This window comes from Puma concolor, chromosome B2 (genome assembly GCF_028749965.1).
Source record: "Puma concolor isolate L17-30 chromosome B2, mPumCon1.1.hap2, whole genome shotgun sequence".
Classification (NCBI taxonomy): Eukaryota; Metazoa; Chordata; class Mammalia; order Carnivora; family Felidae; genus Puma; species Puma concolor.
In genome coordinates, this window is record NC_141671.1 from 131,659,008 (window position 1) to 131,889,464 (window position 230,457).

Consider the following 230,457-nt stretch of genomic DNA (forward strand, 5'->3'; position numbering starts at 1 on the left):
CTGCCTGAAATCTCCCTAAGAAGGTGTGATTATAGCCTATTTGCTTAAACCACGTTAAAACATTTGAGGAACGACTTGGAAGAAAATAAACATTAGTTTCCTTCTTATAAGATAAGGTATGCAAACACCAGAGATTCCAGACATATTTATTTAGTTCAAATGCCTCTACTTACAACAGAATCTCGGGGGTTTGTGCACCGGATGTTTAACAAAGACCTGATTAAGCATGGTGCAGCCTAGAATAGCGAGGCCCTGATCCTCCGTTGCTAAGGCAACCAACTCCGCGCTGGCCCAGAGGAGATGGAACCTGAAACCTCGGTGACCCGGCGGGTGGCCACCTTCCTTTTGTGTGTGTGTGTGTGTGTGACCTGGGAGGGTAGCCACCTTCCTTCTGTGTGTGTGCGCGCGCGCGTGTGTGTTATGGGTGAGAATAGGCCAGGAATACAACGGTCAATGGGGATGCTAGATACGTTGCCTGCCTCTATTCTCGGTAGAGGGCGCTACAAAAGCAAGTTCCTCTAGAAACAGCAGCCCCTCTTTCGCGCCTCACCGCCACAAAAGCGCCCAACACTCCCTTTCCTAGCTTACTTAATTTTGGCCGGAAAAGCCCCGCCCCCAGGGGAGAAAATAGCTCCACCTCCCAATAGCTTCTCGCGATCGTTGCGACGGAGCTAGCTATGGGTAACTTCCGGCCGCGACCGCTTCAGCTCTTCGGCGATTGGCCCATTTCCACCGTCTGCGCTTAACTTCCTGTATGGGTTCCGGGGTTGCATGTGTGGAGAGGCCTAAAGACGCAGCGGGGATTCGGGCTTTGCTGGCGTTTTGGTAATAGTCATTTTCCCGTGGCTGGCAGCGTGCCGTCGTCACTCTTCTCTGGAGTGAGCGCCGCGCAGCTGCAACATGGTGAGCAAGCCTCGTTGTCTCGGGTACGGGGCGCTCTGGTTTTCCAGACGCCTGGCGGCTTCCTCTGGTGCCAGTGGCTACTACGGCCAGGGTTTGGGACGGCTGGCCCAAAGGTGTGGGGAGGCGGCTAGGCGGCCCTGTGCCCCGTATGGGTCACCCTCACCACCCTGGGCATCCTTTGCAGTTTAGAGTGCTTCTCCCACGGCCAGCCCTCCCCGGGGAGTGGAAAGAAGAGAATGGCTTCCCATTTATTCCAAGGGGCCTAAAAAAGCCTGTGAACGCAAAACACACAAACGTATCATCCTGTGCTTTCTGCAGTCGGGAGGGGGAGTTGGCTGGTTTCTCCAGACGTTGGAATGCCAGTTGTCTGCTCATCGGGTGTTCTCGGCATAGGCAACTTGTGGGAGAGTCTAAGTTTGGGCCCGAAGCAAGGTGGCTTACTCAACTGGGATGATGCTTTCTCAGTTTAGGAAGTCAGAGTTGGGTAGGGTAATAAGAGTGTAGAAATGATGAATCTTACTGTAGTTGTGCAGTCCTGGTTTCACTTAATAGTTGGTACGCGCCGTGCATAACTTGCTGGAAATGGTCTTCCCCAGATTTTCTGTGGCAGGCTCCTCCTTGTCAGTCTGGTTCCACCTGTCCGGGACCTTCTCTGAGCACCCAGTCTAAAGTAACTGTTAGTCATTTGTAAGTTACTGTGTTTTATTTTCTTTACTTGAAATCTTTTTTTACTTATGGTTTGCTTGATAAGAGTAGGGACTGTGACTGTCTCATTGCTGTATCCCCAGAACCCATAACAAGGTTTGGCACAAAGTGCCATCAAATGTTTATCGAAGGAAGGTAAGTACAGATTTTCTCCAACATTGTTGATGTTGCTTACCACAGAAATGTGAGTTTTAAAAATCTGTTGACCCTTTATGTAACTTCCTGAAGGTGCCTATGTGGATTATGGTCTTTTTTTATTCTTTTTCAACGGCTTATTCTGATTCCGTTGCTTTGAAGCCTCACAGGAAGAAGAAGCCTTTTATAGAGAAGAAGAAAGCTGTATCTTTTCACCTGGTCCACCGGAGCCAGCGAGATCCTTTAGCCGCGGATGAGACTGCACCCCAGAGGGTTCTATTGCCCACACAGAAAGTAGGTCCTGTTATATAGCCGATAAGTTTGCAGGCAGACTGTCAGATTTTAAATAAATTGTTAACCGCTGCTATTCTCAGACAACTGTGATCTTCTGGGAAACAAAATCTGTGACTTAATTTTCAGTAAATGTGCTGATTTTTACGTCTTGGGTATTTGATTGAGAGGATAAAGCATCTTTATTTGAGATGTTTAAATGAGCAAATGTTATAAAGTAACAGTGGATATTTACTAAACTAGCTACAGTGCTGCATGATTATTTAGGGCACATCTTTGCTTTCCTGTCATTTCAAAACCACGGACTCCCTTTTGGAGTGATGATAACCTCATCGCTTCTCTCATGAATTAGCTTTAAAAAATGCCAGGAAACCTTTAAAAAGTTGACTTGATTGTCAGAGTGTCAGTGTTGGTAAATTTGATAGGAAGTCTTGGAGAACATTGACTGTATCTAGCTTTTTAGTAAAGCCTGCTTGTGTTGTATGTTGGGAAGGGTTTTTTTGCATATAAATACAAGAAATTGTACTTACTTTTCAGGACCCTCTGGTCTTTTAACCCTCCAAGTACGTGATAAAATTCTGTGTGTGTGTGTTTCTTGGCCTGAATTTAAAAAAAAAAATTTTAAGTTTTTAAATTAAAAAAATTTTAACGTTTTAAATTAAAAAGTTTTTAACGTTTTTTATTTATCTTTGAGAAAGAGAGAGACAGAGTGCCAGTGTGGGAGGGGCAGAGAGAGAGGGAGACACAGAATCCAAAGCAGGCTCCAGGCTCTGAGCTGTCAGCACAGAGCCCAACACTGGGCTGGAACTCATGAACTGCGAGATCATGACCTCAGCCAAAGTCAGACGCTTAACTGACTGAGCCACCCCGGTGCCCTGGCTGAATTTTTTTAATTGAACTGTAGTTAGACATACAATGTTACATTACTTTCAGGTGTACAGCATAGTGATTTGACAAGTCTGTACGTTAAGCTGTGCTCATCACAAGCATAGTTACCATCTGTCACTGAACAATGCTATTATAGTACCATTGGCCATATTCCCTATGCCGTACCTTTTATTTCCACGACTTATTTCATTCTATAACTGGAAGACTGTATCTCCTGTTCCCCTTCACCCATTTGCCCATCCCCCCACCCTCCCCTTTAGCAGTCATCAGTTTTGTTCTCTGTATTTATGGATCTGCTTCTGCTTGTTTTTTTTTTCTTTTTTTAGATTCCACACATAAGTAAAATCATATATGTTTGTCTTTCTCTGACTTACTTCGTTTAGCATAATACTCTTTAGTATTAGTTCTTGCAGTGGCAAGAACTCACTGTTTTTGTTTTTATGGCAGAGTAATACTCCATTGTGTGTGTATGTGTATATATATATACACACTACATCTTTATCCGTTCCTCTGTCAGTGGACACTTAGGTTGTTTCCATATCTTGGTTGTTGTAAATAATGCTGCAGTCAACATGGGAGTCCATATATTTCTTTCAAATTAGTGTTTTCATTTTCTTTGAGTAAATCGTAGTGGAATTACTGGATTATATGATATTCCAATTAATTTTTTGAGGAACTCCATTCTCTTTTCCACAGTGACTTCACCAGTTTATATTCCCACCAACAGTGCACGAGTGTTCCTTTTTCTCCACATTCTCGCCAACACTTCTTCTTTTTTTTCTACCTTGGCTTGAATTGTTGCACAGAAATGTCTAGTAGAAGCAGTAATTGTTTTCATTCCATTTAACTTTTATATAGCACTTGGGTTCAGAATCTCTGTTTTTCCTGAGTTTTCAAGAATTCTTTGTCTCATTCTTATTAGCCACATCTTTCGTGTGCCATCTGCCTCCTATTCTGAAAGCTGTGTTCACTGGAAGGTTCCTGTGGCTTGTGCTTGGAAGAGGTGCTGATTCCATTTTGTTTATTATCCTAGATAAATGACGAAGAACGGCGAGCAGAACAGAGGAAGTACGGTGTGTTCTTTGATGATGGCTATGACTATCTGCAGCACCTGAAGGAACCATCTGGGCCCTCAGAGCTGGTTCTCACAAGTGCCTTCAGTGCACCCAACAGAAGAGACGAAAAAGGAGGAAGTTTAGAAATTTCAGTAAGGCTTTTTATCAATATGTGTGGGAGCGAGTGAAGAAACCACCATTTATAAATCAAGATAACTAGGGTGAGAAATGGTGTCAATCTGAACACAAAAATAAGCCACGCTCTCACTTGAAATCATGTATGTGTGTGCGCATAGGAGACAGTAGGCTTCCTGTTCTCTGGGGACAGCGGTTGGAAGTTGCAGCCTTTGACGGGGTTAGAACCTTTCATTAATAGATGTAGTCATGTTAGAAAGCACCTTCCAATAGAGGAAAAGCAGCTGACATTCCATGCGTTAACTATTTAGTGTCATAAACTGTCTTCTAAGGTAGAACTTAATTTTTGTGGAATGTTCGGATCTTTAACAGTTGTAAAAAGCTGTAAGCTGACCAGAAGAGAATAGAAGCAATAGATATCATAATGAAGTTTCTGATACTCTTCTCAACAAAAATGCGGTGTACTTTAATTTTTTCTTTAAAGTATAGGCTAGAGCACATATTTCTGTGAAATTAATACTACTAACAAGTTCTGTTTCCTTGTTTATGTTCAGGATACTTGTGTCATATGACTTTATCTTTTTATTTAGTATTAGTGTATAGTAAATTTTCCTGTGAAACTTTTATATCACCTGACACTTAAAAAAAGCTATTTATTTATTGGGTTTGTTGACAAAAAGAAGAGTTAAAAAGGGCACGAATTTCTCCTGCTTCTCATTCTTCAATCCTGTCATGGTCTAGGTATTGTTTTCCTCAGTGAAGTGTGATCATAGCTCCTTCAGTCTATAGCTTGTTGCTTAAGGAGAGTCAAAGGGGTTGCATTTCAGGGTATCATCCCAAAGGAAGGTAATAACTGCAGCTGCTCTCGTTCACTCCCTAGGTTGTAGCTCTCTTGTAAGGCTGCATAGTCCACTCTACAGCCCTGTCCCACTCCCACTGGGCTGTGTCCCACAGCCCACTCCCACATCTCTGTCCTAACAGAACCAACTTCTGTACTGCTTCTTTCCCAAGGTGATATTACTATCAGGAGTAGGGTAGGTATCTTATTGGCTCACCTCCTTCCATGACCCAGTGAGGGAGGGAAGAGGGTCTGGTAGTGCTTCAACTTTATCTTTTTTTTTTTTTTTTGTTAACGTTCCTTTATTTTTGGGAGACAGAGTGAGAGGGAGACACAGAATCCAAAGCAGCCTCCAGGCTCTGAGCTGTCAGCACAGAACCCAATGAAGGGCTCAGATCCATGAACTATGAGATCATGACCAGAGCTAAAGTTGGATGCTTAACCAACTACCCAGGTGCCCCTTGCTTCAACTTCATTTTAGGGCGAAAAGTCTTAGTAAAGTTCTTACATTTTTCTGGCTGAATTGTATTGGCTTTTAAAAGATTAGCTTTTTAAGGGGCACCTGGATGGCTCTGTTGGGCTTTGGCTTAGGTCATGATCTCGCGGTTCATGCGTCTCAGCCCCACGTCGGGCTCTGTGTTGACAGCTGCAGAACCCAGAGCCTGCTTCTGATCCTGTGTCTCTCTGCCCCTCCCCCACTCATGCTCTGTCTCTGTCTCTCAAAAATGAATAAATTGTTAAGTTAAAAAAGATTAGCTTTTGAAAGATTAAGTTTTAATCCTCAGTTAATTTTGGGTAAAAGTAATCACTGTTTAATTGGCTTTGTAAGAGAATAATGCTCTTAAATGGACGCTTCAGTGATATTTACAAGGGTGAGTGAATTCTATTTAAAAACAAAAATGCCATCTGTTTTCTGTAGCATGATGCAAAAATATGGATGAGTCCTTTGTGCTTTTTTGATTTTGAAGTATTTTGTAACAACTGCCAAAGTTGAGTAAACCAGAAATATTGAATAAACCCTAGAAACAGGAAATGAAGCAGTACAGAAGTAGTCCTGTGTGAGCAGCTCGATTGTCACATGAAGGAAAGGAGGTCCTGCTGTGGTGGAAAGCAGCTGGGCAAACTCAGCAGAGTTCACAACTACTGCAACCAATAAAAACATACACATTTTTTTAAATGTTTACTTTTATTTATTTTGAGAGAGAGTGAGCACGAGCAGGGAGGGGTAGAGAGAGACAGTCCTAAGCAGGCTCTGTGCCATATCAGTGCAGAGCCCGACAAGAGGCTCAGTATCACAAACTGAGATCATCACCTGAGCCGAAATCAAGAGTCATGCGCTTAACCGACTGAGCCAGCTAGGTGCCTCCACCTTTCTTTTTTAAGAACGTAATCCCTAAACTCTGTGATTGTGATTCTTTGACTGTTTTTCAAAATTCGAAAAATACCTCCAAAGGTGAATTCACTAAACACAAGCTGATCCTCCCTTTTATCTTTTTAAGGTTTATTCATTTTTCAGAGGCAAAGTGTGAGTGGGGGAGGGGCACAAAGAGAAGGAGACAAAGAATCTGAAGCAGGATCCAGGCCTCTGAGGTGTCAACACAGATCCCGACGTGGGGCTCAAACTCATAGACTAGCAAGATCATGACCTGAGGTGAAGTTGGAGGCTTAACGGACTCAGCCACCCAGGTGCCCCTGATCCTTTTTTTTAATCCCACCTTCCAAGAATAATCAGAATATCTTACAAACAAAACAAAACTACATACATATTTTATAATTTTTTTTTTAATTTTTTTTTTTTTTCATCGTTTATTTATTTTTGGGACAGAGAGAGACAGAGCATGAACGGGGGAGGGGCAGAGAGAGAGGGAGACACAGAATCGGAAACAGGCTCCAGGCTCTGAGCCATCAGCCCAGAGCCTGACGCGGGGCTCGAACTCACGGACCGCGAGATCGTGACCTGGTTGAAGTCGGACGCTTAACCGACTGCGCCACCCAGGCGCCCCATATTTTATAATTTTTAAAAAGTAATTTATCAAAAGTCATTAAATTGTGCACTTTAAGTGGCTGAATTGTATCATATGTTAATCCTATCTCAGTAAAGCTGTTTTTTCTTTAAAAAAAGAACTCTGTAGCAGAAACCAGATCTTTTCCTGTACTTTATGCCACCAAGAAGCGCCTTTTGGAAGCTAAGTTTGCTTGGTGTGCACTACTCCATAGCTTTTACTCATGCTTCTCGGAGGTTTCCAGTTTCACATGCTCCATGAGCCAGCGAGAACCAACATCTCAGCTATCTGCCTGCTACTAGACTGAGGATATGGTGGGTGATGAGGTACATGAGACAGATAACATGTGACCCTCACATTGGTAACTATTTGATTGAAAAAAGATCAAACAGAGCATAAGGACCAGTCAGTTATATGTGCCAGCGTAAGTGGAGGTATTTGTGTGGTATGAAGAATGAGAGAGATTTCACCCAAAGGAAAGTTCTGGGAAAGTGATCCAAGAAGGCCTTCATGGAGGAGGGAGAAACTGAGCTGGACACTAAAGGGTGGGTCGTATTGAAGAGAGGAAGGAAACATTCCAGTTAGAAGGAGCATAGGTAGTAGTTGGATCAGTGTGTGACATGTGTGCTCCATAAATTACTTTGAATTATCCCATGATGTGAGGAACTGGACCTGAGTTACATGGCGGTCATCTTACCAGAGGTACTGAGTAACAGTAATTTGGATACGTAGAACAGGCCTGGATTTTACAGACCCTGAAAATCAGGAGTGAAAAATCAAAACCCATTACAAGTTTGAGAAGGTCACCTTATAAAATATTACAGGAGTGTTAATCTGGAAGTGATGTGAAGGTTGGATTAGGTGTGGACTAGCTAAGCAGTGGTGGTAGTGATCTACATCTTGGTTAGCCATGAGCAAGATGGTGCCTGAAAGACTGATGTGAAATCACTTTATACAAGAGAGTTCAAAGGGTTCTAGGGATGGAGAGATGATTTATGACCATCCCAGGATTTAAGATACCCAGTTCAGGGAAATGCTCTGCTATTAACCAGAAATTGGCAGGTTATCTCGGTTTAAGAGGGAAAAGATTAAATTTTGAGACGAGGACAGTGGCATTGCAAAATCTGGATTTGAATCCCAGAACTTCACTTGAGCACTTTGAGGCAAGCATGGCATTTGATCTTTCTTAGCTTTTGTTGACTAAAACATGCTGATATCTCATGAGCATTAAATGGAATAATACTGGAGAACACTTTGAAGTATTGCTTTGAAGCTGCTTGTTGCTTCAGCTGATGGAATATACATGTTTAAGATATTTAACTGGAGCATAAGTGAGAGAGAATGCAGGATATAGTTGTATTAATTTTCCTGGGACTGCCATAGCAAATTACCACACATTACCACTGGGTGGCTTAAAACAACGGAAATGGAATCTGTCACAGCTCTGGAAGTCAGAAGTCCAAAAGTAACCTTTCGGCAGCATTGCTTGCATTGTGGGGGCTCAGGGCAAGAACACTGTCCCACACCTATCTCCTCGCTCTTGGTGGTTACCAGCAATCCTTGGTGTTCCTTGGCTTTCGTAGACCCATTGCTCCAGTCCACTTGAATCTTCACATGGCATTCTCCCCTGTGGCTTCGTGTCATCACATGGCCTTCTTACAGGGACACACCAGTCTTGATGAATTAGGGCCCACCATAATCTACTGTCACCTCATCTTAACTAATTACATCTGCAAGGATCCTATTTCCAAATGAGGTCACATTCTGAGCTGTTGGGTGGACAAGAATTTGGGGTGGGGGGAGGACACTTCAACCCAGTTCAGAAGTATTTCTGAATCTAACCATTGTGTAATTTCTCTTTCAAGACCACGGGAATTCAGTTGCCTTCATCAGTATTTGCATCAGAGTTTGAGGAAGATGTTGGATTGTTGAATAAAGCCGCTCCTGTTTCAGGTGTGCTTGATTTCTTGAACTTCTCAAGTGATTTGATCTGTGTTTTACAAACAAAGCATAGTAATGATAGTTTTTCTGTCTCTGATAAAGTGATGAAACAATTTGAGATGTGTGTAAATTCAGATTAGCGGTCATTAGGAAAGGATGAGTGAACAGGATACTTTTCTTTCATTGCCATCAAATTCTTAGTCTTTGAAGTTCCTTTTTGGAGAGGAAAGTAAGAAAACTGTTTTTGGAGATCCAGTAGGGGAATTTTAACCTGGACCTAGCCTCTTGCAGTGGAAACGATGACATTCGGTTAGCCTTAACATGTATATAGACTTGGGGGCGCTTGGGTGGCTTAGTTGGGTGAGCATTCGACTCTTGATTTCGACTAAGGTCATGATCCCAGGGTTGTGGGATTGAGCATGGAACCTGCCTGAGATTCATTCTCCCTCCCTCTCCCCCCTGCTCATGCACTCTCCCTCTCTCTCAAAAACAACAAAACAACCCCCCCAAACATACTTATGATAGACTAAATCTGCTTTCACAATTTCTCCCAAGAGTGTATTTTGTGGAAGTCCATTTTACCATCTGTTGCAGATACACTGAAAAGTTTTATTTATTTTTACTATCAACATTGTATTTTAGAACAAACAGAAGTGATGTTTGGTATTTTCTGTTGAATTATCTTAATTGAGTAATATTTGCCTTGTAGCATTCATTCGTTCATTCCACAGATTTTTGAGTTACCACTATATGATGGGCTCTGGGCTTAAACCAGAATAAAGCATAATATCTGACTTCAGGGAATTTATTATGAGTTGGGAAAGATGGATAATAAAGAAGAAATTACAGTTAATTGTGCAAGTGAATAAATGGTTTAGGTAATAGTGGGCAAGTTGTCCTGGAGAAAATGGTGTCTGTTATTTCTTAAGTAGAAGTTAGGCAGGTGGGTGAGGAGGGGGGTGGGAAGGAGAGGATATTCTAAACAGGAAGCTGCATGTGCAAAATTGAGAGAACATGAATACAGGAAACCATATTTTAGCATGCCTAGAATGAGGCAAGAATTAGTATGAAATGAGGCTGGAGAGTCCAGCAGGGCCCATGTTATGAGGGGGGGTTGGAATGGAAGCCATGTCAGTTCACAAGTTTGAACTTGAGGTTTTTCATAGACTATTTTTACACACAGAAGACCATAGCTGAAGAAACAGGATTTATTAAACTCTCCTAGGCTAGAAGTTTAACAGGCCACACATACTTAGAGTTACTTTTTTTTAAGCTTATTTATCTTGAGAGAGAGAGCAAGCACACACGCGCCAGGGAGGGACAGAGAGAGAGAGAGAGAGAAAATCCCAAGAAGGCTCCATACTGTCAACGCATAGCCCAATGTGGGACTCCAACCCACAAACTGTGAGATCACCACCTGAGCTGAAATCCAGTTAGACATTTAACCCACTAGCCACCCAGATGTCCCAATTTGAGTTACTTCTTACAGGTGAATTTAAAACCTGATTCTAACTGCAGGTGTATGCTGTGAATTTTATAAGTAGATGAAGTTTAATATAGTCTGTAATGCAAGAGGTTTTATGATTTGAGTACTGAAACCAGAGGTGTTGTTTCCCCATCTCCTCCCATTCAACCCTCTCTATGTCTGTTCCACACTAGACTGAAAGTTTTTTTAATTTTTTATTTTTAAAAAATGTTTTTCAATGTTCATTTATTTTTGAGAGACAGAGAGCATGAGTGGGGGAGGGGCAGAGAGAGAGGGAGACACAGAATCTGAAGCAGGCTTCAGGCTCTGAGCTGCCGGTGCAGCGCCTGACGCGGGGCTCTAACGCACGAACTGGGAGATCATGACCTGAGCTGAAGTTGGATGCTTAACCAACTGAGCCACCCAGGTGCCCCTGAGCTTAAAGTTTTTAATCATTTTTTTAATCCTCAATACATTGATAGGTAGAATGTGGCATAGAATAGGTACTCAGATTATGTTACAGAAAGGAATGCTGTTTTCTTGGGAATTAGTGCTCAGTTTTTGTTTTCCTTCTAGGACCTCGACTGGATTTTGATCCGGACATCGTTGCGGCTCTTGATGATGATTTTGACTTTGATAATCCAGACAATCTGCTTGAAGATGATTTTATTCTTCAGGCCAATAAGCCAACAGAGGAAGATGGAATGGATATACAGTACGTGTTGTTTCTTTCAAATTGGTATATGTGCTGCCGAAGCGAGCACTGTTTCTTTCAAATTGGGAATGACCTGACTTGGTTCTTCTGTAGGGTGGTATCTATAGAATGTTAAAACTGCAAGAGACCTTTGAGAACATTTAATGTGAGGCTTTTGTATTTTAGAGCAGAAAATGTGAGACTTGAGGTCTTTACAAATTGACGATAGGTGGGGCTAAAGTCCAAGTTGCCTGATTGCTGGTTCATTACTTTTCCAGCCATACCAGACAGGTCAGGCAGCACAGCTGTTCCTGCCTTAAACAGGAATCCTCCCTGAAATACCCTCAAATTTTACTTGTGTAAAGTCATTTGGTTCTGTTGTTTCTCAAGTTGTTTTGACAGTTAATTTATGACTCTGACTTTAGGAAATCTGAGGCTGAAGATGACAGTGAGTGGGAAGATGTGGATGATGAGAAGGAAAGAGGTAGAGATGACGATAAATATGGCTCTGCGGACTCATCAGATGAGGCCATGTCTGTCCCTGGAAAACCTCCTGGGGCTGTAGAAAATCATTTGTTCTGGGAAGAGGAAACTAAAAGTCGCTTTACTGAGTATTCTATAACATCCTCAGTCATGAGAAGAAATGAACAGCTGACTCTTCATGATGAGAGATTTGAGAAGGTAAGGTTCCCAGATAACCTTTTGATACTGGTTCCTGGTAAATATGACATCGGAACTCAAAGCTAAAACTTTCAACATTAGAAATCGCCTGTCTTATTAAAACAGATCACAAAACCATCCTAGTTTTAATTCTGGAAAGAATGCATATAGATCTGAAACAGCTGATAGAACTTCCTGACTTTCCTTAGAGGTTTGATATTTTGATAATGAGAGTCTGACTCCAATCCCCAGATTATGCTGTTTTCCTCAAGCATTGGCCTGAGCATAAACAAAATTCCATTACTTTTCTGTTTTTTTGTGTATGTTTGTTCACTGATATAGCCCCAAGTCTAATGTGGTATCTGGCATATGGTAGGAATTCAGACTGTTCAGCAAATGATGAATGGGTGGATGGTTGGTTTCCTTTAGAGTGAATCTTAAAGGTTCTAACTTTGCTACCTTTTCACTAAGTACCAGTAGGTGAACTGTTACTACAAATAACCTCACTCTTCAGGATTCACATCATCCCATTTACTCTTAACAGAGTTTGAATAATACAGTAAACATCTAAACAAGAATGAAATTTGTAACTAAGCCCCCTTAAAGTCTGCATAATCACTGAATTTGAAAGCATCTGTAGAGCCTGAAGTAAAGATTTCTACCTAGCATTGTTCTCTAAGCTGGACAGAGTGATCATCTTTCACTTTCATTAAATGGCAGCCTATTTTCCATCTAAATGTAAGTCTTAAAGTACTGGGTAGAATGTCTTCCACATACCATTGTAATGGTGCTTGTGATCTCATGGTAGTGCTTAAGTAATTGTGTAGAAAGGAAATTAATGTAAAAACCAGGGTGCGTAGCTGATTGAGTTGGTGGAGCCTGCGACTCATGATCTCAGGGTTGCGAGTTCAGGTCCCACCTTGGGTGTAGAGATTACCTTTAAAAAAACTTAAAAAAAAAAAAGTAACATTTTAAATGCTGTAGTTTTAAAACATTTTTTTTCATGGTATCTTTTCTCTTTATATACAAGTTTTATGAGCAGTATGACGATGATGAAATTGGAGCTCTGGATAATGCTGAATTGGAAGGTTCCATTCAAGTAGACAGCAATCGCTTAGAGGAAGTCTTGAATGACTACTATAAAGAGAAGGCAGAGAAGTACGTGCCTCTTCCTTGTTCACTTACTTTTTTTTCCACTTTCATTTTTCTGCATGTTTTCTTATGGTCTTAATGGATTTCCATCCATCATTAAAATAGTGTTTATTGTCTCAAATGGAGGGTAGACTCAGCTCAAGACAAAATAGTATTTTCTAGCTCTTAGTTCCAAAAAGTTTTTAAAAACCATAGCAGAGATAAAAGATGAAAACCAAAGTATAATTGTTTTGCAAGGGTCAGATCCTTGAGAGAGATGGTCTTTAGATTTCTGAAAACATTATTTTCAAATTGAGGAAATCTATTGGATTCAATAAAGCTGAATTTCTCTAGAGAGTGAGTAGGTAAGGATTCTTTCTGTCTTTATTTCTAATTTTTATAGAAGGGAGGGTGATGATTAGATATTGGGTACCAGAGGACCAGAGTTCTAAGTCCATAGTTGAGAGGATACAAGAATGAAAGGAGCATCTTGGTTATGGGGAACACTGCCCATGTCAAAAGAACATTCTGAGAGCTTTACTTGATAGGATTATTTTATTGAGAGAAACAAAGTGTTAATGAACGAGGAGACTTCATACCTGAAGTTGGTATGGAGCTCGGAGGCATGACAAGCAGGGTGACTTTTCTTTTTTTCATTTCAAATAAAGTTTTTAGTTCAACATCTGAATCTAGAAAATCACCCAGTCAGAATCTATATTGAGAAAATGGTATGTTTCCTTCAGTGTTGACTCACATTTTGATATTGAGGTTCAGAAGCTGACTGTAACTTTGGGTGGGAACATACTGAGAACCACTTTCTTTATGGCTCTGACCTGAGAGTCAACAATTGAAGGGCTTGAGGGTTAGAGTGGGGAGGTGCAAGATCACATTCCACTTGGAGAATAAGGTGGTGCTTTTAGCCTCCTTGGCTGAAGAATTCTGACTTCTGATTATATATGCTCTTCTCATCTTTCTGAAATGCCAGGCATTCTGAGAAGTTGATTTTTATGGCTCATAGAAAAATAAGAATTTGTCTCTCCAGCCATATTAGTGTAACTTTATGGCCAAATATTTGGCAAATCAACATCCATATTGAGGTGATTTTTCTGCGAGAAACTAATGAAGTGTTTACGTCTGCTGGAAGGGTCTCCTTTTCCGTGATCACTATCACTTGCAGATCCTACAGTGGAACAAGGGCTACATATAATGAGTGAATTGTTTGATCACTTTGGAGAGACAGATTGGGTAGTAACTTTTCGAGGCTTTAAGAAGACCATGTTTTAGGAAAGCTGCCATCTTGTTTATTGTAACCTTGCAGAGATCTCTTTTCTCTCAGTGGAATGAACATTGGGGCTGGGGAGAGCTGGGATTTTTTTGAAATGCTATTGTTTCTGGGGTGCCTGGGTGGCTCAGTCGGTTGGACGTCCAACTTCGGCTCAGGTCATGATCTCACAGTTTGTGTGTTGGAGCCCCGCGTAGAGCTCTCTGTTGACAGCTCAGAGCCTGGAGCCTGCTTCAGAGCCTATCTCCCCCTCTCTCTGCCCCTTCCCCGCTCTCACTCTGTCTTTCAAAATAAAGGTACACACACACACACAATTTTGAAATACTCTTGTTTCCATAGCTCGTCAAACATCCATACCAGTTTTAGTAACATACAGTATAGTAATGGGTGGTCTTTTGTTTTTCCCTCTTTTGCTGCCTTTTTCAAAAACTCAATCAAAAGTTGTGTAAAACTGAATGCTCTGGAACCCTTTGAGGATCAGGACCTGCTAATGAATGAACTGGATGGGTCTGAGGAGGAAGAGATTGTTACTGTAGTTCTTGAAGAAGCTAAAGAGAAGTGGGATTGTGAATCTATTTGTAGTAAGTATTTTGGTGTCCTTTTTACTGATAAAGGTATGGTAGTGATTTTAAAGTATTAAATACATCAGTATTTTGAAAAAGTATGTTTTCTGTGAAAATGATTTAGAAAAAGTAATATTCCTGTTACTAAGTTGCAAAAAATTTCAAAACATCTGTAATAAGAGAGACTGCCATTTTGGCCCCCATGCTATAACAGAGACTTCATTAAAATATGAAAAGATCAAAGTTGGGAAGATAGTAGGAACTCAGTAATGTTTTCTGAATTGAAAGTGTTTGTATCGATACGTGTTTATTTGTTTTTTTTTAAAGGTACATACTCCAATTTATATAACCATCCGCAAATTATCAAGTATCAACCAAAGGTAAGTCTTGGTGTCCTGAGCTACTTGAAGTATGCAATGCAGAAAACAGTGGATGAATCATTTTTTCACGGTAGCTGTATCCTTTTGTGGCTGGAAACACTATTGGGAAGAGCAACACATGATATGTCATTAGTGAGCTGTGTGTGTGTGTGTGTGAGCTCTTTTTTAATAGGAATGGGAAATGACCTTAGTATGATTTTTGTTTTTATTTCAGCCCAAACAAATCCAAATATCTTCTAAAACAGGAATACCTCTCAATGTCTTACCTAAGAAAGGACTCACAGCAAAGCAAGTTGAAAGAATGCAGATGATTAATGGCAGTGATCTGCCAAAGGTGTCAACCCAACCTCGATCTAAAAACGAAAGCAAAGAAGATAAAAGAACGAGAAAGCAAGCTATAAAAGAGGAACGCAAGGTGAAGTACTTTTCTCAAATGGAAGATTTACAAAGAGCTTATGGGGGCAGTGGTCATAGAGATTTTCTTTTGTAAAATTAGTCTGCGTTTGTTTGAAGATTTGAATAACACTAATGTATTCTTATACAGGAACGGAGAGTGGAGAAGAAAGCTAACAAATTAGCCTTCAAACTGGAGAAAAGAAGGCAGGAAAAGGAGTTGTTGAACTTGAAGAATAATGTTGAGGGTCTCAAGCTATGACAGTAGAACATTTAGGAAAAGGTGCCTTCCCCATTGGGGTTCTTTGTTATGTTCAGTAACGTACAAGGATCTTCAGAGAGACAAAACTATGTAATCTGCCATTTTTACTAGCAAGTATTTATACTACCAAGTTTTCTGTGCCATCTGTCTTGTAAATATTGTAACATTTAAAAAATATTATAAACGTAGAATATGCTCTGAAATAAATGATGTCACAAATGTGAAATGTTTGGATGAGTTGAAGGAAAACATCTTCATAATGTAAATGGAATTGGTGTATTCTTCATTTATTTGTATGATTGTCCCAGCTGTCTTTTGCAGATGTTCTCAAATATTTCTTTGAAACCTCTCCACTCCTTTTCAGGAGTTAAGTGGTTTAATTTGCTGTATGTAGAAAAGTGACCCCAATAAACCCCATTTTGAAATGCTAAGTGGTAAGAGTTTTCCTGAGAAGATTCCACTGGTAAGAAACTAAGTTTCCCCTGCTGTATGCAAAGGCCTATTTCAAAAGGATGATAAAACTGAATATTAAGGTTGTTGGGACTCAATTACTGGATGACTGACTTTTGGAATTTAGGAACAGTGAAGACAGGAAGCAGAAGAAGAAATAATCAAGAAAACTTCCTTGGCTTCAGTAAGTACCTGGCTCAAAATCAGAAATATTTACTTCAGTTAAAACTAGAAAGTTTGTCTTTCAAACATTATTTAATGCTTGGAATCGTTCATATTTGATTAAAAGACATAGTTGAAAACTTTCCTTGTTTTTTTGGTGAGGTTTTTTTTTTGTTTTTTTTTTTTTTCGGTTTTTTCCCCTGTAAAACCTCTTCAAGGCTCAAGCAATGACACCATCACAATTGTTAATTATTTGGTAAACTGTGACTTCCTTGCAACAGATGAGTTGTTAGTGACCCTTGTTCCTGTGTCCATGACTAATGTGTTATCTGGACTGTTCTGGGAAAAAAAAAAAAAAAATCCGTGGACACTGTTGGTCTGAGTTGGGAACAGAATGGCTGAGACACAAGCATTTTTAGCCGGTGAGCTGCATTTGGTAACTAAATTATTAGAAAGGCTTTTCTATAATTCATTTGATTACAACGTTTCCAAACTTGGTGGGTGTTATTTTGTTCTGTTTGTTTTAAATTGTAAATCTGGGTACTCAAGGATTTTTAAGAGCTGTGAAAACCAGTAGCATTAGGTACTCAACCAGCACTGATACTCAGCAGAAGAGCTTGTCTTTTTTTTTTTTTTTTTTTTTTTAATTTTTTTTTTCAACGTTTATTTATTTTTGGGACAGAGACAGAGCATGAACGGGGGAGGGGCAGAGAGAGAGAGGGAGACACAGAATCAGAAACAGGCTCCAGGCTCTGAGCCATCAGCCATCAGCCCAGAGCCTGACGCGGGGCTCGAACTCCCGGACCGCGAGATCGTGACCTGGTTGAAGTCGGACGCTTAACCGACTGCGCTACCCAGGCGCCCCTGAAGAGCTTGTCTTTATAGAAATAGACTCTGACTGGGGAGTGTATGTTTAAGTGTCAATCTGCAGAAGCACAAGGTCAAGTGATGGTTTATGTTAATAACTCTGTGAATGTATTAAATCCTGACAAGATTGATCATTTATTTTGGTAGCTATCTCAGTTGAAGGTATTAAAACCAGCAAACCATCAAGAATCTTAGACTTGGAATATTATTTTGACTTGGTATTATTCAGATTCCTAAGGAGCCTCTTCTTTTACTATATATATATATATATGTATATATATATATATATATATATATATATATATATATATATTTTTTTTTTTTTTTAAGTTTGAGAGGGATAGAGAACAAGAGCAGGGGAGGGGCAGAGAGAGAGGGAGACAGAGAATGCATCCCAGCAGACTCTCCGCTGCCAGTGAAGAGCCTGATGCGGGGCTTGAACTCAACTGTGAGATCATGACCTGAGTCGAAACCAAGAGTCAGATACTTAACCAACTGAGCCACCCAGGTGCCCCACCTTAGGAGCTTCTCATATCACTTCACTTGATTCAACACATTTAAATCAGCACATGTTATATTTTGCAGTCAAGGAAAGGTGACTACAAGCCATGAATCTTGCTGACGTATTATTGTGACTTAGGCTGGTTATCCTCCAAATGTAAAGATCATCTTTCTATTCTAGAGAGCAAAATTTACATATTTTGGGTTATTGTGTAAAATTTTGGAGTATTTATTATTTGAGTTATTTATAAACAATGGTTGGGAACTTAACAGAAGGTCCTTGTGAATGTTGAGTCCAGAGCGATAAGGGGGCTTTTGCCTTCAGAGACCACATTATCTGTGGAGGCAGGGTGTGCAGCAGAATCTGACCACACGAAGTCACTGATAAGTACCACTTGAAATGGGGATCTTGGTACTTGCTGTTCCCCTTGAAGGGCTTACCTCAAATAAAGCTTACTTAAGGTTGGTTTTCAGTTGTCACCTCCAACTATAAGCTTTCACCTGACCGTATTTAAAAATAGCAACATCCCTCCCCTGCATTTTTTACGCTCCTTCCCTGCTTTATGGTCTCCATAGCATGTGTTGGCATCTTGTTTTTCATTCTCTCACTATGGCAGGGAATTTTTGCTGCTTTATCTGCATGGTCTAAAACAACTTGTGGCATTTGATAAATGTTCACTAAGGAGTATATAAATGAATGGATAGGGAAGACATTTCACCACTGCTTAAACTTGGAAGGAACGCTAGGACCTAAGCCTCCAGGTTAGCTAGGAGAAAAAAGGCCTGAGGCATCCCAGGTAGAGGGCAAAGTCATGAAGAATTTGCCTGCTGTACTGGAAGCCCCTATTTTGTATGAGCTTACTTTTTACTTGTTATAAAGTCACTTTCAGATACTTCAAAACTGTTGATTTACAAGTTTAAGTATCAAGAGCTATTACCACTTGTGTATATTGTTGTGTGGCACATTGTATCCATACCTCCATTGTGATGTCATCAAATCATCTCAGGTAAAGGACAGACAGCTCCAGCCAGCTTGTAACTTTACTATTATCAGTACATTTATGTCGCTTTTTCTTGCGCATTGATTAGTATGTTTTATCCACCTTGGTTGTTACAATGAAGAAACAGGATAAGGTAAAAATTCTAATGGCCTTTTTTTTTTTTTTTTTTAAGAACTGGAACATAGCCACCTGTGGTTCCATCCTCAATTTCATTCCACTCTTTCCCCTCAGGAACTCTTAAGTACTGTCTGGATTATATTAATCATCACCTGTATGGTATTCCTAAATACAATATCTTGTGTAGTGTAGTTTTGAAACACTAATCTGGCTTTATGAGGGTAATAGTTACTACCAGTTGATGAAGGCATGCTTGAGCTGAATGGTCTCTGAGCCTGAGTTCCACATCTAGAATTTACAAGAGCCCCAGGTGGAGATGTCATTGAACCAGATGATGAGTGAATCCTAGGGAACACAAGTCCCCTCAGTTGAAACATCTTGGATCTCCTGCATAAATATGCTTAGTGGCTGAATGCTCATTTTATATTTTCTGCTTCTAAGGTCACCGTGATCTAAAGATCAATGCAGAACCTTCCTGTGGAGTGAAATGGGTGTCCTCAGCTCATGTAGATGTCAGAATGGGAAGGGAAGAACAAGCACTCCAATGGGACATGGTCAAATAAGCCAAGTATAGAACAGAATGGGAGCCAGATACACTAGGACATACTGTCCTCCCATTAAAAGGCAATGAATATCTTGCTCACAGCAGCCTTCAACCTGGCAGTTTTTCATTACACGCCTTCAGATATGGACTGGTTGCCTTCTAGTTTTTCCAGCTGTTATCTTGGGAGTTACTTTCCCTCTTGTGTTGAATTGCCTATTTGCTGTATGTTTTACTCACATTGTGGAGCACATCCTCCAGTAATTCTTGAGACAGGGTATGTGGGAAGTCAACTTCTTGAAACCCTGCATGTTGAAAAATACACTCAAGTCTCATATTTGATAAATACCTCGGCTGGGTATGAAATTATAGGTTGTAGATTATTTTCCCTCTGAAGTTTAGAGGATTCCCCCCCCCCCCATTTTATAAATTTACTGTATGGGAATCTGAAGCCATTCTGATTCCTAATATTTTGTATGTTGTTATTTTTTTCATCTCCGTAGAATTCTGTCTCTAGCATTCTGAAGTTTCACGATGTTACAGATCTATTTTCATCTATTGTGTGGTGTCTTTTCAATGGAGGCTCATGTCCTTTCACTTCTGGAAAGCGTTCAAGTTTTTTATTTTCTTCCCTGTGTTTTCTCCTTTTTTTTCTCTTGAATTGTTATTTGGAGTAGGACCTGCTGGACCAGAGGTACTCAAATTGCTTATGTTTCTCTCCCATCTCTGTGCCGTTTTACTCTACTTTCTGAAAGATTTCCCTAAGTGTATCTTCCAAACTTTGTTGAGTTTTTCATTTTTCCTAGAAGACTTTCAATTTCTAAGAGTTTTAGTTTTTATTTAGATTGCTTTTTTATTTGTTTTGGGCTTACATGCTAGAGTTTTTCTTCAGATCTTTGGAAATTCTTGTCGGCTCATTAAGACTAGAGAAAGGAGACACTGGAAATTCTGAATGGATAAGTGACGTTTGATAATTTTGAGCTTTATTGTAGTCTGAGTGAGCTCTTTGGGTATCTTTCCAGTGTTGGTATCTTTAAGTATTTTGTCATGGAATGGTTATATTCTCAGGGAAGTTTTCATTCTGCCTTGAGAGTAAGTCTGGTAGGCAGAGTTCTATGAGCCAGTAGAGGAAGGGGATTTGGCGTATTCTCTGCTTTCAGCATCACTATTCATGAAAGTAATCACTAGGTTAATCATCATATATGCACACATATGGCATCAACCTTGATTAATCAAGTCCCTATTTGCAAATTTGCCTACTTGCTAAAATTTGAAAACCTAGAAACAATATTGTGGTGCTTTCATGGTCATTTGCAGACCTGCACATAGCAGTTAAAAAGTTGAGTCACAGGGCACCTGGGTGGCTCAGTCTAAGGTTAAGTGCCCAGCTTTTGCTCAGGTCATGATCTTGTGGTTTGTGGGTTCAAGCCTGCTTCTGGCTATCTACTGTCCATGCAGAGCCTGCTTCGGATCCTGTGTCACCCACCCACCCTCTCTCTTTCTCTTTCTCTCTCTTTCTCTCTCTCTCTCTTTCTCTCTCTGCCCCTCCTCTGCCAGTGCTCTCTCAAATACAAATATTTAAAAGAAAAAAAGGTGAGTCACCCGACATGCATGTTCCCAGCAAAATTAGAACAAAGTGATGCCCTGCCTTCTTGTTTCAGCTCTCATCCTGTAAACAAGTGTCCTTTTCACAGTCTGTGCCACATTTTTCATATTTTTGCAATTTTTCTTGGTGATTTTGCTGTACAAAATGACCCCCAAACACAGTGTTGAAATGTACTCTAGTGTTTCTGAGTACAGGAAGTCTGTGATGTGCCTTATGGAGAAACTATGTCTGTTAGATAAGCTTCATCCAGGCATGAGTTATAGCATTGCTGGCTATGTGTGTTCATGGTTACTGAATCAACAATATATATTTATACAAGGTGTCTTTAAATAGGTTGATAGGTTGATAAAAATAGAGTGACCAGAGGCTCACAGGACCTTGACACTGTATTTCCCCTAGAAGCAGTAAGTCTGTATTTGCCCATTCAGTGCTCACAGAGACTTTATAGAATGTAACTACCACAAATAATCAGGCAACATGAGGCGCTGCTGAAGACATGGATAGGCACACCTCCTCTTTCAATCCTTTTGGGAGAGTAGACAGGCTACAGTTGGAGAGGGCAGTCACCCAGAAGGTAGGGGCGGGGGGGGGGGGCGTCTAGGAATCCACTCTTTTCAGAACTCTTTCATCTTGGCCCTCCATATTTTAGCAGGCTCTACCTCATTTATCTCATCCTAATTCCAGAGATACTTGCTGCTCTGGGGATTCCTACAACTTTGAAGGGTTCTGCAGTGTTGGTTGGGAAGTGGATGTTGATGTAGTTTTAAATCTTCTGGGTCACTTATGTCTATCAGTTTTCCAGAGTCCAATTTTTTTATTGTCTTCCTTCCTCCATGACCTGTGGCTCTCTTTGTCTCTTTTCCTTTACTGCAGTTTTTTGGGGACTTGGGGGGAAAGCAAAAACTGATTTGGGTGTTCTCTCTGCCATCCTGTCTTAATTCCTCTTTTTTCTTTCAGAACTCATGTTCCTGAGATAAGTTAATAAGTTGTTACCCCCTTCACCATAGGGCCATGGAAGATGTTGATATTGGTAGTAGTTGTATGTTCTGGACTGCAAAGGACAACGTGAGAGTTTTTTGATTCGCTGACAACTGAATGAGAAAATGTCTTCCTTTTCTTTTTTCTACCATGCCTTTGTAAGGAAGTGTGGATTGGTAGGTGTCTGTACAGAGCATTCTTAACTTCCAGCTCAGAAATAGTAGGTCTAGTCAGAAGTAAAATTTTTTCCAATTTCATTACAGCCATAATCCTCTCCAGGCTTCTCATAAAATTTTTGAACCGAGATCTTTGTGATGCTTATTTTTCATTGTTAACATGCTAAACAAAACTGTTGATGGCTTCCAGATCACTTTATTTTCCTTATTTAAAAAATTGTCTTAAGATTTTGAACCAATGTATAAAAATAATAGCCAATGTGTAAAAACAGTGGCCACTTTAATAGTCTACTAAGTAATACTCCTCTTAGGGTAAAGACAAATAGCTAAGTTGGTACTTACTGTTTTAGAATATTTCCTATCAAAGAGTTCTTTTTAAAAATGTCAGTGTTTTAATTTTTAAAACAATAATGAGTATTCTTTGTAGAAAAATTGAAAATGCAGGAAACTAAACGTGCACCTTTATTATCACTTAGGTGTGTGTATCACATATATGTGTGTGTGTGTGTGTGTGTGTGTGTGTATGTATATCTATACATGTAATGATCTATTTCCAGTCTTTATTTGTAAATATATGAATAAAAATGTATCATTAACATTTTCCATGTTATTCTCCCACAGATCGTTTTTAATCACTATATTCTCATTCACTGATTGGCAACCTATTTTTTAGTATAATTTTTGACTTTGTAGGCCATACGGTCTCTGTTAACAACTACTCTACTGTTGTAGTGTGAAAGCAGCAATAGATAGTATATAAACAAGCAAATGGGTGTGATTCTTTACTAATAAAGCTTTATGTACAAAAACATACAGTGCCAGATTTGGCCTACTGGCCACAATTTGCTGACCCCTAGATGTTTTTTTAAACTTCTTATTTTGAATAAAATTCGTGCACAAGAATTGCAAAATAGTAGGATCCCATTCACCTTTTACCCAGTTTCCCCAGTTTAAGGTCCAGTTTAACTAACTATAGTACAATATCAAAACCAGGAAACACGCATTGGTGCAATGTTCATTTATAGTTCCAGACCATTTTGTTACATGTATAATAACCACAACCACGTTATAGCTACAGAACTATTGCATTACCCAAAGGTCTCCCTCATTGTATCCTGTATAGTCGCAACCACCTCCGTGCCTTCCTTGTTGGCAATCACTATTTTCCATCTCTATAATTTTGTCATTTTGAGATTGTTACACAAATGAAATCATACAGTATGTGACCTTTTGAGATCGGCTTTTCTCAGCATTGAGATCCATCTAGGTGTTGCATATATCAATAGTGTTCTGTTGCTGAACAGTATTCCAGGGTTTGGATGTTAACAGTATAACCATTCACCTGTTGCAAGGCCTTTTGGTTGTTTTAAATTATTTTAAGGTTCTAGTGATCATATATTCTATGTGATTCAGCATTCTGGAACAAGTACTATAGACCTCATTGATCTCCATGTTTGGTTTAAGTGACTTAGGCACGTGTTCCCTTCCTTATAGTCAAGCTTCAGAGTGCAGTATTCCAGGTGTTCTGTTGAATATCGTATCGCATTATTTTAAACTCATTGAACTAATTAAAACTCATGGATTTAAATCAGAGGCTATTTATCCTTCAGGGACTTCCATTTGTTTTGCAGGTTAGTACTGACATATCTGCACTTATGGTAATGGTTGGATACATAGTCTTAATACTTGTAGAGACAGAGACTCAAGTTTTGAGTCTCAGTGTTATTGCTTACTACCTGTGGTCTCGAGAAGTCCCCCAACTTTCAATCTCTGTTTTCTTATCTGTTAAAAAAAAAAGGTGGTACCAACTCTGTCTTGCAGGGCTGCTGTGAGAAGTAAAGGAGATTACATAGGAAAAGCGTTTGGGAAACCGGAAAACACTACACAAACGTCACAGTAATAATCATAAAAATCATCCTTCATTAGCAGTTTAGAAAAAGCAGTTTTGTAATTAAGATGAGTACCTTTTATTCACTAGTAAGTGTGTGGAAGGGTGGAATATTCTTGCTGAAAAAAAAAAAAACCCACAATTTTAAGACCCAGTTTTACAGAGTTAGAAGGCCAAAAGAACAGAGAGGAAGAGTAATATTTCTGTATGCTGTAATGGATGACCTGTGTTGCAAATACAATACCATCTGGCAGATGTGAGAAGAAATCATTTAAATCAACAATGTCTGTAATGAGCTACCATCTGATTCCTGTTAATCAGTCCTTCCTTTTTCAAACCTTTTCTTGGTTTCCATGACCCTGTTCTCTCCTGTTTCTCCTTCTGGCTTATCATCCTCATCTTCTTGGCCCTTAAATACGGAGTTCCCTAGGGATCATCCCTGTACTTCTCTTTCCATGACCTCTTCCCTGGCAATATCATGCCTTTACATCACTCTCCAAACAAAGCCTACATCTGTGTCTCTAGCCCTGACCTCCCTCATTTCCATCCTGCTGGCTGGATGACTCTCTCAAACTCAGTATTTCCAAAGCTGAGGTCATTTTTCTTACTAAGATGGCCCTTCTTTTCAAATTCTGTTTCTGTCCACAGCCCGACCATGTTCTGTGTCCTTCAGCACTGTTCTCTCTTTGCCACTTCCCCACTCCCTCCACAGCTAGTCATGTTGTCAGTTCTTTGAGCCTGGTGTCTCCCATTTCCTCTTTTCTTTCCGGTTCCAGCCTACACCTTTAGCTTTTTAACTGAAATCCCATCTTCCCTCCCGCTACCGTCCATTCGGCCCTCCTCACCTTTGTCACATGAACCTTCCACAGCTCTGTTCGGATTCTTCTTCATGTCAGCGATTGTTCCCCTTGTTGGTAGGATAAAGCCCAGATTGTTAATCTAATATAAAGTCCTCTCCATGATCAGCTTTTCTAATCTTTATGTATTCAATCCAGGTGAACTTTAAGTAATAAGAAGCAAAATCTTCTCAGAATTCCATGTTTTCCTTTTCTTTTGACACTTATCTAACTTTAATGTAATTGATGCCCACATTCTTTTCTGTGCCGGACATATGTATGGTTTCTCTCAATATTTCTACAGAGTTGCATGTAGCAGATATTTATTGAATGACTGGTCTTGTGGTAGAAACTCAATTCTTGTTTGGCCCATGCATTCAACAAGTATTTACTAAGCACCTTACTATGGGGTCAGGTACTTTGAGACATGGGACATATGTGGGTGCAATCTCCTGCCTTTTTTTTTTTTTTTTTAATATTTGACTTTATTCTTCATTTAACTTTTAAAACACTATAGTTGAATATCAATAACAATAGCAAGTAGTGAGCGTATTGTGATTATAGTCCTTCACTCATTCACAACTGTATATAAAATGCCAGCAGTGAGTGTTCTTCACTGACCTCAGTAAGAGGTCTGACACCAACACCACCCCTAGGATGATGCTTATCCTCACATGCTTCTCCACTGTAATGGTCCCATCTTTCTTGATTTAGCTAGAACTCCTCAGTTCTTTCTACTCGGTCCTTTTCATCAGTATTTTATACTCTCTCTCAGGTAGGAGTTTTTCCCGCAAAACTCTTTGAGAGAGAGAAAGCCATTCTCAGGAAAGTTGACCTTAAATTTGATTATTAGGTGATCTTTTACATATGACCTATGATAAATTGCCATGCCTTCATTGAGCACACACACAGACGTTGCACTCTAGTAGGAATCTCAAAGATGTTACTGTTAGAGAATTTATCACTTTTAAAAAATATTTATTTATTTTGAGAGAGACCGTGCGCACAAGTGAGGGGATGGGCAGAGAGGAGAGAGGGAGAGGATCCCAAGCAGGCTCTGTGCTGTCAGCATGGAACCCAGTGCAGGGCTTAATCCCACAAACCCGTGAGATCATTGACCTGAGCCAAAATCCACAGTCAGACGTTCAACTAGCTGAGCCACCCAGGTGCCCCAGTTAATTTATGACTTTATACTAAAGTATTAACTTTGTACTTCTGTCTAAAGCAAAGCTATCAGGTGCTTAGTTTAGGAGTATATTAAATGTACTCTGGTTGCCTGAAGGATATGGAATTTACCTGTTTAGTGAAGTGAGAAGTCTCTGTTAGAAGAGGAAAATGGGTGAGTTCATGAAATATCTTCCTAAGAGAAGTTGGTGGGGAGGGAAAAGAGTGAGGAGATCAAGCTATTGAGGTCCCCTCCAGTTAGTCATTTCTTCTTGGGCAGGCAGTTCCACGAAACTAACATAATGTGCTTTTGGATCTTATACAGATGGCAATCAGGAGTTACTTCCCTGTGAAGTCTGTGGAAGACGCTTTGCAGCAGATGTTCTGGTAAACATAAAGACATTTTGTAGATGTGTTTCGTTGGAGTTAAATGAACTGTCAAGTCAGTGAGGAGGCTGTAGCGGCAAAGATTAAAGACAGATGTGGAGAGAAAGCGAGGGAAGAGGATAGGATAACCTATGGCTGGCAGGCCCGGAGGACACTGAGGCGGATAGATGCCACCCCATTCAGAAGGGAGTGTAATTAAACATGGTACTCTTAGAAAAAGGATGCCAGATGAAAGTGTTTTGGCACAGCTCATTGTCTCTTGAGAGCTTTTGGCTCTTTTGCCTTTTCTATAAGCATCAAAAATTCAAATTTTAAGGCCAAAGCACCAGGGAAATTAGCTAGTCAAGAGGAATGAACATTGAATTTGGAGCATCTGGAAACTTGGCTTTTAGCCTCAAATTTGTCACTAATTCTGACAAGTCCTTTAACCTCCCTCTGTTTCCTGCTTTGCCACGTATGAAGACAGAACCTTTCAATTTTCAGGGGTTTTATGTAATTTGAACAAAATGGATGTAAGGCCTGTTCCAAGATTTAATTGTTAATTAGATTCAAGCTAACTGCATGTCAAGTCCCCTGATTGATGCCTATAAAGTGGAATAAAAGCTTACTTTATTTAAAAATTGGGGAATCAAACAGGTATTAGACCTCGGTATTCTAAAGAGATGCCCAAGAAAAATGATTAAAAACAAACAAACAACTTAAGGTGATAATACAACTATGAGATTGAACATTTTAGATCAAGGAGACATAAGCAGACTTAAAGGTTTTGGACCATATACCTGACTATATTTGGGGCAAAAGACTATATAATAAGGTTGTAAGTTTTGTTTCTCTGGGGAATTTTAAAAATGAAATACCTGTTCTGATTAACTATAGTTAGCGCTTCCTGAATTTAGAAACAGGAGTTCACAGGGCCTGTTGTGGCCCAGGAATCCACCGGTGTGCTGCTTTTTGCCAAGCCAGGCTTGCACCCCATAAGGATGAGTTGCAGAACTAGGAGGTACCATTCCATTTGAAATGGAATCACTGAATGTCAAATGTGTCTTGGCGTCTTCTTGTTTTTTACTTTCTAGGCCTATCTCCAGGCTACAAAGAGCATTTGATCGAATGATGTGATACCTTTCTTTCCTTTAATTTAAAATGGAGGGGACGCCTGGATGCCTTAGTCAGTTGAGTGTCTGACTCTTGATTTCAGCTCAGGTCATGATCTCATGGTTTGTGGCTTCAAGCCCCCACATCCAGGCTCCGCAGTGCGGAGCCTGCTTTGGAGTCTCGCTTCCTCTCTATCTCTCTCAGAATAAATAAACTTAAAAAAGATAATAATAAAATGGAGGACACCTGGAGGGCTCAATCAGTAGAGCATGTGACTCCTGATCTTGGGGTCATGAGTTTGAGCCCTACATGGGGTGTAGAGATTACTTAAATAAAACTTAAAAAAATAAAATGGTATAGCTTGTTTGTAACCAAGTATAGGGATTTTTTATACAGTCCGTATTTTGTTGGGTCTGGACAAAGGAACTGTGTGTTAACCATTATGAGTTCCATATCCACCAAGGAAGAGGCCATTTAGTGGAAAGTTGTTGGTATAATTCTATAGCAGTGATGCCCTAGCAGATTTTGTAAGGGTGGTACACAGGCAAAGCTCTGTTTGTTGGTGCCGTTTTTTATGTACTAGAAATGTTGACTACTTAAAGGATTACTTGGCTGGAGTAAAGAATGTTTTCCCTGCCGATTATCTGTTAAATGTTAAATATTGTAACACTTTAAAACTTAATATTAAAAGTTTAGATTTGCTCTGAAATAGATGACTTCATGGATGTGAAATGTTTGGATAAATTAAAAGAAAATATTTTCATAATGTAAATGGAATTGGTGTATTCTTCACTTATTTGTATGGTTGTCCCAGTTGTCTTTTGCAGATGTTCTCAAATATTTCTTTGAAACCTCTCCACTCCTTGAGGAAGTTAAGTAGTTTAACGTGCTCTATGTAGAAAAGTGGCCCCGTTGAATTCAATTTTGAAATTGCTGAGTGGTAAGAAGAGTTTTCTTGAGAAGGTTCCATCGGTAGGAGCTAAGTTTCCCCCTGCTGTATGCAAAGGGCTATCTCAAAAGAACGGTAAAATGGAATATTAGGATTGCTGGGACTCAGATTCCCTGTATGTTACTGGATGCCTTGCTCACGGAATTTGGAAACCATGGAGGCAGGAAACAGGAGACAGGAAAATTTCCTTGGCTTCAGTGAGTACCTAGCTCAATATCAAAAATATTTATTTCAATTTAAACTAGAATGTTTGCCTTCTCAACGTTATTTAATGCCTGGAATCATTCACACAGCCCAAGTGGTAGAGTTCAGTGTATAAAACCAAATTCGAAATAAGTCTCTGTAGCTGTGGAGGCCTTTTCTTGACCTTGCCCTCACGCAATATCTAGTGATGTGTAACATGGGTGGAGAGAGCCAGATGGATTTGCTCTGCTGTGATTTGAGAGTTAGAGAATGAACTTGGCTCCGAAGGTGAACCCCGTCATTCTAGTGGGGGCTGCCTGAGTACAAACCTTGTGACTATACATGTTAAAAATTTTAATCCCCACTGTTTCTTTTCTAGGAAAGACATGGACCAATATGTAGGAAACTCTTCAACAAAAAGCGTAAACCTTTCAATTCCCTGAAACAAAGATTACAGGGCACTGACATTCTCATTGTGAGAACAGCTCCTCAGTCCAAGGTACTATCAGTATCGTGCTTGTTCTTCTTGATTACATCCTTAAGTACATTAAAGCCCCTTTTTGGCTCTCTGGTTTCATTTTTGCTTGATAGTGCAGTGTAATGTCATGTAAGTATAATCCACCTTTACTGTTTTCTTTTTAATCATGCTCACTTAGATTTCGAAATGTATTTCAGATACTTTCCAGATGTGGCAAAAAAGAATCTCGTTTATGTTTTCATTAGTGTAGCATTAAATCTCGCAATTAACTTGGAAGAAAGTCCCTTTTCATCTTACAGTTAAGTCTTTCTGTAAAGTGTTGTCGTTTGTTTTTCTGATTGTTATTTTGTGTTTTCCCACACTGTTGTGACTTGCAAATTTTATTACTGTATTTTTCCAAATCTCTTTTTGTACTCTTGAACACAAATTTTCTTTTCCCTCCAAATTTCACAGTCCTATGTCCTGTAAATTTAAATCCCAGCTTAAAATAAAGTTGCAAGGGACAGATGTACAGTCGAGGTTAGTATATATTGGTTTTCTTTTTTATAGCATCAACCTGTGAGGAGATCTAACTGGAGACAACAGCATGAAGATTTCATTAATGCAATCCGTTCAGCCAAGCAGTCTACACTAGCCGTTAAAGAAGGCCGACCTCTCCCACCTCCACCTCCTCCATCCATCAACCCAGGTGTGGGGCCAGTTTGGTTTGCTTTGGGCATTTTATTCTTAACCAATTGTGCTTGATTTGGGGCCAGATCATCATGCCTTGCTTCCTCCTCTGCATTCTAAAATTAATAATAACAAATTATAAAAGTAATTTTATCATACAATATATCTTATCCTAATTTTATTTTAATTCCGTATAAAGATTCTGTGTTTCTTTCTAACTCTATTTCAAAATAAGACCACTACATAACTCCAGGGGACACCGTTCACATCATGGTCTATGAGAATGGGGCTGTGCAGGATACTTCTCCAGTACAGTGTCAGATACCCAAGCTCTGGGTTTGTTTGTTTGTTTGTTTGTTTGTTTGTTTGTTTTTGGTGGGGAGGGCAGGGGGATAGGGTTTTGTTGTGAGATAAAAATCCCATAATATGAAATTCACTGTCTTAACCATTTTAAGTTGTGCAATTTAGTGGCCTAAAGGCTTTTTACCCTAAACTTTTCATTTTGAAAATTTTCAAATTTACAGAAAAGAGGAAGGTATAGTACAGTAATCACTCATACACCATACCTTCCATTGAAATTTGACAGTTGTTTACATTGTCATGTTTTCTGTCTTATTTTTGGGGGGACAGAACTATTTAACACTAAGTTTCAGACATCATAACACTTTACTTTTAACTGTATCAGTATGCGTTTCTGAAGTATGCGTGCATTTTCTTGCATAATATAGGGACTCATATTTTCCCAGTTATCTTAAGAATGTCTTTTAAAGCTCACTCCTTGCTCCCTAATCACAATCCAAGAATCATGCATTTTTTTGTTGTTGTCTCTTTTCTTTAATCTTGCACAATACCCTTACTAAGCCAGTAGGCTTTTAGGATATCTTTTAGGACATCTTTTAGGATATCTCTTGTTCTAGATTTGTCTGTTTTTTTTTACTCAGGCTAATGTTTAACCTGTTCCTCTATCCTCTGTTTTTCTGTAAATTGGAAATTAGGGCTAGAGACTCTATTAGATTAATATTAATATTAATATTAACCCTATCAGATATAAGATTTTCAAGTATTTTCTCCCATTCTGTAGACTTTCTTTTCACTTTTTTTTTGTCTTTACACTTTCTTGATGATATCCTTTGATACACAAATTTTTTTAAATTTTGATAAAAGTGCAGTTTTTCTTTTTTTTCCTAGCTTTTGATTGTCAGATCCAAAAAATCATTGCAAAATCCATGTCATGAAGCCTTCCCCATGTGCTTTCTTCTAAGAGTTTTATATTTTCAGCTTTTACAGTTTTGTATTTGAGCCAGGTGGAGTTAATTCTGTATGTGGCATAAGGTAAGATCCCAGCTTCATTGGAAGTTGCATATCTAGTTTTACATGTGGGTATCTAGTTTTCTCAGCACTGTTTGTTGAAAAGACTATCCTTTCCCTATTGAGTGATCTTGGCACCCTTATAAAAAGTCATTTGACCATATATGTGAAGGTTTATTTCTGAGCTACTCTAGTCTGTTTTTCTATATGTCTGTCTTTATGCCAGTAACACCCTGTTTTGATTACTCTAGTAAATTTGTAGTAAGTGTTGAAAGTCCTCCAAGATTGTTTTGGTTATTTGGGGACCTCTGAGATTGTATATGAATTTTTAGGATGGATTTTTTTTGTTGTTGTTTCTGAAAATGCCACTGGGATTTTTATAGGGATTGCATTAAATCTATACATTGCTTTGAGTAGTGTTATCGTCTTAACAAAATTGTTTTCCAGTCCATGAACATGCAATGTCTTTTCATTTATTTATTTTCTTTTTAATTTCTATCATCAACATTTCATTGACTAGGTATAGGAACGTACAAGTCTTTTACCCCTTTGGTTTGATTTATTCCTATTTTATTATTTTTGATGTTATTGTAAATGGAATTGTTAAGTTTATTTTCAGATTGTTCATTGCTAGTATATAGAAATACGACTGATTTGAGGGTATTAATTTTGTATCCTACAACTCAGTTGAATTTTGTTAGCTCTAACAGTTTTTTTGGGGTTTTTTTGGTGTGGAATTTTCAGGGTTTTCTACATATAAAATTATGTCATTTGTGAACTGATGTAATTTTACTTCTTCCTCTCCAGTTTGTCTCTTTTATTTCTTTTTCATGTCTAAATCCTCTGGTTAGAACTTCCAATACTATATTGTACAGCAGTGGTGAAAGCAGATATCCTTGTCTTGTTTTCCATTGAGTAAATGTTATCTGAGAGTTATAACTGGCTATTTAAAACATAAATAATAACATATTGTGAGGATTATGCATGTGGAAGTGGTGAAATGTATGAAAACAATACAATAAGGTTAAGTAAGGAAAATGGACATACATTGTTGAAACTTTTCTGTGTAATAGACATGAATAAGTTTAGTACCCATTATACATGAATAGGTGTAGTATTGTTTGAAGGTAGAATATTATATCTTAAAGATGTCTATTATAAACCCTAGAGTAAACACACAAAAGTGTTGACATATCAGTAATAAGACAATAGGTGGAGTGGAGATAAAATGGAAGAAAATTCAATCTAAGAGAAGATAGGAAAAGGGGGGGGACAACAAAGAAAAGATGGGATAAAGACAAATAACAAGATGGTAAACTTAAACCCAACCATATGGATAGTTGCGTATAAATGACCTAAACCCTTCAGATAAAAAGCAGATTGTCAGACTGAATAATAAAGCAACGTCCAATTATATACTTTCCACAAGAAACACACTTTAAATAGCAAGATGTAAATAAATGTGCCAGGCAGGTGAGCAAACAAGGAGGTGACCCAGGTAAGCCTACAGAGACCACACTCTCAGGACAGCTGCTCCTATGTTAGCAGGCTGCTGCCGCCTCAAGGGGACATACACCAGGGTGGCCATATCTAATTTCTCAAAGGATGTCAGAAATGCAGATTTCCTGATTTATAAATACCAGAAACTCAAATGTTTTAGAAACTTCAAGTTTGAACCTCTGAGGTTGGAAGTCAGTCAGCGGTTTTCCTTGGAGGGGTGGGGATGAGCAGGAGTGGACATGAGGAACATTGCTGAGAATGTTCTGTGTCTTGATCCGGGCTGGATTACATGGGTGTGTGCAGCTTGAAAACATTTCGTGGAGACATACATTTACGATCTGTGCCTTCCCTCTTGGATAAAAAGATAAAAGGAGAAATAAACACCAGCAATGTCAAAACAACTATAGACTGGCATGTTAAAAGCATGGGGAAAGATATACATGCAAATAATAATCATAAAACCTGAGTGCTCATATTAATATCAGGCAAAGCAAATGTCAAGTGTTATTAACAAGAGTAACGATTAAACATACATATTCATCAAGAAGGCCTATCAGTCCTAAATGTTTATGTACCTAGTAACAGAGTTCAGAGAACATAAAACAAAAACTGACAAAACTCTAGACAGATTCACAGTTATATTTAGAGATTTTAGTGTTCCTTTCTTAGTAGCTAATAAAATAAGCAACAGGAAAATCAGTAAGGACATAGGACATTTTCTAATGTGAACAACAGTATCAACCAGTTTGACCTAATTGATATCTAAAGCTATAATGTGACGTGTAGCAACAGCAGAATATAATTCTTTTTAAGTACACATGGAGCATTTGTCCAGGATGTGTAGGGCCACAAAGTAAGTTTCAGTAAATGTAAAAGGATTGAGATATCATGCAGATCGTTACTTGACAAAGCAGAATTAAGTTGAAATTTATGATGAAAATATATCTAGAAAATTTCCTAATATTTGGAAATTATCAGCTTTTCTTAATGCATGGATTTAAAATGGGAAAATATTTTGAACTGAATGGTAATGAAAACATCAAAATTTGTGGGATTCAGCTACAACAGCGCAAGGAGGAGGTTTATAGCTTAAAAAAAAGCTTATAATTAGAAAAGAAAAAAACGTTTAAACCAATTGCTTTATATGTTTCCTCTTTAAAAAGTTTCAAGAACAAATTACACCTCAGTTAAGTAGAGGGAAGAAAATAGTAAATGTAGTTCACCATCTTAACAAAATATTTGTAAAAGCATATGATTATCCCACTAGATACAGGAAAAGCCTGTGACAAAATGCAACCCCTATACATGTTTATATAAGGAAATTCTTAGAAAAGGTAGAAATAGAAGGGAAACACCTCAATAAAAGGACATTTTTGAACAATCTGCAGTTAACATTACACTTGATGAAAAACTGAACACTTTCCCACTGAGATGAGAAAAAGCAAGGATGTCTTTTCTGACCACTTCCGTTCAATACTATACTAAAGATGTAGTACCCACCGAAACAAGGAAATAAATTATTGGAGAAGAAGAGGTAAAACTGTCTTTCTTCATAGACAACATAACCATGAATGAGTAAATATAGAAAATCTTAGGAAACTGTAAGAAAGCTACTGGAGTTAAAAGTTCATTTAACACACTTTTCAGGATATAAAGTCAATATACATAAATAATTTATATTTTTATATACTAGGCATAAACAATTAAAAAATGAAATTAAAAATATGTTTACAATTGGGGCGCCTGGGTGGCTCAGTCGGTTAAGCATCTGACTTCGGCTCAGGTCATGATCTCCCTGGGTTTGCGGGTTCGAGCCCTGCGTCAGGCTCTGTGCTGACAGTCCAGAGCCTGGAGCGTCCTTCAGATTCTGTGTCTCCTCCTCTCTCTGCCCCTCCCATGCTCATGCTTTCTCTCTCTCAGTAATAAATAAATGTTAAAAAAAAATACGTTTACAATTATGAGAAAGCATTAGTACTTAGGGGTATGGTTTTTTTTAAGGTTTTTTTAAATTTTTTTTTAATGTTTATTTATTTTTGGGACAGAGAGAGACAGAGCATGAATGGGGGAGGGTCAGAGAGAGAGGGAGACACAGAATCTGAAGCAGGCTCCAGGCTCTGAGCTGTCAGCACAGAGCCCGACGTGGGGCTCGAACTCACAGACCGTGAGATCATGACCTGAGCCGAACTCGGACGCTTAACTGACTGAGCCACCCAGGTGCCCCTACTTAGGGGTATGTTTAACAAAATACGTGTAAGACTTGAAAAATGAAAACCATGAAACACTGTTCAGAGAAATTTAAAAAAGACCAAAATAAATGGAGAGATTTACCATTTTCATGATTTGAAAGACTCAGTATTATGTTACCATGTCAGTTCTTCCTAAATTGATCTATGGACTCAGTGTAATTCCAGCAAGTTTTCTTTGCCACATAGGAATTCACCAGTTGACTTTAAAATTATATGGAAATTCAAAGGATCTGGAATAGCCAAGATAGTTTGGAAAAAAGGGAAAAAATTGGAGGACTTACACTACCTGATGTCAAGACTTATTATGATGTTAGAGTTATTCAGTAATTTGATATTGGTGTATCAATTGAACAGAAAAGAGTATCTGGATGTAGATCCATGTATGGGCGATTGATTTTTGACATAAATATCCATTTGGAGAAAATGAGTCATGATCCTTATACAAAAATTAATTGACAAAAATTAACTGACAAAAATTAATTCACAATGGAACATTGACCTTATAAGTGCTACAACAATAAGATTTCTAGAAAAACCAAAAATCTTTGATCTAAGAGTCAGCCAAGATTACTTAAGCAGGATATAAAATGTACAGATTTTTAAAAAGGAAATTGATAAATTGGGCTTCACCAAAATTAAAAATTTTAGTCTTGAGAGACACCATTAAGAGAGTGCAAAGGCAAGCCACAGGCTGAGAGATAATACTCATAATACATACTGACAAAGGACTCCTATCAAGAATATAGAAAGAACTCTTGAAATTCAAGAAGACAACCCAGTAAGAAAAAAGGTGAGAGATGTATTTGAACAGATACATCACAGAATAATGGCCAATAAGCACATAAAAAGATACTTAACATCATTTCTGTCAAGGAAATATGAATTACAACTACGGTGAGATACTACCACATACCCACTTGATGGCTAAAATTAAGGACTGACAATACAAATGATAGCGAGGATGTGGAACAGCTGGAAGTCTCCCACTGCTGAAGGGAGTGTAAAATAGGACAGCTACTCTGCACTGGTATTTTCTTAAGTTAAGCATATGCTTATTTATAGAGCAATTCTATACCTAGGTATTTTTGCAAAAAACTGGAAACGTGTCCTTAGAAAAGACTTATATATTAATGTTCATAGTAGCTCTATATAACATAAACTGGGGGAACCCCCCCCCCCCGGAAACCTCCATCAGCGAGTAGATACAAAAATTGTGTAATTATTTACAAACCAGAATACAACTCCACAGTAAGAAGAAAGTGCTACTATATAAGCAGCAACATGGGTATTCTTTTATGTGAAACTATACAACAGATAAAACTTGAGTGGCAGGAAGGGTGCCTGGTGGCTCAGTTGGTTGCATGTTGCACTTTTGATTTCAGCTCAGGTCATGATCCCAGGGTTGTGGGATCAAGCCCCACGTTGGGCTCCACACTGAGCATGGAGCGTGCTTAAGATTCAGTCTCTCTCTCTCTCGCTCTGTCCCTCACCCCCCTCATGTGCTCATGCTGTCTCTCTCTCAAAAACAAAACAAAAAAACCCAAAACTTTAGTGATAGAAAATGGAGTTTTGATTGATTGAGACTGGGTTTGGGGGAATATTGACTGAAAAGGGGCATGAAGGGAACAGTTCTGTGTTTTAAATGAAGTGGTTACACAAATGTGTACGTTTATTAAAACTCACTGGCCGGTATGCTTAAAATAGGTGTATTTTACTTCATGTAAATTAGTTCACATTAGTGATTCGACATTTGTACACATTACAAAATGCTCACCACGTTGAGTGTAATTAACATCTGTCACCGTACAAATTTACTACAATATCATTGACTATATTCTCTACACTATACTTTTTATCCCCATGACTGATTTACTTCTTACTTATTTTTAAGTTTTGAGGGGAAGATGAAACTATTTGGTACTGAAGTGCACAGGAATGTGGAGTAAAGGATTATGTTGGCTGTAATAATTTTCCAGTGTGAAAAGAGCTTACCTTGACTATTCTTAACACAGGAGATTATTTCAGTTGCTGAATGAATGAAATTTTAGAGCTCTATGTGAAAAATAAAGTATATTTTACTTGGGCCACTATAATAGTGTTGAGATCAATCATTGTGGGTGTTGTTGGTCTGTTACCCATTGACAGAGCACGTCCTAATTTTCTGTTCTTGTGTTAGTTTTCCTTGATTAATTTAATCTGCCTTTTTCCTTCCTTCCTTCCTTCCTTCCTTCCTTCCTTCCTTCCTTCCTTCCTGCCTTCCTGCCTTCCTGCCTTCCTGCCTTCCTGCCTTCCTTCCTGCCTGCCTTCCTTCCTTCCTTCCTTCCTTCCTTCCTTCCTTCCTTCCTTCCTTCCCAGAGGAAGCAGAAAAGGAGTAGGATAGGATGCTTTCGGTAATGCTTTTTGTATTGCGTCTGGTGTTCGTTTTGTTTTCTAATGGGAGGAAACTTACAGATTCCTTTTATAAAATTAAAAAACATATTTTTTTGGTGAGGTGACCTTTTTTCTTTATCCTTTGTTTAGGATTATTATTTAAGATTCATCCTTTATTGAAAGGGTGATTTACTTATATTGTAACTGGAAGTTTTTACCTCTTAATCCCTTTTACCTATTTTGCCCATCCCCGCACCTCCCTCCCCTGCTGGCAACCACCACTTTGTTTTTTGTATTTATAAGTCTGTTTCTGTTTTTTGTTTGTTCATTTGTTTTTTAGATTACACGTATAAGTGAAATCATACGCTATTTATCTTTCTCTGTTTTATTACCCTCTAGGTCCATCCATGTTAAATTAGTGTTTTCATTTCTTTGGGTAAATATCCAGAAATGGAATTACTGGATTATATGGTCTCTCTCTCTCTCCCTCTCCCCCTCCCTCCCTCTCTCCCTCTCCCTCCCTCCCTCACTCTCCCTCTCTCACTCTTTCTCTCTCCCCCTCCCTCCCTCCTTCCCTCTCTATCTCTTTCTCTCCATATATATATATGTTCACTTATTTTTTTTGAGAGTGGAGACTGAGAATCCCAAGTAGGCTCCATGCTCTGTGCTGAGCCCAAGGCAGGGCTTGATTTCACAACCATAAAATCATGACCTGAGCCAAACTCAAGAGTTAGCTTGAGCCATCCAGGCGCCCCTGGTATTTATATTTTTAATTTTTTGAGGAATCTCCATGTTCTTTTACACAGTGGCTGCATCAGTTTCTATTCCCACCAATAGTGCTTGGGGGTTACCTTTCTCTGCATCTTCACCAACACTTGTTTTTTCCTGTCTTTTTTATTCTAGCCCTTCTGACAAGTGTAAAGTAATATTTTATTTTGGTTTTGATTTGCATTTCCCTGATTAGTGATGTTGAGCATCTTTTCATGTGCCTGTTAGCCTTCTGTATGTCTTCTTTGGAAAAATGACTATTCAGGTCTTGAGTTCATTTTTTAATCAGATTTTTTTGGTGTTGAGTTCTGGGAGTTCTTTATATATTTTGGATACTAACCCCTTATCAGATATATCATTTTCAGGTATCTTCTCCGATTCAGTAGGTTGTCTTTTTGTCTTGTTCATGGTTTCTTTCATTGTGCAAAATTTTTTAGTTTGATATAGTCCCAGTTTATTTTTGTTTTTGTTGCCCTTGTCTAAGGAGACAGATCCAAAAATATATTACTAACTCCTATGTCCAAGAGTCTATTGCCTGTGTTTTCTTTTAGAACTTTTATGGTTTTAGGTCTTACATTTAGGTTTTTAATTCATTTTGAGTTTATTTTTGTATATGGTGTAAAAAAAGAAAATTGCCTATTCTCATTCTTTTGTGTGTATCCATCCAGTTTTCCCAGCACCATTTGTTGAAGAGATTGTCTTTTCCCTACTGTATATTCTTGCCTTCTTCTCTCTATTCTGTTCCATTGTGTCTGTTTTTGTGACAGGACTATACTGTTTTGATTTTTAGAGCTTTATAATAGAGTTTGAAATCTGGGATTGTGATATCTCTAGCTTTGTTGTTCTTTCTCAAGATTTCTTTGGCTATTCAGGGTCTTTGGTAGTTCCATAAAAATTTTGTTATTTGTTCTAGATGTGTGAAAATGCTAGATTTATGAAAAATGCTAGTGATAATTTGGTAGGAATTGTATTGAATCTGTAGATTGCTTTGGATATTATAGACATTTTAACAATATTAAATTTTTCAGTCCATGAGCATGGTGTATCTTTCCATTTATTTGTGTTGTCTTCAGTTTCTTTAATCAGTATTTTATAGTTATCAGAGTACAGGTCTTTCACCTTCTTAGTTAAATATATTCCTATTTATTTTATTCTTTTTGATGAAGTTGTAAGTGGGATTGTTTTCTTAATTTCTCTTTCTGTTACTTCATTTAAAGTGCATAGAAATACAACAGATTCCTGCATATTAATTTTGTATCTTGTAACTTTACTGAATTAATTTACTAGTTCTAACAGTCTTTAGGGTTTTCTATGTATATAGTATGTCATCTGCAAATAGTGACAGTTTTGTTTCTTCCTTACCAAGTTATATGTCTCTTATTTCTTTTTCTTGTCTGTTTTCTGTGGCTAGGACTTCTTGTAGTATGTTGAACAAAACTTGTGAGAGTGGACATCTTTGTCTTGTTCCTGATCTAAGGGGAAAAGCTCTCAACCTTTCACCATTGAGTATGATGCTAGCTCTTTGTTTGCCATATATGGCATTTATTATGTTGAGGTATGTTCCCTCTGTACCCATTTTGTTGAGAGTTTTTATTATAAATGGATGTTGAATTTTGTCAAATGCTTTTTCTTCCTCTATTGAAAGGATTATATGAAGGATTTTATCCTTCATTTTTTTAAACATGTTGTATCACATTGATTAATTTGCAGATATTGAACCATCCTTGCATCCCAGGGAATAAGTCCCACTTGATTGTGATATATGATCTTTTAAACATTTTTTATTTTTATTTAGTTATTTTTATTGATGTAGTTAACATACAATGTTATATTAGTTTCAGGTGTGCAGCATATTGATTCAACAATTCAGTACATTACTCAGTGCTCACCATGGTAAGTGTAGTCACCATCTGTCATCATACAAAATTATTGGTGTTACTGACTATATTCCCTATGCTGTATTTTTCCTCTCTGTGACTTACTTATTTTAATGTGAATTAATTTGAATTTGGTTTGCTAATATTTTGTTGAGGATTTTTGCTTTAAATTTCATTAGAGATATTGGCTTATAATTTTTTTTTTTTTTTTGTAGTAGCTTTGGTTTTGGTATCAGGTTGCTGGCCTCTTAGAAGGAATTTGGAAGCATGTCTTTCTCCTCAGTATTTTGGAATGGTTTGAGAAAGGTAGATATTAACTCTTCCTTAAATGTTTGGTAGAATTCACCTGCAAATTCATTTGATCCTGGACTTTTGTTTGTTCAGAGTTTTTGGATTGCTGATTCAATTTTTTTTTTTAATTTTTTTTTAATGTTTGTTTTTGAGAGACAGAGAGCAAGCAAGTAGATGAAAGGCAGAGAGAGAGGGAGACACAGAATCTAAAGCAGGCTCCAGGCTCTTAGCTGGATGCGGGGCTTGAACTCACAAACTGCGAGATCATGACCTGAGTGGAAGTCAGATGTTCAACTGACTGAGCCACCCACGCGCCCCTGCTGATTCAATTTCATTACTGGTAAATGGTCTGTTCAGATTTTCTATATCTTCATGATTCAGTCTTGGAAGATTTCATGCTTCTAGAAATTTATCCATTTCTTCTAAGTTGTCCAGTTTGTTGGTATATAATTTTCAATAGTAGTTCCTTATAATTCTTTGTATCTTTATATTGTTGGTTGTACCTTCTCCTCTTTCATTTCTAATTTTATTTGAGTTCTCCTTTTTCCTGGATGAGTCTGACTAAAAGTTTGTTCATTTTGTTTATCTCTTCAAAGAATCATCTTTTATTTTCATTGATCTTCTCTATTGCTTTTTTAGTCCTAATTTCATTTATTTCGGCTCTGATTTTTATTATTTCCTTCTATTAACTTGGGCTTTGTTTATTCTTTCTGTAGTTCCTTTAGGTGTAAGGTTAGATAGCTTATTTGATATTTTTCTTGCTTCTTGAGGTAAGCTATATTGCTGTAAACTTCCTTCTTAGAGCTGCTTTTGCTGCCTCTCAAAGATTTTGAAACATTGTGTTTTCAAATTCATTTGTTTCAGGGTGTGTTTTGATTTCCTTTTTGATTTCTTTGTTGATCCATTGGTTGTTTAGTAGTAGCATGTTGTTGTAGATGTAACTGATTTAACTACTTTTGTGTTTTAACTTTCATACTAGCTTTATAAGTGATTGACCTTTACTATATGTTTGCTTTTACCAGTGAAACTGTTTTTTTCATAATTTTCTTACTTTCTTACTTTCTTACTTATGGCCTTTTATTTTACACTTAAGTCCTTTTAACATTTCTTGTAAGGCCAATTTAGTGGTGATGAACTCTAACTTTTGTTTGGGAAACTCTTTATCCGTCCTTTAATTCTGAATGATAACCTTGCCAGGTAGAGTGTTCTTGGTTATAGGTTTTTTTCCTTCCAGCCCTTTGAATATAGATCATGCCACTCCTTTTTAGCTTTCAAAGTTTCTGCAGAATATCTTTAATGACTAAATGACTTTAGTTTTAGCAGAAACTAAAAAATCAGCAGATAGCCTTATGTGGAGGATTCCCTTGTATGTAACTAGTTGCTTTCCTGTTGCTGCTGTTAAGAATCTTCCTTTATCTGTGATTGTTGACATTTTAATTATTACGTGTCTTGGTAGACTTCTTTGGGTTCATCTTATTTGGGACTCTGTGATTCCTGGACCTGGATGTCAGTTTTCATCCCAAGGTTAGGGAAGTTTCTTCAATATTATTGAAGAAATTATTCAAAATTATTTATTTCTTCAGTAAATTTTTTGCCCTTTTTTCTTGCTTTCCTCCTTCTGGGCCCCCCCATGATACAAATGTTAAAATGCTTGATGTTGTCCCAGAAGTTCCTTAACCTATCCTCATTTTTTTTTTTCTTTTGAGAGAGAGAAAGAAAGAGAGAGAGAGAGGCAGAGAGAAAGGGAGAGAGAGAACATTATAGGCTTCACAACCAGCATGGGGCCTGACATGGGGCTCGATCTCATGACTGTGAGATCATGACCTGAGCCAAAATCAAGAGTCAGATGCTTAACTGACTGAACCACCCAGGTGCCCCAACCTATCCTCATTTTTAAAAATTATTTTTTATTTTTGCTGTTCAGTTTGGGTGATTTCCACTACCGTGTCTTCCAGATTGTTGATCCATTCTTCTGCATCCTCTAATCTATGTTGATTCCCTCTAGTGCATTTTTCATTTCGTTATTCTATTCTCTGATTGGTTCTTACATTTTCTTTGTCTTTGTTGAAGTTATCATTGACTTCATCCACTCTTCTCTCAAGTCCAGTGAGCATCCTTGTTAACATCACTTTGAACTTTTTATCAGGGAGATTGCTCATCTCCATTTTGTTTAGTTGTGTGTGTTTTTGAGATTTTGTCTGTTTTTTTATTTTTTGTTGTTTGGCATATATTCTCTGTCTTTTTTTTCTTATTCTCTGTGTTTGTTTCTATGTATTTGGTAGGTCACTTATGTTTCCTGGTCTTGAAGGAAGGTAGATGTCTTGTGTAGAAGGCCTATAGGACCCAGTAATGCAATCTGCCCTGGTCACCAGAACCAGGAGCTCCAGGAGTGTGCTCTCTGTGGGCTGCTTGTGCCCTCTCGTTGTGACTGGGCCGTAACTGCTGTGAGTGCACTGCTGGGCGGGGCTGGCCCTTGGCATAGCTGGCCGAGCAGCTTGGCTGCAGCTGCTGTGGGCGTGCTGGTGGGTGGGATTAGCTCCCAGCGCAGCTGGCTAAGAGGCCTGGCCACAACTGTTGTGGGCGTGCTGGTGTGCCAGAAAATAATCTTAATAATTGCTTCACTTTTGCTGGGTGCTAATGAAAATATAGCTTAAAATAATGTGAAAGTAGAAAGATCTATGGCTGTGATTTTGATAATACTTTGGCAACAAGCCTTATATAACAAAAAAAATCTTTTATGAGCAGTATTTCCTGTTAATAGCAGACGCTACAGGGTTGATGGCTACTTTATAGTTCTTTAGTCAAACAAACGAAACTATGTCAGCTGTCCTGCTGTGTGGATTTCTCTAATTTCCACATTGGATTTAAAATGTGGGGATTATTGTTTCCTTAAAATAAATAATTCTCTTTGTAAGGTCTCATCACATGTACAATTTATTTTTCTGCCCTCATGTTCTTATGCTAAAACATAGCTTTATAATTAAATTCTTCCCTGTGCCCTTAGTATAATTTTATGCACCAAACAAAACGATTATCTAAAATAGCACATTTTTCATTACTATTCCATTAGACTATGTGAGGATTTTATATTAGTCCATATATTCTCAGTCTTAAATACTAGAAAACATGTACAGTTATAACTGGGGTTATATATAATGCGGCCTAGTATGCATGAGTTTGCAGATCATTTCCTTGTTTTCTCAGCATGATTCCTGATTTCATGACTCAGTTTTTGTGACATGCGTACATTTATTGTAATTCTTCCTAACTTAAGTAAATGTGCTAATCATTCAACTTTCCAGGATGCTGTGATACTTTATAGGAACAATGATAGAGAATATTTGCAGTTGAGATTTTCAGTGAGGCCTGGGACATTTAGTGCCCATTTCACAGGCTTCATAGACATGGACACTCAACACATTTTATTTTTTTTTTATTTTTTATTTTTTTTTTTTTAAATTTTTTTTTCAACGTTTATTTATTTTTGGGACAGAGAGAGACAGAGCATGAACGGGGGAGGGGCAGAGAGAGAGGGAGACACAGAATCGGAAACAGGCTCCAGGCTCTGAGCCATCAGCCCAGAGCCGGACGCGGGGCTCGAACTCACGGACCGCGAGATCGTGACCTGGCTGAAGTCGGACGCTTAACCGACTGCGCCACCCAGGCGCCCCTCAACACATTTTAAAAATGATGCTTGCTGAATGTTTTTGAGATCTGGCCACCTTTCCCATAGTCGTCCTAAGAACCCATCTGTAGTCAGACTTTAAAGATCATTACTTTGGAAATAAATAGCACATAGTGACTTTTATGACACCATTATTTTTTTTTTATTTTTTTAAATATTTATTTTTGAGACAGAGAGAGACAGAGCATGAACGGGGGAGGGTCAGAGAGAGAGGGAGACACAGAATCCGAAGCAGGCTCCAGGCTCTGAGCTGTCAGCCCAGCGCAGGGCTCGAACTCACAAACTGCGAGATCGTGACCTGAGCCAAAGTCGGACGCTTAACCTACTAAGCCACCCAGGCGCCCCACGATACCATTATTGATAGAGGAAGAGGGGACTCAGATTGAGATGACGGTGGACCATGTAAACCAGTCATGCTGTGTTCAGATTATTGTTGCAAAACCATTTTTTTTCCATTCTCAGAGTATTTGAAGTTTTCTTCCTCTGCCCCTTTATTATTATTATTATTTTAATGTTTGTTTATTTTTGAGAGAGAGAGAGAGAGAGACAGCACAAGTGGGGGAGCGGCAGAGAGAGAGAGAGACACAGAATCTGCAGCAGGCTCCAGGCTCTGAGCTGTTAGCACAGAGCCCGATATGGGTCTCGAACTCAGGAGCCATGAGATCATGACCTGAGTAGAAGTTGGGTGCTTAATCAGCTGAGCCACCCAAGCCACCCCTTCCTCTGCCCCTTTAAGTCTTGGCTTCCTGTCCCTCCTCTGGGCCCCTGGAGGACCCAGTGCTTCCTTAGAAGCTTACATCATGAGTGGCACTTGTCTACTTCTTTGCCTAGCCTTCTAGTTTTCTCTGAGATTTTTGTTGGCAGGGAAATACACCTCAGCTTTGTTGTGTCCCTGATGGCATACAGCGCCACACAGAAGGGTGGCAGTGAATCAATGAACGAACAAGTGGGAATGAAGAAGCCATCCAGTCACTGCCACGATCACTGTCTTTGCACAAACTGAGTAGGGTTTGTGGTAGCAGCATTTCTGACCAAAGCCTTGACTCTCAGCTGGTAAAACTCAAGAAACCACCAAAGCAAGAGAAGAGTTCTAGGTTTGCTTTCTCCATCACCACCATGAATTCTGCACAATAATGGCACTTTCAATTTTACTCTTATAAGCAGTTTCATTCCTGTTTGGTAGTTGGAAACGCAAGCTTGCTGGGCCTGTTTCCTTATAGTAATAGGATGTTCCACCTGCCCACTGTACTGAGCCCTAGTGTGACTTATCTGAGTTAACTTTCACAACAGCCTGATGAAATAGGTGCTGTGTAGGGACTGGGGAAATCGAAGCTTAAGGGATATTGAGTAACTTGCCGATGTTCGCACATGTAGCAGGTGAAGAACTCAGGTTCAAAACCAGTCAGGCAGGCTGCAGGGCCTTTATCATTTCCCAATGCTGCCCTATTTTATTCTGTTCAAGGGAAAAACCTTTACCACTGTGGGAAAACTTTGTTTCTGCAGAGTCGTTGTGCCCCCAACTATAAACCAGTGCCGGGCACGTAATAGGTGTTCAATACAGATTGAATTGATGATTACATACTGCCTTCTAGGATGTGAAATAAAAGGTTAGGCTAAGTACTTATCTGTTATATTCCAATTTCTTATATATGCCAATTATTACACTTTACTAGTATTCATTCTAGGAAAGGAAATGATTTGTTCCAACAAAACTCTTCCAAATTGTTTTAGAAGATGCCTTCAAAAAGACTTAATCTTGAAGACATCACTGCTTCAAACAGTCATGCACCCGTGTAGATGTGGATGTGGGTGACTATATACTAATCCAAATTTCCGTACCAAGCGTAAGGTCGGTGCTGTCTCAGATCTTTCCTGGCAGGGGGGAAGGGGAATGTTACTCTCTTCTAGTGCTCCTATCCACTTTGTCATCCCTTACCGGTGCCTAAAACAAAACAAAAAGAAAATCTCACGTTCCCACGCACTTCAGAGGGGTGGGCTCCAAAATGGCTTTGCCTTGAGCGTCTCCTCATTCTACAAAGGCCGTGGTTCTGGCACATCCCATTTCGCTCACTGGTTAGTCATTACAAACAAGGGCCAAACGGAGAGCAGTGGGCAGCAGCACAGAGGGTCCTGGTGCCCACAGAGCTGCCCGGGAGGTTCTGACCCTGAAGCTTTCCTACCACTCCTCCTGCTTTCCCCTTTCTCCTTTTTGAACCTCACCTTTTTCTTTTTCCTTTACCTCCTTCCTGAACTTATTATTTGCCTCCTTATTTAGGAGTTGAGTAAAAAAAAAAAAAAAAAAAAAAAAAAATCAATCACTGCAGAAGTAGTGTGTTTTTCTGCCAGCGACACTGACTTCAAATCCCATCCCCCAAACCCCCAAATTTGAAACACCTTCCTCCTTCTATAAAGAGCAAGAGGAGCCCCATAACCTCTCTGGTGACCTTCCGTCCCACCCAGTACCACAGCCTGGGCTTTTTATCTTCTGTGTTCTTCACCGTCATCAATACCAACCGTCTGTGATCCTAGGACTGTTTTCTTTATGTAAGGATTCACTGAATATCTCATTTAATTGAGAAGTGCCTAAATATAATGAGTCTATTGTCTAAGAAAATACCACATATGGGGCACCTGGGTGGCTCAGTCGGTTGAACGTCCGACTTTGGCCCAGGTCATGATCTCGCGGTCCGTGAGTTCGAGCCCCGTATCAGGCTCTGTGCTGACCGCTCAGAGCCTGGAGCCTGTTTCAGATTCTGTGTCTCCCTCTCTCTGACCCTCCCCCGTTCATGCTCTGTCTCTCTCTGTCTCAAAAATAAATAAACGTTAAAAAAAAAAAATTTAAAAATAAAAAAAAAAGAAAATACCACATAAACATTTTAAAGAGACACATTTAATTGAAATAAATGTATACAGGAGAAAGATGTCTCCCCATGCTCTGTCCTTTATTTCCGCCCTTGTACACCTTTCCCTCGGGCATAACACTGTCTCAAACCATAGTCTGAGACTTTTGCTCTTTTATGGTGGAGCAGAGGTCATATCTCATTTATTTCATTTCATATAGCCCATTCCAGAGTTCCTTTTGAAACATTGATTGCTTTTCGTTGTTATCTTTGCATTTAGATTATATTCAGTGCCCATACTGTATGAGGAGGTTTAATGAAACCGCAGCCAGTCGGCATATTAATTTCTGCAAGGATCAGTCTTCTCGCCGAGTCTTTGATCCAGCCCAGACAGCAGCCAAAATGGCATCCAGGGTGCAGGTAACTATCTCTCCCCAGGTGTTGGCTCTGTGCCCTTGCGTGTTCGGGGTGAGCAGGTAGGGTTTGGTAGGGAACCTAAATTATCCATCCCCAGAAGTATAAGGATCAAGGTCGCTACTCACTGTCATTCATCCTCATGGAAGTTGGCTTCTTTTGAGGCATGCTTTCTAGCTAGCAGCACCTTTGGATATTATAGAAAAAAATATTTCTACAGTGTTTGAAGCTTCTCAGGATGAAGCCTTGAATATATAAGTAGTGTTTCTGTAGTGTTACGGTAAAACCCTGTGCATGTATGCAACAGTAACTATCAGCCTTAGTCATCCAGAAAAGCACAGCGAACCTGAAGCGGGGCTGGCCGAGTGGGCAAGCTGTCGTAAGGAAGACCTGTTCTGTAGGTTGTCTGTGTTGTTCTCTGATAGAGGAGGGGTCTGCAGCCTTTTCTTTAAAGCCATAGAGTCAGCAAGGTAAAGTAAATGAATGGAAACAGGCTGTTACAAATAGGTACGGGTAAGTAAATGGACGGGCTGATCCGGAAGACGACAGACTAATGAAAACAGAACTGAGGTCCGGCAAACAGCTTCACACACATCAGCGGCCCCAGGGATATAACTTACGATATACTATGGAGACTGTTAGTCTCATAACATGACTCCGATGCCAAGGAAAGATTAAACTGGCCTGAATACTTGAGGGTATGAAACATTGAGAAAGATTTCCACAAGATCCAGTATGTAATAGGGGGTGGGAGCTTGTCCAACAGTAGCATATCCCGCGGACTCTGGACTCTGAGCTCTGTCTCCATACACAGTGGACAGTTACTGAGTGTCTATTCTGTCCCAGACACTGTGCTAGGTGCTGATTGATCAGCATTTGTAATTCAACAGAGGTGGAGGAGGGCTTGGAAACGAGGCAGTCGGAAGCTGTGGGATTTGACCTGTGCAGGAGCGCTATGGAGGAAGAGGCCAGTGTGATCCAGGGGAGCCTTCAAAGAAGAGCAGCATTTCTCCTTGAATATCAGATGGGTTCACCAGCCTGGAGTGGGGGTTGGGGAGGATATTACACACAAAATGTCCAGTTTGTGGCCTGAGGAGTGCCTGTGTGCGAGGGGGAAGGGGCAGGTGAGGGGGCATCAGATCTAGAAGGGCTTCCACTCGAGTCAGTTCAGAGAGGAGGAAAAGAGGAAGTGGCGAGATGCCCTCAAATCTGAGGACCTCACACAGGAACTGGAAAGTCCCCCCTGAACCCAGGAAGTCGTCCTCTCCACTTTCTCAACTTGTCCCTTCTTCCTGGCATGCTTCTGCTAGCTCCCCTCTCTGCAGATCGCCTTTCTTAGCTCTCCTGTCTGGTTGTGACCTGCCCCCTGTGTCGTTCTGTGGGCAGTGTCGACGGGTTGAATAGTGCAGACTGGAGTGACACAATTGGTGTTTTAGAAGGATTACCTTTGCCACTAGTGGTCAGATGGATTGGCCATGGTTAGGAGTCCCAGCAACAGATAAAGAATGCGGGCCCAGAGAAAGAGGACTAACGGGTTGCATGCGGAGGAAGAATTTGAGAATGGGGGGTCTGGGACGCCGATTGGATATGGGCTAAAAGAGGATCGGGGTTGACAAGGATTTTAGCTTCGGAGCCTGAGAAGGTAGTATACTATACATCTAGATAAAGAACACAGGAAGCAGGAGATAGATGTGTTGGTGGAGCAGGCAGGGTGGTTATGATAAATATAGTTGTAGAGATTCAATCTTTATACCTGCAATAGCATGGGAGCAGTGCGGCGTGGAAGGAACCCAGATTCTGCAATCACTAGTTAGGGTTTGACTTTCAATTCTTTAATTTATTATCCGTAGGTAAACTTAGACAAATTCTTTGAGACTCACTTTATTTTTTTTTTTTTATTTTTTTTTTTTAATTTTTTTTTCAACGTTTATTTATTTTTGGGACAGAGAGAGACAGAGCATGAACGGGGAGGGTCAGAGAGAGAGGGAGACACAGAATCGGAAACAGGCTCCAGGCTCTGAGCCATCAGCCCAGAGCCCGACGCGGGGCTCGAACTCACGGACCGCGAGATCGTGACCTGGCTGAAGTCGGACGCTTAACCGACTGCGCCACCCAGACGCCCCTGAGACTCACTTTAATCTGTACCTTGCCACATTGTTGCGAGGATTATAGACAACAGAAGCAAAGTGGCTTGCACACAGGTCTCCTCCGCCTTTCCTCTTTCCACGCTGCCCCACCCTCCTCCTCCTCTCTGGCCATCCTCTCTTGTCAGTGGGACAGGCACCACAATCTGGGGGGTATATGATGCTTTGGGCTTGAATTCAACTGAGTTGGAAAAGTTTTCTTTCTTAAAATTTCTTTTTTTTTTTTTTAATTTTTTAAAAAGTTTATTCATTTATTTCTGAGAGTGTGAGAGACAGTGAGCACTAGTGGGGGAGGGGCAGAGAGAGAGAGAGAGAGCAAGAGAATCCCAAGCAGGCTGTCAGCACAGAGTCCGACGCGGGGCTTGAACCCACGAACAGTGAGATCATGACCTGAGCCGGGACCAAGAGTCGGATGGATGCTCAACCGACCGAGCCCCCCGGGCGCCCCGGAAAAGTTTTCTAAGTGAAACTCTACCTATACCTTCTAAAGCAGGGAAGGGCGCATTACATTTCTTCGAAATGTTCTAACCAGTTCACGAAGTTCGTCACATTAGTGGGGCCAAAGGGAGCCCAGGGAAGCAGCAAACGGAAGTGCTTTTTATTCCTGAAGAAGGCCAGCTGGCCGTCCTGAGTGTAACCAGTGACTTGGCCCTGTTCCTCTCCTTGTTTTCCAGAACTAAGTGGTGATTGGGCGCGCAGAAGAAAAATTAGCTGCTTTCTGAGGAAACTCCCCGTAGAGTGTATCTGAACAGCAGCCCTTGTTTGTCTTCTGCCAGCTTCGCCACTCAGGGGCCGGGCTCATAGTGGGGCCCATTCAGAGTGGAGCAAGACGGGAGGGGTCGTCTTACTGCTGAAGGGCTGTTAACAGCACAGCTGAAATGTGTTTCTATTTTAAACATAATCAACTTTAAAAATGTGTTATAGCCTTCACCAAAAGAGACCGGTACAGGCCTCTGGAAATAGCTGTCTTTGTCTGCATGGGGATGAGCTGCCTGCTGTAGCCCCGCGGCTATCCTTGCCCACGTGAGAACTCTCACTTGGAGTAGCAGGTTATCTTTATACAGTAGTTGCCATGGAGATGTTGGGACCGGTAGCTAGGTAGGAAGCCCCCGAAGGACCTTCGGGTCCTTATTCTGTATTAATGTAACTGTTCAGCTACCGCTGCGCGGCAGGGAGGGGCGTGGTGTGGAGATGATGGAATTCTGTGTTTAAAACATGTGCTGCCTGCCAACGTCTGTTTTTCTTCTCCGTTCGTGAATTTAAAAACAAAATCATCCTCAAGTAAAATGAACAACTAAAATGTTCCATAACTGTCCTTATTGACATTAAGTGATTTCTTATGTCTCCATACAATGAATTTTACAGGATTAACCTATCACCACTCCCCTCAGGGGTTGATTATGGAGTGCAAGTGCCAAAACCCAGACGTGACTCTGAGAACCGGCAGGAGGACAGGCGAACGAGGGTACAGGGTGTGCGTGTGTCCCCTCCCCGTGGGTGCAGCATGTCCTGGAGCTGACCCCCATCTGCTACTGGTTAAGTGGCAACAGCTTTACCTCCTGAGTGCTACCTGAGGTTACAGACTTGTTCCCCGTCTCTCTTGCTCTTCCTGTAGGCTAGGGCTCAGATGAGTCCCAAAAAAGAGCCAACTGTAACCAGTGCCGTGAGAGTGTTGCTGCAGAACAGGGCCCTGGGATCCCCGACTGTGGTCCCAGCTAGGCCAGGTGAGTCGGAACGAGCGAGTCGGCTATCGGATGAGGGACCAGAGGGGAACCGCTTGTTGGCTTTGGGATTTGTTGGCGGTTGAAGAAAGCTGTGACATACAGTGTTGCTTTTGGGTGTAAAGATATGTGGTTTTGTTTGAGGTTAACACTTATTTGCCAAGAAGGAGCGTTTCCGAATTTATCGGGATTTGATAACTCTGTTGATATACAGAGTCAGATACAGGACGGTCTAGAGCCATCCTTCTCTGGTCTTGTGAAATTGAAAAGAGGTTAAGAATGGGATATAGCAGTGTGTCAGGTATGGTGTGGAAAATAAGAGAAGAAAATGGAAGAACCAAGACATGGCAACAACCTAAGTGTCTGCTGCTGGATGAAGAGTTAAAGACGTTGCATATAGACATGATGGAATGTCATGTAGCCATAGAAAAGAAGGAAATTCTGCCTTCTGTGACAACACGGACGGACATTAAGATCATTATCCTAAGTGAGATAGTTCAGACAGAGAAAGATAAATACCGTGTGATCACACTGACATATGGAATCTAAAAGAAGCTGAACTCATAAAAACAGGAAGTAGAATGGTGGTTGTCATAGGTGAAGGTGAGGTTGGGGAAATGATGGTCAAAGGGTACAGACTCCCAGTTGTAAGTGCCGGGGATCTAATGTACGGCATGGGGACTTTTGTTAAAAATATTGTGTTATATACTTGAAACTTGCTAAGAGAGTAGATCTTAAATATCCTCACCACACACACCCACCAAAAGTAACTATGTGAGGTGATGGATGTGTAAAAATTTTTTGTGGTAGTTATTTTGCAAGATATAGGTGTATCAAACCATCCTGTTGTGCACCTTAAACCCTCACGATGTTCTAATCAATTATATCTCAATAAAGCTGGGAAAGAAAAAAAAAAGGGAAATTTTCCTTGCTAGAACTAAACAATTTCTTCCAAGTAGCAGAAAGGCATAACCACCATTAAAGCACTTCCTATGTGCTAGAACCATTTCATTTTATCCTCCTAATAATCTCCCGAATGTTTTAATCTGCGGAAAGGGAAAGAGGCTCGGAGAGGAGAAGTTACTTGTTCAAGGCACACGACCGGTAAACCTACATGTGTTTCCCCTCTGCACTGAGCTGCCTTAATAAATGTGGCATTCTTCTTATGATCAACATTATGCTATGAAGGCAATGTGAATTCACTCATGGCCATATTGTTGCCTCTGATCAGAAGTCATATTTTGAAGAAGTTCTCAGAATCAGACCAGGAACTGCCAGTCTCAAAGCTTATAAAGTCACCACACCAGAAAGCTTTTGTAGTTTTGAAATTCCTCATGAGTTGTTTATCATGGGCTACAAATGGAATGGGACATTTGAAAAAGATTCCCTACAGGCCTGTAAGCCCAATCCATTCATTTTTTTCCTGATCTGTGAAAACTTAACAATGGGGTTTTAGTTTTCACTTAGAGAAAAATAAATTCAAATTGTACGTGTGTTTATTTGGTAAAACTTGCAATTTTTCTAAACTATAGATTAGTGTCCTTCAGGAGAGACAAATTCTTTCTATTATAGTTTCTTTCCTTATTTTTTCCAAAGATTATATTGCCTCCCTTCCAGTGAAAAGCCCTCTTTTAAGTTTGAGCTTGAACCTTACTTGCCAGGAGGGAATATTTCTAAATTCATCATGATTAGAGAACTCTGACAATGTGCAAAGTCCGGTCTGAGTACAGCAGTGGAGATAGGGCCTTCATTCCTTGGTCTAGTAAATTTGCAAAACGATTGGGAATGGTTCGAGAAGACAGTGTGTCAGGATGAAACAGTGTTGAAAATAAAGGAAGAGGTTTTTTTGGCTTGGGCTAAGTAATTTCTTCAAAGTAGCAGCAAAGCGTAAGTGAAAAAGTCCTAAACTACAACTCAGAAGTCTCATGTCACAGTATGTGACACATCCCATAATGTGTCTTGGGATGTGATATGTCCCAGCACTTGACATTAGGCAGAATGTTATAGACACCATTCTAATATATCAGAAAATAGATTAATAGCCAGTAGGTCTAAGCAAAATAGTATTATGTTTGCTCTCGACGAGTTATGGTGGTTTATGACCACTGTGATGTTGCTAAGTAAAAGGCACATTTTTTAACATGGCTCACACTGGGTTCTATACCACCACCACCTCTGTGTTGTTCTTTAAAAAAAATTTTTTTTTTATTTATATATGAAATTTATTGTCAAATTGGTTTCCATACAACACCCAGTGCTCATCCCAAAAGGTGCCCTCCTCAATACCCATCACCCACCCTCTCCTCCCTCCCACCCCCCATCAACCCTTAGTTTGTTCTCAGTTCTCAACAGTCTCTTATGCTTTGGCTCTCTCCCACTCTAACCTCTAAAAAAAAATTTTTTTTTAATGTTTATTTATTTTTGAGAGAGAGTATGAGTGGGGGAAGGGCAGAGAGAGAGGGAGACACAGAATCCAAAGCAGGCTCCAGGCTCCCAGCTGTCATCACAGGGCCCAACGCGGGGCTTGAACTCATAAACTGAGATCGTGAGCTGAGCTGAAGTCGGACACTTAACTGACGGAGTCCCCCAGACGCCCCTGTGTTGTTCTAGGCGGTAACAGGCCTGCACACTCCTGACCCAGGGCTCTTGTTGCTCCTTTGGCTGAAGACCAAAACAGTCCCCCACTGACCTGCACTGCTCACTCCCTTCAGGTCTTTATTGAGTGTCGTCTTCAGAGTGACCCCCCCCAACCTCTGTGTTTAAACTTAAACCCTCCATAATTCCCTTTGTAGTCTTTTTAAAAACCTTTTTAGTGTCTATTTATTTATTTTGAAAGAGAGCATGCACGCTCTAGCAAGGGAGGGGCAGAGAGAGAGAGAAGAGAGAGAGAAAAAGTGAATCCCAAGCAGGCTCCGTGCTGCCAGCGCAGAGCCTGACATGGGGCTCGAACTCACAAACCGTGAGATCGTGACTTAGGCCAAAACCAAGAGTCAGATGCTTAACCTATTGAGCCACCCATGTGCTCTCCCCCTTTGTAGTTTTTTAATATAGAATTTATTACCATTTAATATTCTGTATATATTTTTCTCCCACCACCAAAAAGGAATTTAAGTTTCAAGAAGGCTAGGATCTGTCTCCTTTGTCTATTTTTAATTCTACTGCTGTATCTCTACCTGTTGGAACTGTTTAGAGCACATGAGATATTTGAGAAACACTTTTTTGAATGAAATATATGGGAGAAAAGTAGATATCTTGATTCTGTAATTTCCCACTTAAATTATTGGCATGTGAATTAGAATTGTCATGTTAATTAGCTTTAAGAGGTAGTTTTTGTTTTGGTGTGCCTGGGTGGCTCAGTCGGTTGAGCGTCCAACTTCGGCTCAGGTTATGATCTCACAGTTTGTGAGTTCGAGCCCCGCATCAGGCTCTGTGCTGACCGCTTGCTTAGAGCCTGGAGCCTGCTTCGGATTCTGTGTCTTCTTCTCTCTCTGCCCCTTCCCTGCTCATGCTCTGTCTCTTTCTGTTTCTCAAAGATAAATAAATGTTAAAAAAAAAAAAAGAGGTAGTTTTTGTTTTATTTCAGGTTTAAGATGCTTTTAAATTTTAATTTCTTGGAGTGTCTGGGTGGCTTAGTCAGTTAAGCCTCTGACTCCTCATTTCAGCTTAGGTCGTGATCTCGCAGCTTGTGAGATCGAGCCCCGTGTTGGGCTCTGTGCTGATGGCCTGGACACTGCTTGGGATTCTCGCTGTCCCTCTTTTTCTCCCCTACCCCATGTGCACAGGCACTCTCTCTCAAAATAAGCATTTTAAAAAAAATTGAATTCCTTGTCTTTTCCTGTAGTGTCACCTGCTTACATTTAAATATAAAGTCTCCGGTTGGTATGCCTTTAAATTAGTTAACATTCATTTGGAGTCATTCTGGGGAGAAAGCATGCTGAACATATAAGAAGTATATTCATCTCAGGGGAGATGAATTCTTAAAAATGTTTAAGGCTTAGAGAAAAACATTGCCTTTCACTAATATAAAGAGGCTCTGATATGAATCAGATCTGCATCTTACTGTCCGTTGTTTCTGTTCAGCTCGGTCTCAGTGTATTTGAGAATAGGAGAATCTATTAAAAAATTGTGGTTGCTGGGCTTTGCTATTTCTAGATTGATAATCAGTAGTTTAGGCCACTTGGTGTCACTCGCCTTCCACATAAATCCTATTATTGTCTTTCATCTAGCTGGCGGTTAACTCTGTAAAACTCTGGCTTTCATTCTTAACCTCTCTTGAGTAAAATAAACATGTAGTACCTTCCAGGTACAGCATTTTGTTCTAAATTCAGTCAGGGGAGATACGTGTGCAAAAGTCACAATCTTATGAGAAGATAAGCGTGTGCGGGAAGATCTCTGATTCAAGAAAGCATGTGATGTATGAAGTTGACACAGCAGCTGCCGTGGATGTTCAGAGGATTCATTCATTGAACATATTATTATGCATGGTTATTTCTTATGCCCATAGATTCCTAAAAGTCTTAGAGAAGAGGCAGTTAAAAATTATGTCAAGTATTTAACAATTAGAAGTGAAAGTCCTAAGGGAATACAAGAAAAATCATCTTTGCTCAGGAGGCTTTATGGAGGACGTGTCAGCCTGAGAGAGAGGAAGCTTCGTGGGGGCGGAGGCATTCGGGATGAGCTTTCAGGGTGAGCTAGATTTTGACCAGTGGAGAAAAATTGAAGATGGAACAAACAAAGATAAGAAAAGGAAAATGCAGAAGACATACTTCGGAAACAAATGGCCCAAAGCATAGCAACGAGTTGGGGTGTGAGCAGAAAATCAAGTTAGAACGGAAGGCTGGCCCTGGAGCAAGGAGGGTCATAAATGCTCAGTGAGGCACCCAGACTGGATGTGATAAACGCAGACGCTGATGTTGCCTCCTCCGTCACTGGTGGCTGCATAAGTTAGGCAATCACGATGGCCTGGGATTTCTCATTTCGAGCTATTTTGTTTGCAGAAAATTCTTTTGAGGGAGCATTTTTTAAAAAGTATCACGTAGGAAATTAATGCTTAGTGTGGAAAATACTGGAAAATGGAGAAAAAGAAGAAAATAAAAGACACTCATAATTCCATATCCTGACATGACCACTGTCAACATCGATACCGTTTTCCATTTTCCTCTACTTACACTTTCTTTTTTTTTTCCGTTTTATCAAAGTCTGGGATCATAGCCCCTCTACTCATCCTCACTTTTTTTCACTAACACATTTTGAAGATTTCCCTATGGCAAAAAGAGTTTTGTCTTCGAGCACTGTATCCCAGATTACTTATTTAGCTCTTTTCCTGGCAGTGAGCAGCTAGGTTGTATCCACTTTTTTGCTGAGCTAAGTAATTCCCTTCTTCGTGGATGATGGCCCAGACTGATGTCGAGCAGTCTTCTGAGCACGTCATATATCATCTCGTTCACACCTCACAGTAATACAGTGCACACGTAATTGTCCTGTTCCTGGTTTACAGGTGAGGGAAGCACAGAAAGCCTAAGGAACTGGCTCAAGCCGCTTCATCGAAAGGGGTAGAGCCGACCAGACCTTTGTCTGCTTTGGGAAAACTGGGTCAACAGTGAAAACATTAAGGAGATAGGCATTGATAATATTGTAATCATTACCTGTAATACTTATGTATGGAAATTGTTGTGGAAAAAGATATATAGATCTTTTACTCACACGAAGATTCTGATGTTCAGTTGCAAAGTGAGTTTATAGCCTAGTTAGCAAATATACAACCGGTGGCTATTTGCTCGAGGGTTTGGGTGTAAAAGGGACTGGGTTTCTGAGAAGGTACTGCTGAGCGAAGCTTCTCCAGGACTTTCATACAGAGCAACTAAGATCACTGTGTCAATACAGTTCTGGGCGCTAGACCTATATTGTGTCATGTATTCACCGAATCGTATTGCACGGCTTTGTTGGGGTGGGCTCTGCTTTTATTTTTGGATCCAGCGGATTTGATGAAGGTAAGCATCTTCCCTGCACTGGCATCCCCTCCTTACTAATTTAATTATGTAGCAGATGTAACAAGTATCAAGGGGTCAGTTGCCGCGTCTTTGGAAGACCTAAAACTTGTAGGACTTTCAGCAAAAGGAACACTGAAAACTCTACTCCCATGTCTTTGGATTAGTTTGATTCACGGTGTCCTTGGGTTGTTTGGTAACTCCCCCTTCATAAAACACGGAGTGGAAAGGAGGCCTCTAGGACAGAAGGGGATTGTTCCGTTTTACAAAACAAAACAAAACAAAAAAGATTTATCTGAGACTCCTGTCCCATACCATGCAGTACAAAACAGACCATGGTATGGCAGGCTTGTATCTACAAACTCCTCCACCCTGATACCTAATAATGCTGCTGGGCACAAAGGAAAAGAATCCTGTTTATGGAATGAGTCCATCGCTATGAAAATAAGCCCTGGGAGGAAAGGCATCTCATGCTTCCATAAGGCTTATCAAACCCTTTCTGGAATGAGAGCAGGCAAAGAACTGTGAAGACACGATATACTCAGGGAACATTTCGAAAGCCAGGACAGCAGTGGGGAGAGTCGGATTGTATAAGTGGTGGCCCGCCTGAGGTGCTGGTCCCGGAGGGCCCAACCGCGAGAAGCGCCAGGGGCAGAGATAGAGAAGGTGCCTGGGACTGTCCCTGTTTCCCTTATTATTTGGCCCAAGATAGAGACTGATTATTTGTCTATAGCTACAAAACAAAACAGAACAAAACAAAAAGGAAGGAGAGACTTCTGAATCCAATGTGAGGATTTCATAATCATTCCTTTTTTTTTTCTTGCTAATGTTTGCTTTTACATAATAACAAATCTGTTTATGTCTGCAAAGGATTAGCAGTGGACCCTGCTTCTGGAGCAAAACTCAGACAAGGATTTACTAAATCTTCTAAAAAAGATTAACTCCTAGAGGCCAGGTAAGGGAAAAAAAAAAAAATTAACCTCTAATCCAGGTGTTGCTAATCATTTAATGTGTAAGATCCTATTACTGAGCCTTTAAGAGAATGAATCCATAGCAGGCAAACCAAAGAGAAATTTGGGTAAACCCTCCCTTGGATTAACAAAATATATGCTCTTGAAACATACTCTTTTGTTAAACATACAGTTTGAAAATGATATTCAGCTTCTGACTGGTAAACCACAGGAAAGGGGAATGAGCCCTCATTTTGACAGGGAGGCTACAGCCCTGTCCCTTCTTCCACACGCATTTCCCCCAAAAAGGCCATTTCCCTGAGATTGATACTGAATCGGACTGCTATGGAGACTTTTTTTTTTTTTTTGATATTGTGATTTTTGTTGTTAAAACTGTAATGAGGCCTATATTATTTAACATTCCCAATGTGGAAACAATGAAGTTCTAAAGTAAATGCCTTTTTTTGTTTTCAGACGGTCTCCCCTTATCAGCCTGCGTGGCTGTGTACCCAGGAATGCCACCTAAGGGGGGGGAAAGGCAGACAGCTGTTCCATAAGCCCACGATTCTTCTTGAGACGTCATGTAGAACAAGTAAAAACTAGATTCAGATTTTCTTCTTCTTTACTCCCTTTAAAATTTTCAAAACAGTATCATTAAACAACATATCAGCCTGCGTGAAAGTGGTTGAAGTTTTGGTGGTTTTTTTCGGACATTTAATAGGTCTTTAAAGAAATGTTACTTTGGTGTTAGAACTTTTTGGTGAAACAGTCTTTGGAGTTCTATTTACTGGCATTATTTACTTACTAGGAGAATCGGTTTTTTATCCAGCTTCAGTCTATATAATGTGAAATCCCATTTTTGATATTTTCTTCTGATAAACTTTAATTAGTAAATATCCTAAGTTTCCATCTGTATACGACGAAGGATTGTCCCACACCAGTGCACACAATTTCGGGGGAAACGCTGCAGTGGAGGAACAAGATACAAGAACCTTCCCGTCCTGTGGGAAGGATGCTCTTAAGAGGCCTCAGGCTGTTTCTCGTGGCCAGGTCAGAAGTCACCTGCTCAGTTTGCCTCCGGTTTCTATGGCTCTGTGGGGAGGTGGTGTCTCAACTCTTCCTTCTCCTTGCCGTCCTCTGGGTGAATACACTCTTTTTGTAAAGTGTTTTGTACTCCTGCTTTTTCATGTAAGAATTTTTATTTAAAAAAATTGTTTTAATGTTTTATTCATCTTTTGGAGACAGAGCGAGACAGAGTGCAAGTAGGGGAGAGGCATAGAGAGAGAGACAAAATCTGAAGCAGGCTCCAGGCGCTGAGCTGTGAGCACAGCTGACACGAACCGTGAGATCATGACCTGAGCTGAAGTCAGACGCTGAACTGACCAAGCCACCCAGGTGCCCCAAGGATTATTTTTAATTAAAGCTTTTATTTATTTTGAGTGGGGGAGGGGCAGAGGAGGGAGAGAGAGAATCCCAAGCAGGTTCCTCGCTGACAGCATGGAGCCCTGTGCAGGACTCAGACTCACGAACTGTGAGTTCATGACCTGAGCCAAAACCAAAGTCGGACGCTTAACCCACAAAACCACCCAGTTGTTTTCTTGAACTCAGGGAATTTAAATTAGGAATTAGCCCATTTTTCCTAGATTTATTTTTATTTTTTAAATGCTTATTTTTGAGAGAGAGCATGAGCAGGGAAGGGCAGAGAGAAGGACACAGAATCCAAAGCAGGCACCAGGCTCTGAGCTGTCAGCACAGAACCCAACTTGGGGCTTGAAACCACGAACTATGACATCATGACCTGAGCCGAGGCCGGACACTTAGCTGATTGAGCCACCCAGGCACCCCTCCTGTCTAAATTTAAATAGGAGAATCCCAAGCTACTCCCACTCGTAGTATAGCAAGTACAACACCTGAACTCTTTTGATCTATATTTTGGGACCAAACGCTATGTTCTGTGCTCAGGTGTATCAAGTATGTGTTCTGGATTGGACTGAAGACTACGAAGCCATGTAAAAGTATTTGTGGAAGGTTCCGTAAGAGGATCTTGGGAGATTTTGCTAAGGTGAACCAGTACTCTCGTCATGCTCTGGCAGATGGCCTTCTCTCAGGTAAGAGTGGCTATAGGAATGGAGACAGGCCTCCCACTGGAGTCCTACTGAAGAAACTTTACCCCTTTTTCTCATTTCCTACCCACAGCTTAAACTGTCCTTTAAGGATCCACCATGTTGGTTCCCCATACTGCAGCCAAGCCCTGGGTCACTTGGTGACCTGTGTTCATCAGCATCACCATTAAGGGCTACGGGCCAGGGTCTCTCACATTGGCTAACAGGCTTCTTTGACGGACAAAGGTTCTCACGGCTTCCTTTTCTCGGCCCACCCCCCAACCCCATCCTAATCAGAGACAAAGCAGAAATAGGCTTTTCAGATTCAAGGGATCCTAATACTTTCTGAAGAAATCCCAACAAGGAATAGGCAAATTTATAACCTGTACTAGAAATTAATGGTAAGGACCATTGTAAAACTGGACCATGGTCGTCCAGGATAGACTACACTTCAGTAGCCAGTACTCTGACATCCGCATCAGAAATAAATTACATAATATTATGGCAGAATTCAAAATGTTTTATCAGTAATTTTTAGAAATAAAGTCACAGTGGTGGGAACTTAACTGAAGCATTTAAGCTTCCACCTTAAATCCTAATTTACTCCAAAAGTAGTTTCTAACAGATGCTGAATAGAAGTCACAATAGTAGTTTCTGTGGGGGGAGTAATGGCCAGGAGGGGGCATGAGGGAGCCAGCTAGGGAGCTGGAAATGTTTTATATCCCAACCTGGATGGTTACGCGCGTGTAGTTTGTAAAAAAAATCAGTCAAGTCTGCAGGATTTGTAGAGTTTATTATATGTAAGATATATCTTCATATAGAAAGCCTCTAAACACAAAAGACAAAGGAGCTTTAAAAAAAAAGGTTAGGTTTTATATTCTTAAACTCATTAGATACCAAATTCAAGACATAGATTATAGTTACATTGCAAATGTTATCCTTTTGAAAAAAACTAATATTGACTTAAATGATGAATTTAAATGCATTTATTGGTGATTAAAAATAATACTTAAGCAGAGTAGTATTTTAAGCCAGACAGAGCAAAGAAAATTCTTGTTTAATATATATATATATTTTAAAATTCCAGTAATATTTTCTTAAATTCCTGTTAAAAATATAATCAATATTAAAGTCAGCAAAATGCTTTCTTTTGACTGACGCCTGGATTATTTTACCACTTAACCTGGTTACACAGTGATTTTTTTTTTTCTGTCAGATGTAACTGACAACCAGTTTAGTCTTTTAAGATACATGAAGTGATAACTCACATTGTAGCATCTTGTGGAAAATATTCAAACTACATTTAAAATGCTTTTTTAAAATGGAGACGTCTATTATTCCACAAGAAATTGTTTCTGTAAAACTACAGGTTGGCTATGGCAATAGTAACTAAACTACATCCAACCCTGAAGGTAGAAAAATCCCTGAAAAGAAATACACAGCCTAGTTATAATATGCAATATAAAGGTTATTTTGTATTTTAAAAATTCTCCCATTTTGGAGAAAGCCAAACCTTCCCATAGTTCCCTTTACTAGGCAGTGCCACATAAAATTAGTTAACATTATTATGATCATGGCTTACGATTAAATTCAATTTGACAAACACCTATATATAGCAGCCCTCGTTTGGATGTCGGTTCTGACAATATTTGCAGTTCCATTAAAGAATACTTGCTTATCAAATTTGGTACAAAGCATGAACACTCAGGACAATTGGCACGATACATGCAGTTCGAGAACTCTCTTATCTCAAGCCAGTCATCACTGAATTAGCCGTATTTCCAGTCCCGCTTTCCAAATCTCTCCTTGTAGCATAACTGATGCTTACATGCTCCTTAAAACACATCTTCCAGAATAAGAAAAGGACGCTTTAAAAACCAGTCATCTGAATGCATGATGGAAATGAGGCAGGATAGCAGAGCCGGTGCCAGCTGGGAAAACATGGGGGATGGGGGGGAGGGGGAGCTGGCCCAGGCTCATAGTGCTCATGGCTAGTGAGGGATCTTGTTGCTGCTGCCCCAGACAGCTTAACCTGTGGGGCAGAGACTCCCCAGGCCCCAAGGTGAGAGTGCCATTCCCAAAGGCGTTTTGGGTAGCAGGAGGGGGCAGCTGCCAGAAGCCCAACAGGGGGGAAATGTCCAAAGAGGCAGGTATCGTTAGGTTCACAGCATCTGCAGGTAGCTCCTTGGGCAGGCTCACTTTACCAGCGCTTCCCTTAGCCGGATCGAAACCTGGGTTGAGCTTGTGAGGTGACTGAGGCTCTTGCAGAGGCAAGTCCTCAAGCAAATTGATATTGCAAAATCCTTTAGTATCTGCTTTGAGGGGCAGGCTTGCAAGTGGGGAGTATGAGGTAGAACTGGTGTTGTACTTGTGATTCTGGAGGGGCGCGGGAGGGGAGCTGGGAGAGGTTACGGGGTGGAGGGGGGCCAGGGGCTCCGGCAGCGCCTGTACAGGCTGGGAGGCTGGATCCGAGGGGTTGTGGGCGTGGCCGTGTACCTCAGCGGGCAGGCCGCTGGCGAGCCCGTTCTGCGCGTGCGCGGGAGCCCCCAGAGGGAAGGGAGACAGCGGGGCGGCCTTCAGCTGAAACTGGGGAGAGATGGAGTGGAAGGTGCTCAGAAGGTCTCCAGACTGCAGACTCTCTTTCATCAGCTCCTGCGAGTGTGTCTTCTTGGTATGTCGCGTGAGGTGGTCTTTGCGCCCAAATCTCTGGGCACAAAACTGGCACAGGAAGTCCTTGCAGCCTGTGTGGACCACCAGGTGGCGCCGCACGTCCTTCCGGGTGTAGAAGCATCTCTCACAGTGGTCGCACTGGTGCTTCTTCTCCTTGGTGCCGCTGGGGGGCTTTTCTTCCGCGTGGGCTTTGAGGTGGTCCAGCAGCACCTCGGTGCTCCCTAGCTCTAGGGCGCAGACCCCGCAGGTGAGGTCGCCACTGCTGGCCGCGTGGAGGGCCAGGTGCCTCTTGTAGCCCAGCATGGTGTTGTACTTCTTCCCACACTCCTCACACCCAAAGGCCATTTTGTTGGGGTCATGCGTTTGGAGGTGGTTTTTTAGGTGATCTTTCCGGTTGAACGTCTTCTCACAGTGAGCACACTGGTGAGATTTCTGGGGCGAATGGGTAGCCATGTGCCTAGGAACAGAAGGAAAAAAAATTGAGTCCATTCTGAAATTTCAACAGTCAAAGGTATAGGAAAAATATTAAAATGTTAATAGTTTTCTCTAGGTGCAGGCGTAAGAAATTATTTTCGTTAAAAAAAAATTACTTTTCCATGACTTTCCGGATTCTACAAATATATCTCTGTGATAAAAAAAAAATAGGCACCACTAAAGGCATCATACAATTTTCATACCTGTAAAAAAATACTCTTTGAGAACCTATTTTCCTCATATAGGCAAAGATTTCTAAGCAAATACGAATATTTAAAAATATGTCATTTTCAGGAAGGGGTTCAATGGATGTTCTATACTCTCTGGAAATTACTCAATTTTCAAAAGTGACCCAATTAACCTTCTACACAGAACCCCATGCGCCCCCTCACACCCTCTTCCCAGATTTTAGGTTTTTATCCTATGTACAATTCCTGCTTGGTTTTCATTAATTGAGGCAAAAAGTTCAGGCCGTAGAAATAACACGAAAAGTCTATCCTTGACCTCAGAGAGTGTTCAGTTGGACCCAAAACCCAGAATGCCACCCCACCACCTGTGCTGTGAGCCTGAGCCTCATGCTCAAGTCTCGGCCCCCCGTTTAAGATTTTCTATCAGCTGTCATCTCAGAGGTGTGCAGCCCCTGTCTCCAGAGGCTCGAACGACAACATTTGTGAAGCAGCCTAGGTTGTACTTCAAGCCACAAGCTGCAATTAAGGATGCTGTTCTGGAAGTACAAGTAACATACAGGACCTGGCGTTTCACAGGATACACTCAGTTATTAAAATGAACCTTTTTAAAGTTTTAAGGATGACAAACAGGATTTCCTCATCGAGGTTGTTTTGTTTTTTAAAACCAACAGAGTTTAGGGGTAGATTCTCGTGATGTATATACTGTATGTTAGCCAACTTGACAATAAATTATATTTAAAAAACAATAATAAAAATTAAAAAACCAACAGAGTTTAGATTTTAGGAGCTCAGTGGAACTACAACAAATGGAATTGTGATGGTTTTCCAAAATGGATTTGTGCTTTACAAGTATAATACAGGTATTTTGATGTTTCAGACCGACTAAGAGGACTATGGCTTGTCCCTGAAGCTCAAAGGAAAACTTTTTTTTTTTTTTTAACATTTTTTTATTTTGAGAGAGAGCGTGAGCAGAGAGAGAGAGAGCGTGAGCAGAGAGAGAGAATCCCAAGCAAGCTCCACGCAGGCTTGAACTCACAAACCATGAGAGCATGAGCTGAGCTGAAATCAAGAGTCGGATGCTCCACCGACTGAGCCACCCAGGCGCGCCCCTCAAAGGAAAACGTTGAACTGTTGTAGAAGCTTAGTCCTTCTAGAAAAAGCCCTTTTGAATTTTGCCAATGAAATTACCAGTGACCTTCACGAAGCAGGCTGAGGGTGTCTCAGTGGGATCTTGAAGAACTGGAGACGGGCTGCACGCCTCTGAGATGCAATTGAACTTGTGGCTTTGGGTACAAAAGAATTTCTAACAACTCATTCTGTAAAAAAAGAATTTCTTTAAAGACCATATGTTGAAGTCAAAAGTATATTCATCATACCTTTCACCCAACCTTCTAACCTACATTGTCCACTCCTGATCCTTTTCTAGAATTGGTAAGGGGTCTATAGTAGCCGCTGTTGGGAAGCCAGTTCAAAAACATAAAGGTGATTTGAGTCTAATTGTCATTTTCTTAAAAATAAAGCAAAACCTTAGGTCACCTCCCTTTCTCCTTTAAAAACAAAAAGCCAACTAAGTGCAGGGGACAGAAGGAAAAGGAAGTTCCTTCCGTCCCTTCCCTCCAGGACACCAGAGCTCAGCGTACACAGGGATACGTATAATGGTACAGACAGTTGTGGAGAGACAGGAGCCAGTGCGACAGGCACCTGGGACATGCAGAAGTGTGTCCCCAAGTTCTGCATGTATTGAAAGAGACTGCAGAAAGGGTTTTGCAAGCCAAGTTATACAAGGCTTATACCCCATTCTTACACAAGATATCCACAGATACATCATCAGCAATAGATGTGAGGGGGAACTGTTTGCAAACTTGGCATTTAAACAGTTTTCAACGTGGTCTAGTACTAGTGAACAGGACCCCCTGAGCTTTGCCCTGGCTCTTCTTTCTTGCCTCTCTCCCTTTTATTCTTTGTGGAGGACTTTGATCGGATTAGATTTGTCACCCATGGGTAGGTCAGCGCCAAGTTAACGACTCTGGACTGTCCTACTCCTGACTACCTGTGAGAAAGGCACAGGTTGACAAAACCCTACTTGAGCAACAATCCCACTTTTCACATTTTACCAGCTGCCATTCCTCCGAATTTTTTGACTCTTTCCTTTGCCTGGTATCCAGCCCTTCCCCTTTTAATTGATCCCTTACTCACTCATGCAATAGTCCCAATCTAGAACACGATCATCTTATAGCTGAAATTACTTCAACAAGTGGTTTCCTTCCCTCAACTTCTCGTCTTGCCTCACAGTCCACGACACCATCAGTTTCAGCCTGCTACAGGCAGCACCAAGTGTAACTGCTTACAGTAAGACTTCCCACCAGGAATTCTGACCGGCCTTGCCGAATCCTCTTTTCTTCTTGCCTTTTGCTGTTTCCACCTGCGTCCCCCGTTTGCTGTACTGGGGCCCACGTTCTCTTTTCTACTTAAGCAAGTTCTTTTCTCCAACCTCTGCTTCTAAAACAGAGCTTATGTTGAAGCTGTGGGAAATGGGATGGAATGCTACCCCCACCATAAAAACGAAAACCACAAAACCTAAAGCATCCCCTCATCTTGCCACTCTTTACTCTCCTTCAGGCCAGAGAGGTGTGAGGTGCGGGGGCCGTGCAGGGCGGGCGGTTCTTGCATAAAGCCCGTTGCTTCCCGTTTCGGCCACAGTTTGCCCCCTTCGCCCAGCAAGCTGTTTCCCTTGCTTGAAACGACCACCTCCCAAATATTGCTTAAGGCAACCTCCTCAGCGCGGTTTACCACAGTAATCCCACCTAATTCCTGTCATTCCAATAATCTGTTAGCCCCAGTCTTTTTCAAATATTTACCTCATGTATTGTGTTTTGATCTTTATTCACAGCCTAATTATCATCACTGTGGGTTTTAACTGCAGCAAATGCTGCTTTCAGTGTTTGGGAAGAACAATCACTGTGCACACATAAGAAGCTTGTTGCAAAACAGGAGGGCTTTGCAACAAAATTGATGCACACAATAGGCACTCGGTACTTATATATTTCTGGCAACTAAAGACTGGCCTGTGTACAGAACCCATTTGAGTTTTAAAATACCTAAGCGTTTATAGGCTTATTTTAAACCCAATTCTATTACATTATGACAGTGGTATACTGAGGGGCCAGGAGCATAATGTAGATCTTTTTAAAACTTTCAGGTGCCTCTCTTCAAGGGCACTCCAAGATGTAATAATAATGTGGTCCATGTTCATGCCACTCAGATGGACATCCTCTCTTGCCAAATTTCGACTCTCGCCTGTGCATTTATAGGTGAGTAGTCTGAAAGTTGAAGCTCTAACGTTCATTTCATGGAGATGAAAGGCAAATAAGTTTCCCTTAACCAGGTGTCAAAAGATGCACACAACAGCACAGATTCTGCGTGTGGACCACATCCATAGCACATGTGGCCTTTGTTCTCAACAGTTCTCGAGACTACTGTGCAATTTAGCAACTTTGTGTGTGTGTGTGCGTGTGTATTTTATCTTTTCTAGGATGTGAAAATCCTTTAGAGGGAGAAGCTTCAACTTGTATATTCATTTCCCTTGCAGAAGTGAGGACCTAATAGGCATTCAAAAAATAATTCAGACTAAATATACTTTTTTTTTTTTAAATAACGGTTTTTATCCTTTGGTGTATCATGGATGCCTTTGAAAATCTGATTAAATGCACATACACCTGTATTCCCAACAGAATTCCACTTGGGTGGGAGGTTGGACAAACTCCTCGCAAGTTGAGAAACTGCTCCGAAAGCTGGCACTTGGGAGATGTTCCCTCCCCTCCATCCTTACTGTCAGGATGCGAACACACGCTCCGTATTTCATACTGGACTATTACTTCACACCTCCCCCCTCAGTCTACTTGCCTCTTCTCTCGCCTCCAAATTACTACCAGAGTCCTCTAACACCCTGATCAAAACCACCTTTTCCACTGCTCAGACTCATTACAATAAACAGACCCTTCAGGACAGAGGCTAAGGCCAGTTACGAGCTGCTTTCCTTTTTTGCCTCCACTTTGAGCCTCACCTGTTCCTCCTCCACCACTACCCTTTAGACTTGTGCACCTTAAGGCCAAGGCTTCGGGCTTCCCCAGAACCTCATCTCTGTCCGCCTCCTGGTCCAGCGTATGGCTGTGTCTTTCTGAGAAGCCCTACCGACGCTCCTCATCAAGCAGCGGAGAACAGCTTCCTCCACCTGCACACCTCTGTCCAAGCACCTGCACTGCATTTTAATTGTGTTTGCATGACTATCTCCCCAGCACGGGTCTTTTCATCTTTGTGTTTTTATGCCTGGCATATTGTAGGACCACAGGAAATACTCGCTGAATGAACGAACTGACACTACATGCAAAACTGTCACAGAAAACCGCATTAAACCCTGCAGTGTGCAAGGCTAATGTGCATCCACATTCTGCATCCATTTTCCCTTGCGGTCTCTGGTCAGAGGGCTAGCAAAGCCACTTAAAGGTATGTGTCAAAGTACATACCTTTTCTAGAGCCTCTCACCTCATTAATTTATATCTGGAAATGAAGGCTTTGCCACAGTCTGGCTGCAAGCACTTGTAAGGTCGCTCCCTGGAGTGGGAATAATTGTGGATAGTGAACTTCTCCAGGGTGAGGAACGTCTTGCCACATAATTGGCAGGGATAGGTGGCCATGGGCTTTACTTCTCACACCTTCCTTTTCAGATGCGCTGACCAAATGCTGTGCCATTTAAGCACAAATGGAAGGATGGTGCTGAGCACATGAGCAGAGCCACGGCAGCCTGAACTCCAGACCAGGGGAGAGGCAGCGTCGTGGTCCTGGGCCTGGTTCTACCCAGACATGGGCCTCTCAGTTACCATGAGCTTTGCTTCCTGCTTTCCCACATCCCAATTTATAGATGCAGTCTCAGGCTGGGAGAATGTCGGAGGCACAGATGAGGTGCCAGGAGCATCACCAGAGCTGGGGCATCTTCTGGATCGCCAGACTGGCTGTGGAGAGAACAACAGTGTTCTTGTATTAGCTTGTATTGGACAAGAGTGCTCTTCCTCTCCTCCCAGCTCAGCATCGACTACCCAGAATCCACATATTACTTCCAATGGCTCCAATGCAGCACCCGAGTCTCTGTCCTCCCTCATGTGCTTCGGGAGGTCCTTCTGCACATAAATCCTCCCAAGTGGCGAGGAGGCAAGCACACAGTGTTCTGATGGTAGGTGAAGCACACTTTCCTTTTGACAGAGACAGCTCTTTCCATTGACTAAGGTGTGTGTTACCTACTTCAGATCATGACTTCAGGTCAGTGTGAGGCTCAGCCAACCAATTCAAAGGAAAAAAAACCAAAAATCTCCCCCATGTGTTAGAGTGTTTTATCGGTACAGAAATAAAAGTCATCTCTGCTTATTCAAACCTTGGGCTGTCTTCACCCATGGTTAGCATAACATACGTTGTTTATCACACCTGTTTAAACTTCCAGGGGAGGAGATGAAATAATTTGTATACATCCAAGTTAATTTGTTTATAAGGTTACCATGCTGAAGATCTCAACAGCGTGATGTAAACAAAATGTGAATAAAACCAGTTTAGTTCACTCATGTGCCTTTGAGGGTAGACAGAATATTCCCACGGAAACAAAAATGATGGCTCAGGCTGCAGTCAGAGGTGTAGGTAGCATCCTCTTGTAAACTGTTCTACTGATCTCTTCCCCTTTTGTTCCTGGGGACCTTTCCTCATTCCCCAGCCCCACTCTGGAGGGCCAACTACTCGTTAGTAAGGCCACTTCTAGAAGGTGGGCCTGCTGCCTCAACCTGTCTCAAACCAACCTTCCAACCCAGGCAAAGTCACCCAAATCCATGCTCTTCTTCTTCTACCAATGCGCCACCATTTGAGGAGCGTTAAGAGTCTCCGGCAGTCATGAACAATGCAGAAAAAACCCTGGCTACCTAGAATCCTGTGCTTTTCTAGAGAGAGTAATTCTCAGGCAAGTGGATGCTAACCTTTCAGTTGCCATACTTAAAAAAAAAAAAAAAAAAAAAAAGTACTATATGTTTACATTAAACACACTGGAGTAGCTTGTATGCAGGCCAGTCTTTTCTGAGCTTTGCCAAGTAAGCAGGGCACCCGCAGCAAAGTGACCAATCACGGCAGGTCCTCAAGGGCCCGTTTCCTGCATGCATTCATTTACTGCCCAGTCTTTAGAGATGCTCCTTGTTGTTAAAAGTTTTTACTTACCTTTTCACAGTTACTTTCATGTAAGAAGGCTGGAGTCTAGCTAGGTCAAATTTATTATAACAAGAGTCTAAGCATCTTTAAACCTACCAGCTCACAGCACACATACACAGAGAGAGAGATACTCCTTTTCCAGCGGACAAAACCTAGAGCAGACTTCTTGTGTCCCTCATCAGCTAGCTCGGATGTTTGCAGACACTGCTCAGAGCTCGGCAGGAGCCAGCACCAGGCAGAGAGCCCTCCCCCTGTGCCCCGCCTGCTCGGAACCCTCAGAGCTGACACGCAGGCTTTGAGCCGAAGCTTCAGCGCTGATCCAAAACTGGGGACGCGGGTGCTCTCAGCCAGCATCTTGGCACCAAAACTTCCTTCTGATGGCAGCACGCACACGCCTTGTTCCTCTGTCACCAAGTGTGACTTGAACTGAGCCCCTCTTCCCCAACTCCTTGTTCCTGCACAGTACTGTAGCTCATGCCTGAGGCCCTACTCTGAGGCATCCCCAACGAGCGTGGCCACAGACAAAATGATTCCTTCCAGGAATGCCATCCTGCGTGGCCGAGTTTTTGCTGCCAGGTCTCATGACGTGTCCCACTTCCCATCTAGCCAAAGTCTGGCTGCAATACTGGCCCAGCTATAAGAGGCATAGAATTTATCATCACCATTAAATGTCCTCATTCATTTGAAATTTCTGTGTTCCAAGGCTATCAAAAAAGATTAAAATGTAAACATAATATGAAGTTTGAAATTCATCTTTTCCTTGTTCTCATGACGGCTGAACTCAAAATAGCGCCAGTCCCTCAGGAGGAGAGCCGGTGTGGTGGAGGGATTTGCTCGCTCTCTCTCCCCCGCCAATCCCCTGCATGTACACTAAATTCATTCTCCACATTCTTTCTGAGAGATGACCAGTACGTCCAAGAGAACTTTCTGTGATGATGGAAGTGTCTCATATATGTCGGCTACTGAACACTCAAAACGTGACTCTGAGAAACCGAAATTTTTGTTTAAATGTAAATAGCCCCATGTGGCTAGTGGCTGCTGTATGAGACGGCACAACTCAGTTCCACACTTGAGAGCGAGAAAGGCAAGGTTCTGCTTTCCTTCAGACACAACTGTGCTGATTCACCCTCAGGTGTTTCCTTGAAGTGTGGGAGCGATTCGTGTAGATCCAGCCACTTGTTCTATGAATACAGTGGAAAGATTCCCCAGTTCAAATTCTAGCTTGTCCACTTGTCATTACATCTTGAGTATGTTTCCTTATTTGTGATACCACCTGATGCATATAATGGGCTGCTGGGGACAACCAACTGGAACAACAGGGATCTGAAATATGCAGTAATCTAAAAACATACCACACAAGTATAAGTTGTTTATGAAACACTGGGATTAAGAGCAGAAGCCATCAGCTGCACAAGTGGCACAGGGTTCTAGCCACTCAGCTACGGCCATGATAGAAAAACTCACGTTCTCTCCCTCTGTGTGACCCACCATCCGCTATTCACAGTGGGAGGAACCAGTAGTCTGGATAACACAACATGCTCACACACGCAGAAAGACCTATGACCTTGGCAAGTCAAAATCGGCATTCTTTGTTCCTCAACAGATACCAACTTTGAGTGATGGCTTACCAACAGACCAAGAATATGAAGGAAAAGTAGTATTTATTCCATTTAGACTTAACAAAAAGTGCCTGCCCTTTAGCACTAAATAAAATTTTCCCAGATCAACTTTCCAGCCACTTCCCTAGATTCCAAAGTCCAACAGTCATGGACATCATTACCTACATTTCCCTTGGGCCTTTGAAGACAGTGGCTATATAATCAGGGATTTACAGACACAGCAGATTTTATTTAAATGTGACACACATTTCTTCACTTTGTTCCACGTGGAACTTTCAAACAATAACAAACATCACTTAAACATTTTTATACACATTTAACTCATTTCATGAGTGTCTCTTCACAATCCCTGATGTGTTTTTAGGTCCATGTGTTAAATACGCCTAGCCCAACACTGACTGGCCTTCAAATGTCGAACTGAATTAATTATACTATAATTAACATTCTTTAAGTCTTTTTGAATGAATTCAAAATTCACAAATGGTTTTAACGTTTCTTTCACCATAACTGTGTATTTCATTAATGTGGACCTTCAAATATAAATATTTACACTGTGTTCATGATACTATCACAAACTCCTATAAAAATAGTCTTTCTCAACAGACTATAAATTCATTGTGGCCGAGGATCAAAGCCTAGCTATTTTTAAAAAAATAAACCGTGTGGATAATACAGCGTCCCCCATCACCATGTACTTGACCAGTACGGGCTGGCTGCCGCTGATTCCAATCTTTGGTTGAAACCTGATGCGCTTTCTGGCCACATCCTTGAAACAGACTCGTGATTAACTTTCTATTATCTGGCAAACCACCAACAATCCTAACAGAACTGACAAAGAGATGGTCCTGATGATAATCAGTCTATATTCTGTGACCTGAAATACAGATGGCATTTGAGTCTTAAATACGGTAATATTTCAACACCTGTCGCCCTGGAAGGATAGTAAGTCTTCCCCCAAAACATCTCAGGACATAATTTTCAATCCCCTTGATTCTAAAAATACTGCGTGAGTGATACAGATCTGCCACTATGCCAAAGAAGGCTTGTGCCATCTGCTTCATTCTGTTCATGCTGATTATTTTGGGGAGGAGTGAGGATCAGATTGGAATAAGAACATATATATATGGCAACAGCTAGGAAAGACTGTGTTCCCTGAGAGCGAGTGGTATACTACAGTAGAGGTCAGAGCACAAGTGTAGTTCTAGGATGTCCCCAGTGCTGCGTAACACAAGCATCTAATAGGGGACGACAAATGTTCTACAACATTCTCAAAATAAACTATGACTTCTGGCTTCTATTTCCATTGTCCCCAGTGACACAATGCAGGACCCATTTCTGAGAGGAAACTGAATTTCCATTTTTAATCTTCTAACATGGGTACTCCAAGCTCTTTTTTTGACTCCATTCATCATCACTCCTTGTGGATAAGAAGGTTCTGCTCCAAACATTTCCCTGTGTCTCATACACCCCTAACTTGGGATTGTTTTTATACAAATGAGTTAAAACCAGTTTTAGAAGGGCTTCTATAAAAGTTCTCTTTTCTTTTTATACACGCAAAACATGAAAACAGCCCATCATGGAGCAGGGTAAGTGGAACTTCATTGCTTGTTTGAGCTCTAAGAGTCCTCTGTAGAGAGTGCGCTTCTCTTAGTATCAGTTCTTTGAAGGACTTTGGTAGTGAGTTTCTAACCTCAATGAACAAAACTATCCATAAACATCAACAAGATAAAGAAGATTCTCAGAACCTCTGGGTAGTCATTAATTGCTTATTACGCATATGCACTGTAGAATTTGTTAGGTACTGTATCTGAGCAAGCACGACAGAAGAGTTGGGGCTCAGTATATGTCTAATCAGCAAAACAGGTGCTCACGGGGCAGGACTAACTTGGTTGAGGATGACAGATGTGAGGCCTTGATAAGTACCTCACCACATGGCTGTGGCTGGGTTTTCACTCTTAACCTAGAGCAGGGGGTTATAAGTGGCTCTGAATTCTCTGAAATTCTGTATAAAATTAGGAGGCATGTACTCTGGAGTTCTTATGGGGGGAGGGGCCATGGCTTTCTTCAGATATTCTAAGGGATCCTAGATTCAAACAGGTTAAAGGTCACTGACTTAGATGAAAACAGAGGAAATCCCTCTTGGTGCTATCAATTCAGTTTATTCATAAAGTCATTGATATTTCCTAATCCGTGGGCCATATATTTTGTGCCTCAATCACTGCATGTTATCAGGTTAATGTTAAAAAAAAAAAACAAAAACAAAACAAACCCAAAAAGGTCCTATAATAATGTTCTTCTGAAATTCAAGCAGTAAACAACTTGTATAAATTTCATTTCAAATATGGCCTCAGGGGCACCTGGCTGGCTCAGTAAAGCATGTGACTCTGGATCTTGGGGCTGTGAGTTTGAGCCCCATGTTGGGCAAAGAGATTACTTAAGAAAAAAACAAATAGGTGAAAAAAAACAAATATGGCTACAGATGATAAATTCAACTATCACGTAAGACAGGGCTACATTTTGAATACAGGGCAGACTACCCTCAAAATTATAGGGGTTCATTTGTCAGCATCTCTAAAAATCTTTTATATAAAAAATATGTGTATTTATCTTCATTAATGTTGTAATATATTATCACTAAAATCCGCTAACACCTGAGCTGCCAGCACATGGAATGAACTCATAAGGAGGATCCACAGGCTTGTCACCCCCTTGTGTGTGCACCTCTCTCCCACAGTGGCCCAATGGCTACCGGGACTGCAGGTCGATTCACATGCTATTTCATTAGCGTGCCCTGTTCTGTCACGTTTCTGTGTTTTCCACACGATGCCCCTTCCTAGAATGGTCCTCCCACCCCCTGCCCACCTGGCACCTGGCAAACTCTTCCTTCTCCCTGTCACTCCCAGGCAGAGGAATGAGCTCCTTTCCTGCATAGGGAGATGGTGGACCTGAGAGGAACGGATTTGAAAGTCCAGCTGAAACCCTACAGACTTGGGCTCAGGAGGTTGCGGTGGAGAGAAAAGCAGATCACTGAAAAGCATGGCTAACTGAGAGCAAAATCTGTTTAGTGAGAACCTACCTCCACAAAAAGTTCTTCTGTGTACTTCCAGAATTACATATTCAACAGCGTATTAGATATTAGACATCTCCACCTTAACACATTGGAAACCATTTGTTCTCATCTGGTGGGAAGCACCCACTGACTGACCTTGCCCCTCTGTTCTGTTCTGGGAGCACCACCGGCCACCTGCTGAACAATCAAGTTTGCTGCCTACTGACTTTTAAACTGCTACCTTGAGAGACTTAGCTTTGTTAACTCAATGACTCAGCTCTTATTTTCTTAGAAACAAGGCCTAAAATAAACAAGAAAGCCAAAGTGACTTATTTAATATTCAGAGAGAAAAAAAAACGAGAAAGCTCTCTGGTCGACTATACCACAGCTTTAGAACATCAAATCTATGCACTAGACTTAGAAAATGTCAATAAGGGGCTCCTGGGTGGCTCAGTGGGTTAAGTGTCAGACTTCGGCTCAGGTCATGATCTCACGGTTCGTGGGTTCGAGCCCCCGTTAGGGTTCTGTGCTGACAGCTCAGAGCCCGGAGCCTGCTTCAGATTCTGTGTGTGTGTGTGTGTGTGTGTGTGTGTGTGTCTGCCCCTCCCCTGCTCGCTCTCTGTCTCTCTCTCAAAAATAATAAACATTAACAAAAAAAGAAGAAAATGTCAATAAGGACAGGGTGCTAACTTTCTATTTACAGATAGTTGGGAAAAATCCAGTGGAAGATGGCAAACTGAATAAAAGTATGTAGTTCTAGTCTCTCCTGAAACGCTACTAAAACAGTATTAGTGAGATTTTTTCAAACACAGCCTAAGATAACAGGAAAGGAGAAAACTACCACAAAATATGGGAAGCTGGAAAGCAGGTAAACCAGCAGTAACTGGCTTTGCAGTCATAAGAAAGCTCAGTGCTAAGCCAGTCATGAAAAGCTGTGAAGCAACTTGATTGACCCTGCAGAACCCATTAAGAGTCTCAGAAATGTGGGCACTAGGGAACTCTGGAGGTGGGGATGAGAGTGGGTGTACAAACACAAAGAGTGGGAACGTCTGTGGGGAAGCATGCAGCACTCTGACCCCCTCCCGGTAGAGGGCATGGGGGTGGGACACTCTGCGGAAACAGGGAATGAAGGGAAGTTTGTATATTTGCCCTATTTGGCGACCAGGCCCATCCCCTCCAGGGTAGGAGACTGAAGGAGTCTTCTCTGGGAAAGCTGACCGGCCCAAGAGAAAAGAGATAATTACAAGGACAAATGGCAGGCCCCGGGTTTACCTGCATTAACCTACAACAAGCCCTAGTGAAGTACACAAAGCTTCCATCAGCTTTTTAATGGCTCCACTCATAAATCAGCAGGCAGCTGAGGATCACCAGAAACCAGAAGAAAGCATCTAATAAGAAAAACTGACAGAATAAATAGAAAAAAGCAGCTGGGATGAAGACGATGACTCTACGGGGAAAAGAAAACTTAAAAAACAACTATCAATACCTGAGAGAGGGAGAGAGATCCCTAAAAGAAGAAATACACATACACAGATACAAACACATTTTTTTAAGAAAACAAAAGAAAAGGCAGTAGCAAGAGCAGACAGGGGCAGGGATTTGAGTCAAACTTGCTAGGGGAGCATCTGAGAATCTGCAGAAACTCCTCTGATATCTTTATGTTTGCCAGTGTGGCTTATCTTGAGGGTACCTGCTATTTTTACATGTTTGCTCCTCCTAATGCTCACTAGTGATTAACACCATGAAGCAACCTTTTATAAGCCAGCTAATATAACCCAGAGACTAATTAACAGTAAAACCATTCATAGGCTAAATAGTTGAAATATGCACTGTTAAACTTAGAAACAGTAAAGAGGAGGTAATTTTTAAGTTAATGAAACAGCTGATTATCTTCATTATATGATAAATACCTATTAAACACTGCACCTTGTTAAACATTTGTACTAGAAGTGGACCTATAATAAAGCTATAAAAAGAGATGACAGGTGTAAAATTGGAATGGAGTAAAATCCTTCATTATTTATAGATGACTGTCTACATAGATTCCAAAGAATCCATACACAGAATAGAATTAGAAAGCTTGGCAAGATACTCAGTTATAAAAAATCCAAATACAAAAGGAACTATTTCTAAATGCCAGCAAACAAAAATAAAATTAAAAATACCATATACATTTGCCACAAAACAAAGATCTAGGAATAAATCTAATCACAAATGTACCATATATTTATGGAGCAATTATAAAGCTATACTGAAAGACATTACAGAAGAGCTAAATAAATGGAGAAATATACCATGTTCATGAATAGGGAAATATAGATAGAATTATTGTAACATCAGTTCTTTCCATATTATTAATTCGAAGAAGTGCTAATAAAAATTCAACAGGATTCTTTGTTAGAACTCTTACCATTTTAAATTTTATATGGAAAAAGAAAAGTCCAAGAACAGCCAAGAACTTCCCAGTCCTACTGGATCATACTCATCAACATATAAACAGACCACGGTATCTCCCAAAGAAGAAAAAGGTAGGAGATAACAAATACAACAAATGGAAGTTGTTGTTTTTTTTTGTTTTTTTTTTTTAAAGCTACCATAATTAAGGCAGGATGACCTACTAAGGCACAGAATTAGACAAGTGGACCAATAGAGTAGAATGAATAGCCAAGAAACAGACCCACCCTTGTATGGAAACAATATATTACAGGGCTGGGACTGCAATCACTGGGGAGAGAATAGACTACTTAATAACTGGTTATCCATAGGAAAAATAAGGAAATTGGATTCCTATCATACATCATATATAAAAAGTCTTGACAGGTTATAAGCTTAATGTTTAAACAAAACTTTAAAACTGCAATCAGGAATGAAAAATAAGGGGCGCCTGGGTGTCTCAGTCAGTTAAGCATCCAACTTCGGCTCAGGTCATGATCTCGGAGTTCCTTAGTTTGAGCCCCCCATAGGGCTCTGTGCTAAAAAAACAGCTCAGAGCCTAAAGCTCTTAAGATTCTGTGTCTCTCTCCCTCTCTCTCCTACCCTCCCCCACTCACACTCACAACGGGGGAAGGGCAGAAGTATAGGAATCTAAGTTTCAAGAAGACCAAGAGGAGCCAAACCACAAGAAGCAAGGACAACCCAGGGCTGATACCAGGGGGCTGAGCAACAGGAACCCATTATAAGCAGTGGACTTGTCATCAGATCATATTTTGTGACAATAATAATGGCAGAGATATGGAAGATCTATTGGAGACTGGTGAGACCAGGAGTAGTGAGGCCATTTTAGCTTCTGCCGCATCTCAGAAGAGATAACAGTCACCTGGAAAGAAGAGAGGGTAGGTTGAAATGACAGTAAACAGACTGGTTAGATTAGGATTTAGGTGAGGTCATCAGAGGAAAGAGGTGACTGTGGCGGTGGTGAAGGAAAGGAAGGAGGAGTCCCAGAAGAAAAGCCCAGCAAAACATATGCGTCAGGAATTTAGTTTTGGACATGTTATCCTTAGTATTAGACATGCTAATCTTCTCTGTATCACTCCAATTTTAGTATATGTGCTGCCGAAGTGAGCACTGGTTTCAAACATCTTGAATCTCCTGGTGCCTAATGGGCATTCAGGCTCGTGAGGAGACCTAGGACATGAAGGAGGAGCTGAGGCACTTTTCTAGACCAAATTAACAGCAAATGACACCCTTTGGCTACTGGCTTCTGTAAGGACCCCAATAGCTCAAGTCTTTGGTTGCCCAGTGTACTAAAAGAAAGTAGGTTCTTTACAGGTGGGAACCTTTCCTTGTTATATTGTGTTTGGCAGATTGAAAATCTATCTAACCTATTTAACAGTCAAGGCTAACCCTTCTGAGTCTACATGGAATGGGGTGAAGAAGGTGGGAAGAGAAGTGTAGAAGTAAGTAGAAAATGCCACTCGAACTCTGTCTCAGCTGGACTAGGAGGAAGCCCCAAGCAGCAATGGAAAAGGCAGAAGCCTAGGAACATGAGCCTCAAAGAGCCACAGAAGATGAAGAGAAGCCACACTACCATGGGGAAAAGGACTGATGACCAGGGAGCCAGGATCCATCACTGCAGAGGCCCCTCTCTGAAGCTGGGGCAGGGCAAGTAAAGGGGCGGGGGAAGGGCGGGGGGGAAAGGGGGCTTGCACAGCTCGGGATTCCCCAGACAGGGCCAAAGCACTTCCCCAGAATGGGTCACTGTGCATGGTACTTAAATCTTCCACTCCCTTCCTCTCCCCACCACATACATGATATTTTTAAATTCAAACATTTAGGAAGAAACATCAAATGTCCACAAACAAGCAGAACAGTCTGTGTATACAGAGAGACAGTGTGAGGTCCAGGGATGGTTCTCAAGCATAGATGGAACAGACCTGATTTCACAAAGACTACTAACGAACTCCAGGTAGCATGGTAGGGATGAGAAGCGGACAGCAGTCCTGAAATCCAGACGAGAGCTTCTGGGATTAGGAGAAGATTTTCTAGTCATTAAAGTCAGCGGTGGGGACTATTCTTTTTTGACAGCTGAAAATAGATCCCCCTCCTCCCTCCCAACCACCCTTTGCGCCAGGCCGCTAGGCCTTTTTAGGGTATGCTTCTACAGCTGACAGCCAGTGATCTCTTTTCCTGGGTCTCTAAGAGGAGGGCGCAGAGGAACCAAAACTTACCTAATTAGCAGCAGGGCCTATTGTCCTAATACGGTTACCATTCTAGGGAAAAGAAAAGCCTGGTCCCTTCCCAGGAAGTGTGTGAGGGTAAAAGCTTACACTGAGAAAAGAAAGAAGAAAAGCATACTAGTCACACTGATGACGGGAAGCCAGATCCATGAGTTAAAAATCTCTTGAGGGCAACATAAAAGCTACAGGAGGTCTGGAAAAGATGCTCATGACTTAGGTGGACTATTTGATCCTGAAACAGCACTATCTCTAAATAAACAGAAAGAGGCCTGCAAACAGGTACCTACGTGTCAGCAAAGTATCTCTGGGTGGCAGACTTAGACATGGCTTCAGTTCATTCTTTCTGAAAGTCTGTACTTGCTAAATTTTGATACTGGCCAGTCAGGCGAACCTAGGAGCACATGAGGAGGGCGAGGTGGCCTTTAGACAGAGGGAAGAACACTAAGCAGAGGCCTGCAGCAGCACAGGGGCAGCCTGGCCCGAAGTCCGGCAGGAAGGCAGGTGTGAGGATAAAGGGAGGAGGCAGTGCCCTGAGCAGCAGGCAGAGGAACAACAGGGGCTGTCCTAGAAGGAGCTGGGGGCCGGTGAAAGTGAGGATGTTTCCATCAGCGGATTCCTTCACACAGGAAAAGCCTCACAAGTACTCACTTATTCCTCTCCACCAGGGGCAACTCCCTTACCCTGGGGGAACAGCAGAGTTAAAAGTACTATTCGGAAATTCTACCTGGCTCTTTTTACACACAATGAGCCTGGGACCAAATGTGATTACCCAAATGGACACAAATGTAAAGCACCCTGCTTACAATGCAGTTGACAAATGACAGCATACAGTCTTTTTCCCCCTAAGCTTTTTCAACAAATGAGCATCCAGAACTCACTTTACTGTGACCTGTCTTCATACTTAAGGGAAAAAGGTAAAATCGCCACACCTCTTCCGGAGCTCACTCCTCCTTCTTCTAGAAGGGTGTCTGCCCACCTGTGAGGACACATGCCCTATATTTATCAGACAGAATGACCCCACAATGCCAGAGTGAGAATTTTCTCTTTCCCTTTCCATATCACATCCAAAAGATCCAAACAATGCAGAGCAAACTGTTCATCCAGAAATACTTAATTTGAAATGTAAAAAAATGTATCACTGGCCCTTTAAAATGATTCCAGTTGTTGACTTTTTTCTTTTTAAGATGATACACATTTCATCGGGTTTCCATTTTAAAAGGCGCGGGCTCTGGACAGACAAGGCAACTTGTCCCAGTTCTTGCACTGGCCTCTCTGAAAGGGAGAAAGGAATGTCGGGGGAAATGGGGGCGAAAGCTTCAGAAGAGAGGAACACTGGCAAGCAGGGCCGCCTCTCCTTTTCACCTTAAGTCTTTTCTCTCCCCCCATTCACAGCTTTAGGTCCTTTGTTTGTTTAACAAACCATTACAATCATACCCAGTTCAATGGGGAGGAATGTGAACTCTCTAAGTAGCTGTCCTCGTAATCCACATGTGTGGTCCAGCCCACAGCCCATCCCAGGGGCTTCAGTGTGCGGTTCTGTGCTCCCGGCCCCTGGAGGCCAGGCACCTTGCTCACAATGAGCCCAATTTCTCCGGCCGCATGCTTGCTGCTCCTTCCCAGTAGCCTGTAGCGATGTCCCAAGTTGTTCCTCCTTTCCCCCTTGCCTAGCGACTGTACTGGCCGTCCTGTCCGGGCTTGTCCAGGTCAGCCTGAGACAGGCACTGCCTGGTGTGGCAGCCACCCCCTACCTTCTTTAGCCCACAGACTCACCACCGACACAGAGCCCACGCATTCCAGGGTCTTCCTGGTCATCACGCCCAACTTCCAACCCAGCCCTCCAACGTCAATCACACGGTATACAGAAGACACAATGGCAAGAGTCCCCCTCCCCGCCCTTGCTGGAACTGTTAGTGCCTTGCACAGTTCCTAGTAGATATATTGGCCACGTTGGGATGAATTTCAATGTCTTGGCCAATAAGTCAAAATAGCATTCAGTCAGATTATATTTCAAAGGGAACCAAAATACTACCTAGCAGAACGATATTCTAGGTCAAACTCCTAAAGCCCTCTGTCAGCCCTGCTAGATAGAAGGGCACCTTTATACCCATCCAACAGATGAAGAAACTGAGGTTTAGAGACTTACCCTGTTTGTCCATAGGCCCTGACAAGATAGTGCAAGTAATGTTCTGTACCAAGCAGAGTGCCTAGCACAGAGTGAGTGTCCCAGAAGTGTTAGCTTCCCTCAATACCATTATTGACAATAATGACGAGGATGACCAGAGGCCAAACCCAGATGGTCTGAGCTAAGCTGAGTGTTCTTCCTACTCATACCTCGTCATCCTTCCTAGTTACACTGTCTGCATGAGCAGCGGACTTCAGCATTTTACTACAGCGTTTCCAAGTAAAGCCTTGTTATCTGTGACTGGATCCCCTGGTGCCACTGGTATGTGACCAGCATTGTCCTCAAGCTAATCAGTTAACATGTTCCACAAAGAGGACTTTTCTCAGGTACACAAGTTAGGGCAAGGTACCTTTAAAACTTTTGAGCTCACAAGGCGCCCCGCAGAAAACTCCACAGATTTGTATGTATTACCACAGTCCGTGGATGGGGGACAGTAGAGGATATGAAAAGTTGCTGACTGCATCATCTGATTCCCTGAATTGTACAGCATACTAATGCTCCTCAAAAAACAAAAGGTTAGAAGAATTCTGTTCTAAGGTATTTGGCAGTTTGAGGCAGAAATGTATTTATTCCCTACCAGAAAGTTTAAAAACAAAAAATGTTTCTTTGTTTTTGAAAGAAAGAGAGACAGAGAGAGAGAGAGAGAGAGAGAGAGAGAGAGAGAGAGACAGAGAGAGACAGAGAGAAGGAGAATCCCAAGCAGGCTCCGCGCTGTCAGCACAGAGCCTCATGTTGTGCTCAATCCCACAAACCATGAGATCATGACCTGAGTCGAAATCAAGAAACAAATGCTTAACCAACCCAGGCACCTCTATACTAGAAGCTTTTTGAAGTACCTTGAATCTCCTTGACTGATTTTACTATGTGTTTCCAAGTAATTGTTAATAAACATGCCCAGGCAGAAATAATTTGAAGAAGCTTTCATTGTTTGCATACCTACTCGGTGACAGGAAACACCAGCTTCCAGGTGGTCATGGAGTCCCCTCGGAAGTTTGTCTGACGACTCAAACCTGTAAGAAGAGATCTTGCACACCTTCAGTGAATGAAGCTAGGAAAACATTTCCCCCCATCATGTTGCAGCTTGAGCCTGACTTCAAGAGCACATACACACAACTGATGACTGACAGAGATTTCTGACTGCCCTTTCACGCATTTTCATTCACAGATCAATTTTAAGTGTTAAAATCCTGTAGTAGGATACCTCAACAAGCACACAACCATTAATTTTTAAATGTCTCAGATCGACCATCTGGCCAAAGTCTTAAACATTTAGCTCATCTGACATATTTTAAAGGTATGATGAAGTTCATAATGCTGTAACTTAAAGGATTTTCAATCTTATATTACCTTGACCAAGATCTTTAAGTATTTATATTACAATTGGGTTAGAAAAACCCTGGAGTTTTCCCCTACTTTCTGCAAGTAGGGAAAATAACAAAACAAAACATGAAATTGTTTACATCAAATATTCAAAAGAGCACAGAGAGGAAATGGTATTTTTTTTTAAAGGAACAGTATTAGAATACTATAAAACAGGTATGCAAATCTATGCAATAACAGAACCGGAAACAAATTGTGAACTGAAAAAAGCAATAACCAGCAGGCATTCATTTTCAACAAAAGCTTCAAATAAACATATAGATTCATCAGATGGTGAAAAGGCTGAGGTCTCCAAATTGAATACACAATTCAGTGGTTACCAAACCTGGCTATGCATTAGAATTGCCAGAGACATCTTTTAAAAATACAGATTCCAAGGCCACAGCACAAAGCAGCAAAGAATGCTGTAACATCACTTTGGCACTGGGCATTCATGTTTTCACCAAGTTCTCCAGAGCCAAGTCCATGGCCAGCTTTGTACCACTGATCTCTGGTGAGCATTCGGAAACCAGTATCTCTATTCACCAATTAATTACAAAACTTGGCTTCTTCCAATTTAGGACTATTCCAACCAGTCAATTCTCATAGGGGGAAAGCTTTTTAGGATTTTCTTAACCAGCACAAAGGTAAGCTTACTATGAAACAAAGCCAATTATATCCTACCTATGTGGTTTATTCACTTGGTCGCCTGTTCTCTTAGTTTGATTAAAAAAAAAAAAAAAAAGCTATGTCTGTTTATTTTGTAGGAGAGCATTCCTTTTAAGTTAAAAATGGAAAAATGAAGATCATTTTTAGACAACCAAATTTGAAAAATAACCCATCACAATTCAGGAAAAAACCAGGGGTGAGTAGGACCTCTGAATTATCCAGAGAATTTGTTTTAAATGTATTCCTCACTTTGCATGTATAAACACTTCAACACATCATCTCATGGCCCATCTCTCTTTTCAAAATACCCACCATTTATCATGGTGATTTAATTGGGTGGTCTACAAAGGCCTGTATTAATTTTTTTTTTAAGAGCTTTAAAAAAACACTGAGCAAGAGAGTAAAATTCTTCTGGAGGATTCTTCCTTTGCTTCTACTCATCTCACCAACGGACAATACCAATTTACAAATTCAGAGAGGCGAGGGCTCTCTTCTTCCCAAGGAAGGGCGCACATGACACGAGGTACGCAAACCAGGCAGTGGAGTGGCTTAGCTTCATTGTCGAAATATTCAAATGATCACTAAAAGAAAGCGATTCCTTTCTGAATCCAACAATACTCCTTGGCCTCCGAGGGCTCACATAGGAGCTTATTCTTAAGCTGTTCAATGTAAGCAGCACTAGTGAAAGAGGAGAACTCTGGCGGGGAGGAGGCCAAGTTCCTCTGCCTCTCCCACCTGCCATCTCGGCACCAGCCAAACGCTTAAATAGTTAACAATGCAACAGAGAACCCGAAAGCATGCGTGGCCCTGGGGAAAAATCGTGCGCGGTGTGTGACAGTTTAATAAAGCAGAGAAGAGACAGGAAAAATAACACATCTAAGTTTGACAGGATGCTCCTTGCAGACTGCTTTTCAGGTCAGAACTTAGATTTCAAATCTGACAAAAGGGCTTTAATCATTCATATATGTATATATGTATATATATATTTTTATACGTATATATACACATGTATATATAATCTTTTAATATATAATATGTAAATATATATTTAAAGTATATGGTAAAAACACTCCTAAATATACATGTTTCTGGGCTCCAAAGTAACAAGGAAAGTCACAGTTTTCTAGGAATGAAATCGGCACACAGTAAACAGATCATTGTTTTAAATAAAAGGGAAAATGTTTTTTGGGAAAATGTTTTTTTGGAAAATGATCTGTTTACATCTGCTTACTCAGATGTTTCGATGACAAAAAGTAAAATTTCCTGAATACAGAACATATGATTTGTAGAATAACTTTTTGCTGGCATGGTAGGTCTTTCTAGGCGTTTGCCTCTGAGAGCATTTAAGAACATGCCCTTTTCTCTATGAATGTCCTGGTTTAGCTGCCTGCTGAGCCTGCACTGAAACCCCCATGAAACAAAGGGATTCTCCTCCACTTTCAGCTCATTCACTTCCGGCTACTCCTGATTTTTCATAAGTCAATTCTTCAAACTGACTCTTTTATTTCTAATGATTTGAGTGGGAAAGAATTGGGAAAGCCCCAAACACTGGGAATTGTCTTAGTTTTCAGTGAAAGCCAGCTCTCGATTGAAGATTGCAAGGTTTGTTTTTGAAAAGCTTTTCAAAAAAGGTGTGTCCGTGTGTGTTTTTCTAAACACTGTAATTCCAGATAGAAAGGAGCCCACCCAATATGGGAGATTACAGACTACTAACTTGTATTTCACCGAGCAAACAATGAGATTATACCTCTGAAGCAAAGACCCTAAACGGGATATTCATGTTCATCTCAAAACAATGAAGTCAGTTTAAAGATGACATAGGGGGGCGATGTCTGAATACATTTGTGGGCCTGACACCTGCCCCTCTACCTTCTTGCACCATTTCTGGGGGACCACATTCATACCCCAAGGTGTCAACTACTCCTTGGAGGCAAAGGTCTCCCAAATATGTCTACAATCCCGAGCTTTCTTTCCAAGTCCAGATGAATCCATCTACCACCTCTCAGCCTGGCTAGCTCACAGCCCCGAGGGTCACCTGCCCTAAAGCAGGGGCTCCTCCTCTAGTATTACAGATTTTAGCTACTGGCACCACCACATAATAATAGCTAACATTTACTGGATGCTCAGAAGGTCATGACCATTTTAGTCATGCTCACAACCATATGAGTATGCAGTATTAGCCCCATTTTACTTATGGGGAAACTGAGGCTTAAAAGTTGCACTAATTTGCTCATGCTCACATGACCAGCAGGCAGTGGAGCTGAGACCTGCATCCAGAGTGTGTGGTGTGAGTCCACATTATCAACAGGTCAGTCTCTTTACTGTGTTACTTCCTGGTCTCTGAAGTCAGAAACTCTGGAGTCATACTAGATTTTTCTCACTGACTAAGCTATACAGATTCTGCAAGCTTACTGTCTCTCAAATCTGTTTCCTTCTCTTAATTTCCATAGTTACCACTGTTTGGGCGATGTTTTGCCTTCATTACAGCCTCCAAATCAGCACGGCAGGACAACTCTGGAATTTCGTTTTGTTTGTCCTCCCAACAGCTTTTCTTTCTAGCTCATTTAAAACAGGTGGCAGGCTCTGTAATTCCTTGTATTTGAGCCCAGATGACGGCACAGGCAGTTTGTCTTTGTTAACCTCTAAACCCAATGAGGAGATTCTGCCTGACTCCTGAGACTGGAGAAGCAGAGGGCACATACAAGGGTGAGAAAAAGACCCTCTCTCTCCCTCCACCCCCCAACCCGGGGCCTGTAAAAGAGAAGGAGATCTGTCAGCACCAGCCAGGCGTCCCTTGCACAGCTCTGTTCCCCAGGGCGGTGAGCAGAGCCCTCAAGAGTGTGGGATGTGCTCTGGGAGACCAGACCCGTGGCACGGTTTCCAGCCTCTACTCAGTCCTGAGGCAGATACACAAAAGGTCAGAGGCCAGTCCCTTACCTACCAGGTGCCATGGTAATCTCTGGATTCTAGAACATACCCCATGGGGGAAGGAGAAACACCTAAAAATGACTGAGATGAAATTTCCCTGTAGGTTAGCAGATTGAGGGCTGGAGTCTGAATTAGTTACAGGGAATAAAAAAAAAAAAAAAAAAAAGGAAGATTTCCTGCATACTTGAAGTTGTGCAGGGAGATTCAGACTCGCGGGGTGCCTGCATAAGGCGCCAAGAACCTTAGACTCATACGTATCTGCGCTATCGACTAGCCTCAATTGCTAAAACTGGAGCCAGAATGTTTTTTTAAAAAAGGCCACCCCCTGTTGCAGACAGGAGTGTGGTCTCTGCAAAGGCAGTGGTGACCTGGGGGCAGTCCTGTGCTTTAGAATCCTGGGGCGGATAGAGAAAGAAGGAAGGAAGGAAACTGTGCAGATGTTGAGAGTTTACTCACAAGATTAACTCCTCTGATTCCTATGCAAATACCTAGAAAGGGAGAGGCAGAGAAAGTTGTCTTTAAGGCCTTTATCTTAAACTCTGAATTGCTTAAAAACCAAAGGAAGTAACAATGTCAACCAGGAAGAGGAAAGAGACAGCCCAGTGCTGTTGGTCTCGAAGCACAGGACATCCCTGCTTCCCAAGCCTGGCCATGCCTCCCACCCAGGTCAGCAAGTGGGACAGGAGAAGGATGGCTGATTTCCATAGGATGGAAATGAGACTGTGTGGCAAACTGAGGAGTTTTCGGGAGAGGAGACTCCCCCCCAGGGGAAAGGCTATAAGTTCTTAATGTAACAAATTTGCTGATTCAAACATGTTGGGGTACTGTGACACCAAGTGAAACGTCTAAGAGGGGTTCAGACTCTGAAACTAGTCACACATTCTCAAAGCACATTCCATCCATTTCAGTTCTGTGGCTGAATATCTGAGACCTTCAGAAGAGGTTTCCGAAAGCCCTGATGAAAACTGGAGAGGATTCTAGATAAGCCAAGATATACCATCCATCCTGCAGAGATCAGAGTTTTTAGAACAAAGAGCCCTGGCTGGAAGAACTTCAGATGAACAAGAATCAGCAACCAGGGAGCCCCATATTCCTGCCACCCAGATGCCCACTAAGTCTGCCGAGAACGTGGGGCACAGACGGTGGGAAGACGGAACTGGGAGAGGGGGAGTTGCCTAGGGAGCAAGTGCTCTGTCATAGATGCAGAGTGTGCCAAGACAGTGCCCCCTCCTGGCTTTGGTTGTAAGGAAGGGGAAAATTTCATATTAAATTGTACCTAAGAAGAGAACTCACAGGAAACATGGAAGCTAGGTATGTTGAGCCAGCAGGCAGAGGGTTGGAAAAGCAAAGCAACCACAGCATGGGGCCACTCTGGCCTCTGCTGACAATTGCTTCCCTTCTCACACCAGATAGGTGAGGCCCAGAAGGGAAGAGAGTAACAAGCAGTTCATGAACATTCACATGACCTATCCCCAACCCCCATCACCCAGTGTGGGCAACCACATGCAGAAGACTGCTTTCCAAACTGTGGTGCCTAAAAACCTGGTAGGAGGAAGGTGGGGAGATATGCTGGAGAATGGAGGACTAGACCATTTTATGGGCCCAAACTCAACTTTCATGTGGCTCCCTTAAACTCGCTACCAGTCTGGTGAGTAAAGAGCTTGAGCAGCTAGGTCAGTGCAAAGGGACATTTCTGCGTGCTAGAGATCTAGGTCCGTTCGGGCTCCTGTCTCTGTTTTTGGAGTGGCCCCCTTCATTCTAATCACAATGCTGCTGCTAGAGTGATTCTTCTAGCACGCAAATACACGACATGACTTGGCTATTTGGAATTCTTCAAAGGTCCCATTAGTTTCCGTCAGTTAAAACCAAGAGTCCTGACTAATCAGAATCACTGAAAGTTTTTAATCAGGAAAGCAGTATGCTCGGGCTTATGTTCTCCAAAGAGACCTCAGACAGATGTACAGATTATGCTCCTGGATTTAACCATCATATACACTAAAATCAATATAATAGTAATTCCCTTGGGGGAAAAGAAACCCAAAACCCAAAAAATGTGCACAGAAAGAATAAACGCAATAACTGCACGCTGAAGTTGCTCTATAAAGCCGTTCACAGGGACTTCTAAGTCTTCCGTGAATCAGAACTAACAACACCGTCACAGCACTCTGAGTTGAACATACAGGGCAAAAGAGAACCATTTTAGGGAAACAACATAAAATGATGATCATCTTAATGTGGTTCTAATTTACATGTTGATTGTGTGTGTGTGTGTGTGTGTGTGTTTTATGAATCACTTTTAATTCCTGTGTTCAAACGAAAAGGAAAAAATTACCTTGGTAAATGCCACATAATGGACCAATTAAATTATTCCCCCAATAAAGTACACTTTGTTAAAGTATAAACATGCATAACTCCTAGAGCTATTTTAAACATACTGATAAACTGTGCTTTATTTACTATTTTTATATTTAATACTATCCTATATTATGACCACCCCCCAACTCCCTTCATCTCTGAACTGCCTTAATTTTAACCTTTTGTTTGTCCAAGCAGTCAGAAAACAAAGAAATTTTAATAATTCTTAGATAACTTTTCTTACCTAAAAGTGGTACAATAATGTATTTTAACCACTCCTCCCTTATTCTACTGTGTCAGCAGCATACTCTACTTAACACGAGGATGTGTTCCTACAGTTAGTTAAAAAAAAAAAAAGGGTCAATTAAATGATGGTATTCATCTAGATACAACATAGAAAAATGGTGTGGTATAACGCAAAGACCAGGTGATGACTGGCTCTGCTACCTGCCAGGTATGGAATCCCACGCAAGTTCCCTAACTTCCCTTTTTGGCGACATCTATGTACTTTCCAGAGCTGTTACAAGATCACATATTATGTATGTACCTACAGAAGCACAGAGACTCATACAGAGTCTAAAGTGTATGTGCAAAAGAGATGGGTGGCCTGTTGTAAGTTTTAAGAAGGACTTTACACACTGGGTAAATTCACGATTAGGAAACATTAGTAACTTGTTTCAGAATGCAATATATGTGACAGAATAAAAATTATTGATTCACTTCCATAACCTTTCCTTCATTTGGACCATCATGACATGATTTCATTTCCTAACATGTGCTTGTAAAATAAATTTCTATTATTTCCTGCACGCTACAAAGTTTTGTGTAGATTTTGTGTACTTTTGAAAGATTCCTGAATTCTTAAGCAGTGTGATATTACTGCTGTGCTTTAAATGGTAATATCATGTTTAACTAGAGAAAACCATTATAATTGGCATGAATTGGTTGTACAGGTACTATAAAGTCACTTAAGGATATACAGAAGTGATTCTGGCATTTTTGGATTTTGCTAAATTGTTCTTTTTGAATGTGTTGGTGGGGAAGTGGACTGGTTTCAGTAAGAATCATTTGGAGAACAGGAATTTAAACACACACACACACACACACACACACACACACACACACACACACACACACATCTAACATTCTCTTCACTCTGGCCTTCCACCTCAGGCAGCTGTGGATAACCTTCTAGAAGTTAGCCCCAAGAGCAAAATAAATTGGGAAGTGACTTATCTAGTGAGGGGTTTAGGGAAAAAAAAAAGTGTAAGATGTAATGTAATAAAACTTACAAAGAACACTGGAATAAAAAAAATATGGCATATTACAGTCAAGGACATTTTGCAAAAAAAAAAAAAAAAACACACACACACACAAAAAGTGTGGACAGAGGCCAAGAATTATGGTTAAACAACACTGTTAGCACCAAAGCTACAAAACAGTGGGTGGGTAGCGTTAGGGGGGGGAAGGCAATGGGCTCACACGGAAAATTAATACATGTTACAGGGAAAAACCATCAAAATGTTGGATATGAAATTTAAGGCTGCAATTAGAGGTTGCTATTTTGAAATAGGTGGTTAGAACAAATTATAATCTCCATATGTATGATGGGGAATGATAAGAAATAAAAACGCCTGATAAATACTGAGGATCCTGCCAACCATAAGTTCTCTCAAATAAACACTGGATTTAGAAGCACACTTATTTCATAACTTAGGGAATCCGGACAGAATAGATGCAAATGGAGAATCACCTCATATTATGGTTTTAAGAGCATGATTTAGAAACTGAATTGTAATAAAGGCAACAGATTAAGTATGATTCTACATGAAGGCTAACACACCAAATTCTCCCCCCCATATGTATTTGTCTGTTTTTAAGATAATTTTAAAACATCTTTTGAAAATGTCAGAGAGGGAGATCACAAATTTCTAGTGAGCAAGTCATGACAAATAAAAAGCAATTGTATAATATCCCTTATTTCTAAATTAATATGAGTATCAATGATAGTTCTTGGCATATTCTCCTGATTTTTTTCTAAACAGTGAAAAATAGGTTTTCATATCCCTCAACCTTATTTTTCCCTCAAAGCCTCAAGTTCCTCAAGTGCAAATTCTCTGAGAGCAAGCATTTTCGGGAACATAACCCCCTCTACCGTGGAGAAAGCAGAAGGCTTTGGTGTGTGCTCTACCATAGGAAAGAACGAGAATACAGACTCACGACTGACCATGGGAGAGCAGACTGGGCAGAAGTCCGAGGGCTTAGCAGAGACATACTTACCTTTTTAAGTCTGAGGTACAGAGAAGTTTTAGATGTGACATGAAACAGAGGCCACATCAGACGTGAGAGCAAGCCTAGAACGGGGGTGGGGGGAGAGAGGAGAAATCAAAAGGTTAGGAAAAAAAAAAAAAGCATGGAGAAAAACCACACTGGTACTAAGTAAGTAGACATTTATATACAGAATATTAGTCCAGGTATGCCAAGATCAAACATGTCTCTTCGTCAACACGCCACAGTGCCATATTCCAGCCTTCCAGAGACACGTGTGCCTTTAAGTTTTACAGGAGTCTTACTTTTAGAGAGGCAGTGCAGTGATATGGTTAGGAGCATGGGCTCTGGTGTCAGAATGCCTAGATTCAAATCCTTGTGCCACCGGAGCCACTTAGAAACCTCATGCAATTTGTTTAGTCTCTCCCTGCCTCGTCCTCCTCGCCTGTACAATGGAGACTATAACCGTACCTACGGCACAAGAGCCTTTTGAGGATTAGATGAATTAATTTGAGTAGTGCTTAACAGTACTGCCTGGTAAGCAAGGAGCAAGCATGTATTTGCAACTATATTCCAGAGGCCTCAGTTCAAGTGAAAATACCTCACAGCCTCAGGCAGAAATTAGACAATATTCAGAACCTTTTAAAAAGTATCACACGTGAACCCTATCCTTTGGGAAAAGGAAACCAGCCCCTGAGCAGGACTGAAGGTGAAGTAGGGAGGAGAGGAGAATATTCTAAGGAGCAAGGAAAGATCATTAAAAGGCCCAAAACAAGCACAGGCAAACAAAAACCAAAAACACCAAAAACCAAACCAAACCAAAACAAAACAAACAAAAAAACCCCAAAAACAAAACAAACAAAACTCCTTTCCTTGATTCCATTTTTACCCCCTGAAGACAAGGCTGCTGTGAGAAGAGAGGCCTGAAAGGCGGAATTTGTTGACAGTAAGCATACCCAATGAAGGTAATTTTAAATCTGTATTTCAGAACAGTCTTTCCTGTAATTCAATCTAATGAAGAAGGAGGATGTTTCCCTTTCAATGACTAGATAAGCCTGTATTAGGGCTGCTTTATTTGGTCAGTCTCGATGGACAGGAAGCCATCTAAGAGGGAAGTATCTGGTGTCTTTCTACAAGGAAGTTTGCTTATGGAGATAAACACACACGCGCAAATACAAACACCTAATATGTGTTGATCCCCAAACCTATTTTGGAGGTTTGACTCACATTATTTGAAATTATTCTTCTCAGACATTATAGCATTCTTCAGGCCTGAGAAAAGGCGCTTTTATGGAGGATCATGTAGTTGGAGTTACCTGATTCTATAGACCTAGCTAGAACACAATTCTTACTGAAATTATTTCCTTGGCCTGTAAGTAGTTCTATCAATGTGGACAAAGATATGCCTCACTGCTAAAATGAAAAAGTGTGGTTTGATTTCCTATGTTTCCTTCCACCCTCTACCCCTCCCTACTTTGGTATGATGTCACATGAAATTACTTCCAGAAACAGAGGGTAGAGCAGCCAAGTTATAAAACCTAAGTGCTATGCTTACTGCTTTCTTATCTACAAGTTAATACTTATGGGGGCGAGAGTCTATCGATGATCAAGGCCATGGTAATTTTCCTATTTGGTAAGAAATCTGAAATCTCAGCAGAATCACAAACTGCTGAGTCCACCACATTCGTATGACCCATACAAATACCCATTCCTCTACAAGATTCCTACCGCAACTCGCCCATTTGCAAACCTGTTTAAACTTCACCCTTACCTTTAATCAAAAACAGACAACCAAATAGATTTCTTTAAAAAATAATCTTGGTGGTAAAAACAAAAATATCACGGAGAGTAAAATATTAGCCAGTTACCGTACTTCTGTGATGACTTACCACCCCCCATCCCCATTTACTAAATTTTTCCATTACGATTTTAAGATGTTGTTTCCCAAAGAATGTTGACAACTATTTCCCACTTAAAGCTGTGGTTTAAAAAGAAATAGGTTTTAACTTGCGAAGAGCTCAGAATTGGGCTTGTTCTAGGGTCCCTGTGAAATCATAGCAGTTAGTCCTTTAGACTCAAAATTTCCCTTACACTTTTCACTGACAAATGAAGGTGTTGGCTTCCTTTGATAAGGGGTTCATAACATACAGCAGTGGTAAAATCTGGTTAAATAAACTGTCAAAGGATGGTTTGTTTTGCATTATTTAACATTACATCATAGAATTAAATCATGTAAAATGGAAGCTTTATCCATCTCCATCACTAAATGTGGTCAAGTGGAAGTCTACAAAACTCGAAATTAAAAGCTTTTTCATTATACTGAAAATACGTAAACCCTGTGTTGAGATTTAATTTTAGGAAAGAATATTAGACAACAGAGCTTAGACTTAAAAAGGACAATGCCATCCACTTTTTTAATGCTTCCTGTTCAGAGGCTGATGGACTGCTCAACAAACTTGCCAAATCAAAAAAGTGTTTAATGAAATTCTCCATAGAGCACAGATTTTAAAAAGCCATAGCACCAATCAGGTAACAATAGATCAATCAAGTTTTCCTAAAACGTAGTATTTGCAGTTGAAGCCTGGATAAGTAATTACATTCAAACTAACGTACAGGGAGCTATCAATCCCCATTCATGCAGCTCGCATTCACTGAGCCAAGAGCTTTGCTGGGCTTGGAGATATAAAAATGAATCCGACACAGCTGCTTTACTTCCAGCTAAAAGAATACACCTAAACAAAGAGCTACAGGGCAATGTGTTAAGTGCGAGAATAGAGGTGTGCACAAAGGGCTCAGGGCCAAAGGAAGACGCCATAAATTCTTCCTGGGAAATCAAGCAAGCGAGGGGAGATGTAAAAGAAGGTATGGTGATGTTTCCTTGTGATAAACTCAAGATTTTTTTCCTTGCTGTGTTCTCAAAAGTTAGGTAGTAATTTTAGGATTTATGAAATGCGTTAATTGCAAGTGCTAATAGTGGTCTATTAGTTTCATTTATGCTTCGCATAGACTTTCAGTTACAATATTCAAATAGAAGTTTTTAAAAATAAATGTATTTCCACACAACGCACACTATCCAGAGCAGCAGGAATGGGCAGCATGAGTGAAATTTAGATACAAAGTTCAAAGATGTTCTGGAACATAAATGAATGACATTCTTTATACTCAGTAATATTACATTAATGCTGATTTCAAGTGTCAGTTTTTTTCTTCTTCTTCTGAATGCAAAAATAAAAGAATTACTCGATTATATCATGGGTAATATTTGTCTTTCTCTACTTCTGTGTTTAAAATAGAAGGAGGGTGTTGAATCAACTTCTACTTAACATCATTTATTATGCATACCATATTCCTACTTATAACACAGTTGTGACAGAACCTCCATTGTTCATTACACACTAGCCCCAAACTCGAGTAATTCTAATGTAAGCATGAGAAACCACCGTCTCCTTTGGGGTGAATTTCCAAATTCCTCTGTGTTAAATTGAGGTCTAATTTTCCCTGCGCCTGGTTTTCACAAGAAGGTCCATCCCACCCCATGTGCTCCTTTTCAGCTGTCAATAAACAGAGGCAGTGAATTCCCCCACAGCTTCACAAAGCTAGTTAGGCAGAGCCATTCATTCCTTCAGGAAAACAGGGCATTGATTTCAGCGAGTTCCCAGGGAGCAGCTGCAACAAAGAGATCAAAGGCCCACCTCTCTTTCCCTCCACTGCTTCCATCAGGCCAGGCCCAGACAAACAGCGACAGGTTTCCTTGAGACAAGGAGAGGGCCCGGCAGACCACCTCATGGTTCAATTCAAATTCATCCGTTTCCTACATTCCAGTGACAGTCCAGAATGCTAACCATGACAAACCAGCACAATCGCCCGGCATAATATACTGCTCGCTAGTTCATCCAAGGTCAGAGGGAGAAAACAAGCACCGAGGGAAGTCCTCCACTTCTAGGGCCTGCTGAGCCTCAATGGCCCCCTGACATTCCATAAATAAACTTCGCCTGCTCACTCTCCCTTTCTTTTTCCATCCTGCAACCCCACAAGCAATGGTCTCACTTAATCTGCAATTTCTTTCGTGTCACTGTACCCAAACTACTGGTACATTTTATTCTCAACCTAATAGTTCTAATGATGATAGGAACATGGCTTTGTGGGCAGCCCTTCTCGGTTCACACCTAGTAAACTACCACCATAGGGTGAATTTACAGCTGTAATTACTAGGGCTTCCTTCAAGGCCTCATTTCCAGTGAAGGCCACACAACCTAAAGAGTCAGTTTGCGTAAATTCTGTTTGCGAAACAAAAAACGTGAACAGAGACAGAAGGGTTAGCTTTTGATGTGAATGGAGTAATCACCCAAACCGCTAATCCAAACCCCTATGTGACAGTCTGTGTGTGAATGAGCCCTGTGCAGCTCTGTGGGAGTGAGAGGACTGGGGGTGGGGGGTGGCGGGGGTAAGAGGGGCTAGAGGAAGATGGGTTCTCCTGATTGGTTATCTCTGTTGAACAGATTTGATTAAAAGGTTTCTAAAGTCCCCACTGAATTCTGAGCCGCTTCTTTGACACAACCTTCACGAAAGCCTGTAACAAAATGCATTCGTTTTGTTGCACCCCCTTCCATTTCTGTCACTAATCCCGAGGAAACATGGGAGTGGATGGGTTAAATTTGAAAATTCCTAAACCAAAAAGAAAATAAACAATATTGGAATGAAAGGTATGGAGAACTCATTCCTTGACACAGAACACAACCTTCCCACGTGCCCATCTTATGAGCTTCAGTTTGACCGGGGGGGATCCGTTCACTGATTATTCATTTGACTGCCAAAGATGCCATTTTGTACATGGTACTGAACAGCCCTCCAAGAGAAGACTTTCACTTTCTCTCAAGCTGGGACAGAAATGAGCTTAGAAAATACAGAAGTCTAAATGGCGCAGGAAAGGTAGCTTCCTAGTGGGCACAGTGTGACAGCTATATTAGGAACCTCAAAGCTGACTCTGGCACTGATCTACTTTGGGCCTCTCTGTCTTTCTACTCTTCCAAAATGGAGACAGAAATATCCGTCAAGAATTCCATTACGAGGTATTGTGAAATAACCATTCCTCAAAAACAAAGTATCTCATCGAAGAACGCTAGTCTTTTGAGTAGAACTTCCTTATGTAATCACTCTAAATTCAATAGAGCTGCTCTGGAAACTCACTAAGTTCCTATAAATCAAATTATTTTTTAAAAGCACTCAGGGGGCGCCTGGGTGGCGCAGTCGGTTAAGCGTCCGGCTTCAGCCAGGTCACGATCTCGCGGTCCGTGAGTTCGAGCCCCGCGTCAGGCTCTGGGCTGATGGCTCAGATCCTGGAGCCTGTTTCCGATTCTGTGTCTCCCTCTCTCTCTGCCCCTCCCCTGTTCATGCTCTGTCTCTCTCTGTCCCAAAAAAAATAAATAAAAACGTTGGAAAAAAAAATTAAAAAAAAAAAAAAAAAAGCACTCAGAAAATTTACTACTTAAATGAAAGTCTATAGCAAATGACAAAATACACCCATCAATTCATTTGTATACCCTTTCAAAAGCATTGAAAGCACCTACAAACATCAATTTGCTCTTCATCACAACCACCTGATGGTGGTGATGAAGACAGGTGGTTTTATTAGTTTCTATTTTTCAGTGAGGAAAACAGGCTTAAGAAAGGTAATAAATTGACTTGCCAAAGTCACAGAACTGGTAAGGAGAAGAGTCACTGTGAAGTATCCAGTTTCTCAATCGCACGCAGTTTCCACTGCATGTAGCTACCATATGTGCATACAACTGCTCACCGAACTTCTCTCACAATAACTATATTAAATAATCACAATCTACTCCTAAGCCCAAAGCACTGGCCCACTCATTCAAGGACGCAGTGCTTGAGTATGGATTATGGTGTCAGATCCATATTTAAATTTTAGTGTCACCTTTTAGTAACTGTGTAAATTAAGCACTTAGTATTTGCACACTCAGTTTCCTCATCTGTAAGACATAAATAATATCTTCTGATAGGGTTTGTGAAGGATCAAATAACTAGTATAAAGCCCCTAAAGCAGTGTTAGCATATAATAAATGCTTAATAACAGTACCTATTATCAATGGTGCTGAAAATCAAACCAATGTAAAACTTGTCAAAAGAGAAAAACATGTCTCCTTTTCAATAAAAAGACATAAAATTTAACTTACAGCTTCTGGATTACATAGCTCTCTTTAGCACTAAAAATTTACCACTCGCATCTAATATTTTAAGGTGGCCAACTAATAAACCCAGATCAAACTGTCATAAAAGATAAGCTACTACACAAAATAGAAGCACTAATTGAATTGTGTTTTAAAAAGCTGATTGAAGAAAATCCCTGTCTGTTATAAAGCAGCAATGTGGTTTTTTTGTACAATCAGCTTTACTTCTTGCCATTTAACTATTTTAAGCAAGAATGTATTGGTGCTAGGCAGAAATGCAGACAGTCGCCACATGAAGAGAAAAATACATAATAGGAATATTTGTTACACAGAGCTAGTGCTTTACAGTTTTCAAAGAATACGTATATTATTTCATTTGACCCTCACACTGCTCTGCTCACTAGAAGAAAACAGATGGACTTTTTAAGCACAGGCAAAGACTGCCAGTGATAACCGGTAAACTTTTTTTTTTTAAACTCTTGGTCTCATTTTTCATAACACCTTATCGATAGTTGGTAGTATGTAGATGTTACAGTACAGAGTGTACAGAATACTGTGGCCACTAAGTCTGGTAGAGCCAGAAAAGGCTGTGGAGAGAAGTGACATTTATCCAACATTTTACCTAGTACAAAATCACATCTAGAATGTTAGTGATTGTCCCTGAGCTTGATGAAATTTTCTCTGAACTCTGAATATGCCTTTCAGTACCTTAGTTCTCATGCACTGCTTTTGTTTATTTGCAAACTTAAATGCATTTCCCTTTAAAAAAATTTTTTTTTTTTTTTAATATATTAAAAGAGGCAGGGAGTTGAGGCCACTGCTGTTTGACTAAACACCACTTAAGGCTCTAATTCTACAGTTCTGTGATTTTTAAAATTACTGGTCATTCTTATATTACCTACTATATAATACATCAGTTTAAATGTGCATGTTAATGTATAGCCTATTAACATTGAGAAATATATATGCTTTTTTACTTCACTACCATTTATCTCAGAAATTAATAGTTGGGAAGAGCTTTTAAGAATATCTAAGGGAGGGACACCTGGCTCAGTTGATATACATGTGACTTTGAGCCCCACCCAGGGATTACTTACAAAAAAAAAAAAAAATTAAGAGTATATCTAAGGGAACATGCCTCATTAAAGAAACTCAGCTCCCAGCAGGGGAAGTCTAATGGTTATTGCTTCCCTACGAAGGGCCAAGAGTTGCCTTTTTATAACCACCAGTATTGTCTCCTCCAACATGAAACAAACATGTTTAATAAAAGACATCCACAAATTTGAAGACAATTTTGACAATCCCTTACCTTCAGCCATTACTTTGAGACTGTTCTTTTCTAACATGGGCACATAGTGCTATAAATTTCCCTCTAAGCACTGCTATAGTTGCATCCTAGTTATTTGGAAATATGTTTTCATTCCAATTCAGTTGAAAATACTTTCCAATTTCCTTTTTCATTTTTTGTCACATGGGTTATTTGGCAAAAGTCACCAGCCCAACCATTTGGGCCGGGTGCATTTTCTTTTCTGGAAAGTTGTGGGGTTTTTTGTTTTTTGGTTTTTCCCATTTCATCTGTTATCAAATTTGTAGGCAGAGACTGATTGTAGTATTCCCTTATTCGCCCTATAATATCATGAGATCAGTAGTCATGAACCCTCTTTCATTACTGACACTGGTAATCTAGGTCTTCTTTTTTTCTTTGGCCAATCTGGTTATAGTTTTATTTTTTTGATCTTGTCGAGAGAACCATTTTTTGTTTTGATTTTCTCTCGTTTTCCTATTTTTCAACTCTATTGACTTCCCTAATTTTTATTTATTTTCTTCTACTTGCTTTCAGTTTAATTTGCTCTTCTTTCTCTAGCTTCATAAAGTGGAAATTTAGGTTATTGATTTTAGATATTATTTCTAATACATGCATTTAATACTATAAATTTCCCTCTAAGCACTGTTTTAGCTTCCTCCCCTACCCCCAATTTTTATAAGCTGTATTTTCTTTTAGTTTAAAATATTTTTAAGGTTTCATGAGGCTTCTCTGACCTATGGATTATTTAGAAGTGTGCTATTTATTGGAGAAGTGTTCTATTGGAGAATTTTCCAGCTATTGTTCTGTTATTAACTTGCAGTTTAATTCTGTTGTAGTCTGAGAACATACTTTGTGTAATTTCTATTCTTTTAAACTTAAAGTACCTTGTATGGCCTAGAATGTGCTCCTGGGTTGTTTGGAAGTGTGTTGTTACATTCGAAAATATTTTTCCAGATACCTTTCTGTACTAATTCCTTTATGGGCAGGAGATATTCTTTGTATGATTAGAATTTAAAAAAAAAATTAATTTACTCATTTTCTTACCTAGAATATGGTCCATCTTAATAAATGTTCTGGGTGTACTTAAACGTGGTGGGTAGAGTACTCTATAAATGTCAATTAGGTCAAGTTGGTTGACAGTGCTGTTCAAGTCTTCTCTATCCTTACTGATTTTCTATCTAGTTGATCTATCATCTATTGAGAAGGGTATTGAAATCTGACTGTAATTGTGGATTTATCTATTTCTCTTTATGTATAGTAAAACTTTATTATTAGGTGTATAAACACTTAAGATTATGTCTTCAGTTTAGCACTTTATCATTATGAAAATCATCTTTATACCTGGCAGTATTTTTTGCTCTCATTTCTACTTAGAGGTTTTAAGTCAAGGCTTAAAAAAAGGTTAGTATTATTGTTTTGTATCCTTTACATTATAACCTAATTGTGTCTTTAGCTATATGAAGTACATTGTTTTGCAGACAGCATAGAGTTAATTCATTTTCTATAAAAAAAAAAAAAAATCTAAGCTGACATTCACTGTCTTTTAACTAGAGTGTTTAAACCATTTCTACTTAATATGATTATTGATATAGGTAGGCTGAAATGTTCATCTTGCTGTTTGTTTTGTATTTGTCCTATCTGTTCTCCATTTCCCCTTTCCTTTGCTTTTCTGTCTTCTTTTGGACTATTTTTTTCTGATTTAATTTTATCTCCTTTAGCTTATAACTCTTTTGAGGTTTTAGTGGTTGATTTAGGCTTTACAGTCATATCCTTAACACAATGTACCTTCAAGGGATATTATACCTCTTCACATAGAGTATAAAAGGTTTGTATTACATTTCAATTTTTCCAATTCTGACCTTTGTGCAATTGTTGTCAATACATTTTACATGTTATAAACCTCAACTACATTGTTACTATTTTTGGTTAAAACAATCTTTTTAAAAAATATTTAAGTTGAAAAAAAATTTATATATTTACTCATTTCTGATGTTCTTTGTTTCGATATAGTATTACTTTCCTTCTTCCTTATGGTTTCCTGTAACATTTCTTATAGTGTGGGTATAGTAGCAGTGAATTCTTTCAGCTTTTACAGGACTAAAACAGTCTTTTACTACCTTTCTTTCATTACTTAAATTATGTTGTTCCACTGTCTTCTGGCTTGCATTGCTTTTGGTGAAAAGTCTACTGTCGTTCTTTGTTCCTCTAAATGTATATAGTGTCCTGTTCTCTCCTTTGAAATCTTTATTATTGGTTTTAAAGTATTTGATTGTGGTGTACTCTGATGTAATTTTCTTCCTTTTTTTTGGTAACTGCTGGTATTCACCAAACCTCTAAGATTTGTGGGCTTATCATTTCCATAAAATTTAGCAAACTTTCAGCCATTAGTTCTTTAAATATTTTTTCTATTACCTTCCTCCTTTGGAGACTCCACTTATACATATATTTGACTGACTGAAGTTGTCCCAAAGCTCACTGATGTGGTGTTTTCAGTGTGTTTTATTTTGTGTAATTTCTAATGCTTTTTATCTGCAAGTTCACAAAGTCTTTCTTCAGTGTCTGGTCTATTACTCCTATCCAGTGTATATTCCATTTCAGATGTTTATGTTGCCTCTAGAAGTTCAACTTGTATATTTGTTTTTATAGATTTTGTATCTCTCCTTAAACCAGTTCTGTCCTCTACAATCTTGAGCATATGTATAAAATAACTATTTTAATATCTTTGTTTAGTAAAGCTGTTTACTAAATCTTTAAAAATCTGTTTAATATCTTTATTAAAATCTATCATCTGAGTCTATTTGTATTGACTTATTTTTCTCTTCACCAATGAATTTTCCTGTTTCTTGACATATCTAGTAAATTTTGACTGAATACTAGATACTGCACACTTTACCTTTTTAGGTGCCAGATATTTTGTATTTCTTTAAATATTCTTGAGCTTTGTTCTGGGATGAAGTTAAACTACTAAAAACAATTTGACCTTTAAGAATGGAGAGTCTGCAAATTGTGGCCCACAGGCCAAATCTGGCCCACAGCCTATTTCTGTAAATGAAGTTTTACTAGAATTTGGCCATCCTCATTCACTTATGTATCGTCTATGGCTGCTTTAACATTACAATGGCAGAGCTTAGTAGCTGCAACAGAGATCATATGGCCTGTAAAGCCTAAAATATTTTCTATCTTTTCCTTTACCAAAAAAGTTTATGATTCCTCTTTAATGCTTTACTTTCAGGATTTTTTTTTTTTTAAATTTTTTTTTCAACGTTTTTATTTATTTTTGGGACAGAGAGAGACAGAGCATGAACGGGGGAGGGGCAGAGAGAGAGGGAGACACAGAATCGGAAACAGGCTCCAGGCTCCGAGCCATCAGCCCAGAGCCCGACGCGGGGCTCGAACTCACAGACCGCGAGATCGTGACCTGGCTGAAGTCGGACGCTTAACCGACTGCGCCACCCAGGCGCCCCCAGGGTTTTTTTTTTTAAAGAAAGGATCAAAGCAACCTTTACTCTAGAGCTAATTTTCCCTTACTACTGAGGCAATACCCTTCTGAGTACTCCACTTTATGCCACTTATACTACAAAGGGTTTTCTACTCTGCTGGGACACATTCTTCCCTATGCTGTGAACTACATTTGCCTTCCTAGTGGTTCTTTTCTCAGCCTTGGGTATTTCTCTTACATGCATGCACTAATCAGCACTCAGCTAAAGACTCCAGTGTTCCGTGTTCTCTTTGTGCAACTCTCTTTTCTGGCACTCTGTCCTACAAATTCTAGCGGCACCTGCCTCCCTGAATTCCCAACTCTATTACTTCAATTCATGGTGACCACTGAGCTGTGTTTGGTTTCCTCTTCTTACACTGTGGCCGTGGGCACATCGTTTGTTTTCCTTCTCTCAGCGTTCATGATAGTATACGGCTAGTTGCCCAATGTGTGAAAACCTATTTTAAATTTTTATGGGCTTTTATTGGTTCCATTTTGTTTTTTGGTTGTTTAAGGCTGGAAAATGAATCAAGTTCCTGTTACTACCTCATGGCTGGAAGTCATGAAAGTCCCCTCAGTTTGAAGTTCCAATTGCTTACATTTGTATTAGTGCTTTATATTTACAAATAAGTACTGAAAAATCTGCATTACCTCATTTCATCCTCTCCACATCACTAAGATATAGATATTACCAAAAAGCTCAGAAACTACAAAAAGTGACTTGTCTGGGGTCACATTACAGAGCAGCCCATGTCTCTTAGTCATTTTCTCTTCCACAGAAATAGAGAAGTTTTCAAAATTTGGGATATAAATAATAAGAGGCTGCCTTCTCTATAAAGTACATTGTAAAATAATTACTAGTATCTCAAATTATAATACTGAAAAATATAGAATTAAAGGATTGTTACTGAATGTTGCTAATGACCAGGTCTATCACCTCAATTAATCCTCATAATCCTCATAGCTATTATTATTTCAGTTTTATAAAAGACAACTTGTGACTAAGAAAGGTTAACTTGCTCACAATCATGTACTTACTGACATTACAGCTAGAATTCAAGCCAGGTTACACTCATTCTAAAATTTGTGCTCTCCATGCTGTCTGCTCTCTAATTTATAGCTCTTAAAAAAAAAGGGAGCTTTTGGAACTAAATTATGATAGAACACTCCAAGTCCTCAGTAACAAAATGGTATTATGAGCCATTTATTAAAAGTACCAAGATCTATTCATTTTTACCTAAGAGCTTTTAATCAAACCATTGAAAAAGAAAATGAAGTATGTTCTTAGAAGAAATTTCAAACCTAGTTTTTCTCCCTGTAATACTTAGAAACATATAGATGATTGAGATTTTGGATGCTTTTTAATCATGTTTCATCTAACTGAAGTTCTCAAATCAAGCATTTAAAATTCCCTTACTGAGTTATCTGGGAAAGCCTACAACTAAACAAAACTCAGTTGGGCTTGAGCTCCTGCAACAGAATTTTCTTACCTCTAAATACTGAAAATATATTCAGCTTTCTTAAGACCTTACTACTTATTTTCTGGTAACAAAGCTACATATACTTACTGTAGGAAATTCTGAAAATACACATTTTTTATTTGCATTATTCTCAGTATGTCAGTTTCTTGCTAGCCATAAGAAATGAACCTATTATCTTAAGCTTCCAATTATTGCCACTAAATGTATACGTATCATCTCTACTTTATGTAATTGCATTAATTCTAAAAGTTTCATAATTCACTTTCGGAACTGTATAGGTCTATCATCATATTGCCTACAGATTTTAGCGTTCTCTCCTCTTCTAATAACTATACTTGTTACTTGTCTGTCTCACTGACTGGCTAGAACTTCTACTACCCATGTTAGCAGACATCATGTCACTACTCTTGATTTTGATGGAAATGTTTGTGACCTTTGCTATTAATAAATGTGTTAAGATTCAAAACAAATATTTTATATCCAAAATAAGAAAGTACTATTCCTAAGGGATGACCAGAAATGGGTGTTTAATGTTGTCAAATGTCCCACAAAACTCTAAGTTCACATTTAAAAAAATTATTAATATGGTGTAGTTTTTCCAGAAGATTCCCAAATACTGAATCATTTTTGTACTCAGGGCAAGTCCAATTGGTTAGAGTAGACAGTTCATTTTAAAATCTTATTTGTAGACTTTACATTTATTCTCCTAACAATATTTTAAAAGTTTTGTGTTGGCCATTACATTTTAACGACGGTTATATAAATCAATATATCTATTTTACCTTTCTGAGCTGTGGAAGTTATGTAGCATGGAAGTAACTATTACATGAACATTAGGAAGAATCAATCTGACAGGCAAACCAAGTCAAAATAACCTTTAGCATCTTAATCACTAAAAGTTTTAAAGCTAATTTATATAGAACTTTATATCATGTTCACTTAAATTTTTCTTGTTTTCCTCTCTATTTCTCTGATATATATACACACATTTTGGTAACCTAGTATATGGGCAATTTTTGTAAGTCTTCCAAAGGTATTATAGTGTATGGCTGTACTTATCTTTCGTCTAATGGTTTGTTAACAGTTAAGGGGATCCATGACAAGATATGAATTATTTATTTATTGCCACTTCCAGCAGAAAAAAATCCAAATCCCATGGAAAAATTCCAGTTGGCCTGGCTTGGATCACATGCCCATCCTAGGACTAGAAAAGCAGAAGGACAAGATACAAAAACTGCCTCGATGCGAGTCACTTACCCATCTTTGTGAGTCAGGAGGCAACAACAGAAGGGCATATTAGACAAAGTCAGTAACTACTACATAATCCCTTTCCCCTGTTCCACTTGTGGAGTTCATCTTTGAATGAAGGGAAGACAAATAAAATATATATTAGATGGTGATTAAAAACTAAAGTACTTAAGAGATAAAAGACCATTAAGAGAGTAAAGGGAGGGAGAAATAACGGCAATTCAAAATAGGCTGGGGCACCTAAATAGCTTGGTTGGTTAAGCGTCCAACTCTTGATTTCAGCTCAGGTCATGATCTCATGGTTTGTGAAATCGAGCCCCATGTCAGGCTCTGTGCTGACTGCAAGAAGCCTGCTTGGGATTCTCTCTCTCCTTCTCCCTCCCTGCCCCCACCCCAAATAAATAAATAAACTTAAAAAATGTTTAACAAAACAAAAACAAAACAGGCTGGTCAGGGAAGGCCTACGTGAGGAGATGACAATTTAGCAAATACCTGAAGGAGGTAAAGAAGCAAGTCTTATGGCTTCTTGTGGCAACAATAACTGCAAAACCCTAACTTGGAAGAAGAATACTGATATGGGTAAAGCAGTGAGTGAGGGGGAGCAGTAGAAGGTTAGGTCAGAGGTAATGGGGGCCCATATCATGTAGAAGATGATAAACCTCTATAAAGAGAGGCACTGAGGCATTGGAGCAGAAAAGTAACGTGACCAGACTTAGAGTTTTAAATAATTTATCTGGCTGCTCTTTGGAAAATGGATTATAGGAGAAAAAGTATGAAAGCAGAAAGACCATGGAGTGCCTGGCTGAGCAGGTTAAGCATCGGCATCTTGCTCTTGATTTTGGCTCGGGTCATGATCTCACAGTTGTGAGACTGAGCCCCGCATAGGGCTCCTCACTGAGTGTGGAGCCTGCTTGAGATTCTCTCTCCCTCTCTCCACTTGCCCTTCCCCCCTTGAGCTCTCTCTCAAAAAAAAAAAAAAAAAAAAAAAAAGGCAGGGAGAACAGTAAGGAGCCTATTTTAATAAAAAGATGATGAATGATGATGGTTTGGACCAGTATGAGAGTGGAAGAAATGGTGAGAAGCAGTCATCTTCTGGATATATCTAAGGTAGAGCTAACAGTATTTTCTGACAGCTAGATAAACAGAAGGTGAGATAAAGAAGAAATGACAATGGTGTCAAAGAGTGTGGTGTGAGAAAATAGAGTAACAGAGTTAATATTTATGAGTGATAGAGTTGCCATTTACAGAGATGAAAAAGACTAAGGAAGAGGAAAGTTTAGTTGAGAGTGGAGAGGAACCTAACTGTAGACATATTAGGTTTGGTATGCCTGTTAGACATTCAGCAATTGGGTATTTAAATTTGGAGTTCAGGAGAGAGGTTCACAATGGAGATATAAATTTGGTAGATATCAGCATATATGTGTAGTTAAAGCCATGAAACTGAACCAGCTTAGCTAGGAGTAAGTGTAGGCAGAGAAACAGTGTAGGAACTGTCCTGGGTCACCCAGTGTTTGGAAGTCAGGGCAATGAAGAGATATCTGCAAGGAAGACTGATACGAGTGGTCATGGTAACTGGAAGGCAGCTGGGAAAGTGTGGAGACTCAGAACGCTAGGGAGGTGCATGATTGACAGGGTCAACGATACTGGTAGGTCAGGTAAAATGAGGGCTGAGAACTGTGAGATTTGCAACATGGAGGTCACTGGTGACATTTAAGACAGTTTTGGTAGAATGATGAGAATCAGTCCAGACTGAAATGGGATCAAGACAGAATGGACAGAAAGACTGAAAGATTGTGTAGAAGAAAATGGAAATGAAATGGATTGGTAACTAGGGAGAAAGGGAAGTAAATAATTTTTTTTAAGTAAAAGAGGCAGGACATCCATAACTCAGGGGGGTGAAGGGACAACTGCTACAGCAATATCCTTGAGTAGGTGAAAGGAAATAGAATGTAAGAACATAAGTAGAAGAGTAAGCTTTAGATTGGATTTGGGCAGTTCACCCAGAGAGGAAGAAGAGAATGCAGAATCTATGGTGCGGGTAGTAGGGGTATATGTGACGACGGGCACTTATGGAAGTTCTCTCTTGAGTATTTCTATTTTATCAGTGATAAAGAAAACAGAGTCATCAGGTGAAAGGGAAAACAGAAGAAGAGGAACTGCAAGTTTATAGAGAAATAGGTTTTAAATGTCTTCCTGGGAATTAATTGTCCAAATTGCCTGAAAACATTAGGGGACCACTGAGGTTAATATTCAAAATAGTTAAAATAAGACTAGTGAGCATGGCTGATCACTTTTCTCCAGCTAGGACTAGCTGTGCAGCTAAAGGCATGGAAGAGACAAAGTCTTTGGGGTTTAGATAGCAAAGTATCTAAAAAGTAAAGCAAAGAAGGAAGGATAAGAGAAGGGGATAAACAGGTAATTTTAATGACAGGGTAGAGGCTATTTACACTGAATAAGCAAATATCTAGATGGAATTAAAAATTTGGGAGCAGGGACTGGTGGAGAATGGGATTCTTGAACTCAAGATCATGGAGGGAAACAGTTATTGCTAATGACTAAGTTTGCAATATCACCATGGGGAGGGAGGACAGGACCAAAGTAGTCTGGGAGACAAGATCACTGAAAGAGAGAAAGTTAAGGAACTGAGAAATCAAGGTATTGGAAGGACCCCAAAGTGGCCATAAAATCACCAAGAATTAGGACACAAGAGTCTTGGAGAGGAGGACAGTGAGCCAGGAGCTAAATCCTCAAGGAATGAGAAAGAGTAATGTGGGAATTAGGTGACTACAACAAGGAAAAATACATATTTTTACTTTCAAGATTTTTAGAAATTATGTTTTATAACTATATTTATAATTTACAGTTAATTGTATGTCAACTGTTTTAAGATACTTCAACAGTCTTTTTATGTTCTATTTCTTCTATTCTAGCTCAAATGTCCTTATTCTCTTCCGCTATCATTGTGAAAAATGTACAATAGATCCTGTCATTGTTATCAATTTCCTAAATTTTAAAGCACTATTTCCTCAAAAATGTTTCATGGAGCCCCAATTCTACAGTATATATGGAGTTATATTGGGAAATATGTTTTAAAAACAACACAGACCATAGGCTCTTTTAGATAATCAGTTCTTTGAAGTAAGTCTAATTTTTACTAAGGTTTTTTTCCCCTGAATTTACATGACTATAGGTCCCTTTCCCATATAACATCCAAAGGAATGAGTATACTAAGGCATATACTTTGGGGAAAACTGTATTAAGAGGTGTGTGTCTTCCTAGTGGCCTGAAAATAGGTGAAACAACTTGTTAGAACAAGATTCAAACTAATTTAGACACCGTCTGAGAATGCAAATCCCCAGTATGTTACCTTGCAACAATATCATCCTCCACTGCTAACATTATGAAAAACGAAATCATCTTCACACAATGTTTCTCAAAGAGGTCTTTAAAATTAGTTTAACATATTTCAGTTCTTCATCAAAATGACAACATGCATAAATCAAAACTATTGATTGCACATTATGGTTCATAACCTTATTTTGCCATACTGGCAACACAGTCTCTTTTCTAAGAAATTGGCCAAGTAAAACCCATTTAATAATGTCAAATGTTTTCTGTGACACAGAGAATAATTTCTTTTCCAGGTTAAAAACGTTTATTCAAATTTTCCTATTTCAAATGTTTGCATTTCATGGAATTAAAAAAACCCAAAAACCTACCATCATAACAGGAGCTCTCAATTTTTTTTTCCAATACACAACAAAGAAAAAGTTATAGAACAGCAAGAGAGCTACTTCAAACGATAAAATAGGAATAAAGTCATATTCTCAGATTCCCAGTCTAGAATCCTGCCCTCATTTAATCGAATTGCCAGATTTTCACAGGTAAATGAAGCAGAATTTATTTTTCCTCACTAGTCAAACCACTTACACTTGTGGCTTTCTCCCAGGGTGCTGTGCCCCTCTTATCATCTGCCACAAAGATGTTCTGGGTGCAGGCTGTGATGTCTAATGGGAGAGATGTACATACAACCTCAACTCCACAGATGGCACTTTACTCCTTCGAATCATAACCCTGATAGGAAGTCACTCCAAAGACACAGAAGGCCCTAGCCCAAGATGTGTAATGCAAACTTCCTCAAAATAACTATCACCTAATGGTATCAGAAAAAGTGAAACAGCCCTTAAAATAATATAAGAACCAAATGATAAAGTTTTGCTCCAGGTTCTCTAGAAACGCACTCTTATAATCAGAAAATACAGAATGTTGAGGGTGGAGAATGAATAAATTAAAATGTCAACTTACAAAGCCAATGATGACTTATCAACGAGGCAGAAACCTAAAAACAAAAAAATAAATAAATAAAAGTCATTTATTAGTTGTATGTAACAGTTGTACATGCATTTTTAATTTTACTGTGGTAACTACAGATTCCCACATGAATTTTAAGAGAGATTTGAGTCCTTTTACTGTTTCCCCCAATGATAACATTTCACAAAGCTAAAGCAGAATATCACAATCACTACATATTTGTATTAATACAATCCACTGATCTTTTGAGATTTCCCCAGATTCATTATACTTATTTGTGTACGTATTTGGTTCTACAGAACTTTATTACCTTAGGCTCATGCATATATCACCATACAAGATACCGAACAGTTCCATCACCACAAGGATCCCTCATGTCCTTTTATAAGCACACCCCACCTCCTTTTTCACAACCCCCTTATGTCCCCAACCTCTTATATATCCTTTTGCTTCTCCCTTGGGAGAGAGAAAGAATGTTCGCAAGGGCACACATGCAAGCAGGGGAGGGGAAGAGAGAGGAGGAGAGAGAATCCCAAGCAGGCTTCACATCCAGTGCAGAGCTCAAAGGGGGGCTCAATCTCATGGCCAATGAGATCATGACCTGAGCTGACATCAAGAGTCTGATACCTAACCAACTAAGCCACCCAGGCACCCCAAACCTCTTACACATCTACTTTTTAACATTAAAAATAAACAACATCCATTTGTGAGTGATAAGTATTTTACTCATTGTGCATAAAAGACTACTACCCAGTTATATGTCAAATCATAAAAAAAGAATTCTATTTTTCTACATGAAAGAATAAGATTTAAAGCAACAAATTCTCTGGAGAGAAAATTTTGTTTGCTTGTTGTTACCATGACATAAACTACTCGCTTCAAAAATCAAAAGGTGAAAGGTAAGAGTGTTGTCTGAACTCAGATTCCATATTTTCAACAATATATTTTAAAAGGCTTTATTCTTTTAGAGCAGTTCTAGATTCACAGCAAAATTGAGGGGAAGATGTTTTTAGTTTCACACTCCACTTGTTCAACTGCTGCCATATAGGAAAGCAATGCACTTTCATATATTAGCCTTATAGTCTGTAACCTTGCTATTACTGATTTATTAGTCCCAGGTTTTTTTATTTTATTTTTTTTGGATTTTCTATATAGATGATTGTACCATGTGTGAAAAAAGATAGTTTTTTTCTTCACAATCTGTATACCTTTTATTCCTTGTCTTATTGCATTAGCTAGGAATTCCAGTATTATACTGAAAAGGAATGATAAGAGACTATCTTGCCTGTTTTCGATCTTAATGGGAAAGCTTTTACTTTCTCACCATTAAGTATGATGTTAGCTGCAGGCTTTTGCAGATATTCTTTATCAAGTTGAGGAAGTTCCCCACTATTCCTAATTTGCTGGAAGTGTGTGTGTGTGTGTGTTGATCATAATGGGTATTGGATATTGTCAAATGCTTTTTCTGCATCTACTGATAAATCATCTGCTTTTTCTTCTTTAGCTTGTTCATGTGATGGATTACATTAATTGATTTTCTCAAATGTTGAACCAATTTTGCATACTTGGGATAATCCCCTTTTAGTCATGGTATATGACTTTTTAAGGATTGTTGGTTTGGGGCACTTGGGTTTAATGTCCGACTCTTGATTTTGGCTCAGGTCATGATCCTAGGGTTGTGGGATCGAGCCCTGCTTTGAGCTCCACACTGGGCATGGAGTCTACTTCAGACTTCTCTCTTTCTCTCTCTCTCTGTCTCTCCTTCTGCCCCTTTCCCCTGCTCATGCTCTTTCTCTAAAATTAAAAAAAAAAAAAAAAAAAAGGATTGTTGGATTTGATTTGCTAAGGATTTCTGAATCTATGTTCACGAGAGATACTGATCTGTAGTTTTTGTGTAATGTCTTTGTCTGGTTTTGATATTAGAGTAATGCTGGCCTCACAGAATAAATTAGTAAATATTCCCTCTGCTTCTATCCTCTGAATGTGATTGTAGAGAATGGCATAATTTCTCCCTTAAATGTTTGGCAGAACTCACCAGTAAATCCATCTTGGCATGGTGCTGTTTTGAAATGCAATTATTTTATTTCTTTAATAGTATAGGCGTGGGCATTGAGTTCAAAGTATTCCTTTATTATTAAATGTCCAAAGGATGTGAAGTGCTACCTCTTTTTTGTGATATTAAGAATTTGTATCCTCCTCCTCCTTTTCTCAGCCTCACTAAAGGCTTATCAATTTTATAGATCTTTCAAAGAACTAGATTTTGGTTTCATTACTTTTCTCTGATATATATCTTCTTTTCAATTTCACTGATTTCTGCTTTTTAAAGTTAAAAAAATTTTTTTTAATTTATTTGTGAGAGAGAGAGAGAGAGAGAGCACAAGTGGGAGAGGGGCAGAGAGAGAGAGGGAGACAAAGAATCCAGAGCAGGCTCCAGGCTCTGAGCTGTCAGCACAGAGCCTGATGCAGGGTTCAAACTCATGAACCGTGAGATCATAACCTGAGCCGAAGTTGGACGCTTAACCTACTAAGCCACCCAGGCGCCCCTCTGTTTTTTAATGATTTTTTAAAGTAATTTCTAGGGGCGCCTGGGTGGCGCAGTCGGTTAAGTGTCCGACTTCAGCCAGGTCACGATCTCGCGGTCCGTGAGTTCGAGCCCCGCGTCGGGCTCTGGGCTGATGGCTCAGAGCCTGGAGCCTGTTTCCGATTCTGTGTCTCCCTCTCTCTCTGCCCCTCACCCGTTCATGCTCTGTCTCTCTCTGTCCCACAAAATAAATAAATGTTGAAAAAAAAAATTAAAAAATAAAAAATAAAAAAAAAAGTAATTTCTATACCCAACATGGGACTCGAACCCATAACCCCAAGATCAAGACTTGCATGCTCCACAGACCAAGCCAGCTAGGCACCCTTTTTCCTGCTCTAATTCTCATTACTGCTTTACTTTTGTTTACTTCAGATTTAGTTTGCTCTTTTTTTCTGGTTTCCAAACATGGAAATTTAGATTATTGAGGTCAGGACTTTCTTCTTTTCTATATATGCATTCAGTACTATATATTTTCCTTTAAGCAACACTGTCTCTGCATCTGACATTTTGATGTCATGTTTTCATTTAGCTCAAAGTATTTTAAATTTTCTACGGATATACTTTTTTGACCTATTATTTATAAATTGTGTTGCATAAGGCAAACCATAAGAGACTCTTAAATACAGGGAAAAAACTGAGGGTTGATGGGGGGTGGGGGAGAGGAGAAGGTGGGTGATGGACACTGAGCAGGGCACTTGTTGGGATAAGCACTGGCTGTTGTATGGAAGCCAAATTGACAATTATATACAAAAAAAAAAAAAAAAAAGAAAGAAAAGAAACCACTAAAAAAAATTAAATTGTGTTGTATAACCTCTAATTTGAAATTTCCTACTTGTCTTTATGTTATTGATTTCTAAGTTAAATTCCATGGTGACTTGAGAGCAAACAATGTATGATCTGTATTCTTTAAAATTTGTTGTGTTTTATGGTCCAGAATGTGGTCTTAGTGAATGTTCTATGTGAGCTTGAGAAGAATATATACTCTATTGTTGTGGATAAAGTGATCTAAAGATGTCAATTACATCTAGTTGACTGATGGGATATTATGTTCAACTATGTCTTTATTGATTTTCTGCCTAATGGAGCTAGCTATCTATTTATTATAGAAAGTATATAACATTTTCTTTTTTCTTTTTTTTTAGAGTATATTATAATATTTTCTAACCAGGAACCTGAGTGCTTACCATAGCATGATCTAGGCATTTTAACCATTTTCTCATTTAATCCTCCTAACAACCCTATGAGGGATGTACCATATTATCCCTTTGGGGCCCATAGGAAAACTCAGGCACCAAAAGTTTTAGTAATTTGCCCAAGGTCACACAATTAGCAAACAGCTGATCTGGACACCCGAGTCCAGACTTTTAGCATCTAGGCTACAGGGTCCCTCAAAGAAACCTAGGATGATCAAATCAAGGCATTTTGTGTTACCATTAATTTCTATGATGAACAATGAAAATTTTCCTAGTAAGTCTTGGCAACAGTAATTACTCCTAAGCACTAATGTCCCTTTTACTCACTGTTGCTAAACACGCTTACATTGGCAGACACAGTATAAGCACAATATTTGTATGGTTTTTCATTCTAAAACATTCCACAAAATTGAGTGAAATATTACATCTATTTTGCTTGCATGTCACCAGAGCAATAACATTTATATTCATATTCACTGTTTTTCTAAAATTGTTAAATTCTTAATGGATAGAGACTATACCTGTACAAGTAGGTTTGTAAATAGCTATACACAAACATCCAAGAAAAGCCTTTGATGAGCACAATCATAAGCACAAAGACAACGTCAGGTTAGCTCTACTCCACCAGAGTTTCTGGTTTCTAGAAACCTGGACTCTGACATGGAAAGGGAGTCAAGACCTTCACTGGAAGGTAGGACCCTGCATCAGAGAATACAGTGGGCACTTTCCTTTAAACTTCATTTACCAGCTAGAAATATGATGTAACTTATTAACCTAAAGTTTTAAGAATTCTAGGATGCAAAAAACTAACCATGCCATTCTTAGCTCAGGTAACAAAGTACCATGGACTTGATGGCTTAAACAGTAAATATTTATTTCTCTCAGTTCTGGAGGCTGGAAGTCCTAGACCATGGTGCCGCATGGATGGGCTCTGGTGAAAATCCTCTTCATAGACTACCAACTGCTCACTGTATTCTCAGATGGTGGAAAAAAGAGCAAACTAGCTAGCTCTTTGGTCTCTTCTTATAAGGGCACTGATTTCATTCGTGAAGGCTCTGCCTTCATCGTCTAATTACCTCCCCAAAGCCCCACCTTTAAATATCACATTGGGGTTAAGATTTCAACATATGAATTTTGGGGGACATAAACACTCAATCCGTTGCAAGGACCTTATATGGAGATGAAGATAATACAGTCATCTCGTAAAAACCTCTTGCAGAATCTCACATCTAGGGGAAAAAATAGGGATAGACTACTTAAAACCTATGCAATTCTGTAATCAAATGGTATCTTGCTGCTAATCTGGACAGCCCAGGTAGGCATCAGTGTGACTGGAGAGGGCCTCAGGGGATACTAAAAATGCACAGAAACAATAGAGTGGAAAAGCTACTGCAGTAGAGATGGAGATGGAGGGTTCTCACAAACAAGGAGAGTGACTTCACTCACTCTGTCAACTCCAGAGTTCTAAAGCCCGGCTACAACTCCAGAACTCTTCCCTGCCCGCTATCTTCCAGTTGGTGTTTTCACTCCCGACACTTGCACATACACATATGTCTCTGCTAACACCCCCACTTCATGCTCCACTGAGGGAAGAAAAAAAAAAAGCTACTGGATACAGCATTTCATCTTTTCAATGCTAACGCTACAAACTTCCCTTCTAGCACCACAGCAATCTCACTTCTCCATTCAAAACTTCCTTCGCATTGTCATTTTCTCCCTTTCTACTAGAGATACTGCTCCCCAAGATACAACCATGATCTGGTATTTCTCAACCTATAATAAACAAAACTTTCATTAACCTTGCACTGCCCTCCAGCTCCCACTATATTCCCAGACTATCTTTCTCAAATTTCTGAAAAAGATTTAAAAAGTAGATAATCCCCATTTCCTCACCTATTCACTTTCCAACCCATTCCCCTGGCTCTGATCTCCACCACTGTATCAAAAGATCCTTATCAAGGTCATCAAAGCAATTCTTATTATCCTCATTTTAAAAATCAGGGCACTGAAGCTCAAGAGAGATTACTAGGTTGAGATAGTAAAGACATATCTTCCCTTAGAGATAAGCAAGAGCCCAGAGCTGCCCCAAAGCTCTCTTTTCATGATATTAGACTAAGGACTTCATCTTCCAGGGACCCCACCTCCTTCTTCTGTTAGGTCATCTTCCCTGCATTAAATCTCAGACTTAGGCTCCAACATACCTCATTGTTTTAAATCATTTTTCATTGAGAAAGAATTTTGCTTGATCTATGAATATTTTCTGTAGATCACTTGGTATATATTATTTTATTTTATTGAAAATAGGTAGTTCTATTCCCTTTGTACAAATAAGAAAACATTGAAACAGAAACCTTTCTCAATATCAGACACCTGAAAAGTATCAGAGCCAGCATTTGACCTCATCACCTAGATTTTGCACCCCAGGCTGCCTGGCCTTCATGATGGTTAGATCTCACAGCTTCCCAGTCGTTCCTATTACATGGTAACAAGGTAAGAGCATCACTCAGAAGTGTGCCATACCCCGATATTTCCATCAAGTCAGACACCGTGGGGTTGAGGCAAATTTGCTATGAGCAAACATGTAAGAAACTGATTTATATATCATAATTGGACTTTATAATAGAATCACAGTTGTTAACACAGGATACTCAACTTTGGTGACTACAGCATCTTCCCTCCATAGCTCTATCTAAGAAGCGAATTCAGTAAGCGTGAGGTAGGATACAGATTTGCATGCTCACCCATATCCTATTCTTTTTCTAAGCACATAGACATTACACTTGCTCAGTATTGCCCTTAAAGTTGGACATGAGGGGTTCCCAGTAAACCCTTCCCTCGAGAGCAAGAAGGCCAAGGGTCTAAGGGGACATATCCACTCAGGCCCAGACTCCCCCTCCTAGACCATGCCGTAGGTTCCTGGAACAAAGGGATTTCTTGTCCAAAGAACTCCAACCCTGCTAGCAGGGACTGTGAAAGCCTCTTTCCCAGACCTGTGTTTATGAGGATAGATTGTGCCACTGTGTATTCAGCCCTAGGCTCCAAGAAGTGGCCAATGGGTAGCTATCTGCAAGGGTGTGGACATAGGTTCGACGTGTGCCCTCCATCATGCAGAATTGGGCCTGAAACATGAAGAGAAGGGAAAATGGGCCAGCATTCCTATGCTGCCATGTTCTCGAGGTGAAGAAACCTCAAGGCTCCAAAAATTCCACATTCAAATCTAGTTTTCCAGGTCACAGAAGATAAATGTGCCCAAGAATGATATACTATATGTTTTACAGTTAATTATTAGCTTAACTTATAACTTTTAACTATTCAGATATATGATACAATTCCTTCTAATATTTCTGCTTTAACTTCTCTACCTCCTTATAGTTAGGCACAGCCACGTAAATATTTCTAGACCGTGAATTAAACAGTTAGTTACTGGTACAAGACCATTTAATATTCTCTTTTCCTCCATGACAATCAAGAAGGTCAGGTGTTCCATAAAGCATACAAGATGGAGGTGCACCCACAGTCCTTAGCCTGAGTGTATAGGGCAGAGTCTCCCAGAAATCCACAATGGATTTTTAACAGGAGAAGAAATCATCTGTTCTTCACTAAAGCCACTGAGGTTTGGGGACAGCTTGTCAGCACAGTGTAAGTTTAACCCATCCTAACTAGAAATTGGTACCAGAAGTAGGATGCTTCTCTAGCAAAAACTTAAAATATATTTAGTGGTCAGGAAGCAGTGAGGAAATTAATCTTAAGGGCTGGAAAGACAAGTATTATATTTATACAATGACAAAGTATTTTACAACACCCCTAGTATAAATTATAATACTAGTATTTTATAATACTCCTATTATAAATTATAATACTCCCAGTACCTCACAAGACATATTACCTAATAAACTTGCAGCTCTAAAAGAGAGAAGAAAACAGAACACTTGAAGTGTGAATTCATTATTTTTGGCTGCATATGGCAAGTATTCAAGGGATAAGCTGAGAAAAGGACTATCCAGTTTTCAATAATAAGTGAAAAGTAAGAGAGATTCCAGACATTTTCAATTTGCAATGTTATATGGACTAACTACTTCCCATACTAACAGAGACATTGAATGAAGGTCATAGGCTCAGGAAAACATTAAAAAAAAAAAAATTAAACTGCCTCAGGGAAAGGACAGATTAACATGTTCATTAAATCATTTTAGTTGGATAAGACGAGGAAAAAGATCAGATTAAGGGTATGGTTTTCCCATAGAAGTCAGTCAGTCCTCAAATAACTTTCTTTTGGTCTAGAAAGAACTATACAGGTGAGAAATCAAATCAATGCAGCAGAGCTGAGAACCAGGTACCACAACAAAAGAAAAAAAAAAAAAACACACAGATGTAATTACCAGCATATAGAACAAACAAACAGAAATCTTTTAGATTTTGGAGAGAATTGTGCTGCCAAAGAGAACCAGTCTATCAGCTAAAGTCTGAAAATGACCCTTTGGCTCCTTCTATATGGAAGCAGTGGGAAGAAAGGGTTGCTCAGTTCCAAGCAGAGCAAATCCTCCACTCTCCATTTCATACGGAGCCAAGGAAGAGAAAAGGAAGAACTACTCAGAGGAAAACACCAGAGCCTCATGAAAACAATGAACAAGAAGATAAAATCAGGCCAGCAAATTTTGTTCCTCCAGGGTGTCCCAATATCCATCATGAGGGATTTCAGAATTGCTATGGACCAGTAATTCCAGTGTGCCTATGTTACCTTTTTCTAGATGGGATAGTCTACTACATTTAACTGCCCCATCCTACCCTTATATGTATCAGGTATATATACAAGTGAGGTGTGTGCGCACATGCACACACACACATACACGCACGCACGCACAGAGGGAAGGCCATGTGAGGACACAGCAAGAAGGCAGCCATCTGCAAGGCAGGAAGTGAGGCCTCCGCGGAAACTGAATTTGCTGGCACCTTGATCTTGGACTTCTAGTTTCCAGAACTGTGAGAAAACACCCTTGTGTTGTTTAAGCCACCCAGTATGGCGTTCTGCTATAGCAGTCCAAACTGCAGATACATGTTTGGTACTGTGAAATGGAATGTTGCTGTAACAAATGCCTAAAAATGTGGAAGCAGCTTTGGAACTGAGTAGAGGCTGGATGAGTTTTGAGGTGCATTCTAGAAAAAGCCAAGACTGCCTTGAAGAAATAGGAAGTCAAAGGTGACTGGTGAGAACTCAGATGTAAATGAGAATGTGCTATTGGAAATAGGGAAAAGATGATCCTGCCTATAGACTGGTAAAGAACCAGCTGTTCTAGGGTTCAGTGGAAGGAAGAGCTTGTAAGTCACGGATGTTTAGCTAAAGAGATTTTTCTTTTAAGTTTATTTGAAAGAGAGAGCAAGTGAGTGCGAGAGGGGTAGAGAGAGGGGGAGAGAGACAACCCCAAGCACCCTCCACACTTATCAGTGTAGAGCCCAAACTCACGAATCCATGAGATCATAACCTGAGTAATTCAGGTGTCCCTTAGCTGAAGAGATATCTAATCGAAGTATAGAGTGTGGCCTGGGCTATCCTTATTGCTTTAGTAGAATGCAAGAAGAGAGATAAATTGAAGGAATCATTAAGTGAAAGAGAGAGAGAGAAAGAGAAAACTTGAAGATCTGGAAAAATTCTCAGCCTATCCATATTGCAAAAAATGAGAAAGTATGTCCAGGAGAAAACACCAAGGGTGTGGCTGGACAATAGCTCCATGAGGAGATTATCCTTGGAATTATTAGTCAGCCTGATAAACAGAAACCAGGAATAGAGATGGGATTAACCAACAGAGACACAGACAGTTTGGCCCAAACAGAATACAGTTAGGATGAAATAAAGGAAGGCTTTTGGACTTCCGAGATTGAACAGGACTAGACATTGAACTATTTGGCTGCAAACATGTTTTATTTCTCATGAAAAGGAAAGAACCCCAGGGCAGTTTAGACATCCTCACTTCTACTCCCACTACAGAGAGAAAGGCTGCTTCCTCCCTTCATTTCAGAGGGTGGTGCTCCCATCCCTGGTTTCGGTGGGTCAGGCTGCCCCCACCCAGTGCCTCAGGGGTGGAGCCACTGCCTAGGGCTACCAGGCCAGAGGGCAGATCTCGCAGCCAAAGAGGATTATTCTTAAGCCTTAAAATCAAATAGAGTTTGCCTGGCTAGATGTTAGTCTTCTTTGGGGTCCAACATTCCTGTGACCTTTCTGCTTTCTCCCTTTTGGAATGCGAATATCTATCCTATTTCCATCCCACCACTGTATTTCGGAACCACCTAACCAGTTTAGTTTCACAGGTTCACTGCTGGAGAGGGATTCTGCTTCAAGATGAATCATACCTTGAGTCTCATACATACCTAGTTTAGAGGATTTTTAAGTAGGCTCCACACCCAATGTGGGGCTCAAACTTACGACCCCAAGATCAAGAGTCACAGGCTCTACTGACTGAACCAGCCAGGTGCCCCATGATATTCAGGTAAGACTTTGGAATGTAGAATTCTGAGTTGATGCTGGGACGGGTTAAGACTCTTGGACCTGTTGAGATGGGATGAATGTATTTTGCATGCAAGAAGGACATCAATTTAAGGGGGCTAGAGAGCATAACGTTATAGGTTGAACTGTGTCCCTCCAAAATTCTTATGTTGAAGCCCTCATCTTCAACATGATTGTATTTGGTGACAGGGCCTTTAAAAAGGAAGTAACTAAGACTGAATACGAATGGGACTTGTGTCCTTACAAGAAGAGAAAGAGACATCAGAGACTACCCTCTCTCCACACATGACAGAGGAGAGGCTGTGTGATGACACAGCAAGGCAGCGGCAATCTATAAGCCAGGAAAAGAAGCCTTACCAGAAAACAAAATTGCTGGCACTTTGATCTTGGACTTCTAGACTCCAGAACTGTAAGTAAATCTGTTGTTTAATCCAACCCAGTCTGTACCATTTTGTTATGGCAGACTAGTCAAGCAGACTAACACATCTACCCTTCTTGGCTATTTCCAAGTATCTCTCCCAGGGAAGGACATGAAAAGGGAAGGACATTTAACACTGGGCTGGCCCAAACCATCAGAGACCTTTTGTTTCAAGGTCTAGAAATAATAAATCCTTTGAAATGAAAAATCTATACCAACTAACTGCACTAATGGCAGCCAAGAAGAAAATCAAAACAAATAAAACTGGAACCTAGACCTCAACGTTTTCTTTTCCAAAATGTAAAGTATAAGGGGACATTTAGAAGACCCACAGATGTTTCACTGGTCTCCCTCCCACCATAGTCCACACTATTATCAGACCTACTAAGCCATCTCTTTCTTTAGACTTTCCTGATTTAGGCTTTTATTCCCTTCCAGCTGTTTTGATGGCACCAATACCATATAAAGAAATACTGGGTGATTTGAGATGAACTTTAACAAGACACGGACATGTGTCTCACTAGAAAGCAGCTGATTCTATTACTACTCGGTACACTTCTTGTTAAGTAGTTCTGGGAGAGTTTTCTATCACAGGGCTGTGACATCTGCATGCTTATGAGGTTCCTATGAGGGGTAGGTAATCAAATAAAATGTTTATTAAACACACCCACAAAGTGCTCCAAACAGAAGTTACAGCACAGACTACAAATGTTTCCTGATATCCATTCCTCCCCTCTTCCTTTGTGATATAATCTCTGAATTTTAAAAGGACACAAGGGCACCCAGAATAAGGACATTTCCCAATGTTCCTTGAAGATAAGAGTTGTCATATTACTGACAAACAAGATGTAGGCATTTTAACTGTTACATGCAAATTCTGAAAATAGCATACTCTGAGAAGGAGCATACTCTTATTTTCCCCTCCTTCTTGGCTGGAATACTGACATGATAGAGCTTGGCTAGCCATCTTTAACCATGAGGCAGACAAAAAGAACAATGGTAAAAAACAGTTTAGAAATGGACCCACACAAGTGGATGGAAACTAGGTTTTCACCACTGCAATTCAATGAAGGAAATTCTTTTCAAAAAATGATTCTAGAGCACGTGGATTTCTATAATGAAAAACAAAAAGTAATCTAGATTCTTATCTCACATCATACAAAAACTATTGAGATAAATCACAGAATGGAACACAGATCTAAATGTGAAGGATAATTAGTATCTTCATGACTGTGGAGTAGGCAAAGATTTCTTAAACAGGACACAAAACACAGTATTCAAAAAAATTATAAACTGGATTTAAGAAATTCTGCTTGTCAAAAGACATCATTAAAAGAGAAAACAATAAAGTCACAGACTGAGAAGCTATGTGTAATACACATATTCAACAAAGGACTCTTATCCAGAATATAAGGAATTCCTACAAATCAATAAGATGACAAACAACCCAATAAAAATATGCAGAAGACATGAAAAAGTACTGCCTAAAAAAAGGAATCCAAATTATCTGAAACATTTGAAAGGGTGCTCGACATTATTAACAATGAGGGAATGGAAAAGAAAACGATGAGATACCACCTCACATCCACCAGAGGGCTTAAAATGAAAAGGAACAATATCAAGTCCTGCTGAAAATGTGGAACTGTTACAACTCTTAGATTTACTCACTCACCGATGGTTGACCTGGCAGAATTTATTGAAACTAAACACATGGCTACCCCATGACTTTAAAATCCTAGTTTTAGATATATTCCCAAACAAAACACTGCAAATGTCACTAAAAGATCGTGTATGACTATTCATGGCAGCTTTTTTTTCTCAGTAAAATTTTATTCTGTAGTTACTTCCAAAGTTGACAGAGAAATGGATCAAATGTCCCAATTAGTTGCACTGACTGTGCAGAAAATGTTCATGACCACTTCATAGAAATTATAGTTTCTCCTAAGTTAACAGAATATTTGCGATGGACACATCATGTCTAAATAGTTTAACCTGCAAGCATAGAGGATTAACAGCCAGAGGCAGACTGAGCTGTCGAGTATTTTATTGAAACAGGACCTGCATGGTACTATCACCATCCAGTCACCTCCCTCACCTGCCAAGGTGCTCGTGGGTGCAGGAAAAGGCCTAAGGCCCCAGTTGAGTCCAGATCCAACAGTATCAGAGGTACAGGACTCTGGACTGACAAACTGGTTATCAAAGCAAGAGCCCAGATGAAGAGAATCTTTAGTTGACAAATATTGAAGTGACAAAAAGGTTTTAAGAAATGAGAAGAATGTATGACAAGAAGTTCTGAATAGAAGCACTGGCAGCCCCTCTTCCTCAGAGCCCCTCGTGCCTGATGGGCGTTGCTGACAAGCCTCAAGGGGCTTACATGGCCAACTGTGGTCATGACCAAAGGCCCCCATGAGGACTGCCCGTGGTCCCCACAGACAGCGTTGGTGAGGCCTCCTCCTGGTAGACAATGCAGAAAATCCCGAGATAGCAATCAGGATACTCTGCTCAGAACGACTCCTTTTTCCATCCTGGGCCTGAAGTATGGACTGAAATGCCACATTTTAGATTCTTTAGGTGTTCATATTTTTCATTCTCCTCCTTGAGAAATGCAGTGTTAACTGTGCTGTGCAGCCTGTGGAGAGAAGACGGGAAGGAGCTGTGCTTTTGGTGGCACCCGCTGGATCCAGGCTGGGGGTGAAGAAGAGCAGGTCCTGTAGGCAGCCCTCAGGAGCAGGAGATCTCATCCAGAGGCATGAACCCCGTGTCCCCGAGGGTCCTGAGTAGCACTGGCCATCACGCAGGACTACCAGGTGGGCGATGCTGCCATTGCTGAGAAAGAGGTGGAGCCAGCCTTCTGGAGGGAACTACCCTGCCCAATACCATGTAGCAGACGATGTTGGCACGGCAGATGAAGATCTCCTAACTGTCCTCCTGCTGCTTGGCATCTGCCCAGTGGTTGTAGTTCTGGAAGGCGGTCTTGATCCGGGCTCTATCTTTGTAATACACTGTGTTCCAGTGGAACACAGGCAGGTCGGGCTTGATGGGCAGACCCTTAGTAGGTCTGTGCTGACCTTGCAGATGCCTGGCAGATATTTGCTTACCATATTGGTGGTTTCTTTTGCATGGGTCATGGGCAAATAGACAATTTTATTAAACTTCAACCCCAAGCTTGCAAGTTGGAGCCCAGTTAGTTCAGCTTGTTCATGACCCAGGGACGTTAATGTGCGGTCTTTTCCAGGGAGGCATTCACATGGTTGTGGGAATGCCTGATGAGGAAGATGGGTCACATGGCCTTGGCTTTGTGGTGGTCCAGCCCAGATGACCATTCTCCAGATTCTAGGTTCTTCTTCCGTAGGTTGTCTCCTGTCCCAGCTGGGGTCACAAATGCCCAGCCAATGGCATGTGGCCCCCGCAACCATGCCCACACCTTGAGCAGGTACGTCTCCATGTCCCTACCCACACGGGGCTTCCCCAACATCATGGTCGAAAACAGCATGGCTGCTGAGACCCTTACCATGGCACCTGTTGGCATGCCACGCCCACTCGACCTGTACTGGCCCTGTGCTCATAGCAGTTTTATTTGTAGTAGCCAAAATTAGAAGATAACTCAAACATCTATTAACAGAATGAATATACTATGGTATGTTGATACAATGGAATGTTTTAGAAAAATATGAGAAAAAATATACACACATGCATTAATATGGATGAATTTCAAAAAATAGGCTATTATGAAAGAAGTCAGACAAAGGAATGCATATTATCTGGCTACCCTTACAGTCCAACAATAGACAAAACTAATCTGTAGAAATGGAAATCAGTACCTCTAGGGGAGGTACTAGGTGGGAGGAGCATGGAAATTTTCTCTTTCTGGATGGATGTAATATGGTCTTTGTTGATCTAGTGGCTATACAGGTATACATACAGAAAATTCACCAAGCTGTATATTTAAGATGGACATGCTTTCTATGCTTTACCCCTATGTATTTAATACCTCAGTACAAAGAGAAAAAGTACTTCATAAAAGATAACCAGACTATTTTTACCTTATCAGTTGCCTAGTAAATGTTATTAGGCAAATGCAAAACTATCTACTTAAAAACAAAGACCAAGCAAATTGTGCTTAGGTCTCTGTTTCACTGACCCCCAAAAAAGTCAAAATCAACCTTATCCATTAGTATCAATAAAAACTTAGAAGAAAAATCTGAAGAAAGTAGGAGTGTATCAGGTAGTCCATAGCAGCTACCTTAGTTACTGAAGTGAAGACTCTACGTAGCATATTGGCAATCTATGTGAAGCAATTTTAGTAGTGTTTTTCCATAAATACACCTATTTAATAATTTTAACTATTTTTAGTACCAAGGTAGTATGTCATAAAAGAAATAGCAACAGCTTTTGAATCAGACAAACCAGTTTTGCCACTTACTAACTATACAGCATTGGGCAAGTTTCTTAATCTCTTTGATACTGAGTTTCTTCACAATTTAAAACAGAGACAATAATACTTACTTTGCAAAATTGTAGCACAATTATAGTAGGTATTTAAGAGTGGTAGCTATTTAGCAATAGCTCTTTGTATGCAAAGTATCATGGTAGGTACTGGAACTCTATCTCTAAGAACCCGACCAACTGGAAATGACATTTAGATATAAAGATTGGTGATGAAAGGTAAGAATTTAACAAGGGCTATAGATTACAAATTACAGGGTTCCTATCCAGCTAGGAGGATTGTGGAGTGAGCATCCTCTCAACAGAGCCTGGAAAATTTTTGGAAAATCCACTTAAAGCAGAGGAAATGGCATGAATAAAAAAAGCATAGCCTCAAAAACAATACAGTGACTTCAGGTTCTAATTAGTTGACTAACTAATGACTAACTGTGCCACTGGACTAAATCTAAGGAGAAAGACTACAAGGCTAGGAAAGCAAGCTGGGACTAGACAGAAAAGGACCAGTCAGGCTAAGAAGTCAAGGACCTGTTTTCTCAAGTCCTGGAATGTCACAGAAAGGTTCTTTTCAGGAACCAACCCCAGTGGTCACTGTACAGGAAAGGAAGGGAAGGAAAATCTCAATACAGGGAAAAATAGCATAGAATGATAAGGGCCTAACTCAAGATGCTGACAGGAAAGGGGCGGGGGGGGGAACCAGGAAAAATATTAAGAGTTCAATTTTATGAACATTAAAAAAACGAACATTGAGTTTCCCTGAATATTCAAGTAGGCTTGCCTTCAACTTTTAAATGACTGACTGGCTTATAAGAGCAAAGAAGTATCCAAAAGCAGCAAAACGTATTTCCAGGCACATAGAAAGTGCCCATACATACTGCTAGCAAATGAATCATTTAAAAAATTTCAAATATTGAAACCTCTACAATAATACAGTGTTCATGGTGAAACATGCAAAAGGGCTATAATTTTTTCCTTCCTGTTGAGTGACCATTCTTTTACAATACATGCCAAGTTTCGAATTTGCTCAGTTCAATATTTTAAAAGACTCATTTGCAAGAGCTATCTCTGTCTCTACAGAAGACTCTGATATAAATCACTCTAGAAAGTTGGGAATATTGCCACTTCAGTTGCTAAGCTCTTGTGTAATTTTTTTTTAAGGACTCTATCATTCATTGTCTTTTGCCATAGCAAAAAAAAAAAAAAAAAAGCCACTATGAGTCATGAATATTACACGAAAAAAATTTAAAAAGTTAATCCAGATCACATAAATATATGTAAGATTTACCCAACAGTACATGACAATTTAATAATTTATACAATTGTTAAAACAATTAAAATGAGAATAACCTACCACATTAAGGAACAAAGAAATGGGTGCTTCCTAGGGGCTAAGCATAACTGTTAGCCCTTTCTATGTATTAGCTCTCTTAATCCTCTCCACAACCTTCTATGGTAGACACTTGTTATCCACACCGTATAGTGAGAAAATCCAAATATAGAGAAGTAACTGTCAAAGATTACACTATATAAAAAGGGAGAGGCAGAACTAGGAATTGAACCCAGGCAGTCTAGCTCCAGAGTCAGAAAATGCCAGTTAATAAGTGTAGAAAGAACGAAAGAAATGGAGGGGCCCCTGGGTGGCTCAGTTTGGTTGAGCATCTGACTCTTGATTTTGGTGGAGGTCATAATCTATCATTTGTAAGATCGAGCCCCGCATTGGGCTCTGTGCTGACAGTGTGGGGCCTACTTGGGGTTTTCTCTCTCCCTCTGCCCCTCCCCTGCTTGTGTGTGTGCTTGCTCTCTCTCAAAACAAACATTTAAAAAGAAAGAAGGAAGGAAATGGAAAATCATCATTAGAATACCACAATAATAACTGCTGCAGGCAAGATCAGTTGAATGCTAAAATTAGTGGGCTACACTTTGAGAAATAGCACATTTGCACAACTTCAAAACATTTATTAATTACCATGGTAGTTTTAACATATCCACAAATCATTTGATACTTTTCCCTCTCATCCCTTTGAGTGCAGACTTCCTTAAACAAAATAAAGTATAAGAAGTGAAAAGTAGTAATGTGTTACAATGGAGAAACCTGGCAAACACTGCCTAAACTATGTGATTAACATGATGATGTGGAGATCCCGTGCCCCCAGATATGATGCAAAAAAGAGCACAACATTCCTCTGGTATTCTTTCCCCAAAGTCCATAACCTCAGTCCAATTGTGAGACTACACTGGACAAACCCAAAATGAGGGACACTGTATAAAATACAAAAGTGGCAATGTCTGAAAGACTAAAATGTTTTCACAGATTGGAGCAGACTAGAAAGACTTGATAACTAAATGCCATGTGGTATATGGATCAGATCATGGAACAGAAAAAGGACACTGGTGGAAAAACTGGGGAAATCTGAATAAAATATGTCATTCAGTTAATAGTATTGCACCAATGTCAATTTCTTAACTTTGGTAAATGTATCATGGTTATGTAAGATGTTAACATTAGAGGAAGCTAGGTGAAGGGTATACAGGAACACTCTATACTGTCTTTGCAAATATTCTATAAATCTAAAAGCATTTTATAAATAAAAGATTTAAAAGTTCAATACCCATTTGTGAAAACAAATGTCAGTAAACCAGGAATAAAAGAAAGTTTCCTCAATCTGGTAAAAGGCATCTATAAAAAAAAAAGTATACTAAATATCTTTTAAAATTTTGAGACAGCATGTGTGTGCACATGTGCAAGAGAGAGGGGGCAGAGAGCAGGTGAGGGGTGGTGAGGGGCAAAGAGGGTGGGGGAGAGAGAGGGGAGGGGAGAGAATCCCAAACAGACTCTGCATCTTCAGTGTTGTGGAGCCTGATGCAGGGCTCGAACTCACAAACTGCAAGACCATGACCTGAGCCAAAATCAAGAGTCAACGTTTCACCAACTGAGCCACCCAGGCACCCCTTTAGTGTCATAACCTTAATAGTGAAGAATTGAGGTATCCTCCTTTAAGATCAGGGGAAAGCAAGGGTACTTTTGTTGTTGTTATTGTTGTTGTTTTTTGAGAGAGAGAGAGAGCGAGAGTGAGCATGAGTGGGGCAGGGACAGAGGGAAAGAGAGAATCTTAAGCTCCATGCTGGGCATGGAGGCTGACTCAGGGCTCCGTCTTATTATGACTGTGAGATCATGACCTGAGCCAAAATCAAGAGTCAGATGCTTAATCAACTGAACCACTCAGGAGCCCCAAGGCTGTCTATTTTAACACTTTTGTTAAATACTATTCTGCTATTCCCAGCCAGTGCAATAAGGCAACAAAAATAAAAAAGTAATAGAGATTAGAAAGACAAAGTTAGAGGAGCCTGGGTGGCTCAGTTGGTTAAGCATCCAACTCTTAGTTTTGGCTCAGGTCATGGTCTCACAGTTTATGAATTCAAGCCCCAAGTCAGGCTTTGCACTGGCACTGTGGATGGAGCCTCTTTGGGATTCTCTCTCTCCCTCTCTCTCTGCCCCTGCCCTGCTTGCATGCTCTCTCTCTCTCTCAAAATAAATTAAAAAAAAAAAAAAAAAAAAAAAAAAAAGAAGGCAAAGTGAAACTTTTTCTTTTTTTGCAGATGACATGATTGTGCATTTAGGAAATCTCCAACAACCTAGAAACTACCAGAACTGAAAAGTGCATTTAGTGAAATTATAGAATACAAGCTCAAAATACAAAAATCAACTGTATTTCTAGATACTAGCAAGAGGACTGGAAACAGAATTGAAAAAAGAGACCATTTACAACAGCATCCAAAAAAACCTCAAACGCCTAGAAATTAAGTTTAATAATATATAAGTCCCTTACACTAAAAAAACAAGACAATGCTAAGAGTACCTGAAAAACTTATTCAATAGAGAGATATACCATGTTCATATATTGGAAGATTCCCTTAAGATGTCATTCTTCTAAAATTATTCTGTAGAGGCAATGCAATCCCAGTCAAAAGTCTGGTAGCCTTTTTTTTTTTTTTTAAATAGATGTTGACAAGCTGATTCCAAAATTTATAGAGAAATGAATAACACTTAAATATCCAAAAAATCCTTAAAAAGAAAAAAAATTGTGGAGGGTTTACACTACTTTATGTCAAGACTTACTATAAACTACAATAATTAAGAAAGTATGATACTGACAGAAGAACTGATATAGTCCAAATAGAACAGAACAGAGTTCAAAAACACATCCAAATGTATGATCATTCATTTTTTTTATTTTTGAATTTAATTAGTTAATTTACTTTTGGGGAGAGAGAACAGAAGCAGGGGAGGGGGCAGAGGGAGAGGGAAATAGAGAATCTTAAGCAAGCTCCACACTCCATGCTGGGACCCTGAGATCATGACCAGAGCCAAAATCAAGAGTGGGACACTCAACTGATTGAACCACCCAGGCACCCCTATGATCATTCATTTACAACAAAGGGATGACTGCAAGTCAATGGAAAAAGAAAGGTATTTTGTTTTTTTGTTGAGAGAGAGAGAGAGAGAGAGAGAGAGACAGAGCATTAAGCAGGGGATGGTGGGGGGTAGGGGTGGGGGGAATCTTAAGCAGGCTCCATGCTCAGCATAGAGCCCAACACAAGCCAGGGCTCAATCCCACATCCCTGGGATCATGACCTGAGCTGAAATTGAGAGTTGGATGCTTAACCAACTGAGTCACTCAGGTGTCCCATGAGAGGGTTTTTCAATAAATGCGTAGAGCAATTGAATGTCCATATGGGAAACCTTGATATTCCTCACCTCATACCATACACAAAAATCAACTGGCGATAAATCAAAGACCCAACTGTGAGGACTGAACTATAGTTTCTGGAGGAAATCACAGGAAAATGTATTTAGGACCTTGAGGGTAGGCAAAAATGAGCATGGGTAAAAAAAAAAAAAAAAAAAAAAAAAAAATCTGTGGGAAGGGTACGAGAAACATCACTAGACTTCATAACAGTTAAGTCTGCTCATCCAAAGGCAACAATTAAAAGAATAAGTATGCAAACTTTAGACAGGTAGAAAATACTTGCAAACATATACCTGATAAAGATTTCTCATCCAGAATATATAAAGAACTAAAATCATGAACAAAAGATAACCCGCTAAAAAAAGTAGGCAAAAGATTTGAATAGCACTTCACAAAAGAAATCTCAATGGCTGATAAATATAAAAAGATAGTTCAACATTATTAATATTCATGGGAATGCAATCAACTTACCCTAAAACCATCAATTTAGCACTTTGGTATATATCCATAAAATAGGAATATATGTCTGCCAGCAGCAATTTCAAGAACATCTGCAGAAATGGGACTTAGAATGACCAAAAACTGAAAACAAATCAAATGGTCATCAACAAAAGAATAGATAAATGAACTGCAGTCCCACACGCATAATGCAATACTATGGAAGAGGGGTCACCAAACTTTTTCTGCAAAGGGCTAAACAGTAAATAGTTTAGTCTTCGTAAGTCATACGGTCTCTGTTTTAACTACTCAACCCTGATACATGGACATATTTATGTTCAACAAAATTTTATATACCAAAATATGTTGTTGGCCCACAGGTCATAGTTTACCACCCTTTGCTATAAAGCCAACAACAAAAAATTACCTATACATGCAACCTGGACAAATGTCAAAAATATCCTGTGAACAAAAGGAAACACACACAAACATTATAGGATTCCATTGATATGAAGTTCAAGAACACCTGAAAATAATTCATAGTGATAGAAGTCAGGACAGGAGTTGACTGACAGACAGGAGTGGCTCCACTGTGTGGAAGACACAGGAGGGAACTTTTACAGGGATGAAAATGTGTTCTATCTTTATCCGAGTGGTGATCATACAGGCATACACATATGTAAATTTTGTAAAGCCATACACTTTATTTTTGTGCTTTTACTATACATAAATTATAGCTCATTTTGGAGAAAACAAAACTGGACAAAAGTCAAAATAAAGACCTGAAGAAATTATCTAGAATTCAACATGAACAAGAAATATATAATATATATAAAAGATAGATTAAAAGAAATGGATAGACTGAGCAAGTCTAACCAAAGTGTAAGCAGAGTCTTGAAAGAAAGAATAGGAAAAAAAATGGAGGGAAAACTACACGGAAAGAAAAAAGAAGAAACTTTTGGGAACTGATGAAAGCCCAACCTTAGAGACAGGAAACAATCAATCCAGGATAAACGAAATGTCCACACCTAGATACACTGTCATAAAACTGTAGACCACAAGATAAAAGATAAGATCTTAAAGTAGGCAAAAAAAAAAAACCCAAAAACAAACAAAAAAACAAAAACAAAGATTAACAACAAATAAGTTATTAGAACTAATGGTAACATTGAAAGCAGAAGTCAATGAAATGATACGTCCAAAAGACTGAGAAAGAAACTGTCAACCTGGAACTGCATACCAGACAAATCCATCATTCAAAAGTGTAAAAGATATTTTCAGATAAAGTTCACTGTCAACATTCCTTTAATAAACAAGCTTCTGAAACATATTTGACAAAGAAAGATGTGAGATGCAAGAAGGAATGACAAAGGATGCATAAAAAGAAAAAAAATCACGATGTCGAATTTATAGAAGGAAAAAAAAACAAGGTGTTAACTAAAACTCCAGATGAGAACATGTAATTAACTGGTGTCAAAGCAACCTAGGTTTCTTGAATTATTTGCAAGTAGAATTAATAAACTTTAGATTAAGCTGTACATTAAAAAATTTTAAACTACTAAAAGAAATAAAACATTTTCATACTAGTTAAAAGGGAAGAAAACAGAGTATGAAAAAATCCAAAAGGTGGCAAAGAGAAAAAAAAACACAAAGAAAACAATAAAAACAACCATAAAACAGAATGTTAGCTTTAATCCTAAATATATCATTAATTATACTTTATCTAATTGGACGGAGAGCTCCATTAAAAGACAAAGATTGGGGGCGCCTGGGTGGCGCAGTCGGTTAAGCGTCCGACTTCAGCCAGGTCACGATCTCGCGGTCTGTGAGTTCGAGCCCCGCGTCGGGCTCTGGGCTGATGGCTCAGAGCCTGGAGCCTGTTTCTGATTCTGTGTCTCCCTCTCTCTCTGCCCCTCGCCTGTTCATGCTCTGTCTCTCTCTGTCCCAGGAGTGAATAAACGTTGAAAAAAAAAAAATTAAAAAAAAAAAAAAGACAAAGATTGTCAGAGCACAACAGGGAAAAAAAATCAGATTTCATCTGTGCTAAAGAGATCTTCTAAACAAATGTTAACTGAAAAGGTGTAACTAGAGTATTCTAAAAATTGATTTTAATGTAATAGGCATTTGGTGGGGAGGCATAGGGCATCACTGTAGAATGACAAAAGGTCCAATCCACAGATTTCAAAATACAGCAATTCCAAACTCGTATATACTGTACTTTCAACTTTTACAAAGTGACAGAATTACAAGAAGAAATGAGAAAATTCATTATTTTACTGTGATCTTTTTATTACACCTATCTCAGTCGTTGATAGATCAAACAAACCAAAAAACTAGTAAGGTTAAAATGATTTGAACATCACAATTCTTGTGCTTGATCTAAGACACATGCGTGTGTGTGCGCGCACGTGTATTTATGTTTTTATACCTACCTTGCCCCAAAAGTCTGAGTACATATTCTTCTCAATCATTCAAGGCGCAGTTGAAAAACTAACCATGAGGCCACAAAGCAATTCTCAAATTTCAAAGAATGGGTAACATAGAGCCCTCATTTGCTGACTACAGTGCAAGTTAGATATCAATAACAAAAGGATAACTCACAAAACCTTCCACATTTAGAACTAGAGCATACTTCTAAAAAACTCATGGGGAAGGGAAAAAAAATCCTAATGAAAAAATTTTTAATTCTTAGAATTGAAAAAATAGACTACGTAGAAAGCAACAGTAAATAAAAAAATGTGTAGTATTCGTGGAGACAAATCCATGACCAGAGTGAAGAGCCCAGAAATGAGTCCAAGCATATCTGGGAAGATGTGTATGATAGAGCTCGTACTGGTGTGGGGTTCACTGCCACTCCACACAGAAAAAAGAGAATGAATTCGTCCTGATCTCACAACATAAATTTAAAAAATACATATCTATACAGCTGCAAGGCAGGTAAGTTAAAGAACTAATTGTGTAAAAGAACAGAAACTTTAAAACTTAGAAAAAACTTCTAAGTACATTTCCCTAATGGAGGAGAATATCTTAAGACACGAAAACACAAAGAAAAGATGGTCTGTGGTTTACATAACCAACAAAGGATTTGCACCTTGAACAAGGTTTTCCGACAGAAATTGCTGCAATGATGGAAGTGTTTTGTTATATAATATAATACAGTATAATATAAAATAATACAGTAAAATATAATAGCCACTAGTCATATGTAACTATTGAGCACTTGGAATGTGGCCTAAAGTGACGGAGGAATTGAAACTGTTGAAGTGCACAGGACAGCATGTTAACATTTAAAAATCCTCGATGAGGGTCTGTGAAGGTCCATTAGGTTTTTTATATACTTTTTAGTATTTAAATTTTTCATAAAAGAACTTGATTTTAGCTTATGTTACTGTATAAAATATAATTTCAATTTTATAAAAAAATACCTAACAGTCACTTTTCGGAAAGCAAACACACCAAATGTTCAAAATGTTATCTATGAATTTTATTTTTCTTCTATTTAAAAAAATTAAATATAAAAGCATATAAACAATTCAATGAACATGGACGTATCCACCCTACAAGTTATGAAATAAAACATTACGGATATTGTGTAAATTCCCTAGATACCTATCCCTGATCACAACTTTTCTCTTTTTAAAGAAAAGCTAGGAAATATGAATAGACTAGAGCCCTGGATTCAGGCTTCATTTTGCAACACCCATATTTTAATAGATTTGGGGGGATACTTTGTAGTATGTAGACATTACATATATCATTTAACAAAGAGTAATAAAGCAAACACTGATGTAACCATTGCCCAGGTCAGGAGATAAAGCATGTCCAGCATCCAAAAGTCCTTAGTATGTCCCTTCTCAATCCCTCCCACTTCCGCCTTGATCCCCCCAGGAGAAAACCACCAGCCTGACTTTTAGGGTGTCAATTTATTCACAACTACTCCTTACTTTTCATGCCTATATATGAATCTCTAAACAACAGCTTTATTTCACCAAGTTCTGAATTTCTCATAGAATACTGAATGATATCCTCTTCAACAACCTGAGGTTTTTTTTTTTTGTCTGCTGTTTTGTTTTTTGTTTTTTTGGTTGGCTCAACATTATTGAGACACATTTATGTTGAAACACAAAACTACTTCATTCACCACTCTTCTGGGTAGGTTCCATTTTATGAATATAATTTACTGTTCTCCTTCAGATAGACAACAAGGCATCCAGCTTTGGAGTATTACAAATAACACCATAGTAAACCTCATACATGTCTGCTTGTGTATATGTATGAAAATTTATCTAGGGCAGTGGCTTTCAAACTTTTTTGACCATGACTCATACTAAGGAATGACGTTTTACATCATGACACACATCTGTGTGTGTATAAAACTGAGGAGGGGGGGGTGAGTTTCATGAAGCAAATACCCGATGACCTGAGACATAGTCTGTTATTTTCTATTCTGTGTTAATTCGTGTTTTACAAATTCTGATCATTATCCACTTAACTGATTTCACGACTCACTAAAATGGGCTTCCAACTTTGAAAAACATCGCTCTAGAGGATAAACACCTAGGGGTGGGACTGTTCAGGATGTGTAACACGGACATCGGACAGGGGCAACTTTTCTAGATCCTTAACTTTTAAATAAGTGTTTTTTTATCTGAGTGTATATAAATATGCCACTATGTAATTTTAGAGCCAAAACTTTAAAACATCAGACCGTTTTATCTCTTCCTTCGGTCATAAAACAGTACTAATCACTTACCATGTGCTATGTATCCACTGGACTCCGAGCGAGACTGATGGGTTAATACACAGGGGGGTGGGGAGGACATAAGGGACCCGGACCTCAGTGAGGCCCCAGAAAGCTCACAGGAGGGGCCTCCGATCCTGCCTGGGGAGGGAGGGGTTAGGGAAGGATTCCTGGAAGAAGGAGGACCTAAGCTGAGTGCTTCTATTTTTAATTTTTATTGGTTTCCTAAAACATAAAAGTAACACGTTTGTTGGGGGAAAAAAGTCAAAATTACAGAAGTATATTTATTAAGAAGTAAAAATCCCCACCACCGTCCTTAAAGTTTAATGCTGGGACTAAATAACCAAAGTTGCATTATCAGTTATCCCAATGTAGTAAATTTTTAGGAGCCCCCACTCTTAAACAGTTTTAAGGGTATATCTGACAGAGTCCGTAATATTGAAGGATAAAACGAATCACATTTTCCATAATGAACATGAATGCAGACGTTTCATGTTTAGTCACGTTACTACTTTTAAGAGACTTTTTTCTTCTCTTTTCTTTTCTTTTTTTCCTTTTTGGCCTTTTGGCAAGGTTAGCGTGCCAGGTTTCAAAAGTCGAGTCTATTTACTGCATACCAAATATACACAAATGCTTCAAAAAGCGGCATTAAAAACGGCCAGCTGAAAGAATGTTTTGTTCAAGTCAACTTGGCTTGGCCGGTGACAATTTGTCGGAGTTTCACACTTCGTCCCGAGGAGCCCCGGACCCCGTCACGTACGCGGCGCGTCGGCACCGGCACACCCTCCCCAGCGCGGCACGGAGCCCAGGACGGTGCTCGCTCCGCGGCAATGCCGCCGCCCCGCCGCCCCCCAGGCCCGCAGCGGGCCCCACCGCCACCGAGCCGGGCCACGAGCACCCCAACCACCTACCCTGCGGGGTCAAGAGCCCCCCGGAACTCAGGCGAGGCAGCTCGGGCGCGCCGCCTCCGCGGCCATGACGGCGACCCGGGGAAGCACCCCGCGCGCCAAGGCCCGCGGTCCGCCGGGCTGGGAGGAGAGCCGCCCCGTCCGTTCGTCCGTCCGTCCGCCAGGAGAGTGAGGCCAGAATACGCCCCAGACGTGTCTAAATCAAGGCTCGGGGCGGTACCGACGGGCTGAATGACAAATGGCAGATGCCGTGGGCTTTGCCGCCCTCGGCAGCCGCGAGGATGGCTGCGCCGAGGAGGCCGCGCACAGGCGGAGCCCGGGAGCCGGAACGGCGCGTCCGCGAGGAGGGCGCTGGGGCCCCTGGCGGGGGCGTCACGTGGCAGGAGGAGGCCCCGCTGGGGAGCCAGGGGGTCGGCGGCCTGGGCGGAGGAAGAGGACAGGCGCCCAGACGCCTGGCCGATTGAGTCATCCGTGTGGGCTAAGCCAAGGTCGCCCAGGTGCAGAGCTGGCGCAGGTAGACCCGAACCAGCCCGAAGCCCCGTACGGTATCGAAGACTGTTCACTTAAGTCACCACCAGGATGAGCCGCCCCGAGCCAAATCATAAAAGAGAAACACGACAGATGCTAGGAGAACGCTGCACTAAGCCGGATTCACTTACCTCCTATCCGTGCAGTGTTGAAATAATGGCAGCCTAACTGTGACCACTAATTGTGAGCCAGGCACGGTTCTAAGCGCTTCGCAGGTAAATAAAGTAGTCCTCGTGACTACCCTGGGAGAAGCACTTCTACTCCCGTCTTTCACATGAGGATCCTAAGGCACAGAAAGATTAGACGGAAATGATTGTATGGTTCTGGAATCCTACTATGTACGCTTTAAGTAATTCAAAAATATTCAGTGCTATTTGAATTTAAGAAAAAGAATCGGAAGCAAATCTCCAGCAGTTGCTTTCTTTCCTACACGATATACATTCCTAAAAGAGGCCTATAAACGTGAAGCAAAATGAAAGGCATGAAGAGTTCACTGCAGATTTCAGTCTCCTAGCTTTGAGATAGAGGTTAAGCGCATCTTACAATTCTACCCACCTTCATCGCAATCTTCCAGTTTCCACTGCTTGCATTACTCTTGGCTTACTGGCTCTTAGAACATTCACAAGTTCTTATTGGCCCACCTTATGCTCCCAGATGTTCAGTCTTAATTCTGTATTTGAACGAATTCAATATTCATCATAATGTATGCATTCCTAAATTCCCTATTTTTATTTCTTAATGGCCTGCCCTCTTTTCCAAGTAGTTTCCTTAAGGAAGGTTTATAGAATACCTTAAGGTTTTATCTGCTTTTTAGCTCTACACATAAAAACTGAGCAGGGTAAATATTTTGGATTCACACCTTTCTTCAAACCTAACAGAACAAAATGGCAATCGCTTCATTGATTTTTGACACCAGATTTTTGTGGAGAGATCTGAATCCTTGTGATTTTCTCCCTGGGAGGTAATCTGATTTTTCTACTTGAATGCCTGAAGAGTATTTTTTTTTTTTTTAAATCATTAAAACCAGATCCCTATCTGGGCTATGTCTCAGTGGCAATTATTCTCTATCAGCATTCCCCTCCCAGTATATAGTGTGATCTTTCAGTTTATGGATTCCATTCTCCTTTTCTTAGTATAGCATCCCATTCATATTATACATCTGAGTAAGTTTATCTTTCATCGGTTGGATTTTTTACTACAGAGTCACCAGTTGTTCTTATACTTGATTTTTGTCCTTCCGCATCCATCTTCTTGTGATTTGCACGTACTCTGATTCTCTCAAAATATTCTGTTCACTTATTTTTCTAGTTTACTGGATTTTAAAATCATGGTTTTAAACCTCAATTTTCTTAGCTATGCAATTTCCCTTTTCATCACATTCTCATCTTATACTCTCCTTAGCTGTTCTTTCTGTGTTCTTTTTTCTTCCTGTAGTGTGAAACACATATAAAGAATACAAATTTCTGCTCATGAGTTATGTTTTCTTCCAGCCTTAGTTTCTTGTCTTTTACAGGCTATTTTCCTTTCTTCCCACTCCCATGTTATAGCATGTTTGCATAATAGCTATGTCACTATCTCTTACCTTGTTTATCCTTAAAAGTTGATACCAGACTGTGTATTTGCACTCATATGCTGGGAGTGAATTCCTGGTGCACTTTTCTCTTCACCTGAGATGTGTTGGTCTTTTCTAACCTGAGCTTCAGTTTTAGGGTTGAGTGTTGTTGCTATCTACCCTTTCTGCCACCCGAGGGTTTAAGGATGAGAGGAAGGGCAATGGGGGATTGAAGAACTCAGCTTGAAATGGAGCATAGAGCTTGCTGGGAGAAGTCAGCCATCACTTCTGAAATTCCTTAAATCCTCACCAGCCCTCCTTCAAGCCAGGCAAGGAGTAGCCCATGCCTGTGAACTTCAGTTCATTTGCCCAGTTTAACATAGTACCCCAGAAGGTGGCGAACTTTCCTGCTTCCAGCAAAAATCCAACAGTGGCTCATAAAGATTCCTAGATGTTTTATGGGGATGCCACCGACTTCTTTCCCAATTGGAGGACATTTGTGAAGATTCTCAAAATTTGGTCTGATCATCTTTTTCCTCAGTATGTCTTGTGGGGAGAGGGGTGGAAGGTTGTAGACATAGATCACATTAGTGGAATCTCTGGTTTCTTTGCTTTCCCATCACTTCTCACATTTTACATTATACATTATGTTACATTATAAGGTACTTCTTTCTTTGGTTGCAGGTGAGCTGTTTTACTTTGTGTGGTTTAGGGTTTTAATTTTGATTTTCTTAGTGTTTTCTTTGTGCCGTGTTTATCCATAAGTCAGTTAACCAGACTCCCTTATTGGTAATGAATTGTATGAAAATCCTTTTTTAAGTTATTCCCACAAAGTTCTTCAAACATCTATATGTTGACTTGGTAACTGTAATACCCTCCTTTTCCCTAAGCTTTCCCTCAATGACCCGTGCCTTTGGATGACAGTGTGCCCCAACAAAGGTTCTGGAGCAGAGATTACAAACTCCAATCTCTATGAAGTTTAAAACAATGAGGAATGAGATTGTAGTAAAGTGAAAAGAACATTCTTTGTGCAAGGGGCAGATGCTGTACAGCTCAAGCCAATTGCCGCCATATTGGAATTCAGGGCACTATTGCCAAATCTCTATAATTCAGGACAAGCTTGGTATCTGGCCTTTAAATATAAAATTTCCTAATTTTGGAAATGGTGTGGAGGCCAAATGAAGTATCTCTCAAGGCCAAACTGGACCCATGGGTTACGAGTGTGGTCCCAGTTATAGAGAAGCACTCAGCATAAATTCCATGATCTGTTTTATTTTTGTGAGCATTTTGAGATACAGGCTTATTATTCAGACTCTCTTCAATGACTTCTTAAAATGTCTTTGGCAAATATAAAGCAAGAAGATTCATGCTGACATATTTACAATTTGATACAGCATGTTAGGACCCAGCACTTTCAGGAACAGATGTTACCAGGGGTAACAGCTATGACTGGGCTAAAATCAATACCATGTGAGCAGAGTGTTTACATAGATATGACAACCTTAAAAATAGCAGGAAAAAATATTTTCAATTGATGCAGAAAACACCTTTGACAAAATCCAACACCCATTCTTGAAAAAAAAAAAAAAAAACAGGAAAGAAAAGAAACTTCTTCAAGTTGATAATGGACGTATTTGTTTCCTATAGCTGCTGCAATAAATTACCACAAGTTTGTGGCTAAAACAAGAAATTTATTCTCTCTCAGTCCTGGAGGCCAGAAGTACAAAATCACCGTGTCAGTGGGGCTTCACTCCCTCTAGTGGCTCTAGAGTAGAATCCTTCCTTGCCTCTTCCAGCTTTTGGAGGCTGTTTCCTTCCTTCTCTGGTTTCCTTGGCTTCCTTGGCTTCTGGCCACATCACCCTTGGCATCTGGCCTCCCACCTCTGCCTCCGTTTTCACATCGTCTTATCTTCTGTGTGTTGTGTGTTTTCTCTTCTGTAGGTCTATCTCACCAGACACTTGCCATTGGATTTAGAACACACCTGAATTACTTGGGATGACCTCATCTCAAGATCATTAACTACATCTACAAACCCCCTTTTTTTCCAAATGACGTAACATTCTCAGTTTGGGGGATTAGGACATAGGCCTATCTCACGGTGGGGGGGGGGGGGACACCTTTCAACCTTCTATAATGGGCAAAATCCCAATTGGCTTTGCTGTGGAAATTGACTAGCTGATTCTAAACTTCATATGGAAATGAAAAGAATCTAGGATAGCAAAACAGAAAAAGAGGTTAAAAGTTGGGAGAATTACACTACTTGGTTTTAAGGCCTATAAAGCTACAATAATCAAGTCAGGATGGTATTGGCATAAGGATAAATGGAACAGTATATGGAGTCCTGATATAGAGCCACACAATATGATCTATTGATTGTGGACAAAGGTACAACATAATTCTACTGGAAAAAGGTAAATGGTGTGAAAACTGGTTTGTAGGGAGAAAAAAACCCCAGCTTATATTTATACTTCACATCATATACAAAAATAAAATCAAATTAGATCACAGACCTAAATAAAAAACAAAGACAATAAAACTTTTAGAAATGTCCTGTCCAATAAGGTAGTCACTAGCCATGCTATTTACCACTTAAAATGTGGCTAGTCCAAACTGAAATGTGCTATAAGTATAAACTGCAGTCTAGCTTTTGAAGACTTATGATAAGAATATAAAATATCTCAGTAATTTTTATATTGATTACCTGTTGAAATAATATTTTGGACATATTGGTTTAAATAGAATATATAATTGAAATTAACTTCAACTTTTTTTTTAATGTTGCTACTTAAATCTTAAAGTTATATATGTGACTCATAATGGTTTTGTTTGACAGGACTGTTCTAGAAGAAAAATCTAGGAATAGCAAAGACTGCTTGGGTTGGGTATAAAAAGCAACAACCATGGAAGAATAAATTGGTAACCGGACTTTACCAGAAATAAAACCTCCTGTTATTCAAAAGGAATTAAGAAGCCACGCCACATACTGAGAAAAAAATATATTCACAATACATAGATCTGACATAGGACTTATATTAGAATATTTAAAGAATGCATACAACTCACTAATACAATAAATGCAATAGAAATGGGCAAAGACTTAAAAAGATACTTCATCAAAGAAGATATCTGAATGACCAATAAGTGCATAAGTGACACTTGATGTCACTTCCCCAGTGACCATTACAAATTAAAATCACAGTGAAATACCACTGTATACCCACTGGAATGGTTAAAAATTCAAAGACTGACAATACCAAGTATTCTAAACAACGTGGGAAATCTAGAATTCTCATTCACTGATGGTGGGAATATAAAATAGTACAACCTTTCTGAAAAACTGAAAGTTTCTTATAATGGTAAACACATACTTATACTATATACCCAGTAATCCCACTCCCAGGTATTTATCAAAGAGAAACAATAACTTATCTACACAAAGACTTCTACACAAATATTCACATTAGCCCCAATCTGGAAACAAACGGTAAGAAAATGAGCAAACAGGGCACCTGGGTGGCTCAGTAGGTTAAGCGTCCGACTTCGGCTCAGGTCATGAGCTCACAGTTTGTGAGTTCGAGCCCTCATCGGGCTCTGTGCTGATAGCTCAGAGCCTGGAGCCTGCTTTGGATTCTGTGTCTCCTTCTATCTCTGCCCCTCCCCCCACTTGTGCTCTGTCTCTGTCTCCCAAAAATAAATGTAAAAAAAAAATTTTTTTTAATAAAAAAAAAAATGAGCAGATGATCATCTCATAGATGAATCTAAAAAACATTATGCTGAGTAAAAGAAGCCACACATAAGAGAAGACCTGCTATATAATTTCATTTATAGGAAATTTTAGTGGGGGTGAATCTAATCTATAGGAATAAAAACCAGATCAGTGTTTTCCTAGGGTGGATGGAGATGAGGCATGAGGGAACTCTGTGGGGTAATGGAAATGTCCTAAATCTTGATCAATGAGATAACTACATGGATCTATATATTTGTCAGACTTTGCCAAATACTACGCTTCCAATGAGTACATTTTGTTATACGTAAATTAAATCTCAGTGAAGTTCCTCTTCTATTCTTACCTGCATGGAATGGGGAGAAAGAAATTATAAGACTGTTTTTATCCTCATCTACTGTAGTTGGAATTAGTATTTACCTTCTGCTTTTTAGTTAACTTTTTCATGAACACTCCTTTATTCATTATCACTTCATTTTCTCACCTGTGTGGGTTTAAATGGCAGAGATGAAACGCAAATCCACGTCTTTCCTTGGATGCCTAATCCAATGTTCTTTCACAATACAAGCAGCATTCTGCTTAACAGATTTGAACCAGGCAACTTGAAAAAATCTTTTAGTGAATTCAACTCAACAAATATTCAATAAGTGTTCAGATTTAATTTTCTTTAACCAAAATATAAATAACACCTTAAAACCTAAATAAACATTTAGTTCTTTTGAGGCCCTTGGCTTCTGGCCAAATTACCTTTCTCACTGGCCTTCTGCTGGCCTTCCTCAATCTCCAAGTCCCTTCTTTTTTTAGAGACTGTAATTCTTGGCTCATAGGGCTCTCTCCCCTTCCTTACACTTGTCACTATTTGCAACGACTTCTCCATCCAGGTATCACTTCCTCAAACAGGACTCCCATGAGAACATTATTTTTCCCAAAGCAAAACTGATTAATGTCCATTTCTATCTTGAACAGAGCGACATGTGGTGAACATAATAAACTCACAAGGCAATGTTTGGTATATGTAGTTCCTCTACTGACATTTTTTTTTACGTTATGTGGTAAAGTTCTCCTGTTATATGCATATTGGAAAGTGTAACAAAATAATCATGTTGCTTCACCATGTACCAAGGATCAAGATGGTATGTGAGACAAGAGAACATGGCTGCTTGTGGCTCCTAATGAAGTGAGGATGGTCCACTGATTTAAGCAGCTGTGTGTTTTTTGTTTTTATAGTAATAGGTATGGATGTAATTCAATTTATATGAAGTATGGAGAAGATTTTTTTTTTTTTTTTTTAAAGAGCGAGACCGTGCATGCATGCGAGAGAGAGTAGGGGAAGGGCAGAGAGAGAGAATCTTAAGCAGGCTCTGTGCCCAATGCGGAGCCTGACACGGGGCTCCATCTCACAACCCTGAGATCGTGGCCTGAGCTGAAATCAAGAGTCAGACGCTTAGCCAACTGAGCCACCCAGGCGCCCTTCCAGTTTTTAAGTAGGAAAATTTTTAATTAGCTTGAAATGAAGAAAATAGCAAAAAGATGGGTGGGGGGGAAACATTCATCTTTTATTAATAAACAACCAGAACCAGTCAGAAGTGATTGAAAATAGATTCAGTGGCATCAATTTTCACTCCTGTTTCATGTAGCATAAAAAAACCAAGTTGACAATGACCAAATGCTGACCTTTGGAGTGAAAAGTAAAAGTAGTGGACAAACGCCAAATATTGATATTTTTCTCTACTAGAATTAAAATTTCCTCACAACATTCAACAACAATAGGCAAAAAGGTACAAGACAAAGGGAAGGTGGTAGAGGCTTTTCACTATTTAGGAGTACCAGCCACTTATTCAAAGTAAAAGCGGATGTATGGCGGGCTGACCATACCTATTTATCTTCTCCCTCCCGGAGCTCCGCCAAAACAGGGACATCAGAAGAGAGACATGAGCCACAGTTGAAAGAGTTCAACAGATTTGAAAGGACGAAAATCAAATGCAGGAGTGGTAACTTAAGAGTGGAGAAGTACCTACTGAGGGGCTGGATACTCAGGGGGACCAGTGCGCAAGAAGTCGAGTGTGGCATGGTCAGGAAAGCGTTGGTTGAAAGCCTTTATTTTGCACACAGGGCAATTAGGTGACCAGATCCGTTCTCACACCCTGGGTAGTCTGGCAACCACACTTCCACCACCCCAGAGGAAACCAGAGTTATTATCTGGATGAACTAAACGGAGAGAGATGTTGAGACCCATAAGGTCAGAGGATTAAAACAGAAGAATTACTGAATATCTAGAAACTGAACTAAGGCACCAGATACTATTTGGTTTTAAATCTGTCGTATACTTTTTATTCAAAATTTTTGAAAGCATTAAAAAAATTAAAACAACAAGCACTAATTGCACTAACTGCGTAACTGCTTCATCATATTTTTTTATTGTTCATCTTAAATTTTCTCTTTCTTTTTGGTATTAGCAGCCTGATAGCCTGCCTGCACTCTTAGTCCACGGACTTTACCAACAGTTACTCGTGATTATCAGAAGATATATTTTACTTCCCCTCCCAAAATGTCCCTAGTGACTCTTAAGTCTCTGCTTTAACACAAATTCCTATACCTTTACCCTAGAGAAGGGATTAGTGAACTATGGCCTGCGGGCCAAGTATAGTCCCTAGGTCTCCTACCATACAGCCTGCAGGCTAAAAGTTCTACATTTTTTAGATGTTTCGGAAAAAAAAAATCAAAACAAAAATATTTGGGGATATGAATATTATACGAAATTAAATTTCAGTAGCCATAAATAAAGTTTTATTGGAACACAGCCGCTCTCATTCATCTATTGGAACACATATCATCTATGGCTGCTTTCATGCTATAACAGCAGCCATCTTGTATGTATGGCCCACAGAGCTGAAAATATTTGCTTGCCAGTCATTTACAGAAAAAGGGCTGACACATGCCCTAGAGGTCCAGGCACAATCCTGACCTCAGCTCAAACTCTCATCTCTTGTTTTCTTTTTGTCCTTTGGCCTCCAATCCTCAATTATCCTGCAAGGTAATCTCATCTCAGATTACCCTGAGCTTCCCTGTCTCCTCTTTCTCTCTATTCCTATGGCTAACTATCCTACTGCCCTTTCCCTTGTGCCCTCTGATCCTCTCCACAGTAGCAAGGCCGTGCATCTCCCTCCTTCTCCTCAAAGCTGTCTCCAGCTCTTCACTTTTACTAAAATGCCTGGCTCTCCTCAAAGATACACTACACCCAAGGGCATGGTTGGCTATTCCCAGTGGCCACACCACACTAGGAGAGGTTAAAAAGACAGGATGATTCTTACCCCCATCCCTACTGCTAAATCATTGTTCCTTTATTCACATAATAAGACATCTCCTTTTGGGCCCAGGACATCTGGCTCCTCCACAATTTCCCCACCGCTATTACAATCATCTAAGGACTGATCCACTATAGACCTTGAACAATGAAGGACTTTGGCAGTTGGCTCATATAATTTCTCCAATTGCCCCATCTTCCTGGGCCAATTCAACATCTACATGGGTGATTTATGCAATACCTTGGTCTTAGAATTCCTTCACTTCCTCCTAATGAAAAGACCTTCTCTCTATTCAAACTATCTTCTGAATCCATGACAACCTCCTAGACCTTCAACAGCCTGGAACAGCTCCATCCTAAAAATTTCAAACTTCAGCATCCCAACTTCTGACTGCAACTTCCGACCTTTTCAGGTCTCTCTCTGCTCCCAGGATATTTATTCTGCAGTGAAACACACACACACACACACACACACACACACACACACACACACACACCCAACACGCGTGTGTACCTCCTCTGGTTTCAGTTTCTTCCCTAGCCAGCCTAGATTGCATAACTCATGATCTCCCCATGGTCTTCTTCATTTTGACACCCTGCCTTTGCATTGAACCAATCTCCAAAGCTACATCCCAGCCAACTGATAGGCATAGAAGGAATAATTTAGAAAAATAATATTTATAACTATAATAAAAATTGATACATGCAAGAATCACCAAAGGATGCTAGAACTACTGAGTGAAAATTAGAGAGGAATAGGATATTTACAGTACACATAGTTTCTAAGCATCTATTTCCCCATAAATTTCTTAACAATTAAAAAAGGGAAAACCGTAACTTGACAGCAAAGAAATCTAGCAAATACCGCCTTAACCAAGTGATGAAAGTTCGTATCATCAACAATGGGGTAGATGGACATATGCTCCTTGATGCAATGCATGGATAAGGACACATCACATACGTAGTATTCCTGCTAGAAACAGAACCTAAGTTTACAAAAAGGAAACAAACAAATCAAAACTGAGGGACATTCAAAAAAAGACTAGACTGTATGTTCCAAAAACATCAATGTTATGAATGACAAAGCTAAAAAAATCTTCCATATTGAATGAGATCCAAAATTCCACTGAATGCAATGCCTGGTGAGTCCTGGAGTATTCTTTTAAGCTACAAATTTTTGGCTGGCTGCTTCATTTGGTGAATCACACGACTCTTAATCTTGGGGTTGTGAATTTGAGCCCCACACTGGATATAGATATTACTTAAAAATCTTAAAAATATATATTTAAACAATTGAAGAAACCTGAATATGGACTATACGTTCAATACTATTGTCCTGAGGTTAAATTTCTTGAGTAATAGTTATACGGTCATTATGTAGAAGGTGGTCATGGTTCCTATGAGATAAATGCTGGAATGTTTATGGTTCAACACTCAAAGTCTAACTTACATTCAATGGTTCAACAACATAAATATCACATATATGAAAATGATAAGGCAAATGTGTAAATATTAATAATTGGTGAATCTGCATTTAGGATATAGGGGAGTTCATTCTTTCAACTTTTTGTTTTTGAAAGCTTCAAAACCACAAAAAGTTTATAAAAAACTCCAGCTCATATCCAACTACCTACGATGCTCCCATAGTCAGGCTGTTGAGAACTGCTAGAAAAACTCCTACAAATGAAAACATGATTGAAGACTGAGCTATGCCCAATATTGCTTATTCAGCTTGCCACTCATTTGCTGGGGAGCTTTTCAAAACCTTTATCCCTCTCCTGAAACCATCTCAAACACCCTCACCATCTTCCTACTTCCTGGAAAGCCAAGATCAGCAAGAACAAACTCCCAATTTCTTCCCTGTCCCACCACCTATGAGCTTGTCTTTCTCATCCATCCTGTCCCTTGTTTTGCCCAGAGCTAATTCCTCCATGTGAATTCTCATGCCTTCCCAACTCTTCAAAAAACTTGTGCTGTCATTCAACACCCCTGTATCTCCTCCAAGGTCCATCTTTAACTCTCTACTGGCTTTCTCCTCTGTAAACAAACATATTAAAGTTTCTCCTAGCTTGAAAAAAATTAAACTCAAGCCTTAGATCTTCTCTAGCTACACTTTATAGTTCTGCTTCCACTCCACCCCTCCCCCCACCACAAAGCTTCTTGAGAGCAACCTCTGCTTGGGCGCTCTACTTCAACATCATTCCCAGGTCAGACTTAGGTCCCCAGTTGTCAGCTCTCCTCTGTCTCCCTCACTACTCTACCGATGTACTTCTGTAATCAGAAAGCCAATAGAAAGTCTTTCATCTGGGATCTCTCTACATTATCTAGTGTTATTCCCTACTCCTTCCTGCTCAGAAGGACCCTGTCTCCGTCATTGGCGCCCTGCCCTTCTCTCTGGGACTCTTTCTTACTACTCTGACTATTCTTTCTGAGCCTTCTGGGAAGGGTAGTAGTCTCTACAAGGACGACTTTGCCAGGAAATTTCAACAACATTCTCTTTCTTGGGCTCCTGAAATGTCCTTGGCCCTCTAGTCTTCTCAATTGAAACATTAACACCTAGGTGACCTCCTCTAAGCCAGCAGTAGTAGCAGCAGCAACAAATATATGCCAGGCACCACACTAAACACCTTTATGTTTCATTAGCTTCTTTGACACAGCAATCTAAGCAGGTACTATTATTACCTCCATGGTACACATGAGGAAACAAAAGTTAGGGAGGGTAAAGAACTTGTCAAAAAATTTCTCAGCTAGTAAGTAATAAAGTTCAAAATTAATTCCATAGCCTGTGCTGTGCTACTCCCACAAAATCATTAAGAGAAGACAACATGGGCATAATGGCACACGACCAGAACAGAAACGAGATGGGTAATAGAACATTCTAGAAGATCTGAGTCCATAATACAAGATACTAAAAGTGAAGGAAAAAGGACTTCATGTTTCATATTTAATAACACCATGGGATGGGGTTAAGAGCCTCTGCAAGTTCTCTTTGGTTAGGAAATTTTAGCAGTTATTATTGTACTTTCTGTGTTACTGTTCTAAGGTTCATTAATATCTTTCCTAAGATTACTCCAAATGGAGATAATCTTCAAGGTATTGTACCTCTACTCTTTGTGAGTCTTTCTAATATCTTGGAGTTACTTTCCTGTTCTGTCCTTCAGGGACCATTTTTGCAGGAAAAATAAACTTTTATAGAAAATGGGGTTTGCTCTTTCATGATGGAATAATTATACAGAGGAAGGATATAGAGAAATTCTAAATTGCCATGGTTTCCTCGCCTGCCTACAAATGTACAAAATTTGTAATACTTTTGTGAGCGGTACCTCTGAGATCAGATCCAGTAGATTTTCGTCCTATTGTCATTTTAAAGTCACTGACAGATTTATTTCACTCAGGCATGCCATCATAACAGTTGAGCTTTTAGGCGGTGGGAGTAATAAAATTCCACAAAGAAATTAAAGACTCTCAATGTCTGGATCATGCAGTTCTTTTCCTTTGTGAAAGCAATTAGAAAGGTAAGGAGATCTAACTGTATATTGGTAGCATTCCAAGAGGGTTTCAAAAGGTCAGGTGGTCATGGAATCATAGAACTGAAAATTGAAAGATACCAGCTCTCTGGAAGGTAACTTAATATTCCTCATTTTACAGACGAGGCAATCAAGACCCAGAGAGGCTGACTAGTAAGAAATGGAAAGAGAGAGAAGATAGCTACGGAAGAAGTGACCCAATGCTCTTATCTCAATCAGATCTGGGTCTTTAAAACCAGAGGGTCAGAATCACCCAAAGAACTTTCAAAATTCATATGCCAACAACAAACCACAGACTGGGAGAAAATATTTGCAAACCACAAATCTAATAAAGTCTTAAATACACAGACGTACAAAAAGTACTTAAAACAACGCCAATTAAAAAATGGGCAAAAGACCCAAACAGGCCACTCGCCAAAGGAGATATATAGATGGTATAAACGCATATGAAAAGATGCTCAACACCATTTGTTATTAGGGAAATGCAAATTAAAACAAGGTACCACTACACATGCATAAGAATGGCCAAAACCCCCAAATCTGACAATACCAAATGCTAGCAAGCATGTAGAGCAGTAATCCATCATTGTTTGTGGACATATGAACTCACTTTGGCAGATTATTACAGAGCTGAACATAAACATCCCATCCCATGCAGCCACTGCTCTCCCTGGTATTTACTCAAGTGATTAGAAAATGTAGGTCTACACAAAAGTCGGCACATAAATGTGTCTAGCAGCTTTATTCATAATCACCAAAATCTGGGAGCAACTAAGATGTGCCTCAAATGAATCGGTAAACAAACTATGATACACCCATACAATAAAACATTCTTCAGCAATCAAAAGGAATGAGCTAATTCATGCAACATAGAAGAATCTTAAATGCATATTGCTAAGTAGACTTAGCAGTTTCAAAAGACTACATACTATATGCTTCCACATGTTATCTTCCACATAACATTTTGTAATTAAAAAAAATTTTTTTTAATGTTTGTTTATTTTTGAGAGGGAGAAGGAGTGCGAGCAAGGGAGAGGCAGAGAGAGAGGGAGTTACAGAATCTGAAACAGGCTCCAGGCTCTGAGCTGTCAGCACAGAGCCCAATGCAGGACTTGAACTCACGGACCTTGAGATCATGACCTGAGCCGAAGTTAGAAGCTCAACTGACAGAGCCACCAAAGTCCCCCTCCCCCCATTCACATAACATTTTGGAAAAGGGTATACTGTAGAGATGAAAAACAGATTGAACTCATCAGAAGTTTGGGAGAGAAGAATACCAACTACTCATGATGAAGCACAGAACTTTTTGTATTTGTTTTTGTTTTAAGGACCGTGAAGCAATTCTGTGTGGTAACGTAGTAGGGGATACACAACACTATGCATTTGACAAAACCTATAGAATTAAACCTTAATTTACGAAAAGTAAACCTTAATATATGCAAACTTAACAACAACAACAACAACAAATCATCCAGGAGGTCATGAATGCAGGCTGTGACAAAAGTATCTAACTGTAATTACTAAGGTACAAACTCACTAAAGGGAGCCGGAGGGAAAAAGGTGTTGACCTAAGTAACTTTGGAAATGACTAAAGGTGAAAGAAACCATACATAAGCACTGAACTCCAGTTGGCGAAGTTGTTTCCCATGGGGGTACGAATTAACAGTTCTGAAACCACCGCACATGCATAGTGGGAATGAAAAATTAGTAAACAGATGGTGATAATGGAAGCCAGGCTTTTCTCACTGTTGGAGAGGGAGATCACAGATAAGAGAGGGGAAGACTACAGTAAGCCATATAGTACTGGATTAGAGCTGGAGATCACATTCGGAGCTCACGTTTACTTTAATAAAGACACAGACGGATATAGAAAGAGTCATAGGTACATATAACACACAGGTTAACATTTCCTAGTTCTGTCTACTGAGAAGACCTAGATGCAATAATATCCCGTAGCCATCAGCACACCCAACACTCAGATCTTTGTTTCTTCTTCTTTTTAAATATTTTTGAGAGAGAAGGGGAGAGAGAGAGGGGGGAGACGGGGGGGGGAAATAGAGGGGGGGAGACAGAGAGGGGGGAGACAGAGGGGGGGAGACAGAGGGGGGGAGACAGAGGGGGGGAGACAGAGGGGGGGAGACAGAGGGGGGGAGACAGAGAGGGGGGGAGACAGAGAGGGGGGGAGACAGAGGGGGGGGAGACAGAGAGAGGGGGGAGACAGAGAGAGGGGGGAGACAGAGAGAGGGGGGAGACAGAGAGAGGGGGGAGACAGAGAGAGGGGGAGAGAGAAAGACAGGATCAGAAGCAGGCTCCAAGCTCTGAGCTGTCAACACAAACCGTGAGATCATGACCTGAGCCGAAGTCGGAAGCCCAACCAACTGAGCCACCCAGGCGCCCCGGATGGAAAATTTTCTATCTAAAGACTGAAAAAGTAACTTTTCAACTGAAGATTTCCAGGTTGGACCAATTCACCTTACGTTTCTCAAATGCAAATTAAGCATATTAATACAATCTAGCATTGACATTTTGTCTGAAGCAAAAAGTGATTAAGAAGTTAAATGTAAGTATTCAGAATAAAAAGTGAAATTGGAAGTAAGAGCCTCTTTTTTGTTGCTTTCACAATACCCAGAAAAGAGGCTAAGGAAGAAACCAGAACAAAAGAATAGTAGGAAGGAACAGGGGAGAAGGAGTGGATGGGCAGAGAGGAGGGGGCATAGAACACTGAAATATGAGGGAATAAAAATGAAAACAGCCAGAATGGCAGTGCTGATCCCCATTCCCACTGAACCCCAGTCCACTGAACCACACTGAAAAGAACCTGGCAAAGGTACCAGCACACTCAGAATCTGAGACTGGGCCATGGTGAAAGTGTGTTTAAGTGTTCCTTTTTTGAAATGAGGTTAGATCTTTGAAACAGTCTCTTCACTGGGAAACACTCTGCTCTGTTGGGGAAATCTTAATCACGTTTGCTAAACTATTATATTTCCATTCTAATTATCTTAATGTCTCCAGTCTTGCTAATATAGGTACACTCACGTATAATATCCTAAAGGAAGGATTTGGATGCTCTCAATTGCCTCAGTTATCATTCATCTTGTGAGAAAAAAAAATGCCTTTACAGAGTTTTACAGGGTTGGGGGGGAGGTGAAGGAAATAGAAAGAAATCAAAACTTCAGGGACACCTGGGTGGCTCAGTCAGTTGAGCATCTGACTGTTGGTTTCAGCTCAGGTCGTGATCTCACGGTTCGTGGGTTTGAGCCCTGCATCTGGCTCTGCACTGGTGGTGCGGAGCCTGCTTGGGATTCTTCCCTCTCTGTCTGCCACTCCCCTGCTTGCACTGTCTCTGTCTCTCTCAAAATAAATAAATAAAACTTAAAAATTTTTTTTCTTTACAAAAAAAAGGAATCAAAACTCCAAAAATGCATAGAATTGTTCCTTTGAAGTCTCAGCCTCTCAAAGAATTTAAGGGAGCATATGGCTCTTTATCAAGTTTGCTTATTACAACTTTATGCTATAACCAAAGCAGAGTTTCTTTGTGAAGTTAATTATTTAACTATATACAGTTACTGCATAAGCCATTAACTTTTGAAACATCTTTGCCTCTTTTTAATACTCTAAAATTAACTGTTTCTCTCATAAGTGCTCCAGAATATATTAGAATAAAACACATTCGATCTTTAAAATTATATTTTTTAAAGTCAAATCTCAGTCATCTCCTAATGCAAATGCTTTATCTTAATTGTGGTGACAGCTCCAAAGGTAAACACTTTACCAAACACAGGTTTATCAAAACTCAAGCTGTATAGTGAGATTGGTTATATTTTATTGTTTCTAAGTTATAAATCAGCAGAGCTTAAGAAAAAAGGCCTCTACCCACGGTTATGAGGATGTAGAAACCAAAAAAGTACAATTAAGGGCTTAATTTAAAAAGAAATTCATGCCAGTCTTAGGAGGAGGAATTTAAAAGAGAAATAAAAAAATCACTATTATGTGCTAATTTTAGGGCAACGTTGTAATCTGAGCTGCACTCTCTCATTGGTGAAATACATAAAAGAGAACATTCCCTAAGATCCTGATATCTGACAATGGAAGAAAAGAAGAAAATCTGGATAAACTAGCTCTATTCTGCACAAACAACCATGGTTTTCTTTGCTCCACTTCTGGGCTGCGGAGGGTGTGAAGAATGTCGATCGAGCCAAAGCAAACGAACCCCACAAAGCACATAGTATATGGTGCATGTGCAACTATAGTATCTATGTTGTATTTTCCTTATTACAAAAAGACAGGCTTGTTTTAGAAGTCTCGGAAGAACCGGAAGACATTTTAAATCATCATCATCTCACCATCCAGTGACAATTAATAATATGCCTCCATTTATTCCTTTCCATTCATCATTGAGATGATCTGGAATATATACAGTCTTGATTCTGGCCTCAATTTGAACACAAACATCATCCCATGACATCCATTTTTAGGCATCTGAGGAACTATCTGTAAATATTAGACAAGTTACATCCTAATTTACTATAGAGCAATATCACAATTAAAGCAACCATTTTTCAATTATTGTATTTCTAGGTTATTATCAGTTTTTTATTATTTTAGAGAAATAGAAAGTGAGAGGGGCAGAGGGGGAGAGAGAGAGAGAATCTTTATTAATTTTTTAAATTGTTTTTTATTTATTTATTGAGACAGAGAGCATGCCGGAGAGGGGCAGAAAGAGAGAGAGAGAGAGAGAGAGATACAGAATCCGAAGCAGGCTCCAGGCTCTGAACTGTCAGCACAGAGCCTGATGTGGGCTCGAACTCATGAACTGCAAGATCATGACCTGAGTCAAAGTCGAACACTTGACCAACTGAGCCACCCCAGTGCCCCTGAGAGAGAGAATCTTAAGCAGGTTCCACACCCAGCACAGAGCACAGGGCTCCATCCCACGACCCTGGGGTCATGACCTGAGCCAAAATCAAGACTCAGATGCTCCACTGACGGAGCCATCCAGGCGCCTCTATTATCAGTTTTTTAAAAAAAATTACAAAGAATGTAGTAAACATCTTTACATATAAAGCATTCAGCATACTTAAAATTATTTCCTGAGGTAAGGAATGCCTTCCTACGTTTGACACAAACTCCAAAAGCCATGAAAAAAATTGACAAGCGATCTCACAAAATCAAATTTTTGGCATGAGCACCATTAAAAAACAAACTGGTAGGTGGGGGACTGTGACTCATGACAAAGGGCTACTTTCTTTAATATATTTAGAGACCACTTCTACAGATCAGTAAGGAAAAGAACAACAGAACAGGAAAATGAGCAAGGATAGGAACATAGTTCACTTAGTGAAGAGTATGCAGGCAGCTCTTAAATCTACTAAAAGACACTCCTTTTCATCTTGAGAAATACCAATTAAAACTATGCTGAGATTTTCCACTTATCACATTGGCAAAGATTCCACAATTTTTAACACATACTGCACTGTCAAGGGTTTAGAGAAAGGGACTGTCACCCTTCACCAAGAGGAAGCTCTTCATGTCGTGACATGTAATAATCTCCAAGTATTTGTAAGTAAAACTGGGAAATACTGACTGGTTTAGACAGCATGCTATCACTTGTGTACGAATGGAGTGTGGACAGAGGAGAATACCCCTTCCCACCACATACACACAGGCATTTGGATGGATAATGAACAATAATATTACTCTTTTCATAAATCCTCGGGTCTGGGGTTCACAGTAGCAAGCAAACTGCTTCACTGTCCACTCTTGAATGCCTTTTGAATTGAAAAACATTTAAATATATACCTATTAGAAAAATAAAAGTCCAATTTAAAAAATAAATTTCAAAATGTTTCTTTAGGATGGATATCTATAGGAAGAATTTTCCAGCCAAAGAGTCTACATATTATAAGACTCTAGACTGTGGAACTGCTTTCCCAAAGGGCTTAAACTCTATTTCTGGTAGCCACATGTATCTTTCATAGGCATTATAGGCCACACAAGATTTTTTTTTTTAATTTCTATACCCAACATGGGACTCAAACAACCCCAAGATCAAGAGTCACATGCTCCACTGACCGAGCCAGCCAGACACCCCAAGATCTTTATATTGGATAAAGTGATTAGGAAAAAATGACATCATTTTGATTTGCATATTTTGATTACTAGGGAGTTTGAGCATTTTCCACCTTTGGTTAGTTCTTTATAGTTCCTCTTTTGTGACTTACAGTCATCACCTTTCTCCCTTTACATACTGGGGACAATGTTTTTTTCTAAAATACATTACACAGGGTGGGGGGGGGCCTGGGTGGCTCAGTCGGTCGAGCATCTGACTTCGGCTTAGCTCATGATCTCGCAGTTCGTGAGTTCAAGCCCCACGTCAGGCTCTGTGCTGACAGCTCAGAGCCTGAAGCCTGCTTCGGATTCTGTGTCTCCCTCTCTCTCTGCTCCTTCCCCACTCATGCTCTGTCTCTCAAAAATGAATAAATGTTAAAAAAAAATTAAAAAATATAATATATTACAGTTTATCAACCTTCTCCCTGTCACTCATTGCAACTTTTTTTAAACCAGTTTTTTATCTGCCTTTTAATCTGTATTTGTTTGACAGAAGTTTTAACTTATGTGGTTAAATGTAATCATAATTTCCTCTACCTAGTTCAGTCCAAACATTCTTTAGTTGCCACTACGTACCAGGCAATTACTAAGGCCTGTGTGTAGTTGAGAGGTGCAGACTATCAAGGTGACCGACATGGGAAAGGTAATTCTGATACAGCCTGGTAAGTGAAGCTGAAGAACTACAGGTTATTATGGACACATACAACTGGGGCACTTTGCTCAACTCAGCAGCAGAGTCCAATTTTCTAGAAGAGATCATTCTATACATTTAGAGGACAAAGACATTGAGTGGGAGGAGCATGCTAGGTGCAACGGACTGAGTGTGTGTTCCCCGCAAATTTCTATGCTGAAGCCCTAATCCCCAGTGGGACAGTATTTGGAGATGGGGCCTTTGGAAGAGACTCCAGTTTAGATAAGGTCATGAGGGTAGAGCCCCAAAGATCGGATTAGTGTCCTTATAAGTGGATAAGACCAGAGCTCTCTCAATCTCTTTGCATGCACAAACCAAGGAAAGGTTATATCAGCGTGTAACCAGGAAAAGGGCCCTTACTAAAATCCAATCATGCTGATGCCCAGATCTTGGACTTCCAGCCTCCAGGACTGTGAGAAATGTTTGTTGTTTAAGCCACCCAGTCAATGGTAATTTATTATAGCATCCTGAACTAAGTACTGAAAAATGAGTAAGTGCTATAGCAAATACCTAAACATACGGATGAGACTTTGGAACTGGGAAGAGGCTGGAAGAGATCTGAGGCACATGCTAGGAAAAGCCGAGATTGCTTGTAGAGACTTTTAAAGGAGATTCTGGCGAGAGCAAAGAATGAGAGGAGAGCCATAGAGAAAGCTTCCAGCTTCTTTGAGAACATATCTGTAATCACGTACAAAATGTTGGTAGAAATATGGATGGTAAAGGTCATTCTGACGAGGATGAGCACAGATGAGGAACAAGTCATTAGACCATGGAGAAAGGCAATCCTTGTTAAAAAGTGGCAAAGAACTTGCCTGGATTCTAGTGTTTCGTGGAAGGAAGAACTTGCAAGCAATGAAGTTGGATATTTAGACAAAGAGATTTCTAAGCAAAGTTTTTTTTTTTTTCAACGTTTTATTTATTTTTGGGACAGAGAGAGACAGAGCATGAACGGGGGAGGGGCAGAGAGAGAGGGAGACACAGAATCTGAAACAGGCTCCAGGCTCTGAGCCATCAGCCCAGAGCCCGACGCGGGGCTCGAACTCACGGACCGCGAGATCGTGACCTGGCTGAAGTCGGACGCTTAACCGACTGCGCCACCCAGGCGCCCCTAAGCAAAGTTTTGAAGGAGTGACTTGGTTCCTCCTGACAGCTTGTAGTAAAATACAAAAAGAGAGCAATATATGGAAGAAAGAATTGTTAAGCAAAAAGGAAAGAAACAGAACTTAAATATTTAGAAAATTCTCATCTTATCCAAAATGTCAAAAATGAGAAAGCATGTTTGGAAGAGAATAGTGTGTGTCTGACCATTTGATAAGATTAGTATAGGTGTGAACCAGGGACCTAATCAACCACTCCAAAAGGAACACTGCCAGTTTGAATAGAGGTGGGACAAAATAAAGGAAGGCTATCAGACTTCTCAGATCCTACAGGACCTTAGAATTATTTAGTTTCAAACGTGCGCTATTGTTGTTTTTTTTTAACATTTACTTTTGAGAGAAACAGCGTGAGTGGGGGAGGGGCAGAGAGAGAGGGAGACACAGAATCTGAAGCAGGCTCCAGGCTCTGAGCTGTCAGCACAGAGCCCAACACGGGGCTCGAACTCAAGGACAGTGAGATCATGACCTAAGCTGAAGTCGGACACCCAACTGACTGAGCCACCCAAGCGCCCCACACACTATTCTTTAAGACAAAGGAAGAAACACACTGAGGGGGGATTCAGAGATAATATGGGCTACCCACTCTCACCACAGACCTTGAGTACATGGGCCCAGGGGGCAAGGCTACCCCTACCTTGGTTTCAAAGGGTGGGACCACTGTCCAGCAAAGTTGTGTGATTGGGGCTACCCAGAGACGAGGGAACAAAGCCCACCCCTGGCAGAGCAACAGAGTCAGATCCATTGCCCCAGGGGGTCCAAACGTTAGTCTGTCCAGCCCAAGGAGATTATTCACAAATCTTAAGGTCTAATGGAGTATGCCTTCCTAGGTTATAGACTCGAGACTCACCATCCCTTCCTTTTCTCCTAATTTCTCCCTTTTGGAATGGGGATGTGTATCTTATGCCCATCCCACCAGCATAGGTAGGAACCACATAACTTGTTGGTTTCACAGGTTTACAGCTTGTTTGAAATTCAGCCTCAGGCTGAATCATACAAGTCTAACCCATAGCTGACTTAGATGATACTGAGAGAACTTTGGACTTTGGAATTGATGCTGGAATGAGTTATGACTTTTGGAGCAGTTGGGATGCAATGGATGTATTTTGCATGAGAGAAGGACATAAACTTGGGGGAGTGAGGAACATAATGCTATAGACTGAATGTTTGTGTTCTCCTGAAATGTTGAAGGTCTCACCCCCAAATGTTATGGTTTTTATAGGTGGGGCCTTTAGGAGATAATCAGGTTTAGAGGACGTCATGAAGGTAGAGCCCTAGTGATGGGATTCTCAAAAATTATATGGAGATGAAGACACCAGAGCTCACTTGCTCTCTGGATGCAATATTAAGGAAAGGCCATGTGAGGACATAACCACGAAGAGGGTTCTCATCAAAATCTCAATCCTGCTGGCACCCTAATCTTGGACTTCCAGCCTCTAAAACTGTGACAAATAAATGTTTAAGCCACCCAGTCTATGGCAATTTGTTATAACAGCTTGAACCAGTACACTAGGTAAAGGGAAGACCATAAGAAGTGCATGGATACATAAATGGCCTGGTATCTTCAGGAAACTATCAGCTGCTTGTTATCAGCAGAGCTTAGAATACATAAAGAACTGATAGATAATGAGAGATAATGCTAAGGAGATACTGATGGGTCAGCTCAGACCTGTGATTTACACAACTGTGAAGTAACAAATAGGGGTTTTAAGCCATTAAGTTTATGTTGATTTGTTATGGCAGCAATAGAAAACTAATACAGACTTTGGTGCCTGGAAGTGATATGCAGTTATAACAAATAAAAATATGGATTCCTATTGGAATCACGCAGTAGGTGGAAGCTGGAAGAATTCTGAGAAACAGGATAGAAAGTCTTCAACAAACTGTAGTTGAAATAGGGACATTAAAGATGTGACCAGTGAGGACTCCGAAGGAAATGAAGACACGTTATTAGAAATAAAGAATGCCACACTTGAAACTGATCTACAAGTGTAACATAAGCTCTATAAGAATTCTAGCTAACTTCTATGCAGAAATTGAGAGGCTGCTCCTGAATACATATGGAAATTAAGGGAATCATAATAACCAAAACAATTTTGAAAAACAAGATCAAAGTTGGAGGGCTTACCGTAACTTCCCAAATTCAAAACTTACTATCAAGCTACAGGAATCAAGACAATGTTGTACTCATGTAAGAGTAGATATAGACCAATGAAATAGAATAGAAAGTCCCAAAACAAACACATACACCTATGGGCAGGTGATTTTTTTTTATGAGTGCCAAGACTATTCAAGGAGGAAAGAATAGTCTTTTTGACAAATGAATAAAATATGGCATATCCATACAAAGATTTATTCAGCAGTAAAAAGAAATGCTACATCCTACAACATGGATGACCTTTGAAAGCATTGTTACATGGAAAAAAAAAATCAGTAACAAAGGACCACATATTGTATGATCCCATTTATATGAAATGCCCAGGATAAGCAAATAGAGAGACAGAAAGCAGATTAGCAGTTGCTTAGGGCTGGGGAGACGGAAGGATTGGGGGCGATGAGGTTTCTTTGTTAAGGTAATGAAAATGTTCTAGAATTGATTATGGTGATAGTCGTACAACTCTATGAATGTACCAAAAGCCATAGAACTGCATACATTAAATGACTAAATTGTGCTGCATATGAATTATATCTTAGTAAGTTCTTTTAAGAAAAGAAAACCACATCAAGGCACATCATCATATTGCTGGAAACCAATGACAAAGAAAAAATTTCAAAGCAGTTGGAGGAGGGGAAGAAGACCTAAAATAAAAAGACCACCCACAAATGCGGATGAGGCTTCTTATCCCAGAATTATAAAGAACTACTAAAAATAAAAGAAAGACAAACCATCCAAAATAAGACTGGGAAAACATATAAATAGGCACTTAACTGAAGAATAAACTGAAATGGGCAAGAAAGAAATGAAAAGACTGTTGACTTCCTTAGTAATCAGGTAACATAATTCAAAAATATCAGAAACCAGGAGCACATGACTGGCTTAGTTGGTAAACCTTTTGCTTCTTGACTTCAGGGTCATGAGTTAGAGCCCTAGTTAGAAGTAGAGCTTATGGGGCACCTGGGTGGCTCAGTTGGTTAAGCGTCCGACTTCGGCTCAGGTCATGGTCTCGCGGCTCGTGGGTTCGAGCCCCACATCCGGCTCTGTGCAGACACGCTCGGTATCTGGAGCCTGCTTCTGATTCTGTGTCTTTCTCTCTCTCTGCCCTCCCCTGCTCACGCTCTGTCTCTCTCAAAAATTAAAAAACATTAAAAAAAAAAAAAGAGCTTACAAGGAAGGAAGGAAATATCAGATACCATTTCACACTGCAAAATTTAAAAGTCTGACAAGAACACATATACTTCTGATGGAAGTATCAAATAGCATAACCACTTTGAACAATTTATAACATTCAATGAATACAAAGGGGTATGTACTAAATATCCCAGAAATACCATTATTTGTTATAAATCCTAGAAAATGTATGTATATGTATGCCAGGATGTATGTACAAGAATGTTCAGGGGCACCTGGGTGGCTCAGTCAGTTGAGCATGGGACTCTTCATCTCAGGGGTTTTGAGTTTGAGCCCCACATTGGGTTTAAAGATTACTTAAGAACAAAATCTTTTTAAAAAAATAGAAAATACTTTGTAATTTGTGTATCTAGTCAATATCTCATTAAAAACCATTTGCATGGGGCGCCTGGGTGGCGCAGTCGGTTAAGCGTCCGACTTCAGCCAGGTCACGATCTCGCGGTCCGTGAGTTCGAGCCCCGCGTCAGGCTCTGGGCTGATGGCTCAGAGCCTGGAGCCTGTTTCCAATTCTGTGTCTCCCTCTCTCTCTCTGCCCCTCCCCCGTTCATGCTCTGTCTCTCTCTGTCCCAAAAATAAACAAACGTTGGAAAAAAAAAAATTAAAAAAAAAAAAAAACCATTTGCAAAAAGAAAAGCTAATAGGAGGTAAAGAAGTAGAGACAACTAACCTTAAATATTTTAAGTTTGAGAGAGAGCACATGCGCAAGTGGGGAGGGGCAGAGAGAGGAGGGGGGAAGGAGAAAGAATCCCAAGCAGGCTCTGAGCTGCCAGCACAGAGCCAGGCGTGGGGCTTGAACTCACGAACCGTGAGAACATGACCTGAGCCAAGACCAAGAGTTTGACGCTTAACAGACTGAGCCACCCAGGCACCCCTAACCTTAAATATTCTTTAGAACACCTGGGTGGGAGGAGGAGCGAGAGAAGGTAGTGGTTAGAAGGGGCCCAGGGTAAAGAGAAGGTTTGGCTTTATTCTCTTCCAGAGTAGGAAAGGGGTCAGCAAACATACCGGCTAAGGAATAAAAATGAGTAGAGACAGAGATTGGTAGGTTAATGGTGGCAGTAGTGGGAATGGTAGAAGCTAACATTCACTGAAAGCCTGCGCCAGATACTGTTCCAAGCCCTTAACCTGCCTTATGTCACAGTAGTCCTATTACTAGTCCCATTTTCCAAATGGGAAAACTAAAGCATAGAGAAGTTCAGCAACATGCCCATGGCTACACATTTAAGAAGTACAAAACCACATTCTAATGTGGCAGACTCTGGCCCCAAAGCCAGGATTTTTATCCTCTGTGCTATATCGGCCTCTAAGGAAGGGCATATAAGTGAGAGAGCAAAGTCCGACAGGTGTGAAGACAGGTCTTGACTAAGTAAGATACTTCCAAGGCAAGAGGAGGATAAATGGCAGGAATGGGGAAGGACAAATGGGAAGGAAGCTGTTCCCAATTTATAGTCTCCATTTTTTTTTTTTTTTCCAAATGAGGTAGGAGGTCAGATTGTTGAAAGTGGAGTGGAGACTGGGTTGAACTAAAAACATTTGTGTGTCTGATGGGAGCTGAGTGGAACTAAGACCAACAAAGGGACACGAGATTCACATTCCCCATGACGTATACCTATTGCATGGAATGCTAGGTCCAACCTCCGGCACTGACTGAGGCGTTCTTTCTTTCTCTTGATCTTGACTGGTTGAACTCAAGTAAATTAAACGTGCCCATAATGCAATTCTACTGCAAAGTCTTTGAGACCAGCAACCACAGCTCACTCAGCTTTCCTGCCTAGAACCTCTAAATTTTATCTTTTGGATGTTGTTCTCTTGTTATCCGAGGAGGAAAAAAAAGCAAAACAAAACATCTCTATGCTCTTTTAAGGCAAGCTTTCTTTTACATTTCTGTCTCCATAATTAGATTATAAATCTATTCTAGGGAATAAAACCATGCCTTTCAAAGAACAGCATAGGATATTTAAATCTCTGTCCTGGCTAATTCAATAACTGAATTTCCGTACATATCTCTGAAACAAATTACAACACAAAAAAGTGGACTTCTTTTTTTTTTTTTTTTAATTTTTTTTTTCAACGTTTATTTATTTTTGGAACAGAGAGAGACAGAGCATGAACGGGGGAGGGGCAGAGAGAGAGGGAGACACAGAATCGGAAACAGGCTCCAGGCTCTGAGCCATCAGCCCAGAGCCTGACGCGGGGCTCGAACTCACGGACCGCGAGATCGTGACCTGGCTAAAGTCGGATGCTTAACCGACTGCGCCACCCAGGCACCCCATGGACTTCTTTCTTAAGTGCTACCAAAACTGTATTTTTACAGATTTAAAACTCATAAAATCCTTTACATGGCTTTAAAGCAGTAAGCTCTTATCTTTCCAAAGTATGAGTCCAATCATCCAATGATCAAATTCCAAATTAATGACATTTTCCTATAGTCTATGAAATCCCCCAATTTAGGGAACTATATCCATTACCTTTACTACAAATAATAGCTTCAGGCAAAATCCACTGGCAAACATTCACAAATTAAGTGAGAAAAATAATTTCAAAACAACTTAGTATGTTATATTTAACAATTTATATTAAAGTAATCAGCAATAGACTTTAAATTTTTTAATGTTTATCTAATTTTGAGAGGGAGGGGGAGAGAGAGAGAGAGAGAGAGAGAGAGAGAGAGAGAGAGAGATGGTGGGCGAGGGGTAGAGAGAGGGAGACACAGAATCCGAAGCAGGCTCCAGGCTCTGAGCTATCAGCACAAAGCCCGACAAGCCCGACGTGGGGCTCAAACTCACGAACTGTTAGATCATGACCTCAGCCGAAGTTGGACACTTAACCAACCGAGCCACCCAAGCACCCCCTGTAGATTTCATCATAATCATATTATATGACATTGCCCCAAATAGATATTTTCCCAAATTTCTCTATATGCCATGCAATTAAATTGCAAAATATATTTCAAAAAATAACGAAACCACTCAATACAGGAAACCGCAATAAGCAAAAGAATCGGACACAGGGAAACCGGTAACTGCAACGTGTGTTTCATGAAAAAAAAAAAAATCTGTTCAGACATGTATTCAGATGCCAAATAACTTCCACTAGGACTTTCATCACACAAATTCTACTTTGTTGCTATGATCCTTTTAGGTAAACAACACATTCAAATGATTGCTAAGGATAATCACCTACTTTTATTTTTGTCACCAGCAGTATCTTACCTGATGGCCTTTTAAGCCGATGTTTCAAATATTTTTGACCACAATCAACAGGAAGAAAAAAATTTTCATGTCGCAACTCAATACAAACACATTCATGAAGTTCGTATATTTATCTTACTAATAGTGATGCACCTTTTTTTTTTAATACTGGTTTCATTCTACCAAATTAAAACAAGAGTTTGAAAAAATACTGCTTCAATTATTTTACTTATATATATATATTTTTTAATGCTTATTTTGGGAGGGGAGGGGCAGACAGAGATAGGGGCAGAGGATCCAAAGCAGGCTCTGTGCTGACAGTGGAGAGCCCGATGCAGGGCTCAAACTTACGAACCACAAGATCATGACCTGAGCTGAAGTCGCACGCTTAACTGACTGAGCCACCCAGGCGCCCCCTCAAAAGTCATTTTCGATAACATGATTCTAGGTTGCTATTCAGAAGTTAAATAGGATTTGCCCCAGTACCAGAAAAGGGTATAAGTGACTCCCATGGACAGGATCTCTCTCTGCATCCATCCCAAGCCACGTAGGTTGGAAAAGAGTAAACCACCAGCAAGGTAAGAGTAAAGAAAAGGTAGACAGAACCATCTTGTTAATATGTGATCAGAGTCCTCCAAAATTACGTGGGGCACTATAGAATACAGGATAGAACACAAAATTTAGAATTCAGTCCCAATTCTACCATGTTGGGCAAGGCACCCTGCAGACATTTCATTTTCTCAGCTGTGATGAACAACATGGGTCAGGGGCTAGCCTCTTATCCACTACTCTATTCCCAGTGCTTTGTATGTAGTAAATGCTCAACAGAGATTGTTGAATAAATGAATATCTTGTTCATGTGGCTGTAAGCAGGATGTCATCCAAATGTGAGTTTTTAAAATCAGTCTGAGATCATTGGAGACCCAGTATATGCTGGAAGCTTCACATTACACAGTGACTAAGTGCCTTCCTCTTTTTTCTGAGAAAAAAAAAAAATGGGATTGGGAGGATTTTGTTTTCTTTTCTATCAGTTCATCCTTAAGAAAACATGTATACTCTTCTCTCCTACATCCAGCATATATGTAATATTGTGCCCTCTTAAACCACAAATGTAAAAATTGAGCTAGTCTTTCATGCACCTGAACTATTTAGCTCCTCCTTGGAACAAACAGATGCCTTAAGAGGGCCACAAAACAAAACTGTAAATTACAGTACTCAATTTTTTAGCTTAACATCTAAATTGGTAAATGTTTTGAAATTATTTTGACTGATACTCAATCATACTGAATTATCTTTATTAGATATTATCTCATATTGCCAAGATAAATCATTTATTCCATTCATTGTTACTTCTTGAGCAACTCTTTTAGCTATGCTATCATGCCTGCTTCTATGAGGAATAGAAAAGATTCCTGTTCTTACAATCTTAACATGACTTATCAGGAACCTATCCACTATGTAAAATACTAAGTATAATAATTAGTATAGACAGTACATCCTTAAGATATTTGGATAAAAAGACATATTTACCTTCATAAAGAAACTCATCACCTAAAGTTCTAGGCTTCAGGATGGTAAATACATGGCAAATGGTCGCCATTTTCTTCACCCTCTAGTACCTTTGTCAGGCCATTTACCGATCATGGTATTCTTGCCTAGTGAACATAGATAGGATCTCTGGATTCTTCTCAACACAACCCTCTAGGCAGCCACAGTCAAATATGATGAAACTTATTTGTCATCTCTGGGTTTGAAATTCCTTAAGTGGTTGGAGAAAAGTCTTTGCTTGTATTAACTATCATATGAATCCTGTCCAAATATACACCAAAAAGAACATCTTTAACTCCAAAACCTACCAGGGAAGAGGTATTCATTTTTCTATGTTATCTAACAAAATTATACTATTTAAATTTGGGTCTTAAATTACCTATGTCAAATGGTGATTGTTGTCTACAAATCCAATAAAGACACTTGATGATCATTAAGGCTAATTCTGTAACAAATCACACACGAAATTATAAAATTTTTTCATGTTTATTTTTGAGAGAGAGAGAGACAGCCAGCTTATGAGTGGGGGAGGCACAGAGATACAGGGAGACACAGAATCCAAAGCAGGCTCCAGGCTCTGAGCAGTCAGCACAGAGCCTGATGCGGGGCTCGAACCCACAAGCCGTGAGATCATGACCTGAGCCGAAGTCAGGCACTTAACCAACTGAGCCACCCAGGTGTCCTGAAATTCTAAAATTAATATATGTTCATATAACAAAAGTACCTAAGTAAAAATTGGAAGTTTACCATCCCTTTAATAGTCCATTCCCCAGAGGTAGCCAGGTTTAAGTTTGGTGAATGTCCTTCCTTCCTTCCTTTCTTCCTTCATTTATTTTTGAAGGAGACAGAGACAGAGGGAGAATCTTAAGCAGGCTCCACACCCAGCACAGGACCTGCCTTGGGGTTCAATCTCACAATTGTGAGACCATGACCTGAGCCAAGATCAAGAGCTGGACACTCCACTGACAGAGCCACCCAGGTGCCCCAAACTTCCTTTACATTTATACAAGGGAAATCTGTGTGTTCACGTCTCAGTTATACTAGAGCTTTTTTTTAATTTTTTTTTAAACGTTTATTTTTGAGACAGAGAGAGACAGAGCATGAACGGGGGAGGGTCAGAGAGAAGGAGACACAGAATCTGAAACAGGCTCCAGGCTCTGAGCTGTCAGCACAGAGCCCGACGCGGGGCTCAAACTCACAGACCGCGAGATCATGACCTGAGCTGAAGTCGGCCGCTTAACCGACTGAGCCACCCAGGCGCCCCAGAGCTATTTTCTTGATGAAAATATTTCCAGCAAATTTTAAATTTATAAATGAAATGCAGTATCTAATAGATGAAGGATCATGCCAATTTAATGTTATATTTTGTATCTAACACAGCTCAGCGTTTGAAAGAAAACACTGCAAAAATGCATTAACCCAGCACTTTTTCACAACCTGAATCGTTATAAGGAAAGATTCCACCCAAATTTTGCTGAAGCTCAAAAAATGGAACTTGCTATTGAAAAATATCCTTTGCATATGGTGGTACTACATATACAGAAAAAGGAAGGCCTCATTTCTTGTCAGGAGAAATTGAAAATAGGAGAAATGAGCACCGAGAGGAGCCACAGATATTCACATCCATAGATATTCATGCAAACACATTTGCCGAGACACAAGGTAGTCAGCAAAGAAGGAAGCTCACCAAGTGCTTAGTTTAACACTTTCATTTTACATATAAGGAAGCAGATTCAAAGGTCACAAAGCCAAGAACAGAAGCAGGACCAGAATCACAACCCACAGTCTCTTGCTGTGCAAAACCACGTGGCCTCAGCATTCTTTAATGTGAGGAACTGCATTTATTATGGAATGAAGTTTTACCTGGTTTAAACACAATTGCTTTTGTCCCCATATCTTCCTCCTTAGCCCCTGGATCCCTCTCTCCCAGGACTCCCAGCTACCCTCAAGCCTGCCATCCCTTCTCACTCCAGGCTGGATTCTGCAGCCTCTTCTATGGGCAACCCTCTGGCTGGTGCATCTACACTCTGCCCAGAACCCCGTCCTTTACATCATCCTTAACAAAGTCCCAAAGCGCCCAAGAAGAGAAATGTGCCTGCTCGTCTCCAGATACAGAGCCATAGTTGTCAGAGAGAGAAGTCATGAGCACAGGTGCCTTTAGGAAAGCCAAAGGCATTTCATTTACATTTCATTATTAAGGACCGAAGATCAAAAAAAATCTGATCCCCACAATTATATAATCAATGTCTTGAGTTCTGTATTCACAGAGATAGATTCATATTTCCAATAAATATCAGCCCTATAATTTAGGCTAAAGTTTAACCTGTGAAAGTTCTTGTAAGGAGCACTCTTCTGAAAGCAGAAACACTTTTTCATAATGATATCGCAGAAGTTCAACATGTAAAACAGATTTCACTGTATTTTTCCCTCATCCCTTCTCCTAACCCACACCCACCTTTGGGCACCCCTGAGGATCCCTTGAGCCCTAGAGATGTGAACTTTATATATTTTGACACATTCACACCTTTATTAAGCAATGTCAACACCTATACAGAGTAAATGACCTTTTACACATTGCAAATTGATAATAATGGGTAGTGTTCTATTTACCTCTTGCTTGCTAAAAACTTCACTTCCCCCCCTTCTTTGCCCCCCGCAAACATTAACTACAAATATCTTGTTCTGTGCTGGATAATGTATATATTAAAAATGACTTTTCTTCTGATCACAGACACACCCCACCTGTGTCCCCAGCCAAGGGCTGTTCCATTGGTGGCAAGAGGGACATGAGCCCAGTGCCAGAGTCAGTCGGGCACCTGCTCACAATGCTCCAGAGAACTGTACCCTTCTTTGCCCTGGGGGCCACCTTCCAATGTACTCCCAAATTCCAAACCTTCAAGCTGCTAACGACACTACATTCCCTTTGATCCTCATGCAAAAATGACAACAAATTAGCTTCAACAGTTCACACTGCTAGTCCCCCCTGCCCGAAAGCCCAGTCTAAGCAATTAACCCCTGGGGTCAGGGGTTGCTGTTGGGGGTGCCATAGACCATCTCATTTCCTCCACACCACTCACCTGTGTCTCTTACTTCCAGATGCTACTTCTGCCTTCCTTTAGCCTTAAGTCTTCAGGTTTGTGGACTTGTGCAAACGGATGGCCAATTCAGAACCCACTTATCATTGTAGTTGTATCTTTCGCCAGATCTTATTGCAAGTTTAGGCTGAGCCAATACTTGATTCTCTGTGAGAAGAGTGACTTGAAATTCACATACATACACTGAAGCTAAAATTGGCAGAGTTGCCCAAATAGTACTCAAAAGTAAGTTGGCACGTATTAGAATTTCTCCTAAGAAAAATGACCTCTGATTTAAGAGAGGTTGTCATAACTAAATCAAAATCATGAATACCTGACCGTGGTTGACAAATAGAAGCAAAGGCTGGTGACCTGGGAGTCCTGGAAAGGGAGACGAAGAGAAGCATTTCAGTCAATGCATCTCTTCCACGGTGCAAAGGAGAGTGAAGCCATTGGTTCATTGACTGGCCAAGGGTAGATCACAGGCTGCGTGGCTTCGTGACATTATTCGGAGGAGCAGTCAACTCTCCTGTTCTCTCTTCTCAGCATGTAGCCCTCCAGCCTTTAACTGGTTTCCCCTGCCATAATGTAAATGCCTAACCCTGCTTCTGAAAAAGTAAATGGACCTGCTGGGCACTTTCATCTTTCAGATGTAAATTAATAATCTAAAAATGGGATGCTGTAGATAGGTTCTGATTTGTTTACTTAGTATGACTCAGACCCACAGGTCCTACTGACATCTGGGCAGGATTCAAGGGCCTTTGTGTCTGATAACAAAGGTCCCAAAGTCCTCTCCAGACACCTCCCCTCCACTTTCCTTTCCTGGGGATCCTATGGCTTCCTGATCTGACCTCCTTTCTAAGAATAGGGAAGAATCATTTATACTTTGATAAATGCTCTTCACAGCTCTAACTGGAACTTTCTTAGGTATTTTTGATACATTTAGCAAATATATTCAATGGTTAATGCCTATCATAGCTAATCACCCAATTTTCTATCACATCTTGTGAATTTCAGGGAGCCTTGTAATTGGCAGAGGAAGCTTTGACTTGCCACTAGTATTCTCCCATGGAGGCTGCCCAGCAAATAAACCGGCTTTGGTCTTTCGGGATCCCTGGGACCAATTGTGGAGAATCAGCCTCAAGGTCCCAGTTATCTGTACTCTTCTTTTAAAAAAGAGATTTCTTTTAATGTTTACTTTTGAGAGAGACAGCATGAGTGGGGGAGGCACAGACACACACACACACACACAGAATCTGAAACAGGCTCCAGGCTCTGAGCTATCAGCACAGAGCCCGATGCAGGGCTCTAACTCACAAACTGTGAGATTGTGAGCTGAGCTGAAGTCTGATGCTTAACCGACTGAGCCACCCAGGCGCCCCATCCTGTACTCTTCTTACTCCTGTAGCTTTCTATCCCTAATGCCATCCACTGCTCCTGCACCCTCAGGTGACCAGGGTTTGAAGGCTATTCTCACTCCCGCAAGAAGGCTGAGGCCCCCCCATCTCCAGGAGGCTTTCTTGAACTTTTTGAGAGCACTCTGGTCCCCTCCTTTTGGGAGACTGTGCTGCACCCACTTAGCATTTACATTCACTTCACCAATTGTTTCTTCACTGCTTCCTGAGCAATCTGGTGACTTTTTACCGTATCACCGACAACACCCAACACTACCCTAAGGCACTTACATTTTTGATTGCTTGACGGGGGTTAAAAATGCTAAATTGAGAGTTACGAAATTGGGAATCCTTTGCATGTAAAAAGAGAACAATGATCCATGAAGATTAAAGGCACACCCTCATTAAGGAGAAAAAATGAACCAAAGCTGGGGTCTACGCTCAAAAATGTTTTCTTTATGCTTTTTTTGCATCCTTGAAGAGATTCTTGGTCGTACTTCTCCATCGCAGGTTACTAATTAAGATTCTAATTAAAAATCTGACCCACATCCACGAGTTCCCTACACAGCCATGATCCATGAAGGATCCATGATCCTCTCGCCCACCTCTCCAGTGACCAGACTCGTGTGAAAGGGGATATGCAAGGAAGTATTATTTGTACCCCAGAACCACCAGCTGCAGATGAAAGCAGTTAAGTCTCTGAGCAATAAGGCTACTTTGCTGGTAATATGACAACACATTACTGGAAGCTGGAGAGACGGGCTCCCCCTTTTACGGCTCTTCCATAGAAGACTTCCTCATGGCTTTCCCACTGTCTCCCTCTCCCAGTCCCATCCATAAGCCTCAGAAAAATGTAATTTCCATAGAAATCAAGGAGAAGTAGACAGGCACTGGGTGCTGGGGTTAGTGGCAGCCTTGTAACAGACGCCCACAACTACAGCCTTTGCCCCTTGAAACACCAGGGAGGGTCGACTTTGGCCATAACCCTAGTAGAAACCTGGTGGAGGAGAAACACAGACACAAAATTGCGAAGCACAGAGCTTCTCCCTTCAGTTCAGCGACCTAGAGGACTTTTGCAAGCCAGCCGCACCCAACTCCAACTGGAAAAGGACAGAACTATCTGTCTGGCTGACTGGTGTTGCCACTAGGATCAAGTGAGGTGACATAAGAACAGCAAGAGCAGAAGCCACTGGTGATTGAGGCCTTATCGCAGCCAGGTGCCTCCTAAGCATCATAGCTGTTAATCCTCACAAGTCTCCTGTAGGTAGGTCATATTATCCTCATTTTACAAATGAGCCGACACAGTCACCGGCTAGTAAGTTATTCAAACTCAGAACTGTTGAGCCCACGCCTTAACTAACACATTATACGGCTTCCTCTCATGTTTTGAAATGACTGAAAACTAAGAGTCCATACGCATGGGATCAGAACGCAGAAGACAACAGATCCCTGAAGAAGCTGGTGGCCATGTTTGATTTACCCATTTTTTTCACTCTTCCCTCCCCACAAGTACCTACCCCTCTCCACCAATTCTGTCAAACTTCATTCTCCTCTTAAACTCCTTTTTTAATTTGAAGTTTACTTATTTGAGAGAGGAGGGGGGTGCAGAGAGAGAGGGAAAGAGAAAATCCCAAGCAGGCTCTGTGCTGTGGGGCTCGAACTCACAAACCGTAAGATCATGACCTGAGCCGAAATCAAGAATCAGATGCTTAATCGACTGAGCCACCCAGATGCCCCCACCTCCTTCTAATTATTCCTGTTTATTCCTCTTACAGCTTTCCTTTTGTGCCCTCTCCTCTACTAAATCACTTGAAGTTTTCCCAATTAACACAATGAGAAGCACCAAAAAAAAAAAAAAAAAAAAAAAAAAATCACATTTTCAAAAAGTGGATATAACTAAAAGGCTATCTGAATATTATTTTTAAATGGAGCTAAATAGTAAGAATGCAACACACATTGAAGGTGTGTGTGGTGTGTGTGTGTTTTAACAACCCTTTCTTGGATTAACTGTAGACACAGCTGAGACTTACAAAGATAAAGCGATAGAAAGCCTAGTAAGTTTTAAAGAGAGTCATCATGAAACCAAAAGTCATTTCTACTTTAGATTGTCAGCATATGATTACACTAGAATTTCATCAGATTGAAAAATAAGAACACAGATTTGACTACACATAGAATCTTCAGTTCTCAAAGCTTTTACGGAAGGGTGCTGTTTACCCAGATCCTAAGTCGCCTCTTACGGGTGCCCTTCCCCTAAGGCGATGGGGCTGCTCTTTCTTCTGAGCCACATGGAACTTTGTTCATTCTATACCTTTGCTGTCATCTGAACCAGGTTATATTGTGGTTTTCACATCTGTGTCCTCCACTAGACAGAGATGGCCAGAATAAAAGTTTTTTAAAACTGCATTTTATTCATCTTTGTATTTCTGAAATGCCTGGTACATCAAGATCCTCAACACACATCTGTTGAGTAATGGAAACAAAATTCACATTTCGCAGGGAAACATGTAGCCTTCAGCCTGATTGGGGTTACCAGAGGGGAGGACACATTGGGGATTACTGGCTCTCGATTTGCCTAGATGAAAATAATCTAAAGCCTTTGGTGTTTTAGAAGAGGAAATATACATGGTGCATTTTTCAAACCATCATCCAGGGATGGGGCAGGCTGGAGCTTGCTTGCATTTCTTCCAGATGATTCTGATTTTCTGAGTTGCAGTTTACACGAACTCTGTTACAGACTGGACTCCCGGAAAACAAACACTCCTTTTGCCTGGCAAGGTCATTCTTCCTTCCACTCCCCTCTCACTTAATCCAAACATCCAAAGGCATGTGTCCTTTGTTGCCACCGAACCAGGATTTTGGATCATTATTCCAATTTCCCCCCTCTCAACACACTTCCACACATCCTATACTCTCCGGTCTTGATAACAAGTTCTTAGGGGCTACTTTACAGGTGAGGAAACACTGTGCTTAAAATTTGTTCAACAGTCACACCGAGTTGAGCCCGGTTCTTCCACTTCCTGATTCCTAACCAAGCGCCCACAGCAAAATCCCCACGGAAGCTTTTACAAAAATTGCCAAGGCCTGGGCTTCACCCCCACCACTTCTGATTCGGGAATCTCTGGGGTGGGCCCAACAGGTGTACTTTGAAAAACTCTCCAGGTGCTTCTGGGAGGGGCCTCAGGCCGTCCCGCACCAGACAATATAATAAACCTCGTGATGTCATGATACTGAACACCTCGCAGCTATTTGCTTTCCTTCAAGTGGCCAAACAGACGCTCAAAACCACGACATCGGAGTAACTGTAGTTGTCACTTTATTTTTCTCAATGGAGGAGGTTTCTACGGACCTTCTTCACACTTACTTAAGCAAACGAAACCAGCACCCGGGGGTCGCTTTCCCTCGACTAAGCCGACCCTCCACCCAGCACACATACAAACAAGCAGGGGCGCCGTCGCTGATACCAAAACGCAGCTGCGCACCTGCAAAAGCTAGGGCGACCACCGCCTCCGGCAGCGTGTCCCGCCCGCCGTCCAGCATGGGGACACAGCTCCCTAATGCTCTGTGCCTTGTCTAGGGTGTCGGGGGCACCACGGTCCCCAGTCCCTTTTCTCCCGAAGTCAGTGGGGACTCCCCCCCGCCACTCGGTCATTTTCTTCCCAGCAACTCAGTCTCTCCGGGGACAGGCTACGCTTGAACTTGAGATTCTCACGTTTGGGGTGGTTCAGAAATTACCCTGCGGTAAACGCAGACCTCCCCGCACCCTCCGCTCTGCGCACACGGAGCCTGGATAAGGCAAAACACGCCCCCCCCCCCCCCCCGCCCGGGGACCGCGGGGCGGGCGGTAGGTGGCAGCTCCTCCGCTCCCTCGTCACCGTCACCCGCCCCGCCCCGCGCAGTAGCGAGCTGCGGCCGACCCCAGAGAAAGGGGAAGCGCGCCCCGAACCGCACGGAGCCGACCCGCCGGCGGCCAGCGCGCCCCTCAGCGCGCGGGAGCCGCCGGGCCTGGGGTCCTCGACTCCCGCGACGGCCCCGCCTCGCCCCGCCCCGCCGGCCAACGGCACCTGCAGCCCCGCGGCCGCCGGGCCCGCGCGCCCACCTGCGCGCCGGCGCCCCCCACCCCCGCCCGCGCGCACCCCGGCTCCCCGCCGCCGCCTCCCGGCCTGCCGAGCGCCTCACCTTCCAGTCCTCCCAACACGCCGCCAAGTTTCTCCTCCTCGGAAAGTTCTGGGGCCCGATCCCGCGGCCCCGCGCGGGCACCGAGGGGAAGCGGGCCGCCTGGACGGCCGCCGGGCGAGCAACGCGGCTCCGACTCGGCGGCGCGGAAAAGGAGAAGGGGAAGGGGAGGAAGGGGCGGGGAGCCTCCGCGGGGTGATCCCCTCCGACCCCAGCCTGACCGCGTTGGCCGCTCGCAGGGACTTGGGCGCCGATTTTCCGGCCCGCCGTTGGCGACACTGGCGCTCTCCCGGCTGTCCTCACCTCCAGTGGCTAAGAGCTTGGGCTCTGGGGTCAGGCCGTTGTCGGTCTTGCCCCACTACTTACAAGTGTGTGATCTTGGGCAGTTTCCTTTACCCCTCTTTGCAAAATGAGGAAAACAATACAGTACCCATCCAAGGCGAAGCCAGATTTTGTGAGGCCTGAAACTTAAAAAAATGGGCGGGGGGCTCCTTCAAGGGAAGACTTAAAATTAGGCTCAGGGCTTTGAAAGGGATAAGGACAAGTGACAAGGCCTGAAGCTTCACTAGCTTTACATGTCAAATGCCTTCTTGGGAGAATGAAATTAAGTGAACCACGTGCAAACTCACAATGGGGCCCGGTGCACTCGACAGGTGTTGTTAACAGGGATGATTTCCTCGTAGCCGGTCAGGTGGACCTGGGAGGGGAAAGAAATAACACTGCCAATTATGTGCCAGGTGTCTTAAATACATATTGGGCTTAATTTATGCACAAACGTTGTGCCAGTTTTACAGTTCAAAAACCTAAGGCCCAGAGAAGTCCTGTAACTTGCTCGTGGTTACACGGAACCCAATTCTGACACGTTGCAAATACCTGGTTTTTCCGCAGTTTTACCTCACAAATACTAATATGTAAATATCCTCTATAACTTTTTGTTTGAGCAAGAAAAGAAAGAAGAAATTCCCCCGCGAGAGAACAAAGGGTTTCAGAAATACCTGTATTTCTGAATTTTCACTGCAAAATTTCCCCCAGTTCAATACAACAGCAAATGGATTGCCCTTGAAATCACACCCCGCGCATGTGAAGTACCCTGTTGCAAAATCAATAAATAGCTTTGCTTAAATGTGTTCAGGTTACACATTTGCTTGCTCTGCTAGCACTATGTGTTTACTTTTTCTATCGATTATTAATACTAGTGCAATTCAGATTGATGCGTTTATAATCTGTCTGCAAGGGGCTTATAAACTAAGACAAACAATAACATAATGAAAAGAACTCTCCGTGTGTAAGTCACTTTGCGTACCTTTCTCACTGGAGCTCCACTCTTTGCTACAAATAAGTTACCCTCCATTTACTGACAAAAACTCAGAAGCATATTGCCTCCAAGCTCACACAGACACCCAGAATTTGAACTTAGTTTGGCCTCAGTCCTAAACCGTGGCTCTTTTTTCTACACCTTGGTAAAGGAGAAGAAACTAGCAAAACTACATGAATCTATGTCATTTATGTCCTGCAAAGTGAGGGAAAGGAAGATATCAAATGCTAGTCATTATTTTCTTAAAAACTCTCTATAGCAGAAAACTAAAACATAAAGCTTAGACAATTTGGTTTTCTAGAGTGAGGAAGAGTGACTAATATAGTATCAGGCACATAACGGACAGCAAATTTGTTGAATGAACTAATTCATAAAATAATTAGTGAAATGGTACTTGGTGATGCTTATTAAGTCACAACCTTTCAATAGATGTGATTCTTGCAAAATGACAGTACAACAAAGAGGTATCCCCCCCACCCCCACCTCCGTGTTTTTCTCACTGTATCTACTTTTGGTCACTATTTAAAAAAATTTTTTTTAATGTTTACTTATTTTTGAGTGGCGGGAAGGGCAGAGAGAGAATGACAGAGACAGAATCCGAAGCAGGCTCCGGGCTCTGAGCTGTCAGCATAGAGCCTGATGCGGGGCTGGAACTCAGGAACCGTGAGATCATGACCTGAGCCATGCTTAACTGACTGAGTCACCGAGGTGCCCCAGCTTTTGGGTCACTATTAACCAGTAAAATGGGCAAGTTAAAGTTTAAGAGGGAGCAAGAGGAAGAAGGAAAGAACGAAGAAAAATAAAAGGACGATAGGCAAGAGAGGAGAGAGAATGAGGAGGGACATCCTTTCTTCTGCCTGCTCCTCAGAGGGAAAAGATCATTTATCTGTAAGAAATATGAGAAAAAAATCAAAAGTATGTTAAATCCTAAATTATTCAATTGAAGCTATAGTTTTATTTTTATTGTATTAGTGTAAAAACAGCAATATTTTGTTAAGACGGAAAACAAAACCTGCATCGAAGCCATCTGTGCATTCCTCCCTGCCCCCCATGTTAGTTCTGCAGTGGCTTTGGATGAGGTGGGGGATGGGAGTCACACGTTTAGATAAAGAAGGTAAGTTCACTACCTCTCCCTCAGGCAGGGAAGCGTTCATACAGGAAATGAACTTTCAAAGACTTTCAAAAACAAACTCAATAAAGGAAGTGAGAGGATGGCATATATACAACTTTCAAGGAATAGGTGATTTTTCAGAAATTCCAAGGAGGGGATGAAATGGTGACTCTAAGCAAGGGAATTACAGCCCGTTAGCCCATGCTGGTAAGTACTTGGAAGTAGAGGAGGTGAGACCATCTGATCTAAATATGGCAGGCTGGAGCATAGAAACTAAGGGAAAGGACTCTGGGTGCTTTCTTAAACAATCTGCAGAAGATATGAGGCTCTTGAGCTTGAAGGTTTAAAAAAAAACCCTTTTTTTTAAACATTTATTTATTTTTGAGAGAGAGAGAGACAGAGTGTGAGTGGGAGAGGGGCAGAGAGAGAGGGAGACACAGAATCGGAAGCAGGCTCCAGGCTCCATCCAGGATCCAAGCTGTCAGCACGGAGCCCAACGCCGGTGGGGGGGGTGTTGAACCCACAAACCATGAGATCATGACCTGAGCTGAAGTCGGATGCTTAACCAACTGAGCCACCCAGGCGGCCCTTGAGCCTGAAGTTTAAAGCACAATTTAAAGAAATAGGTGAAGGGGGTCAAAAGGTAAAACAACAGCAACAAAACAAAGAACCAAAATATTCTGTTGAATGAATGAATATGTTGGCTTCACTGCAATTGGAATCATCTCATATAAAACCAGAAAAGAATATTGACTTTTCTCATTCAACTTGTATTCAATAAATATTATTTAGTATTTTAACCTAGAATACAACTCGTGAATACATAAATTTAAGCATATTGAGACAAAATGATAACTTTCATTCTACATTTTTTCTGTTGAGTACAAGATTAGCTCTGATGCTCAGCAATTGAAGTATCTAATTTTTTTTCAATTACCTTCTCTGTTTTTACTAGATTAACAGCAAATCACTTGCTTATTGTATAGTTCTCTAACAAAGTCAAAAATAAATGTATTACTAAAAAGTATAAATACATACGTATGTATATACATACAGTGATTAAGAGGGATACTTGTCTCTACTCACTGATTTCAAGAATGAGGTTCATAACATATTATACTCTGAAGTATTATAACTTTTTTATTGCATTAAAACTGTAGAATAACCCTATTAAAATTACACCGAAACATAAAATGCGAAAAAAAAATGGTGGAAATTTCTGGAAAAGATGACAAATCCACCACTTATTTAAGGAGGTCATCAAGAGGATGTAACCTCCAGCTGACCTGAGAACTAGCCCTGGGCAAATGGAGGCTCCTATCCCTACCGGCCCCATTCCTGTCCTTGGAATGTCTGCTTTGCCTACTGTTCCCACAATAAGAGCCATTTTCAAGGACACAGCCTTGAAAGAGTAAGGTGTTGTTGAGACCATCTGGACTGTGTACCTGACTGAACCCAGTTAAAGCCTCCGTATGAATTTTTAAGATTCTGGTAGGCTGGTGTGGAGGTATACTCATCTTGAAGGAAGTTCCCTTGTTTTTAAACCTGCTACCTACAAATCTGGAGTGGTCTGCCTCTTTTTTTGGTTTCTCCTTGCCCTCCATGTGCAGAGGCCAGTTTGTGAACTAACACTACTGTGAGAAGTAAGGTGATTCACTTTCAGAAACACCAAATAAAAGCTGTGTTGTCTAGTTAACAATAGGTTTACAACCTGTTGGAAATATGTATGAAACCCTCCTCCCCTCCCCCCCCCAGTGGCGTCCCAAACCCTTAGACACTTTACTTCCTGATTCTTCTTCCCCTCTCCATTTTGCGGGCTTGTTTTTCAGGGGCTTTGCAATGAGCATGCGACCAAGAACTGAAGTATCTGCATCACTTCAAGGAATGCACATTTGTTCCAATCAGACTACTTTCTGGTAATCAATTCCTCAGCCAAGTCCTCAGCCAATGAAGAAGCAGGGGAGGGACTTCACACTAGGAGATAAATTGCCTGCTGTAACTGCCTCAAGTATGCCTGTCCTTCAGATACCTGCTCTTGCAAGAACGTTGATTAAAGCCTCACTTCAAAGTGCTCTGAGTCTCCGAATCCCTCCTTTGATTGAGGCAGTGGGCTTATTTCTTACAACTACCATAGTTGGAATTTTAACAGAATCTTTCTAAATTATTGTCAGATTAAGCAGACAAAAATAGCAAGGATATAGGAGGTTTGAAAAACATAATTAACGGGCATGATCTGCTAGACAGACATTTTAAAAAATAGTAAATTAAACAAATCTATTCCCTATACCCAGATTGAGAGAATAGCTCTCTTTAGTTATATACCTTGTTAGGACAACCCTCATCTCCTCATCAAATTTCACTGGCATATCCAGCAGTCCTCAACCTGCAGTATCTTAGTTGTGTACAGTATCTTAGGACAACCCTTAGTTGTGTACAGTATCTTAGGACAACCCTCATCTCCTCATCAAATTTCACTGGCATATCCAGCAGTCCTCAACCTGCAGTATCTTAGTTGTGTACAGTTGGCATGGTTGTGCACTCTACATTATACCCAGCCCCCCCCCACCCCCCCACCGCCAACCACCTTTCATACACCCAATTCCACTCTGGGACATCATCTGCTGAGAGAGGACACTAGCTACTGAGTGATGGGCGGCGCTATCCCCTTCTTACCAAAAGGTCAGGCTTTTGGGGAAGCCTGAGTTGCGCTGGGGGCTTGTGGCCCCAGTGCCAGTTACGCTATACTGAATGATAGTGTTCTTAACCTCTGCCTCCCCACAGATGGCATCTGGAAGGAGGCTGGGGGTTCAAGTTCCAGTGCCTGGAACCTACTCCACCCAATGGGGGGATGGGTAGTTCTGGCAGACAACCTCTCTTCAGTAGTGACATCTTCAACTCCTGTCCCCTTTTCTGTTGCAAATACACTAGTATGACCCTGGAAGCCTAGTTTAATCTCCCTAGGTGTCTGGAGTAGGGGGAACCTGGCACCAGCAACCTATCTATCTCCCTTCTTGGCATTGCGGGGTGGGGGTGGGGAGACCATAGCTCTCACTTGTCTCCTAGGCTGCTCAGGCTTGAAGGAGCCAGGGCTGAACTGAAATCATAATGAGGGATTTTATAATCATTTCTTTGTTATAGTAATGAGAGCCATTTGTAACATTTATGGTTTTTCTTTCCTTATACATTTGCCTTTTGAATACTTTTCCAGGAACTCATTAGTTACCAATATAAGGGACTGTCTTAGCAAATACATTACTCCAAGGGTATAGATTTCTCTTCTCACACAACAGTCTCCTATTATGCCCCTGCCTGTCTTCCTTCCTTTTTTTTTTTTTTTTTAAATTTATGACCTTAAATCCCTAGAACCCCTTCCTATTTTCTCAGTCCATTACCTCCATTCTGACTTCCCTTATCTCCCTACCCAGTGTGGTCAGTTGTTTTTTTGTGTTGTGTTTTAAAATTTTTTTTAGTGCACGTTTCCTTACCACCGTGAGACTCTTCATTCCCTAGACCTCCCTCCATTCCAAGTCAGGAAACTTGCCCCATCTACTTTCACCCTATCTACTTTCATTGTTACTTTCCCAAATTATTACATGTTACTATAACATCAGAGGAGTATGTAGATTGGATCCACCGTGAATTCACACAATCTGAGAAGGGTGTTTAGCACTTTTTAGCATCCTTTTCTTCCTCTTTCCATTACATGCTCTTCCTCAATGCTAAGCCTTTTCCATCCAAGACCTCAGTTGATGCCCTTTCTCGTTCTCAATGGGATTGAGATAGGGTTGCCTTCAAGTAGAAAAGTACTTCCCCCTGGAGCTTCCACAGATATCTTTGCATCTTTCTATTCTTTATCTTTCTTCTTTCTGAGAAACAATTCCTCCTTGCAAAAGCTACTCTCTGTGCCTTACACCTGAAACCCTCAACTTCAAAAAATTGTCACTTTTTACTTGCATTTTCAAAGTCCTCCACTTTGTTGGCCCTTGGGTCTCTGCCTTTAAGCTGAGGCCTCAATTACTCATTATATAACAATTATTAATATTAATATAAAGTTTACCAACATCTATGCTATTCCTTTAAACGATTGACCTGTAGTCTATGTTCCCTCATCATCAAACTTTGTCAATGAGTATCTATTCTCATTGCTTCAGATTCTAGCCCTTACCCACTGCAGAACTCCTTAGAACACCTGCACCCACTCCCTGCCCCCAGAATCTGAGCTACCCAACCATTCTACTTTGCCTTCTTCCTTAGAAATCAATATAGTCACATCCACTGGTCTCAGTCATAGCATCCTACACTTCTCTGAACCATTTATCTTCCTCCTTCATACTTTTTTCCCCAAAGCTTTTTTTTTCCTAAGAAATTTGGAGGATTTTTTTATTGGCTACATGACAACTACAGGATGGTACCCTTATTTAGAGGTCTTAGTTCCTTTGGTAATCCATCAGGTTGTACATTTCAAAAGAAGCCACACTCCTGGGCAACCCATGCCATACATCAATAACCCAAAATGGTTTTGGCAGATTTTCTATACCTATATTATATATACTCTTTCAATATTCCCTATCTACAGACTTCCTGGGGAGAGGGAGGAAGAATTGTAAATAACCCCAAGGAGATAGCTGTCTTCTCTTATTCTCCTTCTCTTTTACATTTATGTTCCTTTTTTTTTTTAAGAGACAGCATGGGTGGGGGAGGGGCAAAGAGAGAGGATCCCAAGCAGGCTCCACACTGACAGTGCAGAGCCCAACGTGGGGCTCTATCTCACAAACTGTGAGATCATGACCTCAGCCAAGATCAAGAGTCAGACATTTAATTGACTGAGCCACCCAAGCACCCCTCCACTTATGTTCTGAATAAGCTTATTATAAACCATTTGTAGGCACACAAACTCCAAATCTCTAGCCCTGAAAGATCCTGAATCATGTTCTTCTGGGATCCACCAGTCCTTCTAACTCAACATTCCAACCTGAACTCAGTATCATATCACTATAAGTAGTGTCTTATTTCAATTTTTGTAATTTTAACAGCACTGACATTCTCCTACACACCCATATTTGAAACCTCAATGCATTTTGATTCTTCTCTGTTCCTTCTCTCCCATTTCATACTTTCTAAATTCTATCAAAAGTGCCCTTAGAATAGGCTTGGCATATATAGCCTTATGATACCTATCTTACGTTGTCTTGAATTACAGTATGTGACAATTATAAGAGAAAAATCTGTAAAAAGAAATTTAAATAGTATTATTTAGATACTTAATATCAATGATGTTCACTCTGTAAAAAAGTTATTTATGGCAAGTACAAGATGTAAAACTCAACTTCTGTTAAAATTGAATTTTAGTAGGCTAAAATAATATGCAGTTGTAGTATTTTTACCTACTAGAAAAAAATTATAACATTTTCAAACTATATATCCATCATCTTACAAGGTGAGTTAATGGCATTATGTGTTATGGACTGAATTATGTTCACTCAAAATTCATATGTGGAAGCCCTAACCCTCAAAGTGATTGTATTTGTAAATAGGGCCTTGAAAGAGGTAAAGTAAAATGAAGTCATCAGGGTGGGGTTCTATTCCAACATGACTGGTATCTTATTAAGAAAAGAAAGACACCAGAGGTGCACAGGCACAGAAAAAAGGCCACGTGGGGACACAGGAAGAGGGCACCATCTGCAAGCCAGGAAGAAATCCTCACCAGAAACCAACCCTGTTGACCCCTTGATCTTGGATCTCCAGCCTCCAGAACAGTGAGAAAATAAATTTCTATCGTTTAAGCCACCCAATCTGTGCTTTTTTTTTTTTTATTATGGCAGCTCTAGCAGACTAATACATTGTGAACATTTTAAACATACGAAGAAGACAAGATGGTAAAATGAGCCCCCTCTCCAAACCATTGCTGAACCTTACTAGTTACCAAGATTTGGCCACAGGCATATCACATATTTTTTCTTTTATTTCGTCTGCTGACGTGTTTAAAGCAAACCCCAGACATCCCTTACTTCATCCCTTCTTCCTTCACTATGCACTTCTGACACAATATCGATGCCATTATCACACTAACACAATTAACAGTAACTCGGAATTGTATAAAACCGAGGTCATACTCAAACCCTCAAGTGTCTCAAAAATGTGTTTTCACACATTCTTGTATTGTGTGTTTCTTGTATTTTGTTTTGTTTTACTCAAGATCTGTACAGCCCCACCCATTGCATTTAATTATTATGTCTCCGAAGTTCTATTTAATCTTTTTATTTTCCATGTCATTGACTTGTGGAAGAAAGGAGGTCCATAATGTCTGACTGTCCCACATTCTGCCTTTGTATGTTTAGTTCCTTCCTAGAGGTACTTGTTCCTCTATCCCCATACTTCCTGTAAACCTATGCCACTCAGTTTGTTTTTTACATTCTGTATTTTGTTTCTCTATTTTGTGGGTCATTCACAAAAACACATGGCTTGCAGTGATGCCTTTTTTTCCTGCATTCATTTCAGTTGGTGTTTAAAATTTTACTTAATAGGTATACAAATTGTGATGAGTTAGTCATATTCTAGTGGTTTCCCTAAGATTAGAATGATGACATAATGTAGGATCTGAAGATACATCAACAGGAGTTAAATAAAAGGAAATTATTTTAGAAGAAATTCCACAACCAGTTATCATTGTTTATATATACAGCTATGTTCATTGATTCAGTATGCTCTGCTATAAGAGTAATCTCTCTTTAAAAATTTACTGATTTTATTTAATTTATTTTTTCAATGTTTATTTATTCTTGAGAGAGAGAGGAAGGGCAGAGAGAGAGAGAGGGAGACACAGAATCTGAAGCAGGCTCCAGGCTCCCAGCTGTCAGAACAGAGCCCAATGCGGGGCTCAAACTCACAGACTGTGAGATCATGACCTGAACCGAAGTCAGACACTTAACCGACTGAGCCACCGAGGGGCCCCCAAATTTACCGATTTTAAAAGAAATAAAACCTTCCCATATATTAATGAACTTTCTTGATTATGAGGGCTATGTTTTAAAAGTTTTAGATGTATAGAAGCAATTATTTTAAAATAATTAGAGGAATTCAGCTTATTTGTGTACAGACATGCTATCTTTAATGGTGTATGTGGGGAATATTGAGTTTCATAGATTAAAAACCAGAGCTCAGTAAGGTTCAGTGTCTTTACCAAGTAAATATAGATATTAGTTTTATATTTTATCATATATGTATAACTTTTTAATAAGTATATGGGTTTTATAAATTTTTTCTAGACTTGATAATTTTTCAATGTTATGGAAATTTCATAAAGGATATGGCACAATTATAATTAGTCACATTTATTGGGTACCTACAGTGTTCCAGGTATTAGTTTACGCTCATTATGCATAATAACTGTTTAGACTCCACAGCAAGCCTATAAATAGGTTTTAGAATTATTCCTATTTAATGGATGAAGAATCAGTCACAAACCAATTAGGTTTCTTTCCAAGTTTTTTCTTATAGCCAGCAAATGGCAAAGACAGGATTTGAAACTAGGCGGCTTAACCCCCTGATCCTTAGAGACCTGATCCTGAGCCTTAGATCCTAACCCTCCATGCTGTGCAAAGCCTGTATTAAAGTGGTCTAAGCAGGGAGGAGGAGGAAATCACTAATTAGTTCTCAGCCTGTACAGGCCAGTGGCCAATTTCCTCGTGGCTCCGGGGGACTTCTCCAGTTTCAGGGGGGCTTCAGGGAATCCCCATCCAAATAAAGCAGTGTGGGATAGATCTGAGAATACTCTTGAAGAGCAGTGGAAAGCCCCGGCCACCGAGACACTTGAAAGAGTCTAGCAATTTCCCTCCCTGTCTCTTCTGACAGAACTAGCCAGAGCTAGTTTACAGAGACGGCAGCAGGTCAAGAAACAAGTGGACATAAATCCTTTTGCAGATCTAGTCTGCGGAAGACCATATTGCCTAGATCTACCGTGCCTTCCAAGAACATTCAGCAGAACAAAGTTTGCATTCTGAAGATCAGTTCTAAGGGAACTTAGGTGAAAAGTTGCTTGTCACACATGCCTTTTTATCCTTCATGCTCAACACCTCACTTTAGATCTTCAAAGACTCTGTAAAGGAAACCTTTCAAGAATAAAAAGACATTGTATTAAAGGTGCAATTGATTTGGTAGGGGTTTGTTTTGTTTGTTTTGTTGCAAAAATTCCTCTATATATCTGAAACTTAAGTTTGAACACATTCTATTTTATTTATATTAAATGATATGAATTTATATTTTTACTCCCCCACCACCACATTTTATGGTTTTGAGATCACAATTTATATCTTTTTATCTTGTGTATCCCTTAACAAATTACTATAGCTACTATTACCACTTTTGTCTTTTAACCTAGACACTTGCTTTATATGTGATTAACCAATCACCTTCACAACATCAGATTATTCTGAATTTTATTATACAGCCACCATTTCTGGTGAGATTTAGACTTTCATATGCTCTCCTGTTACTAATGAGTGCCCTTTCATTTCAGCTTAAAGAAATCCCGCTAACATTTCCCATAAAGCCAGTCTAGTGGTGGTGACCTCCTTTAGCTTTTGCTTGTCTAGAAAACTCCTTATTTCTCCTTCAATTCCGAACGATAATTATGCCTCGTAGAGTATTCTTTGTTGGGTGTTTGTCTCATCAGCACTTTGAATGCATCATGCCATTCCCTTCTGGCCTATGTTTCTGGTAAAAAATATCTGCTCATAGACTTATGGGGGTTCCCTTTTACTTGAATTGTTTTTCTCTTGCTGCTTTTAAGATTCTTTCCTTGTCTTTAACTTTTTACACTTTAATTATAATGTGCATGTGCCCTGGTGTGTGTCTCTTCAGGTTCATCTTATCTGGCTTCCCTGGGCTTCCTGGATCAGAATATCTGTTTCCTTCCCCAGGTTAGGGAAGTTTTCAGCTGTTATTTCATCAAATAAATTTTCTGTCCCTTCCTCTCTCTCCTCTCCTCTGGAGCCCTATAATGCTAACGCTGTTCTACTTCATGTTACCCTATAAGCCTCATAAAACCAGCCTCATGCTTTCTCATTGCTCTGGTCTTTTGCTGCTCTGACTGGGCGAACTCCACTGTCCTGCCTTAAGTTTACATCCAATCTGCTGTTGAACCCCACTAGGGTATTTTTCAGTTCAGTTACTGTATTCTTCCGCTCTGTGACTTTGATTTTGGTACTTTTTTAGATTTTCTATCTCTCTGTTGCAATTCTTACTGTGTTCATCCATCCTTCCTCTAAGCTCAGGATGCATATTTATGACCATTATTTTGAACTCTTTATCAGGTAAATCACTTACCTACATATCATAAGGTAAAATAGGTATCATAAGGTAGGTAAATCACTTACCTACATATCTTTTTTGGGAATTTTACCTTATTCTTTCATTTGGAATATATTGTTCCATTTATGCAGATTCCTTGGCTCTTTTTGTTGGTTACAATGCATTAGATAAGATAGCCACCTTTCCCAGTCTTGAAGGAGTAGCCTTGTGTAGGACATAAACCTTATTGTTCAACCTTGTCCTAGCCCTTGGTTGTCTCTCAAACCTCTGTGATTGTCCAGGCATCCAACTTTATTTTTAGTGGCTCCCGGTATCTGAGGGTGTGGCTAGACCTGTTAGTGTCCCAAAGGTGAAGAACTCAGGCAGCACCTAGATTCAGGCTCATTAGAATCCAGACCCTCTGTCAGCAGCTTGCAAATATACCTCTTCCAGGGGAAGACTGGGAGAAGACTTCTCCCTTTGCACTGAGCCCTGGGGATAATAGCCAGTTAAGAACTGTTTCTTTGCTACTGTCCTGTTGAACCCAAGCCTTGTGTCCTGTTGAACCCAAGCCTCACTTGCACCAGAGCCAGACTATCAAGGAATATGATCTCTCGGTGGCAGACCCCAAATCTGGGGCAGCAGGCATGCACACAGGCTCTTCTCTTGGGACACTGATCACCTGGAGCCCAGCAGAGAGCTAGCATAATGATGGTATCACAGGCCTCCCTGGTCTCTGGATTGGATTGTAATCATCCCTGGATGTGTGTCTAATTAGAAGCCTTCCATTCAAGCCACAGCCATGAAGACAAGATAATAGGCCTCTTTTACAGAAAGACTGGGGGTGTGTTTTAGTCTGCGGTCTCTTTGCTGTGCCCTGGGTAGGAGGTAGCTGGTTGAGAAGTATTTCTTCATTTGTAACAGTCCCATGAAACCCACAATCATAAGCCTGCTGGCCACCGGGGCCATGTGATTAAGAAGTGTCCCCGGAGCAGCAGCCATAAAAGTTGGGGTGCCAGATGAGTGTGCAAGTCCAGCCCTGGAAGACAGTAGCGACCGACAGTAAGGCAGAGGGTGAGCACAAAGATAGCGCCACTGGCCTTCATCCCCAGAGAGCACTTCAGTAGGTTTCTTGATGTGTGCCAAACCAGAAGCCTGCCCCTCATGCTGAAGCTTCAAAACAAGCAAATAGGTGTTTTTCGCAGGAAGACGTGGTGTTTCAGTTTGCTGTCTCTGCACGGTGCCCTCTGGGTGGGAGCCAGCCAAGAACTATCTGTCCATATGTTACAGCTCCATGGAACCCCCAAATGCATGCCCCACAGAGCCAGGTAATAAAGGGGAGCCTCCTGGGTGGTGGCCACAAAAACCAGGGCACCAGATACATGTAGAAGCTCCACTCTGGGAAATACCAATGCTCTGGAGCATGGCAGAGGGAAAGCTCGAAGGTAGCATTCGCCTTCTGAGGTCTCTGGAGAGGATTAAGTTGGCTCTTACATGTGTGTTTAATTAGAAGCCTACCCTTCGGACCACAGTTATGAAGATAAGTTAATAGGCCTCTATCACAGCAAGACTGGGTGCCTCAGTTTGTGGTTTCCTCTCTGCTGTGCCCTGGGCGGGGTGGGGGGGTGGTGGTAGCTGTCTAAGAACCCTTTCTCAGTATGTTACGGTCCTTTGGGATCCATGACACTAAGTCCTGCTGGCCATTAGATCCCAGCCATCTAGAGTGTCCCTGGGGCTGCAGCCACAAAAGTCAGGGCACCAGACAAATGTGTAAGCTGCTTTCAGGAGATACTGGTGAGCTGGAGTGAGGCAGAGGGAGAGAGTAAAGGTGGTGCCCACTGGCCTCTGTCTTTGGAGAGTGCATCAGGAAGCCCCTAGAAGTGTGCTAAACTACAAGTCCGCTCCTTAGGGGGACACCTTAAGGTAAGCAAATAAGTCTCTTTTGCAGAAAGCCTGGATGCTTTTCAGTCAGTTACCTCTGTGCTGGGCCTGGGGTTGGGTAAGTCTGTGAGGGCCCTCTAAGTACAGTTTTTCAGTTCACTACAGTCTTGTGGATCTTGTGAACGCAAGTTCTGTTGGCTTTCAAAGCTAGATGTTTGCGGGGCTTGTCCCTCAGGTGCAGGTCTTAAAAGTTGGGTTGCCAGATGTAGGGTCAAACCCTTCCCCCCTCGGGGAGAAGCTCGGGGTTGTGAGTTCCCTCCTGATTGTGTGTTGACACACAAGGGGGTGAGGTTTATAGTAAAACTATGTCTCAGCCTTTTCTACCCACTTCGATGTGGATTTTTTCTTGTTCACCCAATCTGTGGGTGTTGGTAGTTACTTTTTGTTTCTTTTCCCCCAGAGGAAATTTTTCCATATGTGGCTTTAGATTCAGTGTGCCTGTGGGAGGATGTAAGTTCAAAATCCTCCAACGTTGCCATCTTCAAATGCACTTGCTCTCCTTTTATTATTTTCAATTCCATTTCTTTAGCAGAATACTTGCTCTGTCTCATTCTCCAATGATAGGTGACAGAACTTTCTCCTCTGTTTCTATCCTGCCCCTTCTGCCTCCTTCACCCTTTTCTCTCTATTCAATCCTTTCTTCATACTGATTGCAGGCTAGTCTTCTAACAGTATAACTTTGAACAAGTAAATCTCTGCTCAGAAATCCCCATTACCCCAATACTCATAACATGGAGTCCAGACTCCTTTGTTTGGGATAGGGGTCTTTCACAATCTAGCCTCTAACACAGTGAAAACCTTCCATTCTTGACTTTCCCTGAATAACTCATTCTGGCCTCCTAAAGGGGCATCTTTCTAAAATACATACTTTTACCTGTACTTATTTTCTTGCCATCTATTCTATTTCTTCTGGAAATACCTCTCTCTTCTTCCTTTTGGTTTACCTGAGGCACATCCTTACTGAAATGCCAAGTTCAAGACCCATTTCTTTCAGAAGAGGGTCTCTGATTACATGTGCAGCCTAATTTCAGAGACATAACAATGTGGATAAAATGTGCATTTAAAGTAAACAAAATGCAATGTGTTGCATGTAGTTGACTGTTTAACAGCCTTAGTATAAGCATCTACAGAGGATAACTATGGTTTATTTTTGTCCAGCGTCCATTCAATCTTTTCCTGATAACTGTCCCCCTCTTTCTCTCAATGGGTCTATCCCCTTGCCTACCGTGAGATTTGGTACTTCTGGAAGCTTTGGGTCCACATACAAGCCAGGGATAGAATACGTGATTAAGGATAAATTAGTCAATGTATTAATACCCCTGACCAGAATGATGGGTTTAGGGAAAGACTGGGATTTGAACCTGGAACTAATAGCCCCTTGAGCTACTGGTAGCCTTCAGGAAATAGAGGCAGCACCAAGGAATCAGAAATAAGAAATTAAGAGAGAGGGGCGCCTGGGAGGCTCTGTTGGTTAAGCAACCAACTCTTGATTTTGGCTCAGATCATGATCTCATGGTTCATGGGTTCAAGCGCCCTAGCAGTCTCCGTGCTGACAGTGGAGCCTGCTTGGGATTCTCTCTCTCCCTCTCTCTCTGCCCCTGCTCATGTTGTCTTCTCTCTCTCTCTCTCTCTCAAATTAAATAAATAAACTTAAAAACAATAAATTAAGAGAGAAAACCAAAGTTCTGGTCACAGGTTTAAGTCTTGGATCATAAATCACCAAGACAGAAGCATTTGGACTGGTTAGTGACATGAGCCCCTATGTTCTCTTTCTGCTTTAGATGATGGATCTCAACATCTTCTTTTGCAACTAAAACAATCCTGACTTACAATAGGGGAGACAAATCCCTAGCTATAAAGATGCAATGAACAAACATTTATTACCTGCCTATCACATACCAGCACTGTGTTAAAAATGAGTAAAGTAGGGGCGCCTGGGTGGCGCAGTCGGTTAAGCGTCCGACTTCAGCCAGGTCACGATCTCACAGTCCGTGAGTTCGAGCCCCGCGTCGGGCTCTGGGCTGATGGCTCAGAGCCTGGAGCCTGTTTCCGATTCTGTGTCTCCCTCTCTCTCTGCCCCTCCCCTGTTCATGCTCTGTCTCTCTCTGTCCCAAAAATAAATAAACGTTGAAAAAAAATTAAAAAAAAAATGAGTAAAGTAGTCTTTCCATTCTAGCTCCTCTTGGGTAGGAAGGGACAATCCTTCACCAATCTTGCCCAGGTAAGTTTGGCTTTCTACTTGGATTCTTTTGTTCACCCTGAACGGAATAAATACAATTTCATGTATGTGGCTTAATCAGGAAGGATTTCTGTAAGCATACTATGTAACAGATAAAATTTGGACTTTATTAATCACATACTTGTGGTAAGTTCTATCCTTTTGAAAACCATAATCTCTCGTTACAAAAAATTAAGACATGACACCAATTTAGAATATAGACTTAACATTATCTCTTAAAACCAGCAGTGCTGTTTCAAGGAAGCTGTTAGTAAAGATACTCACACAGAAATTAGAGGATAGTTTGAATTAAATACTTTTTAGGTTTATGTGCCATGTGCTACTGATATTCAAGATTCAGTTACTTGGTGGAAATCTGGAAGAGAAAATAGTCAGTAAATTAGGCTGAAGAACAAAGAGAAGATGTGCCATTCTGGGTACAACACTTGGTGTACCTGTGTCGTGTTCATTTCAATGCTTAACATGGCAGAAATAAGCCAACTGATGTTGATTATTAACATGCTGGGCATATAAAATTGCATTTTAGCATTGCCACAAATAGTCTGACACCAAAATTTTCAGCAATTTAGAGTTAGTCTGAAGAAATCATACCACTTAAAGCTCATAAAAATCAATATTATCACATACATATTTGAAAAAAATGAGGTGATTATTATTAATACTAATTGGAATTTTAAAACTCAAAGCCTAAGTGAAAACAAAGTTTCTGCAGAAATCCATACATGTATTGTATTATTATTTGAAACTTAAAAATGGACATGCACAGGGGCACCTGGGTGGCTCAGTTGGTGAAGCGTTTGACTTCAGCTCAGGTCATGATCTCAAGGCCCATGAGTTCGAGCCCCATGTCGGGCTCTGTGCTGTCAGTTCAGAGCCTGGAGCCTGCTTTGGATTCTGTGTCTCCCTCTCTCTCTGCCCCTCCCCCACTCACGCTCTGTCTCTATCAAAAAAATGAATAAACGTTAAAAAATTTTTTTTTCAGGGGCGCCTGGGTGGCGCAGTCGGTTAAGCGTCCGACTTCAGCCAGGTCACGATCTCGCGGTCCGTGAGTTCGAGCCCCGCGTCGGGCTCTGGGCTGATGGCTCAGAGCCTGGAGCCTGTTTCAGATTCTGTGTCTCCCTCTCTCTCTGCCCCTCCCCCGTTCATGCTCTGTCTCTCTTTGTCCCAAAAATAAATAAAAAACGTTGAAAAAAAAATTTAAAAAAAAATTTTTTTTCAAATGGACATGCACATACAGTAAGAACCAATTTTTACCTTGGTAATTGCCTAGGACCTTCTGTCTAAGGCAAAAGTAGGCTTTTATATAAATTAAAAATGATACTTTAGAGAGGCACTTGGGGGTCTCAGCCGGTTAAGTGACCAACTCTTGATTTCAATTCAGGTCATGATCTCACAGTTCATGAGTTCAAACCCCACACTCAGCTCTGTGCTGACAGTGTGAAGCCTGCTTGGGATTCTCTCTCCCTTTATCTGCCCCTCCCCAGATTGTTCTCTCTCTCTCAAAATAAATAAAAATAAACTTTAAAAAAATGATACATTAGAATTGAAAGGGACCTTAAAGTCCTTTAAAGTAACCTAGATGTACAGCAAACTTCTCATTATAAAGGAAGGGTAAATTGAATATGTACAAATATATACATACAAATATAGGCATGAGGCAGGCCTAAGTTGATAAAGAATAAGTTTGAGGCAACAGGCTTTGAATAGCAAAGAAACTTTCTGCATAGTGATATCTACAATCTACATATCTGTATCTATGTATCTATACCTACCTATTTAGGGGTGTGTTTGTGTGTGTGTGTGTGTGTGTGTGTGTGTGTGTGTGTGTATGTATATATGTATGTATATGTATATATGTATATATCCTAAAAATTAAAATAATCCTGCCAGAAATACAGAACCAATAACACTTGTCTCCAAACATTGACTCTCTCAAGGGTGGCTATTAGGAGAAACACTGGACTTTTACTGCATACCTCATGCTGTGGCAAAGGCATGCCCTTTGGATGGCTCTCTGGTAACAGAATCTAGACAGTTCCATCTGCCTTCCCACTAGAAATATTTCCAAGAGAACTGGCCTGGGTAAGGTTATAGCTTGTTTCTCATTATTGAATTTGTAGTGAGCAAACTTACTGGCTTCACTAGTGAATAAATTAAAAAAAAAAAACAAACAAACCACTTTTGTTAAATAAATTCACCACCCTTAATTTTTTTTTCAGAGATTTGATATAGAGGCGTAAGAAACCAGCTCAAATATAATTAGTACATTAAATGTACTCAAGTACTCCTAATACAAACGAGTAACCTCTCCAACCTTCTATTATACCAACCCATAAAAGTATATAAATATTACTTAATATTCTATTTTCCATTAATAATGCTTATTGTATAAAAATAAATGTGTGTTTTCAAACTATGGAATCCTTTACAGAAATATGTCATATTTACTACCTTAATAAATCCTGTCTCTGTGACACAAACTTCAGAGTGTGTGAAATTTAATTAGCACCACTTGTTTCAGTGTGTGAATCCTGAAGAAGTTCTAGGGCTGAGAGAAAAGGTTAAAGATGTATTAGCTTCACTACACTAATTATCTGTTAATTATCTTATCACAGAACAGCAAGAATCATGAGGAGATAAATGGGAAGGGAGATAGAACAAAAGCCAGAGAGAATACTGAGGAGAGAGAAAAATGAATGTCAAATCAGCTTACAACCTCACGAGTGTAAATATATTAATTTTTCATAATTCAGACTCTAATAATTACAGGTCCATTTAAATTAAGTAGAAGACAAGGTGCATATTTAGTCCTCTGCTACCACATTGTATTCATCAACCCCAAAGTGGGTCCTTTCTGAGATGTATTTATCTTTGATTTCATTTTCTACTTCATATTGGGGATACTTTACTTTTAGCAAAATATCCTTTCCCCAAGAAATTAAGGGCAAGAATTCCCATGTAATCTTATAAAAATGGATATTGTGAAACTGCTTATTCAATCACAAATATATTTTGAGATTTACTTTGCTTAAGTCTTTCATTTTGTGTGAAATGTCGAGTTATTTGGGTATTTGATATTTTTCACATCACTTATTTATATGTCAAGTGATAGGACCAAGTGTGCGTTTCTTTGAAAGATATTGAGACTAGAGGGAAAAACCTATCACGCTTATTGTACTTGATAGTACTAAAATCATTTGGGTGAGGTTTTTAACACATCACAATACATAGGAGTTATATTTTGAGCCTAAAGGGTGGAAAGATGCATAATCAATTTCTGTTTAAGTCCATCTCAACTTTACCCAATCTCCATTGCTTCTTGTGTATTTGCTCATGCGTTCACTTACTCATCATTTAACACATAAAGTTATTGAATACCCACTGTTCTAGAACCTGGAGATCCCTGGGTGTACTGTGTTTTCCTTATTTAACTGTGACCTTATTTTTATCATATTTATATATCTTCTGTGCTCAGGACTGTGATTTACATGGTCTGATGATGGATTCTACTAGGTTGATGGTCAACAAATATTATTAGAGTGTCCACAGTGTGTTGGATACTAAACTACCTGGTGAACAATATCAGCTAAAATCATTGTCCGTGCTTAATAATACTTTATTACCTAAAGTTTGAGATAACCTAGTAGGAAGACACAAGTTATGAAGAGATGGCCAAGTTCTACATTGTGTTCTTTTGAACTCATTTTTAGAAAAATTTCTTCCAAGGCTTATCCTTTTTTGTGTGTGTTTTTTGAAACACGGATGGAGTATGTAAGAATAAAGGAAGGGCTCTTGACATAGGGAGTATAGTCAATAATATTGTAATCTCTTTGGTAACAGATGGTAACTGGATGTCTTGTGGGGATCGTGGGGCTTGGGGATAACTTCTTAAGGTATCAAATCACCATGATGTACACCTGAAACCAATAAGATATTGTATGCCAGTTATACTTTATAAGAAATGAGGAGATATGGGGCGCCTGGGTGGTGCAGTTGGTTAAGCCTCCGACTCTTGATTTGGGCTCAGGTCATGATCCCAGGGTCGTGGGATCAACCCCTGTGTCAGGCTCTGCACCGAGCATGGAGCTTGCTTAGGATTCTCTCTCTGCCCCTCCCCTGCTTGTGCTCACTCTCTCTCTCAAAATAAACAAATAAGCATTAAAAAAAGTTTATAAAAAATGATGAGATATATTTTATAATTCACTATTAAAGGTCAGGGGCGCCTGGGTGGCGCAGTCGGTTAAGCGTCCGACTTCAGCCAGGTCACGATCTCGCGGTCCGTGAGTTCGAGCCCCGTGTCGGGCTCTGGGCTGATGGCTCAGAGCCTGGAGCCTGTTTCCGATTCTGTGTCTCCCTCTCTCTGCCCCTCGCCCATTCATGCTCTGTCTCTCTCTCTCTGTCCCAAAAATAAATAAACGTTGAAAAAAAAAATTAAAAAAAAAAAAAGGTTAAACAAAACAAATTTAAAGAAATCCTCTTTCAAGAGGTTGGGATGATTAAAATGCTGTGTGTGTTTGGGGGTGGGGTGGTTAGACAGCAAATGAAAACAGTAGGAGGGGAAGGGCACACGGAGGAAGAGAGAGGGAGCAGCTGAGGTGGGCCCAAATGAAAAGTACAGAGTAGAAGGAGCTGCCTTAGAGAGACACTTGAGAGTCTGCTCAAGAGTCTGTCAGTCCTCATTTCAATCCACTGATTGCCTTCTTCTCCAGACTGTCAGACCCATAAAGGCTGTGACCCTGTGTCTCGGTGCATTCATTAAGTGAACGGTTAATAGTAAAGGTTTTGAGAATAAGAACTCTACAACTTCTACATTTCAAAACACATGATGCACGTCTTTCCCCCAAGTAGGACACCTTGCCCACCCTAAGGGGACATAGTGGGGGTGTTCCACTATTTGAAATAATGAAATCCTGGAAAGAGTCTAAGTGCCCTGAATCAGGCAATGGATATATAAATTGTAATATATTCCCATAGTGTAGCATTAAAAAAATAAAGTACACATCTATATCTCTCAATTGGGATATATCTCTAAAATAAAATGTGTGAAAAAAGCATAGAATTATATGTACAATATAATACTATATACATGTGTATACACACACACACACACACACACACACACACATACACACAGCATATATACAGACACACATACACACAGCATATACACAGACACAATTTTATCAAGATGTAATTCACATACCATACAATTCACTCATTTAAAGTATACGATTCAATGGTTTTGATGTTATTAATTTTTTAAAATTACAGTAAAATACATATAACATAAATTTTCCCATTAAAAATTTTTTTAAGTGTACAATTCATTGACATTAATTACATTCACAATATTGTGCAGCCACTACCACTGTATTTTCCAAAACTGGTTCATTACCCTAAACAAAAATTCTGTAACTATTAAGCAATAATTTCCCCTTATGCCTCCCTGCAATCTCTGGTAATCACCAATTAACTTTCAGTCTCTATGAATTCACCTATTCAACATACCTCAAATAAATGGAATCATACAATATTTGTCTTTTTGTGTCTTGCTTATTTCATTAATATAATGTCTTCAAGATTCATCTATGTTGTAGCATGTACCAGAACTTCATTACTTTTTATGGTTGAATGATATTCCATTGCATATATTACATACTATATTTTGTTTATTCATTCATCTGTTGATGGACACTTAAAGACTGTTTTCACCTTTTGGCTATTCTGGAAATGATGCATTGAAATTGGTGTACAAATATCTGTTTGAGTCCTTGCTTTCCATTCTTTTGGGTCTATACCTAGAAATGAAATTGCTAGTTCATATATAATTATGTTTAGCTTTTTGAGAAACTGCCAAATCATTTCATTGGTATATTTGTTAAAATACAAAATTACAAAACACTTCTATAGATAGATGATAGATAGATGGATAGATAGATAGATAGATGATAAATATGTTTGGTGCACTGGGTAAACTGGAAGAACACTTACAGAAATTATTTTTGTCATAAGGATGGGATACACGTAAGGAGAGAGAAAAAACTAGGCTACGAGTGATCAAAGGAAACAGTTTTATCTGTAATGCTTCTTTTATTTTTTAGAAGGGCTACATATACATACATTATTTGCAGAATTATCTTAAATAGTTAAGAGGAAAGGACATTTGATAAAATATAATCAGTTGTAAATTTGAGGTAGAAGGAATATCCATGTTACATTATTCTTTGTACCTTTTTTATTTTTTTAATTAGAAAAAGACAATTTTTTTTGAGAGAGAGAGAGAAACAGAGAGAGAGAGAGAGAGAGAGTGTGTGTGTGTGTGTGTGTGTGTGTGTGTGTGTGTGTGTGTGTGTGATTGGGGAAGGGGCAGAGAGAGGGAGAAAGAGAATCTTAAGCAGGCTCCACAATGGGCATGGAGCTCAGTCTCACAACCATGAGATCATGACCTGAGTCAAAATTAAGAGTCAGATGCTTAACTGACTGAGCCACCCAGGTGTCCCAAAAAAAACACAACTTTTTCTAAAATGTACATTATCACTTGATCCTCGTATTAAAATTGATGAAGGAGATAGGACCGTGATATTATCCTCATTGTGAAGGCAGAATTCTGAAAAGGATGGCGGTGGACCAGAACCAGAGACTAAGGCTCTGGGCTACCAGTGGGAGGGCTTGGTGAGGAGAGGGAAGCTGGGGAGGTGGGCACCCTAAACTCTTTGATGCAGTGTATCGCATCCTCTGAATATACCTACTTAATTTTCCCCCCATTCTTAATGGTATGATGACATTTCTGCTTCGAAGGCCATTGCTTTTGTGGGGCAACATGGACAAAGAAAGGATAAGGTTCATTAAAGCAGAAAGATAGCATGATAAGAGAAAAGGCTCGGAGACAAGATAAGAACTGAGAACGGTGGCTAGGAAATGAGCGAAGTGGAGAAAAGAAGGGATTCTGAGGTCATGCAGATCAAAGAGACAGAGGTTCAAAGGGCCATTTGTAGCAGACCATTTGTGCCGTGTGAGAGATGAGATGTATTCTTCCATGTCCTGGTGTCCTACCAGTGCCCCTCACCCTTTCTCAGTTTTCACTACTTCTGTGCTAAGTGATTGAGTGGGCAGGTATGTGTGATGTGTATGTTGCATGTAAAGAAAATGAAGGACATGGCGAGTCTGAAAGGAATGTGGGATGTGAGATAAAAAGCCAGTTAAATTAAGAACAAATTATCATCTCTCTAAAGTAGAACAATTGTTGGCTGCCGTATCACTCACTATTGATCCCTGATCAGTATACATTGTCCAGAAATAATAAAATTAGAGAACAAAAATGTCCAAATTCCTCAAAAATATTGTTTTTTTTATGCACTTGCCCTGAAAATAAACTTAATAGCTTTGTAACTAATTTGTACAACATAAGTCTCTTTTCTTTCTAATATCTTAAAGTTGCTAGTCCCGGAGAGATGAAAAAAAAATCAGAGCTGAGAACTAAGAATGCTTTACTCACAAAAGGTATTCATTTTCAGTTGAGGGAATTACAATCTAAGAAGGAAAGGGAAGTTATCTGTGGCTATGAGTTCCATCTACACATTGCCACCAAATTCATTTTCCTCATGCCCAGTGTTGAATACATTTCTCTATTCAAATTTCTTTCCTTACAAAAGCAGTATATCCCAAAGGTATTTCTCAGAATCACCTTTACAAGTGTTTCTTGAGGAAAGAAAGTCCAAGATCAAATAAGTTTAGGAAGTGATGAGTTAAGAAAAATTTCTTACTGCAGAACTTAAAAAAAAAAAAAAAAAAAAAAAAAACCAAAAAAACCTAATCTGAAGCATGAATCTCCAAGCAGTGGGACATTTCTGAAACTTATTTGACCAAGATATTCCCCTCTCTTTATTCTCCCTTCCCCAGCCCCAAGTCTATAACTTTTTATGGAATTAGAATTCTGCAAAACATAGTTTTGGAAACATTGACCTACCCTATGAGAGCCTGGATCCTGGAACCAGATCTAAGTGTAAGTGTCTTAAAACTTAACTAGCTCAGTGATATTTAGCAAACAGTTTAAGTTTTCCTGTGTCTGTTTGCTTACTGGTAGAATGGGATAATAACCTTCCCAGGGTTGTTGTGAAGATTTATTGAGATAATATATAAAAGTTTTGGGCACATAGTGAGTACTCAGCAAACAGTAGCTGTTATCTCATTGTTATTCTGGAATTTGAAACTTAACTTGCTTTTCCAGCCTTATGAAAAAAGCAGGAGCCAGAGTGGGAAATCTTATAACCCACAAGAAGTTAATGAAAGTAATGGAAAGGTTTTAAATAGGAATGAGTGGTTTGAATTCTCCCACCCTTGCTAGGACAGCTGGTATGATCTCCAGAGGCTCCTAATGCCTTGCCATTGTCTTCACACATACAAATCCTACTTCTCACTCAAGGTCCTACTTATCACTCAAGCCTCTTTCTTGACAATGTCCTCGTTTACTCCCTCACTGGCAGTTTGCAATCATCTCTTCTTGTAAACTCTATAGCCTTTTTTCCCTATATCTTTCTTCAGCACTTACCAGTTGCTATGACAAATGGAGTTGTTAATGTGCTGCTGTATTTACTTCCCTAACAAGCATCCTTTTAAGGGCAGGGTCCACATCTTGTCTCATCTTTGTAAGCGTTAATACAGGGATTTGTAGTATTCACTACATACTTGTCAAATTAAAAACATGCTATCACCTTACAGTTCACAAAGTGGCTTTCAAACTACAACATCACTGTAAAGAAATATAGAAAGTTGATTTTCTCCAATTAGCAGAAATCTGTAAGTCTGGAGCTTTTTCCAAAAGTAGTTTCTCTCAGAGCATTATTTGCTGCCCTCCTGTGTTTGATAAGAGTATTATTTTTTTACCAGAACTATAACAAAAAAAAAAAAAGAGTAACAGGCTCAATAAAATATATTTGGACTGCACTTTGTTTACTTTCAGAACCTTGAATGAATTTTTTCCCATACAAATTATTTTTCCTTTTCCCATTAAAATTATCTGCATTCAATACATTTCAAGCTACATTTTTTTACTTAGATCTATATGGTATATAAGAACTTTTCATATTGGTCTGATACTCCTACTAAATCTAATGTACTAAGCTTTTTATATTTCCTTTTTTTTTTATCTGAGACAAGAACTAATCTCAAACTATTCTAGTGTGATTTTTATATATTAGACCTGCTTGGGCAACTGTATATTTAAGACTGTACTTTGGAGCTAGAAAGACCTGGTTCAGATCCTGACTTAGCCACATAGTAATTGTATAACCTTGGGTAAATTTCTTGCCTGACACTTTTTCCTCTATAAAACAAAGGTAATACCGCTGAAAGATCACATATGATAAAACACTTAGCACATCATAAAAGCAATCAATATGTTAGCTATTATTACTATTTAGGAAGCATGTTTTCAAACATCTTTTTTCTTTAGAATTACCTATTTTGGTGAAGTTGAAGACTGCAAAAGGACATGAATTAGAATGGACCCAGTGTATTATCTGGATTAAGTTCTGTCTTTCCATATTCAACACTCAATATTTATTGAACACTTGTGATGTGCCAGGCACCATTCTAAACACTTGCCCTTGTACAACTTAACAATATAAATCCTACCACTTCAGGGGCACCTGGGTGGCTCAGTTGGTTAAGTGTCCGACTTTGGCTCAGGTCATGATCTCACGATTTGTGAATTCAAGCCCCACACCGGGCTCTGTGCTGACAGCTCAGAGCCTGGAACCTGCTTCAGATTCTGTGTCTCCCTCTCTCTCTGACCCTCTCCCGCTCACACTCTGTCTCTCTCTCTCAAAAATAAATAAACATTAAAAAAAATTAAAAAAAAATAAATCCTACCACTTCATGACATCTTTCGCTAAGTTATTAACTTTCTTTTAAATTCTTGCAGTTCTTAATTGTGCACATTACTTATTGGATTCTTTTTTTTTTTTTTTTTTTTTTTTGAGAGAGAGAGACAGAGACAGAATGTGAGTGGGAAGGAGAAAGAGAGGGAGACACAAAATCTGAAGCAGGCTCCAGGCTCTGAGCTGTCAGCACAGAGCCCAATGCAGGGCCTGAACTCAACTGCGAGATCATGACCTGAGCTGAAGTCGGAGGCTCAACCAACTGAGCCACCCAGGTGCCCCTGCGTTCTTCATACAAGCTACCCCATACTATGTATCCAGTCCCTTCCTCTCTATCTCCAGTGCAGGTTGTCACCTCTCCTGGTTTGCTGTCTTGCTATAGCCTCCAGTTAGGGATGGGGGCTCACCCTCATGCCACTTTGTAAACCTTTATCAAGTTTTTTTAAGGATGGGGACTTAAAACTTGAATCTCTCCTACTCTCAAACGTGAGCTGGGGGGAAAGGCATTAGTGTGGATACTTTTATTGGATTGCTGACAATCACAGTCTATTTTCTGTTACCCCACCTCAGTCTATTCTCAACACAGCAGCCAGAAGGATCCTCTGAAACAGTGCATTGTTTTCTTAGAAGTGATGTCTCTCTTCATTCATTTCTTGAGAAAATGCCTGCCAAATACTCAAGTCTAAATAACCATAGTTCAATCTACTGTCTGTTTTGTTTTGTTTTTTTTCCAAGCAAAAATGATGGGAAAGGATTTCAGGGAATCTGTGAAGTTAACACTTTTCATAATACTGAGGTTTGCCATTGTTAGCCACTTTAACATTCGTACAGATGATACAAAAGCAACAGAAAGTAAACTAGCAAATCTGCACGAATCAAGGTAGTGGCACCAAACTACTGGCAGTCTCCGTATTTTCCACTGCCACGCGCTCTCAATAAAAACAAACAAAACCACAAAGTCAACTCAGTTTCACTTAAAAATGTGCTCTCTGCAGTAAAAAGTAGTAATTTTATGAAATCTTAGTCCTTGAGGGCACATCTTTTGAAAGGTTCGTGTGGCAAAATTGGTGGTATGCGTAAAGCGTTTCTGCTGCTTCCAAAGGACGATGATTTTCTCAAGGAAAAGCACTTATTATTTGAGTTACAAACTGAACTGGCTTTCTCCCCGCCCCCACTCAAGGAAAACCATTTTACTTGAACGACTGACAAACCATAGTTACTCAGAATTGGGTATTCGGCAGACATTTTCTTGAAAATGAACCGAGTGGGCCTGTTGCTTCAAGGACAACAGAAGACAGTATTTGCTACCAGTGATCACAGTGAAGCTATCAAGCAAAACTTAAAATTGTTTAAAACTTACACCATCACGGTGAGTTTTTCAGCTTCCCAATACTGTGAGACTTTCCTAATGACATCAGTGGTGATATTAATAAATGTGATTTTTTGATGTATAACTAAATGTGTCAACATTGGAAGGCCTCTGTAACTCAGTGAGCCAATACTTTCCAAACAACAGATGCATGGTGTTACAAAATCATATATGGGTAAAGGATCCTTTCAGAGTTCATGATAGATAAATGAAGAATGAAACATAACAGAATTTAACATAACAGAATGAACAGAATGAAAAGTTCATTGATCAAAGTCCATAACTTTTAAGAAATTACCACTTGTTGGGGTTTTGCTAGAGAATTAAAGTAAAGCCACAATTATTTGAAAAGGCTATTAGAATATTCCTCCCTTACCACATATTTATGTGAAGTGGACTTCTCAAACTTCAACCAAAACTTCGTATCACAGGGGTGCCTGGGTGGCTCGGTGCGTTAAGCGCCTGACTCGATTTTGGCTCAGGCCATCTCACAGATCCAGGAGATCACGCCCTACGTCAGGCTCTGTACTGGCAACATGGAGCCTGCCTGGGATTCTCTCTCCTAATACTAATAAACATTCAAAAAAACCTTCATTATCACAAGAGTTTGAATACAGAAGCAGATAGGAAACCCCAGTTGTTTTCTATTAAGCCATTGAAGACATCTGCAAAACTAGTTTTTTAAAAAAAGCCATTCTCACTAAATTAGTTTTGGAAAAATATTAGTTATTTATTTATCTTTAAAAATATTTATTTTGAGAGAGAAGAGTGCAAGTGGGGAAGCCGTTGAGAGGGAGAGAGAATCTCAAGCAGGCTCTATGCTCAGCACGGGGCTTGCTAGATGCTGGGTCAATCTCCTGCACGTGAGATCATGACCTGAGCCAATATCGAGAGTTGGGCACTCAACCAACTAAACAAACCACCCAGGCACCCCTTTTTAAAGTTTTTCACAAGGTTTTTTTCTAACATGTAATGGTTTTATTATTATTTTTACATGAATTAGTAAACCTTTTAAATTTTTGTTTTAATTTCTTATTTGGTTAGTATCAACAACTATAAGCCTCACAGACTATGGGTTGGGGGTGTGTGTGTGGCGGGTGGTCTTCAAGAATTTTTAAGAATGTAATCAAGTCCCAAGGCCAAATTGCTTGAGAATTGCTGATCTAAATTACATCAGATCACATTACTTAATAAAACTGTTACTCCCAATGACTCCCCATTTCCCTCAAGTCCTTGCGTTGGCCTACCAGGCTCTATTCTTATCTGTTCCTCCTCCGTTACCAATCCCTCTATTCTTCCCCTTGCTCACTCCCTCCAGCCATATTTGCCTCTTTGCTGTTCTTCCAGTAAGCCAGACAAAACTTCATTATTAGGACCACTGCACTGACAGTTCTCTCTGCCTAGTAAGCAATTCCCGCAGTTTTCCACAGGGCTATTTCCCTCCCTTCCTTAAAGTCTTTGCTCAAGTGTAACCATCTCATTAGTCTAACATAAGCATCGTGTTTAAAACTGCAATCCTACTGCTACTCCCATCCTGCACAACACCTTCTAATACTTGCCTGTTTATGCCTACAGTTTGTGCAGTCTCCCTCGCCCAAGTATAACATAAGCTCTAAAAGCATAGCGAAATGCCCACCACATAGAGCTCAACAAATATTTGTTGAATGCTGAATGAAAGAACTCGTTTGACAGCCTGTTACTTTTCACAGTCCCAAGGATGCAACTTGCATGGATAGGAGTGGGCAATGCTAGCAAAGATTTTTTGAATGGAAGAAAAAAACGAGGGTGGGATACAGTGATCAGAAACCTCAATACTGAAGGCATTATGGGTCTGAAAAAAGCTCTTGGAAGAAGTCAGGGCTGGGGAATATTATAAAGGTTGTGCAAGGCGGACTTAACTGTCTGGCAATGAACTGGCCCTGGGCTCAACCCCGCCACCGCTCATCCCCTTCTCCACTTCCCATACCTCCAGCCTCTCCCGTCTCCTACGAAACCAAAGTCCCCAGAGCCCTCCCTGGACCCCTCCACCCGAACACAAGTAGTCCACACCAAGTGACTGAAAAATTTCTAAACTTTATAGAAAAAGCAACGACAACAATCAACTAGCCAAAAACGAGCCTCCAAATTCCGTCTCATTCCAGTGCTTTCTCCCCTCTCTGGCTGGCTTCAGGATCTCTCCACCGTCTCAGTTCTCAGGGGTCCTGATGGTATCCCAGCGCTGTGTTCCAAAGGGTCCACAGGACGGCGGGTCAGGCGGGACGCCCTCGGGTAAGCACTTCTGCACTAGGAAAGCACGAGAAATAGGAGCCATGGAGAATCGGTCCACTTGGTACAGGAACAGGCAGGAATGACGACAAAAAGGGAGGAACTCAGGAGATGCTCCCGCACAGCGGTCTCAGTTCTCCTCCGGCTTGTCGGCTGGTGGTCCGCAAGGCTGCAGCATTTTCTCCATCAAGTTGAAGCGGACTCGCGCTTTGCTCTCATTCTCCGCAATGGCAAAGTAGTTCAGAAGGTCGAAGTGGCCCATGTAGGAGCAGTAGGAGTCGCGGTGCTGGTTCACCAGCCATTCCCACTTGGTGGTGTCGGCGTGACCCGTGCCGATGTACTTGGACTGCAGGTGCTCCAGCTGACTGTGGATGGTGTAGCGGTCCGTCATCTCGCCGCTTTCCCTTTGCTCCCAGGTCAGAGGCCACAGATGAGAACCAACAGCTCTAGATTTTCACGCGGGAGACAGGCCGCAGCAGGGAACCTACAGGCCCGCGCAGTCGCAGACGAATGGCGTCACAGCGACGAAGTTGCGTGGACTCGCGGTCCTAGGGCTCAGAGGCGGAAGCGGCTGTGTTTTTTGCCCTGCAATTGGAGTTGCCTAGGCGATACTACACGTCGGCCGCCCCCCCCAAAGAGAGCCCCGCCCCCTTCGTAGAGCGTTGCATTATGGTTCAGTTAGTGAGCCTTTTACTAACAGGGAGCTTTGCATGCTGGGACCTGTGGTCTCTGAGGGTTCGTGCACGTCCGTTTCTGGGAACGGTCGTCGCAGTTTACGAGGCAGCCGGCGGCCTAATGGAGTGTGGTGTAGGGGAGGCGGGGAGCATCCTTGGAGGTTGAGAGCTGAGAAGAAATGGGAAGCTCAAGTAGGACGGGGCCACAGGCAACTGTGAAAATAAAGTCGGTATAATTTTGGTTTCGGAACGAATGTGGCGGCGTGGCAGTCCCTTCCCAGCCAGGGGTGGGTGACCCTGAAATCAGTCGCCGCCGAGTTCTGGCCCCAACTCTGTGTCGTGTAAGCTATGTGGAGTGAACGTTATTTCAACGTTTGCAGGGCCGCCGTTTCCTGCCCGGTGACCGAAGTGCTAAACCAGTTCTGACACGTTCCGGCTCCTCACCAAGCCCCTCCTTCCTCTCCGGCTTCTTAATTTGATAGTCTCCCGCCAGCCCCTCGCCCCACCCTACACACCCCCCGCCTGTATTTCTCAACATTCCGTGCAGCTCGCCTGTCCAATTCTTTGTACTAGCTGTTCCCTCCGCTCGGAATGCTTTTGTTCCCTTGGCTAACGACTTCTCTCTTTAAGTCAGCTCAAAAGCATCTCCTTGAAATCGGCTTTGGCCATGCCAGACAGATGTAAATTGTGCCTCCTTTTCGCGTCTTGTCCGCCTCTCTTCATATTTTCGCTTTATATGCTACTTTTTGGTTTAAGAACTTCCTCATGTGAATTCAAACACTTGGGAAAAGTAGTTTACGTTTTCGATGGTATCTTTTGTCACATGCTTCTTTTATGTTATCTTTATGATATCCTCATGGCCTGGCAGAGATTGTATTCTCGAAAAACATTTGATGAAAGGATAAACAACTGCATGGCAGCCAAATAGAAGGAATTCTTTACTGGGAGAAAGAGAACTTTAAAATAGTTTTATTCTGATACAAAATCCCAGCTATGTACAGAGGAGAAAGTCTAGAGATCTAATGTACAGCATGATGACTGAAGTTAATATTGTATTGAATGTTAGAAATTTGCACAAGAGAATAGATTTCAGGTGCTCCGAACCCGCACACACACACAAAGGTAACTGTTAAGAGATGGATATGTTAATTAGTCTGACTATAGTACAATCATTTCATTATGTATACATATCAAATCATGTTGTACACCTGAAACATAATTTAAGTTTTCTTTTTTAAAAGATTTAAAGGAAAGAAAATGACAAAAAAATGTTCCTTATGGGATCAAATGCCTGTGCCAAAATGAATAAAAAAAAAGTCTTACTCTGTTTAAGCTATTATAATAAACATCTGTGGATTCACCATCCAGATATATCAAAGCTTGCCATTTTGCCATTGTTTCCAACGTTGTTAAATAAACATGAAGTTCTCTGTGTTCCTAATCTATTCACTTCAGGAAACTAGCTTGAATTGAGAGTTAATCTTTCCTGAGTCTGGTTGTTTGTTTTTGTTTTTTAATTGCTGAAAGTTTGTGTATCCAAGGTGTTATTGGTATGCGTGTTTTGAAACTTTACATAAAATGACACCCTGTGGGTATTTTCCTTCGTCAGAATCCATGTTGATATACGCAATTTTAAAAATTATTTTTTTAATGTTTATTTTTGAAAGAGAGAGAGCGAGAGCAGGGGAGGGGCAGAGAGAGAGAGAGAGAGAGAGAGAGAAGGAGACACAGAATCTGAAGCAGGCCCCAGGCTCTGAGCCAGCAGCATAAAGCCTGATCTGGGGCTGGAACTCACAAACTGCAAGATCATGTTAGATGCTTAACCCATTGAGCCACCCAGACACCCTGATATATGCAATTTTAATGCATTTTTCCTGTCATGTAGTATGCTACTGAATTAATATACCATAATATATCCATTATCTCAATAATGGACATTTAATTTTATATTTTTGCCATAAGAAACAATGCTGCAATAAATATTCTTGTACATATATTCTTATACACATGAAGGAGTTTCTTTAGGGAATCATAGATATAGGTAAAAATTTGTTGAGATAGGGATGAGTGTCTTCAAGCTTTGCTAGTTATTGCCAAATTGTTGTCCAAACTGGTTATACCAATTGGTTCTGCCAAGAAGAGAATGAGAATTCCTTTTGATCCACATCCTTCCCAAAACTTGGGGTCCTCAGACATTTAATATATATTTTTTTAATTCGATGGATGGAGCAAAATTTCATTGTCTTTAATTTGCAATCCCTGCTTACTAGGGAGATGGCATGTTTTTTATGAGTTTATTGGTCCATTATATTTCTGATTTGTGAAGTGCATATTCATGTTCTTTGACAATTTTTTTTATTGGGATGTTTGTGTTTTTCTTACTAATTTTTTAGGAGATCTTTGTATATTCTGGATACCAGCCTTGCTAGTTATATGCAATGAAAATATTTTTTTCCAGTCTCTAATTCATCTTTATATTTTCTTTATGATAACTTGTAAGAGGTTAAGTTTAAAGTAGTAAAATGTATCAGCCTTCCTTTATGGTTTTTGCTTTTTGCAATTGGATTAAAAAATGAAATGAAGCAAAACACTTTTTTACCCTAGGGCCATAAAAAATAGTTTATTTTATTCTAAAAGGTTTATAATTTTGACTTCTATATTTTGAAATTTAATCTACCTGAAAGTTTTGATTTGTTTGGCTTTAGGGATCTAATTTTCAAATATTTTCCTATATGGCTAACTAGTTCATAGTGATAACCATCATTCATTAAATTGTACAACCTTTCCCTACTCATCTTTAATGCTTCTGTTGTATATGCACAGATCTGTTTCTAAGTATTCTGTTCCATTAGTCTCTTTGTCTATATGCTCATTGGTAACACGGTAATTATAATTTTTTAAACTTTTTTGAGATGGTGCTTATTATACCGTTATAATAAGTCTTGATACCTGGCAGGGTGAAACCTGTACAATTTCTTTTTTTTTTTTGGAAATGTCTTAACAATTTTTGATCCTTTGCTCTTCTACATGAATTTAGAATTGTCAGTAAAATCCACATGGAAATTGTGATTGAGTAGTCAAACAAAGCCACAGAAATTAATATTATTTCCATTTCATTAAGAATGATTCTAAGGGGGCGCCTGGGTGGGTCAGTTAGTTAAGTGTCTGACTTCGGCTCAGGTCATGATCTCACAGTTCATGAGTTGGAGTCCCGCGTTGGGCTCTGTTCTGACAGCCCAGAGCCTGGAGCCCACTTCCAGTTCTGTGTCTTCCTCTCTGCCCCTCCACTGCTCACACTCTGTCTCTCTCTCTCTCTCTCAAAAAAAAATGAACATTAAAAAAAATTTTTTTAAAAAGAATGTTTCGAAGGATATGAAAGAATTCCTCAAATTCAAAGGCCTTTAGAACTAGATGGAAAAAACTGAGGGTTGATCGGGGGTGGGAGGGCAGGGAGGGTGGGTGATGGGTATTGAGGAGGGCACCTGTTGGGATGAGCACTGGGTGTTGTATGGAAACCAGTTTGACAATAAATTTCATATTAAAAATAAATAAATAAATAAATAAATAAATAAATAAATAAATAAATAAATATTTGGAAAGAAAAAAAGAACTAGATGGAAAATACATTTACATGTAGTAATTAACAGCTAACGTATATTAATTTGCTGGGGCTGCGCAAACAAAATACCACAGATTGGGTGCCTTAAGCAATAGAAATTTATTTCCTCACAGTTCTGGAGACCAAAAGTCCAAGATCAAAGTGATGGCAGGGTTGGTTTCATTCTGAGGCTTCTTTCCTTAGCTTACAGATGGCCATCTTCTCTCTGTGTTTCTCTGTATATCTGTGTCCTAATCTCCTATAAAAAGACTAATAACGCAGACAGCCTCCCCTCTCCTATCCTGCCTACCACTCCCTTGCAGTATATTCAATAAACTTCTCTAAAAAAAATAATTTAAAAATTTAATAAAAAGGCCAATCATATTGGATTAACGTCCACGTATATGACCTCATTTTATATAAAGGCCCTTTCTCCAAATGTGGTCACATTGAGTTATTGGGGGTTAGGACTTCATCATGAATTTTGGTGGGGGGACACAATTTAGTGGTAATGGTTTTATACAGTAATGAGGAATATGCAAGAAAACTTGTTCCTTTTTACATATTTGTAAATTTAATTAGATTTGTGAAACCAGTTTATGTGAAAAACCTTTATTTGTCCTCAGACAATTGCAATATTTACAAGGAAAATGCAACATATTACATTAATAAATGTGGTTTAAAATGTTTAAGAGTCAAAATTTGGAGTGGATCTAAATTTTATCCAAAGGCCTATTAAGAATAATTGTGAAATTTTGCTAGACTTATGAATGGTTTAGGATTAAAAATTTTTTTTTAACATTTATTTATTTTTGAGAGAGAGAAAGAGCGCAAGCAGGGGAGGAGCAGAGAGAAAGGGTGACGCAGAATCCAAAGCAGGTTCCAGGCTCTGAGCTGTCAGAGCCCAACACGGAGCTCAAACTCACGGACATTGAGATCATGACCGAAGTTAGATGCTTAACTGACAGGCGCCCCATGAATAGTCTAGGATTTTTAACTGAATTTACAAGCTTAAGGAAAAAAGGCAGGTTTTTGATTTATAACTTTAATAAACTAAAGATTAAGTTTTAAAATCTAAACAAATCTCTGGATGATATCTTGTACATTTCCCCAAATGACCCTTAAAGTCACCAAGAAACCTTCCATTTAACAAGACCAGCTTGCAAATAACGCAAAAACCCTGCTTCAATTTGAATTGTAATTAAATTAATTTTAATTTTATTTGGAGAGGATTGTCATCTTAACTATATTGAGCTTTCTTATCTATGCACATAGGAAGCATTACATTTTGTTTTTTACTTCTACTTTTTTTACTTCAAATAATGCTTGGACAATTTTCCCCATAAAGGTCTTTCACATCTTCTGTTAGATTTATTCCCAAGTATCTGCTATATATACTTAAAGATGTTCCTTGTGACCTACTAAGGAATATCACAATTTCTTATGCGTATTGGCAATAAAGAATTTTGGTCTGTAACCAGTGACCTTGGAGAAGGCATGGGAAGACATTCCAGGAGAGCCTTTAATATTTCCTGACCCAAGATATTATTATTACCTCAAGTCAATCCTGCCTGTTAGTCACATCTATGTAACTATCAAATACCATCTTATAATTTGGCATTTGAGTAAGAAAAATATGCAAGAAAAGATTCTATTGGAAAAGACTATAGAATTAAAAATGCATAAGGAAAATAAAAAGTATATATTTTTAGACAGAATTATATTTTGTGTATTTTTTAAGTCTGGAAATGCAGGTAGTATTTTATCTTTTCATTTTCTCGGTCTTGTGCTAATGGCTTTAAATATTTTAAAAGTCATTTAATATTTTGAATAGCCAAGGCATCATTCAAAAACAAAAAAGTATACAAAGGAATGCAGTTTCTAACATCTACCCATTTCCATCCCCATCCTCAGTAAGTAACCATTGCTATGTGTATCTTGTATATCCTTCCAGAGACTTTTTTTAGTGGAGGTATATAGGCAAACACAAATATATATGATATTTTACTCCTTTTAAAATGTAGATGGTAGCAAAGTGCTTTTTTTTTAATGTATCATGGAGTACATGAAAGAGCTTCCTCATTCTCTCTTTTTGGTCTTGTTTTACAGCTGTATAATATTTCATTGTATGGATATATCGTTCTCTAAACACCCTCTTCTTGTCAAATGCCTTCTATACCCAGAGATTACATTAAATTTATTATTGCAGAAAAATATGAATTTCAAATTGACATGAGATAAAGTCACATTTCCTTTGGTGAAAAATTATTTTAGCTACCATTTTTTGTCTGTAAGCAAGTTTAAAATATTATAAAGATTTTCAACACGTGCAGTGTTGATACCACATTTCACACTAGGGGTCGCCAAAACAGTACTTAACGCCAACAAATAGGTGGATGATTGAGAACATTTTGTAAGTAGGGACCGGAGTTTCTCAACCACAATAAGAGGAAACTGTACCTGTGACTGAGATGCTGAAGGCAAAACTTTGGTTTGCTGTATCCTCAAAGGCAGTAAGACTCTGATAATTTAGGAGGAAAATAAGCAGCCCTTCCTTTCTCATCATGCAAATTTTTTACTTTGGGGTTTTATATTTAATTGGATTAAACAGGAATGGGGGGCCTGGGTGGCTCAGTCAGCTGGGCGACTGACTTCAGCTCAGGTCATGATCTCACAGTTTGTGGGTTCGGGCACACATCGGGCTCTGTGCTGGCAGCTCAGAGCCTGGAGCCTGCCTCAGAATCTGTGTCTCTCTTTCTCTGCCCTTCCCTCGCTCACACTCTGTGTCTCTCTTTCTCAAAAATAAATAAACATAAAAAAAAAAAAAAAAAAAAAAACCAGGAATGGAGAATTTAGGTGATATAGAATTTAGGGAATTTTTAAAAAGAAGGTTGCTAGACATAATTTTCCTGTGATTAAAAATGTCTTTATCTTCAGGTTTTCTTTTCTGGCTATCCTGGGTTTCATGTATCTGAGCAGATCTAGAACTCAATTTTTGAAGGGTTTTGCCTCTAATTGGGCATATATTTCAAAAGCCTAAAGTGTATTGTATCTTTTTTATAATTGCTCCTGGGGAGAATATGATCACCACAGACATGCATTCTATAACTCTTCATTTGAGATTTAATAGGTCATCCCTCTCTGTTCTTTAGTGATTACATTAAATCACAAGCTGGTGCAATCTTTGAACAAAAATTTCTCTGGAGAAATTTCACAAAGGAACTTTGAAGTATTATATACATATTCCATTCATTGCAGTGATATGAAATCTTGCAGCACTGAGATTAGTGATTGACATATCAGAGACACTAAATTAATATTTATTGGATGAATGAATGAATGAATGTTTGTGACAATGTCTTGAGTGACAGCAAAGGATTGGAAACAACTTTATGCCAACAATAAAGGAATAATTACATAAATTATGGTGTAATCTGGGTACATATGACTCATCTCACTTGAATGTAAGTTCCTTTGAAATATGTAACTTTTTTCTCCGTTATATTAGCATAATGATTTACCCATTGTTGGCACTCCATAAAAACTGTTGAATTATAATACTGTTTTCCTGCTGGTATTAGGGAGATACCCAAAATCTCAAAACATCTCCCAGGAGTTGGGATTAGCCACCTCGAAATTCCACCATTCTCTACTCTAAGCTTAAAGAGATGTGGATGGGGTGGGGGGGGGGGGCGGGCAATATTTTCTTTAGCATTAATGGCAGAGACCTATGACAAAGCTTTACAAAACTACAAATATACTAAATTTTAACTGTTATAGGGTTGCTTCAGTTGCAAGGAACAGTTTTTTCATAGCTGAGCCAGGTCCTTGAACATCAGTAATCACAAATCAGAATATGGAATCTAAGAACAAGAAGTGATGGGACTGACCATATATGCAACATTTCAAGTATCCAATTAAAAAAATTTTTTTAAAGCTTTAATTTATTTTGAGAGAGTGAGCACAAGTGGGGGAGGGCCAGAGAGAGAGGGAGAGATAGAATCCCAAGCATGTTCTTCACTGTCAGTGCAGAGCCTGACACGGGACTCAGTCTCACAAACCGTGTGATCGTGACCTGAGCCAAAATCAAGAGTCATGACTGAGCCGCCCAGGCGCCCCTCAAGTACCTTAAACACATGATTCCTTGTAGTCTACCGAGAGTGAAAGTCGTAGGTAAAACTGGAGGAAAGGAGATGAGCCTATACCTTCCTTTGACTTGAATTTGAGCAAGTGTAAGGTATGCATGGTTCCTAGGGAAGCTTTAATGCCTCTTGGTTTTAAATCAACGACGGGGAAGTTGTTCACTTTTGACGTTTTAGAACAGGTATGTGTGTAAAAGAGAAGTGATGACATCCATATCAGTCTGGCCTCTTTCACTTTCCACAAGTTGCTCATCAAACAGAACATGTATCAAGATCTCTCTGTGTATTTTTGTGAATTTATTCATTTGTAGCTTATCTCCTTCATGTGTCACCTAGGAGTGTTTCCTAACGTAGAAGTCTCCAAAGGATCTGTGTTGATATGGTGTGTACAATGGCCGAAAAAAGAAAATGACACAGAAGCTACTTCGTATTTTTAATGCTGCTGACTTGTTTCTAGTATCTTAAGGCCAAACAGGAATTTGGGAGGTGGGACACATTGGCACACGCAGCCGTGGCAAAGCACTAATGGTGCCACCGGCCCGCAGCTTTCCCTCATTTTTTCTTCAGTTTACGGAAACCACTGTGCAAATGCAGTTTCAATTCTCTCCACTTCCAACTAGGTATCTGCCTCTAAAGTCTCTCTTGTAAAGAAATTCTAACATTACGGCCACCGAGAACTGCTCTAATAATAAGTTTCAGTAAGTTAACGGCCTTTGTGGTTTGAGGAACTGATTTGTTCTGTTGAGATATAAAAATATTTCTGAAGTCTCATCTTTGGAGCCCTCAAGACAGCTAAATGCTTTTGGTATACTTCCCCCCCCACCCAAGATTTTTTTCTTGTTAAGCAATCTCCACGCCCAATGTGGGCTTGGAACCCACCACATCCCCAAGATCAAGAGTCACGTGCTCCACTGACTGACTGAGCCAGCCGGGCACCCCATATACCTTTTCATTTCCCTTGATTTGCTAGGATAATCTTTGTACTTGGCTTCACAGCTTTACTTGAAAAGGATAGAAAAGCAACTGCAGTTCTGTCCTAGTTTTAGTGCAGTTTTGCCCTGAGACCAAGACAAGAGTGGGCCTTGTCCCGGGCCCCCTTACTTCAGGGGGTCTTGCTATGGCTTTCCACTAGCTCCACCCTCCCAAGAACTGAAAAGTCCATAGGTCAAGGAGACATTCATCCATGCCCCCATTTCCCCAATCCCTGGCTCAAGCACACACAGACAAAGATTTGAAACACAAGTTCCACGTACAAACGGCCCCAGGCCCAATTCTTAACTGGGATGTTTGCCTTGTGAACTCAGAGAGGCAGGTTGAGAAATTCCATCTGAAGAGTTTGAGTTTAGATGCCACGTAATTTAGAGATGATTTTTAGAAAGACCCGGGTGCCACCTGTAGATTATCTTGCACTTACACTTCCCCAGGTTCCCATTCAGTCTCAAATTTCTTACTGGCCAGTATCTTAGATCATAAATTACATACTTAGTAACAATGACTTGCTCCAGGTGGTAACCTTAGTTCTCCTGAAATGAAACTTCTTATCACCTTCAATGCTAAAGCTGCTTCATTTAGAAGGTGACTGACTTTTCAATCAAAGGAAGATCTATAATACAAGGATGATGAATTAAATCATATAATTAGAACTAGTATGTTAGGTTTAAGAATAGCCTGTCGATGTATGTTAAAGTGTTTGTAATATTTAAAAGACATTGCATTTTAGATGATCTGACGGATTAATGTTGTGATTCTATTTATTTAAAATGTGTAACTGACTTGTAATTTCAAATTTAAAAAAGAATGTGACCAAGTTTGTAAGTGACATTCTAATATTTAAAAGAAATGGCTTTAGCAAATGTGTAAGTTAAATTTAGATTTATAAGAGACTTTGAGGCGCTTTGGAACACTTTTCTTACTGGGAGCATGTGCTTGCTTGGTCAGAAGTTTTGAAGCACTTAAAAGTAAATCAAACACATGAAACCCAATAATTCAGTGAAGTCAAGTTGCTGGATACAAAATCAACATAAAAAAAGTAACAATGTTTCTGTATTTCAGCAAGAAGAAAATAAAATGGTCCCCACACAAATGGATATTTGATATATGACAGAGGCATATTACAGGGAGGAGGGAGGAAAGAAAATCTACCTAATAATAGTGCTAGGATAACTGTGTAACATGTAAGAAAAAAATGAGATTGGACTTCTAACTCACACTGTACACAATAGTCGATTCCTGGTGCATATGAAATCTAATATGAGGCCAATTATGAAGTTATTCAATATAGGAGAATATCTTCATGACTTTGAGGTAGAGAAGGGTTTCTTTAATGATACAAAATGTACTAAATATAAAAGTTAAAATTAGGAGGGCTGAGGGAGGCGTTCAGCAGAAGGCAACATGTTCGAGGGCTAGAAAGAGTGGCTGGCCAGCTCCAGGGCTGTGAAGCCTTCAGGAGGAGAACTGAGCAATTGTTTTGTAAGTCCAGAAGAAGCTGTTCCTCCAAGTAGGCCCAAGAGGAAGGCATCTAATATTTTTGGACCAGTTGAAGAACCTCAGGACATACCTACAAGGACAAAAATCCCTGGAAGGAGAAGTATTATTTTTTGGAAAATCAGTGGCGTCTGAACCCACCTGGTGGGAAGACCAGTGATGTTTTTGGGTCCTCAATCCCTGACACTTCACCCTTGGCACAGCCAATCAAACCCAAGGATCCTGTTTTCTTATGTGAAGGAGAAGACCCTCAAATGGACCTGAAAGCTGCAAGGAGCTCCTCCTGCAGAGAAGAGCCAAAAACAGGCGTCCCCTTTCAGTTGCCTCGCTGACTTTGGAGCCAAGAAGCACTCATTCTATGTAGTCATTCCCTGTAACTGGCTCTATCAGGTACTTCCTGTCTCCATTAAATGGTTTGCAGTTCAAAAGCTGTTATCGGAAAGGTGTTTAGATTCCAGGACATTTTTTCTCCATTAAAAAATGTCATTTATGGTGGTTTTGCTTTTTAAGTCCAAACACACTAACTTGCTTGACTTATAATGAAATGTTCTAATGGTAGAAATGAACTACCATTTATAATTGTGTTTTTTTAATATATAAAAAATAATTTGTGAATTCCAAATTGGATTGCCAAGAAGAAACTTGACATTGTAGTGCTGGCTCTTGTGGTCCCTCACGTCCCCAATCCCCTGCCATCCGCCAAATAGGAGGAAAATGCTCTCTAGTTCTCTCTGCTGACAAGGAATTTGGGGTGGAGATGGGGGAAACCAGAGATAGGAATAGAAGTTTTGGGGAATGGGGAGAACATGAACTATAGCAAGAGCTTCTCAACAGTAGTGACAGAACTCTTTCTGTTCCTTTCTCCCATCTTTTCCTGCTTTCTTTCCCTCCCTGAAGCTGTAGGAGTGGGTTCAGTGTACATGGGTAGTTTGGTCACCTGCGAATCTGCTGCATTTGTATTTAGAAAATGTTCTTTACACTGAGGACTATCTGTATTTGGAAGATTAAAAAGCTCTTAGCATCCTTTTCTCAACCTCTAGTCTGCATTGAGAAATTATTAGTCTCTGTATTTTTATTAAGCCTTGAAACTTTTAAGAAGTTTGGCATACATTTTTTACTAAAGCTATACCAAAAGAAAAGCAGCAAACCTGTACTCACATCACAATATAATTTTGATAGAAATGTTTTGTTATTTTTACAAAGTGGAACTGGCTATAACAGTTGAATGAAACTTAGCAATCATGTACTCAAAAAAAAAGTCAAGATTAGTACATTTAATTACATAAAAACAAAACACTTCTGTTTATAAAAAATATGATTAAAAGAATAAAAATATTAGCTGGGAGGACCCATTTACAGCCTAAGTAAACAATCACCACCATCACCAACAATGACAAAAAACTTGTTTCTGAACACATAAAGTACTCTTTAAATTTGGCTTTTTAAAAAAGGGGGAGAAAATCCAATAGAAAAACAGACAAATGACTTGATTATGCATTTCACAATAGAGATTATCCAAATGGCTAGTAAACATTGAAAAGTTTAATAAACAGAGAAAAGTTAATTAAACCAATGAGATATCACTGTACCCCTACCATATTATCAAACTTCAGGTTTTATAAAGCCAACTATTGGTGAAGAATTCTAATTTTTGGTAGGAACGTACTATAAATTGTACAACTTCGGAACATTTAGAAATGACACTTCTTGGGCCCTACCCCCAATCTATTGAACCTACTGATATGTGGGGATGGGGTCCAGTCATCTGTGTTTTAACAAGCCCTCTAGACGGGTCTGATGAATTGTGTGCATGTATACTTAACTACACATCAACAAGAAAGTTCATAGCAGAGTTATTCATAATGATCCCAGAAAGGAAACAGCCTTTATGTCTATCATTAGTAGAACAGGAAATTCATTTTTAATTTGGGAATAAAGGAAGTATCTTTATAAACCCAGAGTTGGGAACAAGTAGGAGAGAAAAGGCAGGAGTTACAAGAGAAAATAGTTTCAAGGAATAAGTTGAAGATCAGGTAAAATATAACTGGGGAGGTTATTTGAGGTGGAAAAGAAAAGTCTTTCTCAGAGATTAGAGAAGGAATGCTAAAATTTTACTCAAGGGAGAACAGGAGGAATTCAAGGAGTTTTTTTCATCCATGAGAGTATCTATTTCTTTATTTGTTAGGAATCAGGGTTGGATGCAGAAGGGAAGGGATGGGTTAGGTGGCATGAGAGTTATGAAGGTTTGAAATATCTTATGAGCGGCCTGGGTTAAGATGTTGAGCAGCCCAGTTCTAACTGCACATTTGGAACCTACTGCAGTGGGTTCAGGAATGATAAAATTGCACAGAACTGCTTTATAGAGGGCTCGTTTCTGTTATCTCTCTGGCACTTACTCATATTCTTCACCCAATCTTTGTAAACTAGTTATTTCAAGTGGTTGACTCTGTTGAAGAATCAAGTGGCATTTCTAACACTCTTAACATAGTGTTACATTTTTTAACAGCTGCTTAATAAAAAAATTAAATCAGTGATGGAAGGTTAGAAAATGGTGGCTAGCACACAGAGTGAGTGTGACTCAATGAAAGAGGAAGGTCTTTGGAGATAAACAAAAAAAAAAAAAGGTTTTTTTTTTGTTTTTTTTTTTTAATAATAGTGACTCTACAGCTTAACAGTTGTTCTGATTCTGGGAAAGTGCAATTCTCAGGACAGGCCCCTTAGACTCTTTTTTTTTTTTAATGTTTAGTTTTGAGAAAGAGAGAGAGACAGAGTGTGAATGGGGAGGGGCAGAGAGAGAGGGAGACACAGAATCTGATGCAGGCTCCAGGCTCTGGACCATCAGCACAGAGCTCAACGTGGGGCTCGAACTCATGAACTGTGAGATCATGACCTGAGCCGAAGTCAGATGCTTAACCAACTGAGCCACCCAGGCACCCCAGGTCAGGTCCCTTAGAAGCACAGCCACATGTGGGGATTCTTGGGTAAGTAATTTGGTGAGGGAGTAGTCTCAGGAGAAAGGCAGGAAGAGGTATGGTAAGGCAGGGGGAATAAGTGCAGCTTTGGCTGATCCCACAGGAGATGATGGAGCTCAGACTGCTCATCTCATCTTGAAACAAGAGGGTCTACAGTCAGTATTTCCATGCCAGTCAATTATTGGAATGGGCTATCCATCCTAGGGGAGATAACTTCCCAGGCAAGGGACTTCTGCTTGGCTAAGGTCAGTTCTCCAGAAAACTAGCCAGCTGTGGGCCTTTAAAACTCAAAACTCCCAGCAGCCTAGGGATCAGTGCATTGCCTGGTTAAGGATATCTGGACAACAACAGCATCTACTACAGTCCACCCCTTATACTACTTAGCTCTACTTCCTTCTTACCAGGTATTTACAATTTCTGGGAAAACTAAGAGGAGAAGGATCAGTGGATCAAATGTAGCTTCCCACTGTTGCAATTGGTCCCAAGTCTGTAACTGATATTTATCATCTCCCTTCATCACCACACACTCCAGATTCTCCTCCCCTCCAGCTATCATTTATGTTGGTCCAGGTGGCTTTCCTGGTAGGCTGATGTCGACTCTCATATCATACAGGTTACCTACAGGTTACCCTACTATTATTGGGCTGTGGTTGCTGTACTTCTGGGTATAAGAAAACCAAGGGACACTTTAGTAGATTATGTGAGTGCCCAATATATCAGATTCTTATTATGATAAGGGTCAAGTAACCCTAACAATATGGTAACTCCTTTCCTTGCTGGCAGGTCTACAGCAGTCATAGCTTTAAGTTTAGTGGTTGTCTTATTGTGTTCCTTGGTGGAAGCATCCCCTCTGGGAACCAGGACATTTAGATTCACAAAGCCTAAAATTGTGAAGGGTCACAGGAAGTAATGGTGGGGCCATTCTGAGTTTTATTCATTGGTTCCAAGACCTATGTATTCTACTTAATGGGAACACAGCTATACAGTGGCTGATGGCTTAAGATCTATTCTGCATCCTAAAGGATAATGCTCTGTCCTTTGCCTTGGCTGTACATTCAAGATGCTATTGCACTGTTCTTTCAGGCTGGCAGTTTCTTGGTGGTGCACATACATGAGCTATAATAATATGCCCAATGCCATACTTCCTCTACTACAAAGAAAGTAAAGATGATGTTAGATGCAATCCCATGTCAGGTTATCATATGCTTTATGAATCTTCACATAGTGGTGATAGCTGAGGCAAAAAGGGTAGGAAAAATCCATATCTGGAATAAGTGTCTATCCCATTCAAGATAAAATGGGGGAACCTCTAATATGTCATCCATTTAGAGAATTAAAGTGAAGTTCTGTGGGCAATTCCAGGTGGCCTGGATCCCTTTGGACCATTATGGCAAAGAATTAATAGAGAATTAATATAGCATTGGGGCAAGACCATGAATGTATCTATCTATCTGTTATCTATCCTGTGTGATTGCAAACTGTTTCTGATTCTCATTCTGATAGGTATAAGACAGATAGATATAGACAGAGCTGGAAACCATACATACACGAGAGTATGTGGCAATCTGTTATAGTAAATACACTGCATCTAATATGACAGATGCAAATGAGGCTACTACTTGGATAAGTTTGTAGGTACTCAATGGCATGCTGATTCACCTGTTAGGCCAGAATGGTGGATTAAATGTGGGATATAGTGAGACCCATCACCCCTACATCCTAAATGTAAATTGTTTTTGATTTACAGTCTTGGCCGAGAGTCGAGGGTGTATTTTCAGGGACTTCTACTTGTCCTTCTTACTACTACAACTCTTATTCTACAAATCAAGGAACTAATATGAAAGTTCTGTAAAATCCTAATGTGCCCATTCCAGTTATACATTCAGAAACTGGGGGAACGATCTCTGTATGGATCTGTGGATCAGTGAACATGTGCAAGTGGCTAGGTGTCTGTTAATTACTCGACCCTCACATACTCCAACTCTAACCAGGGAGTCAGAAGGTGCCTTTGGTCTCTAGATATTAACATCAATTCAGACTCTATATCGAATAGTCCTTTAAAAAGCCATTCATTCCCCATTTCCAGCGCATGGCTACCTTAATATATTGCCATAAGACTCTTTGGGGAAAAATTAGGGGACTTACTACTGTATACACTTGCCATGATGTTTCAGCGTCCTTCCTCATGTGGACCTAGCCTTTTTTCAGTCAACAGAGATATTCTGGAGTGGGTTTGAAAACTGGCTTGGATTAGAAAAATGGGAAAGGGATCATGGCTTTCCATTGGGGCAGCTGGCCAGTCTTCTGCTCATCTATTCTTGATCTCTTTTGATTATATACATTAAGCAATATCCTTGGTAGAAGTACATCTACGTTACTTCTTTTAACATCTTATTCTTTATTTTTAAAAAATATTTATTTATTCATTTCGAGAGAGAGAGGCAGAGAGACAGAGAAAGAGAGAATCCTAAGCAGGCTCAATGCTCAGTGCAGAGTCTGATGAGGGGCTTGATCCCATGATGGTGAGATCATGACCTGAACCAAAATGAAGAGTCAGACACCTAACAAACTGAGCCACTCAGGCACCCAGCAACACCCTATTCTATTCAACATTTCCACAGATTTCTAGAGCTCAGCCTCCTGTTCACTCCATTCCAAACTTCCTGCCCATGATGGAAATTATGGCATGTAGATTTTGGTGGTTAAGTGCTACCACATGGCTTCTGTGATTCTGGGATCCTATCATTGTCATGGCTACTAGGTCTCCTGCTTCTGTGACAGCATTTCTTATCAACTCCGGCCTACAGAGGAGAGTCACCACTGAGCATCTCAAAAACCCTGTTATTTCCTCTCTTAAATGTATCTGTGGTACTTAGCAACAGGCTCCCAACTCTATAATTTATAGTTACTACTTCCTCACATTTCTCAAACTACAGAGATAGTGGATCTCTTTCCCTTTATGCCTCATCCAATTCACCCCAAGTGAAAGTCTTAGCAGTGTCATCTCTATGGTCACTGCCAGTTGACCAGCAAGTGAATCAACTCCAGAACCACAGTCAATAATCTACTTCTTAGGATTACTTCTAGGACCAGTTATCTCAGATTGAAATTCCAAGTAGCAGAACTAAAGATCAGGATGTTGTGCAGGTGATTTATTGAAAGAGCACTCTTTGAAGAAAAGGAGTAAGAGAAGAAGGATAGGGCAGAGGGAAGGCTAAACAATGATGAAGTGTCAGCTAGAGATGCACTGCAGCCTGATCCTGTGGGAACTCTGGTGCATTCACTGCCCCACAGAGGTAGTTCCATATTGAGACCAGGTTCCCAGCACTTAGTATCCCAGTGCTAATCACTGGCTGTGTTTGTGTTGAAATGACTCCTATTTAACTGGTGGCAATGCCCTAGAGAAGAAGGTATTTCTCCAAGAGTTGATAGCAGCCAATGCCTAGAGCAGCCGGGGGATGGAAACAGGGGTTTGATAAAAGCAATCTGGATGAGGCGGATCCTGAATCTTCTGAGTATTAGTTTCTCCATCTATAAGATAAGGATATCAATATGTAGTTTAGACTTATTTGTGAGGTATAATGAAGTTAAATGAAAGGTTGTGTGAATCTATGGAATTTGGACCAGCCAGGATGTCTGGAAAGTGGATTAACTAAGCCTGCCAGGAGCCTGTTTGCACGTAGCTTGAAAATCTTCCTGGGAGGAGATTCAAACTATGGTTGTTAGCACTCATTTACTTATTCACTCATAAATATTTAGTGCTCTTCATTCAGCAGCACACTGCTAGGCTGTGAGTGTTCTGACTGGCTTAACTGTGTGGAAGTTGGGGAGGTAACCCATTAGAAGTCCTTTCTTCTCTGTCTCAGAGCTAAGAAGTACTGGGACATGAATCAAGCATGATGAGCTTGATGAAATCTGAGAACCCAGGAAGACGGGAGCCAGTAAGGGAAAACAAAAAGTATATTTGTTGTTGACAGCAGTTTTCTTTTTATTTCTTAGCTTATTATTAATGATTGTTAAAATTCCAGTAAAGTTAACATACATTGTTATATTAATTTCAGGTATACAGTATAGTGATTCAACAATTCTATACATTACTAAGTGCTCATCACAAAAAATGTACTCTTAAATCTCCCCCACCCACTTCCCCTCTGGTAGCCACAAATTTGTTCTCTATATTTAAGAGTCTGGGTTTTTTGGGTTTTTTTTGGTCTATTTTTTTCTTCACTCATTTGTTTTGTTTCTTCCACATATGAGTGAAATCGTATGGTTGTTTTTCTCTGTTTGACTTATTCCACTTAGTATTATAGCCTTTAGATCCATCCATGTTGTTGCAAATGGCAAGATTTCATTCTTTTTATGGCTAAGTAATATTCTGTTTTTAATATATATATATTTAATTTAATTTTTAATTTTAATTTTAATTTAATTTAATATTTATTTTATTTTCTATTTTTAATTTTTTGAGGAAACTCCATACTCTTTTTCACAGTGGCTGCACCAGTTTGCACTCCCACCAACAGTGCACGAGAGTTCCTTTCGCCACATCCCTGCCAACACTTGCTTCTGGTGTTTTTGATTTTAGCCATTCTGACAGGTGTGAAGTGTTATCTCATTTCTGTTTTGATTTGAATTTCCCTGATGATGGTGGTATTGAGCATCTTTTCTGAAAGTAAACTTAAAAACATTTTTTTAATGTTTATTTTTGAGAGAGAGAGTGAGCAGGGGAGGGTCAGAGAGAAAGGAAGACACAGAATCTGAAGCAGGCTCCAGGCTCTGAGCTGTCAGCACAGACCCAGATGCAAAGCTCGAATGCATGAACCATGAGATCATGACCAGAGTAACCGAATGAATCACCCAGGTGCCCTGAGCATCTTTTAATTTGTCAGTTGGCTATCTGTATATCTTCTTTGGAGAAATATCTGCTACGTCTTCTGCCAATTTTAATCAGATTATTTGTTTTTTGGGTATTGACTTGTATAAATTCTTTACATATTCTGGATATTAACCAGAATATTCTGGTTATTAGCCCTTATTGGATACATCATTTATAAATACCTTCTCCCATTCAGTAAGTTATCTTTTTGTTTTGTTTGCTGTTTCCTTTGCTGTGCAGAAGCTTTTTATTTTGATGTAGTCCCAGTTATTTTTGCTTTTGTTTCCCTTGCCTTAGGAGACATATCTAGAAAAATGTTGTTATGGATGATGTCAAAGAAATTACTGCCTGTGCTCCCTTCTAGGAATTTTTTTTGGTTTCAGTTCTCACATTTAGGTCTTTAATCCATTTTGAATTTATTTTTGTATATTGTGTAAGAAGTGGTCTGGTTTCATTCTTTTGCATGTGGCTGTCCAATTTTCTCAACACCATTTGTTGAAGAGACTTTTTCCCAGTGGATATTCTTTCCTGCTTTGTCAAAGATTAATTGACCATATAATTGTGGGTTTAGGAGCACCTGGATGGCTCAGTTGGTTAAGTGTTTGACTCTTGGTTTTGGCTCAGGTCATGATCTCACAGTTTGTGAGTTCTAGCCCCATGTGGGGCTTTGTGCTGGCAGCAGAGGGACACTCTCTCTCTCTCTCTCTCTCTCTCTGTCCCTCCCTGGCTTGCATTCTCTGTCTCTCAAGAATAAAATAAATAAACATTAAAAAAATAATTGTGGGTTTATTTCTGGATTTTCTATTCTGTTCTATTGATCTACATGTCTACTTTTGTGCCAGTACCATACTGTTTCAGTTACTACAACTTTGTTAGTATATCTTGAAAGCTGGGATTGTGATACCTTCAGTTTTGCTTTTCTTTTTCAAGATTGATTTGGTGTTTGGGGTCTTTTATGGTTCCATACAAATTTTAGGATTATTTGACCTAGGCCCATGAGAAATGCTGGAGGTGTTTTGATAGGGACTGAATTAAATGTATAGACTGCTTTGGGGTAGGAAGGACATTTTAATGATATTCATTCTCCCAATCCATGAGCACAGAATATCTTTCCATTTGTTTTGTCATCTCCAATTTCTTTCATCAGTGTTTTATAGTTTTCACAGTACAGGTATTTCACCTCCTTGGTTAAGTTTACTCTTAGGTATTTTATTATTTTTCGTGCAATTGCAAATGAGATTGTTTCTTTAATTTGTTTTCCTGCTACATCATTATTAGTGTATAGAAATCCAACAAATTTCTGTATATTGGTTTTGTATCCTGTGACTTTACTGAATTAATTTATCAGTTCTAGTAGTTTTTTGGTGGAGTCTTTAGGATTTTCTACATATAGTATCATGTCATCTGCAAATAGTGAAAGTTTTACTTCTTCCTTACCAATTTAGATGCTTTTATATCTTTATCTTGTCTGATTGCTGGACTTCCAGTACTACATTGGATAAAAGTGAAAGTGGACATCCTTGCATTGTTCCTGATCTTAGGGGGAAAGCTCACAGGGAGGAGGAGTTAAGATGGTGGAGAAGTAGGAGGACTGGAATTTCCCTTGTCCCTCAAACACAGCTGTATTGAGGTCAGAACACTTGGACACCCAGGAATTCAGTCTGCGGAGTGAAAGAAAAATCTCCACAGGTGGACGGAGACAACTTGGCAGGACAGAGGTGTATGTAGGCAAATTGGGAGAGATAAAACAGGTGGCATAGGCATGGAGGGGAGGGAAAGGGAGAGAAAGTGAGGCTGTGGAAGTGTGGTATTATGTTTGGACAAGAGAAAAACCTCTCTGGAACACAGAACGGGCAATGAGAAATACAGAGAGTGCTCATTTCTAATTTGCACACAGCCTTAGCAGTTGAAGACTGGAGTTTTCAGGGGTGTGCAACTTTCTCCGGACTGGAGCCACTCCCATTTGAACACACCTGGGGGGAGCCTGCCCCAGAGCACTGTAGTGATCTCAGGGGTGCACTGGGAGAGAGCAGCCCCCTCCCTCGAGTACTGTGGGAAGAGGACTTATTGCCCACCCCCTTCCCTCAAGGACAAAAGACCTTGCAGGCACCAGCCAGAGGCCTTTTGTCGGCTGGGCAGACAGACACTATTCCAGAACTGGGTCTGTGTGGGCAGGATCCTTTAAGACTTCAGAGTTTGAATCCCAGCTGAGTACCTGGGAGGTGCCGGAGACTGTGGAGCAGGAAAAGCCAGCCTGCCTGCCCTGCTCTGTGAGGGCAGCCTAAGAGCATGGTTTGAGATGGGGGAAAGTGGGGTATTGCCATTTTTCTCCCCATCACCAACAGAGTGGAGCTTTAGGGAACAGGACAGCTGTCCCCAGTGGAGGTGGGACCCACTTATATCAAACCTTGACCTTCCATGCCTGGTAACTGTTTATCTAATGGAGCAGGACTGACACTGAGACAACCAGATGTCCTCTCCTCCAGACCAGCATAGCCACTGGTCCCAGGCACCAATAGACAACTGTCCTGTGGTTTTGTATGTTAGTCTGGTTTTTTAAAAAAAATTTATTATTATTTTCTTCTCTTTTCTTTACTTCCCTTCTCTTTTCCCTTCTTGTTCCTTCTACCCTCCTCCCCCCCCCCCCTTTCCTTTGGAATCAGGCTTATAGTTCCTGATTTGATTTTTGGCCAATTTTTATTATATATATTTTTTCTATTTTTCTGTTCTGGTTGTTTGTTTAATCAGGCATTTTTGCTCTATTCTTTAAAAAAATATTTTTTTAGGGGCGCCTGGGTGGCGCAGTCGGTTAAGCGTCCGACTTCAGCCAGGTCACGATCTCGCGGTCTGTGAGTTCGAGCCCCGCGTCGGGCTCTGGGCTGATGGCTCAGAGCCTGGAGCCTGTTTCCGATTCTGTGTCTCCCTCTCTCTCTGCCCCTCTCCCGTTCATGCTCTGTCTCTCTCTGTCCCAAAAATAAATAAATGTTGAAAAAAAAATTTAAAAAAAAAATATTTTTTTAGTGTTTATTCATTTTTGAGAGACACAGAGAGACAGAGTGTGAATGGAGGAGGGGCAGAGAGAGAGGGGGGCATAGAATCCGAAGCAGGATCCGGTCTCTGAGCTGTCAGCACAGAGCCCAACGTAGGGCTTGAACTCACAAACTATGAGATCATGACCTGAGCCAAAGTTGGACACTTAACCGACTGACCACCCAGGCACTCCTACTTTATTCTTTTTATACCTTTTCTGTACCTCCTTCTTTATTTTCCTCTCTCTCTGGATTAAGTCTTATAGTTTCTTTAATTCTCTGCCTGGTCTTTTTGTTTTTTGTTTTTTCATCTTTCATTTTTTCTCTTTGTGGATCAGGTGCTCCCATTTCCTTTTTCCCAGGGTACTTCAACAAACAAATCAAAGCACACCTGATGGAAGGTCCATACAATCCACCACTACAAGCAGTGGGATAGAGCAGCCAAATATGCAATAACAGGGTGTATGCAACACACTCCAAAAACACTTCCTGAAATGCCAGGCCCTGGACAATGTATGACCCTTGTTTAACACAGGAGTGTTTGCAGTTGCAGTGCACATAACAAGCTATTAAAATGCATCGAAGACAGAAACCTAGCCAAAATGACAAAACAGAAGAATTCTCCTCAAAAGAAATTTCAGGAAGAAATAACAGCCAGAGAATTGCCCAAAACAGATATAAACAATATATCTGAACAAGAAGTTAGAATAACAGTCATAGGACTAATAGCTGGGCTTGAAAAAAGCATAGAAGACAGCAGAGAATCTATTGCCACAGACAGAGATCAAAGACCTAAGAAATAGTTGCAATGAATTAAGAAATGTTGTAAATGAAATACAAAATAAACTAGATGCAATGACAGCAAGGATGGAAGAAGCAGAGGAGAGAATTGGTGAATATGAAGATAAAATTAAGGAAAATGATGAAAAGAGGGAAAGGAAATTACTAGACCACACAGGGAGAATTAGAGACCTAAATTATTCAATGAAATGAAATAATATCTGTATCATAGGAGTTCCAGAAGAAGAGAGAGAAAAAGGGGCAGAAGATTTATTTGAACAAATTATATTTGAGAACTTCCCTAATCTGGGGAAGGATACAGGCATCCAAGTCCAAGAGAGTCCAAGAGGCACAGAGAGCTCCCTTCAAAATCAACAAAAACAGGTCAACACCATGGCATATACTGAAATTGGCAAGATACAAAGATAAAGAGAGAATGCTGAAAGCAGCTAGGGACAATCCAATAAGGGTAGACACAAAAGGGTAGGAGCAGACCTGTCCACTGAAACTTGGCTGGCCAGGAGGGAGTGGCAGGAAATGTTCAATGTGCTGAATAGGAAAAATATGCAGACAATAATCCTTTATCCAGCAAGGCTGTCATTCAGAATAGAAGGAGAGATAAAGGCTTTTCCAGACCTAAAAAACCTAAAGGAGTTCATGACCAGTAAACAAAGCCTGCAGGAATCTTAAGGAGACTCTTAGTGAAAAGTAGCAAAGACTACAAAAGGACCGGAGACATCACTACAAGCATGAAACCTACAGATAACACAATGACACTAAATCCATATCTTTCAATAATCGGTCTGAATGTAAATGGACTAAATGCCCCAATCAAAAGACATAGGGTATCAGAATGGATTAAAAAAACAAAATCCATCTATATGCTGCCTATGAGATATTCAATTTAGACCCGAGGACACCTGCATATTGAAAGTGAGGGGTTAGAGAAGCATCTATCATGCTACTGGATGGCAAAAGAAAGCCAGAGTAGCCATACTTAGACAAACTAGATTTTTAAAAAAATTTTTTTTTAATGTTTATTTATTTTTTTGAGGCAGAGAGAGACAGAGCATGAACGGGGGAGGGTCAGAGAGAGAGGGAGACACAGAATCTGAAGCAGGCTCCACGCTCTGAGCTGTCAGCACAGAGCCCAATGTGGGGCTCGAACTCACAGACCGCGAGATCACGACCTGAGCCAGAGTCGGATGCTCAACTGACTGAGCCACCCAGGTGCCCCAAAACAAACTAGATTTTAATACAAAGACTGTAACAAGAGATGAAGAAGGGCATTATATCATAATTAAGGAGTCTATCAATCAAGAAGAGCTAACAAATGTAAATGTTTATGCCCAACATGAGAGCACCCAAATATATAAATCAATTAATCACAAATATAAATAAATGTATAGATAACAATACTGTGATTATAGGGGACTTTAGTATTCTACTTACAACAATGGAAAGATCATCTAGGCAGAAAATCAATAAGGAAACAACAGCTCTGAATGATACATTGGACCAGATGGACTTAACAGATATATTCAGAACTTTTCCCAAAGCAGCAGAATACACATTCTTCTCAAGTGCAAATGGAACATTCTCCAAAATAGATCACACACTGTATCACAAAACAGCCCTCGACAAATATAAGAGGATTGAGATCATACCATGCATATTTTCAGATCACCACACTATGAAAGTTGAAATCAACCACAAGAAAAAATTTGGAAAGCTCCCAAATACATGGAGGTTAAAGAACATCTTACTAAAGAATGAATGGATCAACCAGGGAATTAAAGAAGAAATAAAAATATATGGAAGCAAATGAAAATGAGAACATGACAGTCCAAACCCTTTGGGATGCAGCAAAAGAAGTCCTAAGAGGAAAATACATTGCATTTCAGGCCTTACGCAAGAAACAATAGAGGTCTTAAATACATAACGTGACCTCACATCTAAAGGAACTAGAAAGGCAGCAGTAAAAAAGCCCACACGCCAGCAGAAGAAGAGAAATAATAAAGATTAGAGCAGAAATAAACAATACATAAAAAAAAAAAACAAACAGTAGAACAGATCAATGAAACTAAGAGCTAGTTTTTTGAAAAATAAACAAAATTAATAAACTCCTAGACAGACTTCTCCAAAAGAAAAGAGAGGATTTAGACAGATAAAATCATGAATGAAGAGGAGAGATCACAACCAACACCACAGAAATACAAACAATTATTAGAGCATACTATGAAAAATTATGTGGCAAATAACTGGACAACCTGGAAGAAATCAACAAATTCCTAGACACCCACACATTGCCAAAACTCAAAAAGGAAGAAATAGAAAAATTGAGCAGATCCGTAACCAGCAAACAAATTGAATTCGTTATCAAAAATCTCCCAACAAATACGAGTCCTGGGCCAGGTGGATTTCTTGGGGAATTCTACCAGACATTTAAAGCAGAAGTAATACCCATTCTTCTCAAGCTGTTCGAAAAATAGAAATGGAAGGAAGGCTTCCAGACTCATTTTATGAAGCCATCATTACCTTGATTCCCAAACCAGATAAATCCCCACTAAAAAGGAGAATTACAGGTCAATAACCCTGATGAACATGGATGCAAAAATTCTCAATAAGATACTAGCAAATCGAATTCAACAGCATATTAAAAGAATTATTCACCATGATCAGGTGGGATTCATTCCTGGGATGCAGGGCTGGTTCAATATTTGCAAATCAATCAATGTGATACATCACATTAATGGAAGAAAGGATAAGAACCATATGATCCTGTCAATAGATGCAGAAAAAGCATTTGACAAAATACAGCATGCTTTCTTAATTAAAACTCTCAACAAAGTCAGGATAGAAGGAACATATCTTAACACTGTAAAAGCCATATATGAAAGGCCCACAGCTAATATCATCCTCAATGGGGAAAAACTAACAGCTTTACCCCGAAATCAGGAACAAGACAGGGGTGTCCACTTTCACCACTGTTGTTTAACATAGTGTTGGAAGTCCTAGCCTCAGCAGTCAGAACAACAAAATGAAATAAAAGGCATCCAAATTGGCAAAGAACAAGTCAAAATTTCACTCTTCACAGATGACATGATACTCTACATGGAAAACCCAAAAAGACTCCACAAAAAAACTGCTAGAACCAATATATGAATTCAGCAAATTTGCAGAATATAAAAATCAATGTACAGAAATCAGTTGCATTTCTATACACCAATAATGAAACAACAGAAAGAGATATAAAGGAATGAATCCTTTTACAATTTACAATTACACCAAGATTGATTAAATACCTAGGAATTAACCTAACCAAAGAGGTAAAAGATCGATACACTGAAAACTACACAAAGCTTATGAAAGAAATTGAAGAAGACACAAAGAAATGGAAAAACATTCCATGCTCATGGATTAGAAGAACAAATATTGTTAAAATGTCAATAGTACCCAAAGCAATCTACTCATTCAATGCAATCCCAATCAAAATAGCACCAGCATTCTTCTTAGAGCTAGAAAAAACAACCCTAAAATTTGTATTTTAGGCCACAAAAGACCCCAAATAGCCAAAGTAATGTTGAAAAAGAAAACCAAGGCTGGAGGCATCAAAATCCAGGACTTTAGCCTGTATCACAAAGCTGTAATCATCAAGACAGTACAGTATTGCCACCAAAACAGACACATAGACCAATAGAATAGAATAGATAACCCAGAAATGGACCCCCAAATATATGGCCAACTAATCTTCATCAAAGCAGGAAAGAGTATTCAGTGGAAAAAAGACAGTCTCTTTAGCAAATGGTGCTGGGAAAACTGGATGGCAACATGCAGAAGAATGAAACTGGACCACTTTCTTACACCATACATAACAATAAATTCAAAATGAATGAAGGAGCTTAAATGTGAGACAGGAAACCATGCAAATCCTACAGGAGAAAACAGGCAACAACCTCTTTGACCTCAGCCGCAGCAACTTCTTACTTGACATGTCTCTGAAGGCAAGAGAAATAAAAGCACAAATGAATTATTGGGACCTCATCAAGATAAAAACTTCTGCACAGCAAGGAAAATAATCAACAAAACTAAAAGGCAACAGACAGAATGGGAGAAGATATTTGCAAATAACATACAGGATAAAGAGTTAATATCTAAAATCTATAAAGAACTTACCAAACCCAACACCTGAAAAACAAACAATCTAGTGAAGAAATGAGCAGAAAACATGAATAGACACTTTTCCAAAAAAGATATCCTGATGGCTAACAGACATATGAAAAAATGCTCAACATCACTTGTCATCAGGGAAATACAAATCAAAACCACAATGAGATACCATCTCACTCCTGTCAGAGTGGCTAAAATTAACAACTCAGGAAACAACAGATGTTGGCAAAGATGTGGATAAAGGGGAACCCTCTTGCACTGTTGGTAGGAATGCAAACTGGTGCTGCCACTCTGGAAAACAGTGTGGAGGTTACTCAAAAAATTAAAAATAGAACTACCCTATGACCCAGCAATTGCACTACTAGAAGTTTACCCAAAGGATACAGGAGTGCTGATTTGTAGGGGCACATGTACCCCAATGTTTCTAGCAGTGCTATTAACAATAACCAAATTATGGAAAGAGCCCAAATGTCCATCAACTGATGAATGGATAAAGAAGATGTGGTTTATATATAATAGAATACTACTCAGCAATGAAAAAGAATGAAATCTTGCCATTTGCAGCAACGTGGATGGAACTGGAGGGTATTATGTTAAGTGAAATAAATAGGTCAGAGAAAGACAGATATCATATGATTTCACTCAAATGTGGAATTTGAGAAACTTAACAGAAAACCATAGGGGAAGGGAAGAAAAAAATAAGATACAAACAGAGAGGGAGGCAAACCATAACACACCTTGAATACAGAGAACAAACTGAGGGTTGATGGGGGTGGTTGGTTGGGGGGGGGGGGGACTTGGGAAAAATGGGTGATGGGCACTGAGAAGGGCACTTGTTGGGATGAGCACTGGTTGTTGTTATGTAAGTGATGAATCACGGGAATTTACTCCCGAAGCCAAGACTACACTGTATATTAGCTAACTTGATAATAAAAAAAAAATATGACAAGAAAAAAAAAAGCTCACAGTTTTTCTTTATTGACTTATGAGTGGGTTGTTCATATCAGTCCTTAATTATGGTGAGGTATGTTCCCTCTAAGCCTACTTTGTTGAGATTTTTTAAAATCATGAATGGATATTTTACTTTGTCATATGCTTTTTCTGCATCTATTGTAATGATCATATACTTTTTATCTTTTCTCTTGCTGATGTGATGTATCATGTTAATTGATTTGTGAATATTGAACCACTCTTGCATCTCAGGAATAATCCCACTTGATTATTGTGGGTGAATGTGAGTTCACAATTATTGTGAGTGAATGATTTTTTTTTTAGTGTATTGTTGGATTTGGTTTGCTAATATTTTGTTGAGGATATTTGCATCTATGTTCATCAGAGATATTTACTTGTAGTTCTCTTCTCTCTCTCTCTCTTTTTGTAGTATCTTTAGCTGGTTTTGGTATAGGGTAATGCTGCCTTCATAGAATGAATTTGGAAGCTTTCCTTCCTCTTCTATATTTTGCATAGTTTGAGAAGAGGTTTAGCTCTTCTTTAAATGTTTGGTAGAATTCATCTGTGACGCCATCTGGTCCTGGACTTTTGCTCGTTGGGAGTTTTTTGATTATTGATTCTATTTTATTGCTGGTAATTGGTCTGTTCAAATTTTTCTATTTCTTCCTGATTCTATTTTGGGAGGTTTTGTGTTTCTAGTAATTTATCCCTTCCTCCCAGGTTGTCCACGTTGTTGGTATATACTTTTTCATAATATTCTCTTATAATCCTTTGTATTTCTATGGTGTGGTTGTAATGTCTCCTCTTTCATTTCTGATATTGGTAATTTGAGTCCTCTCTCTACAAAAAAAAAAGGGTATTTTGCTAAAAACTCTTAGCATGTTGGAAATGAGGAGCACAGCTTAGAAACTCACCTAAGTAAGTCTTGCACATGAATGAGGGTGTGGAGTGGGACAATCCCTTCGCGCTTCACAGCAGGACATCAACTGCTTTGTCATCTTGAGGGCATCTCCACTGTGGTGGAGACAGCTATGCTGGGAAGACCTGTCAGTAGATAGCGCTGGGATTCTGCAGGATGGTGGCGACAAGTAACAGTTGCAGACATTCATGAGTACATGTGTAAACCCTCTGGGAACTCTCAAAAGTCGTCTGGAACTGCCTACCCAGTGTAAGGCTGATAGAGCCTAGGGAAGCTTGGTTATAGCTCTAGCATATCTACAACACTCAGCAGAGTGCAAACACTTAGCAGATCCTCAACCCATTTCTCCACTCATCCTTCCCCAATTCAGTGCCTTGACCCTGCTGCCCTTCTGTCACCAAGGAGGCCACCCTGAATACACATTTTAATTACTGTCAGTTTGAGGAACTGTTGCTTCCTGACACACCCTCCCATATTCTTGCATTTAATGACAGTAACTGTGACAATCTGT

At 40.2% G+C, this 230,457-nt stretch overlaps 4 protein-coding genes, 1 non-coding gene and 1 pseudogene across 23 annotated transcripts; 2 read left to right on the forward strand and 4 right to left on the reverse strand.

Annotated features, from left to right (window-relative positions):
• The first annotated feature begins 739 nt into the window (after window positions 1–739).
• On the forward strand, window positions 740–16,155 carry LTV1 (LTV1 ribosome biogenesis factor). 2 transcript variants are annotated; one of them, XM_086708042.1, is made up of 11 exons: window positions 740–903; window positions 1,906–2,037; window positions 3,956–4,129; window positions 8,819–8,906; window positions 10,936–11,074; window positions 11,479–11,734; window positions 12,744–12,871; window positions 14,568–14,707; window positions 15,017–15,069; window positions 15,284–15,484; window positions 15,614–16,155. In XM_086708042.1, the coding sequence occupies exons 1-11, from the start codon at window positions 901–903 to the stop codon at window positions 15,722–15,724; spliced, it is 1,425 nt and encodes a 474-aa protein (XP_086564168.1). In that variant the 5' UTR covers window positions 740–900; the 3' UTR covers window positions 15,725–16,155. The 2 variants fall into 2 exon arrangements, with proteins under 2 accessions (XP_086564168.1, XP_086564169.1); XM_086708043.1 differs by lacking the exons at window positions 740–903; window positions 1,906–2,037; window positions 3,956–4,129; window positions 8,819–8,906.
• Window positions 16,156–16,310: 155 nt separating this feature from the next.
• Window positions 16,311–58,551, forward strand: ZC2HC1B (zinc finger C2HC-type containing 1B). 2 transcript variants are annotated; one of them, XM_086708063.1, is made up of 7 exons: window positions 16,311–16,758; window positions 26,337–26,398; window positions 29,002–29,121; window positions 29,650–29,788; window positions 46,935–47,074; window positions 50,828–50,936; window positions 57,791–58,551. In XM_086708063.1, the coding sequence occupies exons 1-7, from the start codon at window positions 16,731–16,733 to the stop codon at window positions 57,859–57,861; spliced, it is 669 nt and encodes a 222-aa protein (XP_086564189.1). In that variant the 5' UTR covers window positions 16,311–16,730; the 3' UTR covers window positions 57,862–58,551. The 2 variants fall into 2 exon arrangements, with proteins under 2 accessions (XP_086564189.1, XP_086564190.1); XM_086708064.1 differs by lacking the exons at window positions 16,311–16,758; window positions 26,337–26,398 and adding exons at window positions 18,892–21,543; window positions 21,927–22,123.
• Window positions 58,552–60,746: 2,195 nt separating this feature from the next.
• PLAGL1 (PLAG1 like zinc finger 1) lies at window positions 60,747–172,083 on the reverse strand. Of its 17 annotated transcripts, XM_086708057.1 has the most exons (8): window positions 134,625–135,191; window positions 108,647–108,680; window positions 90,659–90,732; window positions 88,623–88,710; window positions 86,480–86,511; window positions 82,004–82,077; window positions 67,847–68,313; window positions 60,747–63,099 (listed from the first exon to the last, which is right to left on the reverse strand). In XM_086708057.1, the coding sequence occupies exons 7-8, from the start codon at window positions 67,996–67,998 to the stop codon at window positions 61,854–61,856; spliced, it is 1,398 nt and encodes a 465-aa protein (XP_086564183.1). In that variant the 5' UTR covers window positions 67,999–68,313; window positions 82,004–82,077; window positions 86,480–86,511; window positions 88,623–88,710; window positions 90,659–90,732; window positions 108,647–108,680; window positions 134,625–135,191; the 3' UTR covers window positions 60,747–61,853. The 17 variants fall into 17 exon arrangements, with proteins under 17 accessions (XP_086564183.1, XP_086564180.1, XP_086564174.1 ...); XM_086708054.1 differs by lacking the exons at window positions 86,480–86,511; window positions 88,623–88,710; window positions 134,625–135,191 and adding exons at window positions 135,281–135,432; window positions 171,946–172,083; XM_086708048.1 differs by lacking the exons at window positions 88,623–88,710; window positions 134,625–135,191 and adding exons at window positions 135,281–135,432; window positions 171,946–172,083 and having other exon boundaries at window positions 82,004–86,511.
• On the reverse strand, window positions 77,666–77,774 carry LOC112862988 (U6 spliceosomal RNA). Its single transcript, XR_003223835.1, has one exon. It is a non-coding gene; the product is annotated as a U6 spliceosomal RNA (small nuclear RNA).
• On the reverse strand, window positions 111,468–130,727 carry LOC147581261 (serine/threonine-protein phosphatase PGAM5, mitochondrial pseudogene; annotated as a pseudogene).
• Window positions 172,084–201,136: 29,053 nt separating the features above from the next.
• On the reverse strand, window positions 201,137–201,870 carry SF3B5 (splicing factor 3b subunit 5). The gene has a single exon (XM_025925496.2). The coding sequence runs from the start codon at window positions 201,737–201,739 to the stop codon at window positions 201,479–201,481; it is 261 nt and encodes an 86-aa protein (XP_025781281.1). The 5' UTR covers window positions 201,740–201,870; the 3' UTR covers window positions 201,137–201,478.
• Window positions 201,871–230,457: the final 28,587 nt, after the last annotated feature.

Bases quoted from the DNA above. Each gene is read 5' to 3' on its own strand.
- PLAGL1 (XM_086708054.1), bottom strand. From the start codon at position 67,998: ATGGCCACCTATCCCTGCCAATTATGTGGCAAGACGTTCCTCACCCTG. The intron at 63,100-67,846 runs GTGAGAGGCTCT...TTCTGTTCCTAG, and splicing joins TCCAGATATAAATTAATGAG to GCACATGGCTACCCATTCGC.
- ZC2HC1B (XM_086708063.1), top strand. From the start codon at position 16,731: ATGGCTGAGACACAAGCATTTTTAGCCG. The intron at 26,399-29,001 runs GTAAACATAAAG...TTTCTTTTCTAG, and splicing joins GCTTTGCAGCAGATGTTCTG to GAAAGACATGGACCAATATG. The intron at 50,937-57,790 runs GTGAGTCGGAAC...ATGTCTGCAAAG, and splicing joins TGTGGTCCCAGCTAGGCCAG to GATTAGCAGTGGACCCTGCT.
- LTV1 (XM_086708042.1), top strand. The intron at 2,038-3,955 runs GTAGGTCCTGTT...TTATTATCCTAG, and splicing joins TTCTATTGCCCACACAGAAA to ATAAATGACGAAGAACGGCG. The intron at 11,735-12,743 runs GTAAGGTTCCCA...TTTATATACAAG, and splicing joins ATGATGAGAGATTTGAGAAG to TTTTATGAGCAGTATGACGA.
- SF3B5 (XM_025925496.2), bottom strand. From the start codon at position 201,739: ATGACGGACCGCTACACCATCCACAGTCAGCTGGAGCACCTGCAGTCC.